Raw genomic sequence first — 230,518 nt, forward strand, 5'->3', positions numbered from 1 at the left:
TCAATGGAGGCCATAAGGGGGCCTGGTTCTTTGTCCTGCTCTCCTTTACACATTCCAAGTACCACTGTACACTCACTGTGAAGGCCAGGACAGATGTCACAGTACACAGGAAAACACTCTCAAGCTGGGACCGAACAGAGCCTTGAAATGCTGCTGTGGTTTCCAAGCCATGTCATTCTGCGCTGCCTTGTGACGCTCGAGGCAGCATTAAATTCCCTGCATCTAATACTCTCATTTGGAGTGAAGCATCTTCAGCAGCCCTAGTGCTTGATCTCAGCCTCACAGCTGGGGAAAACTAGCAGCTGGCTTGTGATTCAAAAGGAATAGAACAATAACCTGTTGAGGCTACTCTCTGTGTGTGGATGGGTGAGTCAGATGAATAGTTGGACAATGCAGATCAGTTAAGCCTAATTTGGTTAATAGAATTAATTTGCAAATTAGTACACATTAGGTAAATCAGCTGCAATTCCTTTTGACAGAAATGTTAAAAAATACTAAAGTAGTTATAATGAAACATAAATATTACTGCAGAGAAGGTTCCAACGTGAAAATTTTTATCTGTAAATGCTGGGGATACATAGGTTGAATTTCATATAATCAGTAGAAAGCAGATCTTCTTCCTGGCTTGTTCAGCCTTTATTACCCTGCCAACCCTTAATGGATCTTAAATAATCATTAGAGATGGGCTGAGAAAGTTCTGACTGGGATCCAGGCATAGCTGTTGGGACTGATAGAGGGTCTGGTGCAAGGAAAAGGAAATAAACTATTTTAAATTTAGAAGCTGGCCTAGGAAAATTAGTTGGTCAAATAATTTGGTCCTCTAACACTCTTCCTAGGAAAGCTTAGAAACATGTCTGGGCTACTGTTATTCAGTGACACACGCTTAGAGCTGATAAACATCTGACATTTGAACCAGATCGGTGTCTTCAGGGTGGTGATCATGGGGAAGAAAATGCCAATAGCATGATTTTATTATTGAAAGGCTTGGAAAATGCTTTGGTCAGGTACAGTTAATAGGATCTCCTGAGCAAAAGTTCTTGGAGCTGCAGCTCTTGGGGCACTAAGATGATTTAGGAAGATTCTGAGCTGTGTATGATCAGAGTAAACAAAGAGACAACAACAGGGGAACTAATTTGCCCCACACACATGTACTTTACTAAGAAGAAAACCTCCATTGTTGGCTTGACTGCACAATGATGGCAACACCTGGTGTTGAATAAATGTGTCTGGAGGAAGAAGATCAGATCATGGCTGCATCAGTTTAGGAGTTTAATGTGACATCTCCCTGGAATCCACAAGCACCTGGAACACGTATTGCTGTGGTCACTTCACCATATCAATCCTTGCTCCTTCTCAGCTATACATAGGGCTTTGAACCCTAACAGGAGCAAATTTTGCCTGTCTGTAGGCTTTGGTACAACTGCACTTTGTATTTGCTTTGGATATCACAAATCAACACTGTGTACACAGGATTTCATTAGCAGTGCGAAGTAGGTAACAGTTTTAATAAATAATTTATTTCTTTTAGTGATAGTCCTTTATATTCTGTTGTACTGACACTTTCCTACATGGCAAGGATCCACAGGTGTAGCAAACCTTTTGTAAAGTTCTTCACTGCAATCAATTTGACTTCATCCAGAAGTAGTGGAGCTGCCAGAAAAGCTAACCTGTCTAAAAAACCTATTACCTATAAAATTTTTATTGTGTGTGTCAAACTTCACAGGTGTGCTGATGTGCCTTTCTGAAAGGATTTAAAGTTGCAGAACAGCCATAACAGTTATGTACTACTGACCTAGCATTACGTGGTGTCTATCAAACTGAGAGCCTCCCCGCTCACAGTCATGGCTTGTCAGTTTGATGGGGAGCTGGTTAAACGCAGTGTCAGAGTAGGTTACCTGGGGCAGTGCACTAAAGGCTGCTCAGCCATTGGCTGAAAGCTGTGTGGTATCTTTCAAATCCAGCAAAATACTGGAAAATAATTCACAATGTAGACTTCCAGTGACTGAGTCATGCGTTCCACTTTTCCATGTTAATGCTTTGTAGCTATGAATGAGAAACAAGCCACTCTTCCCAAGCTCTGCCAGCTCTTCACAACCTCCTGTTCCCTGTACACATTAAAATTCACAAACCACAACAGTGATAGCAGAAAACCCCCCTGTTCATAGCTGGACGACTTAGGCACAGCAGGTCACCAGCAGGCCAGGACTCTTTGTCATGTGGCCTTCTGTTCTTTGACCTGAGGCATTTCCAATGGTAGCCACTGACTCCCCATCAGCAAACCCTGGGAAGGCCAATGCTAAGGGTGGATTCAGGTTCTCTTCCTGATCACTTTGCAGCTGGGGAGCATCAGGACATCTTCCCCTCTGATGACTGTTCTCACTGCTGTCCCTTGATGCTCAGACTTCAGCTGAAATTGTGCTCAGCAGGGAGAGGCAGAAGTGGATAGAGTAATTCAGAGTTAGAAACCAAGTGAAAAATGCAGAGCCCTGCCTTTCAAATTTGCATCAAGCCCAATAAACTGTAGTGCTGTTGCCTCTGCCTGGCTTCAGGCAGACTGCTTGGCTGAAGACCCACATCATTGATTAAGCAGCTCTTGTGCAATCAAGACTCAGATCCTGTTGAAAAAAAAATAGACTTCTGCTTTGTCAAAGAGTCACATTAAGAGGCAACGAGAAAAACTGTGGCTAGAACTCTCCCAGAGCTGCGTGCAGCTGGGGGAGTAGCACAGGATTCTTGGCTGCAGAACTCTTTTCCAGGACACGCTAGCAAAGACAAACAGCCCTGGGCTCTGGTAATCTTCATCCAGCTTGAAAGGAAGCTTTGCAGGCAAGAGTTCAGAGAGATCTTCCATCTCAGAATGTTCATCAGTCCTAGAGCACATTGACTGCTGTCAGAGCATGGAAAGCAAAGCCAGAAAACCAACTGTGCTTTTAGGGCCTTTGAACTGCCACGGCTCTAATGACACGTTGCAGAAACATTACGTATAAGATAAGGCACGTATGTAGGTACTAACTGATGGGCTGTAAAAGCCTTTGTTTGTGTGACCCTGCATGCAGCTCAGGCCATGGTTTTCTCCAGAGGCAGAGGAAACCCCCTGAGATGCCCATGCAGACATTAACCTCACGCTCAGGACACGGGTTACATAACCCAGCAGCAGTGGGGTTTTAACCATCGCTTCATCCACAGTGCCCCTTGTTGTTGGCAATTTCACAGTTCAGCATACACTAAATTAATTCTTTTACTAGGCCCATCCTGGTAACAAGGGTTGATTTAAGCAGCTTATTGCAGCAGAAGACTAAACACTGTTCCTAAGTGGCAGCTCTCTATGATCCTACAGAGAATGGATTCTGCTCCTGGTGACACACACCCAGAGACACAGCTGTGCTGGGAGCATGGCGGAGCAGAAAGATTTGCCACTGCTATTTGGCAGCATTTTCAGGGAACACCAAGTGTTATTTATTTCCTAATCTTCCTACAGAATATAAAGAATTGCTGCTCAGGGCTATTTCAGAGAGATAATGTGACTTGAGATGTATATTGACCTCAGGCACTGTAAAGATATATTTTACAGTGCTTTAAAAAACTACTAATGCAGATTTCTGTACTTCTGAAGATCCCTAGAGTGCACTTCAAAGATTCTCCTGAAGTCTTAAACCACACATATCTGGTCAAGCCCCATGTTATTTGTTGTTATTAGTCGAACACCCCTATACTGGTTATACCATCTTCCAGGCTGTATCCCCTATGCTTAAGCAGCTTCTTAATACATACTTGCAGTCCTAATCTGCCTAGGCATAACAGCTCCATGAGAACCGTATTAATTATAATCAGTGACAGATACATACTGAATCCTATGTTGAAACATGGGAGTAGTTTCCGTGACCAGCTCTTATCTCTAAACCCAGAGCTGAAACCACATCTCAATTCTCACAGTATTAAACTGTTTACAGACCTGGATTCAGCAGGTCTGTTTTTGGCTTCTGTTTAATTTTAATAACTCCCCACCACTGTATTTGCATTCTTTTTGAGTTTTGCCAGTCTGAACATAGATGCTTTGAATCAGATTTTTCTAGGTAGGGAAAGAGCTTTCACCATGTTGCTTCCATGCATTATCCACTGAGTGAGACGCCTGATCACAGATTCTCCTTTCCAGAAGTGAGTTTTAACAACAAGCTCTCTCAGGCTCTACTCTTCTCCTGCAAATCATCTCTCTTCATCCTTTAGGTTTCCACAATTCCCATTGCACCCATCTAAGCTCACCCACCTCACACCCAAGGGCCTCATATTCCCTCCCTCTCCTTGTCTTTCAGTTGTCTTTCACCAGATCACAGCATATCAAAATACAAAAAATCTCTCTCCTACACATCCCACTTTCAGGGGCCCAATAGCACTTCCATTTCAGTAGAGAGACCCCAGCCCCTACAATAGTGAACCTGGGCCCGCTATTAATGTGGTTACTCAGCAAAGGTGTCACCTGTGCTGCAGGCACAAGACTGAAGAAGACACGGCTGAGGAATGGAAGGAGTGAGTCCCACTGAAAACACAGACCACAGCTCCTTTTTGCCCGAAGGCAAAGTTCCAACTGCCTACCACTTAGCTTGGTACTGCACCCCCATGAGGGAGTGATGGAGCTTGGGGTGATGTGACAGGATGGGATCCAAAATCAACAAAACACAGCTCAACCACCAGCATTCTGCAGATGAGCTAGAAAGTGCCTACAGGGAATCATTATGGAGAAAATCCCAAAACCCCTTCAGGAAATCAGCATGCCGGGCACCTCTCTGAAGTACCTGTACATTAATGCACACAGTCAGGGGAATAAACACGCCATGAGAGATCTAAGAGTCCCAAGAGTTATGACCCTGGATGAAAGAAGGATGCAAGAAAGATGGTTAATATTTGAGAATAACCTACTCCAAGCTCAAGAGCATGCCCGTGGTGGTGCATCCCCCTCCCTGCTCCTCGTCAGACCACACTATGATCTCAGAAAGGCTCGTTAGGCCACCTCCCTCTGAGCAGATGCTGCTGATGGGGCTGATACCCCCACTTTCACCATCACTTGTTGAGAAGATGCAAAGGCATCCAAAGCTAATACTTCATTGAACTCGAGGGGAATTTTTCACAGGTACCTTCTACATACTCATACTGGTTTTGTGTGCATGGGAGTGTGAATGTGCTGTAGTAAGTGTACTGTGTGTGTTCCCTCTTGGATTCTAAAGTATGTTAAGTGTGTAAGTAAGATAGGCCTCTAAGTGGGTGTGTTTATAGAATATTTTGTTAAATTGCTTAAATTAGGTTATCAATTAAGTGCTGTTAAAACCTTTAGGCCCAAAAACAGTTGGTCAGGTCTGGGGCTGACTTTGGCAAGGGGAGTCCACTCTGTGTCTTGACTCAATGGGAGGATCTCTCTCATTCCTTTTTATCCTTACTTACCGTTTTTCATCCCCAGCCTCCACGTAGATCATTTTAGGTTGCTTTCCATTTTAGATTAGCTAAATCAACTTATCTCCACTGGAAACACATAAAGAGGCATATTTTAAGCAAGCTAGCACATGCCTTACTGTCTTTTCTTTGTTTCATTGGTTGGTTTTATTTTTGTTGTTTTTGTAATGCATAATGGTACTTTAATGGCATATCTGCAAACATTTCCGTTTTTATTTTAGTAAATGCAGTGAGGAAAGACTGACCCTTCACAAAACCTGAAATGCACTCAGACAGATCCTGAGAGTGGTAATAAAGACCAGGAATTTAATAGCCTTCTAATATACAACTTAATGTTTGTTATTTTTCTAATCAGTGCATTACAGAATAAACACAGAATATACAACTGGGATTGCACAGATTTAAGTATTTATTACAAGAGGTGGTAAATCATGATGCTTTCAAGACTTTATGTAAAATTCACTGAGTTAATTGATTCTCCTTAGATTCCAATGGGCTTTGGCTGAGTCCCCTAATGATATTAAAATCCATCTGTTATTAAATATCATGTTTAATACAACAGTATGCAAATAGTGGGATTTGTAAATATCATTATGCAAAAGTTCAAGTCCAATCATGCTCCTCTTGAAGTCTGCAACATATATTCTGTAGACATCAATAAGAATAGATTTGGGATATCTTTTTAATTGTACTGTATACAAGTATAGACAGAAGAATACAATACAGTAGTCACAAAATTAAAGAGGTTTCTATGAAACCTACAAAGAACAGCAGCAGAGAATCAATTAAGTAAAAGCAGTATTTCAAAAAATAATAAGTCAGACTTGCAGTTCTGGAAAATGGACTGAAAAAAAAGACAAATTAATTGGCACAGTTTAACAACCTAATTTCTAAGTGCACTTCATAACAACTCTCCTTACAAGCTGCTGTTTTCCCAGAAGATGATGACAAAAAGCTTCATTAGAACATCACTGGTTTATAGTGACAGATTTTATTGCATTGCCAGCTGTGATTCTAAAAAAAAAAAAGACATCCCCCCTAAAAACTCATATAAAGGTTCCTAAAAACCCTATTTTCTTTTGTAATTGTCAAAAAATAGCAACATAGCACTTCCATGTTTGTGAATACCCACAATTCTATTTTTAAAAAAAATAGAAGTTAAAGAAAAGTGATTTTTGTTTTAGCTTCAAAAATAATGTAAAGAAACATTTAAGAACAAGTTATTTCAATGATCAGAGAGATATGTACAATACGATAGATTTGAGTCCAATCCATGTTCATGAATGCAGACTTAGAACCTGCTGATCCTGAGTAACTGTAATTATAAACTGGCAGGAGCAGGCCCTTAGCTTCACCCATTATAAGCTTTTTCACAATCTGTCCTAGGCTAAAAAGTGTAGCTACAGTATGTACTCTGTATACTGATTTATACAAAAAGTCTTTTACAGCTCTAACCCTGTTATTGCTAGGCTAAAAAACTAATATTTTGGAACAAATTACATGAATCATAAAGGATAGAACTGAGATGCAGCTTCTGATGACTGAATTTCTACTTGAGCCATTTTAAACTGGGTACACTGTAGCCACTTGCGGAGCACAGATGAGCTGTTGTTCATTTGTCCTGACCCCTGTAACATCCTCAGGCTGTGATGGTTGACATTGCTCTGGATGGCTTGGAGGCGGAGCTGAAGTCCAGCAGATAAATGCTGTTGAAATGATGCAAAACATGTAGTTTTTTACCTTTAACACATACATTCATATAACAACTTGAATGGTATAGGTTGTTGGCCAGGGAGTTTCTTACACTGCCCCAGTGTCAAATTTCTATCTTCCACATCCTGCACTGTGGTGTTGCCATGGAAGGCATATGTGCTTACAGACACAACTCCATACTGAGACCAACTCCAAAACTTTTCTTCTCTTCATCAAAATTCTCTTGACTCACAAACCACACTGATCCACCTTGCTCTCCCTTACAAAGATGGCCAGCTGGCACAGTTTTACCCAAGCAAACAGGCCCACAATATCATCTTTAGAACTCAAATCTATCTCCTGAGTCAAGAGTCCCAACCCTGACTTGTCAGGGAACTCTCAAGCCTAAGACATTAAGTAAACCACAGCTCAGGGAACAACCGATCTCAGTAAATAGAGAGGAAAGGCCCCAACATAGACCCTGGTTAGAGGAAAGTGTTCCAGAAGGGAAAAGTAGAGCAGTACTGACTACAGGGCAAGTATCTCAGCCAATGATTCTCTATGTATGCTCACACTTCAGACCTACATCTCATCTGCATATGCTACAATTACCTATTTTCAGAGAGTTTGCAGATCATATCTTATTTCCAGAATTTACAGGAATGTACAGTTCTAAGAATAAAATGATAAGGTACTAGAAACAACTTACCTTTAGGTTTGACTGTATCATTGGCAACCACATTGGTATAAGCTGCAAGAAGAAGTGCATTTTGTTGTTATACAAGTGACTGTAAACATGCTACAGTTACTGTGAGACAGAGAAAGATATCTCTAATGCATTTAGCCATTTGAATTGGCATGGTCTGAACCACAAATCTGAAAATGTGGTTATTTAAAGTATTTGGAGAAGGTAGCTCTCGGATGTAAAGAAGCCAGTTTCCCTTGTCAGTAGCTTGATGGATCATGAGCACCAATTACTGATATCCTGTTTAAGGCAATGATGAGAATACAGAATTAAACTTGCTATAGGAAGTATAGGAAGTGAATTCTTATTTTCCTTGTGAGGGTGTTTTGTATGCGCAGGTGAGCAATATTGGAGTAAATAGAGTAAACATTTTGCATGGTGAGGTATACATCAAAAAATGAAAAAAAACCATGCAGCAGTAGTTCTTAATAACAGGTCATATATCTAAATAGTAATCAACATTTTATAAGCTACTAGTCACATCAGTGCTGCACTGCAGAATGTGAGATATTCTGTAGGCCAGGGAGCACAGGTAAAAGCTATCCAGAATGACAAGGTGAGGAGGTCTGCAAATCTGTCAGCTGTGATTGGACTGGAGCGATATGTATTTCAGACTCCTGCTCTTCAGGGAACTTTTACTTCTGAGGAAGTGTAACATGACAACCTTATGAAAGCCAGAGAGGCACTTCTAGCAAAAGTATTCATGTTTTTCAATATTAATTTATCCACTGAGGTTACTGTTCTAAAATATGGCATTAAAATTTGCAATTTGCCAATTATGCTACAGGGAGCTGCAAGTTAAACCTAATCACTATTGACAACATTAGATAAAGTGCTGTTTCCCTTGTGCAAGGAACAATAATTGTTTCAATTTCAGTGCTCTTGTGCTGGAGAATCATATGCAGCTCTGTCAGGACTCATTACTTAGTCTACCACATGAAGAACCATAGTCAAACCTCAGCATTTACAGACAGATGAATGCCCAAACAGCTGGAACGCAGCCAGATGCAGACATGTGGGCTCTGTACACCCTTCCGTGGGCTCTCACACTAATGAAGCGCTTAATAAGATGCAGTGACCACAATCCCAAGGTGTGTTTTTGGTGAGGAAGGAACAGGTCTGAGAGGCCATGGTCCACACCCCACTGCCATCAACAAAATATCACTGACAACTTCATCTGACACTGAAGAAGTTCCTATGGAGTTAGCCAGTGGTGGCAGGACTGGTGTCAGAAGTACATCAAGCAAGAAGGGAAGCCAGGTAGAAAACTTAGGGTACTCTGCATCTGAACCAACTCACTGGACAACTTTTACAGTCAGCTGAGAGAATCAAGCACTTCACATTTAGTTCATCTTGTCCCAAAGCAAGTATCTAAAATAGATCAAGATGAATCATGTCCAAAAATACTGTATCTCCACTGACTGTAAAGGGCGCTCATGGAAACTAGCTTTTATCGATATCTCTTCTAGACAAGTCTAAGGTCAGACACAGATCTTTGTCCTCCAGCACCAGTTCTGTCTTCCAGGGTCTGGACATATTTAGAGAAATAAAACACTCTGCTGCAGGCACAAGCAAGCAAGCCCTCTAGTGCTACAGCTGCCAGATAGATAAGTCACACAAGAAGACATTTTTATGGAAGCACTTGAGTTTTGTTAACTAATCCTCAGCCAGCCTTTTCTTCACAAAGGAAGAATACAAAACTCTAGTTAGAAAGAAGAGCTGGAAGAACAGAGTGCTGTCAGACACTGTCAAATTTTTTGAGTTTATATTTTCAACAAAATTATACTGATTCCAGTCCAATTTTTAAAGGGAAACCAGGCTGTAGAATAGCTAGACAGCAGCTGCTGGAGCTGCATAAAACCCTTGGGTCTCTGCAAAAGGCCTTGAGTTGTTCCTGCCTTTACTGTAGGCTCCCAAGTTCCTCAGAGATACATTTGATGGTCAAAGATGTGATCAGCAAGGAGCTGGTCTCCATCACCAATGCCTATCCTGGTATGGCCACTTTCCCAGTTCCTTTGACATAGAAAAGCAAGAGAAAAGTTGAACACTTTCATTTAAGCCCTTCTAAAGCAGAATGCTTCCCTTCAGAGGAATATATAATGAATTCAATACATACGTGTATATATATGCATCTGTGTGTGTGTGTATGTATGCATATATCTCGCTAAAACTTAGCAAAAAAAATTAAATGCATAATGGCTGAAATGTTTTCATAGGAAAGCAACTTTGTTTTTCACACCAGATTGGTAAAGACTGTCTAACATCAGATCCAAAAAATATCCTCTGTGAATATATGAAATGGCTCAAATACTATGGGAAGTAATCAACACATCTCAATGCTTTCAGTGTGAGTTTAATTTAATAGCAAAGGCCAACAGTACTGGGAGGAGGAAACCTCACAGCACCAACACCGGGAGGAGATGAAGGAGTGCTTATCTCAGGTATAAAGAAAACTCTTGTCTCAGTGAAGGAGAGATGCACTGTTCATGTCTTCTCTTTTTTCCCCTCACTTACCATACATAAAATGGCCACCTAGGATAGCTATCCATAAACCACTTGGCATCATGTCACGTGCACCACCTTCTCATTTTGGTGTATTAGAGACATGTGTGTGTTTAATCATGCAATGACTTCATTAACAAGTAAGTTTTTGCACCACCTGAATCCTCAGATGGAATAAAACACACTGCAGTAAATATCATTATAAGAATGATATACGGTCAGTATTTATCAATGCTACTGTGCTCAATTCCAAGAGAAATTCATTGGGAATTATTAATTTTGCCGAATAAATCTCTGAGTGATAAGAATGTTCTGTATAAAAAAAGCCTGAACTCACTACACTTTGTCCTTTCCTTCAGTGAAAACTAAACCTTGTTTGAAAGAATTATATCTAAATAAAAGAGAAAAGAAGTGCTTTAAAACACAAGATAAAATTGTCTAGAATAAAACAAGCTACCTAAAACCTGTCTGGTAAACTCTTTTTCAAAGAATGGTCATCATTCAGACTTACAAAGTAGGAGTAACAAAGTTCAGATCTACGTCACAGTCACTGAAGAAGAGACAGTCTCAAATTTGATTTTTTAAATTAGAGAAGCCACTCACTGGTTCCTGTGTGAATAAGCTTTGCAACCCTGTGTCTTTGAAGGACTTCAAACACACAGTAAGCCTTTCCCTAAATCATGGCGCTTATTTTTCAGATCTACAATAAATATTTTTACACTTAGTTAGTTCTGACAAAAAATAGTAACCTGGAACTATGAATCCTATAGTACTGTTATGTAGATATATTGTTCATGCAGGATTTCACTTTGGGGCTGAGTAAAGGGGATTTGGTCACCCAGATTCTTCTCTTCCATCTCCTATCCACTAAACATGAAAGCTTAGCACCTTAACTCAGAGTTCCACAGTTTTATGAGCTTGATTTTATGGTAACAACAATGTTCTTTTAACCTGACTTAGAATTATATTGATATATACTCTCAAATATAACCCTCTGAAAGCATTCATTTGATTTGTGACAGGGATTTGGCCCCAAAGGCCTCTCTTTTCACAGCTTTAAAGCCACTCTTCATCTTTGTCAAATTCTGAACATCCTGGACTGGCTAAAAGTGAAGTCCATACGTCTTTCAGGCACAGCCATAATCACTTTAACATCCCTTAGTGACAGAATTTCTGTAGTGAATCAAGACATTACAAATCTGTATTTTCACAATGAGTGTGAATGCTTTCATGTCAGTTGACATAAAGACCTTCAATTTTAGCTACTTTATTTTCAATTCTTGCTTGATCACAAAAGACTGGAGTAAAGCAACAGTCAGAAATTTCCTTTAGAGCAACAGAAGAACTATATTAACCTTAACTACTTCTGTGGAAGCTCTCTTGCACTGGGAAAACATAGAAAAGGCTAGTAATACTGATTTATGCTTGTGAGACTACCTCAGTCCTTCTGCAAACACTATGATAACCCATGGAAGACTGAATATGGATTTCCAAAGAAACAACACATATGCATATAATAACAAGAAAAACACTGTGGCAAAAAGTTTTTGTTATCCACCTAAAAGAATGTGAGGCTCAGAACACAGATGAGATCTGCAAAGGACCTATGATGATTAAAAGATACAGAATGGCTGAAAATTCAGGCAATAGCTAGAGGCTCTCAAAGTCAGTGACATTAGTTGTGTCTATTAGAGAAATAAGATCATTATTGACATTAGTGACAGTGGAAAGAGGAAGTAGATGTCCATTAAAAAAAAAATCAGGAGAACTTGAATTTGAGACTGTGGTCTGGTCTTCTTACCACAGATTTTATTTTTCAGTATGTTCTGCTAGGTTGTATCATGGCATTAACATTTAACTTCAGTTTCTTCTACTTTCCTTTTTTTGAGTGGGAAGGGAAGCAGAGGACAGTACTTTCAGAAATCAGAACAGTCAGGCAATCTCATTAACTAAATAGTCATGGTATGGTATGCCTACCTTTACAAAGATAGTGGAGTTGCATTCCTGCAAAGCCTCCATTAAACTGATCACATGCAGGCACACCATTTCCACCATCTTGGAAAAGAAAAATCAAGCATAAAACCAAATTAATGTCCAGCATAACAATATCATAAACTAAGCCAATAGTCTCTAAGAAGAATCTTCCTGTATTTGCTAGGCAAAGGACCTAGGATAGGTCATTCAGTATCCAGATAGGATACTGAATCACTAGGTGTGCATTTATCAACCACTGACACACAAGATTAAATATTACATGAGCACATATGGGATATTTTTCTTTATTTAGTTTTACCCCAATGTGGTAACATCTATTGGTTAAGTATTTCAATCCTTGATATATTTTAATACTTGTCACATGTCAAAACAAGTTGCCTTTGGCTCTGTTCTTTTCAGACATCATAAATTGTTTTTTATATCTTTGCTGTGTAATTCTCATCAATCTGTGTGTCAAAAATTGGTATCCTTATTTATTGAATCTTTGAAAATTAACATACTCACAAAACCCATCTTTTTATCCCCCATCAAAAGACAATTTATTGTTTCTAACTGACAGCTAGTCTGTAATTCTTCCATTTTGTATCATAATTTATGACAGATGCAAATATCAGTTATTTGGTAGCAGACAGCTTTTTATGTTTCATATTGTGTAAATTCACAGGTACAAGACAAACACCCTGAGCCAGCAGTGAGTATTTACAGTGCCTGTCTAAACTACATGTAAATTCCCCTTGATAATAATAAACTTAGCTTTTATGTTGTGCTTTTCATCTTCAAAGTGCTTCACAAACACTAACTAATTAACCTCACAACACCCCTGTGAGACAGGCAAGTATTATTATCTACATTTCACAGAGCAAGAGCTGAGGCAGAGAGCTTAACAACTGTGGCACTAAAGCTACATAATGATATACTTTCAGAAAAAGGATTGGAACTTGGGACTTCCCAGTCATATTCTTGTCCTAAGGCTTGACAAGAGGCTTTTGTGTCTGACTAAACAAGGGGCTGGTTAGGAATGCTATGCACACTTCCTGTTCCTTCAAATGGAGCTCCCTGAGCTCCCTGAACTACTGCTCCCAACAATGGCTTGTGAACCACTGTGTCTTGGGAACCCTGCTAGATGTCACCCTGCTAAAATATCATCTAAAGACAGCTATAGGTGGTCCTTGCTTGATATGGACAAGACACAGGAAACAGTAACTGGTTGAGACTTTCAAGTGTAGCCCATGCAATTACAATTAAAAGGGCAAGGTCCATACCTGCCTAGGATGGAAATGTTTCACATGGGGAAAGGGGAACTATATAAAACAATTTCCATACACATAACAGGTCTACATTTAAAAAAGAAAAAAGAAAACCCAAACAAACCAAAAGTGAAAAGCTTGAAAGCATCAAACCGTAAAAACCCAGACCTTAAGAGCACCTGACTTAAGAGTAATGGGCCATATATAAAAATGTTTCCCACTCAAAGCTAACATCAGGCTCTCCAGAGCCAGAGCTACTAGTGAACACCTCAGTTCAAAAGTTTTGAGCTGTCGTGACTATCTCGGATGTGGGAAACACAGTAGGTCTTGCCCATCAGAAACAAGCTCTTAACCCTAAGCTTGCAGGTGCAGAGAATCAGCAGTCAAGGGTAAGCAAAGAGCAGCTATGAGAGGGCTGCTGGAACCCCTCAGTTCTTATTGTACAAAGTTGCTCCAACAGAAGAGAGTAGTTGGGATAAACAAATGTTTAAAGGTTATTTCCAAACAAATGATATGGACAATTTTTGGACAGAGTGAACATTTCCCTTTTAAATCTTATTTCTAGACATGCCTCCTTCTGGTCATTCATTACTCAAAAATGTTTCAAGAGATATTTATGTCGCTTATTTCTGATAAGTAACCAGTGAATTATGGGTGGCCAATTGTCAGCAGTTGTGTAATTTTTCACCATCACATGGTAAAAAATAATCAAATGGATATTCACAGAATTATCCTAGAACAGTTCATTTCTGCTGTAAGGCAGAGTCAGATAAAACAACAGACCACAGTTAAGAGCAGGAATATACATAAAATGGGACGTGATGCAAAGAGCTCTTAATCCAACAAGCAGCAACTCAAGCTCTTAATGCTGTTTCAGGCAGATTCTGGCTAGATCCAGTTTCAGGCCCACTGTGAGGTTAAACCACTACTAATTAGCTATCCCTTTAATTTCTCAAAAGCATCAAAGTCACTTTATGATGTTATTCATAGTCTGTTGTATTCCACTGAAACAGAGCCAAGCCTCCTCTGAGTTTAATCTGTACTAAATCTGTCTGCAGCACCTGACTCACCACTTTGTTATGTGCCATTAGCTGGAGGATGCTCGGTGTCACTCGGCTCCAGAACTCCAGGGCTGTGAGGATTGCTGTAAAGCTAAATTCGTTCTGATTCTGGACTGTCGGAGCTACTGCTGTTTGCTCACAATACACTGTCCAGAGCTGAGCAAATATAAATGCATGGAACAGGGAACACATGTGCAGAACAGATGTCTGTAGAAACAGAAAATAAAAGGAAATGTTTATTTAAATAAGTGTATTGGGATATAGTGCAGAGGCTTTCATCCCCTGTCATGTGTCCCACCGTGCAGTTTTTCCCATATTTCCCACCCATTAGGAACTAGTAAGTCAAGTACACTTGATAACATCTTGTCCATGTTTAAAAAATGGGTTTATATTTACAGACCAAAAACTGCATTTGCAAACATGCTCCCGTGCCATCTAAGTGCATGGCACTAAGGTCAGTCCCTTTAAAAGAAGGTTAGTTTTGCAAAACAGGACTATTTCTGAAAATTCAGGACTATTTCTGAAACTTTCTTAATGGAAATCTCCACAGCAATCTGTGGAAGGTATGGAGGCTCTGGCGCATGTGACTCCACTTCAGAAATGCTGTTGGGGTAAGTCATTCAGATTCTGATCACCAAAAGGACAGCTATCATACAAAATGCATGATCTTACTACATCTGTTCTGTTAATCTGTCATCCATTTCTGCTTTGCTGGGACTGCTCATAGTCACAAGGAAATGGTCAAGGAACGAGAATTCATTTTGCATACTCATGCATGGTTCTTTGCTAATCCTTGTAATATACCACAGGGTCTGAGCCTCCAGGACTGCTGGACATTAACTACTTCATTACAAGAAAGATGCTTCTGGTCAGAAATGTTTTCTCAGTTTGCAAGTGCAAGAGGGATTCATGCTCTGTGGCAGTATGACTGCACCAAACATTGCAATGGTTGCTTGGTAACTGAAAAGAAGTATTTGAAAGAGCAAAAAAAGGCCAAAGAAATGAATGGAAAGCACCAGTGTGCTGGTGAAGGGAAAGAAAGGAGGATTTTACGTATAAGATGTGTGATCATTCTGCTTCTGTCACTAATAAAACCCTGGTTGGTGTCAAAGACTGCTGCTATATTTGTGTTAAACTACTGCCACAAATGTCTTATAATCTGTAATAACTCTTCTGGTCCTGAACACCTTAAGAAAAAAGTTGTGCTTGAATCATCACTGTTTGTAATGATTTTGATCATAAAATTATTTACATGCTATCCAGTGCAAATATACAACTAGAATAAATAACTTTCTGAAAGATTTGCTACAGAGACTGCCATTGCTAAAGGTTCAATTTGGAACTCAATTTTTCTTTCCTCACTCCTGTGTTCAGACATTTTGAAATAGCCAAACCTCATTAACTGTACTGATTTCATCAGTTTTCTATGCATTTAAGAAAAACTGTACAGAGATTTCTTTCCCTAGGCCCTGGATTTTATTAAGGTTTTACCCCTCCTTTTTTTCTTACTAAAAATAAATGTTTGCAATAAGGCCAGTACATAACACATCTCTACTTAAAACACATAATCCCTTACCTTTGATTGCTCTGGAAACCCAATCAGAATAACAATAAGGTGGTCAGCAATTTGTGAACCTGCATCCAGTGGAATAGGCATGCAAGATGATGGAGAATTTGGACAGACAACATTGTGTGTCAGAGACCCCAGAAGTAGCCAGGACAGCAAACGAATGTGTGAGACACATTCTATGAACTCTTTGGGCCTGTCAAGAAAGAGCAGATTTTACAATGATACTAAGTTTTCTGGCTTTCCCCAAAATATGGAGTCTCCTTATGCACATTAGGCAGATGCAGTCTCAGGGTGCTGGAGACACAGATCATTGGTACAGCTTTGGGAAGATCCCAACCACACAGAACTTAGTGGCCTTGGCGTACCATATACAAGTCCAATAGAACATATTTGGTGGGTCTAAGAAACAGTCTCTATAAAAGGTTAAAGCATTCACAGCTTCATTGCTTCCATATACAATGATTTTTTTACACAGATATCATCAGATGGGAAGGACTGCCCAAGTGGAAACGCTCCTCTCAGCTCCCCTGGACACCACTCAGCAGCCTTACCTCCACTGTGTTCCACTTCTCCATTGGTAAAGCAGAGTTAATTTCTATGTTCTTGAGCCTCTCTTTGCACATTTAGATTGTGTTTTTGAGGGCAGGGACTATGCTTTGTTGTGACACTTAAGTGTTTGTCCACCATCTACTGCAATGTCTAATTGCAAAGCAGTGTGCTTATATAATCTGAAAAGGAAGAGCCCTTTACTGGTGACATCTTGTCTGTCCCTTTTCCGCTTCTAAGCTCTGAGTAAATACTCATTTGAATTCAGAGGCACAGGAAAAATGTAATTTTTTTTCCATCAGTAAATCACTATTTACTAGGCTACTCTCACTGCTGTTTCTAGTTTCTAATTTGACATCATTGTCAAAGACTCATATTACACAAGAAGCATGCCACTAATTTTTGATTTTTAATAAACTCTGTCAAAATGCTCTTCCACAAGTCCCTATAGGATCTTAAAGTAATTCATTACCTTAAATTCAGAGCATGTATTCCTTTTTTAACATGTAAGAAACTAAAGTGCAAGGAGATAAGCACTCCATATTTCCAAAAGCAGATATGCTCCACATGAGTGCATATGCAGATGTATCTAAAGGACTGGAGCCTAAGCAGCATAGTGCCCAAAATCCTGGATAGGCAGTCTGGGACAAAGCTGGGGCAAGAATACAGGTTTGTTGAAACATAATCCAATTGCCTACACTCAAAACATCTCATTTGTTGTCACTGTAACACAAGGGATCTCTCACAGTGAAAAGGGACAGAAAACATGTCTTGAGCAGGATTTCTCTCATCTAACTTTATTATCACATCAGTAGGCCTACACTTAAAGTTCTCACTCATTTGTGCTCCATAATTTCAAAGGCCATTTCCCATTGTATTGTCTACAATTCGTAGAATATTATCTGTAATTCTAGGACTGATCAAGTCCCTCTGTACTTTTCACTGTCTGCATCTAGACCAAGAATCAAGTTAAATTCCAGTGTTACTCCAGTCAAGCCCCTGGAGTTACCTTCACTGTCCCTTTGGCATGTACTTTAAATATCACATTGACAAATTCCTCAGTTAAGGATCCCGGAACTGCTGAGTAGCTGTTTCAATGTCCCACTGCCACCATTCCCTACTGTGGATCTTATCTATGGAATCTGGCAATAAAAACATAATTTTGTGACAATTTCTAACTCATTTTAGTATTCCTTTTTGTGGAAAAGCGTTCTCACCCTTGTTGCATTGCTGAAGGAGGATGGTAAAGCCAAGGCAAATATCGGATCACAGCTTTGTTGTCCCTGTGGTTTCCCCGGGTGATTTCCATGGCAGCAATCTGAGCTAAACCAACTTTCAGATGTCCACCAAATGTGTCTTCATGCAGTGGCTGAGAACAAGTCTTCATGTGACTCTGCAAGGCAAAGATCTGATTTCCTACCCAAAAAGAGTATTTTGCTTGAACTAAGTTCTTCCAAAAAACAGCATATTCTATTTCACTCCCCTTCAATTCCTTCTCAGGATCTCTAACTGTGTCTACAAAACAAAACTGAGAAATAGATTTTAAAAAATTCTCCAGTCCCTATATGAGTAACACCTGTATGATGCAGATCTTTCCCCACCCACAATTTCAAGAGGCCATACAAAATATAAATTGGGCAAAATGTACAGGCAGCTGTACAACAGCTCATAAATACAAACTAATGCTTGCACATCCAGAGAGCTTAGGTGAAAACAAAAGAACCTAACCATTTAACAAGATGGAAGGCATTTCCTGCCCAGATGCTATGTGCAATACTCTATTTACACGTTCAGAAAGAAGCTCTCACTTATTCACCAGCACTATTCAGCTATATTGCACCTTTCAGTTACAAATGCCTTTAAGCTCTGGTGATAAAAAGGGTCAAACCTCTTACCAAGAAACACGCAAATATTTATGCCTGTAAATACAATTAATTATCCTGCTTTGCCAGCTTTGAGGGATGTTTCATTGGTGCTTCTTGAGGTACTTCTGCATTTCTATTAAGCTAACTTTGCATTACCTTCTGGTATTAGACTATAACAGAACACAGGCTGACTGCAGTTGCTTGCTTAAAAGGAGAGCCATATGCTTCGCACAAGAAAATCAGGTCATCAGTTATTCAATTATTATAACAGGATAAAAATCAGTGAACCAATAGTATTTCTGTAACAGATAAGTATCTGACCCCAGAAACTTACACTCTCAAATTGCACTTACTTAAAGTCTCTTTCAAGAGAAAAAACCCCTATGTACCAGCATGAATATCTAATGACTTTGTTATATAGACAAGTAAAAAGGATAGACAGTTTTGCAGGTAAATACATTATAAACCTTCAAAAATGGTGGAATTTTCTAAATAAAATCCTATCAAACTTTACCAATTAAAATGTTATTGCAAAGAGAAAAAAAATCATAATAAACTGAACAGAAACAGTACACTGAAATGTGATTATTTTGAGAATTAACATTTATACCTTTTTTATAATGCAGTAGTTGCTAACACAAAGGACTGAAAATAATTAGCCTCTTTCACAGACATTATTATTGGACACACAAAAGATGACATTAGGTATAAATAAACAACTTTAACTATTTCTGTTCACTGAATTCCTACAGAGAGTAGAAATTTCCAAATTTGGAAACCAACATTAAACTTCTGCTGTTGGGATTGTTACTGGTCATATAAATCATATAGCATTCTTTGCTAGCTATCAACCCCAGATGCTGTTGATAATACACACTTGTCATAAGAAATCGTACAACTGGATGAACTTAGGACTCATTTTCTAGTGAGTAACACTGCTGTTAATAAAACCCAAGCAATGTAAGGAAATATATTAAATGAGCTTGCAAGAATTTGAATCTAAATGCTGTGAATTTGTTTGAAGTTCTGACTATTTGTAAACTTAGAAATGCTTACAAATATTTTCTCAAATATGTTGAAGCCACAGAGTAAGTGGTTAAATAATTTCTGGGTAAATAAAAACTGCCTTTTAATTTTGTAAGACAGAAAAGTTTATTCTTTACAATACATAAAATTATGGTCATATTTGACTCTCCTATTATGCTAATTTTGTCCTCAGATTCCTGTACTACATGGCTAAATCAAAACAACATGCAATTTCTGACGTAGTTTTAAATGGGCAGATGACTTATTTGGGAAGCTTCTTGTCGAATTTCAAAACATGAAAGTGAAAAAATGGGCAAAATTTTAGCTCATGTTCTACCTATATCAATTCATGAATTTTTTAAAAATAAATAGTCCCGCTGAGCATAAGAAGTAATCATCAGACTTCAGCTCTGTAAGAACAACTCTAAAACTCAGACTACAGCTCAAGGAAAGAAGGGCAGAAGGAAAAAAGTCCAATGACAGAAAGTTTTCTACAGAAACATTTTACACAGGAGTGAGGATACCTGCCAGTATTTATAAACAAATTTTCCCCATTCCTGGTTTCAGATAAGTTCATTTTTTTTTCCTGTGGAACTAGCAAACCAGATGTATCTCTTGCCTCATTTATGATTCATTTGCCTACCTATTCTGAAAGCAGTTCTGAACTTTAAGAAAAATAGGTGAATAACTTAAGAGGATAGAGTGGGAAGGCAATCCAATTCAACTTAAAATGATTAATTACTTTGTGCTTTGAAGTAAATTTCTACTCCAGCATAACAGGCTGCTTCCCTTAGACTATTTTTTTTAATTCAAAGAAATTCATGGCCAGGAGGGTGAGAACCTAAGAAAAGGGATATTTTATCCAGTAAAATACAGTTACAGTGAGTTTCAAGATACAAGTTTCAGTTTAGCTGGGATTCTTCTTCTTTTTGTGGTAAGTATTATTAACCTGCAATAAGGTGTCCCCTCTGGGGCAAAGGTGGGGTGGAGGAGCCAGAAGGACTGTGAACAAGTGAGTGTGTGAGAAACTAGTGGGGTAAAAATTCTCATTTCATTGCTTCATAAATAAAATTCAGAGCAGCACTGTAACCTACGCTATTTATTTTTCAAAACATCTTAGAGAATTTCCATTCTGTAGGAAATTTAATATGTTATTATATCCTGCTTAATAAATGAAGCAGGAATTCTAGGTTTTGATCAGCTAATGATTACTAGGATCTTTTCATGAAATGCATTCCTAAATAAAGTATTTTATGTTGACAGAAGTATTTTCCTATCACTCCTCTTAACAATTTGTCATTCAACTAATATAAAGAAACCAAAATGCAGTTTGGACTACAGAGGTAAGAGCTATTTGGTTTTTCTCCACCTCAACAGAATATAACCTGACAGTAAAAACAACAGCATCCATTAGAAAAAGGACACCCCCCTTTTTTAGGCCAATTACTGCATTTTAATTACCTCTGAACTTCCAATTAATTTAAGTGTCTGTGTATATAAGAGACACAGGTTTCCTACACAGGAGTGTACTTACTTGTAGAGGCAAGGAGTTTTATGCTTCCCTGGGTTATATTAAAGATGACTACTTCTCACAGTGACTTTGGTATGACATTTGCTTATGATCAACATTTCAGAAAAACCAAGCCCGCATTTTTATTGTGTGCTGATGATATTTGAATCAGCCTCCATTTCAACACCACATAAGCTACTTTTTACTGCTGCCACAGAAGTCTCTAATCTATAACAGTATTAACAATTTTTTAAAAGAGAAAGGAAAAAACACCTGTCAGTCATCCTCAAACACTTCCTACCGTGTCTCCCAGGCAGGTTCCTTACAGAAAACATATTTTTGTTAAAAAAAAGTCATATACTTTAGATCAATGTATGCCCAGAACCAACCTTCAATTTGGTTAAGGTATGCATATCTGCAATGAAATCCAGAACTTCCCCAACATACTGCCTCATGCATTCCATTGCTGCTGTTCCGCACTAAAACATAAAAGAAATAAGTTTAAGTACCAGGTTTTGCTTCACCAGAATACAATTGGTCTGTCTCAAGTTCTTTATTTTACTTTTAGTTAGAATAATTAGGAATAGGTATTCTTTGATGTTCTTCTTCTCACTGTATTGTCCTCTTATCTGATTATAGCATAAGATAGCCCAGCTGCTGTAGCTTCTTCATGCATCATAAAATACTCTTATCTGTCACAGCAATAAAAGATTAACTGATGAAACTTTCAAGAATATTCTTGTCATGTCATCCTGAAATTTACAGCAGTCCAGAATCAAAGTCTTAAAAACTCAATGAGAATTGAACAACTCAGTTTTTCAAGCAGCTGAGCATTTCTGCAATTGGAACCAATCAGTTACTATCAAAGAAAACAAAAGTCAGTCACAGGCACAGATGCCCTTACATTCACATTAATCACGATGGAAAAACAGTTTAAATAACTGGTTTCAGGTATTTTATGTGTAAACATCACTAAAATGTATTATGTTTTTTCCTTTTTGCAAAAACTAATGAATATTTCTTGTATATTCCTGAAGAAAAAACATTCAAAATACAGCATCTTAATGGCACTTAAGCTATTAAGTGCTCCAGTTAGATCATAAAGATATAAGCTTATTAAGAAGCCACCTGTGCCAGAGCAAAAACAACCTCAAAGGGAAAACAAAAGGACTCAATGTGGTGCTTGCTGTATTCGCACAGTACCAATTTTCATAATCCTTTTCCTAGAACAGTCACAAATGTGAATCTGGCCCTCAGCAGATGCGCCTGAGGTGCATAAAGCAGTCAACAGAACAAAGCTGTCAGATTAAATAAGGGCTTTGAACAGATCACAGAACCCTGCAGGGAAGCTTTCCGAAGGTGATACGACTGACCCACTAGGTATCACATAAACCTCTGTTTATGTGTTAATAGTCTGAGGTGAAGATAATGCTAGCTGAATTCAAGGGGAACTATGGATGTCTCATTCTTAAGAGCCAAGTAAAAGAAATGCTTGACTTTTGAGGCTAAATGATCATACTATTAAATTAGATACCTTTTTGAAGCCACCAAAATCTACTTTATCCCAAGTCCTAGGCTCAGGGCAAAACATTGCAGTAAAGTTTACAGAAGAAAACTACTGTTCTTTGACCTCTTTTTAATTACCTGCACTTTGAAGCATAGAAGCTGATTATCCTACCTGAGTATACAAATGAACTAGATATAGTTTCGATCACAAAATTATTAAGCCAGAGTTGAGTTTTAGTGGCTGAAATTTGAAGCATTCTATATTTAAACATATTCTAGCATCCTATATTTAAACAACTGGCCTGGGCACTCCCCATTTTTGTATGTTAGTATCAGTCTACACAGTGTTGAACTATGCCACCTTCTGGATTTTCAAATGTTGTTCCTGTCAGTTCTCATGACGGAGTAAAAAACAGTAAAATATGGTCATTGGGAACCCTGTCAGTATATCCTCCATCCAGTTTATGTGCACTAAGGATTCAACCTGGCTTCTAGAATATTGAATAACAGAATTATGAAAGATGCTACACTCCAGTCTCTGAAAATAAATGCTCAGTTGCACAAGACTTCTCTCCAACCACCTATTCTGTTTCATGCAAGCAGTAGGCAGCCTAATTTTCTGTGATTTCTTCTGAAATGATCATGTTCCTATCACACCTCGTAACACCAATGTTAGTCTGTCTATTTAAAGCAAGTATAAATTAAAATATCCTGTTGGGAGGAAAGGTATTATTAAAGATTGGCATTTAAAAAATCACGCACTTCAGAAGATACATGGGAAAGATCCTATTAAGTCATCCCTAAAGCTGAGACACACATAGGGAAACAAGTTTTCCTCACTCAGCCTGTGAGGCAAACCTCGGCTAACCCCCTTCCATCTGCTTGGGTACTCAGTCACAAGTCAAGACCTCCCATTGTGCTACTTCCTCCCATATTCACCAGGTGCATATTCAGTGCCCAAGCAATTAGGAGTATTTGTAATTCAGCTACACTCATCAGCAGGATATAAATGAATGACTTATATACATTACCAGAGAAATACCATTAACTCCCTTCTTTAATCAGAATCTTTTGTGAGAATGGAGGCAATGGCTTGTAGCTTTCCATTCTGCTACCATTTTTTGATGCATTCAGCTGGTCTGTTCCCCACTGAGAATTGCAGCTCTCGATTTTTTTTTTTGAGCACAGGCTCCACTGAAGTCAATTACATGACTAAAGGTTATCAGTGAAAGCAAGGGAAGCAACATCAAATTCAGAACTTTTCCACCATTAATAGAAAGGATGGAGCATCTCAACCTCCAGCGTGTAATATATCTTGCCAACCAGAGGAGAAATAAAAGGAAAGAACATTCAAATGAAGCAAAGAAAGCTGAATAAGATGTATTTTTTAAAAAATCAGAACAACAGAACTAAGAAATGGACTTTGGTCCAGTACTTACTCCAGGCATTGAGGCAATCATCTGTTTATGTAAGATTGTTGACTCAGCTAGTTTTGTTCCAGCATCTGCACAAACAAACTAAGAAGAAATTAAAGACAAGTTATTTTTAAATTATTTTTTGAGGAACCTGAAGACACTAATAATTTATTCATTACTTCATTAAAATCAGTTCAGATCTCTTCTTGCTTTTATTCATGGTAATTTGCCTTCAGAGATCTCTTTCTTTATAAACAACCTACTTAACTCACCATTATAAATGAGATAATTCTAATGAAAAAAAATCTGACTTTAATGTGCTTAATTAACACATATGCTGTGCAGGAGTAATTTGAAGAATATTGTGTAACAAATCAGACTTTCTTTATGAAAAAAAATATATATTTGCTATTTCTTCCATATATCAAATGTTCCTCTTTGATTATAAAGTAAACCATGACAGAGAATGGTAAGGCAGGATGCCATATTCTTCACTGTGACATTGTAACACGTTCACTGAAGTTCTACAATTATGCATTTTATGAAGAGCTTTGAAGCTGACAACATACTAGTATGGTGTGGTATAACTTCTGCACAATACAGGCCACAATACTACATAAACAAGCTGTTTCTGAGAGAGGGTCAGTGTCATTTTATTACAGTAGAATCTCTGTCATTGCTTTTCTTATGCTTTTATTTCACCTTTTTTCTTGTTTCTTTTTATTTCCAAATCCCTTGACCTAAAATCTCCAGAGTCCATATCATTCATACATTAAACTTGCCAATACTGTTATTTAATCATTATAAACTTCAATCATGCATTGGACACCCTGCAGATGATTTGCTTGTTCCTACAACTTCTTGTCCTAACATTGTACTTGCACCTGAGCAATTTTTGTCCATAGTGATGCAATGTAACTTTCTAAGAAGGAGCAGACAGAAAATAACTGTCAACTAAGGTCTCAGCATTAATCTCCCTTCTTATTAAAAATTAATTGATACCATGGTACTTTCACAAACTGAGACAGATATTGACTACCATATTTTATGGTTGTCTAATGCATATATATATGTTAGCAGTACTCTCAATGACTGACTGCACTTCATGAAAATATTTCAAAATATCCTTTACAGCCCTAGAATTCACTCTTGCATTTCCACAAGGTTTACAACAAAACAGATCAGGTACACTGAATCTTAGAGCCTGACTGAACAAGCAAATTCTAAAGAGACATCAGTATAATTTGAAGTCAATGGAAATCCTGGAGACGTGTGCTGATGAAATGTGAGCAGAGAAAAGTACTGGGAAACAAAATGCTGTGTGAAGAAGCAGTTCCTATGGAAACCCATGGAACAGCAGCATGTACATGATGGCTTTCATTTGCTAGGACAAATCAAGGAGACAGTCTTTCAGTACCCTTTATCATCTAGGACACCTATGCAAAGATTGGAGTGATCTGGTTAAAATTCTCATTCTTTGTGAAGTGGGATAAAGTTAACTCTCATCTTAGTCTTATGTCACCAGTGACACTGATGGCACTATGTAATCTGGATAAACGTGGGTGTCAAATGTACCTTTCTAGGAACTCCTTTGTTAGTCAGCCCACAACTGATCTATCATTAAATTAAAGTGCTCCTAGCTCCTTTGTTATCTGGAACATTTTGACAGAATCTCTGTATTCTGTGTGCAGTGTCTGTATAGAATCTTGCATACAGGCTAACGTCCATGGAGATATGACTGTTGGAAATTAAAACCACTTCCGTTTGGTGCTGTGTTAACTCTGTATGGCTTTATTCTTTCAAAAGCATACAACCTGAATTAATATTGTAGCAGCTTTGTGTAGTAAAGAGGTGAACCAATTCTTTCATTCTGTTAATGGCACCAGAGAAAATTTAAAAAGTAAGACACATATGCTACTGGTAGATTTCTTAAATTACAGTGGTGCTGGAGATGGGCTTAGTGGTTACTATGGTACTGCAATTCCAGAGGCTGTTGAATGATTCAGACCACATACTACTGAGAGCTGCCAATTTGCACAGTCAATGGGAGAAGTTGTCATCATGCCTCCAGTAGGCATCTACGGCAGATGGTCTGAATACAACCCCTATTCTCCACCACTGACTACATAGAAACAGAAGCTGGCTGCTTTGGATTGCAGGAAATATGAATCACTTCATCAGCTTCTGAAAGAGAGACATCATAAAAGACATTTACATCCACATTAGATGCTGTTGTGTAAGGTATGAATACATCCCAAAGTGAATACAGCATATGGGAACAGTGCTAGGAGGAAAACACAGGCAATTATCATTTTATCTTTATGAGATAAAGGTAATGTAAGAGAGAGTTTTGCTTACTGGGTCTCTCAGGCAATTGACCCAATATGAAGGACAAGTGTTAATCAGTTAAATCCCACTGCCAAAACTGACATGGCCTGTTTGCATTCTCAAATGAGAAATTCAGGCATGACTAGACTAGGGGATTGTCACTGTTGGGGTAGCCACAGGACTGAATTACAGGACTGATGCAGAACAATTGCTTTATTCTGTAATACAGGAAAAGTCAGTTCAAGTCAACAAAAACCATTGCACATGGTATCAAGGTGCATCACTGCAGCCGTAAGAGAGAAAGAGGCTGGTGGTTGTTATTTGATGGTAGTGACTGGGACTGAAAAAAAGAAGTTTGGGTTTAATAATAATTAAAAAAAAAAAAAAGGCAAACTTGTGCTTTTTAACTTAAAATGGATTTTAAAAAATAACACCTTACCATCAAAAGAAAAAAACTCATCTGTTATTCTTCCCTTCCCAACTTCTCTCCCTAACACTGATGGCATAATAATTGTTTTCAGAGTTATCCTAACTTCTATATAATTTTATTAGTCAGTATTATTTCTGTGTCAACTGGCAATGACTTACTTACTATGAGCAATGTACCAGTACTCAAAAGAAAATGAGTCCATAGTAAGCTATATGAAGCTTTGACCCATAATGGGATGGGAAAGAGTGAATGGAGCTGTGATGCTGGGAGCATTATGAGGGATCTATGTAATAAACACCTCACCTGAACCTTATGGAGTGCTGTTATGCTGGTCCCCTATAATTTAAGTCTGTAAATTTAAGTTCCTAACATACCATTGTTAGCTCATTGTAAACAATGAGAGCCCACTACCTGTGATGACATTTGATGGACTTCAAGAAATTGTGTTCATGGGACAGGCTTGTGGTGCCAAACTGTGCCACACTTGCCTTCTTGGAGGCAGAAGTTTTCACAAGTCTGTATCTTATTTCCTCATATTTTCCAATGAAAAAGCTAGCTTGACTCCACAGAATGAAAGCAGCAGAAATATTGTCAATGTATTCTTTACTGGAAAACTACAGGTTAAAAGAAAATGGCCTTCAGGAACTGCAGACAAGCTTACTGCCAGAAACTGAGTTGTGGCCCATGATCAGCACCCCTTCCCACACAAACTGGTGACAGGGTTTGAGGCTAGGATATGAAGACAAGGCAGCACCTGGGGCAGCTGCCCCATCAGAACATGGTATAAAACTCAATGGACTCAACCCTTATGGGTCCCTTCCAACTCAAGATATATTCTGTGATCTTCAATACATCAGCAATGATGCACAGGTCATTATCATTATGAGAAATTTGGATTCCAACTTTAAATTTTAATGTAGGAGCCTAAATGTATGCACCAATGCATACAAATGCAATTGGATTTGGATTCAAAAAGTTCTTCTTTCACCGACATTGCTAGTACTTTCTGTAACCATGCTGGACTTCGTTCTTCTGCTCTGCCCCACTCCTGAAGTTGGGCCAAGATAGGACCAGTATGAAAATTACATCAGAATCTCCTGTACCTGCACCAACAGCAGCAGATTCATGTCTGGTAAGGGTGACTTTAACTTGAGTGCTTGCAGTAACTCCAATATAACACAGCGCGTCAAGTAGAATTTGTCCCTTTCCTACAACAAAAAATACAGAATTGTCAATGTCCTGAAATTCACTGACAGCCACTACTAAACCATAAAGATACATTTTATCTAAGTTTAAGAATAACAAAGTTACAAAAGTGTACTGGTTTCTCCTGTCTTAAGAAAAAGATATCACCACTCATCATTTATATAATTCTACAGACTTAACCAAACAGACATCAATGAAGGTAATCTTCCTTTCATGTTTTATCAGAAATTATATCCGAGATTTAATATTTCACACATGAGATACAGATAGATTTTATAAAATAGTTATAAAGTCCAGGCATGCAAACATAGCTTTTATTAAGTAGTCCCATACAAAGAGAAAAGGGGAAAGCAGTAAGAAATGACACAGGAGAATAAAACTGGTGTGGTATTTAGCATTATTCTTTCACTGAACCTGCCAAAAACAGTCTACATTTCACCATATTCTTTTTCTGTTGTTTTCCCCCTTTAAAAAATGAGTGCCTGCACTACAGCTGCTTGGACTATCTATTTCCACTCATTAGACTGGCAGTACTTTTCCACTACCACAATAAAAACAGTCTTGGCTACAGCTGCTACAACAGAAACACTTTAAAACATAGGGGGAAATCAGCCAGTGGAGATTAGCACGCAGAAGTCTAAGAATAGAGTTGTAGGGCTGAGTCAGCAAGGAGGTACAAGAGATAAGAGGGGCTTGTTATACATCTTACTTTGTCATTCTCTGACTTTAGACAATAAGATAAAAACATAGAACCTGCTACCGACCACAGCAACTCAAGAATTTTGATCAGCAAGAGCACCATGCTCTATTTCAGACAACCACTAGAGACAAAATAAATTGTCTAATAAGAAGAGCATATCTAAAGTGTGCTTAAGATCTAAAACCTAGTATCCTCCATCTTGTAAATCTCATACATTTGCCCGTTCACTTAAGTTAAATGTATGAAAATTTTTACTCAGTCAGGGCCTCAGTTTCTCCACAAAAATCTGTAAAATGTGACCATTTGTCTCTTCCTCAGAGAAGTTTTATGAGGTTAGTGAGAGACAACTTGAAGGCCACCTCCAGCTGCACACAGGAGAAGATGAATAGCTGGAAGTAAGAGTGACCTTTGGTTGCAGCAGCCCAAGCAGTCGCCAGGGTTCCTCTTAAGAGAGCTGAGGTCACCACACCACCTGTGTGGCATACTGTCAAACAATGTGTGCAGCAGCAGTGCGTGTCTGCCACAGCACCCATATATCTTTGAAAGAAAACAGATCTTAAATATCAGGCCTTGATCTGGGAGAAGGTGCCAAAACAACAGAATGGTATGTCTTTCACGGATGTTAGATGCCAGTCTGTGAATCAAGAGACCATACTTCAAGTTCCTAGTTTCCCCTTCAATTACATGGAGTGTGCAGACAGACAACATATTCAGATGATGGAACAGGTCCCAAACTGCAGTCCTTGTCCTTGTCTGACTACATTGCTGCAGTCTAGGCAGCTAAACTCGCAGGAAGCTAACACTCCAAAATCAGCTTGAGGGGACAAATATTCAAAAGTTACACATTCCACACGCATGAGTGGTGCTCTGATAAAAATTACTCAATATAATAATATCCAGGAGAGGTCAGATGAGAACAAATATCTTCAGTAACTTATCTCCAACAAGGCCATAAGCAGAAGCAAAAGGAAGAATAAGAACAAGGCAAGCATGTGTAATTTTACCAACTATTTTCAGCTCAGGGAACTTCTGAGCTCAGCATGGTTTCTGTATAATTCATGACTCTCAATATATTTCTCTTCCATGTAACTGTCCATTGACCTCTGGGACTCATGTCAACCTTTAGCACAAATGGTACTTGGTAAGGAGTCACAAACTGTTGAAGAATCACTTTCCTTTACTTGCTTTGATTAGTTCCTACAAACTTAGTATGTTCTTTCCACTGGGAAGGAATGAATTACCCATCCCTGTCTGGATCACTTGTGACCTTGCAGACCTCTCTCACATTCTCACCAGTTGTTGCACTTTCAGATTAAGGAGCTCTGACTCTGTATGTGGAACTCACCTAACTATTTGATCATTCTTGAGATCATTACCTGAACTTTCTCTGATACTACAACATTCTGAGTGGGAATGGAGAACCAGAACAGCGCACAACACTCAAAGCATAAAAAGATCCTGATTACTTGTTAGAATTCCCCAGGAAGAGTGCCCCTTCCCACCACCATATGCCTTCCCAGACTTGAGACACAGACACTGTGCAGTGCCACACTCAAGTCAGATGACAATTACATCCCCCCAAAGAGTGGACAGAAGTTCTGATCAGTAACCCAGTACAGTAGCCTACACACACTGAAAAAGAAGGAAGACATAATTCTTTCAAAAGCATTCAACTATTTTACATACCAACATCTGTGCTATACAGGATATTGGGCCACAATAAATTGCTTTGCCAGAACACTGGAAAGGATGCATAGGCTTCATGAATCCCAGCTTTTCTTGGCTTTAGGGATAATACAGCAGTTGACTACCTCCTTCTCAAAGAAGTCTCCTATCTCACAGTCTAAACTCAATGTTTGTTAAGCACATGCAATGCAGAGAGATTGAGCAAAATCAGGCAAAATGGTTTTTTGACATCTGACTTGTTGCTTCCTGCACTGTAAATCAGGAGCAATGACAGGTAAGTCAATGGCCCAGAGTATCCTTCCTATCCAAGCCTACTTATTCCTATCATCCTGCTGGTGGTAAATATGTATAAACCTAGTTTATACATACTTTTAGAACTTTATACTCTGCCACAGGGCCACTGTTCCATAAAAGTAACACCCAGGGGAGTCACATATAGAAATTTGGTACCCGAAGTATCAAGAATACACTAACTACTTCAGCCTCTGTTCAGCCAAATTAACTCTCAAATGTCTATGCATCTCTATAGAAAACTGCTTTGCAACCTTCAAGTTGTGACTTACCACATGTCAATATGTAGAACATGAAACTCCTGAAGTTCTAGTAGTACCTCAGGGTCCAAACTTAGTAATAAGAGTAAATTTGGACCTTTAATGGAGTGTTATGCTATCCTCTAAGTAAGCTAGTATAAAGCAAAAATCTTTATCACCGCTGCTACTACAGTAATTAAAAATACTGAAGATCTGCCACATAATATTCTTCAAAAAATTCAGTAGCAAAATCATGTGGCATTCTGCATTCACTTGGTAAGGGACAACAGAATACTAGCAAAAGGTTAAGCTTAGCTTCAAGCTTCTGCAGCTATAAGAGATAAGAAAGCCAAAAAGTGTCCATTTAGGACCTTAAGACACTTGAAAGGAAAACTAAAGATAAGATTACTACCCACAGAAAAGATGCTACTCTCAACTGAGAGTTCCAAAGGTGCTGAAAAAAACAAATTGCTGACCTGGAACAGAAACTCAGACAACAGAAATATCAGATTGACCTGAGTCTTCAGGCTCCAAGACGAGAAACTCAGATATTCCTACCACAGGGTATCAGGAAAATGTTGCAGTAAAGAAAGATTTGGAGTGGTTGTACAGCACTGACTTCTACAAAGTGCATGTCAGAGTAGCTTGCTCTTTGAAAAGACAAGAATCCTCCACAGCTTAGCTGAAAGTTAGTGTTTTGTTCCAGTCACCACACTCAACGTTGCAAAACAAGCAATTACATTTGAATAGTTTCAATGCTCACAAATTATATTCATTCTGAAATTCACTTCTATGTGGTACTCTGTCACAACACTCCTATTTACCTACAGTGACTTCCACTGTAGAGAAAAAACACAGACATCATAACCGATTTGGTGTTTTTTTCTAACAGCAGTCACTAATTTGACACTTCTAAGGCAAAACTATGGTAAGCTTTCAGAAATAACAATGGTAATGTAGTGTGGAGTTCCACTAAATTAACTATTTTGTGGCTATACAATGCAGAACATTCACTAATGCTTCCAATTTCTGGGTCATCGGGTTGCGTTAAACTAAATCAAGATGATTTTACCAAGCACTGTAATCCAAGGCTCCTGTGTGCAATTAAGTACTCACTATATTAATAGAGCAACCAACCAGCAAGCATGCAAGAGACACGTGTGGGTTTTCTAATAATGTGGTTTTATTACATTTTTGTGAAACTGCAGAGCCTGAGGAAAGTGAAAAATTTCCTGTAGTCACAATTTGCTTTAGCAGATATACAAAACACTCTGGTAAGACCACAAATGCAAGAGCAGTATCTTTGCTTCAGTTTTAAATGAGGCTTTTCTGTTTCAATAAAAAAAACCACTATTGGACTTCAAGTTAACATTTTTCTCACTTTGCCTTGTCCAAACCCTTAACTATAGCTCTAACTCAAAATACTTCTAAAAGCTAGGCAATATCTTCTATATTCAGGATTATTCCATTTCATAAACTCTTCTCTTTCAAACAAGACAAAATGCTAGAACTTGCTTGCTGTCATTAAACATACTGTTAATTTCTATTTAATGCTTCAAACCATTATATTTGGTAAAAATGTTTCTTATTTTCCTGTGGTGCAGTTTTTCTGTGAGTGTCATTGGTTTTATCATTTCTTCTTCATTGTTTGTCCAGTGATATTTTAAGTCTTGTTAAGACTCAAACAACGCATGTTCCAGTTGTACATTATCAAAACAGAAAACCATGTAGCTGCTTATGATAGAACATTCCCTGAGGATTAATTACTGTTCTGACAAATGTATCAAGCATGGAAAAGTGTGCACTTAGTGGATAAGGCAACATTTTCGCTCAGTAGTTTGACAATCTACATAATGGAGTATATATGACCTTAGGTTCAATTGCTTTTTTGTTGTTCAGCTTCTCACTGATAGCTACAACAATGAACCTGAGTAATAACTAAACTGTTATTTGTACACCATGGCTTTCATCCAGGAATCTTACAAACTTTTAAAAAGTGTACACATACTGTTCTCTTTTCTACACAGCTACAGCCATACATGCCAAAGGAAAATACCTAATACAGAATGAACAGTATCTTAGATGGAAAGCTCCTAACTTGGAGTTTTCCATCTTAGTTGTCTACTGCCTCCCTCACAGCCATGCTCTCAAAAGGCACTACCAGGAATATTTAAGATTTTACTCATAAGTTATGTGTCTAAACTTGTGCACTAGGAAAGATATGACTGTACAGACGTTTTAAGTGATGCATCAATACCAGGTATCTTCTCAACATGAGAAAAAAATGTCCAAGTCCCAAAATCACATCAAAATACTTTTCTGAGCAACACTTGCAGCAGGTTCCCATAATCTGTGTCTTTACTGTGAATGTAAAACTCAGCATTATTAAAAGGTACTGAATCATGATCACTACTTGATTAACCAAACTACATTAAAACTGTTGACATGCCTGAAACTTGACACTGATTTCATCTTTACTTCCAAACTACTTGTGGGAAGCACAACTTTGTCCTGTTTTCACTTGTCCCTAAAGGAAGATACAGTGTCATTGTTACCTTTGTGAAGGCTCGGTAGCACAAACCACACAGTTCCACCAGGTAGGCCAGAGTGAAGACAGCATTCTGAATCACAAAACTCAGTAATTTTGAAAAAGGTTCCAGAAGACTCTGCAATGACATGTGTTACAGAAATCAATAACTCGTTGCCCAAAAAAGCAAAGAAGCATTCCAACTCTGAAAACCTGAATGGAACAGCATTATTTTTGGCTCAGAGGCTATCTGCCTGGGATTTACACTGTTTTGGTCAAACAGCTGTATCATATGCCTTCATGCTTCTGTCAGAAATTAGAAACAAAAAGGTAGAAAATAGTTTCACTTATGACATGGTGTTTATAAGAGATTCTGCATAGTTTATGCAGGAAAACCTCACTGACTTCAGTGGAATTGTACTGAAAAACGTCTAAGGAAGCTCATTACCCTTTTTTAAAAAAGAAAAAAATAGATGAGAAAAAAAAAAAAGGAGAACATCAAATCTTTAAGAAGACATACATTCACACCCACACAAGAATGTAATTCTACCCCCACTTTACTGTAACCTAGATTCCAAAGCTCTTATCATTCTCCAAACAGTATTGGACTGCACAATTTTATGCTTATATATAACACTTTCCTAGCCAGGGGATAAGAACACATTCATACAGTAGCACAGGCTGGCTAAATCCGAGGCAACAGAATTTTGTCTTCTTGGAACTTACCCTGGTGGCACTAGTGGTAGGTATCTTCAACAAGCAAATCATGATTCTTAAACTGGAGTCTAAAGAACACTGAACATATTTGAAAGCAGAAAAGAAAAAGGAAATAAGTTAGTATCTTTCTGTGCACACATCTTGCTTATAGTGGTAGCAGCTATGAATAAGTTATAGGAGAAGTCTGAAAAAATGATGATTGATTTTTAATTACTTTCTCTAAACTGGCTTATTCTTGAACACAATCATACCCAATCACACCCCTTCAGGGGTAACATACACAGCATAGGTACGCATCATCTACCTAATTTTGTATTTCTGTGCTTGTCCTGGTCTCTGATATTTTCCCTCACATCTCAAGACAACTCACAACATCTAACATTGGAATATGCCCTGGCAGCAGCTGTTTCAGATTCCTTAAGCTGTTCCTTATGATGTAATCTTTATTTCGAATAAATCATACAGGTTACAGCACTGAATGGACTTTTCAGGATCAGTCCACTGTCTTGCCTCACCCCTGCTGTAAACATCTAGAATATGAAAGTGTCCCCTATGACCCTAAAGAAGAGAACAGGAGATTGAAAGCTCAGGAGCAAGCAATTGCTTTTCTTGTATCACTAATAATTCCTCCCATGAATAAAAGGCAAATCAGAGTAAACACTCCACCTAAAGGTTCCGTGAATGGCGGATATACAGTTGGAATCACTAAGATCCAATTAATTTCTTTTTATTTATTTCAGTTATACAAGATGCAGCAGATTGGGGTGACTAGTGCACAGAGGGAATGGTTATTGCCTGTTTGACTTAGTAAGTGCTGAAGGATAATGTCACAATTTACCAAAATCTGAAGAGGTTTCAAGATCTGACTACTGCATAATAGAGCCAAGGAATTTAGTATTGTTCATGTAGCTGGGTAGTGACACCCAATTTAAAAGACAATTTTATCAGTCACAGATTTAGATTTTGGATCCCTCAGCCCATACTGAACAACACTGCTTTGTATAGAAGAAATTACCACTGGGCTTATTCACACCATAGGAAATAGAGTAAGGGCATCAGAACTCCATGTTTACTGGAAAGACTCAAAAGTTTTTATTATGTTTGCTGAAACGATATCTGGAAATATACACACCAGGAGATAAGATCCTGCTGTATCTCCTCCGAGCTCTCAGAAATCAGAGCCCAAAGCTTCTGGATTCAGTTTCCTTTACAATATTCTATTACAATCAGGACTACAACCTGGTCAGCCAAACAGGCTAGGCCCAATTCCCAGTAGTCTCAGTTGTTTCTGCCTGTCTGACTACTGTGTACTTTTAGCAAATTAATTAGGTGGTGCTGCTCTTCTTAAGAGTTTTATTTAGTTTTAACAGTTAAAACTAAATTTAGATAGATTTTCATGGTTTAAATACTGACTCTCTCAAACGCAGTATTCTAATCTGACAGGGCGTAGAAAGCAGATAGGAAAAATGCCAAGAAAGAAGTGACAAGTACCCCTTTCAGAGTTGCTGTTGTTATCCACGGAAAACATAATTAATAGGATGGATCAGAGATACAATAAATCACAAGAATAATTCACACGAACCCACTCTGATTGGTTATCCACAATTTTCCCACTGTTTCAATACATCCTGACCAATGGCAATATAGCTTGCTTCAGATGTCCATACATCATACCTTAAGAGGCAAAACACATGGGAGTTTAGTAAGGAAGGTCTGAAACTGATTACTAATTGTGGTCCAGAGGTTGCTGGGCGAATCCATTGGCAAGGCTTCCATGAAGGTAGCAATGTTTTCCAAACAGCGTAGCATTGCACCCCCTGCTGGCAAATTCTTTTTGTTGTTTAAACCCTGGGAAACAAAGCGATAACTGTGAACAATCACACCCGTGCAGAAGTGGTCCCTTACACAGTATTTGAAAGTGCTGAAGTTAATTTGTTGAGAGGAAATACTGCGTATTTTCTCTATGATGCTAATGATAGTGTTGTGCTGGGAAGCTGAACTGAGTATGTGATAGTTAGTCCAGCAGTTCCTAAAGTACTGACCAAAAGATTTTGAGCCAAAATGTTATATAAGCAGGGTCCTAACTCATAATCTGCTTAGACTGGCATGGAAGTAGAAAAAGCAAAACTCAAAGTATTCAGCAGCAGATTGCTCATGTTTTCCTTTAGACAGTTTTAAAGATATGTTCACTAATGTTCAGTAGACCGTGTGTGCCTTCGTGGCTTCTGTCCTAGAGTGAGGCCTGAAAAGACATGAGCAGTTTTAAAGTGATGTCAACATCTTGTATGAAGCAATTGCCATGTTCTTGGAAAAGCAGGATACATGCAAGTGACTAGTTCTAGCAGGAGGAAAAATGGTACAGTAGAAATAAGCCAACTGCATAGAAGGCAGTCAAAGGCAGGCAATAGAGTTTTGGAATACTTAAGAGAAACTGTCATCAGATAAAATGAAGAGGGGGAACTAAGATGTATAAGCAGAAATGTTCCTGAAAACAAAAAATAGAAAGGAATGGGACACACTACTTGTGGTGAGGACAGCCTAATTATTTCCAAGGAGGACAAAACAAAAATTCACAAGTTTGAACTCAAATGAGGAAAAATGATCCTGATAATGCTAATAAAATTAGCATCATTAACATAGTCAATTGTCAACATACCTCTAACAGCTGGCTCAGAGCAGCGATGGAACTCAGCTCACTGAAGTCCATCAGAGACATGGCTAAAGTCCGTAAAAAACTTCCATCTGAAATTTGAATGACATTTTTGCACTGGCTGTTCATACAGAGGAAACCAAGGGTCAAAAATGAATTCAGGTATTGCACATTACCTTTAATAATGCTCTGGAAGAGCTGAGGGAAGATGCCATTGGGAGCCAGCTGATGGAACACACAACGGAGGAACTGCTTGGCCACACCTGCAGCATTTCCAGGGATCATCATGCTGAAATGAAGGGAAAAGAAGAGAAGAAAAAAAATTGCACTGCAGATGAAACACTTGTCAAAGCTGACTACACGGAGAAAATAAAGATGATGCTATTCTTTTTAATTATGGAAGTGTTCAGTTATGAGTGAGATAGTCAAAAACAGAACTGTCCTGGTCCTGAAAAGAAGTTTGTTGATTTTATGACTTCAGCTCAACTATGAAGAGATAAAAAAGTTACATACACATACTTAAAGTATTTGCCCCAATAAATAGTTGTATTTTTCCTGATTCTCCACGTATTTTTATTTGTGAATCATCTGAATTTGAAATATAATCCTGCTCTCACCTTGTGTATTCCAGTGACACAGAATAAGGTTCTTGGCTTTATCATAAAACACATGAACAACAGGTAAACAAAAACATTACAATATCCATTTGCCTCTTGCAGTTTCCTTCAAGAGATGAAGTACTCCCTAATCACTCATAAATGAATGCTTTCATTTTAAAAGCCTAGGTATTATCTATTTACTCATAAACTGCACATCTTAACATGCTTTACAGCTTCTCAAAATGAATTTATCCTATTCAGCATCTGATTTACATAATGAGGCAACACTACCAGGGATTCTCCATGGCCAAGGATGATTCACTTGATTGGAGATAGTTTAACAAGACAAATACTGAACACAGAATCAGTGAGAAAAAGCTGCACTGAAATTGCAAAGGCAAGACAGCATCTGAATCCAATTTTTTCCAGGTTTAACATATATGAATATGGGCTCCTGTTCATCTCCAGAAAACACAGGATATTTGAAATAAGCGGAAAAGGCAGGTTTTTTCTTTTACTCAGAAATTTTAAATAACATTTTTAAAAACTTAAATTTATTTGATTACAGGGTCAGGGAAGATGATGGTTTAGATTGATTGTTTCTTTTTTTATCAAGGTATCCTTTGCTACCATACCTTTCTGCTTGATTAGAAAAACTGGTACTTGATGCCAACCTGGAATAAAAATTAAAAAGAAATTGAAGCTCATATGCTTTTTTTTGTGTGTTTCACTTTTTAAGTAAGCCAATAAAGTACCATTTTAAACAAATAATAAACAACAATTTTAGAGAACATTTAAAATGTTACCATAAGGATCTTCTGAAGAGCACCTAAATTCAGAAAAACCATGTTTGCATGACGTAAACTCTATTCTCACTCTATTCTAAACTCTTGCAGTCTCACTAATGCTCAACTGCTCTAAAGACAAATCTTGCCTCCCTCTAGTAGCACAAAGATAATGAAGTAATGTTTTTGCCCTACAGCACATCACGGATAACTAAGTTTTTTTAGAGGGAAAAAAAGTTTGCCAGAAGCTGCCTACAGACTGAATTGTTTCTGATTAACGCAGCAACACAGACTAAGCAAAAATTCTTTGCTTGGCAGTCTAAAGTGAGGCTTCTAGTTCCAGATTTTGGCACCTAAATAACTAGCCTAATTTCAAAAACACTAATTACCTACTAGCTCTTCCAAAGTCAAATGAGAAATGGTGTGTTCTCAAAAATTAGGTCATTTATTTTAGTACCTAAATATAGACTTTAAAGCCAAATACGAGCACTCATGGTGAAAATACTGAACACAATCTTAAAGTAAAATCATGGTACTTCAATATGCAGGACATGTAAATGAATAGAATCAGGGCTTAGAATATCAAAGCAAAACATCCTTAATACCAAAAGCCACCAAAAAGCTGTACACTGTAAAGCCATTATAAGGATGGACACTGGAAGCATCTCTTTCTAATATACAAAATACCACCAAATTTTTACTTTAATTTGCTGCAAATCAATATTTCAGATGTTATAAATTGATAAATCTAAGTGAAAATTTCATAGAGCTACGCTATTTTATATCTAATCTTCAATGCTTTTCTTTGATTCATGATCCTTTTATCCTGTTGCTCATCCTTGGTCACCCCCTGTTCTGAAGACAGTTTAATCAACACCATAAAATCCAAAAAGGACCCTAAGGCAGCTCAGTCAAATGCAACAGCATGAACCAAAATTACAATGATTTTAATGAATTATGCATGACAAACTGGGAACACAGCATACTTCCAACAATGCAATAATCTCAAACTTGATGGTGCAGGGGATTAAAGATCATGTTATTCTCAGTTGTTCTAGCATAAATCAGAAAAACACATTAAGAGTCCCCAACTCCACTATTAAGAGGAATCCACACTAAAATACAACATATTATTTCTGGTGTGCAAAGCTAATTCCAGGTGAGAAAGGCCTGAAGCTACCATCAAGCAATACAGACCTTTATTCTGGAATAACTGTAGCATCACCTTACATTAAGGCATGCAAGGATTTCTGCAGAACACGAGACCAATCACATGCTCAATGGACTTGATACCTGTTTTCAAAAATCTGTTGAAGTACAGAAACACAACAACGTAAAATCTTTTTTCTAAAAGAAATCAAAGTCTAATGTTTTTCTCTCCTTTTGAATGTGATAATGCAAGCATGGCTTTTGTGACAAACAAAACACTAGGTTTCTAACTTTGGAAAAACTTCACAAGACATGAACTACAGTAAACACTTGGGAACATCTGAAACTTCCTGAAATGTGCAGTTTGTATATATTTATCATTACTACCCTAAATATTTTATTACACAAATGCCATGAACCCTCATCATCACCTCCACTTTGCAGACCACAAAGCAGAACAGGAAATGGATGTGTTCAAATCTGTACACGTTAGGAACAGAAGTTAAGCTTTTCACAGCTCCTCACTAACTCAAGTCTAAATCTAACTTTCAAACACAGCTTTAATGCTTGGAAAGCTAAATCTCACTGGAAATCAGTTAAATAAGAATCAGTAAGTCAAAAATCTTGATTCAGGAACCAGATCATAAACTTAAATGCATGTCAGAGTCTTCGAAACGGTTCAATCTTCAATTGTCAGTAACTTGAATCCAGAATTTTTTTCCCTTCTGAAAATCACAATAGGTGCTTATCTGTGCCTGTGGGTACCCAAATAACTTTTGAAAATATTTCTGTGTGTTTTTTAGGTATTCTGAAAGACCTTGGACTTCCTAACTCCTTATTTCTTATTCTATGGATGAAAGAAAGTAGTAGCTCTTTCTGTAAGAACAAAAAAGGAAGAAGTCTAATTGATTTTCACTTCTGCTGTTAGATGGGTAATTGGAGGTAGTGATATGGCACTGCGTGATGAAAGACAGAGCAAGGTATATATATGAGGCACCTGACTGCCTCTCTGCTTATATATACTACTTATTTTGCATATTTTCGAAGTAGTTCCTTTGTGGGGAGCCCAGAACTGGACCTAGAATTCGCCAGAAATTGCAACCAGCAGGAACAAGACAGGACATTTACCAGGAATACCCCACGTTGCACTGTTACCTGTTGCTCTAAAACAATCAGCTGTCTCACTCTAAAGATGCAGCATTTCCCCCTCAAAACACAGAAAAAGGTAGCCCACTTATCCTTTGATAATTCATTTTCCAAATGATTCACTTTCTGTGGCTGTAGTACTGCTGTATTTACAAGAGTCACACAGAATGGCCAGCAGCCGTCTAGATCAGAAATTTTGCCTCCATCAGAGTTAATTAGCAGTCCCAGCAGGGAACTGCAGCCTTGCAATTAATGGAAATGGAGGACTTGAAGAGCTGCTGTGTTTAAATGGAATTGGGAGGTAGTGGAGAAAGAGGGCTGTGGAGAGCCATGCCCCTGCAGAAGCCACAGTCAAGCAATTTGAACTGCAGTCACCAAAAAGAATGTGGAGGAGGAGAGCTGGACATCGTTTCTGCATGTCTAGAGCTGCTCAGAAACTTATTCTGGAACACCCCATCACATCCATCCCACCTCTGAGGCAAGAAGTTCGGGAAGTGGCCAAGACAGCAACCACACGTAATTCCGTAGTAATGATACACTTTAATTATCCCATGCACACTGGGTAAAAGTAACAAGAGAAAAATAACGGACAGCAAATGTTCAAGACTTTCTCAGAGACAATTTCATGCAACAGCTGGTTTGGAAGCCCTCATAAGGCGATGTAAATTTTTACCTAGCATGCAAAATATGGTTGAAAAGCCTGAAGAGCCTCAGGTATGCTAATGAATGATCATACCTAGGAGTCAACAGTCCTCCAGGAGCAAAGTTCAGAACAGCTGACCACATTTGTGCACAACTTTTATAGCAGGAACCACATAAAAGTGAAAAATTCTGTCAAAGCAGCAACAAGGGGAAGCCAAGAGAATTCAATTTTTGTAAGAGGCACAGAAGCTGTTTAAGAGCATTACACTGGAAACACAGGGCCAAAGTACTCCAGTTGTTAAGAAAAAAAGACTTCAAGAGAGCAGAAGAAAATAAAGTGAGGGAGGTTATTAAAAAAAAGAAGGCTTCTTTCAAAAAGGTGAGGTCCTGTCTCAAATGAAAAGTAGAAAAGAGCATAAATTCTGACAAATAGTATGCAAAAAACACATGAAGGCAGGCCAAAAAACACTAGTTCAAGGAGCAACTATCAGGAGGAATAAAAACTAACAGAAATTTTTTCTTCACATAAAAAAAGATGAAGAAGCACACCAATTGCTGCACCAATTGCTGTTCAGATAATAAACTGGGTAGTAAATAAAAAGGGTACTGTAGAAAATCTGAATTTACTCTTTACATCACTGCTTACAGTGGGACAAGCTGAGGAGATTCCTGAGCTGGAATTTCCCTTTGGAGAGTAAAAGGGGAGAACATCAAAGGAGCTGCCAAAAATTGAACTGACAGTGGAAGAAGTTACATAAGAAATTCATAAAACGATGAGTAACAAAGACGCAAGACAGAACCAGATGTTATTCACTTAAGAGTTCTAAAATACACACCTTTGTATACTGAAGTTTATATAAACCCAACTCCAGGCACAAAATTCTTTCAATTTCATTGGAGAAAAGGAAGTCCTGAATTTACCTTCCTACAGACTGCATGATGTCCAACAGCAGAGGAGCAGCCAAGTCTGGACTGAGGTGAATGAAGGTTGAGAGCACAACTATGGCCAGGCCTAGTGTTTCTTCATCATATTCTTCAAGAACAGCCCCACAGTCATGGCACCTGCAAGGAACAGTTTTTAAACCTGATGTTAACAGATATAAAACAGAGCATTACCATACATAGATCTGTGTATAATTATGTCTTTTAAAAGTATTATTACTTACTTCATTCTATTCCACATTTATGTAGAAAGATAATATAATTGTGATCTTTCTATAATTAGTAACAGCCCATAGCTTTCAAACATTAATAAAACTTCTCACTGGCTACACTGGCTGTTTCTTTAGTGACAAATGAAAGAGGGCCACAGGGCATGACTTGTTTTGAGTCCTTCATTGGTAATTGTATTCCAGCTCCCTCACTGTATTGGAGTGCTTCAGTTTGCACTATCCAAGAGAAGTCTGCAGCAGTGAAGATTGGCCCTCAGCAGTGTGAGCACATGCCAATTTGTGCAGCTTGGGCTGAGTCCCAGCACTCTTCTATTTAGCACCATAGACACAAACAATGACACTCACAGATGATCTTAAAGAGATGGAACAATTTCACATTGCCCTTCCTGTCAGTCATGAATTATGAATAACAAATTATACAATTAGAAAACAATGATCTGATTGGTTCCCACAGCAGTTACAGCCATTAAGAAATAAATGAAAAGACCTCTCAGGAGCACAGAACCTTAGATTTCAGAAAAGTCTCCCTTCCCAGGGCAGATTTGCTGCTGAGTCACTTATCCTTCCTGAAATGCTCAAAGACAACTGATGAAGGTCTGAAAGGGCTCCAAAATGTCTAATTATAAAGGGGATGTCAGATTTGGGAGAGATGAGACAGGCTTTCACAACCTATGAAAAAGGCAAACCAATGTGGGAAATTGGCTTATCTCAGCCTAGTAGGAAGGCTTGCTTAATTTGATCAATCAGCTGCTAATGACTCCAGCAGATTGTGAGATTTTAACTGAATGGAATTGAGCAGGCAATTTTCTTGCCTTTTTTACTGAACATAAAGAAAATATGCCAACAAAGTCATGGAAGTCAAGCTCAGCTGGTCTGTATGTTAATAGGCAGTGCTTGAGCTTTGGTGAAATGGCCAAGGGAAGTGCCACAGACCAGACTAACTTCTGGGATGCTTCACTTTGTAACACAATAAGGTCCACTAGCAGTGACAGCCTGCACAATGGCCCTGTCTTTCTCCAGTGGTCATCCTTGCATGTCTGTCTACTGGACTGAGCACACACAGGAACTTGTGGTTTCTCATCCTAAGTTTTGAACAAACCAAGGCATGGCTCCCTGCTGACTGCTTTACTTCTCTATTAAATGAGTACTCTTCTGTTTAACACTCCCTTTACAGGCATTTTAACCAAACAGTACAGGTTTGCAAAAGCTTTGAGGATCAGTGAGTATCAGGATTAAAAATGCTATGTAGATTACACGACACATCAACAGCTACTGATTTCAACAGAAATCCAAAGGAATTTTTAAGTAGAACTTTTTTTCCCCCTAAGACAAAAGAGGTTTCTGATGGATCACAAGGAACCCCTGATTTAAAATAAGATGGAAAGTGCTTCCCCTGCCCTCTGTGCACACACAATAGCCTGAGTCATCATTTCACCTGTGCACAATCATCCAGGCCCTACTGAATTGAAAACACATCTTGCTAGCAGTATTTAAAAAATATTTACCTTGGGGTAAAAAAAAAAAAAAAAGAATTAAAAAAAACTTGACATAGAGATAAATGATAGAATGGACTCTGTATTTGCAAAAAGTATGTCTATACTTTACTTGATATATTTGAAGTTCAACTAGTTCTTTGAAAGGAGAGAAAGAAAACCACTTACTTGTCAGTCATCAGAATGGGCTGGTCATCAGCAAATTCTTCTGGTGCAGGTACAAACATACTGACTATACTGGGTGCTGACAGCAAACTAGATTTTGTAGCACCTTAAGGCAAGTAGGGAAAAAAAAAATTAAAAAGGAAAGAATCATCAAACAGAAATCCAAAATGCTTGATGAGCAGACTTCTAAAGAATAGCCATAATGGCTTTACTGTGCCTAGAAATAAGGAATAAATTGTATCTATAAAAAGACATATAAGCACATTCCTTGCTTCTGCCAGATTATTCCAATTACCTAGGACTATCAATTAAAAATAGATAAATCCTTGGGGAAAAAAGATAACATAAACTAAAAATTCCAGGAAATTTGATGCAATTGTATCTATCAGGGAGAGAGGATGATTCTACAGTTGCTATGAGATTGGACATCAGAAGATTTGCAAAATTCCCCCATACATTTTGGGAATTAACTTCCCATAGTTCTCAGTGATACGAAGAAGGAATTAAGTTTGTATGTCTCAACACCAGATCATCAATCTATTCATACTGTCCCTAACAGAGCCACAGGAGAGAAATCAGTAAAGGACAGAGAGAAGAAATAATTCATAAGGAATTCAGAACATTGGAGGGCTGATCATTAGAAATGCTTTCCACTGGAAGTCCTCAAAAGTATCTTTATTCTTCAAAGCTGAGTTTTTCAGCTGAGAGCACAGTCACTGTGATCATGCCAACATATGGGGCTCCCTTTGCCCTTGGCACTTTTTGTGCACCCAAATTTCTGATAGATGCTTACTTCAGTAGGAGAAGTTATGTATTATGGAAGATCCAAACTTTTGGCTTCTCCAAGTTCTGCTTTCCCAAATTACAGTTTAAGAAATCCATTGCAAATTTTCTCTCTGGTTGCTTCAATCTGTCAATTCAGATTTAATGTTAACATTAGCCTGTTCTGATAACATTTAACTGCAGAAACAGGAGGAAGCTGCTCTGTGTAAGATTTAGATGGAATTTACTATGACATAATCCTGGTTACTGCAGGAAAAGCAAATTTAACATCAGCTCTCAGGCAAAATAAGCTAGGAAGCTCCCACAATTTCTGAACTCAAAATAAGTGGAGTGAAACAAGAATAAGGTAGGTTTTAAACAACCCATTTTACTAAGCATGGAAGGAAACATTACTTTTATATCCACAGTTCAGGACTTTGTAGTTGCTCCCTAAGGTTTTACTGGATATGAGCAGACACTTCAGGAAGGCTAGGATACTGCAGTAATGTAGAACGACATCCAGAATGCAGGGGATAGGTATAGATTTTGTAGCCAGGTTTTTCTTCCCCTCAGGTGCATAAAGATCCCTCTGCCATGACTTTGGAAGTTTCACTGTCATATTCTCTAGATATAAGTCCCATTGCAGAATACAAATGCTAAAAGCAGTCATAATGCAACTTACAATGTTGGAACAAGACTTAACTGCTCAAAAATGTCCTCTCTTGTGCAGTGAACGGTAGGAAAAAAACACGACTTAGGCAAAGAAGGTCACTGCCCCATTGCAGGGTGGTAAGGAAGTCTGGATGTATTTCAGCTCTGAGGGAGGAAAGCTTATACAGATATGAGATTTCACCACTCACTGCACACTTTCTGCAGGACAGTTGAGGGCTTTAATAGCTGAATAGAACACAAAATTCAGCACCATTTCGTATTAACCAGGAAATCTTCCTGGCAGTCTTGGCAGAGGACCAGGTCAAACAGACACTGAACTGACCTCTGATTCTCAGTGGTGGTCCTTCCAAATCTGGGTTTAGGCAAACAGGGACATTGCACAGCCTCTTTCCATGCTGTATCTGCTCTGTGAATAAAGAAAAAACTTGAGTCTCCAGAACCACAAATCCAGCATCTGTCACCAGTCACCAGCACCACAAGTCTCAAACAGTTAAAAAAAGAGAAAGACAAATACAACTGCTATAGAAAAGCAAAAACAAAGAAAAGAGTTAATTTTTTAAGCATAGAAAGGAAGGGGGGGAAGGATTAAAGAAGTCTGTACAGGAGAAAGGACACAGATAACCTAATAATAAAGAAGGCATTTTAGACTAGAGTCATTAAACAGGAAAGGAAGTGCTAGCCATAACGATTCAACAAGATATGGAATATATGAGCCACAAAAAGAGAAAGAAACAAGTGTTTAGAAATACCAAGACACTAGAAGTCAGATATACTTTGTACTAACAGAAGCCAGGCACAAAATTATTTTATTTTACAGACAGCAAGCTTGGGAAAAGAGTGGTTTGAAGTAAGAATGGAAGAGACTCATGACACATACTTAGGTAATAAAAAATAAATTAATAAAGGATGTGTGGACCAAACACATCATACACTTATGTGGGATGAGACTACTTCCTAGCTGGTATGCATGAGTATAATGAGTCTTAAAATTGCGGTGTGACAATGAAATGACAAACGGTCACACACAGAGCATTTGTCCTGGAAAAAAAACCACTGTCCAAATAAAAATTTTACTTTGATGCTAGTGTTTGAACAAGAGATTGAGAGATGCAAAGCTTTCCAGAAAAGAACAATTCATTCTGCCTCTCCATGCTTGAAGGCCTTTAGATGAAATTAATATTGCAGGGAAAAGTCACAGATGTTGTGAAGAAAGCTACTAGATTTGGAACAGGATTACTAGACAGAGTTCCTAAACAGTTTTGAGTATTGACCTGTTCATTTTGAATACATGCTAAGTACTTCTTGCAGAACAAAGGGAGTAACTTTTAAATCTCCAAAACCCTGCCTGAGAGACTAGGTGATCCAGCTAAGTCTCTTCAATAAATAAACTTACCTGCTGATACAACAAAACCCCCATTGTCACCACTGGCAAATTCTGACCTTTATGATTTAAGGGTCTCCTGCTGAGGATGCTATTCAGCAGACTGGAATAGAAAGGATAATCCTGAACTATGCACCATATCTAGTGCCAGTCTTCAGCTACACAATTTAGTTTGACGGAACTTTATGCTGAAGACTAAACTAAGCAAAAATTTCAACTCAGCTGTCCAGGGCTGGTGGTAAGACATTCATTCAGCATGCTATGTTCCATATAACATTTTAAGTGTTCCTTTCTCTAGACGCATCTAGATCTGTTGATAAATTTCTGAGAACCACAGTTTTGTAATGTCACTAACATCAAAATGGGCACTAAAATATCTAGCATTTTTGACAAACCAGAATGAATTTATTGTTTAGGGACATCTGCTATGAATTTGGTATAACTGAAAGTGTTTTACAGAAGAAAAAAAAAATAAAATGAGTAATGAGTGAATTACATGCTTAATTCAGTTTTCATTGCTTTGCATTCATCTTAAAAGGAGAAAAAGCAGTGAGTGAACAGAAACTTCAGGTGTTCAGCATGACTTGGTAGAAACTTCTTTTAAGAGAAACAAAACTGGCTGGTATAAGGCACAACTCTGTGGTGTACCAACACCATAGTAAACACACACACAAATAAATGATTCCATGCACCAGGGATTAAATCCTATATCTGATGAATTCAGCAGTGATACTTCTATTTCTTTCAATAAGACCAGGAAATAATCTGAGTAATATGTACAATTATAGGGACAACACTGCACCAGAGGGTCTACCTCCCAAATATGTAACTATTCCAACTCTTACTAGGTAATAATCTCGTACTCGCTATAAAGATTCACTTTAGACTTGATACTGATCACTTATCTGCAATGGTAGAATAGAAATACTCTCTTTTTTTAAAAGTGGTTTGTTACACAGTAATTGGTTTAGGAAATAGAAATAAAGAACAATAAATGCAGCTCACCAGTATCCCAAGTGCTGATATTGTGGGGAGCACTAGACTGGTGTTCCAGCTGCCTCTTCATTAGCTGGTTCATTGTCAGAGCTCCCAAAGAGCCTCTTTTCATTTGTCTGAACTGAGCTGCAAGTCAGAAATGCAAAAGGATTTCAGGAGCTCAGACATTTAAAACTACTCTCATTTCCTGATCTTACAAGCCAGCATGATATAAATACTGAAAGGACAATGATGGCTTGCTCTGAGGATCTTGCTCAAGTCAATATGCACCTTTCATACAACTACACAGGGTACAATTCTGGCCCCAGTGCCATCAGTCAGAAATGACTTGGATTCACTGTGTCAACTGTCAGTGCCTTTTTGCCTCCAAATGTTATGAAAGCTCATCAAAAGATTTGTGAGTGTTAAGATACTACCCTAAAACTCCCATTCTGAGAGGCAATAAATGTACACTTGAGTCTCACTCACACAGTGTACCAAGGAAGGAAACTCAGTCTCCTCCCAGCAAAGTATGGAGGACTGCTGTGTCCATGCTGACCCCAGGAAAACAAATCTACTGACACTATGTACCACCAGCATCCTTCATGGGTGGCACAACCTGACCTTGCCTCCGACATACCCACCCCTCAGGCACAACACCTGCACATTCTGCTGAAGTGTGAAGCCAGCAGCCTTTGAAGATGAGACCCTTCTGTAACTTCACTCCCATTTTTCTTATAGAGAGCTATCAAGCTCTCTGTAACAAGCATTCAATTTTTATTTGTCCAGCTATTTGCTTCTTCAAAATGATTGATTTATGAGATATGTGTCACTGGATAATGCTCAAAGTAAAACCATAAAGGAGACTTAAGACTTTTGGTTCATATCGATGTGGTGCTTAGGAACATGACTTAGTGATGGACTCAGCAGTGTTAGGTTGGACTCAAGGATCTTAAAGCTCATTTCCAACCTATATGATTCTACATACTTTCTCTGCTTAAATTGAGGAAGAAAGAGATCATACTCAACTCCTTTCTTACTTCTTTCTCCATTCATAAAAAATTTCAAATTGAACGAGCCTAATACATTCACTTGGGCAATTGAGCCTGAGCAATATGCTTCCACCACTGAAACTAAAATCACTGTTCACTGTATGGGGACAGGGTTTTAAGGCCCTGCTTGAACAAGGCCTGTGAAACTGCTGACACAAGTATCCAGGAAAGTTTTTAAAATGTTACCTTAGGTAACATTAAGTGTTTTCCTCAACAGGCCCTTAGAGAAAGGGCAACAAAGTAAAATCTTCTCTGAATGATCATTTTCATCTGCTACTACATTCAACATCATAAAAAAGACCACTAGCTATCAGGTAGTCCCATTCTAAAATTCCGAACAGTAACCATCTAAGCTGTGAAATTAACACAGCATTCCACATTATTAACTGTAATAAAGAAGTACAGATAAGGGATAAACTGTGACTTTCAGAAAGCTCTGAAGGGTTGAGCATCTTCTCCTAAACTTGCTCTACTCATTTTCCATCAGAGAGTTTAAAATTCAAAGCAGAGCACTTCCACAAAAACAAAACAAAACAAATACAGGCCTTGAGTAATAATAAACAAAATGAATAGTTCAGTGAAAGTCTGCACTGAAATTATTTTCTTAGATGAAGTATTTAAGTTTTTCTTCATTACATCCTTTTCAGTTCCATCCTTTTGAAGTGCATTTAAACTCAATTTTTGGCCCAAGTACAGCATTTCTGCAAAGAATTCCTGGTATAACTGAATTGTAGAATTGAACCAGACCAAGAAACCATTCTTTGTTTCACTTTTAAAAATTATATTGCTGCTGCCTTTCACAGCAAATTAAGAGAAAAATAGAATTTCCATCGTTTCCAGGGCAATGATTTTAAATAGATGCTTTATCACTTTATCAAGCATAGAATTTCCTGATAAAAGAACAGCAATTAATGTTAGAACTGACAGGACTGCTTGGAGTGCAGATGACTGTCAAAATAGAGAAAATTATCTCTTTGAATTTTCTTAGCAGCTTTTTTGCGATTGTAATTAAAAAAGTTTCATGAATATTTCACATAATCAGGCTACTGTTGAGAAGGTTTGGATTTCCAGGATTATTTATCTGATTTCTCAATAACAGCAATAATTTCAAATATTGATAAGTTAAGGAAAAAAAACCAAAACAAAACAAAATCCAAACCACCAGAGAGCTACCAAAAAAAATGAAAACCCAAAAAATATCAGAGTTTCCAGCCTTTGAACAGTGTTGGATCCAGGCTGACTGCTGTGGACCAGCGTGTGACTTTTCATGCCTGTGACTGACTAGTGGCACAGGGAGGTGTGCTGGTTTCAGCTGGGGTAGAGTTAATTTTCTTCCCCGTGGCTGTGTTTTGGATTTGTGCTGAAGACAGGGTTGATAACAAAGAGATGTTTTAGTTATTGCTGAGCAGGGCTTACACAGAGCCAAGGCCTTTTCTGCTTTCCATGCTGCTGCACTGGTGAGGAGACTGGGGGTGCATGAGAGGCTGGGAGGAGACACAGCCAGGACAGGTGACCCAAACTGACCAAAGGGATAGTCCAGACCATGTGGCATCATACTCGGTATATAAAGCAGGTGAAAGAAGGAGGAAGGGGGGGATACATTTGGAGTGATGGATTTTATCTTCCCAAGTAACCATTACCTGTAATGGGGCTCTGGTCTCCTGGAGATGGCTGAACACCTGCCTGCCCATGGGAAGCAGTGAATTAATTCCTTGTTTTGCTCTGTTTGCATGCATGGCTTTTACTTTCCCTAATAAATTGTCTTTATCTCAACCCGTGAGTTTTCCAGGTTTTACCCTTCCTGTTCTCTCCTCTATCCTGCTGGTGGGGGAGTGAGCAAGCAGCTGCCTGCAGCTCGGATGCTGGCTGGGGTTAGACCATGACAGGAGGGAAGTTTTCCTCTATCACATTTTCTACAAGCAACCTAACAAGCACATTAGAAGATCAGTAACCTTCATACAGTGGCTGGCAGTGACAGTCTTTCATTTGTTATCTACAGATCTGATCAGTCCTCCCGTTCCTGTGGAATTCACTATTCAAAAATAGAAGTCCAAAGGCAAAATCTTCCTGTTGTAGTCAATGATGCATGCTTTGTGTGGCCAGGCACTGGCTGCACAAGTAATGTTACCTACTTCTTTTACAGAAGTGCCTTGTGCTCACAGTCCTGATTAGGGTTTATTATGCAAAGCACTATAAAGGTACATAGTAGAAGATTAAAACCATTTCAGTCTAAATGTACAAGAGACACAATGCAAGCATTCATACTCCTTTTTGCAGTTGGAAACTGAGGCACACAGAAAGAGGAAAGAAATATTTACATAGGAATGGGCTCAATATCATACAGGTACTATTCCCAGTTTCATATATTGGAATTTACAGGAACTGCTAGCACTCAACTAAACCCCAGAGAGATAGGTCTTAACTGGCACCTCTTCAGCGCTTTAGTAAGTGACATCTGCATCATTAGGTGGCCAACAAATGTTCTCTACAAGATGCACATGACCTGAGATGCTTGTGGGAAAACTGGGGAGGTACTCAACTAGCATGTCTAAAATAACGTTCTTTAATAAGCCAGACACCCCTTCCAATCAAATCAGCAGATGACAAATTTCAGAAACTAAAATTTAACATTCCTACACCAATCTGAAACTGAAGTTCAGCAAGACAGTTGAGCTGATCTAGCAGCTCATTAGTATCAAAGGAAGTCATTTCCCCTCCCTTTTTTACTAGCCAGAGTTCTGCCCCACTGGCTTTCAGATGTGTCACCTAGATGAACACATCATTCTGAATTTTGTTAAGTGTTCTAAGGTACCTCCACCTTAACATGTTATCTTTGTGTGCTCTGTTAAACCATGTGTCATGTCTACTTTAAACAACATAGTTCACTTTCAATTGAAATGGTTATGGGAGTCCCAGACAAAGAGCTACCACATTTCAGCGAGCAGCTGAGGAAGTGGCATTCAAGGCATTTTACAAAAATTGCAAGAGATTTGTTTTCCTAAGGTACAGCAAAAAATGTACCAAAGGCCATAGTAACAGCCCTGTGGACTCTCATCTTCTGCTTCTGTGCACTGACAGTTGACAATGCTTTCTCACAGGGGAAAATAAATGTTCAGCTTTAGTGAATTACTGCTTTTACTTGCTACCTACTTTAATTCAAGAAAGCCACATCTGTCAAACTTGCCACGTCACAAGAGAAAACCTTTAGCTACTAACTGTTAAAATGCTGCTGACCATCAGAGATTTAACAGTTCTAATGATATCCAAAACAGCTGTACTTCCAAGAATCAAGGGAACTCAGAGGAAGGAATTTACCATATATGATATGCATCTGATGCACAAATACAGTAACTTTGATTTAATCCTCAAACCAGAGATAAACTTACTTGATATGGAAGAGTGACTACTTGTCTCTGGGACACCTGCTTCAAGAGTTGGTGCAGATGATGACTCTCTTGGCATTTCCAGTGTTGAAAGTCCTTTGGCAGCAGGATCTGCATGTGAAAATTGTGCTTAAAACTCTCAGCATTTAAAATCAACACGGTTTTTCATCTTCCTTCTCCCTGGATGCCCTTTTCACATCATTTCAGTCATCCATTCACCATCTGGCATTCCCAGTAGTTTTAAAAGGATTCAGTGTGTGTGTCATAAGAATTTTTATTGGGGCACAGGGATCTATTTCTTAAAATCACTTTTTAAAGGAGACTTCTGCCTACAGTCTTTAGAGCTTGTGACTAATAAATGCACAGAGAGTTTGATATTGATCCCACTCAAGTGATTTTTGGAACCACCAACATGGAAATAAGAGAGAGACCACTCATGTAAAGCTAGTTTAAGTGACAGCTTAGTATCTTTTAAAAGCCTTAAGTCCAATATGTCATCAGTTTTTATTCAAGAGGCTGTTGACCTAGCATTTAATTCTGAAGATTCACAGTTTAAAATTCTGCATTAAAAAGGTTCCACATTGTGTTTCAGAACTGGGACAGCCCTTCCAAGCAGTTTCAAGGATGACAGTGTTCATTACTGCATGAAAACTGGCCCTTATTAATGGTCAAAAAAGCACTGAGTCTAACTGCACAATTCTTTCAAGACCACGCTTCTCTATATAAAAGGTTCAAAAGCACTCAGCTCTAATTTTTATAAAGCTCCAGTAGTTCTTCAGTTTATTAGAACCATAAATGGGACAACAGGCCTGAAACATAAAGGGAACAGTGTAACTATGATTACACAGAACAATTTCACCTTGTAAATGTGGAATATCCTCAGAAGAAATTATACTTTGGCTCCCTCTGAAGTAATTAAGAAAAAAGTCAGGTCAGGAATGCATAAATATTCCCCCTCACTTCAACAGCAACAAAGAACTGATGCCTGAAGGATTCTGTCCTTTTTTATTAATTTGTTATAAAACCTGTTAAAATTCTAATAACTAAAATATCCTAGGGAAAAAAAACCAGCCAAGAAATTAAAAAGGCAGCAGCATACAGTTTTTCAAACTGATAGATCCAATTGGAATCTGAGGAATAGCTAAAACTCACTTTATCTCCACCCGAAAATCTTAGTAACAAAACTTTGCACGGAAATCACCTGAAAAAACTTAGGTTACACAGAGGATTGCCCATCTTTGAATTTCAAATCTTTAACAAACACAAGCAAGGAAAACTTTGTGGATACCCAGTACAAAGAAGGCTAAAAACAGATTTTAGTGTATAAAAGCCAAAATATCTATGTACGTCTATGTCTAAATGCAAACTTTGGTTAATTCCAAGTGCTCTCACTTCTGAAGTCTACAGCCTGCTCAGCCGTGCACTTTGTGATCCATTCTGCTTTCCACTGCCTTATGCTGGCAAAAGAAATAAGGGCCAAAAATCACTACACCAAAAGAGAATCAGTGTAGCATGGACTAGATTAGCAGGATAAAAGGCACCAAAGTGACCCTTTTTCTGACTCCCAGCATAAAGAGGACAGGGAGTTTCATTCCCTAACTTGGATATCAGAATGAATATTTTTGTCACAGAATTCCACTTCCTTTTCAAATGGGCTCTTTAGACATTCATCATACCTGACTGGTTAGCATATTCCTTGTGAGGAACGAACACCTGAAAGCACTCAGCTAGCACATCAGATGCTATAAATACCCATGTCTCTCTATAAATAAACACATCTCCTTACACCGGTCTGTTACTAAAACCTTCACACAAAAATAAACCTTTTGATCAGGTGAGTGAGCTCACCTGCCTCCTTCTGCTCTCCCAGCTTGTCAAGGATGTTAAAGGAAATGTCCAGGTATTCTCTCTGAATAGCACTCACAGCAATCTTCCTCTGCTTCCTCTGGCGAGGAACAATCTGAATCTTAAATTCTGACTCCTCAGTCTCTTCTTCTTGTTTCTGCTCTGTGTTTTGTTCGGTGTCAGACTCTGTATTGGTATCAGGTTTATCACTTTCTGTTTGCTTTTCAGAATCTTCGGGGACTTTAATAAGGACCGTCTTTACATTTGGGCTTGGAATTGTTCCACTAGGTTTAATTTCCTCCACACTGAGCTCAGAGTTATCATCAAGGGACATTTCTGGAAGGGCAGATGATTTCTGCAGCAAGTCCCTTTTCTGTTTCAGTGTTAGTGAGTTTCCAGAGGACACGTCCTGAAATTCTTCTGACTTAACTAACTCTGAAGAGTCCTTCTGATCTTTGGGAGAAGTGGAAATGACCTCCTCTATTACTGCTGAAGCCTTGTCACTTGTATCCTTAGAACTAAAGTCTTTGGAGCAATCTTCAATGCTGAACTGTACCAGCGGAGTTGTGCTGAGGCTGAGTGCAGATACATTGACAGGAGTTGAAGGAGATGAAACAGCAGTTTTGCCAGAGACCTCATCATTCAGTGGGTTTGTCGTTTCTTCTTCTTCATCACTCTCCACTATTCTAAGGGGAGGAAGTGGTTCAAAGACTAAAGAGTCACTGTCTGAAGTGGAGAGCACTGAATGTTTTTCAGGACCCGATGTTGAATCGGAGGACAAATCTATCAGATCTAAATCTTCCTTGGGACCAGCAGTTTTAACTGGGGAGTCCACTTTCACTTCATAGGTTTCCATGCAGTTTAGCCTAACCTCTGGTATGACAGGTCTTTTTGTTTCCTGGAAACTCTCTGCATGAGGAAGACCTTCTTGTGTGTCTATATTTTCAGCTTTAGTAGAAGAGTTCTGCCGAGACCGCCCATAATCGCTCTGCCTGTGTGTGGCGTAAGCAGCAGGGACAGGAGGCTTTTCTAAGTCACACCGGTCTATGCAGGACTTCCTGCGATGTTCGTCTAATGAGAACAACAGGGAGTCTGCGTTCCCTATATCAAGAGATTTTTGTTTTAGAGAGCGCAGTTTTTTTTTCTGAATGCTTTCTTCTCTCACACAGCGTAGAATGCTGTCTTGTAAGGCCCCCGTCTCTCTATATTCAGCCAGCTCTATTTCACCTGATCAAAACAGAAAAAGCTAATACTACCTCAGATGGAGACTTTTGGCAGATACCTTCATCTTTATATCACAATTCCACATGAGTGACATTTTAAATACAAACCCAGTATTAGTCAAAATTGCCCATATTTTGTTTTAACCTCAGAATGAAATTACATGGATTTTTACAACAAACAGTAACAAAAACCTGCTATTTGGATAGTAGAGTTTATCTAAATACTGTCCAAACTCTATTCATCCTGCACAGACGTACCTTGAAGATAGAATGTTTAACCTTGTGCATTGAAAGACGGTGGCGAAGCCATGTAATTTCCACAGATACTTGGGATGGCTGCATGTAGTACACCTATGTGCTATTTACTGCAGCAGAACAGGCTTAAGATGGATGCTTCTGATTCAAGAAGCAAGGGTAGTATCGGCAGTGAGGATATTGTAGCACAAGCCTGAGATCAGAGAATTTTTCCGTGGTGATCTTAGAACCCAGCAGAGCCCAGCAGCTACCACAGCACTCAGTCCTGCCTCCTTGTCCTAGGGAAGAGGGCAGTGAGCACAGCTGCCCCTGCTGGCACTGCCACTGCACTGGTATTCTGCTGTGTGAACACACTCATTGAGAACATTTTAAAAGATTATTATCGTTGTTATTATTATTATTATGAATTATGTATTTTCACATAAAAAGGGATATTCCTAATCATTAATATTCCCATATTTCAAAATACTCCACATATGAATCACCACAAAGAAAAAAACAGTGATAAAAGTTTAAGTGTTCACTCTAGTCAGAATCACTCCCCCTCCCTGTGCAAAAACCTGAAAGAAAAGCAGGTGGGTGGTAGTGGAAATCTCTTCAAATTTTTTTTAGTCTACCCATTCCAGACACCTAAATTTGAAATCAAAATAGTTATCACTTTTTGAAAACCCCAAATGAACATTTTTGCCAGTGGGAAACCATAATATTTGCAGCAGCAACAACAAATTTGCTTACCATAGAGTCCACCTTATCAACAAAATCAATTTCTGGAAGAAAATAATTTGAGTAAAAACTCTTCAGCCCAACAGTTGAAGAAAATTTTAAAAAGTCCTCTTAATATTTTTTAATTCAGAAGAGCTTAATGTTTCAGAAAACAACTTCTAATTTTAGATATTTTTACTCTGGAGGGCCTACTTTGAGATTCCTAAAAGGTAATTCATTCAGGGAAATGAGTGCTCTTAAGAGTCAGACAGAGTAGTTATATTAAAATTAGGCAGTGCAACAAACTCTACAAAGAAAGGTGGTAGCTTGAAACTAAGAGTAGGAAATTGTATTTCTGCATGAGTTTATACCAACAAAACAATTCATACTTCTCTGAGCATTCATCTCAACTGGTTGATATTTCACCATTTTGCTGCCACCAATTCTTTTCAGTCTTGCAAAGAAAGTTTGAGACTCTTTATTGCAAGGTCCAGTTGGTGTATCATGAATATCAGATTCATCAAAAACACTGTCTTCCTCTGCTGGAGAAAAAAAAAACTTTATTACTCTTAAGAGAGTGCAATTTCTTGAATGAAAAGCTGTCTACGTAACAAAACCTCAGCTAGTGTCAATTAAACTTGAATTGAAAAATGAGTTTTGCAAGAAAATTTGTATCCCAGGTTTAACTTTGTCATTCTTGTTCCATCTTGAGTTAATGTCAGAGACAAATGAAAAATGGGTTACAGTGCAACAAAAACATAACAAAGCTTCTACCATACTAAGTTGATCTTCTCTACTGATAATAATACAGATTCTTTAGATGGAAGAAATACACTAGATTGGGACACTGACTTGAGTAAACAATTTCTGTAGTGCTCAGAGAGAAATGGTAAATTGAAGAAGATGGAAATTAGTACAAGAATTGCAAGGTAAGTAATAAACCAGCAAAATAAGAAAGTGAAGAAGGAAGAAATGGATAATCTTGGGAATCTGATAATGGTAACAGTAACAGAATAAGACCTAAGAGTATGAATTATGAAATTATTGATCTAAGTAGTAATAGTAAAACCTTATGTTCTGATTTGAGACCAGCCAGATGAAAATGGCAAAGAGAAAGAAAGATCCAAATCTATTTATCCATCCAAAAAAATGCCGTACCATCTATGTGAAATGGCTATTAAAAAAAACAGAAATAAAAAAAGAAAAAATCCATATCTATCATGTGGAATCATTCTGTAATTCTATGTCCAGTAATTCATCTCCAAGGAAATAAGAAACACTACCGGGACAATGAAGAAAACAGAGCACTCAAACAAAGTTTGCCTTGTTTATTCTAGCAAGCAAATATGGAGAGGAAATGCAGTTGGTGTCTGGGAGTGAAGGGGCAAGTAAGTCAAAGATCTAGAATGGACAAAAATTGAGGACTTAAATGAGACATAAATATCTTTAGCTTTGAAATTGCTGGAAAGTTGCTAGTATATGTGAAGATAGGAAACTGCCACCAGGGCATCCGGGACAAGATACCTAATTGAAATGATGAATCCAGAAAAATCAATCAAAGTTGACAGTAAGAATTTCCACAAGAACTGGCTTTAATAAGTTAGAAGATCACTTTTAATGTCATGTCCTATGTGTAACTTCTTCTTCCCCATAGCAGCAAATGTTTCTTGTCAGAATATTTAGCATCAGTTCTACAGCAGTCAGTACACTTGATCCCCACAACACTCATGATCCCCACAGCAAAGTTCAGCAGAAAAATAGGAAAAAAGTTCAATAGTGGGGAAATCCATCTTTAGCATAGGAATTCTTGCTGCCTGACAACAAAATCCTCATCTGCTCACTATCTAAATACCACCTCTGATGATGACAGCAACACACACGCACACCACCTGACCAGTGATTAAACAAGTCTCTTTAGAAAAGGTGGCAAAGGCTTCAACGCTCCAAATCTCTATGGAATTACATTGGCTGCTTTTTGCAGGTGAAAGGAAACTTTTCTACATCCTCCTTTTTCTGCAGCCCTTCCACTAAGGAGGAGAACAAGCCTATGACTAAGTCAGTATTTACAGAGTAAAATTTGCCCATTTATGGTCTTTTACCTCTGTGCAGCCCAAAGCCCATCAGAACAGCTTTGGAAAGCAAGTAAATATTATTCTCCTTACTGTAAACATAAGGAAACAATGCTGAAGTAAGACACAAGGCCACCCAGGGAACCAGTATTGGACAAGCTGGGTACTTGGGCACCTCACTTTGTCTTTAAAACACCTCAGAATCGATCCAGAAAGTTAATGCACTTCATAACTGCGTTATTAAGTCATTATGAACTAAGTCACTGTCTCAAAGACAAATTTGTAGTAAGGCCACAGTTATCTTAACCCTCTTAGCCCTCCACTAGCAATACAAAATGTCCAACAGAGTGAGGATATGCAATATATAGTTTAAATTCACGTTGAGGTTGCTTTAATTTGCTAGAGCAGAGTAATAGGGTGTTCAGGTAAACAAAACTCTGTGCTCTTGTTTTGCGGGATATCTTTCCACGAGCAGCAAGCAGCAAAAGAGGAAAAGGTTCTGACATGAAAACATAAGAGTTTCTTGGATTTTTCTTCAGAAGAGTTTGCTGCATACTACAAAGACTATTTGAGAAGGAAGATGTAAACAGCAAATAAGCAGCTAAAAGGCAAAATAGCTGGAAGTAGGCTACAGAATTTCAAAAGAACCTGTTAAACTTTTATCATTAACACTCATTATATAACTAACCTCACAAACCTAAGGAATTACACTCAGTGACACCATGGTACTAGAAGCCCCAAGCTTACACCAGTTCACATCACCACAGTACCTCTGCTACAACTTAGGAAGCACATACAGAACTAACAATCAGACAGAGTTTAAGAGTTGAACCTTACATTCTTTTGCCTTTAAACATCCACATAGATGTTTGCATTAACCTTTCCAACTTCAGCCCCTTTAAATAGAAAAACTATAGACTGAAATCATAGTTTTATCTTTTCAGTATCAAATATTTGCTACTATTTCATGTTATTACAAAGTAAAATCAGAACGTGGTGTCAGGCTGGTTGCATACCTTGTGCGTTATCATGATCAGCTAGCACTGCCATAGAAAAGGCCAAGGACTATCCAGACATGGTGCCTGAGCCATTAAGTCTAAGATACACTCCCCTGAGAGATGTGAGACCACTGTGCTAACTCAGGCTATGGAGCAGCTGAGAATGTCTTTGACTATACATGGCCATATTGGTCAGATAAGTCAGACTTCAGACTCAATTCCAAGTATTATGTTCTAAAGTTCAGACCATATTCACCCATTTCTGCAACATCTGCAAGATTCATGAATTAAATCAATGGCTATCATACAAATTAGAGTGTTAAAAGTACCTTTCTCCTTTTCACTGTATCGGCTTATGTTACTGTTGTCACTATACAAAGGACCAGCAGTTGCATGGGGCTTGCAGCTGTGATACTGAGCGTTGAGGGTATTGACTGTGATGTGGATTAGGTGAAGTACAATCTTGCTGATTTCACAGTCTCTGTAGGGGTACTGTGCAGCAAAAGAGAAACTTCAGCTTAAAAACTAACTTTTCTCCTTGGATAAACATTCAGGCAGCAAAACAGAAAAATTACAATAATATTGTCAGCTGGATGCCCTTTGCCTTCCCTTGATTATACATTTCCAAATACATCAAGAGAAGTAGGACTGTTGAGAGCTTTGTACACAGAATTATTTTAATAAAATATTAAAAGTCCATATTAGTAACATTTAGTGTCTGCACTTCCTTGTATGCCCTATAGATCTGCTAGAAATTTGTTAAGCATATCAAAAGTATTCACAGCTCCATTTCAGTGCATAAATGCATTACATTTTAACAGCAATTCCTAAAAAGCTCACTTTTTATCACTCAGCTAAAGAACAGAAACTGCTAAATTGACACATTCCTCCCTTTAAAGTCACTACTGTTTTTTTAAAACTAATTCTAAGTTACTCAAAATACTCCTCACTGGAATTTCAAACATAATTTTCCTATTTTCAAATCCATACTTTCCTTTTCTCAGGTAAACACTTGAAAGACAATATAGACTGCAGAAGCACAGAGGAAGTCAGTTGAACAGACTAAATCCCAACTATTTCAGACATTGAAATTAAAGGCAGTGAGTACGTATATCAGAGAAAAGTGTCCTTTACAGTTCTTTTCACTTGCCATACTTTTAGGTGTTCCCTGAAATAAATTTCAAATTGAAGTGTAAATTTTTCTGTGGACAGTGTCTGATTAAGACCACTCACCTTATAGAGAATAACGAGCAAAGCCTTTAACCACATCTGCCGAATGTGAGGTTTGAGGGACCACAGGGAGCAGCGAGGAGGCTGCTGAAAGTAATGCCTTAGCTGAGGACAAGTGCAATATTTCAACACCTGCACCACCAAGGGAAGAAGGTGTTTTCCCAGGTTGATGTTATAGTCCATCACCTGAAAAGAACACAGGAGTTACTTCACCATACCAAATCCACTGATGTTGAAAAGCAAAATAATTAATACAGTTGAGGTATTAGTTAAGTGAAGAGAAATCAATGGTTTTAAGGAAGTCTCACTACCATTTAGAAGCTTTCTACCAGCTTACCACCTTCTCATTTTAGCCAGATAGGCAGAATGAAACAAAAGAAAACGTGTTCTGAAAGCCTTTCATCCAGTACAGTTTAAATTTTAAGATACACTGGCAAGTTCATAAAATATATTATGCTGAAATAGCCTTGTATTATAGCACAAGTTGATCATGCTTCAATACACAAAAACATATGTATATCATGTATATCCCATGTTTAACAGACAGAATGCAGCTGTGAGTTTTGAGGGTTGTGTATTTTTGTTATTTAGGGGCTTTGTATTAACATTTTAACATTGTACTGGCAGTTTTCTTTTTTTTTCTCAATAGGCTTGCAACATTAGGCATTGGGGTTTTTTAAGCCCCAAGTTCTGGGATCAGGTAATGATGCTCTGTTCCCACTCTCCTCTTTACCAAAGGTAAGAGTGTCTGCTATGTTATGCAGGAAGTTTAAGCACACAAATCCTAAAGGATCCAAGGATAAAGCAAATGAAAAATATCTTGCTCTAAATAAAATGCTCATCAATGTTAAGTAGTGGTGTTGCTGCAGACAGGTTGCTGTGATTACTGTTAGTCATATGCCTTTCCCCCATCCTGACCTTTGAAGAACATCATGCTATTTGGGGCCAGTCCTAGTGCTTTGAATCCTAGAAGTGATTCAAAAGTGCAGTAAGGCCATATATTCCCACTACCCTGGCACAACTGTGTTTTCGATTGAAACTGCAATGCTATTTTCCATAATCTTCCTATCAGTCTTCCAACATGAGCTATTTTTAAAATCACACACGCTGAAATCAGCAGTTAAACTAGATCATAACAAGGCTCCACAAAGCCCTCGTGTCTGATGCTGCCCTACACTGGTTGGCACCTGGGAAGGTGTGACAGCAGGCCAAGCCAACTCCAGCACAACCCCCAAAATCCAACATGCCCCTGCAGTTTCAGTGGACTTAGTGGATTTTATCAGCAGCTCTCTACATCTAAACAGACAGCCTGTACTTCTTTTGTTTTGTTTCTATTAGAACAAGTAGATGAGCCTAATTTACAAACAATAAACTCATGTCTCAAGTTCTCTTCTGAACAAGCTGACTAGAAGTCCTTCCCTGCAAAATTCTCCAGCTTGATGTGCAGCTGTCTCAAATATTTGTGTTGCATGTGTAGAGCTAAATAGAAGAATCCCATATCTACCCATGTAGGGTGAGCCAGTCGAATATATGGTTTATAATCACCAAATTTGGTCCTACCCTGCAATGCTGGGTTCCCTCAGGGAGCGATAAGCATGGTTAGGAATAACTCATCCATACAAAGCAGAGCGAGTGCTGCCTAACAGAGCACAGATTGTAACGCAAACATGCCTGGCGCTGAGCAGAGCCATTTTTCAAGCGGCTGCAAGAAAATAATGAATAAAGGAATAAAGGAATAAATGAATAAAGGAATAAATGGATAGAGGAATAAAGGAATAAAGGAATAAAGGAATAAAGGAATAAAGGAATAAAGGAATAAAGGAATAAAGGAATAAAGGAATAAAGGAATAAAGGAATAAAGGAATAAAGGCTGCGGAACAGGCGGAGCGGAGCCCGCGCCAGGCCAACGCGCTGCGCAACATCGCCACCGCGCGGGCAAGCACCGCCACTGCAGAGAAACCCGGGCTGTCCAAAACACTTCGACTTTCTGGTGAAAAATACTGACAAACATTGGACTTTTTATTTATTGAACTGTCCATTCGAACCAAGCTTGGAATCAAAATCAACGAACCAGCAAGCCAACACAATCCCAATCTTTGTGGAACTGGCAGGGGAAAGCAAGTATTGATGGCTTGGGAAGGAAGGAAGAGTAACTGAAATATATCTCTGAAGGGCTCAGTACTAAACTTTCACTCTCTAAACACATCTTCGGATTGCAAATGGCATTTCTCTTGCAGCAAAGGTGATTCCAAACGCAAACCAGCCCTACAGATAAGAAAACAATTCTCCCAAATTACAAATTAAAGTTTTGATGTCTGCTGCACAGAGAAAAACCCTAGCCTACTGAAGTTCTCAAACTCCTTTTGATGTCAGAGGAACCAGGATTCAGTTAAAAAGCTTTTAAACACAAATGGTGAATTTAGCTCTCACAAGACATTTTAAAGGTGAAAGAGAAAGGCAGGGGCTGATATTTACAATTGCAGTAAGGAGTACTTCTGAAAATCAGGCTAATTAAGATCACTGAAATTTGGGCTTCCAAACTTGGAAAACACATGGAAAAATGCGGAAGAGGCTGCACTGTGATCTGAACTGCCACTTCCAGACTCTCAGTACAACAGTAGCAGATCTGAATCTCCTTTTACACTCTTTAGCTTAAAACTGTACAAATGAAAGGTGATTGACACAGAGCCATAAGGCTCTGGGACAATGGAACACGATGCATTTCCAGCTACCCAGTTTGCATTAACACCATCTATTTTGCTTCCTGAAATATGGATACCTGACATTGCCACAGCTGTGAAAATTTATCCAACTATCAACACCACATTTAACTTTAAAAAAAAATCACTGATTCCAACATGTGAATCAGAAAATCCTGGTAAGAATTGCAGATACAGAAGAGACAAGGATAGCTTTGAGAAATGTTTGAAGGTTACAGCAGACATCTGAATCACAGCCCTCTTCTTCTCCTAAGGTACTCCTTTATGAGAGACTGTGATAAAAAAAGCACTGAAGTGATGATGATGCTCCATTGCAAATAGGAATACTCTGCAAGCGAGAAATATTTTTCAGGCCAGTATCACCCACTACTCTATCGGTGGGAATTAACTGAGCCTTAGAAGAGCCTCATGAGGTGGAAAATTATGGTCCTCTTTACAAGATGGAGAAAGAAGGCACAAAGCAAGGATGTGCTTGGTCATTTATCATATCAATATATGCAAAAGTTCATGATGGCAATACCACTCCCTAAGAAAGGAAGAACAGGAAGTTCTGGTGCACTGTAAGGAAGAAAAATGAGCCTCCTGCAAAGTGAAGAGTGTTGAAGAGTTCACAGACCATTCATATAGGGAAACAAAATAAGAATACATGGGTCCCAGGTCTTCCCAAAGAAGGAAGGAGGAACTACTCCTGGGGAAAGTAAGGCATTCAAAGGCTAGTGCAAGATGGCAGAGGTTAGAAGCAGTCTCTAATTTTTCTTACAGTGGTAGTATTTGCATGCCTCCGTGCAAACAAAACCATCATCTCTTTGCCAGTGATGCAGCAACTTTAGACTACCAGCAGAAACAAATTTTTGACCAGCTGAAGAGATGAAGTTTTAAATAGGAGTACCTCATTCAACCATTATTTTGCTACAAAGAAGGTTGTGCTACCAACATTTCAACAACAGGCAATAATAAATAGCAGCAAAAAATACTAAGTGCCTTCACCTACTTGTGCTATTCCAGCAATAAAGGCATTAAAGCAGGTGGAAACACGCATTTTTTGGGGTGCAATCATGAAGCATCCTTCCTGCTGATCGTAGCCAAGCAGGACGTACAGATGGCGCTTGACTGTGTTGAAAGCTTTAGCGCTGCTGATGTCCGACTCTGCGCTGCTCTCATCCTTGGCCATGAACTTCATGAGCACTGTAATGAGCTGGTGGACAGTCTGGTGGTCAATCCCAGCATCCTCTGGCAGCAGGTCTTTTATTGTATTATCATTCTCTGGGGAAGGTTGTCCTATGGGTACAAGAGACATTGGTATCAGACACTGGAGAACACTGTGTAAACTCTGTAAATCCAAAAACGGGGTACAAAATACACAAGAATTTTTTTCCAGAGTTCACTGCTCCATTTCTGCCCAAATACACACAGTGAAGTTGCAGGAGACAGGCAGGCATTTCTGAGGACATTGCTCCTCTGTTGTCTCAGGCCCAACAGCACAGAAACACCTACTGTGTACACCCAACTCCATTTCTCAGCTTTCCCATAATTAGTGGAGCATCTTATTTCCCATCCCAGTGCATTTCTGCCGAATTGAACACTATTATTCTTCCACATCGATCAAATCCCACTGCCACCAGATTCTCATCTGGTATGGTTATCAGTCTTTCTTCAGTAAACATTAATGGGTATCAGTCTTTGCCAGCATTGATGGAAAATGTACAAAACGGCAAAGGTAGGAAATACGAAAAACTGTACCAAATAATGACTAAACAAAGAATGACGACTTCCCCTATTAGCACGAATCTGTATTTCTCTTAAATAACTTGTATTATTACAAATAACTTGCAAATAAATAGTATTATTTTAATATTCTAATTTACCCATATTCTCAATGTGATATGCTATTCTGACAAGGCACTCCTTTGCTGGTACAACTGCATCTCTCTTAGGTTCTTCACAAGAAAAAACTGCAATGTCTGTAAAGTTTTTTTAAATAATTTTGAAGTATGTTGCATTTTTATTGGTGGGTGAACAAAGGTTTGTTTGGCTGTTTTGCAAAGCACGGGAGATGGTTTTCATTTCTATGACAGATGAAAACTAAAATATGTGGGGGGCAGGAATTTTCAGACCCACTTCTATTAAGAGTAACTTTCCCTTACTGGTCTTATCTGGGTAAGAAGAAATAACGAACTCCATGTTATACAATATTTTTTTGTTCCAGACAGTTTTCACTGGGATTTTTTACTTAAAAATCTCCCTCACGATTAAAATTCTCTACCCAGGCTTTTGCTGGATCAAGATTTGCAGATAGAAAAAGAAAACAATGAATTCTGAAATAATTAGGATCAGAAATAAAGCAAAAACTATTTTCAGAAGCACATTAAAAATGTACACAGAAAATAATCTTAGCTTCATGGACATAAACTGAGAAATAATCTTATATTCTTATATAATATTACACACAGATTAAAATTTTCCATGGAATTATATCACAAAGACACAATTTTTGTAAGGATGATATTTGACTGTTCTATCCAGCCCTATTTATTTTCATCTCTATAACATGTTGTGAGATTTTCAATAAACCAAAGAAGGCGATAAGATGAAATGAGTCAAAGGATCATTGGGCTCTAAATAATTCCTGGTTCTCCAAATAGAATTCAAAGAGGAATTAATCTGAAAAGATTAAACCATTTTATTTTCACTTGCTGAGCAATATAATTTAGAAGCTCAGCGATAAAATGTTCAATTTTGACAGTGTTTCATAATTCTAACTCTAGCTAACAGATACTTCCCAGGACTTTTCCTGACATTTTACTCTTCCAGAAATATTACTACCCTTTCTGATGCATTAAAGATTTCTCATACTTTACCCTCATGCAAAACTATACAGCAGGAAAGAGTAAACAGAGCTTCACCCTGATTTGTTTGTCATAGCTCTACTAAAGATCAAGTTTATGGAATGTCAGTCACTCCACTATTATTTCTGATGTAGGAACCTGCAAAAAACCAGCAATGGAGAACTACTTGTTTAAAACTGCAAAAACTCTACAATCCAGTTTAGTCAATAGATCTTCAGAGTGTGGAAAACTACTGCTGTCTGGAATGAGTCTTAAGTTATATGAAGCCTGAACTAAACATTCATTTCATCAACACAAGATACAGGGTATCCTGTTATCACATGAGGCTGTTTAAATCCAAGCTAAGAATGCAAAACCAAGACAGCTCTATCTCTACAGTGGCTAAGGTAACTTTTATCCCTTGAAATTTGTGTGCATTTGTATATGCCTATATAAGGTACATTAGATACACACACATATCCTCCCCAACCCTCATCGAAACCTTCTCACATCACCAAACTCACAGACATAGTTAATATACGGCCTCCATGCCTGAATTCAGTCTAGCCTTACCTCCGAAGATTCATCTCTTTATTCATGTGCCCCCTATTTCAGATCCCTTTACCTTCAAATTACTCTAAGGTTTATCACAATGTAACATAAAACATCAGATCACAATTACACCATGCTTCATCATCCCAGCTGTGATCCCTACCAATGAAACTCTCTCAGTGACTGTCCAGGATACTGCAGAGGATACAGGAACAAATACATGATCCTGCTGTTTAATCCATACAGAATGCACACTGAATTCAGCTTGCATTTGGACTGTGCAAGGATGCCCATTTTAGATCTAGAAAGGACAGATGAGCATGAAACTGGTTCATTCAAGTGCCATGTATAAAATACATGTTTTTCTACTACAGATGTACATCCTCTGCTTAGGAGTCAGTCAGTTCCTTAGCTAAATCAGATATGCTCAGTACTCCCAATGCAGTGTTAAAAACTGAAACAAAACTCAAAAATTTCTTTTTACAAACACTTAAGCTTTTAGGAAGGAATAATAAATACTGGGTAGGAGAAAAGGGGCAGTAATCAGTCTTCTAGTTCCCAAATCATCTGTCGTATTCTGAATCATATTATTAGAGTTTTCTTGAGATCAGTAGTTACTAACTACATGAAACATTTTATATACACATTTTTAGTGGAAACTTTGTTTTAACCTTAGGTGATGAACTACCTGAGCCTGGAAAGTAAAGTGTAGAAATACCAAAATACAGCTAATAAAACCACAATGTCTAACAATGCCTACTGTGAGACTGACACTTCTTATGCAAAAAAATTCCTTTAAGCCCAGTATATAGCAGGTGGTTAGAGCCATTAAATGAAGAACAATCATCCACTGACATACCTGTTTATTGCATCATTACATCACTTGTTCCCTCTGTGAGCCTGTGACAACCCACACATATGTTCTGTAAGGAACTGGTTGATTTCCAGCTCTCACTGGGCTAGCACAGCAGGCTATATCCTGCTAACTCAGAAACTCCCCTATTTCATTTCACAGCTTAGTCAGCTCCCACAGTGACAAAGTATCTTCCTTCCAGCTGATCATCAAGTAAGTTGATATGTTTTGATTATGAATTTGCATCTGTTGGAAGTATTCCAAGTCTTAAAGATGGAACATGAAAAGATCTGAATCTGACATCTCTTCACTTCCAAATCATCAGTCTACACAGCACTCAGAGCAATAACTGTCAGTAGCCACAATTATTGAGAGATTACTTGGACCCTGCTGTGCTGCCTATTCTACAGACACCTGACAGAAGGGCAACATCTTCACAAAATGTCAGTAAATACAAAATAAGGGACTTGAGACATCTATAAGCATGCAGAGGAGACGTGTAATATACAGCACTAACAGGCAAAAGTATTCTGTCTGCAGTCTTTAAAACCTGAAGGACAAAGATCAGACTCAAAACAGGTGACCCATGGGGCAAGTCTAGCAAATATTTACTTGTGGGCAATGAAACACAGGAGGGTGAGGCACTGCTGGCACAGCTGACTGACTGAATAACCTCCTCCCAACTCCAAAGTCTTATTTACAACTGGAGGCAGCTTTCAGTACAGATTGAGAGCAAAGCTTCAATTTACACTTTTTGAAACCATGCTGAGATGTGATTCACTCTGCCATTTAGACAACTTCCATCTCACGTAAGTTTATCTCACGATCAGCAAGAAAGTCAAGAGTTAGAGCCTTCCTTTTCCTGTTCCATCAAAACACACCTCCCTTGTCAAACCCACCTGGTGTTTGCTCTGGTGTTCCTCCAAGAGCTGGTGCAGACTGCTCATGTCTGGTCAAGCTCACAGCTTTAAGAGAAAACAAGAGCAACTCTGTTTAATAAGGCAGCACTGACATCTTACACTTAGCATATATTCGGTGTTAGCACATTTATGTTCATTTACTCATGCACTGCTGTCAGGCAGTGAGTGTATCTGCTTGGAACATGTCACTTGTGTGCCCTACAGACTTTGTGCACCATGTTCTGTAACTCTAATTTTCTCCATCATTCAATTTTGCTGGTACAAGAGTCATCACACAGGAGTCCCTGTGCAGCATCAGTAATCGGTCATGAAGGATTACCTAAGAATCCCAAAATATTTGGGGGGGGTCTTGGAAAGAATATATATTGCAGTGTTGGAAAGAAAATTACTTTTTAAGTTAATAGATCACTAGCACCCAAGTTCGAAAGTTTTATCAGTTCCTATTGCATGGGTAAGAGCAAAGTGAGAGGTCCAATTTGAATATAAGGACTGATCTGTGTTTGCAAAACTCTCTAAATGAGAAGGGCCAAGCTTTATTTCTGCTTGGAAAGGTATCTGCATGGCACTCCACACAATCCTATGGCTTTCCAGCACCTAGGTCCTCCTGTAGAAGCCAGCAGGAAGGATGTGTTGCACGGACATTGTTTGCTTAACAACGGAATTCTGAATATATTCAAAAACTCATTTGAGACATTAATAGTTGTTTTTAAGATGTCTAACATATGCTGCATGCACTGATTAATAATTATAATTAATAAATAAATCAGTAATAGAGGAATTTTTCTGTAAACACTGTATCTATTTAAGACAAAACTACTGCATATTAGCCACAAACAAAATTTAAGATCTAGAAAAGACAAACTAGTCTTGGAGCATTTTATTCTGGCATTTTAAACAGACACATCTAGACACAATGTCTATGTTCTTTGTCAAACTCACTAACTTGTCAGTATCTGAGTAATGCCCAAAGCAGTCAGAAACCTAAATTTGCCATCCCAACTGGATAAATATTGACAAATCCAATGTGTACCCATCAACGGGATAGGAACCTAAGGGAGGAGATTCGGGTGTGTCACAAAAACATAGATACTCAACGAATTTTGGTGGTTAAGGTTTCTGGAAGGGAGAGCGCTCTCTTGGACTCGGCAGGTCCCTTCACGCTGTCCCTCAGGGAGCGCACGCTCTTCTGACGGTTGCGTGCGAAACGAGCCCTCTTGATCTTCCACATTGCCGCATCACTGAGGTTGGCCACATTTGTCCGGACAGCAGTGATAGCTTTGCAAATGCAAGGGACCAAGTTAAGATTCATTCCACAGCATAGGGGGGGCCCTACTGCTGCCAAGTGCCAAATGCAACTGGGCCCCAGGTCCCACTCAAGCCAAGAAAAGTTTCATATGGGCCCAAGGGGTCCATCTGCAAGGCACTCATCTACATGCTCTCATTCTGAAATCCATAAAACCCCAAAAGGCATAACTCTGTTAAAAAATTATGCTGTTACTTGACAAAAACAGATTCTTGAAACCAAGATCTGAATTTCAGGCTAAGAGAAGGTATATATATTTTAAAAGGGCAGAACTCTCACAAGTATGGATCACATTTAGTGCACTCATACCCAACCATGGCCTCTAGTTCTGCCTTACTAACCTCCTGTTATGCCTACTCTTACCATCCTGAATTCGAACTCAAAAAACCTGTGAGTGTTATTATTGAGTTATAGTGGTGTTACCAGCAGTATCACTGCATGTCTTAATGGGATCACCAATACTTTTCCATACTCATACCTATAGTGCACTGAAACCCTTTGAGTTTAATCATCTGAGTGACTGAAGTCAGTGAGCCCATTCTTTGCATCACCTGTGTCCTTGAAATGGCAAAGAGAAAGGTTAAAAAGAAATCTGAAAATTATCTCCTTCTTATTTTAAATCACTCTAAAGCATTCCTATTTAAAGATATTGCCCTACATTTGCAGTCAGAGGTGTTAGAAACTATTGCCAAGATTCCATCCTCAGACCACAGCAGCAGTTCCCAGCATTGGGTCAAGCTACTCACACATGGGGAAGAAAGTACCTTTGCAGTTCCACCCCTCTCCTGTGCAGCAGTAGCACCACCTGGGCTTTTTTAGGCACTGGGCTCCATGCAAAAGTAGAAGGAAGTGTTAGACTGCTGAGGGAACATACATTGTTCAAACAGCTGTTCCCATCTCCTTCAGGAAAATCAGATGGAAATAGATCTGACTCATGGGCCACCACTTGGGTTAGGAAGTTTTCAATTATTTAGCATTCTAAATAATTATGCATGAAGTAATTTTTAGTCCCTCCCTAGTGAAAGGAAAGAGATTTGTTTTCTCATCAAGAAACCAAGTATGAACAGGACAAACATTTAAAAACTTTTGTCACTGCAATAATAGTTAACTGAGCACTGGCTCTAAGAGTCCATGTATCTCTTATGCTGTGCCCCATACACTAGGGCTTTTTTGAGGGTCAAACAGCGCTCCTAGGGCTGACTTTGTACAGACCACCACGGGACAGGGTTGGCACGATCTGGGACTTGGAGAATAGCAAACATGACAGTATTAGAATATCTACAGTAGAACAAGTGGGTTAATGTGGGTTGCAGGCGATCATAGAACCAGACCACAATCCAACCAAGGCTGCAAACACATCCAAATGAGAGCAAAACACAGCACCCAAAGGCACAACAGAATACAGCCTAACCCGTATTCAGGAAGTAAAAAATGCTCACTTCAATTTATTTCATTTTGGCCTGAAAGATTAGTTAATTTCAGAGAATTTATACACACGAGACCTGCAACTCTCTCAGACTCTTGCAGGCAGCTAAAATTCCAGAAGATGACAAAAAGTGATCAGATTGATTTCAATTCTGCTTACTTGTTGGGAAAGGGAACTCTTTGTTGCAGTCCAGATGAAGCTGCGCCTCCAAAGACAGGGTCTCAAAGCGATTCACAAAGAACTCCCAGCTCAAAGCTGGGATATCTGCTTTTAGAAAATGAAGTAGCAAAAGCTTACTAAGAATTGTGGGCCTATCCTTGACAACTGTGTCAAACTGGAAATCAAGGCAGAGGCAGAGACCCTATAGAGGGAAACAAAAAAAATAACACATAACTGAGATATGAGATCTTTTAAGGATTTTTTTAAAGCAAAGAGAGGTCAAAGCTTGTAACTCCTCCTGTCAGTTAGTACAGGATCAAGGTTTAGCTCCTTTTTTCTACCAAGTCCTTTAAATCAGAACTAATGCTACTGATATCAGTGGAAATTAAGGTAAATAAAGAGATAAATAAGCATCATATTTTGAATGTAGAATTTTCTAAGATTTTGAGCAATACAAAGGTACCAGCAAAGTTCTGTCCTATCGCATATTTGGCACACAATATTAAAGTACTTCACTCACACTCCCCGTCCGAGAAAAACCTTACATTTAGGTAACTGAATCAAGCCTGTAATTACAAAAAGAATGAATCACCAAGCCTAAAAAGAGGAAGAAAGATTACACTGTGAAGTGTATCAGAGGCACTTTGCCTCAAAATTCTTCTGCACATTATTTGCACTAGAATTTTGTCTGTAGTGTTAAAACTTAAGGTTGAGAAGAAAGCCCACACATTAAATATAAAAGTGCAGTATACTGGTCTCATTAAACCCAAGTTCAGTAACTGTGTCACTGAACTCAAGGTCTCTGGAAACTATTTTGAAAAGGTACCAAATGGAATTAATCTAGCAAATATTAACAGCTTTTCGTAGGCAGTAACCCCGAACTCTTGACACACTCATTCTATTCTCCAGAGAACTAGAACTGAATTGTTCTATGAGATTTTTTTTTTTTTTATCTTGCTTTTCTCGCTTCCGTATCTGCTTAGACTTAATCATGTGAATCCTGACTGGCAGCCTCTCTCACATGCTTGAAGTTACATGCCTAAGTAAATCTTGTAAAGATCGAGACCATGTTTGGTTTTGCTCAAACATATTTTCTCACAGTGAGCTCAGCAGGGTGTCATAAAACTTAGAATTGCATTTTTTTTAATTGAAAAATATCAGATTACTTTCAAATAATAAAAAAAATTACAGTTTTCTACAACAGCAGCTCAAACACAATAGTAATCCTCTGCAGTCATCAAAGTATTTATGGTTGGACTCGATCCTAAGAATTATTTTTTCCAACGTAAACAGTTCCATTACTCTAAGTTGGCAGTAGGGCAGCATCATTTCCCTTGGCTATTCTGGGCATATGTCAAGCACCAAGACCAATAATGCCTGCCTAAAGAGGTATTAGCAGTGACTGTGATGCTTTTCATCTGAACTCCAGGTGAAAAGCCCGTTTCCCATTGGAATGTATTTTTTCCCATGTAACTCACCCACCTGTAAAGCTGGCCTCTTTATGGTGTCAAGTAATAGGCCAGCTCTTGTAGCCACTGCTGGGTTGACATCTTCCACAGCAGTCAGGAAACAGCAGAATGCATGAGCCAAAGAGTACTTCAGTAGGTGGTTTTTTGTCACAGAGTGAATATCCAAAAATCTGCACAACACAGCCACTTTCTCCACTGTAGTAGTCATGCACCCAGACAAGAAAAGAGGCATATTCATTTAGGCAATGGTTTATGTACTGATTAATATAAATTTCCTAGAAATATACATAGCTGAGAAAGTAACAACAAAAAGATAGCTGGAAGGAGTTGTAATTTTGATTTTTATTTTCCAAAATGTCTCATCTTCTCCTCTATTTTACTGCACTGTGTGCCATAGTTTTGCATCAAACTATCTCCAAAGCAGCAAAAAGATCATCATCTATTATAGGTCTCCTCAGTTATAGCAGAGAAAGCTCTACCTCTTCAGAGAAGAAACAAAGAGAAAATAGAGTACATTTCTCAGGCCCACCTGCTTCAAATCTCATCTTCCAGTCTTTACTGTTGAAATTGCTGTTTATGATTGTCCAGAAAATGTCAGCTCCATGGGGAAGAGAAAGTGCATGAAGAAGAAGTGGGACTGCCAGGGAAGAAAGCTGAGAGAACTCAGACTTCACAACTCCCCACAAGCTGGCAAGACAAAAGAGAGCAAGCCTGCTTATAAAGACACTCCCTTGATATCCTTTCTTCTAAATGTAAAGAACTTTTCATGAAAATATTTATGAGCCATCCTGGGCATTTATGTGAATACTGTCGAGTGGACTGTAGTAAAAACAGAGTAGGAAAACAGAGCTACTTGCAAATCTTCAACTACAGCAGGTTTTTTCTTGAAAAATCCAGGCTCAAATATTCCTCACTTTGAAATACTTCAGATTTTGAAAGAGTTTGCCTAATTCAAGATAACTGCCATGGAACACAATCTATGCTATGAATTAGGAGTTTCAGCATGACCAGCTACACCACATAAGCCACATGAAGTGTCTTGGCACCACAAATCATGTGCATCCACGAGTAACTAAGAAGTTGGATATTCACAATTTGCTGGTATTTAGATTCAGGACAGATTTTCTAGGCTGCTAAAACCCCAAGTCTTGGAAGATCTTCAGCGAAATTGATATAGAGCAGCTGTTAAGTGCTGACAAACACACTCTATTTCAGAAGATCATATGCTGATGTTTATTCAGCTACTTTTCTGCAGAAGTCCCTTTCTCCAAAGAGAATCTTAAAATGCATAGATTTCAATCCAATTCAGACTCCAAGTGAACAAAATTCCTTTCCCTTATAAAAATAAGGTGAAATACTATTGTTCTCTCAGCTTTAATGCTAAGGCCCTATAAACTGCACGCCTGCCTCCACAACATCCTTTATTTTATTTTGTAGAGTCCAGGAAGATACATCAGTCTCAGGTAATGGTATTATTGAATATGAGAGACTCTGACTCATTGCAAAAGAGGTGGTTCACGATGGGGTAGCCATGATGGACAATGAAGGGTACCTTGATTTCATTTACATCTTAATTGGCCTGTGCAATGAACTCTTATACAGGTTTCTTGATCTTTCCAGACATCCCTACCACTCTTGTCAATTTTCCATTGTAAACTTGCAAATTCTTTGACACTAACAACAAACTTATAGCTGGAGAACCAATTAAGTATGAAGAAAAAATGTGATATAAAAACCCACCTTGAAATCAGCATGTGATCTTGAATATAGGCAAGAAATTGTGGATGGTCTTTTCTTGCTATATACAGGCATTCACCATGAAGACACAGGATCTTCAAACAATTCAGCATGTTAAAAAGAATGTCTGGTTCTTCAAACCTTGACATTTCCTGTGTAAACAGATGTTCTCTCAGCACAGTGACACCACTTCACCAACAATACAAACCAAACTGACAAGTAATCCATGTTACCTGCAATATAGTGTATATGAGCTTCAAGGTAACTGGAAGTTGCTGATAACAAAACTTCCTTTCTGTGTCATTCTTTATCGCTGTTAAAAATGTAAGTTACAGTCAATGTTAAAATTCTTTTATCTGTGGATTCAAAATGAAACTAAAGAATGTTAAGGTGGTGAGAGTTAAATTAATTCTAGGCACATTAAGCATGCAGTCAGTAAAATTAGCACAGCATGGAATTTAGCATGTAATATTTTTGCTACTTTATATGTTCAAAAAGCCAAGATTTCTTTTAACATTTTTTTGGGAGACAGTCACACTTGCTATCAACTTATTTACAGCCTAGTTATTTAATATGTTGAAAGAATTAAATGCATGATAAAAAAAGTGACTGTGCACTGTTTGACTTGAAAGACTGCTCCAGAAACTTGTATTGTATACGAGTATAAGCACTTCTTTATAGCCTTACTGAAATAACCTTTTCAGCCTCTACCTACCAGCATTTTCTGTGGTCTCTGTGTGATTTCCTGGGTTTTCTCCATGCTTTGGTGCTGATTTGTCTTCCTCTTCTCCTTCAGTTCCTATAATAAACTCAGGTCTAGTATACAGAAGACTATCCTCGAGGTTATCTGTGGGCTCCTTTAAGAATATAATTAGTTAAATTCATTTCTTGATGCTCTCTACATACATGAGGCCATATCCTGCTCTCTAAGCTACAACTGGTGTGACAAACTGAGCTCAAATAAGGCAGACTTTGTTTAGGTCCATGTACATTTGTGCACTCAAATAACCTGCATATCTAATATTTTGCATCAGCAAATGCATACTGACAAAAAGACTGTGTTCCAGACATGGATTTAACAGAAACTGCATATCCATATCAGAGCTGAGGGGGATTCAATCAAAGGGCCAATACCTCACCAAGTTTGTCATCCTTGCCTGAAAGGAGTAACAGACAGGAGCAGGGTGTTTCCTGCACTACTGTTGAGTTACCAGCTTTGGGGCAGGACATACCTCAACTACTTTTACATTGAAAAATGTAAACTCCAGGCTGGAGTTACTTCTGCCTGTGGCCAGGAGCTCAGCATTAAAGGTTCCCATTGTGACATTTACGTTGTAAATTGCAGTGTGAATTCTGGGAGTGCCCCAGCACCCAAAAGACTGCACTACTCGCTATTTTTCGGTTGAGATGAGAATCTGTACTGGAGGGGCATGAGATGATTTTTCTAGCACAAGTTATTGACTATCAAATGCAAAATAACTACTTCTAGCATACACATCAAATTAAATTCTGAAAATTTGACACATAAAAAGGCATCATTATTCCCTCCACTGAAGAAATAAACTAATAAAAATCTGCTACTAAATGCCACAGCAAATGAGCATCAGAATAAACAGAATGATGCTTTCTTCTCAACTATCAGACAGAAAAGTTATGTATAATAGACATACAGCTCAAAATAAATTCACCACACCACCACCACCACAGGAAATATTCCAATTCTTCTGCAAAGCTACAGAGGACTTTAATGGTGACTAGCAACTTGAGAGTATCTGTATCTGATAAAGTTGGATACTCAACCTGAAGTACATTCAGTTTTCCCACAGCACTCAGCATTTTAAATGGTCAAGCTCCAACTAAGGCTTGCTCACTTGACAACTGATTCATTCAAAATCATTAATCATTTTAAAGCATCCACTCTTTGCTTTTAACAAAAGCTAAGTATTAACATTTCATATTTTATTCGAGACACAGTATGATTGGAGTGATGCATTTCCAAAGTGAAATAGCACATCAATGTTCATGGGGGAAGAGTTCATAGTGGATGAATATTGCCATCTTCCCTGGGTTCTTTGAATCAATTTGAACTTAGGAAATTTTAGAGTTCAATGGCATTTTGCTTTAAACTCCTGAATCCTTCATGCCAAAAGTCAGTGCAGCTTTGCTCCCTTGAGCACAATGGAATGAGAATAGTGAAGGAGTTTTTTAGCACACCAATAATACAGATCCTTTCCTGCTCTGCTTACCACAAGCCTGATTTCTTCCTTTGGAGCAAGCTGTTCCAGCAGCTCAAAACCCAGCTGGTAACACAGAATGCTGGACTGGCACAGACCACATTCAACAGCTTTTTCATCTTTCTGACAGGTGTGAGAACCACCCCAGGGTGCCTGGAACACATTGTTTATGATGGCTATTATATCTTTTGAGATGCTGTTCTCTAAGCCCAAAGTGACACCATCATCCTGGAGTTCCATCTGAAAGAAAGTGAAAAGATTAAGGATTTATTATTCATTTAAAAGGCACAGCACTGACTTTCTGCTTCTTCCTACATTTCTACTACTTTTATATTACAGTACTGGAAAGAATTTGAGATAAACTGTAGCTCAGAATTTAACTTGTCAAGGGTGTTGATGCTCAAGCCCAAACAGCTAGAGTAAATAGACAATTTCAAGCACAGAATCCATTAATTTTACCTGGAGACTGTAATCCAAAACACTTATCCTTGGATTCACAATGTACAAACCTAACTATCCAAAAATTAACCTAACTAACCTAAGCTTATCAACATGTCTCTGCCTCTAGTCTGTAAAAATAAACAAATCTCCAATGAAAAGTTCCTTTCACTAGTGTGAGGTTAGTATCTAACCTGAATGTGGAAGTACATAACTTCATTGAACACAAATCTATAATTTCTATAAAGACAGATGACAGCTGTACTGGGATTTAAATGCCTTACACTTCATGCCAGGCCCTTAGCAGATAGAGAATCAATATAGGATCAAAAGAATCAATGCCAGGCCCTTAGCAGAAAGAGAATCAATACAGGAGAACCGAAAGTGACTACAGAACTTCAGTGTTCCTGCCATGTGGATGTTTTTCTTCTGCAAGTACCTGCTTCAGAATTAGATCAAACATCAGAATGAAGCAATTAAGATTCATTTCTTCATCTTCACACTCAAAATCAATAGTTTTTCCACTAGGGTGTCCAAAATTCTTGAAAGGGCTGTGGAAAGGACTACGTATTGGGCTCCGAAATGGGCTCTGGAAGGGGCTTGGGAAAGGACTGAGCATGTTGTGCTGAACTCTGCGCCCAGGGTCAGAAGCAACGCTTACCTGAAAACATAAAAACATCAACATGTACAAATGACTGTTAGACATTTAAGCAATCTCATTCTATACGAAAATGCCAAAAATAGCAAGAACTCTGGCAGCCTTGCCATTCCCTTCTGTAGCTCTTTTGCAAAATACACAGGTGTCCCTTAACGCCACTGAATAAGATATGATAGAAGTACAGGAACAATATTCTGCCCAGATGTGTACATTCTCTCAAGCTAAGCAGCTGAAATCCATTATGTTATTCCTACTAAGGAGAATTTCAACATCATAAACCAAACTGAAAATTGGTGCAAGCAGTAAAGCAGCCATCAGGTTACAAAGATCTGCTCCATAATCCATGGACACTGATTTTAATAGCAGCAGGCTAATAAAGGAGCCCATCTCAAGAGAGCTTTGCTCACTAAGGCTCTACCAAGGATACAGGTAGCTGGAAATGCACTAGTCAAAATGGCAATAAGCTGTGTATGTGTGCACTGATCTATGCCCACACCACAGCAGGCCATCTAAAACACCCTGAGAACATCTAGGCATTGCAGGGAGATGCACGCTTAGATGACACACAAGGTCTGTTTTCAGGCCAGCTACGGTCTGAAAGACCAGACAGTAAGTTTGTCCATTTTTTCTGCTTAGTTTAGAAGTGATCATGGGCTAGGTGTGGCAGTGCTCTCTGCAGAGCTACATCAGAAGACTGGTACACCACATGCAAGGAATCATCAACTGCCTAGATGCTGTAGTTCCTTAAATCTAAAGAATCGGGGCTTTCAAGCAACCTTGTTCTGGTGTCCTTCAAGCACTTCATCCAAACTACTGGGAAGTTAAGTCACATCAGACCAAGTATATGTAGTGCCTACAGATTTGTACATGTTTTCTTCCAGACCATAAGCTTTTGATAGACAACTTTAGATCAAATTCTTCATCTTTTTTGTGTGGGACAAAAAATACAGGGAACCAGAAATAAATTCTGCTCTCTCACCCTTTCAAAACTTACCCAGGCCCACCAAATTCATACCAGAATACAAAAGGTCATTCTGGATGACCAGTTGTCCGTAACAACTTGTTGCTGATGGTTATTAATAAAAGGTGCAAAGAATAAAAAAGGTTGGAAAATATACCAAGTTCCTACCTGTATTATCTTTACACTTTTATATGATAGAGCGATATTAACTGAAGTCATGCCAATTTTCTCTCATTTTCAAAATTTATAGTGTTTCCAATCAAACACTGCCATATTGAAAGATGATTTTTAATTCTTCACGTGGACTCTATTAGGAAGACTGTTACAAGCAAAAAAAACAAGCAGGATAAGTAACAGTTACCCTCCGAGCTGCAAGATTTCCCGCCAGTTCACTGACTCTTGATTTTCTCTGATTTGCCAATTCTTTTACAGAATTAACTCCATCAGAAAACATGCTGATTAGTAACTGAAGAGGAACAACAATGTCTAGTTCAGACAACACCTGAGGAAATACAACAAATAAGAAAGCATGAGTTTCAAGTTGGATCACAAACACCAGCTACTTTATATGCATTTTTATAACATGATCCTCAGTTCAGCAAGCTCTGTGAATTTAATTTTGGAATTCAGTGAGGTGAGGTGCAAGCATAGATTTCTGTTAGAATCAGGGCAAAATAAAACAGGTTCTTTCAAAATATTTGTTGGCATCCACTTGGTGCACCTTGAGATCAGTTTCATGCACAAACACCCAGGGATGTGAGGTTATTCCACAAAAATATTTCTGTAAAGCAGAAGTATTACCAATACTTGAATGAATAACTACTTATTTATTATTACTTAAAACTGAATTCCTTTTTTCATTCTAAGAACCTGGTCAGAATAGTAGCCTACAGGTGTCAACATAGTGACAGGATTGTTAATTGCACATCACTTAGAGAATATTCACAATCTACTATGCCACCAACACTCAGATAAATATAAGCTCATTTGTACTTGTCATTAAGTGTTATTAATTCAAGAAAAATCTAAAAAAATCATGCTTTACTTGAAAACTCTGTATACCTAAAAACTGAAATTACAGTCAGGTAAATTGGTCTTTGCAGAGACCTTAATTAAAATAACCCTCAGCAGAAGAAAAAGCAATAATGAAAAGTACAGGTATTATTCTGAGGTGCTGTGGAAAATTTTATACCCTTTTTGAACTCATTGCCCTCAGGTGACATGATTATCCCTGGAGCTTTTGATAAGAACATTGGGTGAATGTCAATTTTGTGGGCAAATATAGCACAAAAGGGCCAGATCAGCTGAAAGCTTGGCAGGCACAGAGCTAGTCTAATCCAGCTCTTCATATGCAGGAACAACTACAGCTGTTTCTGGAGTCTCAAATTAATTTTGAAATCTACAGACCAACTTCTGTGGAGACTAAAACATAGTGCTGTAAGAAAGCCAACTGAATGGCCCTAAAGACTCAACTGACATAGGTAAAAGAAATTCCCAGGCTTCCATTTATTAAAGAATCACAAAATCATTTAGGTTGGAAAAGATCCCCAAGATTACTGAGTGCAGCCTTTGACTGATTCCCACCTTGTCAACTAGGTTATTGCTCATGAGGGGTTAGCTACACTCAAGGTCTGTCTACCAACCACCCTTATATTGGAGCAAAGGGCAGAAGGTGTGCATCAACCTTGCAAAAGCAGATTCTTTTTCAAAATTATCAGCTGTTTCAGCATGACTTGTCAAGCGAGGACACTTACATGCAGCCAGAGCAATGCCTGCTCTTGCACAGAAGATGGATACCCTGTGAATCTACAGCTAATAAAGCCAAACATCTCCTCCAAGGAGAAAGGGAGAGGACAAAGCTCAGTGTCAAACATTTTGCTGAAAAACAGAAAAAAATGTAGCATCACTGAATTAGCATGGCATACACTGTGTGAGATAGAACAGAAAACTGGTAGAAAGCTAATCCTACTTGCAGCCTCACCCTCCACGGGAGCTGAGTTAGGCTGCTGATACCACCTGTCCTAACTATATAAGGTCATGTCTGAATTTAGTGATGTACCTTAAGAATTGACATCCCATATGTCCAGTTTCATTTGATAGCAAAATCTTTTCCAACATCCAATGCAAAAATCAGAAAATTACTCATCTCACTAGTCCATTATTCCATGTTTGCACTAAAAAATTTACAGCAATACCTACAAATATGAACTTACAGTCAGTTTCAGAGCCCTGTCATCAGTTAAAAGGCAATGAGAAGTTTTACTGACAAAGTCATACACCAGACATAAAATTACGATTCCGCCACCATTCTTATTCTGGTGTTTCCTTTGCTCAATAGGGGAAGATATTAGCTAAACAAATACCAAACCAATGCCAGCTCTACTAATCCCCACCATTTCTCATCAACTGGACAGGAGGAGAAAGATGGTCCTTCCAACATGCTACAGGAAGCCACTAAAAATGTGCCTTGCTCACACCAAAGAAGCATCCATGTAGTTGGCTCTTGATACAAAGATATCCGGAGCAATAAAAGAAAACTTTCCCAAAGATTAAATCCTTTAGTCTAAATGTAAGTTATAAAAACAAATCTGAAGCATTCACTCACTACTGCCTATTGCACACATAGGCATTTTTATTAGTTGTCTCCATCTTACCATGCTAAAACCCTCAACAAACATATGCAAAACCAGAATGACTCCACCATATGCCTACATACCTCAGCACTTCCCGGAACTCTTTCAGTTGGTTATCAGGCACTTCCGTCCTTATAGCTTCCAACCACTCCGGCATGATACATTCCCACACCGACTGGTTTATTACATTGTATGGAATCAAGCAAAGGATTCGATTCAGCCCTTCTTTTAATTGGGTTACAGCACTACATGATTTGTCCCAGTATCCACCAACCTGTGGGTATTTCCAAGGATTACACTGATGAATGACATTTCTAGTCCCTGTAACTTGCTCAGCATCACAAATTTGCTCAGTGTGTTGCAGCAAGGAAATTTTAGGAGGTGATCATTAATACCTTCAAGGCAGAATTTAGAATTCAGCCATGGAGCTGCATTGTTTTTTCCTCTTCCATTTGACTCACAGTACACAAAAGCATTGTCCAAGACTTAAATGAAGTTTGCTTACTTCCACGCCATGAATCAGTGTATTATTATTTACAGTTCTCAAAAAGGCACAGATTTATTTGGTCAAACCTTCACCATCAATTTTTTGCTCCAGGCAACTTGTTACCTTGCTGGGTCTGTATTTTGAAAAACTTGGTCTGTATAAGGTGTTCTTTCATTGGTGTTTGTTTAGGGTTTTTTTGAAGAAAGGTTCTACATGACAGAAGCAAAAAAATATGCTTCTAAGTACATAAGTAATTGGCATACAGAAATTAATTATTCTAACTGACCTCAGCTCACATCTTCTGTTCCTGACTAATGGCTCTAGAGATGCCTGCTGTTTTGGCAGCAATTAATGGTAATCTCAGCCAACAAACTATTTTTCCTTCATTCACCACAGCTAATTTCATGGCTATTTGTCTTCATGTTCTTGTGAAGCCTTGCAAATCTGGCAAGTTTTTGGTCTAGTCTTAAGTATTGCAGTAGGGGGTAACAAAACTCAAAAGAGAGGCTGGATCCAAGAAAAAAATCTGTAAGAGATTACAGCATGAGGTTCAATCCTTCCTTTTCCCCTTAACCTCTAAGCCATGGTCTCTTTTGCTAAGCTTCTAACATTCAAAGCACTCATCCAGCTCTCAAAGTGCCTCAGCTGACCTTCAATCCTCCCACAGCCAGGTGTATCTTACAGCAATGGTTCGGAGTAAAACACACATCCATGCTGGTCTGCATATGAACAGCAAATCCCATACATTAGGTCATGAAAAATCCACAGACGCACAGTTCATGCCTGATGATGTAATACATCACATGAAGTCTTGACGGCCTTTCCAAGTCTAGCCACTTAATTTTAGGAAACAAGCCCAACATGTCCTCTGGACATTTTACATGAGAGGCTCAGAAAAAGAATGTCTTACAATAGCATGATTAAGTGGTGAGTTCTGCTTCATAACTAACGGACAGAAAGAATGACTCCTTCTAGAAGAGGTTGCACCAATGGTTACACTTCGGCACCCTGGACAACCTTCCAGGTAAGTCTCTCTCTCCATCAGCAACAAAGCAAATGATGTCAGACTGGTCTCTTAACTGAGTCACTCAAATTGGGTCTGAAGTTACTGGGCATTGGTATTCCCAGAATTCCCTTCGGTTACAACTGTGTGATTTCATAAACCTTAATTCACACCTGCAGAGATGAAGTATGCAAAGAGCAAAGAAACATCACTAAAGGACAGGCTTATATCTGGGAGTAGGCAAATGACACCTTTTAGCAAAGACAAGTTTGGGTACTTCAGCAGCATAATGAAAATGTGCAGCTATCAAAAATGTGCAGTATCTTTAAATACCTATAATATTCTTTCAAACTGTCTTCACATTATAATAATGCCTAAATAAAATAATAATAATAATTTTTAAAAAAATAATAAAATAAATAATGCCTACTTTCTAAGACAGTAAAACTAAAAATTCCATTAAGAGGAAAAATTCCAAAATTCCACTGCTCCCTCTACCTCTGAGATTTCTTTGTCTTGTTGGAGCTGGGAAAGAAAAGGCATTTTTACCTAAGACCTTAATCTCTGTGGCAAATAAGGGAGCCTTCAGATAAATCATTCTTACCCTGGCAAACTCCATTGGCTTAGGAAGGAGGCACATAACCATGACATCAAACCGGACATCACAAACAGTCTTCAACCACTTAGTAACAAACTGGGGCTTCAGCTTTTCAACCAGGCTACCAACTTCATCATCCATCATGTAAGCTGTAGAGTGAAACCACTGGAACACCATACTAACCAGCCGTGCTAAACTCTCTGTGGGTGTATTCTCACTGGGAGTGCAAAGGCTCACCTGGAAGAGTGAAACACAAACCAACTTTCATTTCTAGAATTAAAGGTGGGAAACTTTTTGTCTACTATATTTTCCATATTCTCAGAGTTATGAGGATGCAGACTACATAGGAGACAAATGAGATGATCAGTTTTAAGTAGAGGTTGGTACAGGACAATAGAAAAAACATTTCATAACCAGAAAAAAAACAATAAAAGGAAAAAGAAAATAGGCACTGAATTTTTTTGTTTACTTTCAACACTGAAAAAAATCAGTATAAAGTGCTTTGACAAAGTTTTTGGTTTAAACTTTAATACTTTTAATTTCAGAAGGTACTGTAATACCTAGTAAAATTTCTGATATACATACACACATATATATAAAATGTACAAGATAAAAAGATAAGTCAAATCAAGAACTTCAAAAATTCTGAAAGAAGATACCTACTTAATGTACTAAGTAAAAATATTCCAATCTTGAATTTTTGTCCTCATTTGGGGCGTGAATATGAGTTTTAAGTCTTCAGAAACTCTCACATAATAATCAACATTCTTCTCCCTTTCTCCAAACTTTCTAAAATGATACCTGGACTGTAAAGCTGTCACAAATCTGAGATCAAGTTTCTACCCCAACTCACAGGCCAGCACACTGCTAGGTCCTTAATTAACTGTTGTTTGAGCTCTTGGTATCCTCTGGGGACAGGAGACAAAGCCTGAGAAGAAAGGTGAATTGGAAAGAGCCTGAGAAGGAGAATTCTCCTTAAGGAGAATTGCAGAGTGCAGTTTCTGAGGATCCATCAGACTGCAGCCTGGCCTACTAATGAATAGCCAGCAGCAGTCCTGCTGTTTTGGAATAATCTCTGGTAGCTACTGTGTGGGGTAGAACCAGCAGAGCTTCATTCTCTCAACCCACACCAGGTGAATGGAGTACACTGGCTGACACAGCTTGATCAAGCTAACTGCAGGAAGGAACAGCATCCCACTAAGAATCCGACAGCCTAATCAGAGGTAAGAGAGAGAGCTCTGCTTCCAGAAAGTGATGTTGAAAGCTGGAAGGTGAAAAATTGATTTTTAGGGCATTGCCTTTTAAACCTAAAATAATGGCACTCAGCAGAGGGTACTTCTGAACAGAAGCTGATGGCAAACAGAAATTCAATTAAAAACTGAGAGTGAATAGCTCTGTTACACACTTTATAGAGGACTCAGAGGAAGTCAGCAGCTCCACCCAAACTAGTTACGAAATCTCCAAGTCTGACAGCTTCACAGGACAAGTTTTTTGCTTACAAATCGGAACAACTCTCCAACTGAAGCCACGAAGTGAGGAAAATAAATAAAAAGAGGTAAAACTGAGACTTCAGAAAGTAAAGATGTGGGAATCAAGAAGAGTGAGAGAAGAAAGCAAGAATTTCTTACCAAAAACCATATTCCAAACTGGCTCAGGAGGCGTTGGTCATGCTTGTCATCATCTTTATTATCAAAGTCTGTGTTGTCCAGGGAATGATGGGAAGAGGAGAGGCCCATCTGTCTCCTTCGGTTGAGTTCATGCTCCCTCTGCTCAGCATGAAACTCTGCTTCTTTCAGCAAGCTATAAAACAAGCTTGTGGTCAGTGAATGCAGCTTTCCTGCAGTGGATACAGGTATCTAACCAAGAGTAACTAGATGTTAAGCCATATGATGTCATCACTTTCCTGAACAAAATAACATCAAATTCTAGGATTCCAGGCTGACTGCCTCATCAGGACAACACTCACAGCTGATCCATTCTCTGCTAAAGCAGAAGAACTGTCTCTGCTTTTAAATTATCCCGGTGAAACTAAAATTCACCTGCACAAGATTTGCAGGCAATATCTACATGAAAGCCTGATCCTGCTTTACATACTGGTGGCTCGCCAGCTGCCGGATTACCTGATCACAGCTTCCACGGTGCACACGAGCTCCTCTGCCCCGCACTCGCGGGTGTTGATGGGGGGCGGGGAGGTCTGGTACAGGTGGGTTTCGGCGGCCGCCCCGACCTCGCTGCTGTGGTGGTTGGAGTGGCACCTTTTGCAGTAGCGCACGGGCCTGTTGCCATGGCGGCCGCAGCAGCCCGCCGAGAAACACGTGACGACTGCTCTTCTGACGTGGGAGCTACAGTTCTGGAAAATAAAAAGGAGTTTATCAGGCCACAAGTATCAGGCAATGGAACCAAAAACATGGATGAGAGTCAGCACGAGGGAGCTGGCTCAAGTGCTGGCAATTTCCAAAATCACTCTGTAGAAGCACAGCTGTGTGCAAACTCCTGATGCCAAACATCACTGACCTTCCAGAAAGATAAGCTGAGCCTGGACTTAAATGTCACAGTTGCTCTTCTTCTGAAACACTCCAAACTGACACTTAAGTCATCAGCCTCAATCTCCTGACTTGGAGCAGTCTCTAAATTTTACAGTAGTTCTCTTAACTCCTGCTTATGCTTCAGAAGGCCTTTTTATGTTACAGGTAGCAACAGGTAGATCCTTAGGAGTGCAAAACCATGGTGCCACCATGCCACAGTTTATGCTATGTAAGGACCTGCTTATCACAGGAAACTGTATGAGCCTCTGAAATATGGACCTCAAATTTCTGCCACGTGGTAATCCAGCCCAACAGAAAAGCTTTCTTTACCACATGAGAACTAGAATATGTTATACACTGTATTCCTTGCTATTAAATTCTTATTAAAACACATTAGCTGGTATGTAGTGCAAGCAGATTCTTTTTGTCAGCAATCTTTTCAGAGCCAAGCACTGAAGATTTTCAGTCCATTTATTTTTAAAAATACACGTTTTACAGTATGATTTTTGTCCAATTTAGGATTAATCCAAGACTTCAAGGAGATGAGAAGATATATAAACACTTAGATATAAAATTCAGCTCTTGTTCTATCCTCTTCATAAGCAGAGTTATAGAATAAAAACAGAGCTCAACAGCATAATTGAATTGCTTTACTAATTGCCACTTCAGCTAAAACCTACAACTCAAATCAACATCATGAGTTTTAACAAAAAGAAACCTGCTGCTGCTGAATCATTTCCATCCACCAATAAATGCATTCATGGATAAATTGTGAAATTTTGGAATGGTACAAAGAAGAACGCACTAGACAGGAATGGAATGACACTAGACACAACATCAAATCATGCCCCATCACACAAATGGCTGAATCTTACCTTCTTCTGACATATAGCAGAAATTTCCGCTGTAAGGGGAAGGCATACAAAACATGAACACAAAATGACCATCTTCCTGATTTACTATGGCAGCCATGGGAAAATGGACATCCTGGATGGAAGTCTCTGGGCTAAACTTGTGTTTCCAGATACTACTGAAACCCCTAAGCCTGCATAAGTTAGGACACTGCACATTTAGGCCTATGGCTATTTCTACATTTAAATGCAGTAACAGCCTTGGTGCATCAAGTGTGACGTGCTCTGCAACTCCTCCACCTTCTGCTTATGCTTCTGCCTCACAGACAGACTTTTAAAAGCACACCTTGTACACACTACTGCGGCAGGCTCTAGGAGACACTGCTCTGATGGGCCTACATGGCTTGTGAAAGCTCTCAGCATAAAAGAGTAGTGAATATGAACAATGTAGAAGCAGCCACTATGTCTGTGGCCCATCATTTCAGAGTGAAATGTTTGCAGATTCAACCTGTAAGCAGTAGCTATTTGATCTGTTGCCCTGGCAACATATGATTCAGTAAGTTTAAGTGGCTGATTAAACAGAAGTGTTTCCCTTAAGTAAATAAAACATTCTTAATCTGGATAAAATTTCAACTAAAAGCAGACAGCCAAAAAATCTCAATTGCTTAAGAATTTTCAGTTTTCAAAGCAAAGAGACAAGCAGTGTCTTCCTTCTATCCCTGGGAGGGTTATTTTAGATAATATGCTAATTAGCCTGTCAACACACTTTGTCTACATTCTAGTAGATAATAAAATATCAGGTTTTCTCACTGATCAAAGGGCAATGATTGGATCAATGACTGGACCATCAAAAAATATTTTATGTCCTTTTCTGATTTCCTTTGCAGTCTCATGTTATAGACTTTCAGCAGCTTTAAGAGCTTTCGAATCAGACTTGGGTTACTGGAAGAACTAGCCCCAGTTTTTGGACACCGCTCTGGGACATAAATACTTTTTAAAAACTTGGCTCCAATCGTGAATGCTTCAAGATCTGAAAATCTGTTAAATTGTCTCTGTTTCCTCACACATAAAGAGTTATATAGTATTTCAGATAAAGGATTAGTCAATTCTTCATACTATTTTCAGGACATTAAGCAGCATTAAGTACAAACTGCTTTAAAATTAAAAAAAAATTCCAACACTTTTGAACAGAATGCAGCAGTTCAAGTAAAACAGTATGGAGAAATATCAGAAGCATAGCTTTGTACAACTATGACTAGTTTGTACCTACCCTTAAAATACCTCTTACCTTGTGGCAGAAGAACATCAATCAACCATTCACTGTGATCCCTGTAAACATTAATTTAAATTATATAATAAACATAACAAAATCTTTACATATATATATATATGGATTTATTTTTGCACAGAGGAAATTTAGATAAATCAATGTGGTAGGAGTGCTGCTTTTTTCAAATGTAGTTTTATAAACTGCAGATTGGTTTACATTATGTCTCTTTGTTGTGCTGTCTTACTGTAAATTATCACTTTGCTGATGTTTGTCACCATGTTCAAGGCTTTCAAAAATTACTTTTGAGACCTAAATTTATCAAATTAAAAGAGAGTGCACTCTGAAAGTCTGACAGCTAAGAAATGATAGTGAAAAATAACAGATGAACGTAGAAAAAAACCAAAGTACCAGTACTGTTTCCTGTGAGTGTCCTTAGAAGCTATGCTTCTACCAAATTCAATTACTTTTCCTGCAGCTTTAAATCAATGATGACTTCAAAACCTAAGGTGAGATGTAATTGCTTTTCCCACAGCTGGTGTGATTTAAAGTTGTCTTAAACTGAGGAGAAAAACACTCCTTTAGGTTCTGAACTACCTGTAACCTTGTCCATTTGAAGTAATGACTGGCACTGAATTTAAGTATTACATATTACCGTCGGATTTTGCATGCTAATGCAAACCAAAATAGCAATTTAAAGGTAAAAAAGACAACCAAAAATGAAAACAAAATGAGGTTATTTTATCTCAGGGTATATTCCTTCGAAGTACTGGTCAATCCTGGATCAATTTATTTGATCTCTGCTGTTCCACAGTACATCTTAGAGACTAATCTGAAATACCTGTTACAAAAAAGTATCAAAACCTCTGTAAAAGAGCTTTCACTGTAATGTTCTGCTTTTAATGAAAACTAAAGGATGAGGACTAAATATGTTTCTTAAGCAAAAGCCTGTACATTAATGAGGTTTCCCTATCATAGTCAATGCAACCCACAGTATCCATTCTTTCAGAGATCTCAAATTAAAAACTCTTTAAGCTAGGTGCAAATGCTGATCATGTGGGGTAAATATCCGTAACCCTTATTCATATTGAGCGGCGGTGTGCTCCATATACCTCAACAGGTTCACCTATATAAATTATATGCTAATCATACTGCAATAAAGCAAAACTCCAGAGTTCTGAACTCTGGAGTTTGACAATATTTATCATTTTCCAGCTCTTGGTTTACCTACCCTGCAATTCTTTGGCTGCATTCTTCACAAAGGTATAGGGGAGGTGGCTTATCACCCAAAGCCACAGACAGGGACGGGTCAATGCACATCTGAAACGTGGAGAAGGAAAAGGATTAACACTTCTGTTCATTGAAGCTGGCTGAAAAAGTCCAACGTGTTAATGCTAGGACATAAAACAGAACACAGCTTTGGTGTGCGTTAACAGCATTTAGTATTCTGAAAGAAAATACTCAGCATGTGGCATACAAGATCTCAAACTATTTCTAACAAAGATAGGGATGTAAGTGAAAATGAGAGCCTATAAAAAATAGGACATACTTCAGTACCAGTATTATCATTTTCTGAAAGACAAGTACATTTTGTTATACACTGACATCATTTATTCACTGTACACTTCCACTTTTTTTCCCCAAAGAGACAGCACTTAGAGGATCCATGGCTTAGGACAAGCTAATGTAAAGGTCTAGATTTTTCTTTCCCAACAATGCCTCTTCCAGCAAAATCTAATTTTCAGTCATCGCTGCTTTTAAGTATAGAGCACAACTGCAGTGACAGATCAAAGACTCACAGTTCCCTTGGCAACATAGGTCCAGACTTTGTCTTGCATTAGCTTTTATCCTTTCACATAAGTCAATTACAGAAAACAGTTACAGTTAACAGCCAGTTCCACACACATTTGTTCAAGTGTTTTGTACTACTAAGGAAACACTTAACAGTAGTATGCATACACTGTATGTTAACCACTATGATCAAAATGTTTCTTACTCCATTCAAGTGCAAGACTTTATAAATAAAGGCAAATACCTCTTTGAATGTTTCTCATCTGTGTTAACCAACTCTTCTATTCAAGACAAAATGGGCTGCATTTTTCTGAGTGATGACTGATCAAAGCTGCTTCTGTCAAAATTAGGCTAACAGATCATTCAAAAATATTCAGGTATTTAAGCTGCAAAGCTTGGAACTGCACTTTTTTATATTTTGCTCTATTGTGTTATTAGCCTGAATCTGGTGATCACTACAACATGAAGGAACACCTTTCAGCGCTTCTCCTGTGAGAGAGGGATAATTGAGAATGATTGGAGTGTGCAGGAAGGTGGTCCCTTGCAGGACTTTTGAGACAAGTGTCATCATTATGTCCTATCACAGCCTCTGGAAAAGGCTCACTGAAGAACTGTTTGACTAAAGAAATTATATTAGTATTCAAATTGATGCCAGGAAAATTGGTGGTACCTTCATATTTAACTAGATACAAATCAATTAATCAAGTACACCTAACTGTACCATGCTCTGGACTTGGGCTGCTGTTCTTGCTTCTGCTATCAAATTGTTCTGTGAGCCTGGTCAAATCCTTTTCATTTTCACTACATGTGTGAACAGTAAAGATACTATTTACCTCCCTCAAAGAGGGCTGCAGGAAAGGTAAGTAAAGCTTTATTGCTATTTGCTTTAGGACACATTCCAAGCAAAGGATCATAACCAGAGTAGGTGCATTGTATGAGCTCAATCAGGATACCAAGGTGAACATGTACCTACATAACTAAAATAATGTTTCCTGTATACAGTAATATTTGTGCACATATTTATACACATATATGTGTTCAGGAAAACATTTACATGGATTGGCCAGGAGCCAGATTAGAATTTTACAACGTGCTCTACAACCATCACCATGTTTAATTTCAAGATTTGTCCCGCAGTAGTTACAGGAAAACCTCATCTTGCTTTAGGCAGCCGAAGAACATATTCACAAAGGCCTGGTGCCCTTGGTCTCAACAGGCTTTGCTGTTCCCTTAGCACCTGCTTTTGGTCACCTGCACACAACCACAGCATAGGACTGGGGTCAAAGTGCAACCTCCCCCACCCCAGACAGCTGGGTTTGGCCCCTGAAGTAACAGCAGTACCTTCACAGCTGGTTTGTTAATCGCATTATGGCATTCAATGTGCTGGCAGTGAATAGGATTCCAGGCTGCAAAACCAAAACACGGCTGATTAATAAATGAGAAGAGATATTTATATTCTGTGTGCCTAGCAGTCTCAATTGAGAACAAGATCCTCTTGTACTAAGTAGTATACAAAAATGAGTATAATACAAAAAGCGATTCCTCAAGAAGTTTAATAATTATAATAAACAACCTTGAACATACAGGCCTCCTGACTTATTTACAATATAAACGAACCATGGATTCAGCAAGAAAATGGAAAAAGTAAGACACAGACATTCCTGTTGCAGACCCTTCTTGATCTCACCAACATCCTGAAATAATTAACTATCCTTCCACTCCGTGAGCAAGATGGTAGGAGTAGCTGAGTAAATTCAGTTATATTCCCAGGCAAAATGAAAACTCAGCTATGACACAGGAAAATGAGTCCAGAGACAGAATGAGCCTTAGTTGTGTAATGACAAGAAGTAAACAACAAAGGGGTGCTCAAATGGCATCACCTGGATGCTCTGCGGGATGCCCCCAGGTCAAAATGCCATGCAACTGCAGATAATACTCATCCCATTCTGGGATATATTAACAAAAAACTTCTATATAAGAACAAAACCCCAGTCTATCCAGTGCTAGTAACAGTTAAGAAGGAATACTATCCTGCTTAGTTTACAGACCTGCTTGCATGGAAGAAGTGATGCAGAACAGTATATGAAGAATTTTATTTTTTTTCTAAAAAGTCAAGAAAATGTATCAACCCTTCAATGGAAGGCTTTAGAACAGATCAGACAAACTTCTATCAGGAACATTCAGGTTGCACTTGAGTTGGTCTAGGGGTCCTCTAAGATTTCTTCCAACCCTTCGTTTTTACAATTTAAAATGTCATATTCTGGTCTAGAAATTTTAAAAATGATCAAAACATATGCCATATGACAGATATTACTTGAAACAGGTTGAGACAGACAAGCAGGACAAGCAAGTCATGAGTTGTTGCTAGACAGTCATCCCTGTGGCAGCACTATCCCATCAGTATCTCTGGGGAGTCTGGCAGACAGAGGACTTTGTACCATCTACCTACTCCAGCTGCATTCCTGACTTTGTCTCGCATTTTCATCCTATAATCAACCTTGAGAATTTATCCATTATACTAACCGCACCTGACATCACCTGACTTTTTTTAATAGTAACAGCCAGATAAGAAGTCTTAGGAACAGCAGCAGTGTTAGCAGCTGGCACAACAAAGGCAACCAAAGCAATAATTGAAAGGAACACAAACCAGAACTGTTGTGAGGCCCAGGCAGCAGTTTCACAGACCATTTGTTACAAACACAATATTTATTTCGTCTCCTGTTCTGGTTTAGTTATTATTGGGAGTAAGACAACATATTTACTAGCCACGATCTGAGTTTTTATTTTTCATAACATCTTTTGAAAATGCAGATAAACGGATATTGCATGTAGTTATCAAAGTACAATTTATCAAACAAAAAAGGTCAAAATACATCATAGAACTGTAAAAACATGACTTTAACACTTCTCATAATTCATTTATTTTGGGCTATACAAAACCAGCTGCACTGACCTGTGTACTGCAGTCCTCTGTACTCACTGATTGCCCCAGGGGGTTTTAAATTGGGCCAATAGTGAAATAACATTTGTACCGCTGGAGGTTTAACTTGAGATGGTCCATAGGCTATCACATATAGCAAATCCTAAGGAAAGACATGTACAAAACAGTTATTTTTACAAGGTAACAAACCACAATTCAATATATTGTACTGCCGTTCAAAAGATAGCTGAACACACAAAACTAATACATTTCATGCCCTAACAAACTTCCTTTTTATGCTCTTAGAGACAGATTAGATGACCAACTTCAATGCTTCTGAGTTTGATCAGAGCATGCAATAGCAACCACCCACCACCCCACAGTGCACTAACAGAGCAAATTGAATTCTCTGTCTAGCTGCGGAGCAAAGAGGTGAGATACGGATAAACAACCAGATTCAGAGCACATTCAGACAACAATACTCACAAATAGTTCTCGCAAAACTTCAGTCCCACAGGAACTGAGAAGCCTGCTCATTATTAAAATTGCCACTAATTGGAGCCACAACCACATAGCACTTAGGAAACAGAGCTCTGTTCTACAAAGCATGGAACAGCCTCTGTAAACTAAAAATTAGAGGGACCTTCCTCTCCATAATCCAGAGGGAGGATTGGATATAAAGATCATTTACAACTTCTTGGCATACAGTTGGTTCAATTTTCAAGCCATCTGGTTTTTGTTACTACCCAACCACAGTCATTTCCACAAAGTATATGATCATAAACTTACTTTCCATACTTCTTGCTTATATTTCATGAGGCATTCCAATAACTGGCAGTGATACACTGAGAGAGAAAAGAGTATAGACTTAATACAGAAATGGAAACTGAGGTTAAAGAAGTGATGGAATCAGATGATTGGCTTTGCTTTGTCCATCTAAAACTCTACGCCTCATTCAAATATTTTTCATTTTAAAGGGCTTGCTAAAGAATCATTGCCCTGAGAGTCATCACAAAATGTAAGAAAACCTAATATTAGTAACTTGTTTCTGTCAAGAAATGCAGGAAGATTATTACCATGAGGGTAAGAGCTTTTTGCACAGCCGTGGAGATCTTTTTCAAACACATCTAGTTTAAGAATATCTGCTGAATCACTAAAACTTTGTCCTTCTGCCACAACGTAAGTGGGTATCTTGTCATTCATCTTGAGGCAGCAATGGAAATCATATGTAACAATATATTATTCCCACATATACCAAAGGCTGTAGGAGCCACTCTGCATCAAACAAACATGAGAGCCAAGTGAACTACTTTACCTGTCTGACTTCCCAAAAACCCCAGGGCAACATTTTTCTCTGATGTTTTGAACACAGAAATCACAAAAACAAAAACAGAACATTTAATGAAAAAAACTGACTTCTGCAAGCAGCTTTTTAAAATGGTGTTCTGCTTTTATCTACCTGTGTGAAGCACATTAGCATGATGTGACACTCCTGATGCACACGATGCAGTGTGGGGCTCCTCCACACACACACCATCTACCCATCCGCATAAGACCAGAGACAGGTGACAGTCGACCATCATGCAATGTAACAGCTCACTGGGGTTAAATATTGTTTTGATTTGGTTATGTGATCCCAGTGGTTTAACAGGGACTGCGTCACTTTTGTTTAGATACTCATAATTACATTTAACTTCTTTATAGTTCCATTAAGCCTGCAGCCAGCATTACTTGTCTTCTTTAGAAAGGCAGTACCAGTTGTGAATTTGGTGATACTTGAATCATCGTATAACACAGTTACTATGAATTTCTGTAGTCAAGGTAAGCGGTATTTCTCTCCAACACTGATGTTAGATATAACATTACATTCTGATCTCAAACATGAGTAGATCAGAGTCTCCAATCCTGGGCCAAATCCTCTTTCTTCATCACAAAGAGATCTCTTACCTACATAATGATTACTTCCAGCATGATGTTCAGAAACCCAAGTTTTGACTAAAATAACTCATTTTACATCCTGTTCTGGATAATGACACAGATTTTTCCCATCATCAAAACTTTTCTGATTGCACTGGACAATACTTCCAGACTGATCATTTCAGAAAAAAATGATACTATGTTTCATGTTTACACATACCTGGGTTTGATGTGTACTGCATTGCAATCATCAGCATTGATGATGCAGACAGATTGACATGTGCTGGAACACCTTCTCGTTTTGAAGATCCCACTTAAAAGAAAGGAAAAAACAAATAAATTTTCTATTGTAATAGGAAAATCAGGTGAGAATAGCATGTAACTGATTCCAACTCTTGCAGATAAAGTTCCTAAGGTACCATGTCATGAAAACAAAAATCAAAAAGAAAGAAAAAAACCCCTAAAAAACTAGAAACACACTGTATTGGGGGGTGAAACACCTTTTCTGGTGGAAGAGAAAGATGGCTAGGTATTGGTTCACAGAGCACGCACCTGGTTTTCCAGATCATCCCCAAAACTGCATTAACCAGTTGCCTTCTCAGGCCCTCTCCTTCAGAACCCACAGACAGGACAAAATAACATCACTTGTATACCAAGTGCACCTAGGCCTTGGATTGTAGGAGGGGTAAAGAGGAGCTGGAGAGTGAGGAACCAAGAACAAATGGAAAGCCTGCTGTTGAGGTGTACTGAGGAAGGGCTGGGGCTGGTGATAGCTGCTGGTGCATGGCACAGATTACTTTTCAGGGAGCATCTGGTAAGAGCTCAAGTTACAGCGACATACCAGAAACATAGTCCCATCGTTATGTGAACTGTGCTGAGATAGTGATGAAGAGCAGCACTGAAGTGTACCTTTCACCTCACACAGAATGTGGCTGGAGCTCCTCCTGGTTTCCTATGAAGTGGGTTACTGTTAAATGGTATACTTGGAAAAACCCTGCAGAACTTTTACATGGCAACATGGCTTGGAAGGCAAGCTCCTACACAGAGATGTCACATGTATCTTTCCATCCTCACAGCCCTCTCCCAAGCCTGGCTGCCAGGACCCAAATACCAAGCATTTGAGATAGAAGCACAGAACTGTAGCTACCAGCTCAGTGAGCTGTTTTCATCCCTCCCATCTGGCTCTCCAACTGCTTAGGCAATCTCTTGCATCCTCCCTTTCAGTTTGAATCAGAATTAAACACTAAGGGAAGGAAAGGTTCTGCACTTGCCTTGCAAAGGAGCATATAATTCCCAGCAGGGAAAGACAAGGACACTAATTAAAAGAACACTCAAATAGAAACGAAGGAGGGAAGAGAAAATGGAGAATTTCTCCCTGTCTGTTCTCCACATGACCCAACGTTACTATGGCTCTCTTCATTGCACTTCATTCATTTATTTTTTAATCTTATCCACACAAATAAGAGCCCCCAAATTATTACAGAAAAGTGTATTTGTATGGATTTAAATTGAAAAATACTTGGCAGCTCTAACTGGGCAATTAAACATGGTCATCAGCAAAAAAGTAGGACAGTACTAGATTAGTAAATTTAAAAAGCAGCAGACTGGTTTCATACAGAAATCTCACCAAAACTGATAGAGAAGAAAGGCAGCATGACAAATGCAAATGCAAAGATGCAATCTCTGTCAAGGGCAGTTGGGGAACTATTTAAGTTGGGGAATCTATTTAAGTAAACCAAGGATTTGACTCAACCAGTTATTCTGAGGTATAGTTCTACAGATCTGAGGACAGACAGGATATGTCACCACCTTCAGCTGTTCTCTATCAGGTAACAGCAGCAGGAAAAGAAGTTGTTTAATGCAACATTCTGTTCTTAACACAAAGAGGACGTATTGCACATATGTATGAAATAGATCTTAGCAATTTTCATTTGCATACTGTCATTAGACCTGTCAAAGTTAATAGAGAAAACCTCATTACAATGTATTAAAAAGGACTATTTTACATGGGAAAACTGAGGTACAGGAGAGTTAGGGGAGTTTTCCAAAATCATTGACTGGTCAAATTAGAAAATACAGGTGATAAATGTGCATTAAATATTAATCTTAAAACACTGGACCGTGCTTCTTTCAGCATTTTCTGCACGCTTAAATAACATCACTCTTGATCTCTGTACAGAAGCTGTTCATGTTTTTCCATAAAGGTCAGGAATATAGCGGTAAGGAGAAGACAGTCTCACAAAATCACAGAATGGTTAATGTTAAAAGGGACCTCTGGTGATCATCTTGCCCAGTCCCTCTGCTCAAAGAAAGGCAACTAGAGCAGGTACCCAGGGGAAATTGTGTTTTGAGCATCTGCTAGGATGGAGAATCTGCAACTGCTCTGGCAAACTGTTCCAGTGTTTGGTCACACACAGTAAGAGGCTTGTTGGCTAAAACTGACCTAATATTGACCCTAATGATTCTGTCTGCAGAAAATGGTTACATTTCTCATTACTACTGAAGTCCTAACAAGCTTTTTGTCAGGTACATAGACAAGCATTCAGAACACACCCCAAGACCCACAATGTGCAGGGACTATGAAATTAAGTAATCACGTGACATCCTCAGGGAGGGGAAGTAAAAGAAAGAATGGGAAAAAAGGCAGGGACCCTCAGATTCAGTCCTAACACTTATGGATAGGAGAAATTACAGGCACAGCTATTTAGTACAGAACTTAGAGAGAAAGAGCTGAGTAGACAGAGAGAGAAAAATCAGAAATTCATCACAACATCATTACATTGAGAAAAATCATACTTGTACATCCAGATATAGTCCAGATGCAAAAATCACGCTTGTTGCTATTGCTATTACTTCAGCAGCAGTTTGACCATTGATTCTGCATTCAATACTCCCACTGCTGGCACTGAAAGCTCTTTGAGTCTGAAAACAGTGATTTCTTAAATAAACTTCACACTTTAAATGAAGGAAGAATTCACACAAAAACACAGCATAACAAATAAATAAAAATTATAGAACTATTTCCCTTGGAAAATCAGTCACATGAAATTATTTTATGTATGTAAGTAGACTGGTGTTCCATCACTATTCCATAACAGATCAAATTTTGATTCGTACAGTCTGATACTACTATGTGCCAAGACAAAACAATACTAGAATGAGTTCTACTTACATATAGCCATAGGCAGAAAAGATGTGCTGAGATACTCTATAATATCCTTGTGCAGAAATGGAGGAAAGGTAGCTAATGTTGAAATCATTGTATAGGGTAAAGTACTCAAAATATCATCACTGAGAAAAGGAAGTAAGCATGTAGTAGTGTAAAAAATTGATTGCCCAAGATCTGTTGAATAAAATGAAAGAAATATAAAATCATTACAGTGAAAAAGTAATTATGACTATGTACTTTTTTGTTTACAAAACTAAAAAAAAAAAGTTCTATTTAAATTCAAGCTTTCCTCTCAAAGTAACTGGGGAAGATAATCATTGCAGACAAGTGACGTCACCCATTTTTAAGACCCTCCTAAATAGAGAGAAACAGTTGTTGAACACTACTCAGAAGAGTTTGAAGGGAATATGAATACTACAGCCAATAAAATAATTGGTTAAAGTCAATGTTGATTTTAATCATAAAGTGATTAATGTATGATGGCTTGAATTTAAGCAGAGATGCTACGAGAACCAGAATTTGAAATGCACATTGTATGGAAGGCCAGATTTTGCAAAAAGCATTCTAGTCTTTATCATTCATGTTAAAATAAGAGCTTTATTTTAATAACCCTCAAGAGTTCTACAAAGTACCTCACATATACTGACTACAGGAAGCATCGCTATCTTTCAAACCACATGTGATTAAACGACAGATCTTGATTTCCTGGGAAACCTTTGAGGCCAAAAGTGGCCAGAGTTTAAAGGAAAAGAATATTTATCAAGATTTTCTATACTTTTTCTAATTAATCACATTGTAACTCTTTGGAAAGGATACTTAATAACAGTGCAACATTTTAAGATCCAAAGAGAAGGGATAGTTTATTGCGTATCTGGGCACTGTGGAATCTTTATACTCTCTCCCAAATGAGGAATTGAGCTGGTGCCCATAACCCTCTGACAAAGGTTACAGCACTCAAGGAACCCCAAGTTTGAACCTGAATGATGATCCAAAGACATCAGAAGGCCTTTCTCCTGCATGAGAGGCATTACTTTTGTTAATTACTCCCCAGCCTTATGTATGTTACACAGGCCTTCAGTCTCACCTGTACAACTGGTGTGATTTAAAACCGTCTCTGGAAAGCCAGAGAGATCTGTAGCTGTAAACATCCTGGGTCATAGCAAAAACTAAAATCAGCGCTCCATTTCAGTGGTTCTGGCCAGCTTTCTATGCAAGGGTCTGACCAGACCCTCAATGCCACAGAGTGCTTCTCCCTTGCAATACATATTTATCAGCTAAACACTGTCTTTTATAACCTGATTGGGCCTAAGCTCAGGATTGCCTAGCACAGCAGTTGTACTTACCCAAACAAAACTGATTGTTCTGATAAAAAAATACATATTACTTTTAGTCAATTACTAAGCTGAGGAAGAAATAAATAACAAGTTTTGCAGCAAAATTTAATTCTCCACACACAAAACCATACAAAATAGCAAGTGATCTCTCCTTGCCCCAAGCATGAGTCAACAAAATTATTCCTGGCACATATTTATTAAGATGTTCTTCAAAACCTGCAAGACAGTTCACTCATTCTCCTGTCAATTCATCCTAATGCTTAAAAGTCTTTATCATACAAAGATCTTCTTTATAAAAAAAAATTTCCATTGCTGCCATTTAAGTGTATAACTTCTTATCCTGATCAACTACAACCACAAATAGATTGGTTTAGTTTATTTCTCCTCACAGCAACCACATTTTCATATGATAATCACATCTCCCATTTTTCTCTAAGCTAGATAAACGAAATTTTTTGGGGTTTTCTCTCACTGTTCACATTTTCTAGACCTCACATCATTCTTGTTTTTTACCTGGACTCTTCACAAATAGTACGTGTTTTTTCTGAACCTAGATGGACAAATCTGAAAATTTTACTCCAGCTGAGGCCTTGCTAGGGCTGTTAGAATAATAAACACAATGCTTTGGGTGTCTCATACACAAAAAAAAAATGTTTACCACATTGCTAGAATAATATTTATATATTAGTGACTTATGGTCTTCTCTGATCCACTGTTAACACTCAGAGCTCTCTGCAGCACAAGCCAGTATTACCTCCTTCTCCTTTGATTTTCTCACTTAAGCATAGTATTTTACATTTCTCCTTTGGACACATTTCAAAACAGAATGCAACTTGCCACAATTACTTGAATCACGTATCTTTCACACAAAGCACATGCCAGTAACCATCTTGGTAACACCTACAAATCCAAGTGCTTTCTCAACTCTATCAGCTAAGTAAAAAATTAAAATATTTAATAACACTAGACCCAGCACAGACTCCTGTAAGATTTTCCATTGGTATATGCTTCCAGCTGCCAAGCCACTCCTAGAGTGTTTTCCTCAGGTGGGGACCATGTCCCAGGTTGCCTATTAGGATGTAAAATGACACAGCAACAAAAATGTGACTAGGGACAGGAAAACCATGCAAGGAGAGCCACTGTGTTGCCATAAGAAAAAATTATGTTTGTCCGATGTTATTTGTTCTTTACAGGTCTTCATTGATTGTTAATTATCACCATGTTATCTATTTAGGAAAAGACTGTTTTGATAATTAACTCCTCCATTTCTAAGAATTGAAGTCAACAAGTCTACAATGTGCTATGGGCCCTGCTTTTGCAAGATCATACCATTTCCTAGTGCAGCAGCCTTTGATTCAAACACACTGCTGCCAGCTCAAATGGAATTCATCACTTAACAGAAACAACTTTCCTCCTGAAGAATTTCAACAGCATTATCAGATAGACAACCACCTTCCTATACGGAATTATGTAAGTAATACATCATAATACCACAATGGAAATTAATATTTGGCTAATACATAGAGAGAATACTGGGCTACTGGATCCCAGTATGGAAAGCGTAACAGATTAACAAGCCAGACAGATGCAGAGCAGAACTCGAGGGAAAACAACACAAATACAGCACAGTCACAAAAGAAAGCTTGCAGCTAATTTAAAACATAAGACAATATCATTTTTCTCTGAGTCAGACAGAGATGCTGCTACCATTTTTACACAGGAGTATTTTAAAACCATCTCAAAGCACAATTACCATGTTTTTTTCTTCAATTAGATATATACTATATTCTGTGTAGAGATGGACCTTCACCAGAACACTCAATCTGTGTATTTTTGATAGGCCAGATACACATTTGCAAGCTCTGTGCATTTTTAAGAGACCCACCCCAAAAAGACAGTCTGAAGTTATTCCAGCAGATTCAAGTTAAAAAATCTGGGTAGTTTTACAGCCGTGCAATTTTTGTTACATACCATTGTGTTTTCGTTACATACCACCAGCACATCACTAAAAATCAGACAACCTCAGAATTCAAATCCACATTTACCAAAAAACGTCCTTTATTTAAGAAAGTCAAACCAAACACTTGGATATAAATGCATCCCAGAAGATTTGAAATCCAGATCCAGGTCAGTTTAGGCCCATCTCTTCTACTGCATATATGCACCACTCATGGATTCACAGCACTGGAATCATTCAAGGGCCTGCTTACCATGTTGCCCATGTTGTAGCAAGGGAACTAGATCCAGCAGTGTCACCAGTGTCACGTAAAGTCCTTGATAGTCCAAAGATGGGTAGTCTGATAACTGAGCATCACGACTTTGCTGGCCACGTTCAGATGGAGCATCTCGCAGGACGCTGTAAAGGAGGGAGCGAGTAACAGTAGGGTTGATGGAACTGACCTGTGGTCTTAGAGATGGGGTGAGTGGGAATGGCACAGGAAAAAGACACATGGTCATGGGCACTGTCAAATTGGAGGCATCTTGATTCTCCTTCTTCCCTGTGCGGGACAAAATGCTGTTGGGGGGACAAAGAAAAAAAAGAGACAACAAAGACACAAAGAACAGCACATTACATTGAAATGACACTATAAAACAAATAATAAAAGACCAGATACATCCCACATAAGATGCAATCACTACCAAAACCAGCATGTCTACAAATCTAGCAACCATTTACTTTCATGCTTCAAGGTAGGAGAATTAAAAATTGACATCTAGGAAAATTTCATTGCATCTCATGTGTTATCTGGTTCATAAGGAGCAAAAATATAAAAATGCATGTTTCAGTGCCCTACCCATGTTTCACAGTTAAGAAAAATTCTGAGAATTAGAAGTGTTTAGCTGTGTCAAAATAGGCTGGTATTTTGCTCTGAGATTCTGAGGATTTTGAGAGATTTATTTTTTCCCCCCTATAATCTTTTGAGCCAACTGAGTGAAAACATGCAAAATATAGGTGTGGCACTTGCAGAAACATGTTTTAGCAAAGAATAAACATGTGTGTTTGTTAAGATAGTCTTAAAAATCACATGTTTATTGCATTAAAATAATGTCTGTATGTATTTTATGATACTGTTTCATGACCACTCACTCAGTATCATTTGAGATAATGAAGTTTAAACAGGCACATGGATTTAGAAATAATATAATATTTCTAAAATGTTAACTAAACTACGTTTGGAAAAGTCATAAAATAATATATAGTAGATGGTCTTTAGCATATGTTTGTGAGCTAATGATAATGGTTGTTTATGTGTGTTTTTAATTTTGCCCATGTTTAGGGAGGAAACATTTTGCTTTATGAATACAAACACTCCTTGTGTAAATAGTTACCTTCAAAAATCTAAGGGCTAAGCAAGCAAGACCAATTATGTAACTGCAGATCAGACAGTATGTTACCATACACTCCTGCTGTTACTTACGTTATTACTCAACAAAACTCACTATAAACTAAAGGAGAGATAATTTCAAAAAATAAAAAGAATTTAGTGGGAATCAAAATAGAGGCTATACGTCAACCAGCTTGTTATGTAGTTTTAAGAATGTTGCAAACATGGTTGTAAACATGGTTGTAAACATGGTAATCTAATTTATTAAAAAAAATAAACCCCACTATTTTAAATAGAAATAAATTGTCACTTAAGCAGTGTTATAGTTTAGTTATCAAGCAATTATAGGGTTAGTTCATAATCTCCATATGTGCCTATAAAATATAATACACCTTTTAAATATATTAACCCACACACAATGGTTTTTTTTCCTTTTTACAGCACATTTTTGCACCTCTCAGTCATTGGGATTTCCAAAAGCAATTCCTGTTGGTTTAACTCTGTTCCCAAAGTCAGTGTTAAAGGTTATAAAAGACAAGTCAGTAGCACTAAGATTTCCACTGACTCGTGAAGAGCAGAATTATGTCAAGAGAGAGCACTTCTGGAAACCTCTCTTCTCTTTAACAGTACAGAAATCCCTATCATATAATCACCTCAGCAAATCTTACCTCCAAGTCAATTCAACAGTTTACACAAGTAAGCCAAACTCTTGCTAAGGTGCTTATAAGACAAGGTATCATTCATTTGCCATATATACAAAACACTTTTACAAAAACAGTTCTTTGCCAAGTGGCTACTATCACATGGCTACATGGCTACTATCACATCACCTTGCAGTCAGAGATGACAGACAAAGCCTGTCTTAAGAAACTATTTTTTTGGTTTTTGGTTTTTTTTATTGTGCCTCACATATTTGGCAGATTATTTTGGTTTCTGTTACCCAATGTCCAGTAAAAGAAACGTGATCACTAGCACAGTGGTGTTTATAAAATTGTATCAGAAGATCACCTAATATCTAGTATGACTTTAAAAAAAAATTATCAGAGTGCTGATTCCTTTTAATTTGCTTGATGTTCATTTGCCATATTTTTCAGCTTATCTTTAGAGATATGACTATACTCCTTTCTTGTCTACCAACAGATAATACCAATTATGCATCCCTTTATTTGCCAAAACATCACTTCAAGTGCGCTTATTTCCAGAAAGGATATTAATCCTTTCTTTTTACACTGAGCTATGGGCCCATCTCTGGATTAGATGCCAAAGCACACCTATTGTATCTTGATCAGGGCATCCTTCTGTTTAACAGTAATAAGACTAGATCTAAATTCCAGCTGTAACCACACCAAATTTATTAAAAAACAAAACAAAACAAAAAAAAATTTCATGTCCAGGCTTTTGCCTGACACGTTTTTTAAAAGCAATAAACAGAAGAGGCAAAACTGAAAAGCTAGGAAGTCCCTTAAGACCAAGATACAATGACTGCAATTTGCTTCTGTTTCAATTCAAACCAAGTGCTGAGAATTTGGAGTATCTGCAAATCATAACTCCATACTGAACTTACTCCATACTGAACTTGCTCTGCAATAAGGGGCAAAGCTACCAAGGCTTGTTTCAAGATGTGTATATCTTTGCTGCAAATCTATCCCAAAATTACTGCCTTCCTGGAAAGGTTTCCTAAAATGGGTACAAGTGAGTTACATCTCACCAAGGCAGCAAAAGAAGCCTGACCATTAATTAGCCACCAAGGCCTTTAAAACTATGCCTCACATAAAGTATTTTGCTTAGAAATACATATGGAGAATTTTCTTCAGGAAAATGTGAAAGAATAAGCTTTTTTGTGAGATGTTTATTGAGCCTTAGATCATTCCTCAAATGAGGGAGAAATCACTGAAAATGAGTAGGGCATGAAACAAATTCATGCTGTAATGTAAAGAAATGCTTTTCCCAAAGAGAAAATTAAAGAAGAACTAAATGAGTCAATGTGCTATGCATTGTGTATGGTGATTTTATGTGATGTTTGTTATAGAAATAAGGAATTTATTTTTTTCAGCCATTCCACATCTGTTCCCCCCACCCCTGAGCTTGCAATTTATAGAGGCTGCGTACAGAGCAAAGGAGCAAATTAATCTCTTGTGCAATCCATCTTTAGTCAGCAAAATGATACCACATATGAATGTGATTCTAAACAGTGGGCACTCCCCACTGAAAAGAACACAGTCAATGTGTCCTTAACATGGAAAGGTAAAAGTGTAATAAACAGTAAAATCTACTTCTGTAAAACCTAATCATCATGTGGAATTTCTTTGACTATTCCTCCATTATTTCTACTACTATACATGTTCATCAAGAATTGTTTGTCCTAAAAAATTCAGCTGCAAGGAGAGCAGACAAACTGGGAAGTATTTTTAAAGTTATTTTAAAATAGTAGATGGTGACAACCAACCTAAAAGCTCCAGAAATCAACGGGCATTTTTGTCACGGTTGTATCAGCATTCTCTTAGCAGCCCAAATTCATTGCATATGCTCTGTGTTAAGCTAGAAAGATTATTCTCCACCATGTACTTCTGTGATTGATGTTAAACCTTGTACAATGGAGTCTCAGTGTAGGAGGCAGAAAGGAGACTCAGCATGCAAAATATTCAAAGAAATTTTTGAACACGCTCTTCAGAAAGGTTTTTAACCAGTCTGTTTAGTTTTAGGATAAATCTTGCAGAGATCTGCACACAGTGGGTGGGAGTTTCCTTCTTTCCATCTGCCACACTAAATACAGGGTGTGCTGTTTTGCTTTTTTATCCATCTTCTTTCTTAGTATCAGCAAGCATATAAACTTATACTGGTTCAACAATAGCACTCAGTCTTTGACCCACAGTTTAAACTCCCCAGTTACAGGGGTTTAGAATGTGAATTTGACCTTGATGAGTATCAGAACTCCGTCCACTTAAATTTAGATCAAGTCCAGGCATTAATTTCTCATACCCTTTTAGTTCTGAAGCTGATCAGATCCCAGATCATGAAGGACAAAGCCATTTGTATAGGTCTGTGTATCAGATATGAGTATCACTTCTGCCCCATGAGGTTCAGCATTATCAACAAGAGGATTTTGGTTCAGTCCCACTCTGAACATGAAATAAAAGAAAGGGAGTTGCTCGATTGTGCAATTGCTGCCCTGATTTCTGATCTGCTCTCATAGTTGCTAAGTATAAAGCTTTTTCAGTAAGCCCAGGAACATCACTGCTCCTGAGTGTGAGGAATTTATCACACAGGACATGTCAGCTGTACTGTTTAGAAACATGAAGACCATGGAGAGCTATAAAGATGCTTTCTTTAAACAGCACATTCTAAATCCATCCTGACCAAGTGAACTTCTGATCAAAAAGAAACATATCTCATTACAGCACTTGGTAGTTACAGCTGAAAGAGAAAATATTCAGATCAAGTCCAACTTTCTTGCTTTAACAGCTTAAAGGTTCACAGTACTTAAGCAAAAGCTGTCTTGTCATAAATAATCTTACTTAAATGCAATTTAAGTGTTGCACAAATAATCCATCATAACAGCCTGATGTGGGAACAGAGACACATTTCAGAGGTATCTATAGTGACTCTTTGAACATATTTTCCCACTGCTCAATACAATGAGACCAAATTTCATTTATTAATCTTCAAACAAGAAGTCCTACTGGCTGCTGTAAGTTTCTTCAACAGTCTAAATGAGGAGGGAAACAGATGTGCTCTTGAAATTTTCAAAAGCAAGCAGGAGGTTTTCAAGTTTGCTGTGAACAGGTGTTCCACTAAAAATTATTTCTGTCTATGTGTCTCTCCTTCTTATAAACAGGGTCAAGAAAATTTTGATGCATCTCAGGCTCTTTGACTGTTAGAATGAACTGTTCTCATTCTCTCAAGTTTAAATTCTTGCTTCTCAACTTGTATATATCATAGGAGTATATGTACAAATATATGAGTAAATTGTATTTTGTTAATGTTTCCTCCTCAAATAAGGCAAACAGCGTTATTTCCAAACTACCTTCTGACAGCAAGGACAATCTTTCCAGGTATAAATCAGGAAGCTATGCACAAAAATGCAATTTTAACTGCATTCTTCTGGATGTGAAAACTAGTGCCAGCCAAAACCAGCAGATAGAAATCCCCTCTTCGTGGTCAAAAGCCATTTTAAAAACAATTTGGAAATATGAATCCACTAGGCAGCACTGTGGAATGTACATTATTCCTAATAAAGTCTCACATTTTTTCCTATCTTTTTTAGCAAGACAAGAGGTAGTATTTCCTGTTCATAATGTATTTTGCATTCACGTGGTATTTAGTACTATATATTATTACTAATATTAGACTAAGTCAAAAACCTTGAGTCAGAACAATCCTGATGTGGTGTTGCCATGAAAATCCAGATCTGTATACAAACTTTGTGTCTACTCCTATTGTTCTAAGGGACTGAACCAGAACCCAAAACAGCTGAACTACGGCACAGTAAGAATCCAGTTCTGCTTGTCTGGCTCATCACTCTGGGATTCTGAGGCACCAGGACTGTCAAGGAGGTCATGATTATACACATCTAAAACTCTACAGGTCAGAAACTCCTTTCTTCACAAGTTCAGCATGTCTGTGCGTTCAGCTAAGTCTTAGGAGGGCCAAGCAAATGCATAATCAACCAAGTTTATTCTAGAATCAGCCACTCAATAAGGGGCTTAACTGGGCAAATTGGGCAACAGCCACTGAAGAGATTTGTTCATACCATCTTTTTCTTAAATTATGCTCTGACTCTTTTTGGCTGACCATTGACCCATTAAATCTGGAAACCAATACAAAGCCAATCAATATCTCCTACAATTCTTTAGCTCTTTTTTCTTCAAGAGCATTAGTCAAAACTTACCTCAATAACGTCTGAGAAAAGTATTTCAGAGTATTTGCAATGTCAGTTCCAGAGGGCACAGGGTATATGTTGTGGAGAACCCGGTTGTGGTACTCTTGAAGGTAACGGATTTTGGAAGCAACTACATAAAAGACAAAAAGACAAACACAGAAACTTTCATTTAGGTTTTTTGCAGACTTTGACAGAGTCATGTCTGTTTCTTCCTTTTCCTTTTTTTTTTTTTTTAATTTAAGTGTTAAACTCAACAAACAGAAAAATCTCTCTGTTCTTTCTGTTCTGACTGAATAAATTGTAAGAGTACCAGGGAGAACACATGGAAGTGAATTTCTGCATCTGTATTAGGCAAACAGTGCTAGCAAATTAAAAAATATATATTACCACTCTGTACTTCTTCCATGTCTCCAAGCATCTCAAGATTCATTTATAATGAATGAGTCATTGGATCACAGGAGGTTCATCTGAGACAGATAAGTGTTTCTACAGCCAAAGCAGAGATATCAGCTAAGACAGAGAGACCTGGTTTGATTTACTGTAGGCCATACATTTACTTTATGCAATGAACTAAAGACATGAAAAGAGCAATGTGTCTGCTGTTTATTTGTTTTAGGAAGTGTAATCAACCAGATGAGGGGATTTCAAAGAGCAGTAGCAGGCGTACACCTTCACTCAAACCATTTTTTGTTGTATTACAAGTAACAGTGGGTTTACTTTCTAATGGGATTCCTGCTCAGTATTGGGAAAAAAGTGATCACCCACCCTAGTTGCATTGCCTTACATTGCCTATACAGCACAAGACAGTCTCATGTAGAGACACCTACACACACCCAACACTCTGTGCTCCACTCAGATTAATCAACTCTGCTGAGAGACAGAGTGCATTGGCTGTGACAGAGGGCTGCTCAGCTGCACTGGACTGAAGACACAGCCTCATGAAAGCACAGCTGCCTGGGAACTCTTCATCATGGTAAAAGTGCACCAAGACTGTAACAGGCAGTTAAAAGGGGAGATGCTTCTGAATTCTTTCAGCCCTTAAGCATATGGATTAAAACAGTGTTTCACTACACCAAGATACACCTTGCTCCCCTACAGGGCTCCTTCAGTGTGGAAGATAAATCATGCTTCCTAAACAATCAATTAGTCAACACTTTGTTTTATTCTCATGGTCAAGTGGCATTTATTAAGGTATGAATACCATTAAATCCTCCACTGAACAAAGGTACTAACTGCCTGAGAGACATCACTATGCCTCTCACTGCTGAGATATCTGAACAGTTCATGAACATTCTGATTTTCTCCTGTGCCACTGGCAAGTTGAATGAGATGGGGTGACATTGTATCCATATTAGAGAAAAAGACTGATGGACAGACACCAAGAGCAAAATGTCTGCAAATACTGTTGGAGGCTCAGCTTAAGATACTGAAAGCCATTTTGCCAGTATAGGTAACAGTACACACTGGACTTTCATATCCAGGAAACAAAAGATTCAGTGAGTAGTTAGCCACACAACAAATGAGGTCATCCATCAATTATCAGTCAATTATCCATAAAATGAGGAACTCCCAAAAAATCATCAAATGAAGAATACTGTTTTCTTGAATGCATGACAAGATATCCAGCCTTGCAGCACCCAATCAAGGTCATTCTTTAACTCATTTCGTGCTGTAAGGACTGCACTCCCCAGTTCCTGCAGCAAGTGAAGCTTCTACAGACAGAAGTCTACCTCGTGATATTACCTGGCTTCATCACAAGGAGAAAGCCCATCACGTGGCTGAAGGGCTGGGGCTTATATGAAAACAGCAAGCAAAAATGCAACCAGGGACACTGCCATAATGCATATGCAAAAGTAATACAATAAAAATGCATAAGCATCTTTAGTTATTTTTCCTCATCTTTAAGTCTTTTACCTCACAAATTTATTCTAAGGTCACATTAATGAATAATTAAAAATCAATCACATTACTTTTTCCCCTCCCCCTCAAACAACTGAAAAGACAAATTTCATCACTCAGACTCAGATTGCCTCAGGATAGCTGGGAGCAAGATCAGAGCCTTTCAGGCCACCACATAGGCCTGTGGCACATAAACTGTGCTTTTCAGGAGGTTATCCCATGTGAGAGCAGCCATAACCAGCTTCCTATACAGCCCCCAAACCACTGGGGTAGTAACATCTGGGCAGGATGTGTTTCACTCCACATTACAGAGGTTGACTTGCACTGCCCAAGACTGCTTTCCCCTTCCCATCTCACACTTCATTCTTTCTGCCCACTAATCTCAGTTTTAGTCCCAGATTTGCAGGCCATCTCATCAGATTATTTAAAAGGTAGGCATTTGCTTTAACTGTCAAAAAAGCTAATTTGGTTTAATTTCTAGATTAAGAAAGCAATGACTTCCTAAACGTATTTTGTGATGTTACTTTCTCTTGTCAGGTGAAAAAAAAATGAAACCAAGTATACTTGTAAAGGACACAGACTATGTGTCACAGTACCCAACTAAGAACAATTCGCAGCAAGGTGCACAGATTACTGTGGCTGCCATGGTTTACTGTCAGATATCTGTAAATTAAATGGATGAACAAAATGCCAAAGACGATTACAGAATTCAGACCTAGATGTATTTCAGAGAGCTGTGTGCTTCCCTACAGTTACTAACTTTCAATACAGAGCATAGGGCTATCTAGAATCACTTATAATCACTTTATTTTAAAGATGGAAATCCATTTATTTCTATTAATTGCCATTGTGCAATTGTATCAGGCAAAATATCAAAAGAGAAAACTTATTTATAAAGCCTAAATATTAACACTAGCTTTAGGCTAAAGTTTTCAGCCTCACTTCTCAGTTCTGCTTCCCAAAATTCTATCCATTTCAGCACAGACTCCCAGAACACAAAGAAAATTCTGAAGGAAAGCCCTAGAGCAAAAACTTTCCCAGCTTTTGAGTTACAGGAAGTGTGTGAATGACCCAATTTTCTGAGTTTCTGAGTACCTGAAGACACACTTCAAAAAGTGATGTCACCCTGTGGAAGTACTTGGCCACTGTCACAGGGTCATCCTAAAAAACAAATAGGTATCTCTCTAGGATCTACACAGACTTCACTAAACTCCTCAGCCCTTGTGTAAGCATTGACTGAACCAAGAGTGAAACCATTAGGAGTCCTCAAAGCTTTGGCTTTGGCTGCTCCACTGTTCTGGAGGGGAATAGAGCAGGCATCAGACATTCCCAGGACATTACTTACCACAACTAAATACCAATTACTGCTATTTAAGGTGAAAAAGAATTCATTTTCTTTGAATACAACAGAACACGTGAGGCATGCTGCAAAGAGTCAAATGATGCAAGCCACTGTTGATACGTCTAGCATGGGATACAAGATGTGTGTGGTTACAAAAAAGGGAAGCTTCTCCAGTCGACTTCCCAGACTGACACCATTTTACCTGTTGTTCATACAACCTGCCCAAGAGCTGTGGTATTCATGTTTAGACCAGCACATCTTCTGTTCTGTTCAGTGTGATTCCTCAGTCGTAGTGTTTCACTGGTAAACTGAGATTCATTATGACTTGAGTCCTTCTCAAGACATTCTGGTTCTTGCCTGTCACTCAGTGAGGGCAGAAGCAACAACAGCGACAGCTGGGGTTTGACTGGTAGTGATGTATGCACACCAACACATCCTTGTCAGAGTCCATTGCTCAAAAATTGCAGGTGAGGGAATCTTGAAGTTATGTAAAGACATTTGGTAATGCCGTAAGAACTAGTCAGGGATGTAGCCTTGATAAACAAAATACATTCAGCAGGTTAGAATGCAAAGGATATGGCCATTAACCAAATACTCTTCCTGGAGTATCATGAAAAGGAACATTAGGAGGCAGAAAGATCTGAAATCTGGACCCCAAGTAAATCTTAAAATAGAGAGCAACAGAGACATGGCAGGCCTAGATGCAGTGTCTTGAAAAGTACAAATGGATGAAAAGAAAAAGCAGCCAAGGATAAAATAGGAAAGAGAAGCTCAAACAACAGACCAAAAGCATTAGGAATGGAGGAACAGAGAAAGCAGAATAGAAGAGGAAGATAATGCCATAGCCAGGGCTGGGGAAAAAAGCAGCACAAATCCTTCCACATGGCAGTGTGAAGGAAGTGTAATTAATGTATAAGTATCACATGAAAGAAGAAATAGTTACAGAACCCAAGTGGAAGGTGAGGAAGGTAGCAACAACAGAACACTACAGATCCAAACACTGCACAATTCAGGGCTTCTGCAGAGTCAGAACATTGTGTCTCTATTTATGAGGCTAGAACTGCACCTCTACAGCAATAAATTAACATCTGCATAATATTTTTAAAGCAAGATCATCCATCATTATAAATAAGCAGTAAACCCTAAAGTAAAAAAATACAGGTATTCTTTTTGTTAGACCAGTTCAGCATAGACATCTAGAAACACAAGGATCCTCCTCAGTGACCCAGAGGAAGAAAAGAGGAAGTCTCAGCATGTGAAGTGTCAAATCATATCACGTCATCATGACAAACATCAATCCTACCCCCTGGTCACAGACTGCCTGTTCATAACCATGACACTGTATCAAGCTAGAAAGTAGCTTTGACATGGGTGATGAGCTTGACTACCCTGAGTATTTTCTTTTCAGCCTCCCATCGGGGCTCTTGCAGACACACCAAGGTGTCATGAGCGACAACACTGGGGAGCACTTCCATGGCCCAGATGCAGGTATCCCAACCACCATGTCATCTAATCATGCTCTAATCAGATCCAGCCAACATGGTGGTTAGAACACCCGTGACCAAGCAGAGGCACGCTGGCCGCGGGCAGGCGGATGCCAGCACCTGGGGGAATCCTGCTGGGACACTGGCCACTGTGGCAAGCAGCCTGTGGGCAAGACAAAAACACCCAGCCTACATTCACCCTAAAGGTGAGCGGCACGGGCACGAACGACAGCACGACTCTTGTCGCTCTATCTCACTGCAAGACCACCTGCAAGGTGGCAACGCGTGCGTCACCTCTGCTCTCGCAGGTGGCTGCATCCTTTGGGACAGGACGCAGCGCTGGCAGACGGGGCAGGCTGGACCGCTCCCGCCGTGGGGCGGGGGGCTAAGCCGGAGGTCTCAATATTAACTCTCATCCCCGATCCCTCGTTTCCCCGGTCGGGTCCCCGCTCTGCCTTTGCACAAACACGCCGCCGCCCCGAGCGGGTCGCCCGGCCAGCGAGGGGGTCCGGGGGCTGCGGCCACCCAGCACCGGCGGCGGCTCCGACAGAAAGAGCCAGAACGCCGGCAGCCCCCTCCCCCTGCACCGCCTGCTCGCGGCCGCCGCAGAGCGCGGCAGGAGCCCGGGCAGCGCGGCCCCGCCGGGGCGGCGGGCGGGCGGCGGAGGGGCAGCGCCATCGGCGGGACGGCGCCCCGGCCCCGCTCCCCTCCCCTCCCCTCGGACAGACCCCGGCCCGGCGCCCGCCCGGCCCCCACTCACACTGCTCCGCCTTGGTGGACATGCTGCCGCCCCTCTCTGCCCCTCGGCGCCGCGGAGCGCCGGCCCCCGGCCGCGGTGTCGCTGCCGGTGCCGGTGTCGCTGCCGCTGCCGGTGCCGCAGGGCTGCGGGCCGGGGAGCGGCGGGCGGGCGGGACCGGGCGGGAGCGCGCTTAAAGGAGCAGCGCGCCTGGCGGCCGCGGCAAACAGCATCCTCGGGAGGGACGGGGTGAGAGGTGGGACGGGGAACATGGGACGCCATGGGATGCTATGGGATGGCATGGGGAGGGGGAGGCCGGCTGGCCCCGGGGCGGTCCTGAGACACCCACGCCAGCGGGGCTGTGGCCCCGCCGAGCTTGTCACAGCGTCGAGTTGAGAGCTGCCGAGCCGGAAAATCTTGATAAGCTTCGGCGGTACTCCCGGGACCGCTAGGGTGGCCGGGGCTGCGGAGGAGCTGGCGGTGCCCTCGCCCGGCCCCGCGGGAGTGCACTGAGCGAAGACAGCGGTGGTGGCACTGCCAGGGGTTGTGCTGTGTTCTCCGTGTGATCCTTGGCATGGAACAGGACGGTTGTTCCCTTGAGTACTTCTCCCCTCAACCCCTGGGCTCCAGCTGTGTGCCCCAGGCGGGCGGGCGGGCAAGTCAGGTGCCTCTGCCCGGGTTTCCCCACCTGTTTCTATAGTGCACCAAGCACCTCGGAACCGCCGTGCCTTTCCCGAGGAAAGCTAGGAGTTTCTTCTCCAAAACTTTCCAAACCAGTTTTTTAGACCCTCACACCTCTGAAAAAGCTATGTGGAAGGAGCAGTATTTCATCAGCCAGGGCATGGGAGTCTTGATGTTTACACACAAAAAAGTCCATTGCAACACACTCTCCTCAAAATTCTGGGCTGTGTAAGATGAGTAGGCCTGTACCAGTCAAAGAGAACTGTGCTGTGGAGATGGAGGAAAATAGGTATGTTTTGTTATTCATCATACAAGGCAGTGCCTCCAAATTACTGCTGCCCTGGTTTGAGGACAAAGCATATTTGGTGCCAGGAACTGTGGTGAAGGGGCAGATGCTGTTCACTGGCATTTAACTGGTTGGCTTTTTTTCTGAAAGCAATTTTCTAAAAATACTGCACGGACAATGTTTCTTCAACACTTAATTAGGTACAAAACAGAGCTCTTACTGGAAGCCATAGTTCTTTCCACACTCCCTGCTGCTTGTGAGCCCCAAAGAGAGAGCGAAGCCAACTTATACCACTGTTTTCTCTTTTACATTCAAATATTTGAGAGTAAACATTTGAGTTTTTTCTCTTATTAGAAGCTTTATTTAGTAAAGTGCCCAGAGAGGTCATGTGGTGCTACAAACCCTACTTCCCCCAACCCTATGTCTCACAACATGGAGCATAAGTGATGAAAATACAGACAAATGGCTTTCAGACTTCATTGAAATAAGATATTGAAGACAGGTTTCATCTTTGAATTTCTGTCTGTTGATGCAACAAATCAATCTGAACTGCTTTATTGCTCATTTCAGAACAATAGGGAACTCTCTGCACTGAGGGGAACTGAGCTTCCATAAGTATCTTTAAAATACACCAAGTGTTCACATACCAGACTGGTGAGCTTATTAAAAACGCTCAAGTTGATAAAGCAGGAGTACACTGAGAAAATATTAATTCCATTTTTCATGTAAAATTTCTTCTTTAGTTTAAGTGCCTGAAAATTGCAACTATGTCTGCATTTACTGAACAAGGTCCTGCACAGATCAGCATGTAGTTCAGGTACATGGTAAACAATTTATTGCTTATGACTCCTTCTGCATTGTCTAAACAATGTCTAAGCCCTAAATAAATTCCATACAAGTCATCTGTTGTTCAGTCAAACAATTTAATAGTTGCCTAGTTTGTTAATTCAAGTATAAAGACTCACACTTTAAATTGTGAACAAATGTCATTAAGGAGCAAATATAGGAATGTGGTACTCTGGGAATTAATTTCTCAAGTCTCTGGGCTGAATCAAAGGCATAATCTCTCAGCAAGATCCTCATGAATGTGCCTAATAAAATGGGTACAATGCTCCACAGGAAACCTTTTTAAGCAGCTAAGGTTTATGTCCATATGTTTTTTGCCTCTGCACACACTCAGTTAAGAGAACACAGAAAAGCTGCATGCATCTTAAAGCCCACAAATCATTAATGAAAGAACATGTTTTTAACATTAAATGAATAGGGAGTGAAAAATTTACATACCAACTGATGCAAACCGAAAGAATAAATGCTACTTTCTGAGTTTATAAGTGGAAATTTCACAGAATCATGGAATCTCCATGATTTTCAAGGGTGGAAAGAATATCTGGAGCTTGTCTACTCTAACTTCCCTGCTCCAAGCAAGGTGAGCTAGAGCAAATTGCTCAGGGCCATGTGCAGTCAGGTTTCAAATATCTGCAAGGATGAAGACCCCACGAATTCTCTAACCAACCTGTTCAACAGTTTGGCCATCCTCACAGCAGAAAGTTTTTTCTTATGTTTAAGTGGAAAATCTTGTATTTCAGTTTGTGCCAATTGCCTGTGGTCCTATCACTGAGCTCCACTGAGAAAAGTCTGGTTCCATCTCCTTAGTCCCTGTCTTAAGGTATTTGTACACATTGACAAGATCCACTCCCCACCCCAAACCTTTTGACTTTGGGGCTAAACCGTCCCAGTTCTCTCAGCATCTGTTATATGACAGGTGCTCCAGTCTCCTCATCACTTAGCCTTTCCCTTGACTTACTCTAGTATATTCATGTCTTTCTTGTACTGGTGAGTCCAGAACCAGACACAGCACTCCAGTTGGGTCTAACCAGTGCCAAATAGAGGAGTATAAACACCTCCCTTGACCAGCTGGCCATGCTCTTCCTACTGCAGCCCAGGATCCTGTTGGCCTTCTTGCCATGAAGGCTCATTGCTGGCTCACGGTCAGCTTGGTGTCTACCAGGACCCCCATGTCACTCTTTGCAGAGCTGCTTGTCAGCTGCTCAGCCCCAGCCTGTACTGGTGCTTAGTTATTCCCTCGGATGTGCATGACTTGGATTTTCACCTGTTGAACTTCAGGAGACTCCTGTTGGCCCATGTCTCCAAGCTCTCAAGACACGTTTGAAAGGCAGCAAAACCATCAGCTTCTGGTGTATCAACTGCTGCCCCAAGTTTTGTATCATCTGCAGAGGGTGTCCTATCATCTGGGTTACTGGCACAGACATGAAATAGCACTGGCCCACGGTTGACCCCTGCAGTGCAGCACTGGCAACTGGTTTCCAGCAGGACTTTTTTGCCCCTGATCACAACCCTTTGAGCCTGGCAGTTTGTCTGGCCACTTTTCAATTCACATCATTGTCACCTTGCCTAGTTCATATTTCATCAGTTTGTCTTTGCCAGTGTTATGGGAGGCACTGATGAAAGTCTTGCTAAAGATAAACTTTCACTGCTTTCTCCTCATACACGGAGTCAGTAATTTTGTTGCAGAAGGCTATCAGGTTGGTCAGGCATAATTTTTCCTTCATAAATGCACAGTAACTCCTCCAAATAATCTTCCTGTCCTTAATGTATTTGAAAGTTGTTTAGAGGATGATTTGCTCCATCATCTTCCCATGGATCAAGGTGAAGATAAATGACCTATAATTTCCTGGATACCGCCTTGAAAATAGGAGTGACATTTGCTTTCGTCTGCTTCTCAGGACTCTTCCAGTTGCTTTGGCCTTTTTAAAGATAATAAAAATCAGTCTTAAAGTGTCATTGGACAACTCCCTCAGCACTTGTGTATGCATCCTGTCATGTCCCATGGACTTGTGTATTTCTGGTTGTTTCGAAATGTGGCTTTTGCAGGATAAGATAGATAAGGTTTGGAAGGGATGTGGAGCATATTGTTTCTGTGCATTGTGCTGGTTTTTAACTAAATTTTGCCTGCCTAAGAATGTGCATTGTAGTTACAACATAATTCAAGAATAAATTAATGAAATATCCTCTAAGGAGAAAAGAAGTCATCAAGCACAGAAGTCACTATATATGTGATTGTTGCCACTTTGAATTACATTTTCAAGTATTCAGCTCCAAAAAGACAAAATCTAGTATTGCCCCTTTTTTTTAATCTCCAAGCATTAACAAATCTACTTTTAGAAAGGTAATCCTTTCTGAAAAATACAAATCCTAAGCCCTCCTACCTTGAATCATGTACAGAAAATTTATTAAACTGTTTATAAATTGAAGTGAATGTATACATGGATAAAAATAAATCAATGTATCAGTTTACAGGGATATATATCTGCACATTGGTATCCAGACGTGCACTGTTACCAAATCTCAAAACATTCTCATGGTGTTTTCCTTAAAGGCGCAGCTTCCAGAGTCATGTAATTACAGGGGTCTTTATTTGAATTTTAAATAAAAGTTTGTTCTTGCCCAACATATTCAAAGACTCCAATGCAATATAAACAATGATTGAAACAAATTAGGATTTCAATGCCTAAATGAGAGGCAAGGACCTAAGTGCTCTGTAAGTTTTATCAAAACACAAACCAAAACCATTTAACTTTCGATTTCATTTATTTTAAGCCAATGCCTCAATTTTTTGAAACTTCCTCACCATTTTTGGCAAGAGATTATCAATAACTGCATTGTGATAGGGATATTAAAAACTGCAGTAGAGGTCGGAACATGTTTGAAATGTCTCAAGTTCTTGCTCTAATCACTACAAGCCTATCTGAATTGAAGGCTGTGTCATGGAAGGAGGCAAGGGAGAGCAGAATCTGCTTGATGAGCCAATGGTAATTCCAATAAGAAAAGCCAAATATAGAGTGAACTCGATCAGAAGAAGGCAAGTTTCTCTGGCCCTCAGGATTTTTCAATCCACATGGTGCTTTCTGGATACTTACAAGGCTAAACTAATGCCAATGAAAGGGTCTTGGTATGGAACTGGAGCCCCTGAACAGCTCCTGCATAGGGACCAACCTCCTCTCTGTCAGATTCAAACAGCAGATGGAGTCCCTCAGGCTCAGAGGAGTGTATTTTACAGCAATAGTTATACCATATTAAATTAGTCTCTAAATCTTTGCTCTAGGTGAGCATTAATCCTCATGAATGAATGTAAAATATATAATCACTTGAGGAAAAAGTCTATCTGGGATTAAACTGAACAGTTAGACTTAACTCAGATAGGCTACAGCATGTATCCTGGTTGACACAGGATGATTTCTAGAGCAGTTCCTTTGGGCTCTGACACCTGGATTAACCAGCATGAGCCAAGAGACAGGGAACAGGGAAAGCACCTCTTCTTGCCCACAGAAAATCATGTCTGCACAAAAGTAATACAATACTACTGACAGCTTTATAGTCTTGTGCAGGGAAATAATTTCTTCTGTGGTGAAGATATGCAATCTTGGCCTCTGTGCTGAGACTTAAAAATGCAAGGAAAACTTCCTTTAGTGGCACTATCACACAGCACTGTGTACAGAAAAAAAACATCAACCAGACCTTTCTCCTGTGAGAGGGCAGGAAAGTAACTATTCTGAGAAGGAAAGTGTGGGGTATAGTAGGAGAGAAATTTGGACAGGGTAGAGAATTAGAATAGAATAGAGAACAAGTTGGCAGTAATGGCAGAAGTGATCGTGATGTGACCAGAAGCTTGGCTGAAGCCACCAACCCATATCAGTTATGCCATCTGGCATGTGACAAATTCATTTCAGTCATCTCTGGCTTGGGCTGCTTTAAAGTGAGAGATGGAGCACTAAAGGGCTCTGTGGCTCATTGCTAGTACTGTGTTTCCAACAGGGTAGCCAGCTTGTGATGTTGATATTTGTTCTTTCTTTCCCCAATTTAGAATAATTAAGACTTCAGGGGGAAAAAAATGTCGTTAAGAAATACAGTGGTTATTTGATTGTACTTACAAAACTGTAATTTTCCTCTTATTCTGATAATTACATCAACTCAGTCTGTGGATGTTTGCTTTATTATTACATTTGTCAGTATCTGTCACTGTAAAAATCTCTGATAAATGCCCTCAATTTCTCTTCTAAAGTAATGTCATTAGCCTCTAAGTGAACAAAATACTTAATTTGTTGCCATAGCAGTGGAGTTTGAGAAATACATGGTGACCTGCATAAAGAATTAGCACAAATTTGATAAGCATATACTAGGACTATTATAAAATCAGAGATTGGATATACTGCTCTAAGAGGCACAGTCTTTGTGACAGCTATCATGCCAATTTTGTGAAACTCAGCACCACCCTGGCTGAATTATATCTCCCCCGCAAAAGGCTGGGTTTTTTCTTACCTTTAATATCAGACTTGTGCAGAATTGACTATACCACCTACCTACATGGCTAAAATAAAAGCACATTGTAGTGGTAGTAATGCTTTAGGAATCAGAATGACAAGTGTCAAAATACTGCCTTCTTAAACTTATCACAGTATCATGGCCTAAAGGCAAAGAAATGAACAGAGAAATCAAGAAGAGCAGATATTTAGTTTGCTTTAGTATTTCTACACTCAAGTAAAAACATTTGTAAAATGTCTCTGCTGGGCAAAAACAGAGAGCAAAAGAAGGCGTGAGAATTTCCACAAGGAAGTGAGGAGTAGGCATACGACGCTCAATGCTGCTGAGGTCCTTGGTGTTGTACCACACCTGTACCATGTTGGCCACCCATGGCAGGGTCAAGACCTGGCTCAGTAACAATTAAAACTGGCTGACCTTGCTCCTGCATTTGAAGGCTGCCTCCTTAGAAGCCAGCAAGCTGTGTAGTCTCTCCTCCAAACTGGTTTGCTCCACATAGGAATCCAGGAGCTACATAAGATGAAATGAAGGGTGGACTACCAGAGACTGGAACCTTGGAAACAGAAAGTGAACAAAATTGATGGAACTGGGACACTCTTAACACAGCCTGTAGGAAAGCTGCTGCACTTTACATGGGAATGTATTTTTCTCATCTGCAGATCCTTACAAATTGTCCTATCTATTGCAAATTCAGGCCTACTGACAATTGCATAGTATTCCCCAACTATTTTTTGCAGACCCAGAGTGTTTATGGACTATAAGCTGAATACTATTGGGCCTCTTAATTTAAGTGTAAGCTTATCTAGAGCATCCATTCTTAAGAAGAGACAACAGAGTGGCTGAAAGACACTTCTACTTACTCAGAACTATGAGTATTTTAGCTTTTTTATTTTACACTGCAGCACATAACTATAATCACAAAGCATGTAAATATTACAAAGTTTAGCTCAATAAAAGATCTTCTGTCTTATCTGGAATGGCTGCTACTTGTGTTCCCATGAAAGAACAGGCTTCAGCCACTTACCCTTAGCAATATATGTGTTACCTGTGCTACTACCTACAGTCAGCTTAAAGCCAGCTTTGATCCATCAGCAAGAAATGAAAACCATTGATGTAAATATACCATGAGAAGAACGGCAGGGAAACATCCTCCAACTCTCTGTTTCCACCTCCTGCTACCCTGCTGCCTTATCTTGGGCAAGCATTTCATGTTTGGGGCTCCCCATCTGCAGAATTACAGGAGGGAGTCTCTTGCCTTTCTTTGCAAGGGACTCCACTGATGCCCACACAAAAAACTCAGCATCACTCAGGCAGCCCCGAGTGGTACCAGTCAGGCTGCAGGTAGGGTCATTGCTGCTGAAATGAAACACACAATGACCATTTTGACCAAACACCTTGGGGAGCTGTAGGAAGCCTGAGGAAAAACAGCTGTTGGAGCTAGAGCCCTGGGCACTACTGGCTGCATTTATCAGCCCAGTTCTGGCTGAACTGTGGCTGGTTTAGAGTAATAAATAAACACCCTTGCACTTAGTGAAATGTATAAACTCACTCAATACCACACTAACAGCAATAAAGGTGCCTGCAATGACCTGGCTTCTCTCCTTTTCATATTGGTTTTCTATGTGCCACATTCTCCAGAGCTTCCAATCTCAGGGTTAAAGATCCATTTGCAATCAGTAAAGAGGGCTACATGAAGACTGGAGCATTTTAAAATGCCCATAAAATGTAATCAATAGTACTTCTAGGAAAAAAATGCTTGAAGTGGATTGGAAATCTGAAAAAAAAAAGTATTTGCGAAAAACACTTAAATTTTAAGTAGCTCTTCAGGTAAATAGTTTCTAAAAATTATCACTGCTTCAATATAAACATCACTATATATCTGTAGTCCCAGATATTAGACACCAAGTGACTTTTCTACCATATTTCATCCAACGCAATTCTCAGTGCTTCACTCACATCCCCCGAGTACGTATTATAACCAGGCAATCTTATTACTCATTGCCATAATTTAAGAGGACAAGTACAACAACTGAAATGTAATATCTTACTGATTTATTTAAACATTACTAGGTGAGAGAAGGATGATGAAATCAGATACAGGACAAGCAGATACACTGAAATGTTCAAACCTGATTTTTACAACAAATTCTGCAAAATAGCCTTATGATTCCAAAGGATGCACTCACAGTGCGCAGGAGCAAAGCTTCAGATTGCTTGTCCAAGTGCCTTTCAGTTACTGGTATTGTTTTTTCTCTGGATACCAGGACTGCAGGCACATATCCAACACTCATCCAAATCTGTGGGAAACTTTCCACATACACAACTGGGCTTTCACATCAGACTCTTCAACTAAGGGACAAAGCTATCATTTCTTGGAAAAAAATAAAGAAGTATGAGTTTCTTTGAACACTCAGCATGAATGTCTCCACTCTCACTCTGAAAACTTCAGTCATGGTTCCAAGGCTGAAGGGAACTCATGACAATTTATTTGTAAATCATACTTGAGACGTACAGCAAGATTATATACTTTCACACATTCACAGCCCTACTTTCAGAATCTGTTTGATATTAGATATTACAAATGACTTAATGGAATTATAAATTATATTCTGCTAATACTTAAGCATCACAACTGATCCTTTAACATCACAAAAGCTTCATATTCTGGGTTTTTCTGCAAGACAGACATGAAATCATTAGAAGACATTCCTTTATCACATGTTATATGGCATAAAAATATTATTTATAGTACTTTTCTCAAAATTAGTCTAGACTTCTAAGTTTTTATCATATTAATTGCAAATAGCAATCATGCAAAAATCTCTCAAAGGTCAAAAATCTTAATCTAAAAATTGAAAATAAATTGAAGTATCTTACAATCATGACCTGCAGAAAAGCATTTATTCTGCTGGAAGAGTAAATTGGGTGGGGGAACACACCAAAAGAACACATGTAAAGATTAAAGAGACACTCTCAAGAAAATTGTCTTAAATTCTCAGAGTTTTAGTCTGAGATGGCTATAATTTTTTTTTTCTGTATTTTTTTTCCCATTTATTTGCTTCAAAGTTTTGATGGTACCTGTATGAGATGGAGCAGACAGGACACAGGAACAATGACAAAACCATGGATGAAACACAAAGAGTAAACTCATTTTTGTTACCTCACCAACCAGGGATCACCAAAGCAGCAGACAGAAGAGGCACACAAGTGGGAACATAGGCACTGCAAAGCTTGGCCCATGGTGGAGGATCAGCAAACCTGCTATTTTTTCCTATTTCAAGGATTCACACAAGTACAATTTACCACTGTGCTTTAATCTTGCCCACAGGAGGGCAGGATTCTCAAGCATGTTAGATAGGGTGCCTCTAAGGCTACCATGGGCCTATGTTTCCCAGACACAGATGCTCTACTTGTCTAAAACACAAGGTCAAACAACAATTAGTATGATACATGTGTTTTTCAACAGCCAAACTGCAAGTCACTTGAGCGTGTTTACAGTCCTTCTCATCAATCTTCCATTTCTTGCAGTACCTGATGACAGATTCAGGCTGCTCCAATGCAGCAGGTGATGGCGGACTAGGCCTGACACCATTTGGTATTGTTACACCATTGTATCTCTGGGTCCAATTCTACAGTATCTGCAAAAGCTTTCTGGGACCTGGCCCATGGGATGGGTGATAGAGTGTGAACTGGGACTTTCAAGAGAGTCCAAGTTGGGAGTATTATAGTTTATTGCAGCCTTCAGATCTTAATTTTAAAGGGATTTTTTTTCTATTTCTTTTTATAGCTTGAAAGGTGGCACAGGAACCATCCAGCTGGTCCAAGAACCGCCAGTGAAAATGCTGAGAATCCAATGATTTTCTCCTAAATTAAAGGAAATAAGGTTAAACAAAGCTAAACAAATTGAAATGCTCTCAGAATAAGCTGTCTATTGCCAAGCAAATTATGTAGTATTATCAAACTTCTGCAGCTATAATTCCAGAGATGTGACAAATTCTGAAGGAAAAATAATCCACAGAGGATTATTTTACATGTTTGAACTAGAAGCACTAGCAAGCTATGGCAGTCAGAAAGAAAAGTATCTTAGTCCATTCCATGCAGCACCATGTTTATACAAGACACATTTAAAAGACTAAAAGGCACAGTAAAAGACACTAGGCAACTGTCTTATTTTCCTACAGATTCAGTACATTTTGTGCCTATTTCTTGAGCTTTTTATAAATAAAATCTTTATAGAAACAGTATTATTTGCTTAATAGCTACAGTACCACAGCCAACAACTATTCAGATAAAAGAGCTTTGGGTTTACACTAACACTGGGAGTTGATACAATAGGGCAGAGAGTCGCTGCTTAATTTAGTTAAATAAATTTAGATGATCTTCTAGAATCACATACTGGAATCCTTGTGCTGGGGACTATAACCAAAGCTTATAAAAGGCACCCCACAGAAATGGATTTTGTGACATCTCTGTAGGATGCTATGACATTCCCTTCCTCTCAGGTACAGATTTCCCTTCTAGGAAGTAGGAGGAAACAAACTTCTTTGAGGAGCAGAGGGAGTTCCTGGGGAGAGCTGGCTTCTAGTTAGGATGAAGAAAACAAATATTTTCTATCTGAAAAAGAACAGCAAGAGAAAGCTCTTCCAAGAAGATAGACTTGCATGAGAAAAAATAAAGTGAAGGCTCAAAGACAGAACTCACCAGCAGTCCCACTTTGTCCTCAGGTGGGAAGCTGTGGATCCAGCGGCTGCTCCAGCTGGCAGACCTGAAGCAGAAGAGTCGGGATCCACAATGCATTATAGGGCCCATTATTTTAGCCCAGTGAGGAGAGAGCACAGCTGAGATATCCTGACCAACAAGTGACTACTGCTACCAGGAATTTTTCAGTCCTTTGTTATTTTCTATTCCTCAAAACCTGTAGAATGCTGAATTCTCTTCAATGAAGACTGCTTGACAGTCAGGTCCCTTTGTTTTTAAGCTGGGTGCAAGAAGCACCAACACCTTTCCTTGGGTCAGCAGCAGCAGAAGAGTGTGTTTGTGCCTGCTGGCTGGGAGAGGAGCACCTGGGCATGTTGCAGCCACCTCCCACAGGCTCATTGAGTTATGCTGCTGAGCCCAGGGTATGGGAGGAGGTCTCTGCTGCTGATGCTGTGAGCAAAATGGAGAAACCTGTCTGTCCTCCTATCTACCAGAACCTTAAAAGTATTTTTTGCCCTATATTTATATGTATATGTCTCTCCACACAAATTGTTTGCACCCCAATTACACACTCTCTGGAACTCCTGTTTGCAGTTCACTTATTACCTTCATTCAAGAAACTGACCCATAAATGACCAGTACCTTGAATAAAATACTTCCCTGCTCCCACTGCAGAGAACACTCCTTCCTGCACATCCTACCCAAAACATCATTAATCCAGGTGTACAGTGACACTGTGAGGCTTCCCTGCTGGGAGAGCAGCCATCCACAGGAGGGAAATGTCAAGTCACCTGCCTGGGTTCAGCATTAAAGCAAAATGTGTGACAGGGTAACAGACAAAGGCAGAAAAATGTTATCAGCATTTCTGGTAGGAGATTATTTAAGGACAGAAGTAGCTGGGCAGGCACAGAGATGGACACGTCTACTCCTCTGCATGCAGAACTGGATGGATGCTGGAGAGCTACAGTGCCGTGGCAATAAGCCCAGGCTTAGGAGCTATTAGCCCAGGAACCAGCACCGTGAGAATTAAGCAACTCATCTTGCAGACTGGGGCTGGTTTATAGCTAGTCAGCTTTCAGCCACAGCAATCAGATATCCAATGCTCTGTGCATATCTGCTTAAAATGTGTTCCTTGTGCACTCAGAGGTGGAGAGGCAGGGAAGTAAATAATCCTCCCCTCAGCTACGGACTGCGCCATTTCCAGTATGGACATTTTTGAGAGATGAATTCTGTGCTCATTACATGCAGACATGAAGATTTTTACTCAGCTGCAATAAACAGTCAATTTATTAGATTCCCTACTCATTTCTAAATACATTTTATTAATTTTTGCTGTGCTTTCTCCTGCCTTTAATTATCAAATCCTGAATCAGATAGCTATAGCATCCTTCTCTAGGCTTCTCGTTAGAGTACGCCCCTGAAGCTCATTTCCAAGACAGCTTGCAACACACTGATGGTGGGGAGAGCCTCAGTTTGAGGGGTTTTGACAATGTGCAGAATACGTTAGCAAGGTGTGAAGAGCAAAGAGTTAGAAGTCTACACAAACAAGTAGAGATCAGTGGTTAAACAGACATATCTGGCAGGTTATTTGCCAGAGCTGTGGTTTTGTTATCTTGGTAAATTTAATTGCTCAGTTTTACAGAGGATGAGACAAGTTTTTTTTTTCCCTGTAAATTCTCCCCAAACACTAAATATCCTACCTGTCTGTAACAAATACAGAGTTTATCCAGAAATAAATATGTCTGAGAGATGTGTCTAAATTAACTAGAAAGCAAAAGACTGATTTTCATTCATCAGCTGAGGCAATAGCAGTTAAGCACACAGTGGATAACCCTAAGCAACCAAACTTCCTGAGACAGACACTCTAACAGCAAGAGATTGTCCTAGATATATGATATTTTAAAATAATAGGGTTTGAGTTCTACTACTTGTTTTCAGGTATTTGCTTTTGTGTTTCATGCTCTCAACATTAACTTTCTTTTTCTCTACAGTTGTGAGGATTGGAAACTTCATAAATTTGTACTGGGATTCTCCTTCCTATCTCCTGTTCAGACTGCACTAGCATTAATTCCTGTATTAAAATGAAATCAAACACTGTCCTACAATAGCAACAGTGCCTCTCATTAATCTTGCCATACTTGGTACTTATTTTTCAGCTTTCTGAACATTCACTAGAAAATTAGATATGTTCTTATTTTTCTATCAAATCTTCCATGGAGATGAAAGGGTTAAAAAGGATGATTGGTGAGGAGAGAGGAAAATAAGTCGCCTTTAGAATTGTTTTCACTCCAAGACCAACCTTGCACCTGGCAGATATTTCTCTCAGTGTGAGAAAATTCATGTATTTATGTTCACTTTGGGTTGTTTTCTGTCTACTAAAGAAGAGCTTTCTCACCCAGATAACAAAGTGCTGTTAACAAACATACCAGCATTCCTCAGACAGGCTGGAGGCCTTTTCCTAAGGGAGAAGGAAGATAAGAAGTTTGAAGATTGTAAAACACAGCGTGGGGAAGATTTGTGCATGCCCAAGACCCCTGGAACACAGGACTCAGGCCTAGCCATGTTTTGCCCCTGCTAAAATGAGCTTAGCAGCATATGTGTCTCCATCTGTTTGTGGAATCCTCCAGCCAGTGAGATGACGGAATAAATCTACTTTTTGCATTTCAGCTGTGTGTTGTGGTCATCTTGGTGTTACCTGCATGTGTTTGGTTCATGTACCTTTCACTAACAGCTATACATCCAAACCACTCTTCCCCATTACCATAGTCCTCAGCTCAGAACAGTGCTGCACCCTGGCATTGAGAGGCAGACCATGTATTTTCACATAGCAGTGAACAACATTCGTCAGTGTCCCCCAAAACGCTCAGCTTGGCTCAGCACTGGCCCTTTTGTTCCTCACTCAGTCTGTCTCATTCAGTGCCTGGGGACGCTCAGCCTGCTCCAGCCTCCCCTATACTCACATTGCCAACCCTCCAGACAGTACTTATACACCACTTGTGAACACTAGGAGTTTTCTCACATTAAGTTTAGATTTGCAAAGCCTTTTGCTGTTCCTAGGTTTGTTATTGGTCCCTTCAGAAAGGCAGGAGGACTTCAAAGCTCTCCTGGCACAGCTTATCCAGCAGCTTTCATCTTCTTGGCTACCATAAAAATACATTCTGTATTTTTCCCAACATACCTGATCCCACGGGGTAGTTCTTTGCTTGTTCATTCCTTCAGAGCCCCGCTTTTAAGAGTATTTGCTCTTTAGACTGATATCACTGGAACAATTTGATTTTGAATTGCTGGGGTCCCTTGTTCATTAGCTAGGTACCATCTCCTTGCACCTTAGCTGAGAGGACAGGTTCTAGGGCAGGTTCTCTGGCCACTGGTACAGTGATACAGGTAACAATATTCCCATTAATGCCAGAGCAAAGCACTTTCAATTAACATACAGAGACAGCACTGACCCCCTGATTTTGTAGCTCATTTTCTCCCTCATCTGTTCCTGGGGGAAGATTGTAGGTAATAGTGTAAGACTGTTTCAACAGTTTGATTTCTGCGTCAGGCTACTTGTTTATTTTATTTTAAAAGGTGAGTCCAGTGTGCAGAAAGTTAATGCTGGGCCATATTTTCCATGGTCCTTGGTTTCAGAATAGCATCTGAGGGAACCAAGCCTGCTGCACAGAGAATTGTTAATCCTCCCTGGACATAAACGCTGAAATCCTTAAAGAGAATAGAACATACAGAACTAAACAGATGTTGAAACTTCTCTGAAAATTATCACTCATTATCACTAATCTTCAAATCTACAGTCCTGATAAAATGACTCCAATGACACTATTGGAGGGAGTATTTTTAATGCCTGAGGGTTTTGTGGGGTTTTTTTCCTGGTCTATCTATAATAATACTCCCACAAATAAATCACTTGATGTTATCTTTGAAAGACTATTTGTGATTGTCTTTGCTTTTTCACAGAAGAAAACATTTCAGTAGGAATGAATGAGTTTCTGAACTACCACTGTCATAAAAGATGAAAGGTTCATCAAGATACAGAGGAATTCAAAACAGGAATTTTACAGCAATATAAATTTAGGACAATTGTAGTGATAGTGCTATTTAACCTGTAGAACTATGATGAAATATATCTAATTTGAAAATGAAGTAACCATAGTTAACTTGAATTTTTTTGAATGCCAGGGCTTATTTTCTTTTAATGAGAAATTTTTAACATGGTAACTTGCATCCATAAGTTTCATATTTGGAAGAAAATAAATCTTATTTCTACTACTTGGACACATTTTTAGAAACTGCCTTCAATAAAATTAAATACATTTGATATTTATAAATTTGCCAGATATCAGTAATATTTTCCATAAATTTCAGATCAATAATAATTATAGTAGAATACAGAGGATTTGGTGGTGATTCTACTGTGAGTTGCTGCTTTAGATACAGAACTCGCTTTGCAGTAGACACAATCTAGATGTGTTATAAATTTATTACCTTTTCTTTCTGAACCTCAGTGGAACACTTGTTTAAGATGCACAGGAAGAAAAGGCTGGAAGTGGGGATTTTTTTTAATGCAACACAGGGATTTGGCCAAAGTGAATCCACCCCCCACGCAGGATAACCTGGGCGACCCCGAGCCGCGACCTGGGCGTTTCTGTCTCTCCAGGGCGCACACCGCCACCTGGGGACGGCAGAGCTCAGCCCCGCTCCCATTTCGAAGAGGAAAAGCTCATTCCCTTGAGTGAAGTTTCTCCTGAATTTTTAGAATGTATCAGAGAGAAGAACCAAATGCTGGAATCAGATGCTGCGTGTTAATAATCCGGAATACATGTTGCTTAAGAGCACTGCCCAAGCAGGCTTAATAATACCGAAGTCATCACTGTGTTTTGCATAAACAAACCATTTACAAGCTAATTATAGATAGCATTTTGCCTTGAGCATTTACTGAGTATTTGATATTTTTCAGGTTGTTTCTGAGCAGAAGAAAAATTGAAAGCAGGTATTTCTTTAACATAATCCTTCCTCTAAGAAAACCAGATGATTAATTCTTGTGTCCTTGAACACAGATGTAACAGACTTCTTGTTCATAATTTTACAGCTGTTTTGATTCTAAAGAAAAAAAAATATTAATAGTGTCCTTCCTCTTACCTCCTGTCTCCAGTGAATTCATGCCCCAGACCTTATTGAGGTATCTAAGTTAGGAGTGTGGACACCATAAATTCCTTCTATCATCATCTTTGATTTCTTCAGTTGTATAGATCCTCCCTTTCTACCAATGTGCACCTAAAATCTGAATCTACCATGCAGACTGCCTTCTTCTTCTTCTACTGACTTTAAGAGTGGCTGTGGTCCTAACAAAGACAACTTGGTTAAGCAGTGACATTTGATGGGATGAATCAATGCCTGACTGCTCCCAGGCACAGAAAATCAAACAAGGTTTTCACAATTGGTGTCAGCTCTCTGCATCAATATCCATACTAATCAGTGAGAATGGGTATTTCTAAATACTTACTAATTTCCTGGAAAGAATGGCTGGTACATTATATTACTGCAAGTATTGCTTCAACATTTAATAAGCCTGCTCTGCATAGCACCTACAAAAAAAGAAGAAATTATGTTCTTGAATTTATCATGTATTACCCTAAGTACAATAGACATAATATCACTGACATAAGAAAACAATGGATCTAAGTGCAAAGACATATTAATACTGAGGAGGAATATGAGCAAAGAGGAAAGGAGAGAGAGGGGAGCAGTGAGGAAGGTTGTGAGGGACCTTGAGATCAGAACCTGCTTCTCCAGTTCCTATTCTCAAATCCATTTAATTTTAGAAATATCAGTAGTGGCAAATGGAGAAGTCAATCTCTATTGGTGTCTCTCAGAGGTCACTGTTAGAGGTTCCACTTAGGCACTGAGGTACTGAAGAAATTGGGAAGCTGCTCTTGCTTTCAGAACCTGATTGCCAATTTGTGTAAGAGTTTAGGATAACTCCACGTCCAGTTGTCAGAAACACATTCTCCATCCCAAATTGTATTTACAGCATATAAAGGCTGAAGAGCATTTGGGTCCAGCCCTCTAGCTGTGAGACTGTACAAGGGGAGAAAGCAGTGAATCATTCAGTTTATCATCATAAAATCCCCCCTTTTGGTTTACTGCCTGAACAGAGCACATAAGAAATAATGGAGGGAACTTCCTAAGTGAATAGGTAAAGCCCAATCAAATGTTCATGTGCTTTGGTCAAGAGCACAGCACTTCAAAAGGGCAACATGCTCCTAGGTTTTGATTAACTGCATTAACACAGAAAACTACACAATATGGAATTTACTCAACTGAGTTCCAATTCTCTCCTCCTGAAGTCTAGGTAAGTAATACCAATGACACCAGAGGACCGAAGGCAGGTTTGATATGCTACTGCATAAAGCTTATTAAGAAGGGCACCAGGTGGCATTTTGTCATTTACTTCAAGTTCAGTAAGATCAACAATAGCAAAAATAAACGACCTGAGAAAAAAAATTCTGTACCGCATGACTACTTCAATCTATGTCGGAATCAAGCATATTCAAAAGCAAAACTTTTATTAAACGATGTTAAATTTTCTACTGCTATTTTAATACATAGCAAGCTTTTAATTTAATTTTTTCTGACTTTTTATCGTGTCTTTATTTGTTTTTAAATAGTAAGGTAATCTTTTGTGCATGTTGTTTTGCTTTGTGTGCAGTTTAAACCTCTGACAGCTTTCCATCTTCAAGACCCATTTCACACTGTAGGTGGCACTAATTCATTGTGCAACACCAAGCAGGCTCAGTTACCTACAGCTGGCTGGGTGTACCACGACTTTGCTCTGGTTTTGTTCTCCTGAAGGATAAGATTTTTATCCACTTAACTAAGTAGCATGAAAAACAACTTAAAACTTGCTTGAAACCTGGGACAAAAGATATTCTCTGCTGTGTTTTTGGCTGATGTATGCAGTATACAACATTTTTGTTCTGTAAACTCAAACAACAGTTAATGCTGTAAGAGCTGGAATACAGGGATTACTTAACATGACTAGGCTAAGATTTCTCCCACAATTCTGGAACAGCTAAATGTGGAATGAAAGCTGAAAATCTGAGCCTCTGAACGGTACAGTGCTGTATGACTGGCTGCTCCTGAGTGTGCTGGGGGGGTGAGAGTCAGTCTGACCCACCAGACACTGAAAGGGGCTTCCTGGGAAGTGCAGGGACAATAAGAAGGATGCTGCTTTCTGCTTCAGATTCTGTTTCACATTCAATACAAAGCAACTGCTTTGAGAAAAGCTGAGCATTTTGCAGGGTCTTCCGACAGGTATTTCTCTGTCTGGTAAAGACCCAAACTGGCTGCTGCCCTTATTTGCAATCACAAAAATAATCCATATATTGCTAACACTGGTAGAAGCAATGAAATTCTGAATTCCTCTGAAAGCTATTTGACTTTCCTAAAGGGCCTTTATGACAATTTGAAGATTTATCCTACATTCGCCAGCCAGTGATAGTGTTTCTATCAATTTTAGTGGGACAATATCAGCTTTTTGCCCTTTTCCTTGAGACACCAAAATTTCAGTACTTTACCTTGAACAGTATTTAGCTTTTCTCTTCTGTTTAAATGCAGAAGAGACTCCCATTTTTGTTGTTGTTGTTTTTTGGTTTGGTGTTTTTTTGTTTTTTTTTTTTTGTAGAGAGCAGTAAGAGAGCTAAGTACTATTTATATTTTCCCCTTGGAACCTGATGAATAAGCAAATCATAGTCGGGAGTCCCAGCCGGTATAAACTGGCACTGTACAACTGAGGACAGTGGCACTACGCCAACCCAGACAGGGGGAGGAGACAACCTATGGTATGATTGTTCAACACACTGGATTTTGGACAAGACAATGAAAAATTTATCTCAATAACAGATTGTTATCAGCTGGAGGCTTGCAAAAGCAAGCCAGTCGGTACCCCCATTCGTCCAATTTGCATAAATGCACTGTGCCTACTTTTAAAATCACCAGAGGTATTGTATCTTTTTTCATCAGGTGTCGAGAACACATATCTTTTAGCTTTTTCTTCTGTTGTAGGTAGGTATCACAAATTAATTGCCATGTTCAGCTCTGGAGGATACAGTAATCCTGGGTCCAGTCCAGAGCCGGGTCATCTGTTTCTGTCAGTGGTCTTTGACATTTTTGTGTTCTGCCTGCAACACTCATTTTACCTCCAAAGTTTGCTTGCAGAGAAATACAGACTGAAAGTGTGTACTACCTGTAGGAATATAAGGGCACATCTCTGGTGTGCAGCAAAGAAATGCCCAACACCTTGCTAAATATCTATACTACCCTTGGAATTAGGTTAATATCCCCAAGCAGTGATGTAACAGCTTGGCTGCATTAGTTCCATTGCTCCAAGAAAAGACTTGCTCACCGTGCCTAATCCTGGATTGGTGTCTCCAGAGCACAGGTGTAATTCAGCAGGGTATGGACTGCCAGTAGATGTTACACCACAAGGCTGGATGCTATCCATATGGCAACATACAAACTACTGTAGGAGCTACGCTAGAGTCTAAACAGGTCAAATAAAACAACTCTTTAGAAAGTGAACTAGGAGGAGAATCAGACACCAAGGGGAAAAATTATCAGGATCTGACATTAATTCGATTTTTCTTCCAATATCATAAAAGGAATTGGTGGACTCACTGTCCCAGGAAAGCCTCAGAGGCCTATCTTTACCCTAAAATACCACTTTCACAGACAGATTATGCTTTGACATCCTCAGACAGCTGCAAAGGTCTACAGAAGCAGAACTGGTCTTACCAAGGTAATACCTTCTGGCACATTAGGCTCCTTTATTTTGAAAGGGCAGAGCTTGAGTCAAAAATAAACATACATGTTGTGGGAAAAGTGATGAGTAATGAGGTGAACACCATATGCAGCACAGCAAACAGTAGCAGCTTATCATTGCTTAAAAGATTCATAGCAGAAATTAATTTTAGGGAAGGATTTGAAAAAACCTTTCACACAGATCTCCTCCCATGTACATGAGAAGGCCTGAGGCAGAGGATGAAAGTGCTTGGGAGAAAACAAAGATCACTCTGCAGTGAATGTTAACTTCAAAGGTAAAAAGGGAGGCAGAGTCAAAATCTTGAAACGTAAGCAAAACCAGGCTTTCAGCACATTATTAATTTAAATCACTGTGATGTGCTATCAATTTCAGTTTACTGTATTCAGGGCTCACTTTATCTGTTAGGATCTGCACCTACACTCTGCATCCAAAAACTCTTGAGTCATCAGTCAACATAGAACTACATCTGACACAGCTTATACCTACTTCAATTTAAAAGGGACTTCCAAAGCAATCATCTCATTCAGGCAATTGCTCTAACCCCTTCTGTTAGCTCGAATGCTTTTCATGGGATACATGAGTACTACCCATTCCATATATATTGTGGGCGGGTACAGCAAATTCTAATCCTTGGTTGTGCTGTTCTAGGGATACAGTCCCTCATCTCCAGCAGTTATCCCACAAACATAATAGGATCCCATTATGTTCATACAGGACCTACTCATCTTACCTTCATATTTAAAAGACTCATCAGAATCTTAGTGTCAGTATTTGTGTAATTTTCCATGCACTTTTTCTCTCCTAACAAGACACTGCTAACACTCTTAATGTCATCTCAGATCTCACAATAGGAGACATAGGTTTTCATTAACTGTTACTTCTTAACTAAAACCTGTCAATAACATTTCATTTATCTCTGAAATCCTTTGTGGCATGGTGTGGAATTGCAAATCCCCCTGGCACCATCAGCACTACTACTGTCAGGAAGCAAAACAGGTCAGTCCCACCTGTGGAACAGCCAACACTGTTCTCTTATGCACCTCTCAGTCTGAAAAGGCAAAATATCTTCAGTCAATGCTTCATAACTTCTTTCTTTCCAGGAGTTGGGTCTTCATGCATAGCGTGACAAAAATCTCTGGACTTCTTCTAATTAGCTTCTAATTAACTTACTTTGCTTCTCAATCCCTTTGTTAAGGTCAGGATGCAGAAAGGGAAGCTGGCAAGCTGAAGCAGTCTATAGCAGCATCAGCAGCTGGGGGTGAATATGCCACTCTTCCAAGAAGGCATTTCTTTTGAAGTCAAGGAGCCAGGGTCCAGGCAGCAAACAATGATTTAGCACAGAAGATGAAAGAAGGAAAGCCACATTCTCCAAAGGACACACAACCTCCATGGAGGAGACAAAAAGTGGCATCAACCTTTCCTGAATTGGGCAGGCCCCCACAGTACTCTGTACTGCTGTTCCAAGAACCATGCACTCAAACTCCTGGAACAAGATGAGGAAGCCCCACCAGTTTAGTGCTTATTTCCTCATGCTCTTCATCCACATGAGTGCCATGGATACTGCTAGAAGAGAGACTGAAGGGATGGGTAGTAACTGTGAGGTGCAAAGAGCGAGGATGAGGCAGCAGGGGAGTCACTTTGAACTCTTTTTTATTCTTCCAGTTGTGATTTAAGGGCAAGACAGTGAGAAAGACATCTTGAAAATGAGCATTTGTCTGCATAAATGGTAGCAGCAGAAGGGCTTGGGTTCCTTGAAACACTGTTCTACAAATAACTGGATAGATGTTCAGTCCACCTTGTCAAGAAGTGGGGATCGGTATCTTTGCTTTGTATTCATAAGGGTCATAAGAGGGCTGTGAAGGACAGTGAGTCAATTCCCTGAACATCTCAGATATTTGTTTATTAATGCAAGAAACACAGGAGATAAACAAGAAACCTGGGAATCTTAAATACAGTAAACCAGTTACTACTGAAGTTGCACAATTGAGTGTGGAAAAATCTATATTCCTGTAATATTAATATATGCACAATAATAACGAAGGGAATGCACAAGGGTGGTGTTACAGAAACACTAAACAGGGCAGATGATACAGACAAGGTTTTTGAGAGCAGCTAGCAGAATCAGCCAAAGGCACAGATTTGTAAGCCATGGAGATTAAGCATCTGCATATTTATTAAGGGAAAAAAGAAAAAGATAGAGAACAGATTGTCCAGAAGACTCTTAGAAGATGTTTGGTGATGTGTTTATTCTGAATAGAGGTAGAAGAGAGCTCACTTTCCATTTCATTGCAAGCAGTAGAGAGAAACTGGTTGAGAATGTAGAGAAAAGGTAGCTGAGACTAGGAAGTAAGTATTCCTCATTTTTGTGAAGGGAATGAGGAAGAATAGGAAAATAAAGACCATAAAGTCTGCTTTCTATGAAAATCAGTGAACTCACAGATCCTAAGGAAAATATGACCAAGAGGAAAAGAAGTCTCAGAAAATTTGTTCTTCCTTAAAAAACATGAATGGCACAGTTGCAGGGTAATGCAAAGTGGAGAAAGAACAGGAGATGTGTGTAATGAAGCCAACTTGTCTCAGTCACGATTCACGCAATTCAACATGAACAAGGAAAAATTTATACAAATAACAAAGGACAGAAAATTCTGTACCCAGGATAGCTAATAGCACAAAATACAAGAAGGTAAAATATTGGTAAGGTAAAATACACAAAATTGGAAGGTAAAATACACAAAAGCATATCTGTGAAGCATTTGAAGGAGTCCCCTACAGCACATGCTACTGGTATAACCTGTACTGCAATCTGGCATCTAGTTTGGGACCTGGACTTCAAGAAAGTTGTGAACTAATCACAAAGACAACAAAGAAGTGTAAGGAGAACAACCAAGAACCACAACATATCCATGGGGAAAAGCTGAAAAATTATTTAGTCTAAGTACAGAAGCAGAGGAGGAGGTGACTGTCTTCCAGTCTTGTACAATAGAAGTAATTGAAAAGACTAAGAATAACCTGTTTCCCATGTCTGCTGTTGACAGAACAAAAAGTAGTGAACTTAAATTGGAGTAAGGAATATTTAGATTTGACACTAGGAAAATTTTGCTGATTGAGAGCAGTCCATTACCATGCTCTGCTCTCTTTAGGGAGCTTAGATCTCCATCATGTTCACTACTTCTTTCAAGGTTGCCTCCCCCTCATGATGCCATGAAGATTTTTGCCTGTTCTTTTATACCCGTTATACCTTTTTACAACTTCTGTATTCCTAGTGCTTTTTGCCTACATTCTTGGACTTGTTTGTTCAGCTAGGAGACTGAACATTTTAGAAGCTTCGTAGGTAGAGGACAGTGTTCCCCAGACCCCAAGGTCCTCTCCAGAACACATTCTTGTAAACTAAAACAGAACCATCCCGGGGAAGGTTCCTTGGGGAGGGGGGCTCATTCAAGCCTCTGAATGGGGAATCTTTGATAGATATGCTAATTTGTAAGACCTACAATGTTACACGAGATCTTTTGGGGGTGTGCATTGCAGTGGGCATCGAGGTGCGTTCAACCTGGATGTGGTGCACCTAAGGATCCTTAAAATAAATACCAAGGTAAAATCCCTTTTTCCCTTCTAACCGTGTTTGACTCTTGATTTTAAGACCAGGAAAAGGCATCACTCAGACCACTGGCTACTCTCCCTGTTGCTCTTACTTGGCACTCCAAAAACTTCCGGCATCTGAAGATATTGTTAGCGTTTCTCTTTCACTGACAATGATTGATTGCTTCAATTTGTTCCTAGCCCTACCTCTTTCAGAAATCAGATTCACTCAGTCTGATCCAGACACTACTCAGCTTGGTAACAGGTTCACCATCCAGGTTTCTTTGTTGAGACAGTAGAACAAGGAGCAGTAATAACATTACAAGATTTGTCCACTGTTGATCAAGCAGCATCTCAGGAGGATTACCAGTTCAACTTGAGTACAAAGAAGCAGGGAAGTAGACACAGCCCCAAGACTGCCAGAGTTCAAGAAGCATTTGGACAACATTCTCAGGCACATGGTGTGATTCTCAGGGCTGTTCTGTGCAGGGCCAGGACTTGGGCTTTGATGATCTGTGTGGATCCCTTCCAGCTCAGGATATTTCAGGAAAAATTTCTTCACAGAGGGGGTTGCTAAGCATTGGAATGGGCTGCCTAGGAAGGTGACAGGGTCAGCATCCCTGGAGGTGTTCAAGAAATGACTGGATGTGTCACTTAGTGCTACAGTCTAGTTGACAGAGCGGAGATCAGTCAAAGGTCGGATTCCATTATCTTAGACATCTTTTCCAACTTAAATGATCCTCTGTGTGATTCTGTGTGTGAACTTCTTCACTGAAACGGACATCCAGCATTGGAACAGGCTGCCCAGGATAGTGATGGAGTCAATACCCCTGGGGGGATTTAAAAGATGTCTAGATGTGGTGCTTAGGAACATGGTTTATAGTGAATTTGGCAGTGCTGAGTTAATAGTTGGACTCAATGATCTTAAAGGTCTTTTCCAACCTAATTGATTCTATGAACAGGCTTTATATGCATGCCATCAGTTCTTGTACCTCCCACTGATCATCTACTGTCACCTTTCTAACATGAACTTCCCAATCAGTTAGTTATTTTATCCATACATTAAATACATAGACAAATTCCAGTCAGTGCTACAAATTCAGCAGATGCTATGTATCTAGGTTCCAGTGGATAACTATTTTTAACATCAGTAACTGCACTTTATGACATCCAGATCCAACTGGGTCATAGCAGGTTCTAAACAGATAGATGATTTATAGGATGACCCTATTCTCGGTATAAATCAGGGATGCACATTTAAAAAAAATATTGTCCATATGCTGATCTTTGGTCAGCATGCTGCAGAGCCGGGAAGGCACAGATGGCATGAGGCAGGAAATTTTACAAAGAAAAATTACTGTCTCCTAGCTAAGTGCTCTCCTGGGAATCCAACCTTGCTTTTGCCAAAGAATAACAGTGTAATAATCAGTCATTACTTAAACTTTTCATAAGTTGTGGTTATTTGTTTGCTCTTCATGTTCCGAGTGCCAAGTTTGCAGGAGGGCAGGCTCACAGCTGCAGCTGAACGGGACAGGATATGTGCCCTGAGCACGGCAGATGCCACAGTGCTGCCCAGTGCCCGTGAGGGCCTGGGTACCCAGCTGAGCCCCCACAACAAGCAGATTCTCCATCTGAATAATTCTGTGCCTCACATCGTAATCGATAGGGTGGATATAGCAACTGCTTTTTGGAAGTTCATTAGTGTTTGTGAAGCACTCAGGTGCCACAGAAAGGGCTTCAGGAAGTTAGCAACTCCGCATTTAGGTTGAACTGTGCTGCAAAGTAGGCATAGTGTCACACTGAACTGTGGAGAGAGATCAATGTATTGAGTAACTGCTCATTCCACAAACATCTTACATTCTGCACACTGCACACAGAAATGGGGGGAAAAGCACCATTTGATAAGTACTGCATGGTAGGAAAAGACCAGCAGTGAAGGTTTACACAGCCAACACAAGCAATTGCCAGCAGCAGCAGCAGTTTGGTTTTGGCATCTTTCTCTGTACTGACAAATTACAATGAGAATTTACCAAGGAATGCAGCCACAGGATGAGTGATTATACCCTCACCAAGACCATCAGTGACATTGTAGCTTCAATAACAACAAACAACCCCCTTATGTACGGATAACAACCGCCTTTTAAGGACCCAACTAAAGCTTAATCCAAATGAAATTTGATTTACAATAAGGTAACATTCCTTTTAGGAAATGCTTTGGTGATCAGAGTGAGAGATATTCCCTGTGAATGTGCAGAAGTTAGCTACATAAAGGTCATGCAGGCAAGACAATTAATTTTGTGTGCTTAAATTTGAGATCTTGATTGTATCTCTCAGTGTAGGTTTGTCTAAATGTAATGGCCATGGGCTGCCCAGCATTGTTAGCCCACGGCCTTCACAGACCATTAATTCTGTAAGGTTTAACCTCCTGGCATAAATCACCACCAACCTTATCTTCATTTCTTAAGATGCAGGCTTGTTCCACAGACAGAGGCTTATTTCCAGGCCTCCCCATTTAACATGGAGTCTGATGCCTCTTCCTTCCTTTGTGCTTCTTCAAAGGAAATATGTTATTAATAAATATGTTAATAATAAACACAATATATGTTATTAATAATCACAAACAGTACATATTTGGAATGAAAATCAAATGAAACATCTAAAAGTCTAAGAAATGAATCACAGACAAAAAATGAAGCAATGGAAGTGAACTGGTTGGGGGTTTTTTTTAAGTGTATTTTCTCTTCAATAAACTCTGATAAATATCATCCAAAGGGCATTCCAAAGCTTGACCTTCCTAGTACAAATGAAGGGTAAGTGAACTACAATAGACATTGGGCTTGGTTCTATTTTTAATAAGTCGTGGCACATAATCAATTTTTCCTACTAACACTCTTGAGTTTGTAGATAAAAAGCAATGTATATGTACAGTGATTATCATCAGTAAGTATTTTATAGAAGTCCCTGCAAAAACATGAATAAAGCACTGAATCATTCTGTATGAGCAGAGGTACTGAGAACCGTTGTGCAGCTCAGACAGATTCTCACTCTGCTCTTTGTTCTAAAGAGGAGATGACATTTTACAATATTTAAGGCATATATCAGATTTTACTCATTGGGACATCAAGAGATTATTTTAAATTGATCAAACCAAACACCTCAATCCTGATAAAAATGGAAGACAAATTTATTTCTCAGAATGTGGGGTGAGGATTATAATTAAATGATCAGGGAAGTGATGTGAGTGCACATGTTCTGGGGGTGTTTGTCAGACCGTGTGAATTTCCTATCCTCTCATCTCAGAAAACATTACATTACCTGCATGTAAATGCAATTAGCTTCCATTTCCCACTCCTCCACAGCAAGGTTTGTAACTCAGTGTTTTATAACTTGTCTTCTGCACCAAGATCCCAGGTGGCAGAAGGAGTTAGTCAGCTTATTGTGGTGCGCTTCCCAGCTGTCTAGTCCATGAGACCACACAATCCTCAAAGACAATGACAGTGTGCTGCAGTCAAGGGGTGACCTCTATGCTTTAAAAAGTAAAAGAAAGCACATGGTAGCCATCGTCGCTTCCAACCTGCCAGATGTCTCCCATAAGTTGTTACCCAACACACTGTTTGTCTCTGAGTCATAAGAAAGAAGGTTTATTTTAGCCACTAAAAGGATGACTATTGCAGAGCAAGATCTTGGTACTTCAATCTAACCATCCATTTTGACTATATTCCAGTTAACGGTATTAGAATATTAAAAAAGACCATTAACGAACCAAACATTCAGCCTGCAAGACTTCTTTTCCTTTCTCATTTTCATTACCTATAATATTATGAGCCAGGTTTGCTGGAGAATTGACTGGACTTTTTCACCTACCTACAGAACTTTGGGAACAAATTCATAACTGGTTCCTGTCACCTGAAAACCAAGCTGGTGTACTATTTCCCTTCAGTCTAAGAGTTGTGTGACCTGAACCTTACTTACTTAACTTCAACTCATTCTTACTTCTACGCTGCTCTCAGCAAGCCACTGCTAAAATTGTAACAATATTATAAATCATGAATGATATAGAGAGGCTGGGGTTGTCTCACACTGTTCATACTTGAGAACCTCATCTGCAACAATTTCTCCTAACAGATACATTTAAATTAACAGTTTAATGTGTTTTAAAACTACTGCAGTTTAATTTTCAATAGTTTCTGTCTGTTGGTTGCCTGACTTTGGTGGCTCAGGCAAATGAAGCTCTTCCTGTAGTTGCAGTGGCCATAAGGACCCAAATGAGAAATGCATCAATGAGTTAAAAATATTTTAGCACAGAGGTCATAGACCTAAATCCTTATATGTCCAGGCAAGCAATATGAACATATATAACACAATTCTACAGAAAAACAGGGTAAAATAAAACTAAGGTGAACACTGTGTATATGGTATTCCATATCAGGGTTCCTAGTAGCAGGAAATGGAAAGCAGGCTAGGGCAGGCACAAGAAAAGAGACAGAAATAGAAGGTGGGAAGGCTCTAGCAGGGAATAGCTGAAAGAGATTGAGCTCTACCAGCCAGTGAGTTTTAAGAGCTCTCATGACGACAGCAACAAAAGCAACAACAGCTTGCAAAGACATCCCATTTACACGAAATAGCCCCCCTTGAACAGATACAAGCATAACCCTGACAGCATGAACTTCATTGATTAAATTCCAGTGATAAGAATTCCCTCACCTCTGGTACTGTGCAGATATGGAGGTCAAAGGTTGTGATGCTCTCGTATACTACAATTTCGGAGAACGTATAAATAACTAAGATGGTTAAAACCCCAAGGAGTACATAATACTGTCTATAAACCCAAATGTGTTTCACCTCTGTTTTTAGGCTGAAACCAGTAAGAAAACAGTCTACAGCACAGGCAAATATATTAGAGGTTGTTTTTTCCCTAGCTTCTTGGTAAGCTGCTGAGCACTATGGGATGCTATGCCAAGTGGTAGTTAGGGAGGTCTGCTGCATTCAGGCAAGTTAATTACAGAGATGGAGGACAGCAGGATGCCAAGTGGGAAGAAGGCTTCCCTCCAGAAATGGACTGTCAGCAGAATCAGGAAGGGATGTAATCAGTCATAGCTTGCTTTTACCAACCAGGAATGATCATAAATGTGGCTTTCAGCTTACTGAATATTTTCTGGCTGTGATTTATTCATATTTTTGGCCCATGCACGAAACTTTTCTCAGACCTTCTCATATATAGACATTGGTGCTTCATTCTTTTACAGGGCACAGGTTGTTCGGTTCACTTAAGGGTTTTTCTGGTTCTTATAAAATGCTGACATGTATTTTTGGTCACTCTCACTGATTTAGAAAACAGTGAACTTACAGACATCGTGGCAGATATGTGCTCATCCTCACTGTATCAACGTGCACCTTGTTTTGAAGAAAATGTAGCCAGAGTGGTACCAGCAGGGGTGGAAAAAAGCTAGAAGCATTTTTACTGCTGGCACCTATTTTCACCTAGGCGAGTGAAATACTAATTCTTCATGCTGAGAGAGGGAAGGGTGGTGGGAGTTTATTTCCAGGTGAGCAGTATATACTCCTAGTACAAACAATAAAATTGGACTCTGACTGTGGCCTGCTTGGAACAAGCTCATAGCAGTTTGGCAAAGCAAGGAGACAGACACAGGCTTAATATAAGCAGCTTATGTTAGTCTCAAGGACAAAGAACATGTGCTGACACACCACTTACATTGCAGACACCTCTGCATCTGGGCATTGCAACAAGCTTAGGAGATGTGTCACACAGAGCAGGGAGTGCACGCGATGTTGGAACGGGGATCGTGGAAGGGGCACACACGCCGGGCTCGGCTTTTCTCCACGACTCCAGAGCAGCTGTGCGGGGAAAAGCACCAAAGACCCCAACCCACCCAGACCCCCCGCCGCCGCCGCCCTCCCCGCGCCGGGACCCCTCAGCCACGACCCGCCCCGCCCTCCCGGACCACGTGGCTCGCGCGCCGCAGCGCCGCCGCTGCGCAGGCGCCGTGCGCTCTCCGGCTGCCCGGCCGAGCCTGGAGCTCGGGATCAAAATGGCGGCGGCCGGAGCGGGGCCGGGCGGGAGCGGGCGGCGCTGAGCGGGAGGATGGCGGCGGCGAGCGGCTGCCGGAGGTGAGGCAGCGAGGGGAGCCGGGCTGGGAGGGGGACGGGGGCTTGGTGTTACGGCGGCGGAGGGGAGGGGGCAAGACCGTCGACGCCCCCACGGCGGGGCTCAGTGCGCGCCCCGCCGGGCCGGCTGCGGGCAGCTCGTCCCGCCGCGCCGCTCCCAGCCCGCAGCGCTCCGCCGTGGGAAGGAGCCTTGCTCCCCGTGCCGCTCCCCGGCCCGCAAGGTCCGCGGTCCGGAGCGCTGGCAGCGGCCTCGGCTGTGCCTGCACGCGCTGTCGGGTCTTGTCTCTCTCCCTCCCTCTCTCCCTCCTTCTCTCCCTTCCGCCCCGGCGCAGCTCCTCGCGGAGCCCGGGAGAGGTGCTTGAAGCCGTCTCCCGCAGGAGCCGGTGCGGGGCTCGTGCTCCCGCAGCTGCGGAGCTCCGCCCGTGTGGGGCCGGTGCGAGAGCGGCCGCGCTCGCCCGCCGTGGCTGCGGGGCTGCCGCCGGTGCCGGTCAGCCCGTCCCGTGACGGTGCCTGTGGCCCGCAGATTGCTGCTGCCCCCGGACAGGTGGGGTTTTGTCCCGCTCCTCTCTGTACGGGTGTTACTGCGGTGTTCCTGGAGAAACTTGGAGAGCTTTGTAGGTGATGTGTTCGCTTGTGCCTCTGGAATATTCCTGCTGCCAGTGGGATAAGTGGTTTTCTGTTGGTTCGTGTTTCTACTTGCTCTTCTCCGCCATCCCATTTGAGGCCGTTGGGTGAAAGATGACACACATGTCGAGTGCTAACATAAAATACGACGGTAGGATAATAAAATACGTGTTGATGCAATGATAGTTTGTGTGAGAATTTACCTTAGGCAGTGTAGCATCGCTTGAGGCTTTGCTTCAAACCAGTGTAATATAATAACAAATTTAAAGTGTTTGGCAGATATACCATTGCGATGTAATCACCTCAGGTTTTACCACATCTTGTATGCTCTGTTTTCATTTAGAAATAGAGAAAATAAAACCTGAAGCTCAAATAAAAAATTTTTAAACCTCATAACTCATGTTGATGCACTGAAAAGCTTGAGGAGTTAAAGCTTTACTCTGTTTGAAAGATCTTAGGGAAGAGGATGAGTCTTCTAAACTTCTCCTTTATTGTTTCAGATATTTCATTTTAGTTCTGTGTTAGTATCCTTCACACAGGGTGGTGCAGGGAGGGAATTCCTTCTTAGATTCTTCTTGACTTGAACCTTTTGCTTAAGAATTCAATGAAAATATTTTTTCCTCCATCCCTTCTTGACTAAGAGTCTGCTACCAATGTACCAAAAATAATTCTGTAGGTATTATTTATGAGGAGGTGGAACAGAAGTCTTTTAGTAACATACAGATTCTGTGGACCGTGATGTTTACAAGGCAAGGTCTGAGTGCTTATTATGTAGAGTATTTGGATGAAGATAATGTATTGAGAAGGTATGGATTGTGATGTTTTCTCCCTTTTTGGAGTAATTTATCAACTAGATAACTAGTCTTAGTTGATTGACCAAGGCATAATTGAGTCATTTAAGAACTTGCTACTTTGCTGTGTCAAATAATGTCCTGTAAACAGTACTATCTGTTTGTGCTTATATGTAAACATGTGATGAATGTCTCTGTAAATCAAGCTTGTATCTTAAGTTACAACACAAAGCTGCCAGTTGCTCACTGGTTTTTATTTAGTGCTGAAGTTAGACTTGCATAGTTGGCCTGCACACAGGTAATCTTGGAAATGGAGTTCAGTGTTTTGTGTCAAATGTACAGCCAGTGTTTGTTTTTGTTCATTGGAGATGAAAACAGCTGTTGAACCCTTTGTATTTCAGCTCAGCTGCACTCAGCATTGTTTTACTTGCTTTCAGACTTTAGCCAATGTATAAATGGGTTTGACATTCTAGTCTAGTTTGTATGCTTAAACATACAAGGAGCACAGTCACAAGTTGTCTTGGTTCATTTACTGCGGCGTTGTTGTAATTGTTGCCATTATAAAAATCCTTACCTCTTACAGTAGTGAATTCTCTTCATATGTCCAGATTCCCTTGCTGAGTCATAGATACAGTGGTGGTGTAATGCTTATAGCTGGTGTGGACTGATTTGCAAAGACTCAGACATGAAAGAATAGAATTACTTTTATAAGCTCTTCTGGAAGACTTGCATGGATTTGTTGTAGTGATTTTTAAATATTTTTTCCCCTCTTAATTTTCAAGCTTGTCTGAGAAGCTCCAAACTTTGTGTTGTGAAGCTATGTTACTCATTGTTAAATTAGAGTAGAATGTGCTGCCTTTGCAGCCAGCTCTTTGAATTTAATTCAGTGGAACTGCCAGAGCTTGATGAATTAACAACAAAATATTGAGTCTTCATTTTGAAAGCGGCCTTTCAAAGTTGCTGCATACATGGTGTCAAGTTTACAGATTAATTGTCACTGATGATAATTAATCTCCAGGTTTGTTGGGGACAAATTTTAGGCTTGGACTATGTCTTCCTCTGTCTTATTAGCAAGCTGCATTGGTGATGTGGTGTCTTGGGGTCCTGCACAAGGCCGTAGGAGGAGGTAACACTAACCCTGCTTGCTCCTCTTCCACCCTGATGCTTGTTTGGTCTTGATATACCAGACCACATGCAAGAAGAGTGAGTTTATTCTGATGTCTTGGGCATGCTGTGGTGACCAAGATAGTTGTGGCTGACTGCCTTTCAGAGGCAAACAGTAAGATGAATGTAAACATCCTATGGACATATTGATGGACTGCATGTAGTTCACACTAATCAATAAATAGATCTATAGGGAAACTGTGAGATTGAACTAAGAAAGAAATAACTATGTTCTTAACGAGACTGATGAGAATCTGCTCTTACAGCAAATCTTGACAGAGAACTGCAAGTTTGAATATTAACTCTAAATTTCTTTTTGTTTGTTTGCTTTTTCTTAACGTATTTACATGGCTTTTGAGTTCTGTTACCGCATCAATGGTTTTTCCCATTTTTTCACACTAGTCTGGAAATTCAATGCGCAACTTTATTGTACATGCAGTGGAGACCAGGAATCCTAGTTCAGATGTATTAGGTGAGCTTCCAGTGGGTCATCTAGCTATTGCTTTATTTCATTTCCCAGGTTCTTTGAAGGATAAGTCTTGTCAGTGTATCCTTAAATCTTTGGACAGAAGCTGTTGTGGATTTTTAGAATGCTCTTTCCTATGTTGGCTTACCAGTATGCCTGAACTATAAGAAGGGACTGCAGATGCAACATTTGATTCTAGTCTTGCATTTTACACCCATATAGGCTGTTCTGCATGTCTCCCAAGAAGGATACCATCAGTAATGATGCTTTCTGTGTGATGAATGGATGCTAAGAGATCTGAAATTGTTATTACCATAATTATATTTTGGTTTATTTCAATTATTAAACTGTACTTATCTCAACCCACGAGTTTTACTGCATTGTTTTTTCTTCGCCTTCTGGTTCTGTTCCCTATCCCACTGGCAGGGGAAACCCACAACAGTAAGGATGCCTGTGAGGTTCTTGATAGATGCTTAGTAGCAAAATTGGTTTAAATACTTTAAGTCCACAGCTGCTTTTCCTTACTTCCTGTACAGTCCCCTCAGCTGTGTTGGTAGGGCTGTTTACATGGCTTCACTCTGAAACATTCAGGAAGTTGATCTGTCTGAAAAATAAACCACTAAAGCACAAAATAACTTTATATCAGATCCTTCTTCTGGGTCATCACATTGCTGTAGAAAGTCTGTTTGCTAGCACAGTGTAGAGGCGAGGCCAGGGAGGTTGCCTCATGTGTTGGATTCAAGTACATACCTAACTATATACTTAGTTAAATTTAAATCTGATTTGTTTGCTCCATTGTGTGCAGGTGTTGTGCAAGCTTACACCAAACACTACTGAATGTGTACTTTAACTACTGGTGTCCTTGCAGACAAGTCCAGCTTGTTGGGGGTTTTCCATCATCAGTGGATTTAAACTGGTTATTTAGATGTTTGAGTGCTAAAACATGCAAGAAAAAATAACAGCAGTCAAAAGTGATTAAGAAGAAACTTTCAGTAAAGTGTGGTGGTGTAGAGTTTCGGGCAACATCTTCCTAAATCAGTTTGTTTCAGAAGTATCTTCTAGTGATCTTATTTTGGTTTTCGATCTCAGCATTCTTGTGTGAGCTGTTACCTGTATAACTGACTGATCATTTTCTACATCCTATTTGATCTTTGTCCTCAAATTTTGTCTGAATTCAGTGGTCATTCATACTGTATATTGTTTGTGGCACTCAAATGTCATTGTCTTTTCAGTTCTTCCTGTATTAGAAAGACTGGATTTTTTGTATTCATCCTTGCTTTTCTTTCATATCATATCCTGTTTCCAACCAACTGTAGTAAATTGTAAAGGGTAGAATTTAATTTTTTTAAATCCCTTTTTTAAGAATATCTTTCTAGTGCTGCTGTTACTGTGATTCCCCATATTGTTAAAGAGCCTTTTTATTTCTACTCTGTCCTCTTTCTTTTACAGGATCATTTCAGTATGGTAACTTGCAGCTTTTAAGATTAATTTCTTTTTCCTGTCATTCTCCATCACTTCTGATCTTCAGTGTTACCTAATGGGAAGTGCTTCGGAGAGAGATCAAGCTTGTTAATGATATGCAAGATTCCTCTAATTTGGAAACTTTGTCCAAGATCTGTTAAAACCCAGTTTCAGGATAACTAGGAGGACACTTTACCGTTCTGCTGATGGTAACGATGGCTAAACTCGAAGGAGTTGATGGAAACAGTAATGTAATAAGTGACTGCTGCTTGGTGCTTTAGTTGGTTGTGTTATTTTGTGACCCAGAACTTGCAGAAGCTCTGTGTGATCAGTAGAGCTGCAAAATGTATCTGTGTGTGCTTGCCTGTGTATTTTAAACTGCAGTTTGGGTGAGAGAAGACTGTTCTCATAGTCTGCTGCTGAGATTTTAATCAAGATTTCATATACAAAGAACAAGAATACCAGTGTCTTGTGAAGGCATCCAACATGAGTCAAATTTTATACCTATTTATATGAAAATTGAAGTATTTTTTGAGTGACCAAGTAGATTACGTTGCATTAATGAAAAATTGAAGTGCTGCTTTACTTATCATCTGCTACTCCAAATCTCTGTACTGCAATGAAGTATATAAAACACTTCTGTAAATGGGTAGGTTATTTTAAGTGCTTTAAAAATAATCAGTATGAGTGACAAAAGTTCCTTTTCATACTTTTTTTCTCCTGACCCCAATATTAGAAATGCTGCTTGAGAGCTGATTAAAAGCATTTTAACATAGCAAATACAATCAGAATGCAACAAGAGAGTAGTTTGTTGACTGGTGCTCCCTTATTCTTTGATCTCTTTCGATCTTCTGCTTTAGCTTTTTTCAAATGATGATTCTTGATGTAAAGGTGGGGGAGAAGTGGTTCTTTGACTATTAGAACTGGGTTTGCTGTGGATTTGGTGATTTTTTTGACTTTGTCTAGGAAGATGTCTTATTTAAAGCCTTCCTGCTGCTATGATAATTACAGTGCTTATCCACTTAAATTCTGCAGTGTGTAAGATGAGGTTGTGCTGAAGTACTTTTTATATGTGAGGCCATTTAGAGGGTTTTTCTCGTGTACCCAGATGTCTGTCTTAAAATACATAAATGGCTAACAACCTCTGAAGCTGCTTGTGATACTTAACTGAATGACCAGAAGATTTCATCATGAAGAAGGAAGGAGTGCGGGCATATACACAGTGCAATTTTGTATTAACCATTTAAGAAAACCCCAGCAAATCCCAGACTAATGAAGCATGTGACTATATTAAAGACTGATGTCTTGTACCTTGGCTCATCCTGTACTGGGCATCTCAATTTCAGACATCTTGAGAGATGAAATGAAATACGTATAAAATGTCTAGAATGCAGGTAGAGTAGATAATGTTAATAGGTTCATGGATTTCTTTAAAGTCATTCTGGTAGTGACTGCTACTCTCTGAAATAGATCAAATTGCTTATTACCATCATTTTAAGTTGAAAATACCTTTGCCAGTCTGTAATGAGGTACTTGTAGGAAGTCTTTGAAATTGTTTTTTTACTATACTACAGAGACAAGCAATGTAGAAGAATGCTGAGTTGACAAAATGCATGCTGGAGACGGGAAGCTTTGTGTTTATCAGTGTAGTGATGGCCTTGGTACTGAACGAGGGATAAGCTAAGCTGTGTCAGTACTGAAAGGCAACAGTTGTTACTAGTGAGCTGGATGCAAGCACCATAATTTCTACAGAGGAATGTGTATGACAGCATGAGGTGCTACTCAGTGTCCATGTGAGCCCCTCCACACTTTCAGTGTATCAAGTATCTCCATCTTTTCTGCAGTTTATTTTCATGATTAGCTTATCTAAATTTTGGGTAAGCATGTGTGTTTACTGCTTTAAATTCTCAATCCCAGCTTGGGTGATTGTTTTGGTTTTTGGAGGTTTTTTGTATAGCCAAAGATAATATTTAAGAGAATAATTTGATGTATCCTTTTTTAAAAATACATTAAAAGGTACATTATTTGGGTCAAAAAGTACCTCCTGCATCTTATTTGGTCATTAAAATCAATGTAGGGTTTAGTCTTCCATTAAGCACTTCTGGAAATGTGCAGTTGGACTTGAAATGCCAAAATACCCATCTAACATAGTAAGGTTAACATACAGTATAAGACCCGTCTAATAGTATTTTGTAGTTCTAGGCACAGATCTGATGACCCGGTAACCTCTGGTAAAGTGACTCTTATATGTATTTCTGCACTGCATCAAAGCTGCTTGTCTTTAACTGCATTTGACCAAAGTCTTTGATGTTGTAACCTGGACAGTTACTACTTGAAGTTGGTCTTAAAGCTTAAATTACATGTCTTCTGAAAATGATGTTAATCAGAAGTACAATCTTAATACAAACTTTCTAAAATATCTGTTCATACTACTCAGGGCTTTTCCACTGCAAGTAAAACAAAATTCCCTTTGTCTTTTTCTAAGTTTCTCAAGACATTTGAATTTCTCTGCTGAGAATATCTGAAGTAATTTTGTTACTGCATAATTTCTCAGTTAATTATTGGCTCAAAGTCTCCCATTTGGATTAACAGACTTGGAAGAATCAAAGGAGGTTTGGGAAGTAGAGCACAGGCTGGCAAAGTTTCTGAACTTTGCGCTTTCTTCGAATGTGAAGGAATAGTGGTATCAAGGACAGTTGTGGGTAAGAGAGAAAGATGAACAAATATTGGTCTAAAATTACATTAGGAGCAATGGGATTCTTTAATGGAGTTAGTAATTAGTACAATGCAACAGACTTTTGCTTTCCTTCTGAAAGTTTTGTTTGATTTCTTTGAAAAATCTATTTATTTTTTTAATAATCTGGGGCATCTGAAAAGCTTCAGTCTTGTGGGGGGAGAAGGAGGAGTTAAGGCACATCAACAGTCTGCTCAAAGGGCAGATCTACCTTAGCAGATAGTTAAGCAGAAAACCACCCCATAAGCTTTTCTAACTCAGCAGCCTTCAAAAGTCTGCCGTCATGAGTTATGTGTAGATGTTGCTGAATTAATTAAATTAAATGTGTACATGATTGGTGCCTCTGTTTTCAGAAACAACATGTTATCTCAACATGTGTGATGCTCTTTTGACTGTTCTGTAAGACTTGCATATTCATGTTACAGGACAAAAAAAATGCTTTGGAAGTGCAGAGAGCTTGTTGCAGGAAATGTGGAAGACATAACTTCCTTTTCTTGCCAAGGGGAAAATGTAAACAAAGCTCCAACTTAATTGTAGGCTAAGTACTAGTCTGGTTTTCTGACTAAGCCCTTCCTTAATTGATTTCTTTTATCATTGAGAAAGTGTATTTTCTGAAATGAATTCCTGTAGTTTTGGGCAGGACACACCTTAAAGTTTATGAGCATTTAGTTCTTGCTACGCTTTCATGGAATCTAAATGTAGGTATTCATGAAGGTAACTACTGAAACTGAAGTTACTGGTGTAACTTTTGAGGGGAAGTATTGCAATATTGATGTATTTTGCTACTATCTTCAAAATGGCTGAAATCTTTGAAGTATATGGCATAGAAAGATTTCTTGGCGTCAGATGTTATGATATAAATATTAGTTGGTGAAGTCAGTTTGGCTCTTAAAATTTTCTCCTGAAGTTAATGAATTTAAATTAGCCATGCAGAAGAGTCCAATCAAAGGAGACATCTTTCAAATGTGTATGTTTTAAAGTAACTGTTAAAATCTTAGTATATACAGATAATAATTGATTAATATGAACATGTATAAAATCATCATTCTTGGGGGGGGGGGGGGGGGGGGGGAGTTGTCTTAAAAGCACCTAAATACAAGAAAAATGTTCTGTGGGTTTGACCAGGAATTTCACCCTTGCTCAGGGAGGCAGCAGTGCATAACCAGTTTACATGGTCTCAGATAAGTCAATTGTTGTATAAATACTAGGTACAATGAATTTTACAATTTGGTTGTGTATTACTTCTTGCAGCAGTGAGCAGAATAGTCTTGGGAGTGACTGTGGCTATTGGGAGACAAGGGGAAGATGTGAGTGTCGACAAGATATGAGTGTCACTCTGGGCCAGGCCAGAGCGACTTGAAGAGTCACTCAGGGAGAACAGAAAGGATGGCTACAGGGGTATAGTTTTGTGGAGTTGTGAGGCAGTCTAATAGGAATAGTCTTCTCTCTTCATATTCAGAGCTGTGGCATCCTGTTCCAGTTTTAGCTGCCTGTCAGACAAATCTTCTAGAGTTCCCTCTCCCTGTCTGTTACCTGCCTCTCTCTACAGCAGTGGGGTATGGATCAGCCATTTGAAATTATTTGGTTTGTGATCATATAATCTCTGTATGTAGTGTGAGGGGAAGCAAGAAAACCCCTTGGGATGATGGAGTGTGAGGGGAAAGTACAGTTCCCTGTTAGTTTGACTTCAGTGGTGGTGTCAGATCACGCTGATGTAGCTGTGATGAGCTGACAGGCAGTGAGTCCGGCATGCAGTTAGCTTCTCCCTGTCAGAGGAGGAGTTCACTAGATTGAGGGGAATATATTAAAATTCGCATAGGCTTGGCCTTATATTTTTTCCCTGTATGAGTAATACCTAGATGCATATATTCTGGCACTGCAAATTTAAAATTCTCCAAGCATTCAAAAAAGCAAAAATGGACCCCACGGACCTCTTTAGCAGTGATGACAGCTATGTGAAGCGTTGTTAACCGAGGGAGGAACAAACTGCACAAATACAGAGGAAAGTAAGTGCAGGCCAAAGAAGCAGCCATCAACCAGCTAGATACAGGGAGCACTGAAATGGTGAATCCTAGCAGTAGTTTCTGCTGTCTAAATTGCCTTTTTCTGCTAGGACTGCCCTTGCTTTGCAGATGATTTTTCCTACTGTTAATTTTTTAAGAGCTATGGAGAAGAAAAAGCATATTGCAAAAGTGGTCTTGTAGCTGCCCACTTGAAGTAAGATGTTTTCATTGAAAGTGGTAGTTGGCTGAATGAAGATAGAGGCAGTGCTGTACTCGGGCAGCACCAAAGGATCAACTGAAAACAAACACGGTCCTCAGGACTTAGGTGGCTTTCCAAATGTCTTCTACAATGAAGGGGTACAGCTCTCCTGCAGGAATGGGTGCACGGGGACTGGGAATGTTTATTTTTTGAAGACTGTGTCAACTGGGTATTAGTCAAACTGCATGTCATGTTTGATTGTGGGGAGCAAAGTAACCTTGCTGTTCTTCCTTCTCTGTGGCGACCTTTGGGTTCCTTGAGCCATTTGGTAAACTGGTGCAGGGAGCTAACTACACTGGAGAGAAAAAAATCTCACCGAAGAGAATACCTGTGTTTAGTTGCTGACACAATGGAGGAGCTTTGGGGACATGCTGGTGGTAGCTGCAGCGAGCACTGGAGCTGAGGAAATGTGCATGGGACCACAGTATTGGTGAACCAACTTGGGTTTGTATACACCAAATAATGCATTTTAAATCCAGATTGCAATTGTGTTTTGGTTGGATGCAAGACTTGTGGCTTACTGTTAAAAGTATTCAAACTGTAGCTGTAGTGAGTCCATTTTATGGCTGTAACTTAATGCTTTCTTCAATGAGGAAAATCACTATTTTTTCAATAAAATTCCTGATGTCTCATGAAATGACTGGACTAGATTGCCTGTTGAGTTCTTTACCACACCTTTTCATGTTCCACCTTCCAGTTTTTCTATTGTTTATAGATGTACCTATTAGTGTTAAATGTGTAAGAAATGATGCTAGCAACCAATACTTCGGACTTATTATATTGAAGAAGAAAGGCTGAATGGGTGAAAATGCTGTTGTGCGATGACAAAAGGATGCAGAGAGGATGATGTACAGAAGTAAAGGAATGGTGGTGTATTAAGGCCTGGCGTGTAGGGAAAATTGTTTTGGATATGTGGCACTTTTGAGCCACAGGCAGGGGTTTCAGTGGAAAGAGATGAGCTGTGTATTGTTACCAAGCATCTTGGAAGCTTGTGTATAAAGGAAGAGTATTGTACAGAAACACTGTAGTCATGAAGTATGATGTTCCAAGCAACAGAAATACCACAAGATGTTGTTACTGATACAATGACTGGCTGGCAGGGTGAGGAGTTGATTGCAGCCAAATTAAGATAGAAGTAATTTTTCATCTGATCTATTAAAAGAGGCCACCCATATGAGAAAGCTGATCAGTATGTGGGTCCAAAACTTTTTAGTCTGCTTTGATGTTGGAGCTATTGATGTGAAAACCCCAAGCAGTGTCATCACCAGAGATGACTCAGGCTGTGGAAGTTAATAAGGGAACTAAAGCTGAGTGATCAAAAGGTTGCTTTTTTGAAGATAAGTTGAAAATAGTAAGTCATAAGATAGGATGGATGCTGCTTGCCTACTTATGTAGGTACAGAGCACAGTGTCTGGGATTGTCCTACCAGAGACTCTAATGCACTCTCAGAGGAAGCATGTTCAGAGAGGAAGTGTGAATGCAACTGTGCAGTGAATTTACAAGCACTGTTGTGTCCAGGAAGCTCCGACATCCTCATTCAGAGTAAATGGCTTTCTGTGAAATCATTGGGCCTGGAAAAAAGGGAAAATGTTTCCAGTAAAAGGAAACTGTAGGGTATATGGATCTTCCATATGACTGGGGTTTGAGCCAAGATTTTCCCATTGTAGTAGATTTGTTAATTGAAAACAGGATTTTGTGTTGTGGTTGGGTCGCAGCTTGAGCAAGAGGAAGAATTCCCTTTCTTAATGAGACAGGGATCTTTGGGGGACGCTCTCAGACTAAATAGAATACAATTCCATGGGGAGGGAAGACTGCAGAGTTGAAAGACTGCTTGCCCTCTTCCAGAAGAAGCAGTAATCCTGTTGACAGATGAAGGGTACTGGGATATGAAGCCCATGAAATAAGCTGTAAAAAGGTGGTAGAGCTTCATGTGGAAGGTTATTACTTCTGCTCCACTTTAGCCTTTTCCAGAGGGGGAAAAGGAACAGGTGACTAAGGGTATTGCTGCAATCATGGACAGTCGGTATCTGGAGGCACACTGATGAGGGCAGTGGTCTTACCAGACTGGTGTTTGACCTCAGTATCCAAAGCAGAATGTAGCTGAAATCTCTATGAGTTAGGTCACTGCCTGACAAGACAATTAAGTGTTGGTCTGAACTTTGATGGGAAAAGAAAAAGCAGACTACTTTAAAAAAAAAAAAGTCTGATCCTTTTTCTGAGGTACTTTTCATGTTATTTGGAAGTTCCTTTTTCTGTGTTAAACAACTGATGCGTTCATATATCTGAACCAAAGAATATTTGCTGTTCTTAAGAAACAAAAGCATGTGGGTGATTTTTGCTCAGAAGAGGCCTTTTGAAACACATTTAGACTCCTCAAAATTTATCACAGTATGTCAAACTATGTTGCAATTACTCTAGATTGGCTAAAATTAATTATCCTCATTTTCCTGTAAATGGATATATTCATACCTAATTACTCTGTTCAGTGATATTGATAAAGATTTGGTGGATAGGATTTCTCTGATTTTCTTACAAAGTAGATTTAATGATGTTTTGCATTGAAATCAGATAATGTTCCTTTCAAGTTAACTTGTGAAAAAATGGAAAGTCATTGAAGAATACATGTTGTCATTTCACTTCAGGAGAGTCCTAGAGGGCAATAAATGAGTTCTTGCTCATTTGGCTGAAAGAAGTGTTTTGAATTCATCTTCAGGAACATTAGTTAAGTCTTTCATGTGAATGTTATCAATCAGAATAGACTTTTGGTAAATTAGTGTGTTTTTGCAACCAGCTGGAAGGATCACTGACATAGAGAGATGAAAATTTGTTCGCCAGTGTATGAAGACATTTAAGTTGCTTGGGAGGAACAACCTATTCCGTGCAGGATTGTGCTGCTGTAATTCAGTTAGTCTCTGTGTGCTTTGTGTGTTTGAATTTTTTAGCTGCTGGAATTTTTTATATTTAGAGGAATATAAATATGTTGATGTCCCCTGCCTCCACACTGCTGATAGTGATTTGACCTGTCACTCCCTGTTAATGACATTATTTAATTACTTCTAGGATGTGACATGTTCACATCGTACTTGGAATTGCTTTGCTGATCATGAGAAATCCTACTATGAGCACTATTTGCAAAGACAGCATTGAAAAGAGGTTATATTCCTGTGAGTTCTGTGGGGTTTTTTTAACTGTTAAAATGCTGCTTAGTGTTTTCAGTTTCTGGAGTGTGCATATCTTCAAGACCGCACACCTTTGTGCTCTATTTGAGCATAGTTCTTTTAACTTTAACTCTGATTCCTCAGAGAAAAGGTTGAAAATCAGTACAGGTTGTTTCTTGGTGGGTTTTCCCCACTAAAACTCAGTCCTATGATTCTCAACAAATCTAGAAATAAAAAGCTAGGACTGTTGTGGTGTTTTTATCACCTCCATTTTGAAAGAACTTCTTCATGGAGAAGCATACTACTTCATGGAAGAGAAAATGCTGTACATTTCATGCTTAACTATAAGAAAGGGTTCTTTGTGATGGCTGGAACACAGGATTCTCAGCAAAGCACTGAGTAATGCAGTCACTTTCGTAATCTAGTTATAGCTGCTTTTCCTTGCCCTCTTGAGCTGGTAACTGCTGATGTGGCTTAAGTTCTGGTGTTTTGCTTATTGGGTTTTTCTTTCTTTCCAATGCATTAAATAATGAAATAACACAGATTTATTATCCCATGTCATAAAGAGCATTATCCATTCCTTATTTTTGTATGGAACTAATCCAAACCACAACCTTTCAGCTGTTTCAGTTGCATCTTGGTATTGTATCATCCAGTTAATTTTGAATAATGATAAAGGTTGATTGCTTGACTAGATTATAAAAAGGAGTCAGAATAGGCTTTGCATGGATTTGCATGTGTGTCAGGCTGCATAATCAGCTGAGCCTTCAAATTTCAGTTGTTTCCTTTGAACAGAAAATTACTTGCCAGTTACACAATTTCTTTCCAATACTCTGTCCCATAGGCATTCAGTCCTTTAGCATGTATGCTTCCAAGACTGGAGGCTCTACCTCCACAAAATCTGAGACTGTGCTAGTGCCTCTGAGTCTTATTCATGGAAAAAGAGGAAGGTCAGGACAGGTAGTACTCAGTTCCCATCAGCTCCTCTTACTTGGAGAGCCACCTTCCAGTAGCATAGTAAGAAAAATGAGCTAGATACTAAATGCACATCTGAACAAGCAGTTGAAACTCCAGCCACAAGCAACTTCGTCTTCATTTTTGAGAGCTTGTGGCTTTGATGTTGCTGACTTGTAATTCCAGCAGTATACTGTGTAACAAGCAACACGGCCAGGGCTGGCTCTGGAAACTTCTCAGTGGATGGGAACTTTCTTCTGTCCTTCTGAGCATGGGATTGCTCCTGAATCACTTTCTGATGGCTCAGGACTCTGTATTGGTCACCAGACCACTGTTCTGCTGGAGGCAGGTTCAGGATGTTAAGGCAAGCTGGTGGGATGTATTTTGGGGATGATAGCAATGGTCCATTCTCACAAGTTCTATCTCTTTTAATTATTGATCCACCTAACTTCTATGGAAATAAGTTTGTCCTTGCTGAAATTTAGTTGATGTGTTTCCTTACTGGGGTTGGGGCTTTTTATTGCTGGATCTTGTCATCTCATCTTGCAGTACAGTTCTTCTTGTTACTTGAAATGAGCTGTTGGGGCAAAATAACATAGCATTTTTGGTCTGGATAAAAATCTAAGCAAACATGAGTAAGTTATTCTTGTGATGCTTGTGTTGTCATTTACGCATAGTAAATTAAAAACATGTTAGGTAAGATGAAAACCTGAAATACCATGTTGGTACAGGTATGTGCATGTACTTGATATAATTTCCTACTTTGGTTTTAGTATTATGCTATTGCATAATCCTATGGCAGCAACTCCAAAAGAAATACAAAGTTCTTAAAATTTTACAGGGGAAAAGTCAAATGCTTTTGGTCATAAAACATGTTGTAGCACTCCCTGCCTTGCCCTTTATATTAATTGGATCACAGTGAACTACAGGAAATTTTATGAAACGTTTGTATTGAATGATGATATAAACAAAGTGTCACTGTTACCCAAAGTCCATTCTGTACAGAGACTTTTGTTAAATCAAAATTCCCAGTCCAGGAATACCTGGCTGTCAGCCCAGATACCTCAGATGCACGTTGCCTTAGGTTCTTAGGATTTTAGGTGCAGTGTGACAAGAATTGGGAAGACTGAGAAATGTGTTTCAGGTTCTGAAACTTTTAACCAGGTTTGTGCTTATTTTAAATTCTTTTCTGAGTATCAGTATAATCTGAAAGTCACTTCTGTGCTGTTTTGTAGGATTTGGGGGTTTTAATTTTAGTTTCTATAGCTTCATTTCACATAACACACTCCATATACTCCTTCTGCAGTATAGGCTTTTCAAAACAAGCTTTGACATAGTTTAACTCTTTTCCTGTGTATGTTCAAAATGCATCTGTGCGTGCGTCACTGCTCTCAACGACTGTTTCAGTTGGTCAGCAGATGTTGAATTCAGTTTTGTTTTGGTAATGCTTACGTGGATGCATGCAGGCTTTTAATAAAAAGGAAAGAAAAAGTTCATCTGATGGTAGTTTTTAAAACAAACAAAATTCCATGGCTGTATTCTGAGGCTAAAATAAAGTTTAAAAATGCTTCAGATAAGCTGAAATAGGGAAGCTTTTGGTATGCAGGATAACTGTTGCAAGAAGAGACGAAATCTGTCTTTCCTTTTGCAGCTAAAAATCTAATTGTTTGTGGTTTGGAGTTTTTTTTTCATTTTTATATTCCTCTCCTGTTACAAGTGCCTTTCACTGTGGAGAAGGAGCATTCCTGACTTGGCATTTTTGCAGTAGCTGAGATGTATTGGCTAGACTCAGCTAGTTATATGCTAAACTAACTGGTGTTCAGGTAGGCTAGGTTTAATACAGAGGCTGAAGTGGATACTAGCATAACAAACCGAACAAAAAAAAAGCATCCAAATCCATGAGTGGTTCAAGTACACTTTGCTGTCAAAAGATGCAATCCTACTCTATTGCTTGTTTTCAGGTTCTTTCTTTTTCCACCTGTGAGAGTGCAAGTATTCATTTAATGTCTTAACAAACAAATTGAGTGACTAATGCTGTTTCAGCTTTTTGTTTAGGTTAGCTCTAATTTGGGTAAATTTATCTGATTCACAAAATACTTGGGACAGAACAAACAAGGTAGGAAAAGTTATGAGAATGAAGAGAAGAAGGCAGGGCATCCTCCAGGACAGAGTTCATCACTGGTGCTAGCTTAATTTTTTGGGAAATGCAACATGGGTTGTCTAAAATTTGTCTCGTAAAATTTGGTGATGTATTAAAAATACAAGAAATGTACTTTCAGTTGATACATGAGGTTAAGGACAGTAGTGGAACTACAGCTGTGGTCAGTTTTGAGCCATGGGGCCCAATACGCTTTATGAACTACAACATGTTTGAATTCAAGATGCAAAATACTCAAGAAATCAGCCTGTACACACATGACTTACCAGTGCATGGAAGTTACATATTCTAAATTTAGTGAGTGAATTTGTTCTGCATGATACTCACTTGGGCTTAGTGTGTAACAATGTTATTGTGGTAAGCCTCCAAATAACATAATTTTATCTATTGTGTATTTTAGGACTCTTTTATCATGTTCCTTTTCCAGTTATTTAAATCCTTGTTTGCAAATTCAAGCATTGACTGCTAATGGTATTGAACAGTCGCATATATTCCTTGATTGCATTCCTTCCATCTTTTGGTGCATATTTTTTGCCAAGTGGAAGGAGGTGGAAGGTATTAACTTCAGACCTGAGACTTGGTTCTAAATATTGAGTGCTTACTTATAAAGAAAAAAGAGAAGCCCAACACTTTTTTTTTCTTCCCTCTTTTACTTAGCTCCTGGGCTCTTTCCTGTATTAGGAAGAACTGAAAACTGTTAGTAGACATCTAATAGACATGTTATCACACCGCAACTGAATGCAGAAGAGAAAAGTGAAATAACAATGGCATTATTCCAGGACTCAAGTCCAAATGAACCAAGTCCAATTTTAGCTGAGAAAAGGGAAGTTGTTGGGATATCTACTCAGGTTGTTGGCCTTTACCTGTGAGCAAGTTAGCATTCAAACTTCAAGGTGACTCTTACCTTCACAAAGTTTGTCCTGGATGTAACTAATTCCATCTAGAAATCTACACCACATTTAAGCAATGTATTCTTGGTGCATACAGAAATCACTTGGAGTGTCACTATTTTAATGAAATTATTTTCTAAGTGTTTTTTCTTAAGTCAGTGAAGTTTTTCATAAATGAAGTAGAGATCTACATCCATGTGGGTTCAGTAATCTTTGAATTCCTTATTTCTGCACAAGGCAGAACATGAGCGCATGCATTGGTAAGACTGAACTGATCCAGCAGCTTGTGTTTGCTGAGATTTGCTGATGTTCATTGGTGTGATGTTGCCTGTTTTGTGTGTGCTCTGGTTCTATCTTCATCCCGAGTAGACTCCTATTCCTGTAGGAGGGTATTTTGTCTTTGTTTCCAGATGTGTAGCAAGTTGGATCTGCAAGTTCAAGACTGTATGCAGCTGAGATGACCTGGCTTTCTCGCTAGGGAGGGTGGTCATGGGAGCTCCCTTTTCTCATTTACAAGCTTGCAGGTTGGCTCAAGTTGGCTTGAAAGCTGCTGTGGTGGTTTTATGGTTGTGTCTCCTGCCCTAGCAGAATTCCACTAGTGCTCAGCAGGCTGCAGCTGTGTGAGGCCACCCTGGGGATATGCACAAGCTGGAGCAGCAATTCTGCCTGATAACCACATCTGTAAAGCCAGGTTTTCAAACCCTTCCCTATTCTTCCTCTTCGCGTAGCCAGCACTCAAATCCGGGAGCACTTGTTCCCCTCACCTCTGTGCCTACAGCAATTTGCAGCCTTTTCCTTCCTGGCCTCTCTCACTTTCTGCTCCACAGGATCTGCACTGCATGTTTCCTTGAAACATGCACTTGCATGTCACTTTCCTGGCCAATTTAACATGCCAGAGACTACCAAGAAAGGAAGAAAATTTGGAAGCATATAGCAAATCTGTGTTAACAACATTCAAGGGAATCTAAAGGATTCTTGGTATAGGCTTCACCTTTGTATCGCTCTTTATATGCATGTTTATGTTTTGGAAGGGGTCACAGGTGTTCAGTTGACAGTAGCAGTTCTTCATGTGGTAACTTCCATTTTTCTGTATTAATATTTTAACACTGCTAATATTGGAATAAATTAGAATGTTTGTTGTATGTTAGCAAAGAATCCTTGTTCAAATTACCTCAGAACTGATTTCTAAGATGTTTTCAAATGCCCAAAAAACATTCAATGAATCCTTAAATGCCTTATTTTTGCTATTTTAAACATACTTCTAGGTCTTTTCAAGTCTGAATTTGAAAAGCAGTACTGAATGAGAAGTATGTAAATGTTATGAATAAAAATGCAGCTGAAAGCAGTGATGATGGTATAACCTCCAACAGGACTGGCTTGTTTAGCTTTCTCAATCAGTATAATTCAGTTTGGGACTTTTTAACAATGTGGGAATAGGTATAAACATGTATGAAAAGTCTTTCTTGGTATAGTCAAAGGAGACTACCTAGTCTAGACCAACTTCTCCTTGAAAATTTCTTAGTTAAAAGTTTGATAGCCATCCTGTTGCATATTGCAATTTATCATATGAATTGCGAATGGTTTGGAAAACTACAGGTTATTGTGGGGGAAAAAAGTGTGTCTGACCTTGGTTTAATCATTCAAATAATAAGCTATCTTGAAAGTTTGCGGTTTTATTTTATGAAAATACTGTGTGCTGGAAGCTGAATTTATTTCATCTAAATCACATAACAGTGACAAATAATGAAGTAACTTATTGGCGTTTTTGTTCTTTAGAAATGGAGGAACAGAATGCTGGACCTGGGATTGAAGATTTATAAAGGATTATGGGATTATACATTGAAGAGCCAGCAGGCGGAATGCCTGAGTGACTGAAGAAAATGGGTGCTAATGCATCTAACTACCCTCACTCGTGTTCCCCAAGGGTAGGGGGAAATTCACAGGCACAACAGACATTCATAGGTAACTCCTTTCAGTTATCTTGTCACTTACAAAAATGACTTGGTGGATTGTGTATGCACTGGATTTGATTTGCTTGCAGAAATGTTATGTAGAGCTTCTATTTTCTAGGTCACCAGTTTGAATCCGTTCAAGTTCAATCGTGCATGAAATTTGGTGCTGTCCATCTGTTTGGCCTGTGTATGCAATGAGTTGATCTGCCTTTTGCAAGTAAACATTTGCCAGGTTATTTAAATAAAATAAATGGAGTTTTTTATCATTAAACCATGCATGCTAGTTTTCCCAGTTCAAGAGCAGTTGCTTTCTGTTAATATTCATACTGTTTTATACTCTTCCTCAGAATTTCTGTGGAACTGTGTCAGAGCATGTGAAACTCTTGATCATCAGTATTCATTGTAGTATTGACATTGTGTCCAAGTCAATTACCTCCTTACTGCTAGAAGGGATATCTCTGGTAATAAACCTGTTAAGGTAATAAACAGGCTTGAAGACAGCTTCTCTTCCTTTTTGTGTGCCTGTAAATGGCACACAAATAATACTGTCCTAACAGTATTATTTACAAGCCAGGACCTTGCTTAGCTGGAGACATGTGTTGAAGTGCCCTTAAGAAAGTATTTTCTCATCCCAGTCATAACTGGGGCAGGCGTTACCTTTATGTGTTTTTCAGTCTAGTACAAAAAGACCTCAGTGTAGATCTAAGTACTGTCACCCTATAAATAATAAACATCTATGTTATGAATCTGAAAGAAGGCAGTCTCTGAGAATATAAATATTCCTTAAAAAAAACCCAACCCTGACAGCCTGAAGAATGATCTTAGCAGTAAATAACATCAATAGTTTATAAATGCTTTTCTCCTTTATGCCTCAGCTTGCAACACTACATAAGTAGTTATTGATATTCAGTGTTACTTCTCTTTTTAATCACCATTGAAAGCAGAACGATATCCTTAGCAGAGGGAAAATTGACTCATTTTGTAAATTTTCTCTTTTTTCTCAGCTTTTGTGGCATTCCTAGCTCTGAGGACAGACCACAAACTGTTGCATTGAAGGATGTGTGCTCTTGACTAAAAATTCCATGTGTGCTGTCACAGCATGTCAAGGAAGAACTTTTAGTCCTAACATCATGGATATCTGTGCTGTAAAGTTTCCCCCGAGGGTTTAAATATTTTCAGTGTATCATAGCTAACTAGTAGAAGATTTGCTCCAGTTTGCATGTATGCTTTCTAAAATGCAGCTAAAATGCTTTTCTTACATGTCATGGTGTTTTTTAATCTGCCACTGTATTGAGTGAAGAGAAACCCTTAGAGGCCTTGAAACAGGCAGATTTGCAGGCTGAAACACCTTTTGAGCAGATTTGAAGAGAGTTCCAAAGGCTTCATTAAATTCCCAAGAAACTTTCTACATGATATGTGGAAGGTTTAGTTGATGCTCTTCATTATTAAACTCAAAATAGAAACCCATTATATAGTATGTCACAATAAATTTACTGACCCCTGTTACCTATGGGAAATTGTGGCTGAGGCTCTTTTTGAGGAAAGCCTAAAAGCATGTGCTTGTCTCACCTTAGGAAAGGCAGATGAGTGTTCTGGGTAAAATTCTTGCTGAAATCTCCTGATACTATGGGGTTCTGTGAGTGTGCTATCTACATCCCAACGTGTACATCTCTTCTTCCCACCTTGTGGTGTTTGGCTCTTTCTCATTTTGATTTTTGTTTGCATGGTTGGTTTTTGTAGCTGTCTCAGTAGAAAATAGATGTATCCTAAAATTGATAGCTGAGGTTTTCATCACTTGTCAGAATAATGATGTTTTAATGTTGTATCAGCTTTTACATGTGTGGGGGCTTGGGTGTTGTGGGGTTTTATTCCTTTGCTTGGGGGGGAATTGTCTGTTTTTATGGTCTTGTAGGGGTTTTTTTAATGTAGATGGCGTTAGATCTATTTACTGCCCCGAAGCAGAATTGGGGGATAGAGTTATCATAGCTGCATCGTAATATGTATTAGTTGCCTTATTCCTGGAAACTGGATTCAGGCCTATGGGTTTGTTTTAGACATGCTACTTTACCATTAAAGCCCTGCACCATCTTTCCTGCTAACTGTAGGATGAATGCTAAGGTCTGAGAACTGGTATGGCAAAGCACAGTAGTTTCATGGTATGAGCTCTTATTGTTAGTTGACTTCATCCTAGTTTGCTTATAGTTTATGAAGAGGAGACAAATCAGTTCAAAATAGTGTAGTGCACTTACTGGAAAATAATACTTTTGTTTTAGCAAAAGCTTAACTAGTCATCTCCTTGGTGTTTTGTCTGCAGCAGTCAGGAGGAGGATTTCACGCCATTTCTTAGGGTGGTGCATCTGTTCAAGATGTTTGCTTTTTTAAGTAGAGCTCTATAATTAGATATTAAAATATGTGGGCATGCAAGGGACTAAACAGATCCCATTTTTCATTGTCAAGTTCCCAAGTAGCTCCTCTTGGCAGTCATCTGATTCTGTAAATATTTGTCTGTCCAAAGCTGGGTATGGTCTAGGGGCATGAAATAGCGATTGCTTTTGAACAGCATTTAATAGATTGGTGTCTTTTAGTGTAGTGCTGGGGAATAATTTATTTTTTTCCTACTTTTAATGCTGCTGCCTTATGAAGGAATGCAGGCAGCCCAAAAATGTTCTCTTCCAGATTCTTTCTTTGAGGGATATGGAGCCACCGGCTGTTGGGAACCCAGAGAGGCTATGATGGTGCATCTCTATTTCTTACAAAAAGCAGTTGTGTGGTGATACTTTTGTAGCAGTTCTTTATCTGTTTGTAATGGTTAATAGAACTGTTTGCAGTACTTCCAAAGTTAAATCTTGCAAGTAGCTCAGGGTACACAAAGGTTTGAATGGCATTTTAGTATTTTGTGGTGATTCATGTGCAAGTAATACCTCACAGCAGCCTTCAGGGAAGAAAGAAATTGAGACTTGCGGTGTCCTAGTTTTTCTTTAGTGGAATGTTAGAGAATGTTCTGCGCTCAAATTTGCCATTAGAATCCAATGTACCTCAAGTAGAAATGAGCTGGCATGTTCTCTGGAAACAGAATCTGTCATTATAGGGGGACCAAAGTGTAGTTTTACTTTTATTGTAAAAAGGAAAATTTCAAATTAAGCAGAAATTCTACGCTTGTCTCTGTCAGCAGGAGGCTAAATCTCTGCTTTTCTGTTGTCATATCTAGTATAGCATGTGGAAGGAATTTTTGTGGTAAATTTTGCAGCACAACGTCTTTGTTGAAGTTTTCTTGAGTTACTCCTGTTCTTTTCATTTAAATTTGTATTCTTTTCACTTCTTGAAATTTCAACATGATTAATAACATGTTGCCTGATCAAGCAAATTTTAAACTTGGATAAAAAGGTTAGATGTCTTTCCTCAAATAAAGCAAAGTTCCTTCTCAGAGTTTTCACTAATAGAAGAATCATAAAACCACTGCATTGCGTGATTTGTGGGAGTTTTAATTAGCTTGACATAAAAACCACTGTGTAAGTTTAGTTATTGAGACTTAAACAATAAAACAATTTACAGAACTGTTAGATTGCTACAGCTGCCTTAGTCTCAAATACAGCTTTGAATTACTCCAGTGTCTTTCAAAGTTCAAGAAATACTTGAAATCACGTGGCAACTGAAAGCAGTGTGTTTTGACAGACTGGCCCATGACATCACTATCAAAAGAGCATCACAGTGAATCACCCTGAAACAGGTGGAGCTGTGAGATTGCAGTGATAGAACAAGTTGTAAAAGGCCCCAAAAGCTCTGGTTCTTGAATGGGCTTTGAAAGATTAAAAAAAATGGCAACAAGTAGTGAAGCTACACAAGTGTGCTAATGGAAACATGTTAACTGTTTGTGACAGAAAATGGACAAACACTATTTCAGATGAACCTGTGATTGTTATTGATATGTGTAGCACTTGCAAATGTTTTCTTCTCATTCTTTTTTGGTCCAGAAGTGGGAGTTGGGTTTGTGTACTTCCTTTTCTCTTTTCTTGTCATGTCTGTGGTTCTTCACCATCTGGCTTAGAGTGAAAGCCCTGTAAATAGACTTAAATTAGAAAATAACCGTTAAACAGAAGCATGACTCTCACATTAAAGCTATGGTTTTTTAACTCCTTTTTTTTCTCTAAAACACTACTTAGGTTTTCCATTACTCGTCAAAATGCAGACTCTAATTCCTTTTTTTCCTCACTGAATTGCAATCAGTGTTAGTTCATAGTATAATTTCCCTATAAATTATTTTTGAGGAGAAAAATAATTATATGTATACTTCAATTGTATAATGCTCTGTTCAAAGGAAATCTTTAATAATACACTATGACTTTCTCCATATTCTTTTTGATGGTGTGTATGCACAAATTAGTATTTGTAGTTCTGTGGAAAGGAGCCCATTTTATGTGTTTGACTTTGGCATTACTTGATTATCAGATGACAGGATTTTTACTTTTCTTTCTAAATTTGCACTGAAAATAATTAATTGTCCTTAGTTTCCCTGAGTGTTTTGGTGTACTGTGTTCTCTTGCTTTTTATTCTTGTGACTAGGACTGTCTGATGCCAGGTATGCTTCTATTGTTTTAATGATGCTTAATGCTAGAACAGAATTTGAAAAACACTTTGAAGGGGGGATTGCTAGTATTTCACTGACATATTAGGATTTAAAAAGTTAATACAATTACACTTTCAATGTTACAACTGCAGTACTCTCTTCCTGCTTAGATAAGTGTACCATATGCTATAGAGCTACATCAACTGGCACCACTGAGTTCTTAAAATTGAATATATTTTAAAAAACCCCAACCAAACAAAAGAAAACCATACCCCAAAACATCCCAAAATCCAGCAAACTATGAGCTTTGTAGATGCAGATAAAAGGCTTTGTTCTTAATCACCAGAAAAGGCTTCAGTCAGGTTTTCAGTTACCATATTATCTGATGTGAGGAGAAGGAATAACTGTGTAACTTGCAGTATCATTGATGGAGCATTTAGGTTTTATGGACCTTCCTTTTAAATTTAAAGAATAAATGTGTTCAATTCTCCTTTTGCTTTTAGGGACATCCTCCTACTCTCATCAAGGTTTTGGCTGTGAATCAAAGCTGTATAGCCTTGACCATGGCCATGAGAAACCTCAAGACAAGAAAAAGAAAACCTCTGGCCTTGCCACCCTCAAAAAGAAATTCATTAAGCGTCGGAAATCGAGCCGATCTGCTGACCATGCCAAGCAGATGCGCGAGCTCCTCTCAGGCTGGGATGTCAGAGATGTTAATGCATTAGTAGAAGAATACGAAGGAACATCAGCCTTAAAGGAACTTTATCTACAAGCTAATTTGGCAAGACCAGAAGCCAAGACGCTACAAAAAGACATGGCTGAACTTTATCAATACAAATATTGTACTGATGTAGACTTAATATTTCAAGAAACTTGTTTTCCTGTGCATCGTGCAATATTGGCGGCCAGATGTCCATTTTTTAAGACGCTGCTTTCTTCCTCACCAGAGTATGGGGCAGAAATAATAATGGATATTAACACAGCTGGCATAGATATGCCTATGTTTTCTGCTTTGTTACACTACCTTTATACGGGCGAGTTTGGAATGGAGGATTCAAGATTCCAAAATGTTGATATTCTTGTGCAGCTTAGTGAAGAATTTGGAACACCAAATTCCTTAGATGTTGACATGCGCGCACTGTTTGATTATATGTGCTACTACGATGTGGTTCTTAGCTTTTCATCCAACTCTGACTTAGTTGAAACTTTTGGTGGAAGTCAGAACTGTCTAGATGAAGAGCTCAGAGCTCACAAAGCTATTATTTCATCACGATCTCCCTTTTTCCGTCACTTGCTGCAGAGGAGGATACGAACGGGTGAAGAAATCACAGACCGAACTCTACGAACTCCAACTAGAATTATATTGGATGAATCTATCATACCAAAAAAATACGCTAAGGTCATTTTGAACTGTATGTATACAGATGTGGTGGACCTCTCCGTTTTGCACTCCAGTCCTTCAGTGGGCAGTTTAAGTGAAGTTCAGGCTCTTGTAGCAGGAAAACTAAACATGACTAGGGCTGAAGAAGCTATGGAGCTTTATCATATAGCACTGTTCTTGGAGTTTAACATGCTTGCACAAGGTACGTACTACTGCCCTCGCTGTAGAGTATATGACCTTATTAGAACAAGTTTTAGCAATTTTGCAGTGTAAGTTGCAGGAACTCATGCCTTCTGATCAATGAATCAGTATGATTACGCAGAAGGATCTTATTGTTTAAAATACCCCTGTGTTCACACATCTCACAACTTTGACATAATACATTACTCATACACTTTGCTTACTTATACATTCTACCTACTTACACGTTTCACTTGCTTAGATTATAGTACTTATACATATCACTCTAGTTATACATTTTCTTACAACGTCTACATAACACAGTACTTACACATTTTACTTACTTCTACATTCTACCTACTTTTACATACTACTCTACTTTTACATTTTACACTACTTACATAATACAGTACGTATACATTTTGCAATTGCTGTGCAAGAGATCTCCCATTGCTCGATTGGTTTCTCTATTCTGTCCATGAGCTCTGCACGTGCTTTTCCTGATAATATGATTGGTTTTAATCAAGTGCAGCACAGTCCTTTTTTATCTCTTCCTTGCTGTCTTGGTATTTAGTTTTTCAGCTTCTTCTTTCCCGATTCTTTTCCAATTTAGCACAGTTTACCTTTCAGTCCTTGATGAATTCCTGAGGGCTCTAACAGGTGGGGCTCCTGATCCAGGCAAGCAGCATTAAGATGATGACAGCAACAAAGCCCATCCAGTGATCAGCAGCCAAGTTAGTTCAGGAAATGCAAACAACAAGACAGCAAAGGACAGGGAACAGATATAAACCTGGCCCACCTCTCCCCTCGAACCTTCAGACTGGAGCTTAAAAACCCTCTTGGGGCTGATGCGCTGCAGCTGAAGGTGGAAGGCCAGGTGAAGCTGGTGAGGGTAACTCCAGCCTGCTCACTCTCTGAGGGCTCTGGTAAAAATAACTAAAAATGGTTTGGCTGGGGCACACTATCAAGGTTCAAATACTTTACAACAGTAAGTAGCTTATTGTCAGCTATCTGTGGCTGGCAGCTCCTTTAGAAATGGAATTTGTTTTCCATCTGTAAGTTGTCAATAATGCTTCTGTTTTCTAGGGACAGAAGAAATGCCGTGCAAGAGATTTAGTTATATGGTGCATCATTGTAGAAGATTGTTATTTAGATCAAATATGTATAACTGGTCTTGATATTTCTAATGCTTATCTGCTTTCTGTAATCCATTTTTGGGTGTAAACTACCAGGAGAAGATAGGAGAGATCCTTGTTGAGAGGAGGAAATACTCAGCCGTGTTAGGAAGTGTCCCTATATATTAACAAGGCTGTAAACTTGAATGATTGTTTTTGTAGTTCATGTCAGACACCAACTCTGCAATCTTGCTGTTGGAAGGTAAATTTAAACAGCTTAATTGCACTAGTCTTAGGTCTTTAATATCTGTATGTACAGACCTGAAGGCAGGGTCAGTCAGTATTTTGAGACATAAAGTTTAGAAAGTTTTACTACTTCCATTATTCTCAAAGATCACTCAAATCTTAGTAACATACAACTCCTGACCTGAATTATTGCAATCTCAGGTAAGGTGTCACTGATCAGTGAACTAATGGTACTTCTTGTGGTGGCAGGAGCTTTGCCTGCAGTTTTGTCTGTTGATGTTTGAGCTATTTAGTGGCCATATTATACATAATGAAGTATGGGAATTGCTTCAGGCCTTGCTGATGCAGGATATGAATTTTGCTTTTGAGCTGAGAAAGGGAAAATGGAACTCACTGGTATATCAGCAACATAATTTGTTTAAGCTGGTTTAATTTTTTTAACAAAAGTAGCTTTTTACAGTAGATCTGGATGTCAAATTAAATTTGACAAGATTGAAACCTATTATAAGCTATAAAGTAGTTCTAACTAAAATAGGAAACTTGATAGAGAGTGGACGGGAAAGAGCAGTTATAAGCACTGCAGGAAGAGATCATATTTTTAATGGGTTCTCCTAATAGTTACATGAAACTGAGAGTGATAAGAGTATGTGAAACTAATAGAACTACTGTAGCTCATGCAGAGTTTGCCATTAGGAAACTAATTTTCAGATTATGCTGAAAGTTGAAATAATTGTGCTGCAATAAAACTGGCACAAATCAAAGGGGATGTGTTTTCTGAGGCAACATGCTACAGGATGCAATTGGGCTGTTCTTAGGCTCAGAATCATCCAATTATAGAGCAGCCCAGGTTAGAAGGGGCTTCCAAAGATCATATGGTCCCATCTACCCAAGTGAGAAAGGGAGCCTAGGTGAGATTATCTAGCATTCTGTCCAATCACTTCTTGAAAACCGCCAGTGATGGGGACTGTTCTGTGTTCCTGGGGAGGTTGTCCTGGTGAATGATTCTCGTTGCAAAAACATCTTGTGTTGAGATGTCTACCAGTGCAACTTATACCTGTTGCCCCTTGTCATCTTCACGTGGCTTCTTGTGAGAAGAGAACCTCTGTCCTTTTTATAGCTGCCCTACAGTACCTAAAGGTACTGTGACAAGAATACTGACTAGGAATACTGCGACAAGGTCCCCTGAGCCTTCTGTTCACCAGGGAGAAGAGACCTAACTTCCTTCAGTCTTTCCTCGTAGGCTAGGTTCTCCAGCACTTTGATCATCATCATGGCAGTCCTTTCAGATCCTCTCTTGTCTATCTGCACCTTTCTTACCTTTGTTGTTTCCCTCTCAGTACACCTAGAAACTTAATGTTTCAGAAGGGGCAAGAAGTTTTACCACAGTTGAACTGTGGTATTCAGTTAATTTCTGTATGATATGCACAAGCTAATAGTACTTGAGAATAACTCTCTGGATCAGCTGAAAGCAAAAAAGGAAAATGGGTTGAAATTGAAGAGGTGATGAAATTTCTCAGTTTTGGTGAGTGCACATAAATACAAGTGCTAAAAGGATTTCACATGCTCAGGGAATACTAATGAGAGAATTAAATGGTGAATGAAACCCTCAGTGAGACACCGAATAATTATGCACTGTTTCATAAATGAAAAGGGTGCAATTCTTTTACTCAGATTGGAAACTAAATTTGAACAACCGTGGTCTGGAAGCGCTCTGAGGAAGCGGTGTCGGTTATATCAACGCAGAAAAGCATTGACAGATAGAGATCTTCAAAGAGAAAGTTAGTTATAGATAGGAAAATGGCTTTTATTTTCAGTGTTAGTAAATACTGAAAAACAAGCTGATGTTTTATTTGGTGCTGAGTTTGTTTCTGCTCTCTTTGAGTTGAGCATGTTTGGATCAGCATGTCCTAAACTGGCACCCTTTTCAGTAATGCACTACAGACTGCATTACTGGTCTGCATGCTGCTCTGGAATATATATTCCATGAGTCAGTGGTAACAAGATCTCTACTTTTTCCTGGGAGTATTCCCTTAGTACTACCTCTAGGAGAGTAAAAGAAAGGCAGCTGCAGGAGCTGCGCTGGGCTTGCACCTTAGCAGCACACTTGGGTGGCTGAAGCCAATGAGTGCAGCAGTGCAGGCTCGGTCTAGGTGGCCCTCTGGATGAACTGGAGCTGTAGTGTTTTGGAGATGGTCATAGGGAGGAGGTAGAGGGATGTAGTGACGTTCAGAGATTTTCTTCTTTCCGTAGTAAATCCCTTTCTGACCACAAAAGTAGTGAGGTTGAGGGGTGAAGCTGTTGTTATATATAGGGGAGAAATGCAGTAAAATCAGCAAGTGTTGAAATCTATTAAATTATCAAATACTAGAAAATGTAGATTTGGCACCTCTTCAGATACTGAAATTCTAGATGTTAACTTCACCTAATTAGGATTTTACAAATTGGTGCTGCATTCCCTAGCTACAGGAGAAAGTAGTAAGCGCTCTGTAGATCTGTATATGCCAGTGGAGTCGGAATCTAATAATTTCATACTTAATTTGCAGAGTTCATGTTTAGGTCTTTGGTACTCTGCAGACATGGAAGAACTGCTCTGGTACAGTCTTACAATCAAAATTAAAGCTTATTTGAGCAGGGAAAACTATATGCCTGCACATGACTGAGATCACTTAAAGATGTGCTTTAGTTGTGACCGCCATTCTTGTTTTCGACTTAATTGTAGCACCTTGTCCTCACTTACTATAATACTTAACGTGAGGAAGATGGGAGATCTTAATTTCAGTAGTGTCTATCCCATTCCCTGATTTCACAGCTAGCAGATTTCTATGCTGGAAGCTGTCACTCAAACATCTGGCTTCTAGATGTTATACAGAGTGATGCAGGAAGAGACAGCATTGTGTAGGTGTTGGAGCAGGCAGTTCTCCTGAAATCTCTTAGCTTGGACCTCTGACAGTGTTTTTCCACTCTGTGGTGCAGCAGGTGTCCAGTTCTGCCCAAGTACTGACTGATTCCATCAGCTGGCTTTCTCAGTAGCTGATGTCTTAAGTTTCTTCTCTAGATTTCCACACCCTCATCTAAAGTTTTTTGTTTCAGTTCACTCCTGCTAGCCAATTGCAAACTTGCTAATGCTTGTCTCCTTGGTTTCCTGGAAAATATTTTGGGCTTATTATGTTGAGTCTGGATACTCTTTCCAATTTGTTTTTCTCACTTGTACTCAGTTTTGCCTGGGTGTTTGTAACTGAGTGTCAAGTGAAGTGGTGTATTTTAAAGCTTCTGATCAGCTGTTTTTATTTTCAACAGATTTTAATTTGATTTGTCTTCAGGGACCTTTCTAAATATCCAGATGTTGTAATTTTTCTTCAGTTGCAGCAGATGATTCAGCTTTGACTATTTCCATGGAAATTTTCCTATTCCTAACACCGTGATACTCCTTTTTCTGACTATGGTAATTTAATAGATAGTTTCCCCATGATGAAGACAGTGATAGCATATGCAATGAATCTTTACTGTCCAAGTAAAGCAGGGCAACCTTTATCTAGAATTTCCTCTGCCTTCATCTTGATTTGTTTCAGCTGAGGATTGCCACTTACCTTACAAGAGAAACTGAAATGGGTCTTTGAATGAACTTACTTGAGTAAATGCACTAATCAGCAAGCATATCTGGTCGTGATATATATATGTGTGGATAATAGAGCTGATCATACCGAAACCCATTTGTTACCTAATAGGACTGACACTGCTCTTAGAGGTGCTCTGGTAGTTGTTACTATCAAAAGCAAAGCTCTTCAGGGCTTTCACAGAGGCTGTGAGGATTAGAGCCCTTTCCAGGAGGTTGGAGCACATCCCTTAGTGGAACATTTCTGTGCTCTGGCTGCCTGTTTCTGTCGTCTGCTGCAGTTTTTCTGTCTTCATGCTACCTTGCTTCTCTCTGTCAACTGTACTGGTGCAATCATTTTAACACATTGACTCATAAAGATTTGGTTTAATATCACTTACCCCTTGTTCTTCTGTAGCACAGTTACTAACACCAGATCAGTTCCCTAGTCCTGTTCATCACACGTTGTTAAAATAATCCCCACTTCCAGTCTTACTGTACTGCCCTGCTGTTGCAGGGAAGTTTGACTTCAGGCATATTAGTTTTATTAGATAGCTGTATTACATATGTGAATCCTCTATTGCATCTTGGCCTTGTTGCCTACTGTCATGGATAGTCCCACTGAGGCTGTGGTACAGAATGTTTTTCTGTGATGGGCTTTTAGATACTGGGACCTTATGAAGTAGTTTTGCCTGAGAACCTTTTCTGTCAACTGATGCAAAAAAGTTTTCTAAAGTAAGACTGACAAAAACTAACTCAAATTCAGACTTTTTGTTTTCCTTTGCTTTTATTTTAGGTGTTGCATTTACTCTTGACAACTATAAGAACTTAGAAGCTTTATTTAAAGCCATATTGAGTAGCAAAGCCTTTGATCTAGAAGCAGATACTGCTTGACATCAAAAGTACTCTTGATCATAGGAGGACTGAAATGCCAGGAATCCTACAGTAGCAGTATTAAGTACACATAAATGTATTGGGAGATTAGTGCAAGTGTGTCAGTTACATATCAGTGCAGTAGGAATGCTCAAGGAGTTTTGAGATAAATTGTGTATGATTAAGTAACTATTAATTTAAGTCATAGAATCAAAGAATGGTTTGGGTTGGAAGGGGCCTTAAAGATCATCTTTTTCCAGCCTCCTTGCTGTAGACAGGTGCCTTTCACAAGACCAGGTTTCTCAAAGCCCCATCCAGCCTCGTCTTGAACACTTCTGGGGATGAGGCATCCACAGCTTCTCTGGGCAGCCTGTTCCAGTGCCTCATTGCCCTCACGGTAAAGAATTTCTACCTAATCTAAACCTGCCCTCTTTGAGTTTGAAGTCATTCTCCCCTGTCATTATCCCTACATGCCCTTGTAAATAGTCTCTCTCCAGCTTCCTTGAGCCCCTTTAGGTATATAGGTGTTATAAAGTCTCTGGGCTGAGTTGCTGGGTCATGTTGAGCTTCTCATCCACCAAGACCCCCAAGCCCTTCTCCTCAGGGCTGCTCTCAATCCGTTTTCCACCCAGCCTATATTTGTGCTTGGTATTGCCCCAGCCCACATGTAGGACCTTGCACTTGGCCTTGATGAACTTCATGAGGTTCACAGAGGCCAACTTCTCAAGCCTGTCAAGGCACTTCTGGGTGACATCCCATCCCTCCAGCATATTGACTGCACCACACAGCTTGGTAGTGTTGTTTCCAGACGGATCTGCTCCATGATCTTGCCTTGCACAGAAGTGAGACTGACTGGCCTGTAGTTCCCTGAGTTTTCCTTTTTTCTATAAAAATGAGGGTTATGTTTCCCTTTTTCAGTCAGTGGGAACTTCACTGGACTGCTACAACTTCTCAGATATGATGTATAGTGGTTTAACCACTTCATCCACCAGTTCCCTCAGCTCCCATGGACCTGTGCATCTTCAGGTTCTTTAGATGGTCTTGAACCTGATCTTCTACAGTGGGCAGTTCTTCATTCTCCCCCTGCTTTTGCCTTCTGTGACTGGGGTGGTGTGGCTGGAACACCTATTGGTGAAGATGAGGTAAAAAAGTTGTTAACACCTCAGCCTCCTCCATGTTCCAGTTAACTGAGTCTTCTGTTCCCTTCTGAAAAGGGCTCACATTTTCCCTAGTCTTCATTTTATCACCAGTGTACCTGTAGAAGCTCATCTGACCTGTTGTCTCCTTGTAATGATTCACTTGCACTCAAGCCTGAAACTATTGCTTAGGTTTTATATTATGAAGACTGGAAAGGATCTTCCAGTATAGCAGTTGCATTCCAAGGTTATATGCAAGGATAAAGAATTTGACTGAGTTCTGCAGCAGAGCACATACAATTTGTTTGCAATGTCATAATTTATAGAGAAACAGTGCTGGTCACTGTTTTCAGGTTTTTCTTTCAGCCACCAAGTTCTAGGAAGTACGTGGCTTAAATGCTGACTGGTGGTGGTTGGTGGTGGTCACTCTAAACATCAGCTCTTCCTCCCTCAGCTCTCTGTTGTTCCCATATGAAGTTCTCCCTCTGGTTTGTTATGGTTGAGTTGGCACGTTGTGTTTCTGAGCCATGGTGGTTTTCTGTTTAGGCTGGATCAGCTTTGCTGTCTGCTGGTGCTGCTGATGTGCTGCTCAAGGAATGCTGAAGCCAGCCAAGGGCAGTTACCAACTGAATGGCTGCAAGAAGCTAAAGATTAGGATGCACATGGGTGCAAATTTCAGGCTTCCTAAATTCATGCATTTTACCTGTGGCAGGAGCAGAACAGTAAATTCATTTTCACCTTTGGGAGAGAAAACATTAGAGAGCTTGTTCCACCAATATTGATTGCTTTAAACATGTAATGATTACCTTGTTTTTCTGGCTAAACTTACAACTTAAAAAATCCAGCTGTTAATATCTTAGAAGGTTTAACAGCTTTATAACTGTATCGTTAATTAAATTATTTTTAAATAATGCAAGTTGCATAGTTTTTGTCTGCTCTCTAATTATTTCAAATAACTGAATAATATATTGTATTGGATTTGACATGATTCAAGACTTTTCACTGAAGAAGAATGGTTAAGAGTAGCACAAAATGCTGCCTTGACCTTACCTTCAGATAATATTTTATTTTTGCTTTAACAGTTAATTGAATTGCTATGAAGTCATGAGCTTTGTATTTGAATAAAGCAAACTATAATGCTTTATACATTAACAATGCCATAATAGATGTACTTTGAATCCAGCCTTTCAAGGATGGCTTTACATGCATGTTTTTAATTTTTATGCTTGGAAAAATCGGCAGAGGGATTAAAAATAGCTCAAAAAACATCACACATTTGGCCGTAGACTTCAGCAGTGGCCCATTGAGCACTTCGTTATCTCCAGTGCTATTTAGGTCTTGTTTTCTCTTCTGCAAAACATTCACATAGTTTTACACCTTCACTAACCAGAATGTCTGCTTCAGAGGTCTAAGATGTGGGAAACAGTGCACCTGCAAATTCCAGCCTTGGCATCAGTTATCAATTAACTTAATCTGCTTTTAAAGATACTTTTTAAAAATAGTTTCAGGAGGAGATAGAAAAGCACTAAAATGTTGAAAAGCTAGGAACCTGTAGCATTCCATGAAGACGGAGAGTACAGTGCTGCCAGGAGGCAATAAACGTTAATAGACTGGGAAAATGCCTGCATCCAAAAGGTGGAAGTTGAACAAGATCCTTGTTCACAGTACAGTTAGAGGAAGGTAGAGGTTGTTGGAGTTGCTGCTTCTGTGATAACTAGTTAAAAAGGTAGTTCCTGTTTGTACTATGTAAGTCTCATGACTTGCTCGTACTGTTTTTGTACTGCCATGGAGAACATAAATTCCAATTGCCATGTCTCTCAAGTGTATGAGCTCACTTGTATCTGCCACTGATTGATTGGTAGTGCTGCTCTTCCTCCTGCAGTAGTCTCCTTGTTTATTTTCTCTGTGCTCTCTGTAGGGTTTGGGCTGTTGTGAACTTGATGTTGCTGGAAGCAGGATTGATGGAAATTAGTTGGCTAGCTCATGAGTGGCCACCAAGCACCAGCATGAAGAAGAGACAGGGGACATGTGGTGTGTAAGAAGGAGAAAATCTAGTTTAATAGCACTGTGCGAGTTTAGCTTCTATGACTGCTCCCACAGCCTGTGAGCGTGGGCTACCCTCTAAGGAATCCTTAGCAAGTACAGGGTATATTTGCAGCTCTGGGTCTATAAGATGTGGGAAAGAAGCTGGACAAATGATATCTTCCTTTTTTCTTTCTCTTCCTTTGAGAATCTTGGTTAGAGCAGCAAGGATGCACATGAATGGATGAGACAGGCATGTTTGGAACTTCCAAACATGTTGCAGTCCAGACTAGCTGCAGGCTGTACATCTGAACTGTTCTCTACCTGCCAATAAATTCAAAAACTGTGGTTCCTGTGATTGCCAGCGTGGTCTCTCCTAATGTGACAAACTTAATAAACATTTAATAGCTTCTAGATTTCAGTTCAGTGTTAAGATGAATTCTTACTACTTTTTTTTTCCTTGGCTCCACTGATGTGCACAAGTTTAGAGGGAAGGGCTTCAGCTCAGAATGAGTTAAATCAAGCTAACAGTTTTGTAGCTTTGCTTAATGCCACTTTTGCTGATTGTTGAAGGCACTTGTCTTCAGTAGGTCTGTCAACTGTCTGATCCTAAGCCGCTAGCTAGAATGCTAAATGTAGGCTCAAGCTATTTCTGTCTGGAAGGACTGTGGAACTGCATTTGAGAGAGAACCGTGGAAGCAGAAAGGACTTGATTGTAGGCATTGTCCATTGGCATCCAGCAAAAGGAGTGCATGGAATAGCATAATTTGTGCAAAATGTGATAATTATCTTTCCTTTTTGTAAATTCCAGGTTGAATCTCTGAAGGATAGTAGTGGTCACAGAAGCTTGTGGGACACTGCAGATGGATCTTGGGAAGACTGTTGCTGCCTGAGTATTAAAAAAATAGTATTCACAAGAAAAAAGTGCTCTATTCCACTCTGAAGAGCTAAAGTGTGGCTATTAGATGGCTACTTTTTTTGCCAAGTGGCTGATTGTTAAAGCAGAAAAGACTTCTGCCAAAGAAGAAAGGAAATTGGATTCCTTCCATAGCTAGAATTGGGTTGCCCCAATTTATTTAGAAGTTAAAAAAACACTTTAATTATTACCTTATGCTTACTTCAGAAGAAATACTTTTAATAATCCCACACATCTGACCCGCTGCTAAAATTAGTTGGGAAAAAGACTGTTTCATTTGCTAGTCATCCTTAATGAGCTTTTCACCTGATGTCATATTATTGTTAGTTGTGCAATAATTGAACTTGACAGAAGAATTGAGACTGAGCTGATGTACTGTTTCTATAAATTGCTGTTGCTCAGATCTTTGGAACTGCATTTCTCATGTCTTTTCACAGGGCAGGCATCTTTATTTCAAAAATAAATGTCAGATTAAATACTAGGAATGGCATTAATTTTGAGATAAGTCTCTACTCTTGCAGTTTGAGTATCCTGGTGACTGATTTCAGTATGTGAGTTTACTGCCTTTGAAATGGAGCAGTCCTTACATGTGATGTTTAGAGTTCAGGGGGATGCAGTGTCTGCTGAAGTCAGTTTGCATGCAAGCAGAGCAATTGCATGCAAAAAGTTGTGTTAGGATTCAGCAGGGGAAGGCTGAGTGCAGATGACCCTAAAAGAATTGTTTCAAACAATTGTGTTTCTTATTCATGGGAGTCACACTCCTCTTTTAAGCAAATTGCAACTAGTCACCTTTAACTTTCATTCACGTGCCAGGTTTGCTGCTAACTTAACGTTTTCCTTTCTTGAGCCCCAAAAGGAAAGGTGAGAGGGACTCGTGGGACGTTAAATGCAATGTCAGCCCTCTGCTGTTGGAGTAAAAATGGATCCTGAAGTGGAAAGCTTCAGACTTCATTTACTCGTGTTTGTGACGTATGCTGAAGTATTTTGAGCTTTTTGTATGATAGGTTGTGTTTTTGATGGTTTAGTTGTTTCTTGTTTGTTTGTTTAAGGCTCTTTCTCAGATTCTTGACCAGAACTTTCTAAGACTTAAGACTTTAGGAATCTGGGGAATTCCCCCGTCTAGAGGGGGCAGTTTCAGTAACCTGTACCTCAACCCATGGAGTGCATTTCAGAACATTCTCATCCTCTGCTCTAACCTGTACTGGTGATGACTGTAGTGATGTTCCAAGTGCCTCCAACCCATCTTTGCTGCCTGTGCACTGCTCACTTGGGGCCAGTGCTTGCCGTGCAGGTTAGAGGTCAGTATCTATAATGAGGCATCTGTTCTTACTAGTCGTAGTAATGATAATATGTAACCTCATGGAAACAGGTAGGTCTGAGAAGTGCCATACTATTTCAGTAATGGTGAAGGACAAAGCAGTTGTGTTGAAACATGATTCAACACTCACCTCTTTGAAAGAAGCAAATGTACAGTCTGTCTGGGGATGCCCAGTGTAATGTTGCATGTGCTGCATTGTCCAGAAATGTGTGTGCTTTGGGTAGCCCTTCTGTCAATGGCTGCATTCAGTCTTCCTTTTCTCAGGTGAATCGGGCATGTGAAAAAAAAATCATCCATCTGCTTGTTGAGGGAAGTTAGGTTTAAATATGAACTGGTGTAAAATGCATTACTGTTGGGGGACAGACATTACTCTCATAAATTGCTTTAGAAATTAAATAAAGATTGTTTCCAAAACTATGTATACATTCAGACATATTCCTGAAAAGCTTAGAAAATTTTCTTGGTAGAATATTGTTCTTAAAATTACCACACTAGGGTTGTTATACTATTAGGTACAAATATGTGTGTCTAATAGGACAGGTAAATTCATAAGCAGTATCATGTTCTACTACCTTCTTAACCCTCCTGTTAAATTTCCCTTTTAGTGATTTTAATTCTAAGTAATAGCTCCTTTGACAAATTCCCTCCTACTTGAAGAAATGTGTTCACCTGTTACTACCTACTCCTTAGAAACATATCTTTCACATTATTAGTTACAATGGAAATGGAATGAATACTATATATTCTGTATGCTGTCCTATGTAGAAAAGTAAGGTTTTTCTTTTATTTCTGTTAATTGTTGCTAGTGTGTTTTACCTGTATGCAGCCAGTGCAAAAATATGTAGCATCAGGAGACCCGTCTTTGTCTTGGCTAGGGTTGAGATTGCTGTGCTAAACGCTTCTTTACTCAGCTTAGTGCAAGAGCTCAGTAATGTGATACACATCCCTAAACAAAGTTTAGTTTTTAGATATCTTTGAGAGAAAAATGATGATGTATAACAAGTAAAATTGCAGTGTAGACATGTAGTTCTGAACTGTCTGGGGACCTCTTATGGGCATAAGCACAGCTGTAATTTTGTGGCTGTATTGGGTTGAGACTGGAATGTATAATTCTGAGGATTTTTTTCTTTAAATTGCTATCTTTGTGCTAAACTAGATGTACACGTGAAATCAACAGAGTGCTGTTGGAGACTTCAAGTTATCAGTGTTGTGGTGCCATCTGTCTTAATTCCATAGCCCCAGGTACCCATGTTTTCAGCCCTCCTACAGTATGTCTTCCCTCATTTCTTCCAAATCTGCTCCATTTCCCTTCAGGAGTTTTAACTATACTCTCTCTCCTTCAGAAGATGTGTACCCTGTGAAAGAGTAGATCTTAATAAAGCAGTGAGTAGGAAGAAACTGTAGCAGACTCCCCTAAGTCTGCCTCCCTTCTGCTTCCCTGTCAGAGAAGATGCTCCCTGTCCTGGCACCCTCTGTGCCTTGCTGGATACTGAGGCCATCATGGTGGCCTGGAGTAGCTATCCACTGCTTCCTGCCCTCTCTGTGAGTCAGAAAATGATGCTTTGCTGCCCTCATCCTGTACCGAGTAGCTGAGTACCAACACAGTGTCACAGCTTATGTTTCTGCTCCTCTGCATGGTCTCTCTCAGGAGGGTCCATGAGCAAAGTGATACTGACAGAAATCCCACCTTTGTTACAGTTCATAGGTTTCTGTGAATCTGCTGCAAACAATAGTGACTCAGACTCAAATGTGCAATGTTAAAATATGTTAAACACTCAGATAACCAAAGGGGGATTCTGGCTGGGTTGAACTAGCTTTCCAGTTTTCATCCAGGCATGCTAGCAGCCATGATGTTTCATGTGCCTTTAAAAGGTAAATAACACTGTAGTTGGAATCCTAAACCGCTGTTAAAATTGTTGTATTTTTAGTCAAAATATGACCTTGTTTTCAACCTTGAGCTGTAGGGCACTTCTGTATTTAGTCTCACTGGGAGTCATGTGACCCTTTATATTACAGATTTAGCCACGTGTATTATTCCTTCAGGATCAAAGTGCCTCTGTAACAACATCACTGATTGTTGCCCTTGTTTTGTAGGCTGTGAAGATATTATTGCTGAGAGCATCTCACTGGACACCTTAATTGCCATTCTGAAGTGGAGCTCTCAGCCGTACGGTTCCAAGTGGGTACATCGCCAAGCACTACATTTCCTCTGTGAGGAGTTTACCCAGGTCATGACTTCAGAGGTCTTCTATGAACTCAGCAAGGACCACCTGCTCACAGCTATTCAGTCTGACTATTTACAGGTAACCTGCATTGCAGAGTACACCTGGTCCTGCTAGAAGGATGTATTATACCATTGCTAGAAATGCTTGGGAATAGTTAATTTTAAATTGTAGGCTGAAGCAGGCTTGTACACACTAAGCACTCCTTCTGTAATATGTAAAAAAATGAAATGGAAGTAGTGATTAAGGAGATTGTTTTGTTCTTGGCTTGTAGCACAACCCAAATGTGGTATATGCTATTGCTTAGAAGTCTAATAATGGTTTATAAATGGATGCAAATTATTTTAAACAACACATTTCTGAACCTAACATTTGCCTTGCCTGTTCAAGAGATTTATAAAATTACGTGGTGGGAGTAGTTTTGCTGTAACAACACACATACTAATTTAGGGCAGTGGGAGCTAATAAACTAGAAATCAGAAAACTCGATTTATTTTTGTGGAGAGAGAAAAATACCTTCTCTGACAAGTATTGCAGAATTTAGGGGGTTTTTTGTGACTTGCCTTCAGTGATTGTGTGGTTTTAGGGAGAGAGAACGGTACTGGCCAATAAAAAGATTCTGGGTTTTTGCTGCTGTTTCTCTTCAGAGGAGATAGCTTTATAATGATTTTAATAGTTTTTTATAGCTTAAAGATTACTAGATTTTTTTTTTTAACTGCACTCATTTCAATCTTAATCCTTTATAAAAAAGTAAGTGCTAGAGATTATTTTAAGTGGTTCTTTTAAAGATTTGTTTACTCGAAACATTTCAGACATTACAGTTAACAGTAGTGTTGATCTTCCATAAGAGGTTATATTATGACTAAATTTCCTACCCTACTCGTTAAGAAATTACATAGATAAATTTTTTAGTACATGATTTTTTTTCTGTAAGAATGTTGAGTGGTCAGCACGTGTATAGGTATGAACAAAGCAAAGTTGTTTTAATTATAGTATTACTGAAAAATTTTCACATAGATTATAATTTAATAGGGTTGATTATTTTCATCATTTTTCAGGCTGGCAGATGCTGAATTTGTAATATTAAACAAAAGTTCGAAACACCCAGAGGTAGAACTGCCCCTTTTAATTAAATTTAGTAATTCAAACTTTATACCTATAAGTTTCCATACTAAATAAAATTCTTCCTTCTGTGGAAAACTTCTTCCTCTTCCTAGGGATTCAGTAAATAATATGAATCTAGAAATTATGGTGGTGATATACCAGTAGTACAGCTTAAAATATTAGGAGAAGGTGGTAAGCAGATCATAAAGTGCAAATACTTCATGCTTTGGTACAGCTGTGTTTCTTTAGAGCTGTAAAAGACCGGTGACTTTTTTTTTTTCTTTTGTGTGTGTGTATGTGACATTAAATTAAGCATATACAGATTACTGACTTTCTGTTTCTACAGGCAAGTGAACAAGATATTCTTAAATATCTGATTAAATGGGGAGAACACCAATTGATGAAGAGGATAGCAGATCGAGGTGAGGATCCTTTGAACCGTGCAGTACTAAACCAAATAAACCAAAATTTATGGCAGTTCTATTTTGTGAATCGTCTGTAACATAGGGAAATTCAGTCTACTTTGTCCATAGTACAGTCAAAACAAAGCAAATGCTCTTCCTTTCTTTAAAGGTTTTGTTATCTAAAAAATGAGAACACAGCATTCTGAGGGAGATGGGATTGTTTAGCCTGAAGAAGAAAAGGCTTAGAGGGGATCTTAGCAAAGTCTATAAATATCTAATGGCAGGAAGCAAGGAAAATAGAGCAGCACTCTTCTCTAGGCACCCAGGACAAGATGAGGCATTAACTGAAATACAAGAAACTGTGAAGATGGTCAGACACTGGCACAGGTTGCCCACATTAGTTGTGGGATCTCCATCCTTGGAGGTATTCACATCCCAACTGGATGCAGTGAAAGGCAGTGTTCTGTGCCTTAGCTGGGGAGGTGTGGGAAGATGGTTTTGGTTGTGACTGAACTTCTAGAGGTCCTTTCAGTCTCTATGATTGTCTGATTTGAAGTCTGGTTGGTTTCCTGTTGGCTCAGAATTATTTTTCTTGTAACTAATTCATCACATAAAAAACCCTGCAGTATCTTCTTATGCAGGCTTCTCACAGCAGTCTTAGTTTAATATGTCAGCCTTTCACTTCAGTTTGTGTGTCTCTCTCACAGGAATCTGGTAGAGAGAAATAAGCCAACAAGTGGCACCAGTGTTTTCCCTAAAGTAGATGTAAATATATTTTTATGAGCCTAGAGTGGTAACTTCAAGGGCAATCTCACACGTGTTGGATATGGAAAGTAGGTTAAACGTATATTTCCCAAATAACAAATATAAGGATCTTGTAGTTCATCTGCACTACAAGTGTCAGTCACATAGTGCCGCAAGAGGAACAGAAAGGGAAGAACCTGCCAGAGTGAAAACAGAGCACTACTGGTGTGACTACTGTCTTGGGAGGGCAGGCCATGCTTTTGAAATCCACTGTTACTGCTTGCAATACAACTGCTTTGTCATGGACATGTTTTACGAAATGCAACAAAAAGTTAGTTAAAGGATGTGCTTCTAGTGACCTGAGTAAGTATTAACCTATTTCCAAAACAAGATTTTCCAAGTGTTTGTCCTAGGGCACATTGGAACATAATGGAGCCAGTTAAACAGTAACAGACCTGGACTGGGGCAGAAGCTGCTCCTTTGGGAACACTGCACAGCTTCTTTCTCTGGCATTCATTAAGTAAACAGCTCACTTCTCTTATCTGGGATCATTAGATAACACAATAAGCAAAAGCAGAAATAACAGCGATGCCACATTCTGTCAGATTAGGGGCAGATTTAGTCTAGTAATTTCATCTAAATTCCTCAGTGGCACTCCTTATATTGCAGCTCTGAATGTGTGATGGTGTCACTAAAATGCCACAATGCATTAGAGAATGTAATGAGCTGTGAACAAAAGTTGAGCTGCATGTACCAAGGGAGGGTGGGTATGTTTGACAGGTTCCCTCAGAGAGGGAAGCCAGTCAAATTCAGGTTGGTCACAGTACCTAAAATACACATGTGGGTACATGGTCATCTTGCTGTCTCAAGGAAGATACCCACTCCTGGCACAAATAGGTGTCCTGTGATCCTAAGAGCAATTGGAGTGGGTTTGACATGTTACTGAGGTGGGTTACACAAGGAAGCTAGAATAATGTATCCCTGAGGACTCTTCAGACCTTGATTTGTAGAAAGTGTCTTTGAAAACTGCTGGGGAAAGGGAAAGGAGCTACAGGAGAGAGACCTTGTGGGAACTGCTAGCAGGGAGGTACAAATGTTTTCATAGCATAGCTCTTAATAGAGCTTTCCAAGTGTTTATCCCAAGTGTTATCTTTGTATTTTCTGCCTGGCTTACACTTTGAAACTGGCAGCTGTGCAAATGACCTGTGCTTGTATGAAATGAACTTGTCTCTGTGGATGCTTCATATAAGATTTCAAGGCATGAAGTAGAATCATGGAATCATTTAGATTGGAAAAGACCTCCAGGATCATGGAGTGCAACCTTTGACCAATCACCACCCTGTCAACTAGACCATAGCACTAAGTGCCATGTTCAGTTGTTAGTTTTGTGGAACAGTGCTGATGAGCACTATTGATATAAAATGAGAGGTTTTTTTCCTTTTCTGTCACTTCCTGTACGCCCTGTACCTCTCGCTATCCTCTTTAAACTTTCTCATGTAAACTTAACATGTCTCCTTCCCACAGAGCCTAATTTACTCAGTGGTACAGCTCACAGTGTGAATAAAAGAGGTGTGAAGAGGAGAGATCTTGACATTGAAGAGCTGAGGGAGATCCTGTCTCCACTTCTACCTTTTGTCCGCATTGAGCACATCTTACCCATGAATAGTGAAGTACTGAGTGATGCAGTAAGTCAGTAGTCTCATACAAATACCATCTCTGGGTTCTTTGTACTTCACATGTTACAGTGTTCAGGTGTGAGGGTTTTTTTGCTTTGGTGGGTGTTGGTTTTGTTTATTTATTTTAAAGATTAACTTCTAAAATGTTATCATTGAGAGTAATAGATGTATAGCACTTCTTCTGGTTAGATTTTGTGTCCTTTAAATCTATCAGAAGGCTAAAGAAAAATCAGTGGTGTAAGGATTCAGTGTAAAAAATGCATTTATTGCAAGTTTTTACCATATTAATATTTTAAAAAACATGAAACTCTTTCTTGATTCTTAAAGATGAAGAGAGGCCTGATTAGTACTCCTCCTTCAGACATGCTACCAACATCAGAAGGTGGAAAGTCAAATGCCTGGCTGCGGCAAAAAAATGCTGGAATATATGTGCGGCCAAGACTGTTCTCACCATATGTGGAGGAGGCTAAGGTAATATCAGCAACACGTGACTGTTCTCAGATTGGAGTCATCAGGGGGTTCTGTAAACAGGGAAAGATTTTGGTGTGTTTTGTGTCTCTTTACATGTACTGGCCTAAAATACTAACATTTTCAATTTAACAAGACTTACAAGATTGATCATCAGGCTCAAGTCTCTAGAACTGGTCAGAAAAATTTCAACAAAATTTTTTTTTGTCAAAATTGAAATGTTTGCGAGACAGATCTTGATGAAATTCCACCGGAAACAAAGCAGCGTTCTGAGGGAAACCTCCCTGGTTTCCAGCCAGTTTGCCGGCCCAGCTCCTCGGCAGCCCTCCTGGCAGGCGGATGGCAAGGTGAGAGCCTGAGAGTCCCAGTCTGCAGCTAGTCAGCAACCTTGGTGCCAGCTCTTTCAGGCTCCCCAGCTCCCACCAGAGCTGGGTGGGGAACTGCTATTCGGCACAGGACTGATATTTCATCTTCTTGTTTGAATCAGAACATACCCAAAAATCTCGTGATCCTCCACAAAATGGGATGAATATCCTGTGTCTGATTTGAATGAAGTCCTTTGTTTCCCTCTCAGGCAGTTGCTTCCCTATTTAATTTCTTGCATGAGCACTGTCAAGGTGAAGATCTTGTAGCATCTCTGGTGGTGAGTTTGGTGTCAGGGTGGAGATGGTGCTGCGTGGGGCAGGAACGTGCCGCGTTCTGTTTGGCAGAATGGGAGCCTTTTGTGTCACTGACTAATGCCACCACTTCAGGGTGCTCTGACTTGTGGGCTTGAGAGTCCCAGCAGTGCAGGTGACAGCAGAACAAGAGGGTTAGGTGAAGCTGTGCACATCCACATCACCTACAGACTCTGACCTCTGCTCTGGTGAATTTGGAGCTTTGGCCCTGTGCCTAAGAGAGAAAATGTTTTCTAAGGGTATGAGTTGTTGTTAATGTCCTCTGTGAGGGAGGAGAAGAAATAAAACTACTTTGCATTTTGGGCACAGCAGTTAGAGAGCAACAAGTGGCACTAAAACAGCAAAGGAACACTAGCTGGTTAAAATGTTCTCTTTGTATCTTGGATTGCTAAAACTAACAAAAATGTGATAAAAGCTGTGACTCTTAGTTTTCAGGTATATGCCATGGGAGTGCTTTAGTAGTTACCCAAAGTAAAAAGTGCATTCTAACACCTCCCATACCCGTGTCAGGATTCCTGCTTGTTAGTATTGGTGTCATATTATGCTGTCAATATTTTTTAAAGCATTATTGGCTTTTTAACCTTAGAGGGAGGACTCTCATACATAGTCTCTGGTAACTTTACTCCTCCTGTTTAATTTATTAGTAGTAGTTTAATTATTGTAAAAGGAAAAAATTGTGAATGAGTGGTTTTTGATCTTTTTTTTTTACTCCCCTAGTAGTCTCCCATTTTTTGAAATAAATTCATTTAACTTTAAGTAAGAATCTTTAAAGGGTAGGCATAAATCCTTTTTTATTCTTTAAGATGTCTAAGGGAATGACGTTTCATTTTCAGGCTAGTGCCTTCTACTCAATGGCACAGAAAGTTGAGACTCATAGGCAGTAATTGTGTAAGTCCAGGGTGTCTGCCCTCGAGAAGGTCAGTTCTAATCTGACAGGTTAAAATAAACAAAGCATCCTTCCCAAACTATTCTCCTGCCTACTCTTAGCTCTGAAACTCAACTATGATCATGACTGGAAAATGGAATAGAAAATGCTGATGAAAAGCCAGATATTGTTTGTGGCCTGACAAAGTGACTGTGGTGTAGACGTGGCTGGCCTTGTGTCGCTGGGGCTGTGCTCGCAGCAGTGGCAGCGGGGTGTGTGCGGTGCCTTCACGAGGCTCTGGCGGCTGTCGTTGCAGTCTGTGCTGGACGAGATGATGGTGGAGCAAACCGACCTCGTTCGCTTGCGGATGGTGCGAATGTCCAACGTGCCTGACACGCTGTACATGGTGAACAACGCGGTGCCGCAGTGCTGCCATGTGATCACCCACCAGCAAGTCAGCACTAACCAGACCAGTCCTCCCTCAGTTATAGCCAACGAGATCCCAGGTGAGCTCTGATCGCTTCCCGTGCCAAGTGATCTCCTGGGAGTGCTTGGGGGCTTGGGCCTGGGGGAAGTGAGTGTCAGTTATTGAACTTTGTTTCCTCAGAGACTAGTTCTGCACCAGGAATAGTCCTTTTGCTTTGGTCTATCCTAAAGACATTAACTGGTTTTGGATGGCAGAGTAACAAGTTAGAAAACAAAACCCTTGGACTGGTTAAACACGGTAGAACACTTGCTGGAGCCTGGCTCTCTATTCTCAGAATTTTCTACCGAGTTCTCAGTTTTATACAACCAGTTGTCCAATATAGATAAGATCTGTGGGTCTGGAAAATTTCTTTTAAAAATCAAAAGCCAGAGAACATAACTTGTAAGGAAATCAGTTGAACTCAGTATGCCAGGAAAGTACTGGAAGTAGGCACTCAAAACACATTTACTTCAATTTACCAAATCCACTTTAGCTTTGAAGTCAAACTAACTTGATTCCTTGTGGAAGAGTGTGTCAGAGTACGTTTTTATAGGCTCAAGTAAATATGGCCTCTCTTGACTTCAGGATGATTGGTGTGACATTCCCCATAGGCAAGCCAGAAAAGTACATACTAAATATATTTTGTCATTTATGCATATGATCTTCTGGTGTCAGACTAGGGGAATGTATCTAGTGGGGTTCCTAAAGCATCTAGCACTTCTCGCCTTTCCGCTGTCCTGTTAATACTTGGTGTGCACAGAGAATGCACTGGCAAAACTTGAAACTGATGACAAGTTGGAAGGGTTAGTGGATATTTTGGAGGACAGGATTAGATAGCTAAATTATAATATAATTATATTATATTATATTAAAAGATTAAATTTTAATTCAGTGAAGGAAGTGGAAAACGCTGTGCCTATGACATTCCCCATTTTATAAGCTCTTTGTGTATCAATTATGTCTCTCTTCAGTCAACTATGTTGAAAGGAAGTAGATATAAACTATTCTTATAGATGGTAGAGCCAGGACAAAAGAAATGGAGTGAAATTGCTGCAAGAGAATTTAATTTGTGGTGTTAGGAAGATTTGAAACACTGTTTAGCTATAAGATTTCTAGGAAAATTTGTAGAATGGTTTTGATCTGTTTGCTTCTTGTGGTCTGGGAAGAAACTTGGTAAAGCCTAGAAGGAGCTTTTGAAAACTTACTGTTTGAAAAATTTGATAAAAATACCAATTGCTTCTTTAGAAATTTGGAGCTTTCAACAAAACTGTGGCATCTCAACAGTGCATTATAGTACTTAGACTTCCCTCCCCAGAAAAGCATAAATATACTTACCATTAATTGAATATAAACTATTTAATATAGGATAGGACTTTGATAACACTTTGCTCAATCTTAATTTCCAAAGAAGTTGAGAATGGCAGCAGGTTCTCAGAGGTCTTTACTGTTTTGCAAAAGTTCTCATGTTCTTAAAAAATACTGGCACTGTTGGCAAGCATGAGACATCTTGACCAATCTGAAACTCCCCTGCAGCTTTGTTCTGTACAATTTAATAGGTAGGAATTATTGCCAGCCCTTTGATTTGAGCATAGATACGACTCTGAGCCTGGCCAGTAGTTGGAGGACAGGAATTGTGTCCTGGCAACTGTCTGCCTTGCTTAGTCCTGTAATTAAGCAAAAGAATTGATTGTTTTGCCAATGCCTTTTTGCTAGAATGAGCAGATGGGGCCCAGTTAATTTGAGGAGATTAAAGCCTGTCCCAAACTCTGACTTGTACAGAAATCCATCCTGGAGCATAGATGGAGCACAGGGGGTATAGGGGGAGAGCTGGGCAGCATCGCCTCCATGGCTCTTGGGCTCAGAACAGGGGGTGCTTCACAGCTCGGCTGTTCTCCATCTGTCCCTGGCTTCTCCCTGGACCCACTGCCTGAGGACTGGATTTGCACAAACCTGCTGGCAGCATGTTATAGTGCTCTTTCTGCAGCACTATTGTAAAATGAGTTCAGCTGAAGCCTGTTCTAATTTGAGGCCAGGTTCTGCAAGTGGTTGGGTTTCCTTATGTATTTTCCAGTTTCAGTTTGAATTAGAAATCTTGCAACTGAGAGAATTGTATTTTTTTATATACATAATCTTTCTTGCGTGTGTTTCACATGAATAATAGTAAAAAAAAAACCCAAAAAACAACCAAACCAGAAACAAACCAGGGTTTGAGAAGACAGCACTTTTTAATGAAAACCTTATGTCATTTTTATGACTACTAGTTTGGAGAACTGCTTCAGACTTCTCTTAAATCCTCTTCTTTAAGTATTAGCAAAATACTGGCTATAGCTAAACATCTGGCTGCTAAACCAGGATTTTTCAGAAGAATTTAAGTGGAGGGTAGCATGGAAGACTTATTTACAAGCCTTGAAGACTGGTTAGAATGGGTTCCTTCCCGCCCCTCCCAGTACAGGAACTCCATTGAGGGGGGGAATATTTTGCACTACATATACTTCTCCTTCATGTACCAATGTAAACTTTGTGAAATTGGGACCAGTTGTAGTTGTGTGGTGTTGGGTTTTCTGCTTCTCTGTAATGCAAATGTCTTTTCGCACTGTTCTTGCTGTCTGATCTGTTTAATTTTTGTGAGCTTTCAATACGGACATCTGGTCATGGTAATACATAACACTTGTAAAGCTGGTGAAGGATCAGACACCAGGACTTACACACTCAGAGATCTGCATTTATCTTCTCTATTATATGCACATTTTCCTCAGGACAGAAACACCCCAGAGAAATATCATTCATCATCAAACAGCAGTAAGAAGTGGCATGAGAAAGTTTTGCAACAGGATAAATACCCAAAATTATATATTACTTTCTTTTGGAATGGTTTTTAAAACATTATTTCAATATGACTGCATAAAACAACATAATTTTAAGAGGTTTTTGTTGGCTTACAGTTTGTGTAACTTTTGTAAAATGCTCTTTCTCTAGTTACATACTGGTGTTATGGTCTTGTGATTATTGAGCTGCGTTAGAAGTATGAAGTGTATGCCAAAAAAATCAATGAATTCTTGGCCTGTACAATTCATGAGGGAACATTCAGTTGTTATTTAAGATATCCTGCCCCCACCTCAAATCATGGAATTCCTGCATCATAAGGGGTTTACAGAGAAGGCTCTATTTGTGGCTCATTCTAGCAGAAGCTGGAGAAGTGGTGTATGTTTTTATCATTCATATGGTGTGTGTTATCCCATGTGGCTTAATGATGCTCCGTGGAACATGTGTAAGTTGAACAGTTCTTGGCAGCATGCTTCTTAAAGAAAATAAAGCCAAGGCAGCCTGATGTTAGATTTTTTTTCCTTCAGAGTAAATCTAACCATTGCAATCAAACTTACTGTCTCACAGTTGAGAAGAAGGAGTCTCTCTTATCCCTACCCCATTCTGTTATCCCTCCAGTTCCCAATCTCCTGGTTGTGAAAGAGATGATCAAGCGGCTGCAGGAGCTGCGCCACACCGAGCAGGTGCAGAGAGCCTACGCCCTGAACTGTGGGGAAGGCGCCACTGTCAGCTACGAGATCCAGATCCGCGTGCTGCGGGAATTTGGGCTTTCTGATGCTGCTGCTGAGCTCCTGCAGGTATGAAGAATGGCTGTGCAAGACCATGAAGGGACTTGATTGTGTGCTCTGCAATAGTATGCATGCAGGTGCACAAGTGCTTTGAAATGCCTGTGTGACTGTCCAGGTGCAAATGCCAGTTGCATTTGATGTGTGTGATTTTATAAACCTGTAAGTGCCATGTATAAATAGTTTTCTAAAGAGTCATTGCCATTCAGGAGGCTCTTATTGACACAGATTTTGGGGACAAAATAGAACTGCTAAAGAGAGAGTTGATGAGAGCAGTAGAACCATAACTTGAAGCCTAGGTTATTATTTATTCTTAGAGAAGAGAAAAAGTGCTAACTAATACTGTAGGTCTGCACAGTACATGTCAGAACTGGGAAACTGAAAATACCTCTTCTGTTTATACACTGGTGCTAAAGCAAATGCATTTGTTGGTCAGCTTACAGTGAATCTGATGCTTCATATTTAAAAAAAAACCCAATCTATTTTGCATGGTTGCTGCAGTCACCTTGAGTGTTGGCGGGCTCGTAGATACCACAACCAGGCAGTTACAGTACTGGCATGTTTCTGAGAGTGTTAGTTCGGGAGATTTTCTAGATGGCTTCCTGCTTTGTCTTTTTACATGCTGGGTTTTTTACCTTTGCAGAATCCTCACAAATTCTTTCCTGATGAGCGCTTTGGGGATGAAAGCCCACTGCTGACAGTGAGACAGTCTGGACGATGTCGCGTCAACAGCACTCCCACTGCAGAAACCATGTTTACAGAACTGGACTCTTTCGTGGCCTTCCATCCACCACTGCCCCCTCCTCCACCTCCATACCACCCACCAGCAACTCCTATTCATAACCAGTTCAAAGTGGGCTGGAAACAAAGGGTGCCGAGTCAACATCCTTCCCGTTCCTTTTCTTACCCCTGTAACCACTCGCTGTTCCACTCGCGGACAGCCCCCAAGGCTGCGCCGCCTGTGTACCTGCCCGGCGTGAAGGCAGCGCCTCCCGACTGCACCAACACTGCGGCCCTGGGGCGGCAAACGGTGGCGGCGGCAGCGGCAGTGATGGCAGCGGAGAAACAAGTAGTAAGTATTGGGATTCCTCCTCTTCTGCCTATTTCTGGCCACTCAAAGTACCTCATCGAAGGAGCTGGGGAGAATTGTTATGATGAAGTAACTTGGGTTTGTATGAAAAGAGCATCTTTATCAGTTAGGAGAAGGTTTTTCTACTGAACTGTCTGTCAGTATTCTCTATCCCAAAGACATGCCCTAATCCCTGGGAGAATGAATGTTCCAGGGGCAGGAGCATTGTTGGAGGGGCAAATGGCAAGCTCAGGAATCTTCTGAAATCATAGAAGCACAGAATATCCTCAGTTGGAAGGGACCCACAGGGTCTGTTCCAGTGCCCAACCACCCTCTGGGTGAAGAACTTTTTTCTCATATCCAACCTAAACCTCCCCTGACACAACTTGAGGCCGTTCCTCAATCCTGTCAGTGTCACCACAGAGATCAGTGCCTGCCCCTCCTCTTCCTCTCAAGAGGAAGTTGTAGACTGCAGTGAGGTCTCCCCTCAGTCTCCTCCAGGCTGAACTGACCAAGTGACATCAGCCACCCCTTGTGTGGCAAATGTAGTTTGCTCTACACTAAAACAAAGCATAAGCCAACTTCAGTAGTGGACTGCACACTGTAATTCACAGGTAGAAGTAGTGGGGATATTTTGGCTCTTCACAGGTAAGTAGTCTGAAGTAAACAGGTTGCCTTTATACGCATGTGAAGAGTGTGAAAGCTTTACAGCTGAGAAATACTTGAAAAGGAATTGGCAAGCAGAAATTGGTAATTGCTGATACAAAGGGGTTTGTTACAGCATTCAAAAGTAGTCATTATAGTTGCTGAACTACAATATGATGCAATAAAAACAATGAAATATAAGATACTCAGTAAAGACATAGCTTTGTGAAGTACAGGAAGTGCAAAATGAAGAATTGGGTAATTTATTTCTGCAGTGAAAAAACTGTCAGTGCATAGTTGTGGCACATTAGATGCAGATTTGAGCATCGAGTTCTGATTGGAAAAATGGATTTTATTTTCTTCCCATTAGCAACTGTCTTAAATATATTGCACTTCTTTTTCTGTTTTAGAGTAAAATATGAAATACGTAAAAAACATTAGAAATGTGTGCCATTGTTTGTTCAAAAGTGGGGTTTGTAGCATGTCACTCTCCTTTGATCAACAGACTTCCCTAAGGAAACTGTATAGTAACCTTTTTCATCTCAGAAATATTTCTGCTAGAATATGTCTATAAATAATGCAAGGAGGAGCATAGGCTTAATATAGGTGATACTTTTGTTCTGTATTCTTTCTGCAATTTGTGAGTTACTGTTAATCAATGATTACTAAAGTTGCTTTCATGAAAAATGATAAATGTGAGTAGAAATTCTCACTCTTCTGTCTGGAAGGCTGTAATATGAGCAATTCTGCACCGAGGCAAGCATGGGGTAGGTGGAGAAGAATGCCATGCAACAGCTTCCACGTACTCTCTGGATCTAGTCAGCCCTGTAACTGATGCTCCCCCAAGCCCTGAGGCTGTCCTGGACACACGTGGCTGTCTGGAGTTTACTTACTTTGAAACGGGGAATGCAGGCAGAAGGGTTGTGTCTACAGTGATGGCACGTGTGTGTCATGGCTTCTCTGCACTGGAACTGTGTGCTTGACAAACCATTTGTTGGGCTCTTGTTTAGTTTGAAAATCGTAAGTGGCTGAAAGCAGGCCTGCCTTTAAGAAGTTCAGCAGTACAGTGTCCTTTACTGCACGTTGAAGGCAAGATGAATTTAAGAGGAGCTGTATTTGTGACACAACAGCTTCATGAAGTAAAGAAGCAGGAAGGTGAAGGTTGGTGGATAGATGTGTTCTTTAAACAGTGCAGGAAACTTGCAGGCTGAAGTTGGCAAGACAAAAGTAGATTAAGTAAATGCCATTTTGAGTTACAAAAACCATCCTAAATACAGTTTGTGTTTAGCTTTTGTCTTTGTTTCCATGGACCAATTTCTTCTCTTTTCCAGTGCACTCAGCCCTTGCTAAATGAACTGATGCCAGACATCGCCATGGGTGTGTCAGCAATGTCTTTGAAAGACAGAAGATTACCAGAGCTCACGGTGGACACGGAGCTAAGCCAGGCGGTTACAGAGGTAGGGCCCGGCCCACCCCAGCACATTTCATGTATTCAGAACAGACACATGCCTACTTCTCGGAAAAAACATGCAACAGAGCAAAAAATAGATGCTCGAGAAAACCCCCAGGAGTATCCTGACTTCTATGACTTCTCTAATGCTGCATGCAGGCCCTCTACTCCAGCACCCAACAGGCACAGTCCTTCGCCTTCACAAGGCATTTATTTTGGCCCAGATTTGTACAGCCACAATAAGGCATCACCAAGTGGCTTAAAGTCAGCCTATCTACCTTCCCAGATATCTCCTAAAAAGCAAGAGGATTCTAGGAGGGAATACCTGCTCTCACAAGATGGGCATCAACACAGGCAAAAGAATGAGCCAATACACCTCGATGTCTTAGAACAACCTCCCCAGCGACTGGACTTGGCCCTGGCTACCCAGGAAAATGCTGGCAGTGGCCCTGTTCACGTCAGGGGAAGAACAAAAATGGAAACGGATTTAACCTATGGGCTAACCTCCAACAGACCTTCACTCTCTGCCTACAACTCTGACATGCCAGAAGAGAGACCCAGTAGGAGACTGGCAGATGATGAGCCATTGGAACATGGAGCACAGAGGAACGCAGATTTGGAAAGGGAAGATGGCGTAAGCAGAGGAAGGAGGTCTCCAAACAAACCAGACTTCCTGTACAAAAAATCTGCCCTATGAAAGCAACCTCCACTATTTCTCTGTGCCTAAGAGTTGTAAACATCCCATTCCTTGCAACTTTTGGCCTGACTTCTGTCAGAGAAATTCTTTCATGCCAGCAGAAAAATTCAGCTTTGCTCACTTCTTTTGTACATACATTGCTTTATTAGAGACAGCATGTTATCAGTTTGGTTTTAATGCTGCTTCTGGTTTTATTTTGTTGCAATTTTTTTTGGAGCAGATTTAATTAAGCCTTTTAGAAAAAACAGAAACTGGTACCTTTTTTCTACAACCTTGTAGCCTTTTGCACCTGTACATCTATTTTAGTGTATTAGTTTTGTACTAATATGTTAAACTTTAATGTCACATTTAAAGGACTGTATTTTCATACTTTTGCATTTACCCTTTCACATGCTGATTCCTTATGTGCATTGGGTTGCACATTATGAAATGTATTTTCTTATGAGATAATAACAACACGTTTATTTTTTAATTATAGGAATTCCAAAGAACAGCACATCAAAAAACCTACATTTTTAGTTAGATTTTTTTTGTTTGTTTAGATTGAAATCTTCCTGATTTTTACGACTATGGCAAGAATCCAGTCTAATATTTTGTTTGAAATGTTCTGGCAGCTGGTCTTTTCTTTATATAGATAGCAAACCCACTTCAAGAATTATATTTGGGATTTTAAGACTTCAGAAGGATATTTAGGAATCCAAATTCCTGTGAAATTCACTGGAATATGACAGTTTGAGTCTGTTTAGTTCTGCTTTGGCTGTGACCATGGAGGACTTCATGATCACCTGGAAGCACATACTAGACAGACTAGACTTGTTGATTTGCCCATTCAGAAATAAATCTAGAAATGCTGTTAGGAATTACAGTGATTACTTGTTCTTCCAGCTGCTCATCCGTGGGTAAGCGAAGACCAGATGAGCGGATTCCTGCTAACTCGTGGAGCGTCAGGAAGACGAAGCATAGAACCTTTGCTGTTGCCTGAACACGTGGGAGGGTCCCCTCCCCGGCGGTGCCAGCCCATGGCCTTGCTTTCTCCTGCCTGTGGCTACAAAGGGCTCCAGCCTCAGTGACTCGCTCAGTGTTCCTTACCTGGCCTCACGTGGCGCTGGCTCCACAGGTGCAGCTGTTCCGTGAGCGAAATCCAAGGGAAGAGTCACTGCTTGAGCATCACCACACGTGTGAAGCTTTGGCGCTCTTAAATTCCACCTCCATTGCCTGGCTTTGCTTTTTGAAAGCACAGAAGTGAGATTCCCCTGTTAACAGGATGTGAGGAGGGGAGGATGCTGCTCCGGGCTGGCTCCTGCCCTGGAGTGGGGTTCAGCAGAGCACCAGGGGAACGGTTACAATTATGAGGTGCATCCTTAATACTCACTGTGCAGTTTTAACAAGAAATTCATTGCATTCAGGATAGGGGTCTGATGCCACTGCAGAGTAGTGCTTGCTGGTAAGGTCCTGTTTGGGGAGGTTAAATGCAGTTTCTATAATGAGTTTCCCTATAGCAGAAAACTATAGTCCCAGGTGTGACCTAAGGACTGCTTTAAGGTTAGGTTGAATTGTTTCCTGCAGCTCAAAGTGCTTAATACTGTTTAACAGAATTCTTGCTGCAACTTTACTTGTGGTTTTAGTTGATGGCAGATTCTTACCTAATGTGTTTCATTAAAGTATGCAGGGCCCGGTAACAACACAGTGCTACTGAAATATACTGAATACTGCATTTCCAAACTACCAAATAGCTTCTAGACAAATGAAGATATGGGTCTTTAAACCAGTAAACCCTGTGTCTCCTGCAGACACATCTATAGACCTGCTTCCATGGTAGCTGTGCAGGTGCTGCTTTTGAGATGCAGCCATGGAAAGCATGGTGTAGGATTGGAGCAGAAACTTAGCTAAACTGTGCAGGTGCTGTGTCTTGTGGGTGGGGGGAGGTTTGGGGTTTTTTTCCCCTCTGTCAGCTTTTTTAATCTTGTTTTTTGCCCACAGTCAAGGCACTGGGTGGTCCTGGCTTCATCACCCATCTGTGGGATTTCCATGGGACTGTGGTGTTGAACATTTTTAAATGCAAGAAGGTGTCAGTGGGGGGATGGTGCTGCTGCAGAGTAAGGGGCTGAGGCTCATTGGGTTTCTTCTGAAGATCTGAGCACGGTGCTGTCTGACTGCGTAGCTCCAACCGCACATGAGGGTCTCATCCTTACAAGCATCAGACCAGCTCACTAGAACCAGTAACTTTAATCACACACACAAGAACCCTGAAACTCCCTGGACTTGGATCATGTGTGTGTTGGCAGCTTAATTGCTAAGAAATTACAGCTGTCCTCAGAAGACTGATTATTCTCAATATCTTTACCTAAAACTGATAGACGTACTTCAGGAAAACTATTTTAGTTATCATAGTTTGGTGTGGCACTGTGTACCTGAACAGAGGTGAGACCGAGATCTACAACTAGAACTTTAAAGCTTGAAATTTAGGGGGGTTGTGGCTGATGAAGATGAGAAGTTTTGGGCTTGTGGTTTGAGGAAAATCATGAAATGCTTTGCTTTGGAATAAGCTGGTGAGAAATGCCTCGGGGGAGGACACATCTGCGTCTTAGAATACAAAATTGCTTCTGAAGTCTCAGGAACTGAGCAGTATTAAAAAAAGAAGGAATAAAAGTAGATGCAGAATGAAAGACAAGTCCTTCTGAGGCCACAAAGACAATCAGGCCATGCAGACAATCTGTGTTTTCACTTGTATATTTTGAATTGGGAAGAAGATGGCAGCTAAGGGCAACTGGTCTGAAGTGGAAAATAAGGATTTCTTGAATTACTGGAACTGTATTTTTGTACTCCAGAACAAGATTCCCTACTTAGGATGTGCAGAGGGAGGGGTGAGACCATTTTTCATGGCAGCATTATTCAGAAGCCAGTGTTCATCCTACATCTCACTCGCACAACACACGTACCTGTGCTACCTGCTACTCCTTGTTCTCTGTCTACTGAAACTTTGGTGCAGAAGCTCCTTGTTTACATTAAGCACTTTCTGATTAGGCTGGAAATTGACACCTTTACCTTCTATAAATTTGATGGAGATTACAGATTATTGACTATTTTGCTTGAGGATAGAGGTATAAACATTGTTTTCTTGAATGGGGGAGACTCATGCTCCTTGTTCTTATTAAAAGAGCTCAGACTTGGATTTAGTGAGCAACATGCAAAAAGGTCTTATTCTCCTTTCCCCAAACCCAACTCCTCTTTTCCTTAATATATGGATGAATAACTTAATTCCTGAAACACATTCTTCCTTTGAAACGTTTTGTTGTTCCACAGAATTATTGTAGTTGTGTATTAGTAACTGCTGTGTTGATTGGCAGTTTCTTGTTGTATTTTTCCTGTTCTTAAGGATTTTCACTTACGAAAACTAAGGCTGTGGCCACCTGTACTTGTAAGCTTGGGTTTTGGTCCCGGAATGTCCCAAATGTATGTCTTAGGGCTTTCTTTGGTTTGGGTTTGGGGCGGGGGGGCTAGGGGGGTTGGGTGTTCCATTTGGGTTTTTGGTTTGGTTGTTTTTCTGGGGGTTTTTTTGAAAGAACACTAATGCTGTTTGAGGCACTGTTCTTCTAAGAATTCTATGCTTCTATGGTAGAAGTGCTGAGCCCTGCTGGATGCAGGGAACAGCTTAGAGGAAAACTTGTAAAACCGCATTTGGGGTTTCTGTAATTAACTGTACTGCCAGAAGGCAGCCCTGCCCTTGGCAGTGTTATGGATTTGTTTCTTGTCCTTGTGTTGTTACTGGTATAAAGTCAAGTGCCTTCAATGCTAAAGGCTCAGAAAACTTTCTTAAACTGACTTCATGTCCTATGCAAGTGTTTTTTCTACAACCTGCATAACCAGTACTTTGTAAAACTTGTTTACGCTTCAATTGTACATAGTGTTTTTTAAAAAAAAGATAGTATTTTTATTTAGGTACCTCCAAACTTGAATTCTAGTCTTGTGTGATGCATTGTAAAACAATACATTTCTCTTTTGAGTACCATTACAGTTGTAAAAAGGTTTTCACTGGTTCTATTTTTCTACTGTTGCTGAGAAGCATGTAACACTGACTTTATCCTACATATAGTTGGCATTTCAAATAAATGGCTTGTATAGAACGTGGTTGTTGTGTGGCTGCTTCCCCTGAGCTGCTGCTGCCTGGCTACACCCGTGACCCTGCCCTGCTCACTCCAGACTGCAGTGACTGGGGCCGGGGAAAGGAGCCCAGCCATACAAACAGAAAGGCACCGTCCAAGTGCAAAGACTCCTCAAACTGACAAGGTTTGTTCCTGCTGGGGAAAAACGGCGCACAGTAATGCTGTGTGAACACCAAAGCCATGATATAAACCAGTGTAAAGGAGGGACTGGAAATTAGTCACTCTGATCAGGCAGTTATTAAAAATGAAAAGCATTTCAGTAAAGTAGTTCTGTGAGTTCTGGCTAGAGCCTAATTGCCTGAGACAATGCCCTGTGAAAGGCAACAGGGCTGCTCAGAGCCGGGGCTGCGAGGGGCAGCCCTGGGTCCCTATTCATTTTCTCATCAGAGCAGCTGGACAGATGTGTTCAGTACCAGCATTCCGGGGTTGCAGTTTTCCTGCTGACTATTCCAGCTGACTGTTCAGTACATCTCTTTCACAGAAGTGCCTCACTGCTTCAGTTCAGAAGTGTCATCTGGCCACTCGCCTGGTCTCGCTTTGATGTACGAGAGCAAAATACTGCGAGTTACATCCTGGCACAGAGCGCAGGTGGGTGAGGAGAGGGAGAACTGTGTGGTCCTACATGTCACCTTTCCTCCCACACCCAGGAAGATGAGTTCTAGGAGCTTCCTAAATTAGACAATTTTAACATTTTTTGTTACAGGCTTTCTGTCACTCTGCAACAGTGCTTCTGAGCCTGCTAACCTCAGAGGAGAGCATGCCACGTGTCTGCTAAAGGAGGCTTTAGGCATTGGAAAGGGGGACTGTTGGGGCCGCATCCCTTGGGGTGAACCCTGCTTCAGTACAGGCTGATGCCAAGAATGGACAGTGCTCATGGTCAGTGCTGGCCCTGTGCTGTGCAACTGGAGCTACAGGAATTCCACATTTGAACTCCTCACTCTTCCATCACTGCTGTATTTTCTCAAGCACAGCAAGGCTTGTGCTGGGCCATAAAGCATTTCTGTGTGCACTGGGGCCTTTCCCTGCTTTTTTATTTCCTGCAGAAGACGCAATTGCCTTTGGTATCCTCTCCCCAACCCCTTCAGTGAATTACAGAAACTGCAATACCGGGGAAACATGACCCCATCCTGCTCTAACAGCAGGCTGCAATCCCTTGTTTCACACCTGCATCAGGGAGAAACAAAGATCTAGGAATCCTGGGCTTGACTGGGCCCCCACTATATATGTACCTTGGTGGCTTGGCTAACACGTCATCACTGGGGTCCCTGTGTCTGCCTGGATCATGGATGGAAACAGAACAGTACAGCAGCACTGAGAGAAAACAAGACAGTACACAGTGAACAGTTCTTTTAACTTTTTTATATTGCAGTTAGATGTGCAGTTACAACTCCTGTAACAGTTGCTACCAAAAAAAGAGCATGTACAAGACCCAGAGTTAAATTTAAAAGAAACTAGGAAAGGGACCTGCAAGTTGAGCATGAGTCAGCAGTGCCCTGGCAGCCAGGAGGGCCAAGCGTGTCCTGGGGGGCATCAGGCACAGCATCGCCAGCCAGGCAAGGGAGGGGATTGTCCCACTCTGCTCTGCTCTGGGGCAGCCTCACCTCGAGTGCTGGGGGCAGCTTTGGGTGCCACAATATAAAAAAATACAAAGCTGTTGGAGAGTATCCAAAGGAGGGCCAGGAGGACACTGAAGGGCCTTGAGGGGAAGCCGTATATGAGGAGCAGCTGAGGTCACTTGGTCAGTTCAGCCTGGACAAGAGGAGACTGAGTGGAGACCTCAGTGCAGTTACAACTTCCTGTGAGGGGAAGAGGAGGGGCAGGCACTGATCTCTTCAGTCTCAAGACCAGTGCCAGGACTTGAGCAAAGGTATGAAACTGAGTCAGAGGAGGTTTAGGTTGGAGCTCAGGGAAAGGTTTTTCACCCAGAGGGTGGCTGGGCACTGGAACAGGGTCCCCAGGGAGGTGGTCACAGCTCCAAGCCTGCCTGAGTTCAAGAGGTGTTTGGACAATGCTTTCAGGCACATGTTGTGACCCTTGGAGTGTCCTGCCCAGGGCCAGGAGTTGGATTCGATGATCCTGATGGGTCCCTTCCAACTCAGCATATTCTATGTTCTATGAAACTGCTGAGCTGAGCATCTATGCTAAACTACTGTTTGTAAATAAAGTGGTCAGAAACAGTTAATAGTGAGAATGATAAAGGCCTACCTTTGCTTTTCAAAAACCATTAACACGGAAGCAGAGTAGTACCCCATGATACAGAAATCCTCAAAAACTAGAACTTTAATGTATGTTTTGGGGTCTAACTACATTAGGCTCCAAACTTTAAAAATCTTTATTCTTAACTGCCGCTAAGTGTAGTCTTAAAAGTCAGTGAAACATCTCCTGTTCCATGATTATCACAGTGGTTATAAAAAGAACATTCCATACTGTAGCAAAATACCAGGATGCTGCAGTGTTTTCAGCAACATTTATAAAGTAGAAGAATTTGCTGTAGGCTAGTTTTTAAAATCAAAGCATATAACAAACCCCCCCATGCTTAGTTCGTAATTTAGTAACTCCTCCTAGCTCTCGTTTATGTTCTAATGAGTGAACTAAGATCACATGACAATTTTTTTCCATGTAAACCATCCCTGTCCCATACTAGAAATAAGCTTTTTAATGTGTAAAACCAGCTAGAACACTCTGTTGCATCAAGCCTAAGCTCTGCTTTCCCATTTGTGAGCAGCCCAGGGAGCGCTTCCCCAGTGGGAGCGGGCAGGCAGCAGTGCTGGGTTCAGCCACAGCCAGGCCGCTCCAGCCGCTGAGGAGCCACGAGCCCTCGGGCAGGGACAGGCACCTCCTCGGTGCTGGGAGCCCTCACCAGAATCCCTACAGCCCAAAGGGAGGGAGGAGACAGAACCACTCAAGCAGGAAAGCCGGGAACGCTGGCCGAGGCCAGGGCAGGGCGGAGCCCGGGCGGGTTTAGCACAGCCACGGCGCCAGGCCCTGGCAGTAACCAGGGAAGAGGCTACAGAGAAGCAGCAGGACACAGCTGTGGCAACAGCCCTCCTCCCCTGGAGACAAGGCCGGCTTTCACGGGAATGCAAAGTCGATCGGTACTGAAATCCCTCTAACTGCAGTGTAAGGATTTGTTAAGAACATGTTTTAGGTGCTACAAATAAAGGAAGTATAAGACAAAATGATGTTTCTCAGACAGCTGGATTTTGATGAGAAGCCAAAAACTGAAGATGCCTTTTCTGTTTGCCAGTGGACATTGTTTTCCCAGTTGTCCTTTCAAACCCAAACCCTTTCAGTCTAACTACAGTAGTACTGCATCCTGTTAGTCCGTCGCCTTTTCCGAGACTGAAATTCTTCAAAGAAGTGCTGGATATCTTCTCTTTTAACCACCTAGGAGAAGCAGTATGAAACCCAAGTTGTGGTGCAAATGCTTAATTAAGGGATCCTGTTTTATCCCCACACATAACACACAGAGCACAGAAAAGCAAATACCCTGAAATTTCTCTGGTACAGCTTTCCTGTTGCACCCAAAGAAGAGGATTCATGCCCGAATTCTATTGTAAATAATACAAACAGGGAAACAAGTTCGCCAAAGGCAGAACAGACACAAGGAGCAAGGCTCCCAATGGTATTTTAATGACTTTGACCTCTTGCTTTTACCATCAGGAAATTTAACATAAAGCAAGATTTTCACTAGCTCACTTCAGGGTCATTCCAATGTAACTACAAATGGCAATACAGCAAGTCAGCCAACAAAATCCAAGTGTTACTTAATAACAGCATGCAAATTCCTGCAGGAAAACAACTGACAAGACTGACAATCATAATCAATCCTTATTCTTCTAGCAGTTTAGATTCAATCTAAGAAAAAACAGAGAAGAGCTTTTCTTCCTGAATATTTAATCTAGAGCAACGGAAGTTTCATTTAAATGTACGAACTACTCTCAGTACCTTGAAGATAGATTTCTGTAAAGTCCCTGTTATCTCTCAACAATGTCATTAAGAAATTAAACTTGAATGAAATCAGGGATTTCTAATTTCTAATGCAGTACCAGCAAGTCCAAGAGACAGGAAAAAAACATTACAACAGAGCCCTCCACAGTTCTTTAAAACACATTTTCTAGCAAACAAGTTCTGGAAGTTGCACCTTACCGTTCCCTCATCTGCAAACCTCCTGAGATAGTCAGTCAGTTCCGTCTTTAAATCATTGTATTCTGGATGGCAAAGAAAACAAAAAAACCCCAGTAAGATACCTAGTTTTAGTTTAACACTAGCTCAAGAACACAACTTGTTCTACCTTCTCTTGTCATTTGCTAGGTTTACTTCAGACAAATGTAGGTTTGAATTAGATTATAAATAATAATAATAGTAGTAATAATGTAAACATGAGAAGCCTAATAATTTATGAGACTAACCTATGTAGTGTGAGTGGCTGTTTGGGTTCATTTCAGAGAAAGACAGAGACATCAGTGAGTGATTTAGTACAATTAATTAAAAGTGCCCCTGCTCCCAGCAAAAGCATGTGTGGGTTGTGGTGTAAAGACCCAGCCTGTAACTCGGGATTGGGACACTCTCCTCACCAGAGTGCAGAGCCCTGACTGGAAAGGAGAAGCACAGCTCCAGGTATGAAACACCTCAGCCCTGCCCTGTCACTATGCTCTGCAGCAGAGCTACAGGGGACACCTGGCTGGCACTCCCCAGACAACAGGAGATGGCCAAACAACAGAACAGGGTAAGATAAATCAGCCAGACAGCAGAAGTTCAAATTAAGGTTTAAATACCCACATTACAATAAATTACTATCAATACAGTATCTAAGATGTTAAACAGGGTGAAAGTTCCCATACCATCTAGTGTCTCACTGTAAATTAAAGCTGTAATGATGGGCCAGAGAGGACCAATCCTGAGTGAGGTGTGCAACTTGTCATACAGTTGTCTGCATGTTACTTCAAAAATAGTTTGACATCACACTGCAAGGCCTGAGATCAATCTCTTGTGAAAAACTGTTCAGTTAAAGTGTGTTAAGGCAGACTCTAAAAACAAAGTTATATTTACCACAGATGAGTTCCACTTGTTGGACTCTGTTCATGCTGTTAAGGGTGTCCATTAAAGGATCTCTTCTCTCTGTCTCTTGGTCACTGGTACCCTTATTTTCATAAGCCAAGACAGTGTCACATTCATCTGTCAGGAACTGGACTTCAAGATCTGAATACATTTTCTGGAGAATAAAGTCAAATTTACTTTTATGTGACAAAACTTCTCGAATGGAGGTGTTCTCCCTCAGTCAGTATCACAAATAACAACAATAAAAATAATAAGGTAAATTTGTACCCAGTATTTCAGAACCTCCTCATAACTTCCAAAGCAATACTGGATTTAAGCAGCAAAGAAAATACAAACATTTAGAAGCCCTTTCATGCTATATTAATTCCATAGGATTCAGTGTGAATTTTTATGTGGAGTGAAGGGGGGTTTCAGTGTTTATATGCAGCGTTAAGAAGATTTACACAGATTTTACCTAAAGCTTCTCCTCAAGATTGTCTGGGAGCTTCTCCCTGCCTCTCCCACATGTGTGATGGTAATGAAGAGAACGTACATACCAAACAGTCTTCACAGGTGCATAATTTGTTCCTCCAGTTCGATGGCCAAAAGGTGGCAGTATCTTTTTTTACAAATGGCTTGCTTTGGAGCTCCTTCAGCTTGCAGACTGGCTCCTCGCTCTTAGTAACTACCTGAATTAAAATGAGAGTGTTCAGCACTCTATAACATCACTTCAAACACACCCTGTTCTTTTTGGTATGTCCTTTTCCTTAGGCAAGATTTTTCTTTTGTCTCAAACATTTATTTTTATAAACAACCCATATTACCATCCACATGAGAATTCTGATGTGGTTTCAGCAATTTCCACTGGAAATTTCTGTAGAAATTTACTGCAATAACCATAAGTATTTAAGAACTCGGAGCTGGACCATCATGCAAGTGCAGCCACAACACATATTAGAACAGAAGTCACCTCAGTGTAGTGGCCAGGTGGCTGACAAGAAGGGACAGATGTAGCCCATCTGCAAACAGACATTACACCTCTCGACAGCCCTGTTCCACAGCCTAAGCTGTGCTCCACAGAGACTGCAGGTCAGAAGAGTGACTGAAGAGGAACATGGGAACAGATTGAACACACCACCCCTTCCCTGAGCTTGTACAGAGCAAGGTGGGCTTTACTTCAACTATCAGCAGCGTGAAGATGTGCAGGTCAGAAAAGAAGGCACATTCTACCTCAGGACAGGCAGACCCAGAGCTAGTGGATGGTTCATTAAATTGTTCCGATTGCTTTTCCTCCTTTGTGTCTTGGTGTTCCACTCCACTTTCTTTTATTATTTCTTTCTTCTGCTCTTCACTTTCCTCTACCTTCAGGACAATCCCTTCATTCTCAAGGGAGTTCGCTTTGGTCAAAGGAGGAACTGGAAGATACATACCCCCATAAGTGAAAATACTGTGCCAGAAAAGGTGCAGATCGCTACAGATGTTCTCTCTGCTTTTCCTATTCTAAAACACTCTGCTTCCCAAAACCTAAGCCCTAAGAGAGGGAAGAGGGTATCACAATTTGAAAGAGTTCTTTACTAAGACGCTTGTCCTTCTTGACACCCCTTGCCAGCTATCACGGTTTCAGTAACTTGTCACATGCTTTTTTGCTGTGTCAAGAGTTTTTAACTTTCTCCTAACATACCCCAAAAACACCATCGCAGATTAACTACGCTGATCTCTTGTTTATTTAAAACAAGTTTTTGTTTCTATGCCAATTTAAGTACATGCCCTGTGACAAAGCTGGTTAGGAGGAGGAAAGCAAAAAACAGACAAACGCCCCATTCTGTACTATTTACATTAGAAGGAAGAGAACTCCAGGTAGCCATCTTTGAAAATACCACTGAAATTTTGGGAACATAAGAGATCAATTAGCAGTTGATACAAGCAGTATTTTTTAGGAGACTATGAGAAACCAGCTCTTTCCACAGAAATCAAGTCATCTACTCTTTTAAGTTCACAGAGCTGAGGCCTGGTGTGACCACAGGGAATGTGTGTCCTGAGCACAGCCCCAGCCCTACTCAGATTAACATTAAGCATATTCATTTCAGGTCACTCTATCATTCACTCTTTGCTGCTCAGAGCCTCTGTAAGAACTGTTTGTCTCACTGCTTCCCTTAGGATGGCTCTTCAGTTCTTTGATCCAGTTTAGAAATTAAGTTCTTTGAGTCAAGTATTAAATCTTCATCCATTTTGTGCTAGACATCTTTGATAAAATAAATAAAAGCAAGCACCACAGAACTAAGATTTAAGAATGAAAACTGCCTTTTTTTTTTACACAAGTTACTGCCACCCCACATGTTCCACTGCTGAAGGTGATTGTCCAATATAATTAATGAGTATCATTTCTCCAAACACTTAAAACCAGTATTATGTCATTAACCAACCATGTATGAGAAATACATGCTCACAAAATACTGGCTCAGATCTCTTAACTTTCTTTACCTGCTAATTGTGATGCATAAGCCCATAGGAAATGGCAGTGATTCATGCAGGCCTGGCACACCATTTCATGGAAGTCTCCACTTTCAGGGGGAACTGCACCAAGATGCTGTCAGAAAGAAGCAAGCACACAGTAGTGAAGCATCCACTGCCAATTAACAGACTCCACATTTAGAGGAAGGAAAACATCAGCTGCCATCACATTTTCAGCACAAGCGCTCACTCTTGCAATGATTATCAGAATAACTGAAGACTGGAAAGAGCTGATAAAAATTCCAGGAGAAAAAAAGAATTTTCTGTTTGTCTACAGCCTTTTATGTCTTCAACATACCCAGAAATCTCATTTCTAAACAATATTCTACTAAACTGTTCTAAACATAGGACAGATGAAGATACCTCTTGTACGCTGCACATTTCAACTCCTAACTTTTTATGATTGCTTCTTATGATTCCTTCCTTACATGTAAGAGATTGTAAAGTCTTCATAGTGATCACATACTGAACATTACAAGAATTAAGTCCCAAAGCTGTCCGTAAATTCATGAGAACTATTTTGGCAATTAAAAGCACTTAGTGGCTTTCTTCTGAAAAAGCATTCCTGCAAGGCTCACAGTAGGCAGCACAACACTCTTCATTCATACACTTATATAAAAGAAGTTTATCTACAAGAACCCATAATTGAAGCCAATCATCTTTTTTTTTACTCTTTGATCCTGCAACTTCAAACACGGAATTTCACTTGTGCCCTTCAAGGCACAAGAGGCTGAATCCTTAATGCTTACCCATTAAGTAGGGCACCCACTACACTGCTTGGCTGCTTTCAAAGGACTTCCCCAAAGCCCAAAATCAAGAATGACCAGCACAGTCTGTTCCTTGCTACTTAAAGGAATTAAGAGTTTAAAAAGCATTTTTTTGAAGGAAGAACTATTCAGGTAGTTGATAAAATGTGCCTCAGTAAGAATCTTTTCCTCACCAACTATACTGATTTGAGTTTTCCAAATAAGAGACAGTTATAAAGTTATTACTTTATTCTGCAGTGGCAACCTTCAAAAAGGTAGGACTCTTCCCAGTATTTTTGAACTGGAGTAGACAGCAGTGCAAGATTAGACTTTCAATGCTCCTTTGCATAAACTCAAAACAAATACCTTGGAACTCATGTAATAATCTCTTTTAAGAACTACAGCAAGCTTGCCAAGTAAGAATTACCATACAAACCTAACTAACACCAACTCATTCCTGTGCAAATGGCAGTTCTGCTACTTATAGTTTCCTTACCCTTCCATGGAACCAGTCTTCACAAACTATGCATTGGATCATCTCATCTGGAATCTAGATGAACAATCATATTATTAGCATTAATAGCAACCTCCAGAATCTTTCACAGGTCTCAAACTGCAGTATCATGCAAATCCTGCTCAGTGAATTGCATTTCCCTCTTCACCCCTCAATAGGGAGCTGCCATTAATAAGTAGTTAGTGCTTCGTTAATCAGTTTGCTTCCCTCAGGTTCAGCAGCACATGTCATTTGTCATATGACTGAGGCTGTGGAAATCCCATTTCTTACTACAAAACCAGAAGGGCAAGACTTTCTCACAGAAACCTGATAAAAGTTACTACACTACTAGTATCCCTCTTCCTATAAACAGAAATGCATGAAGAGACAGCTCGGCAGAAGAAAGATACTGATATTCACAGTCATCAGGTCTGTGAAAGATGCCAGAACTGAAATCAACTGATCACCATACAGTACAGTATGAAGTGCTTTGTTATGAAACAACTATGAATGATTTCTTCAGAAATGTTTCGTTGTCTCTCAACTTCAGAAAGGGGAGTTTATAAAATGCTGGTTTTTGTATTTGAAAGACTTGTGCCTTCCCCGTTCTTTAGAACACCTGACTGCTGTGGCTGCAAACAACAGCATGCACATGCAAAATCAAGTGCTGTGTTTTAGTATTTCAGAGAGTGAAAAAAATGTTCTGGCTACCACCAAGGATTGTAGCTAGTGTTACAGGACAGGACAGACTCTCCCCATCCCAGAAGCCTTGCCAAAGCATTGCTGCAGGCATGGGGAAGCAGGTTCTGGACTCTCCTAACGTGGGCAACATGTTTATTCTGCTCTAGCCACATCTCTCAAGATGATGATAACCCCGTCCCCTAGGGGAACTCTGCAACTTTAGAGAACTGCAGCACCATTTTGTCCAAATGATGAGTTGTTCTCATCATCTGTCTTTAAGGCATAAACATATTTTACCATTAAAAAAAATTATAAAGTAATTACTTCATATGACACATGACAACCAATATGGAAAGTAAGATTTCTTGAAGTGGGATTTTCCTTGCAAAGCAGCTCAGCGACCACCCTTTACACAGTACCTAGCATAAACACCATCTATATATGATTACTACTGGATTTTCTATTTCTTACCTCATCTTCAGGATCAGGATAAGGTCTTTTACATGTACAGTACAATCCGTAGAAATTGTCATTATATTTATTTCCTGAATTCACCTTGCTCTTTTCCTAGGAGAAAAGGGGAAGATATCTCAATAGACAACACAGTAGAAAACAAAAGACAGTAAAGACACAGTTTCTGTTTCCCTTTAATTCCTAAAAGCAATCATTATTTTCATCAGCCTGAATATACAAAAAGAAAGATATTCTCCAGACACCTCTGCTTTACAGTGAGCAGCACAGAGGGCATGTGAGGAATGCTAAAGCTCAAAAGCAAAGAGGAAAAACAGTCTGCTCACCTTTGTAACAAATGGCAACTGTGGTGTCAGAAATATTCAATGGACAGATGCTGAAGCTCATTTAACCTGTACAACTGATTTTTCACTGAACTGAAGCACAAGGAACAACCATGTGATCCATTTCATTGACTTAAATGAGAAACGGTAACATCTTAAATTTGTCACAGGTGTCTCTGTAGGGATCACTGCACCATGGCTTGGCTGACTAGTTCTGGATCCATTTCAGTTCTCCCAGAACAAAATAGGCATACGCAAAACCACTGTCTGTTTCTATGTTTGGACCATTATTATCCGGGGAGCACCACTGCAAGGAAGCCAAGCAGCATCCTGTTGCTGCTTCTCAGAAGATTACCGGCTATTTGACAAGTCCAAAATGCCCACCAAGTATGAAAGTACAGGCACCTTCATACAATAAAAAAACATCCCATGAGTAGGCTCTGGTGACAACCTATCAAAAAATATTAGGGCACTAATGCCACCACAAAGAAGGAAAGGGAACTGTCCCTCTGACAGTACCACAGCCCTAAATTTTCTTAATGTACTGCAAAATTGCAGCCCAAAAGGTTATTCTGAACCAGCTTAAAACTAATGAGATGTGTTAGTGCAGAAACGCCAGAACATGCTTCTGGAAGAGCACTGACCATGGATGCAGAACTGCGGCACTCTTGGATGACAAGGACCAAATGTTCCTTCTCCTCCCAGCATTTCCCTTTGGTCCCTCAACAGTTTTATCTCCTGCCATAATACTCCCACCTTTTTTAACTTGCTGGGAAGACTGGAGGCGTCGCATGAGTCAGCACTGGCTGAGGCAAGGCACCAACCTCCCAAGACCGTTATTTTGACTCTGAACGTCTGAAACCTGTCTGAACTTACCGGGAATAACTTGCACTGCAGATTTTTGAACTTGCTATTCCCACAGTCACAGCGGAAATTCCTGGAAAGAAAAACGTAGCGTTTCGGGGTTTATATTAAGTGCGAACACGCTGGGGTTTGTATTCTTAACAACTCCCAGCAGTTTATCGGGAGCCACGGGAGCTGTGAGGGTCCTACACGGCCGTTCCCGCTCCCCCGCCCGTACCTCTTGGTGTAGAGCTCGAAGAGCCGGTGGGTGCCGTGGCACTCGTAACTGCAGGCCAGGCAGATCCCCGCGGGCTCGGCGCCGGGCGGCGTGCAGGTGCTGCAGGCGTACAGCGCCTGCCGCTTCACCGCGCCCTGCGGAGACACCGACGGGCCGCGGCATGAGGGGCGCCGGGGGAACGGGGGGCTGCCCCGCCCCCGCCCGGCCACGCCCCCGCGCCCCGCCCCGGCCCCGCCCCGATGCCCCCGGCCCAGGCCCCGCCCCCGGCCCCCGAGGCCCCCGGCCCCGCCCCCACCTGTGAGTAACTGCAGCGCTCGTGGTCGCTGCCCCCCAGCACGGCCCGCGCTTCCTTCTCCAGCTCCTCGTTCTCCGCCAGCACCTCCGCCAGGGACACCACGGGTTCCTCCGCGCCGCTCCCAGCGCTCCCCGGCTCGGCGCCCTCAGGAGCCGCCGCCTCCATCGCGGGGCCGCGAAGGCCGAGGAGCGCGAAGCGAGGCGGGAAACCCGGGGCCAAGGAGGCGCCAGGGGGCGCCACAGCGGAAGCGGAATCGCGCGCGCCCCACGTGACCGGGGGCGGTGTGTCAGCGCGGGGCGGGGGGCGCGGCCGGCACGTGACGGGAGGGGAGGGCACGTGAGCAGCGGGCGGTGATGGCGGAGCCTGTGGCGGGGACGGAGCCGGGCCTGCGTCAGGATCTGGTGGCGGAGCTGCGGGGCCGCGACGGGCGGACGCGGACGGTGCGCGTGCCATACCCGGTGGCGGAGGAGGGCGAGGCCGCCCAGCTGCGCGGGCTCCGGCGGGCCCTGAGCGAGCTGCAGGAGCGGGTGGTGGAGATGCTGGCCCCGCTGGTGCAGGAGGAGCGGGCGGCGGCGGGCGGCGCGCGGCGCGGTGAGTGGGGGGGGCGCGCCGAGGGGGCTCCGCCGGGCCCGGGGCGCCGCCCGCGCCCCGCACCGTTCACTCGTGCCCGCCCGAACTCTGGCAGGTGATGGCGGAGATGACGACGACTACGATGACGACGAGGAGGATCAAGGCGAAGACGAAAACAACGTGGACACGGCAGCGAGCGGCGATGATCCTCCCCTGAAGCGGACGAAGGTGCAGCAGCCGTGAGGATGGCGCTAGAGGCCGGGTCTGCGCCAAGACAGTCCCGTTCGGCTGTACCGACTGTAAGTGTCCCGGGCCCGCTGCACGGGCCGGCTCCTGCGGCGCTGCTGCTCCTGTTTAAATGCGAAATGTCCATCCCGACAGTTATGTTTTAATGCGGAAACCTGACCGAAAGGATAGGCCTGGGTGCGAGGAGCGTGTTGCTTACAGGGTGCCAGTGTTATGCTGACAACAGTTTTTTGGTAAACTAGTTGACAAGTGTAAAACTTTTTTCACAAATCTTCTGATTGGTATGTTTTTTAATAACTTATTCCAAGTCACAGTATTTTATCATGTGACACCACTTTTAAAATAAAGGAATAAAATCTGAAAAGAGTTGTTTTGTCAAATATGATCTTTAGAAGTACAAGACAACTTGTATTTGTATGAAGAAAAAGCAATATAAGACCACTATAACTATCAAAACTAACAAGCATGTGTAGGACTGTGTCCATTCCTGTACAATCCTACAGTGGAAGATTATTTTTGCCTATCATCTTCAAGGTTTAGTCACCTATTAATCAAGAATGCCTCTGTGAACAGGTGTAAAACACTTGATAGTCAGTCCATAGAGCCTAAGAGTCTTCTCTAGCAGAATTCAACTGCTTGAATGAATAGTGGGCAAAGCTTTTATTTTCACTTTGTGTTCTGCTGGCATAAGTTTGTTTATATATTATGGAAACTGAGCAAATCTTGAGACTTACATATGGAGGACAAGGTGTGGAAATAAATGAATTTTTATAAGGACAAAATTGTTTGAAATGCAGAGAGGAGTCAGAAGTGAGGTCCAGTAAATGTATCCTTGACATTTATGTACTCAGATACTCTTAAGATACTCTGTTGGCAGATGGGATAGAAGCATAACTGAAAAGACCGACTCCGAAGACCAAGGAGGTTTAGTTGCTTAGAGTGAGAGAAAATTACACTCACTCTGATGTCTTGTCAGGCTGCAACATCTTGAAGTGATAACATGCTTTAAGTGTTCTAGGGTAGATGATTTATTGCAGGAAGTGTCTTACCAAAATGACAAAGGCAACACTTAGTACAAAATAGTAGTCTGATAAGTGTATCAGAAGAGCTCTTTCACATGATCTGTGTTAAAATGATGACATCTTCTATGAGCTTTGTTCTGCAGCTTTGGAAGCTTGTTGTACACCTTCATCTGAGAGAAGTGTTTTCCCTTTTCCTCCACACAAAACACTCCAGAAACAGTATGAACTGTGTGATGGCTGAAAAGCAACATTTAACATTAGGCAAGAATTTGTGGCCTTTACATATAGACTGTGTAAACTAGTCCACTGGCATGTCATGGTGTAAAGCAACAGGCCCTAACTTTCTTAGCACAGGAGTAAGTGCAGGTACCATTCCAGAAATGGGATACTTCTTTTTTTCTGTCAGCCTGGACACGGGAATAAGCTGCACCTGAGTATCCAGAAAATACCAGTGAACACTGAGTCAAAAAAAACCAGTTAAATATCTGCCTTTAAAGAATCTTTGCTAGTCTTTATTGTAGCTACAAAAACTTTCAAGTGACTAAAAAGAGCACTGGAGCTTCAGGGGACCTTAACGCAATTCCAAGTTGTAGGTTTGCTTGTGACAAAGGTGCCCTGACTCAATAGACCTCATTTTTCTGAGTTGCTTCGAGGTTACCAGGCACAGGAAACACTAGTGTGATGTAGTTCCCTACCCTCCCAATCCCCTACAGCTGTGTTCTGAACCCCATCTGGGGAGCCCCTAAATCAACAGTGGCCCCTGAATTTTAGGCAGAGGAAATGCCTTGATGGAAAAAAAAGATGTTGTATTCTTCACCTCAGAGAGATGCAGTGCTTTTGTACTTAACCAATCTTCAAGTGGGCATAGAACAAGCTCAGTTCACCACATCTGCACTGTTTAGTGCAGTTTGTATGTCTTATTAATAGAACTTGGTTTTACTGGCCCAAGGGGGCTCTGGATTTCCTCACTAAAGGGGAGAATGCTGGTATGTTTGTATGGAATTAAAAGATCTGATGTGACACTAAATTCTTGGTACTATTTAGATGAGAACCAACTACTTTTACTAGTTACAAAACAGAACAACAAAAATGTCAAAGCATGTCTCCTTCACAAAGACTGAAATTATAGGACATACTCTATTGTTACTGTTTTGAAATACTGAATTTGCTGGTTCAAACAACTTTGAGGCTAAATTCACAAAGGAACTCAAAAAAACCAGCTTAAATCTCGAGTATGGCAAGGCTCTCAGTTCTGTGAGGGAGAGGAGGCAATCCCATTATGCCCAGTAATTGGGGCATTGTCTAAAAGTGCAGGACCTTTCCTAGCTCTCAGGAGAGAGATCCACAGTCATCATTTTTATTAAAGGATTTGAATGCCATTCACCCACTGCAGCCCCTTTAATTCCCACTCACTCCATCTTAAAAGGTAATTTATACACAAGCTGTTATGAATGTCAGATTCTCTGCAAAATACCCAGTAGTGTGACAGTTGGGACATCGTGGGGTGTAATTTATGGTGACTAGGTTAGCACTCAGCAGTGTGAACACCCGAGCAGTGGTTCTGGGCACATGCACCAGCCAATTGGACTAGGCATGGGCTAGGAGGACTGAATTGAGCAGAAGTACCTTTTTATGGCTTGTAGCATGTTCTTTCTTCCCAGAAGAAACCTGCACCATAGGGGTATCTTTAAGGAGAGCTAAGATAAGTCAGTTCCTAAAATGTAACTACGTGATAAAGTTTATTAAACTGCTTTTGTGCATTAGGTCATTTGTAGAAAACTGGTTCTCATCAAAGACTGTGACATAAAAAGGAGAATTTTTTAAAAACTAACAGGAGAGCATCCTTTTAAGAGAACAATGGACCAGACAAGAGAAAGTAAGCAGAGTTAATGCGTATTCTGCACCAACTGGAAAGCTTTGTTCCAAGGATAAGTCAATCTTCATATTTTTAATTTAAAAAAGAAATCAAACTTGCAGTCCTACTTTGTTGCTGGAAGAAACATGTTATAAGGAACACATTTTATTGCAACTTACTTTTGTCGAAGTTTGAAGGGCTGCAGCCTCATGTTATGCTCTTCACTGGACCTGCTCCCATGTGGCAGGAAGTGAAGAACAGGCTAAGTAGCACTTACAGATATGTGGCAGACATATGGGAAGGGACTGTCAGGTGAAGGTCAAGCAGCTAAAGAAACTAACACTGAGACTGCTCAAGTGATGTTCAAGCAGTCTGACAATGCTTTATCTTGTGACACAAATGAATAAAAAGAAAACCACAGTAGGCAGCATACAGATGATTATTAACCACCCTTGTGTTACAGCTACTCACTTCGTTGGCAGAAAATTAAAGCTCGGAACGTTGCAAAACTTCAAGCTTAATTATCCCAAAAGTTTGTAGATGATGTCATTTTCTGTTACAGGCAGTTTTTTGGTGACTCAGATAATCAGCCTTGACAATACCTATAAATTTTCAGAATAATCAACCTAGAAGTTATTTCACTACTTCTTTTTTTAAAATTATTACAGTAAGTAAAAACCATTTAATCATTAATTTTTGTAGTCTTTCCTTTATTTACACTGTGGGTAAGATTTCACCTGTTGATGTTCCCCTGATGCCAAAATGCTGGAAGCACCAGCAGAGCTAACTTTGCTCTTCTCCTACTCCTATTGTCTAGTATTTGTATACACTATGTTAATAGTTAAAACTAATTCTCTCCACTGCTGCTTTCCACTTCAAGCTCAAATCCTTACACACATAGCATTTGCTTGAATTAGACTGTGTGTTTTTCTGTAGTTAGTTGCAAAGCACATGCTTGTCTACAGCCGTAATCCAAAACAAGGCTTGATGGAAAAATCTACAAACACAAGCCTCCGTTTTGCAAGTCCCCACCATGCCCAGCACGTGCTCCACATCCAGACGGCTTGGCTCATCCCACCAGGCCTGCTGGTGAATTTGCTAAGGGTCACATGCTTGCCCAACAGAAAATTAGGCAGTTCTTCCTATCATTTTCTATTTTTGATGCTTCCTCTTATGCCTTTGGCTCTTTAAATAATTCCATCTGGACACAATGTAGCTGCTCAGTTTAACTTACAGCATCAAGTTAAAAACAGTCCAGCCAGAGGTATCTCTTACACAAAGGTAAAGAAACAACACGGGATTCAGTTTCATCCAGCAAGCCCCAAAATTTCAGGCTACAAACAAGTAATTAGGGCACAGAGCATAAAAGGACAACAAAAGATGAACTGAACACACACACACTAAGGGAAGGAGAGCAGCAACTGACGGCCAGCACTGCTATCTGGCCCCAACCACCACTAAAACCCCACTAAACCAAAACCAACAAAAATGAAAAGCCATTGGTAAATATCTGCATTAACAGACTACTGTTTATAAACATTGAAAAGTTTTTATTTTATAGATAAATAGCATGGTGATTTTAAAAGTTCAGAAACAACACATCTTAAAAGCTCTGACTCCCCAAGATACTAAATACTTGTCAGAGTTTATAATTTACCCTTACTCCAGCACTAAGATGGCAGCTTCCTCCTTTTCATATTGCACTTAGAAGTCAAAACCTTCTTGCAAAGGCTACATTGTTTTCAGGTCCTAGCACCGACGCTGACAATTGAAACCAGTGTCTCAAAGTATCTCCAAGTGCAAACAGAAAGTTTAAGGTGTTGTAACTGCCATGCTTAAGCACAGCAACACTGAAAAGTGTTCTCTTTCCAAAGCGAAAGACAACGCTCTCCAGGATTCCCTTAAAGCAGTCAGAAATGGATTGGCATTTGTGATTATTAGGTCTGGACAATCACATACAGTTAAAGTCATAGTCGAGGAGTTTAGGTCATAATTCTTTTGAGCCTACTGCTTCTGAAGTGTATTTTGCACTGTTTTCATATTTATTACTTCCATCACAGCTGAGACAAAAATTTAGTTATTCTAAGAAGAAACAAAAACGGACAGAAAGAAAGAACAGATTCAGTCTTATTCAAAATACACAATACAGCAGTTAGACTTAAATGCTATTCCAAAATAGCACTGAAAAATAGAGGTTGAAACGATGGCAAAGAAATCTCAGTGGAATTTCAGTATGACTGAAGAAATTCGCATTCATTACAAGAATGAGAAGAAGGTATCTTACTTCTTTTAATTTCTGGAAGAAACATGATTATCTATCTTACAATCTGTTTGTAGCATCCCCCAACCAGTAAACTTTCCCAAATTCAAAGTTTTTCCTAATACATAAGTTCTCCTGGAACATGGTTTTGCATGATGTCCGGAATGAAATCAGAATGGTCATAAATTTCAGCAACTTGTAATTTTATCAGGCGAAATGATAGGAGAAGGAAACACAAAAGAATTTTTGTGCAGACTACAGGCCAATGCCAGCATAGGCTGCTTTTGATGTCACAGGAACAGTTTAAAGCACCAAGCTCCAGGCCTATGCCACTCCTCAGTGCCTACCTAGTACAGTGTGGACTGTTGTGACTGAAAACAAGTAGGCTACCACAGGAAAAAATGTACTTTTTCCCTTTAATGGTTTGCACAGACTTTATTCTTTGCTTTTAAAAAGTCATTAAAAACACCACTGATGTAGATAATAAAAAAAAAAGAAAAAGCAAAGAATTGTGTTAAGGGCAGCTTTTATAATTACTCAATTATATATAATTTCTCAATTTCTTTTTTCCTTTTACATTTACCACAAAAGAAGTATCTTTTCATTGATTTCACTCCAAGGGAAAACATAGGAAATCACTTTTTTGCACAGAGGAGTAAAATTGTGGACCAGAAACTTGTTTCCCTACAGGACATTTCAGATGGAGTGTTGCAATTTTGCATCATTAAGGCAAAATGAGGAATACTTCCATCACGTGTCACACAGGGCTCGCCCACTCTGGCCACCTGATAGATCCATAATTAAAAACCTTAGTAGTTACTTGCTTGTTTTAAATAGAAAACAGTCATTCTCTTCATTGCTTACCAGTTTGAAAGAAAAGGCTCTTTCCGGCCTTCACTCAGAACTTCAGTCTTGTGATTAGATCAGGCATATGCAATTGCTTCAAATCAGCAACAGAAACTAGAACTTGAGCTAAGTGTCAATCAGTTGTAATCTACTGATCTGATTAGAGGCCTTCACAAATGTTTGGTGACGATTGCAAATAACAGCCAAGCAGATAGGAATGATGCAATACCCAACAGTTTTGGGGTCAGCTCTTGTACAGGAATAGAGGAACAAGAACATCTGTAAATACGGTATTAAAAATATTATAGTCCACAGCCAAAACGGCAAGGATAGCAGTCGTACTTTTAAGGAGTGTGTCCATGTGGTTCCTTCCTGTGGTTCCTTGGGGTGTTGCTGAATGTGCTCCAGTGCTAGTTTGTTGTAAGTCTCATTGATTTCAAAGACGTAATAAAAAGCCGCAGCACTTGCTAACAAGTACAGCCCCACACCAATCCAGCCCATCCTCTGGCGGAAGTTCATCATTCTCCATGCTCTGCACCTGAAACAAAAGGTGACATAAACATTCAGTACAGCTTGAAAAAAGAGGGGACAGATGAACCTTGGTTTTCCTAAGTTAATTTTCTATAACTTTTCATTACACATTAGTTAAAACAGCACACACATCTATTTCTGAAGACCCGAGTTTTCTCTACAACATAGAAAATCATTACTCTGCCAGCAACAGGTTAACAGCAACAACATAAGAAGCTCCACTGATGGCTCTGCATAGTTTAGGGCTTGCTGGCTAAAGTCAGGTACTGAGGGAACAAGACAAAAGTCATCAACTGGGTAAGTTACTGACCCCATCTGCCCTCAATGTCTCTAGACATAGAGTGGGGATAATGTAAGATTTTCTATAAATATGTAAAGTTTGGAAAGTTCTTTGACATCTGCAAGACAAACATGCTGCTGGACAGCCAGTACAAGAACATCGCTGCTTGTCTGTAGTGCAGCAACATCCAGCTGTATTAAGCTCTAGCTGAGTGCCCATCTATGAACCACAGAAAGGATATTTTCAATTTGAACATGAGGTTCAAGGGTTAGGTTGTACAAAAAATAGGTACTTGCACACATGAAGGTGCTATAACCATGTTACTTGCACCTAACTGTATTCCTCCTGTCCCTGTGTGGACAGTTGCCACAGGCCTTCCAGAGGAACAGAACTGCACACCTGCACTGGTCAATGTCTCGGTGCAGAACAAACCAGACACTCACCACTGGGCACTCTTCAGAAAAAGCACAAATTATTGGAGCCCCACAGACACTACTGGGCTCAATTTTAGCTGCTTCAAATTGCCAGCTGGCTGCATGGGTCTAGGTGACTGGAAACACTCTTCAAACCAGTCACAAACACTCCAGCTGGAGTACCTCCACATAAATGAAGTCATCACCTCTTTCCATCCAAGTAGCCCTTGCATGGGGCAGGGAGAACCACTGCTTCTCTATGCCTGATTAGGGTTCTCCAAAAAAAATGCTTTTTCAGACTTTTGGACTTTTACATTTCTTACCTTTTCCTAGAGAGGGCTAAAATCCATCTATGTAGTGCTATTTTAAGAAAATATATCAGGCCTTTAAAATACTAGGCAGAAATGCTTATTGAAAAATGAATTATGCATAGAAAACAGTAACAATTCATGGAAGCATTAGAGAATTTACCATAAATTATACAAAATCATTACATCATTCTCAGTCACCCTTTCCGAGCCAGACTAATCTGCCAGTTTGGTTGGCAATCCTGAAAGACTTACTTCCTGGTTTTACATAACTGAGGGGTATCCTCAATCCTGACATGACAGAATCTGATCAAGGGAGCCCTGGAGAAATTGTTCTGGCCCTCAGACTCCTACATTCATGGTGGCTAAAAGAGTCAAACATACAGGGACAATAAATACCTGAGAAGGAACAGTAAATACCTGAAAAGGAACAGTAAATACTTGAGAAATCTACTGCAGACTTAAGTAATGGCAACTTCTCGTTCAGCTGATCCTTCTATGTAACTCAGCTGCACGTTTCCCTTTATTACCCCGAGCCAATACGTTCAGCAGGACAACTGAAACATTCGTGTAAAGAGCTGTTAATCCACAGGGTAAAAACGTGAACCCCAGGTTTGCGTTTACCCGCTAAATAAGCCGCTGGCTGTTTTTTCCAGCAGTTCGGCATATCCGAGCTGGCTCACGAGTTGTCGCCTTCGAAGAAATAAAACGTCAGAAGGTATGTACATACTGAAAGCACAAACACTGTCAAAACAGCAGTAGAATTAAGAAGGTAAACACCAGCGGGTTTTGATCCTGCCCTTGAGCAGAAGCCAGAACAGAAGCCTTTGCTCCCGGTTATACCGAAAGAGGCTGAGGTAACAGAGTCTTCTCATTGTTATTCTCCGTTTCCAGACTCCACTACAACTTGCAGCTTTCGGGCAGATCCGCGATGGTCCTCGGACCCCTTCACCCCACTGGGGCTCTCCTCCCACGACCGCCCGCACACACCACCCTCCGGACTCGCGCTCTGGGAGAGACGCGCCTCTCCACCACGCGTCCTTCCCGGCGCCGGCAGCTCCTTACCTTCCTCTGGCGGAGAAGGAGGGAGCGGGAGGGCGGCGGCGGGCGGCCCGCTCCCCTCAGCCCGCGCCGCGGCGCCGGGAGGCGGCGAGTCCCGCGGGCCCGCCCCGCTGCCCGCCCGCCGCCATGGCCGCCCGCCGGCACCGCCACTTCCGGCACGGGGCAACGGCTGCCGGGGCGCGCGGCCGCATCCGGGGCGGGCGCCTTGGCCGGCGGCCATCTTGGCTCGGGCGCGCGCCCCTCTGTGGCGGGGGTGGCTTCGCCCAAAATGGCGGCGTCGCCCTGAGGCGGCGCTCGGCTCCTTAGCGGGGGACAGACCCAAACTGTTGTGTTTTGGTACAGTGGCCGCGTTAGCCGGCCGAGGGGAATAACAACAGAGATTACTAGAGATTACAGTAGAGACTGAAACTGTCTCCAGAAAATGGCAAACGTGTAGTCAAAACCCAGTATATGCTTATACATAAACATGACTTAGTGGATTATTTCTAATGAATTAAAGTATTAGGAGATATTATATGCTTATTATCCCATGGCAGCAGGGGTTGGGACCAGATGATCTTTAAGGTCCATATGTTTCTACCGGGGAAAAGCTTTAAATGAAGCTAAAAGATCCTTTAAATTGACAGCAAAACGATCCGGTCAGGTGTGTGCCATTCAATGACGGCACAGCAATGATTTGGGGAGAGTTTGTGTGGGCAGAACGTGTTTGCCTGAATTCAGGAACTGTGTGACGAGAACTCCGTGCCAGTTAATGCCGAAACTGAATCGCGTTACATAGCAAGTGGAACTTGTTACTAAATTGTTGTATCCCAAAGTCGTGAGGAAATTACACTTTTTCACAGAGAAAGCAGCAGTGGCCACAATTCACTCTCATGCAGCTGTCCTTAAGAAGGAGGCTAAAAGACAATTTAAAAAGGGATGCCCAATAAGAAATGAAAGACGCTAAAGCAATGACATTTTGTAAATACATGGTATCTTCTGCCACTTTTCTTGGGGATGTAGTAGGTGCATGGGACACAGTATATAAGAGCTGCTGCAAAATCAAAGTTATGATGGCTTATCCTGCTATGTTTGGTGTTTCAATGAAAAGTGTTAGAAGCTGGTGTTTTGGATTATAGTCAGGACAGCTGATGACAAAACGCATGGAGCTGCAGATATCAGTAGAGAAAAGTGACACTATTGAGAGCCCACAAGAGTCAGAAATACAACTCCTCTGTCACAGAGAAACTTCACTTTAAGTCGTGCTGTTTTGGTTTGTTGTTTTGTTGTTTTGTGGGTTTTTAAAAAAATTATTGTTGCTTTAATGCTCATTGAACTAAAGGCCCAAAAGTGACACGAGATGGCGCCCGGCACCACAGGCAGAGCCAGCCTGAGCAACAGCGTGACTCCCAGGTCAGCGATTTTACACTTCAGTTCAATCAAGATTTCATTATCTTTCCCGAAGTTTAAATAAACCATTAGTGTAGTTGTGATGATAGATCTAGACATGAATAGCTACATACCTCTAATTACCCCTGGGACACTTTTCTCACCTAAATGGCATTCTTTCCATTCTTACAGGTGGTGGGGTCCCAGGTGATCTAAAAGTGAATAAAACTCCTGTGTGGCTGACAGACCTTCCACTCAAGCATGGCTATATTGCATTTTCTTATATTGAGGTTAGATATAATGATGGGAAATGAACCAGATTCTTTGAAATACCCACCTAGATTTCAAAGAGAAGGGTTTCAGTACGAATTAATATGTGAGTGTGAATGTATGGCTTGGCAGTGGATACATGTGCTAACTGTAAAGCCTGCATTTGCACTTAAGATTATGAAAAAAAAGCAGGAAGGATGGTTTAGGATTTAACCTGCTTGTAAACCAAGTAGGTTAAAAGACCTAACCATGGGTCTTCTGTAATAACCATAAGCCTGAGATTGTGGTTATGAAGAGAAGGATCTAAAAAATTTGAAGAGTTGTTACAACAATCACAAGCTGCCTTTGAAAGCTAAGGCATAACACAGACAAAGTGATTTGTAGTGGTTTTGGGCTAGATCTCAATCTGCCTAAATTCAGTGTTATGCTTAACCTCTGGCATAGTATAGGAAGGGACGGAGCAAATAGCTCAACTGAGAGTTTGTTGGTTGATTAGTTTTAGCTGCAGGCCTTTGAGGGGGAAGGGAATAATACCAAAATTAGTAGAACAAGAAGCAACTGTTCTCAGCTTTAGACAAATTCCAGTCACAAGGGCTGGTATTAATAAGGGGAAAGAACTCATAACTCTGCATATTGAAATGAGAACATACACCTGGTGAGACTCAAAAGGGTAATATTCAGCTTGGCAAACCAGAGGAGGAGATAGAAGTCTGCTGAATCCAAAGGAAATAATATTTAATGAACAGAATCAGAGAATTAATCATGGAATTTTGTGGCATTAGAAAAAAAAAGTGTTTCACTTAGTTTTGACATGCAATGTATTTTTTTCGAAATATTTGGTTTATTTTGAAGATAAAAGAGACAAACAATGGAGCAGTGAGAGCTGGCTGCTCCATAGAGGGCAGGAGCCAAGCATAATAACACAGATGATGGGGCAGAGCCTCACTGCCCAAGCCCAGTCCCACAGAGCCTGAGCAAGGCAGGCAGGGCACACCAGATTCAGCCAGGAGTACAGAGCATCAGGCAAGTAACAAGGCAGGTCCAAGTTCAAGCTGTGAAGGCAGCCCACAGGCTAGGGTCAGGTCCAGCAAGAACTAGGGTCAGACATAACCTAGCAATTGCCACGAAGGTCCATATTGATAAGAAAAGACTGAGGTCAAGCTAGGAATTCAGTCTGTAACTCCAGGTCTGGATAAACGTGGCTTGGCACAGTCATGGCTGAGCTGGGGACACATAGTGATACAGCTCAGGTCAGGCATGAACTGAAAGCACAAGGCTTGACTAAACTGGGGCTCCTGAGCCCAAGGGAGGGATCAGGTGAGGATTGTTGGGGCTATTAAGGCCTGCTAGTGCACTTAGGATCCTGATAAACTACATAAGATAAATGAGGGTTGACAAGAGGAATCAGAAGGGTTAGTTGTAATGTTTGAGTCAAACAAAGTTTTCATAACTCAGTATTAATAGAAAGTATTGCCTAAGTTTAGATTTTAGCCAAAATAGAAAAGCAAAAGTAGAAGACCTGAGATGATTACAAAACCAAAATTAGTTGGCCTTCCAAATGGAAGGCAGAAGCTGAAGGACAGAATGCATCTTGCATCCTTTTGGGTGGATCTTATGTTTCTATTTAGCAGAGTTGTAGTAGGTTCTCGCTGACAAGAACTGAGAAGTGAGAATCTAATAATGGAAACATTTCTGTCAAGATGGCATTTGCCTTCCACTTTGTAGGACACTGATTTTTTGATTCATCTAGAATACCACGTTCCTGGATCTTTTCCTTCTTAATCCTGACTCTAAACCAAACTCTTGGCTGCAGAACTGGGGTCCCTACAGACTCCGTATATGTTGGGATTCCAAGGACAAAACTGGCATAAATGAGGAGAACAGGGCATGAGCACATGTGTTGGTCCTATGAAGATCATACCTAACCTTAAGCCAAGAGAGGTAGACTAGTTCACATCTTTTCCTGGTACTCCAAAGGTAGGGCACAGAGCAAACTGAAGAACCAGTGCTTTGACTGGGGAAAGAAAACACACATGAAAACCCAAGCCTCACATGACGTCTGCCCTCAGCTCCAGCTGGGCAAACTCTCCTTTGTGTTACAAGCAGGGTTAGTGCTGTGCTTATAAAGAAATACAGAAGGGAAAGAGTTTTTAGTGAATTTGAAGTAACACATGAAAAAACTGAGGATGTATATTGGGAAAAGAGAATGCCTTGGGTTTTTTTTTTTGCTCAGAACAATGTTTATAGTACTCATGTGAATTTTTATCAGTGAGTGCTTGAATGTCCAGTGTTTTTGCAGCTTACAGCAGTTTTATTTATTAGATGTAGTTACAGTGAGTTTCATAGTATCCTGTTGTGGTGTAATAAGTTGTTTTGATCAGTTTCTTATAATTTAGTGTGAGTCAAGAACATTAGTTTGCTTCAATTCATATGTTTTATTTCATGTTTTATGAATCTTTAGTTTGTGTTTTAGAAGTTTTGTTTTTTCTGAAAATAAGGCCATAATCTTCTGATCCCCTTTTTTTCTTGGGTAGTTGTTTTGTCTGTACTGCTGTCTTTTTTTGAACTCTTTTGTTGGAAACATCTGTTCTCTTATAGAGTGTTGCACATTCATTTGAGAGCATGCAAGGCACTTTTCTATAGGATAGAATTTTTATATTTTATTTCTTCTCATTTTGAATTGAAATAGTATATTTGCTTTGTACACTTTGAAATTTTGGGACCTTAAATTACCTTAATCTTTAATTCTCAGTTCCTGAAATTCTGCTTCCACCATTTTATTAGCAGCAGCCACATCTGAGTTAAGCTTCAGGCAATCATGTTAACCAGGTTCTTTGAATATCATCCATACTTTGTTCTTAGTTGTAGAAATATTTATCATCTTTCCAACAAACTTTTTGATATTTTCAAATGGAATAGCTATCTCATTCTCTCAACCATCCACAGTAAACATCTGCCAAAGGAAGAATTATACACTAGTACCCTTTGTCAAAGTGCCTATAAAGAACTGAGTCTTTTATGAAGAAGGGCCTTGGTATTTTAGACTGCACTCTTAGTCTTCAGTACACTGATGCTCCTCGTTAATTAGTTACCACTGAATGTACGCCTCATGTCTGCATTGTCTGCGGTAAAACAATTCCGGCAGGAAAGAGATAAAATCTTTGCTTTTACCTTCTCTTTTTCAGCCAATTACAAAGTCGCTTCAAAGTTGAGCAAGAGCTGACAAAACATACTGAAAGGATTGGGGCAGAGGTGTCTGGAAACTAACTATTTCTCTCCATGGCATTTATTCAAACAGAGAACAAGTACAATTTATGCAGAAGCAATGCAGATATTGATCTCACAGCTCCAGTGATATGACCCAGCATTGTACTGACCTTGAAGGAAAGAGAGCTTTCCTGCAGAATTTTTGTCAAACCAGTTTACAGTTATAAATTGCATTTCAACAAAACCATTGTTTATTACAATTTATTGTTTTTAATTAAATTTTCATAAATAATACAAAAAACCACCCCAAGTCCACTTCCAAAGCTGCCCTTAAACCCCTGAGAATTCTGTTTTTTCATGTTTTCAACTAAAGTAAGCTCATACTCCCAGAAAGGAGCAGTTATTGAATTTCCATGCTGAGTTTGCTGCTGTCAACATGTTTAGTCATATAAACAAGTTAACTGAAAAATCACCCATGTTAAAAAGAAAAAACAGAATCCTTTTTCTGTCCATATAGATGGTCCAAGAGAAACATCTGACCATCTTAGAGAGTGACTGCTCCATCCTCACGAGAGGAGCAATTTAAAAAAAAATTTCTACTAATTCTCTCCTTCAGTGATGCTTATGTGATGCTTAAGTCAGTAGCACCATAGAATTATTTTAAAGAGATTTAGTTATTGTCTCTTCTGAGATTCCCAGTTTCTAGGCTGTACCTATCTTGCTCTAGACTGTAAACTGTATTTTCCAGAAACATAACTTTCTTTTACTAAACAAATAGTGAAAGAACTCAGTTCATATCAGGCCTTTTCCCAAATTCAAAGGATCCCAATTTTGCATAGACCAGGATGGAAGTTTGGGGGAGGTAGACAGCATATTGTAGACAGCAATATTTAAAATTTGCAGAATCTAACCTTTCAAAAAACAAAAACACCACCAACAACAAAAACCAAACCAAACCAACCCCAAAACCCCCAAACAAACAAACAAAAAAATGATGCCCCCCCCAACCCAAAAACCAAACCAAACCAAAAAGTTTATGTTTGTGTGTCCTGGTTTGAGACAAATTTGGAGGAATGTCCAAAATTTGTGAAGGGTTCCATATTTTTAAAGACACAGGCACAGGAATCATATCTGGGCATAGAGCGGCAGTAGGGCATGCACATCATAAAGTCACCCCAAGACAGTGTGTCTTTGTGTCTTTTAGGAACCTCTTCCCTCTGTCCTGTTCAAGCTTAGGAATTAGCCCATAGTTGCTAACATTAAAATGTACTGCAAGAGGCATATGTGTAAGATATCCACCCATATAATGTGTGGGTTGATAGGTTCTTAGTCACAGAAATGTCTGCATAGATTATAAAAAACCAGAACTTCTCTGAGGCAATGGGAAGTCACTGTCAGAGGCAGGCTGAATGACAGAAAGACCTAATGGTTTATCCAAGCTCCAGACCTGTAGAGCACCTTGTTACCCATTGAAGTGCTCGATGTCAGCTCAGCTGTCACAAGTGCACACTGTCAGCTCAGCTGAGAGGCCGACATGAGAGGGGAGGCTTTCATACAAATGTCATCAATTGGAAGTAAATCTTCATCCTCATCTGTATGGAGGGCTCCTGTTGTTGTCCTGTTGTTTATCTTTAGTGAAAGATAAAAGTCAGTTCACTGTAGTTGTGAAGCTTCTAACTACTCACCTAGCCTTGTACCTGAATTTGCCTTTTTCTGAAGCCCATGCTAGAGGTCTGTACCAGAAATAGCACAGAGACCCAGAATGACTTGAACATTTGAATGGAGATGTTAATAGCAGTTGATGATTACTCTCAAAGGGAAAATTTCAATAATTTATTAGTAAGTAAGTATTTGCATTTCATTTAACAAAAGCACATTAAGCAGTATTTGCAAATCTTTCAAGCAAAAGGCATTACATTTTTTCCTTGCTGTGCAGAATTTTTAAGCTGCTACTCTTTGCTATATAAAATGAAATTGCAGTAATGCCTACTGTCATACTCTGTCCTATAATTCCAAGTGACTATTTAAATGTCTCCAGCTTAGCACATTTATTACTGCATTTTTTAGCATTCTTAAAGAGGGGAAATGTCCACTTTTCCACACAAATGTATGCTTGGTTTGCCTTTCACCAACAGAACGTAAACATCATTATCATAACAACATGAGGATACTGGGAGGGTAAAGAAATATACTGCTATGAGACTGTAGCAAGTTCAAGTGCATCCAAATCAACACCTTCTCCATACAAAAAAGTATCTGGCCTAAATTAGTGTGTCATTGTAGGTGCATTTCTGCACTGCTTTGTTTAATGGGACTTAGAGCACCTCCATTCTGAAATGATGCTTTTACATGCTGCAGAGCTTGTTTGCCAGGTATAGTGTTCTGGGTAACTGTTACCAGTCGAAGTGTTTCACCAATGAATCCAGTGCATAAATGATGATGTTGCAATGGATTGTGACACAAAATTAAACCTATCCTGATCTGGTTGTTGAAGCAGAGGTTACAATTTCAAGGTCTTTTCATCTTCCATCATTCTTTTTTCACTTGCTAGACACTATAATTCTCAGATTGTTGCACATTTTTTAAGTGCTAGTTCTAGTGCTCTGTCAAAACAGCCTCTGAAGCAGTGGAAAATCTTTAGCTTGGTAAAATTAGGCAGCCTGATACTTTTCTGGAGTGGCTTCACACAGTGAAAATGCTTGGAAACGTGGTTAGCCAGCACTGGACTGGTGGGTGAGAATAGCCACCCTAACCCAGGAGGATCAGAAAGAACAGCAGAACAGAAGGTGTAGATGTCCCTTCTCTGGAAATCTGCACAAATGAGGCCCCCAAAAAACCACCAAGGTTAGCCAGCAACACAAAAGTTTTTTCACTCTAGAAAAGTCTGTGACAGCTGCAAGTTCTCCTTTCCCCAGCTGTGTGGAGTGATGGTAAACCAGTCTTTTGGGGCTATTGTCATTGATAGCAAGTGGAGATGATTAGCAAAGAAGAGTTCAGGTTTGAATGCTCTCAAAATTGAGTAGGTGAGATCCTTTGACAAGACCCACATGCCTATTATTCTCCCCCACACCAATCTAGGCATTATCTTCAGAAGATGTCCTACAAATTGTGGTAAATCCCTCTGGCAGCTTCTTTTGTTATTGCAGAGTAGCCAAAATCTAACCTGAAACCACTATCAACTTTACCCTCATGACATCTGGGCTAACTTCTAATTCTCTGGTTTATGAAACCATTTTCTTTAGAGAACTCTATAGTCCAAGTAGCTGAAAAATTACTTAAGTGCTTGAAACACTTTTATGACAGCTCCTTGGCATGTCCTGAGGCCTCTGCTGTCTAAATGGTGGCATGAGTGCTTTCCTCTGGTTTAGGGTGTTCCTCACCCTCTCTGATTTCTCCTGGCAGGCCTTCACGTGAAAAAGAATCCCACTTCATAGGCTTGATGCAAACGGAGCAGAAATAACCACTATTCAAAGTGCTGAGAGTTCAAGAACATTCTTCTAACTTGTCCTCGCTCTGATTTGTTTAGATTGGTTTCCCAAATAAATAAAAGAGGAAGCATGTATGTATCTATATTAATTGCACAATTTCAAAAACATAGATCTCTTTTAGGCATTGAGCTTCTATATGTATTGGGACAGTTGGCACTTGGATAATGGAAATTGGCTTCTGATGAAGGGAAAAGGTACAATGTTAGCTCATCCCTTATCAAACAATGGGAATCTTCATAGGCACAAGTTAGGACAAACTTTTCATCCATGTGAAAAGCTTTCTTCAGAGGTCGCACCAGAAAACTGAGGCTCAAGGCAAGCAGCCTTCATGCATTCAGTCACTAACATTCCTTCCCCTCTCTGGAAGCTCTGGGAGAAAGGAAAATCCCAAAGGGCAGCATTGGCATTGTATGTTCAACCCTAAAGGTGGCTCTTATATATCTGGTACATTAATATGAAGCACAGAAGTGGCCTGTTAAGAATCACTAGGAATATTTGCTGGGATCCTGTCTATGGAAGTGTCCCTTTTAGCTGTCAGAAAAATGATTGGGAAGCAGTACCTGTCCAGGTAGCTCCATAATGACACTATGGGATTATGACAAGTCCCACATTCAGATGTGCTCACTGCCTAAGCCTTATTTACAGACTGACAGGCACTGAGTATGTGAGATAATAAATTTAATAGTACAGTGATACAACAAGTATTAATGGAATTTATCATCTGTGCAACTACAAGTGTCTTACAGGATCTAGGTGATCTGAAATATCTGAAAGTTTGTGATTCTAGATGAGCGATCTATTTCACTTTACAAGCCTGAGCATCTAGTAAATGCCCAGAGCTATAACCAAATTGTGGTCTCAGTTGATTTATTCCAGGTCTTTTTGTTGATGGTGCTTTAGCTTGGGTTTTTTCCCCTTTTTCCTTTTACACTACAGCTGATTAGCTCCTGTTTTCTATAACTTACTTGTCTCCTGAATTTCCAGTTCTTTTCTACATGATCATCTTCCTTCAGAAGGGCTGCATGTAGTAGGAGGTAGAAATGGGATGTTACAGGACAGAGTGTTGGTAACGTGGAGGAGATGTATATGTATAGTTTAATCTTTGGATATGAGACTGGTACTCGAGCAAGAAGGAAAAAAAAAAGCCTCTTTTGGTTATTGAGTATTATTGAGTATGGGGATTAGATAATGTTTCAGAATGCACTCTGAGTGGAAAAAAGCCAAGGATGGGGGATGTGTTTCATGCTGAGAGAGTTATTCTGCTTATAGCTGTTCGTGGTTTTTTAATCAGGTAGTTTTAAGTATGTATAACAATTCTGGGAGCATGCTTCCAGCAAAATGAGCCATCTTACCACAAAAAAAATCATATCTTTCATTGCTTTCATTTCATTATTTTTTTAAAACAATGTAACTATTTTTAATATGATGAATGTACATAAGACTGACATGGACACATAACTCTTACATATAAAGTCATATCAACTGACCTGGACATATATTAATCCTACCACTCTTGTCCCGTATTTTTCTTGCTTACATCTGTCTTTGCTTCTCATGTTAAGAACACGTTCAAGGTGACCTCAAGAACATGTCCTCCTTCCAGCGGTTCTCCACTTCCATGAGTTGTTTGTGGCTACAGTTGAACCTTTTAGACTGCTAAAATTGAGAAAACAGGAAAGATAGAAGTCCGGTGTGGGCCACAGCATCACTTGCACTTTCTTCTCATGCTTACGGCTCCAGTGATTGAGGACCCTTTTCCTGTTTTGTTTAAATGCTTCCTTAGAGTTCACTAACAGTTCACAGACATTGTGCTTGCTGATTTTGCACAGTCCCATCAGGAGACACTGGCTTTTTTTGCTCTCTGGGAAGGGCAACAATTTCCATCTTTTCAAAAGCGACCACAATGTACAGTCTCACAAGTGCAAAAAGAATAGCTGCAGAAAAGTATTTCCAAAGCCCACGCCAGGAGTATTCCAAAGCCAACTAACTGTAGTGTATTAAAGAAAAAAACCAAAAAAACCAAATCCATCTGATACTATCAGAGGCAAAAAACAACCATAAATTGTAGAAGCTCAGCTTCTGTCACACACATCCTCCAGTGAACCACTGTGGAAAGAAGTCCTATCTGGCCTTTTTATGAATCTTGCAGTGATGAATCGGTTATAGATATAGCAGAGACCTGAGGAAATGGCAGCCCACCATGCCTCTTGTACATTTCTCTCTGGCTGCCTCCCTGGTGATGACAAGTTCCACATGCTGTGCAGCACCTGGACTCATCTTTGGGTCTCTCTCTCAGGGGCCAGAAGCTGCAGTGCAGCACATGCAGGGTTTTCTTTGTGCTCCCTCCTACCTACGACCTTATTCCAGCAGTGCCATGTTAGCACGTGATCTGACTTGGTGG

General features: G+C 39.9%; 5 protein-coding genes and 2 long non-coding RNA genes across 22 annotated transcripts; 2 read left to right on the forward strand and 5 right to left on the reverse strand.

Annotated features, from left to right (window-relative positions):
• Positions 1 to 5,728: 5,728 nt before the first annotated feature.
• UNC79 (unc-79 homolog, NALCN channel complex subunit) lies at positions 5,729 to 113,148 on the reverse strand. Of its 11 annotated transcripts, none has more exons than XM_032112397.1 (52): positions 113,035 to 113,148; positions 107,559 to 107,679; positions 101,555 to 101,859; positions 98,014 to 98,184; positions 95,062 to 95,154; positions 93,714 to 93,769; positions 92,958 to 93,087; positions 91,346 to 91,410; positions 89,445 to 89,533; positions 88,235 to 88,275; positions 86,971 to 86,999; positions 85,691 to 85,920; positions 85,199 to 85,370; positions 83,577 to 83,807; positions 81,566 to 81,756; positions 80,604 to 80,727; positions 79,211 to 79,351; positions 77,670 to 77,891; positions 76,805 to 77,032; positions 75,274 to 75,415; positions 74,792 to 74,871; positions 74,562 to 74,710; positions 73,351 to 73,508; positions 72,835 to 73,016; positions 71,353 to 71,554; positions 69,560 to 69,739; positions 68,444 to 68,509; positions 64,306 to 64,592; positions 60,598 to 60,780; positions 59,694 to 59,856; positions 56,687 to 56,836; positions 54,121 to 55,344; positions 52,276 to 52,383; positions 47,868 to 47,984; positions 45,804 to 45,887; positions 44,051 to 44,153; positions 42,139 to 42,279; positions 38,131 to 38,169; positions 37,073 to 37,185; positions 36,903 to 36,988; positions 35,921 to 36,094; positions 34,256 to 34,324; positions 33,558 to 33,668; positions 27,984 to 28,088; positions 24,147 to 24,224; positions 21,591 to 21,680; positions 18,018 to 18,193; positions 16,261 to 16,447; positions 14,694 to 14,891; positions 12,359 to 12,436; positions 7,844 to 7,885; positions 5,729 to 7,148 (listed from the first exon to the last, which is right to left on the reverse strand). In XM_032112397.1, exons 1-52 carry the CDS (start codon positions 113,054 to 113,056, stop codon positions 6,948 to 6,950), a joined length of 8,127 nt encoding a protein of 2,708 aa, XP_031968288.1. In that variant the 5' UTR covers positions 113,057 to 113,148; the 3' UTR covers positions 5,729 to 6,947. The 11 variants fall into 11 exon arrangements, with proteins under 11 accessions (XP_031968288.1, XP_031968282.1, XP_031968285.1 ...); XM_032112391.1 differs by having other exon boundaries at positions 56,687 to 56,839; XM_032112394.1 differs by lacking the exon at positions 113,035 to 113,148 and having other exon boundaries at positions 56,687 to 56,839; positions 101,555 to 101,700; positions 107,559 to 112,799.
• An 8,199-nt stretch (positions 113,149 to 121,347) lies between these two features.
• LOC116445676 lies at positions 121,348 to 124,726 on the reverse strand. Its single transcript, XR_004240852.1, has 2 exons — positions 124,016 to 124,726; positions 121,348 to 123,178 (listed from the first exon to the last, which is right to left on the reverse strand). It is a non-coding gene; the product is annotated as an uncharacterized LOC116445676 (long non-coding RNA).
• Positions 124,727 to 129,412: 4,686 nt separating this feature from the next.
• On the reverse strand, positions 129,413 to 142,284 carry LOC116446153. The gene is made up of 4 exons (XR_004241065.1): positions 142,123 to 142,284; positions 139,725 to 139,936; positions 138,856 to 138,960; positions 129,413 to 129,597 (listed from the first exon to the last, which is right to left on the reverse strand). It is a non-coding gene; the product is annotated as an uncharacterized LOC116446153 (long non-coding RNA).
• Positions 142,285 to 142,424: 140 nt separating this feature from the next.
• On the forward strand, positions 142,425 to 198,711 carry BTBD7 (BTB domain containing 7). Of its 3 annotated transcripts, XM_032112766.1 has the most exons (12): positions 142,425 to 142,538; positions 160,974 to 161,159; positions 166,217 to 167,296; positions 180,587 to 180,795; positions 182,165 to 182,240; positions 184,491 to 184,651; positions 184,970 to 185,113; positions 185,344 to 185,457; positions 186,969 to 187,158; positions 190,560 to 190,738; positions 191,370 to 191,798; positions 193,772 to 198,711. In XM_032112766.1, the coding sequence occupies exons 2-12, from the start codon at positions 161,078 to 161,080 to the stop codon at positions 194,585 to 194,587; spliced, it is 3,480 nt and encodes a 1,159-aa protein (XP_031968657.1). In that variant the 5' UTR covers positions 142,425 to 142,538; positions 160,974 to 161,077; the 3' UTR covers positions 194,588 to 198,711. The 3 variants fall into 3 exon arrangements, with proteins under 3 accessions (XP_031968657.1, XP_031968658.1, XP_031968659.1); XM_032112767.1 differs by lacking the exon at positions 185,344 to 185,457 and having other exon boundaries at positions 142,426 to 142,538; XM_032112768.1 differs by lacking the exon at positions 160,974 to 161,159 and having other exon boundaries at positions 142,426 to 142,538.
• A 2,323-nt stretch (positions 198,712 to 201,034) lies between these two features.
• UBR7 (ubiquitin protein ligase E3 component n-recognin 7) lies at positions 201,035 to 210,594 on the reverse strand. The gene is made up of 11 exons (XM_032112769.1): positions 210,392 to 210,594; positions 210,097 to 210,230; positions 209,892 to 209,952; positions 208,693 to 208,788; positions 207,544 to 207,597; positions 206,272 to 206,377; positions 205,021 to 205,205; positions 204,348 to 204,479; positions 203,803 to 203,965; positions 202,900 to 202,961; positions 201,035 to 202,137 (listed from the first exon to the last, which is right to left on the reverse strand). Exons 1-11 carry the CDS (start codon positions 210,554 to 210,556, stop codon positions 202,045 to 202,047), a joined length of 1,251 nt encoding a protein of 416 aa, XP_031968660.1. The 5' UTR covers positions 210,557 to 210,594; the 3' UTR covers positions 201,035 to 202,044.
• GON7 (GON7 subunit of KEOPS complex) lies at positions 210,400 to 211,984 on the forward strand. Its single transcript, XM_032112775.1, has 2 exons — positions 210,400 to 210,982; positions 211,077 to 211,984. The coding sequence occupies exons 1-2, from the start codon at positions 210,745 to 210,747 to the stop codon at positions 211,202 to 211,204; spliced, it is 366 nt and encodes a 121-aa protein (XP_031968666.1). The 5' UTR covers positions 210,400 to 210,744; the 3' UTR covers positions 211,205 to 211,984.
• Positions 211,985 to 215,599: 3,615 nt separating this feature from the next.
• Positions 215,600 to 219,891, reverse strand: TMEM251 (transmembrane protein 251). Of its 4 annotated transcripts, none has more exons than XM_032112771.1 (3): positions 219,788 to 219,891; positions 218,978 to 219,087; positions 215,600 to 217,728 (listed from the first exon to the last, which is right to left on the reverse strand). In XM_032112771.1, exon 3 carries the CDS (start codon positions 217,710 to 217,712, stop codon positions 217,317 to 217,319), a length of 396 nt encoding a protein of 131 aa, XP_031968662.1. In that variant the 5' UTR covers positions 217,713 to 217,728; positions 218,978 to 219,087; positions 219,788 to 219,891; the 3' UTR covers positions 215,600 to 217,316. The 4 variants fall into 4 exon arrangements, with proteins under 4 accessions (XP_031968662.1, XP_031968663.1, XP_031968661.1 ...); XM_032112772.1 differs by lacking the exon at positions 218,978 to 219,087 and adding an exon at positions 219,347 to 219,415; XM_032112770.1 differs by lacking the exon at positions 218,978 to 219,087 and adding an exon at positions 219,143 to 219,279 and having other exon boundaries at positions 219,788 to 219,890.
• Positions 219,892 to 230,518: the final 10,627 nt, after the last annotated feature.

The sequence above is a fragment of the Corvus moneduloides genome, chromosome 6 (assembly GCF_009650955.1).
Source record: "Corvus moneduloides isolate bCorMon1 chromosome 6, bCorMon1.pri, whole genome shotgun sequence".
NCBI classification, from domain to species: Eukaryota; Metazoa; Chordata; class Aves; order Passeriformes; family Corvidae; genus Corvus; species Corvus moneduloides.

Coding starts and splice junctions, on each gene's coding strand:
- TMEM251 (XM_032112771.1), bottom strand. CDS start 217,712: ATGATGAACTTCCGCCAGAGGATGGGCTGGATTGGTGTGGGGCTGTAC.
- UBR7 (XM_032112769.1), bottom strand. CDS start 210,556: ATGGAGGCGGCGGCTCCTGAGGGCGCCGAGCCGGGGAGCGCTGGGAGC. Junction 210,231..210,391: donor AGCGCTGCAGTTACTCACAG/GTGGGGGCGGGG, acceptor GTGTCTCCGCAG/GGCGCGGTGAAGCGGCAGGC. Junction 205,206..206,271: donor TTATGCATCACAATTAGCAG/GTAAAGAAAGTT, acceptor TGTATCTTCCAG/TTCCTCCTTTGACCAAAGCG.
- GON7 (XM_032112775.1), top strand. CDS start 210,745: ATGGCGGAGCCTGTGGCGGGGACGGAGCCGGGCCTGCGTCAGGATCTG. Junction 210,983..211,076: donor GGCGGGCGGCGCGCGGCGCG/GTGAGTGGGGGG, acceptor GAACTCTGGCAG/GTGATGGCGGAGATGACGAC.
- BTBD7 (XM_032112766.1), top strand. CDS start 161,078: ATGGGTGCTAATGCATCTAACTACCCTCACTCGTGTTCCCCAAGGGTA. Junction 185,114..185,343: donor CATATGTGGAGGAGGCTAAG/GTAATATCAGCA, acceptor TTTGCGAGACAG/ATCTTGATGAAATTCCACCG. Junction 185,458..186,968: donor CCTGGCAGGCGGATGGCAAG/GTGAGAGCCTGA, acceptor CTGTCGTTGCAG/TCTGTGCTGGACGAGATGAT.
- UNC79 (XM_032112388.1), bottom strand. CDS start 107,749: ATGACTCTGTCAAAGTCTGCAAAAAACCTAAATGAAAGTTTCTGTGTT. Junction 89,534..91,345: donor TTAACAAACCAGCTGTGAAG/GTACTGCTGTTA, acceptor TCCACGTTTCAG/ATGTGCATTGACCCGTCCCT. Junction 37,186..38,130: donor TTTTCTAATCAAGCAGAAAG/GTATGGTAGCAA, acceptor CCTTCATTTCAG/CATGATGATCCCTGGAAATG.